The 272736-nt window shown below is 44.4% G+C and overlaps 3 protein-coding genes across 6 annotated transcripts; 1 reads left to right on the plus strand and 2 right to left on the minus strand.

Annotated features, from left to right (window-relative positions):
* Positions 1–109618: 109618 nt before the first annotated feature.
* MVK (mevalonate kinase) lies at positions 109619–154955 on the minus strand. 4 transcript variants are annotated; one of them, XM_069759390.1, is made up of 11 exons: positions 154831–154952; positions 153590–153678; positions 152172–152322; positions 145036–145180; positions 142992–143147; positions 142803–142906; positions 131411–131456; positions 131058–131148; positions 127842–127958; positions 121479–121632; positions 109619–112539 (listed from the first exon to the last, which is right to left on the minus strand). In XM_069759390.1, exons 1-11 carry the CDS (start codon positions 154877–154879, stop codon positions 112385–112387), a joined length of 1257 nt encoding a protein of 418 aa, XP_069615491.1. In that variant the 5' UTR covers positions 154880–154952; the 3' UTR covers positions 109619–112384. The 4 variants fall into 4 exon arrangements, with proteins under 4 accessions (XP_069615491.1, XP_069615499.1, XP_069615517.1 ...); XM_069759398.1 differs by lacking the exon at positions 154831–154952 and adding an exon at positions 154203–154289; XM_069759416.1 differs by lacking the exons at positions 121479–121632; positions 154831–154952 and adding an exon at positions 154203–154286 and having other exon boundaries at positions 111773–112539.
* On the plus strand, positions 154483–178968 carry MMAB (metabolism of cobalamin associated B). The gene is made up of 9 exons (XM_069759428.1): positions 154483–154633; positions 166563–166624; positions 166712–166805; positions 170309–170366; positions 173888–173960; positions 174340–174437; positions 174564–174628; positions 174759–174818; positions 178513–178968. Exons 1-9 carry the CDS (start codon positions 154545–154547, stop codon positions 178598–178600), a joined length of 687 nt encoding a protein of 228 aa, XP_069615529.1. The 5' UTR covers positions 154483–154544; the 3' UTR covers positions 178601–178968.
* Positions 178969–179134: 166 nt separating this feature from the next.
* On the minus strand, positions 179135–231093 carry LOC138671338 (aldehyde dehydrogenase family 3 member B1-like). Its single transcript, XM_069759440.1, has 10 exons — positions 231044–231093; positions 227282–227483; positions 225899–226009; positions 225666–225786; positions 225038–225123; positions 224294–224375; positions 223748–224134; positions 216504–216670; positions 190466–190565; positions 179135–179598 (listed from the first exon to the last, which is right to left on the minus strand). Exons 1-10 carry the CDS (start codon positions 231091–231093, stop codon positions 179402–179404), a joined length of 1503 nt encoding a protein of 500 aa, XP_069615541.1. The 3' UTR covers positions 179135–179401.
* Between the last annotated feature and the right edge of the window lie 41643 nt (positions 231094–272736).

The raw sequence follows: 272736 nt of genomic DNA on the forward strand, positions 1-272736 counted from the left end.
CTATGTAACTATGTAACTATGTAAAAACTGCATGGTTCATTTCTTCCTATGTAACTATGTAACCTAACAGCACATTTTACACAATATTATCTTGCAATGGCACATGTCCAATGTCAGAAACAAAATAGGCAGCAAATTGTTCCCGCATGTGGGCAACTTCAATAGTTGACCGTAGAGGGTGATGTTGGTAATCTGGCAATTGGTTTGCAACTGGTTCATCCAGTTCAATGTTGGGTCGCTCCTTTGCCATTATATAATTGTGGAGAACCACACAGAGTTTGACAACCTCATCGACTGTCTCCATTTTTAGATTAATGGCTGTCCCAAGAATGCGCCATTTTGAGACAAGAATCCCAAAGGTACACTCAACTGTTCTTTGGGTCCTGGTCAGTCTGTAGTTATAAATCCTTTTAGTGTGGTTCAAGTCCTGACTGGAATATGGCTTCAGTAGGTTTTCACACATCTGAAAGGCCTCTTCGACACGACCAAGCAAATCCTGAAAAGTCTCTTGAGACATCCTGGTATATTCCGGGAATTTGTCCAGGTTGGCATTAAGCTCGCCATATAGCGTGTTGGTAGGCTCCACGACTCTCCCGGAGTCCAGTAATGGGGTGTCTCCAAAAATGCCTACCCCGCGTCCTTCTCTGTCTTTCTCGATTTCTTTGTTGCTCCCAAGCAAACGCATAGGCACGAAACAGCTTGATACTTAAATCCAAGTTGAAATAAAAGCTCTCCATGTGAAGATCCATCATGACACAGGATACAGTAGCAAACTGTGAAGATTTCAGCAGTACAAGGGTCTATATAAAGATATCTCATAATACACACCCACTGTAGTCCCATTGGCGGTGTCTGTTTACCTAGATTTTTCTCCTGTTAAATTTTCCACCATGAGCACAGAAAACGCAAACGTATGCTAAACGAATGGAAAGTGTGTAAAAGTTGTGTTTTTTTAACGCATGCTTTACCTTATGCATCTAAAAAATGCTCCGTTTGCACGCGGTTTATCGTGAATTTCAGGTTGCGGATTAAATGCTGCGTATTCTACCGCAAATGTGAAACTAGCCTAAGCTTGTTTGCTGAATCGATCAACTACCTCCCAAATAGCAGTCTTCCAATCAGACAGAGGCAAATCTGTAATGAAATCCATGGACTCTTTCTGGAATAGGCAATGGAGCCAATTCCCCAGCCGGCTGGCTATGACTGACTTTGGCGTGTGCGCAGACTTCACAAGCAGATACAAAATCTTTAATATCATTATAGATGGACGGCCACCAAAAAATTCTAGTAATGGCTTTCCTTGTGGCAGTAACCCCCGGATGACCACTTAAAATGGAATCATGAAATTCCTATAACATCCATAATCTTAGGTACACAGGCACACCTAATTTGGACCCAGGGGAAATAGAAGTAGCGAACGACTGGGCTTTACAAATATCCTCTTCCAGCTCCGAGATTACCATAGACACCACAATACCCTGCGGAATAATGGAGGATGGAGGTTCTAGAGGAGAAATGGACTATGAGATAAAGCATCCACTTTCACATTCTTAGACCCTGGCCTGAATGTAATAGAAAAATTAAACAAAGAAAAGCAAGGACCATCTGGCCTGTCTAGGAGTTAACCTGTTAACTGATTCAATGTAAGCTAAATTCCTGTGATCTGTGATCACCGTAACTGGATGAACCGCCCCTCTCCAAAAAATGCCTTTATTCCTCAAAGACCAATTAGAGAGCAAGCAACTCCTGATTCCCAACATCATAATTTCTCTCAGCCGGTGAAAGTTTTTAAAAAAGAAAAGCACATGGATGCAGGTTAGTCAGAGTTTTGGGCCCCTGCAATAAGACTGCCCCACTCCAATCTCCGAAGCATCCACCTCCACAATGAAAGGTTAAAACATTCTTTTAATCTTTCAAAAGCCCTAATAGCACCCGGCGATCAAACCTTGAGATTTGCCCCCTTAGGTGTAAGGTCAGTAAGTGGTTTAGCAATTTGTGAAAACCCCTTGATAACTTTTCTATAATAGATGGCGAATCCCAGAAAACGCTGCAAAGCATTAAGATCACGAGGTTGAACCCAATCAATTATGGCCTGCACCTTCACAGGGTCCATCTTAAAGGGAACCTGTCACCCCGTTTTTTGAGATTGAGCTATAAATACTGTTAAATAGGGCCTGCGCTGTGTGTTCCTATAGTGTATGTAGTGTACCCCGATTCCCCATGTATGCTGAGAAATAACTTACCAAAGTCGCCGTTTTCGCCTGTCAATCAGGCTGGTCAGGTCGGGAGGGCGTGGTGACATCGCTGGTTCTTCCTCAGCTTTACGTTGGTGGCGTAGTGGCGTAGTGGTGAAGACACAGCGCGCGATCTGCGCTGTCATCCCTTTCGTCGGTGGGGGCGGCCATCTTCCTGGGGCCGCGCGTGCGCAGATCGAGTGCTCTGCTGCACGGGGCTTCAGGAAAATGGCCGCGGGATGCCGCGCGTGCGCATTAGAGATCGCGGCGGCCATTTTCCCAAAGCCGAGATGCAAACTCATTACTTGCATTAATTTCACCTGTTTGAACTTGCTACCTGTATAAAAGACATGTGTCCACACACTCAGTCAATCACACTTCAACCTTTTCACCATGGCCAATACCAGGGAGCTGTCTAAGGGCACCAGGGACAAAATTGTAGACTTGCACAAGGCTAGGACTGGCTACAGGACAATAGGCAAGTAGCTTGGTGCGAAGGCAACAAGAATTGACACAATTTTTTGAAAATGGAACAAACACAAGATAACTGTCTTTCTTAGTCTGGGGCTTGATGCGAGATCTCACCTCGAGGGGTAAGTATGATTCTGAGAAAGGTAAGCAATCCATTCAGAACTATACGGGAGGACATGGTCAATGACCTGAAGAGAGCTGGCACACTATGCCGTCATGGATTAAAATCCTGCAGGGCAAGCAAGGTCCACGTGCTCATGCTAGCACATGTCCAGGCCTGTTTGATGTTCGCCATTGACCATTTGGATAAATCGGAGGAGGCAAGAGAGAAGGTCATGTGGACAGCTGAGACCAAAATAGAATTTTTTGGTATCAACACCACTCACCGTGTTTGGAGAAGAAGGATGAGCACAACCCCCAAAACACCATCCCAAACATGAAGCATGGTGGGGGAAACATCACACTTTTGGGGTGCTTTTCTGCAGAGGGGACATGGCGACTGCTTCATGCTGAAGGGAGGATGGATAGGGTCATGTATCGCAAGATTTTGGCCAAGAACCTCCTTCCCTCAGTAAGAGCATTGAAGATGGGTCATGGCTGGGTCTTCCAGCATGACAATGACTCGAAACATACAGCCAGGGCAACTAAGAAGTGGCTCCATAAGAAGCATTTCAATGTTCTTAAGTGACCTAGCCAGTCTCCAGACCTGAACTAAGTAGAAAATCTTTAGAGAGGTTAAACTCAAGTTTGTCCAGTGCAACCCTGAAAACTGAAAGATCTAGAGAAGATTTGTGTGTAGGAGTAGGCTAAAATCCCTGCTGCAGTGTGTGCAAACTTGGCCAGGAACTACAGGAAACGTCTGACCTCTGTAAAATCGGCAGTGTATCAAATACTTATTTTGCCCACTGTATATACAGTGGGGCAAAAAAGTATTTAGTCAGTCAGCAATGGTGCAAGTTCCACCACTTAAAAAGATGAGAGGCGTCTGTAATTTACATCATAGATAGACCTCAACTATGGGAGACAAACTGAGAACAAAAAATCCAGAAAATCACATTGTCTGCTTTTTTAACATTTTATTTGCATATTATGGTGGAAAATAAGTATTTGGTCAGAAACAAACAATCAAGATTTCTGGCTCTCACAGACCAGTAACTTCTTCTTTAAGAGTCTCCTCTTTCCTCCACTCATTACCTGTAGTAATGGCACCTGTTTAAACTTGTTATCAGTATAAAAAGACACCTGTGCACACCCTCAAACAGTCTGACTCCAAACTCCACTATGGTGAAGACCAAAGAGCTGTCAAAGGACACCAGAAACAAAATTGTAGCCCTGCACCAGGCTGGGAAGACTGAATCTGCAATAGCCAACCAGCTTGGAGTGAAGAAATCAACAGTGGGAGCAATAATTAGAAAATGGAAGACATACAAGACCACTGATAATCTCCCTCGATCTGGGGCTCCACTCAAAATCCCACCCCGAGGGGTCAGAATGATCACAAGAACGGTGAGCAAAAATCCCAGAACCACGCGGGGGGACCTAGTGAATGAACTGCAGAGAGCTGGGACCAATGTAACAAGGCCTACCATAAGTAACACACTACGCCACTATGGACTCAGATCCTGCAGTGCCAGACGTGTCCCACTGCTTAAGCCAGTACATGTCCGGGCCCGTCTGAAGTTTTCTAGAGAGCATTTGGATGATCCAGAGGAGTTTTGGGAGAATGTCCTACGGTCTGATGAAACCAAACTGGAACTGTTTGGTAGAAACACAACTTGTCGTGTTTGGAGGAAAAAGAATACTGAGTTGCATCCATCAAACACCATACCTACTGTAAAGCATGGTGGTGGAAACATCATGCTTTGGGGCTGTTTCTCTGCAAAGGGGCCAGGACGACTGATCCGGGTACATGAAAGAATGAATGGGGCCATGTATCATGAGATTTTGAGTGCAAACCTCCTTCCATCAGCAAGGGCATTGAAGATGAAACGTGGCTGGGTCTTTCAACATGACAATGATCCAAAGCACACCGCCAGGGCAACGAAGGAGTGGCTTCGTAAGAAGCATTTCAAGGTCCTGGAGTGGCCTAGCCAGTCTCCAGATCTCAACCCTATAGAAAAACTTTGGAGGGAGTTGAAAGTCCGTGTTGCCAAGCGAAAAGCCAAAAACATCACTGCTCTAGAGGAGATCTGCATGGAGGAATGGGCCAACATACCAACAACAGTGTGTGGCAACCTTGTGAAGACTTACAGAAAACGTTTGACCTCTGTCATTGCCAACAAAGGATATATTACAAAGTATTGAGATGAAATTTTGTTTCTGACCAAATACTTATTTTCCACCATAATATGCAAATAAAATGTTAAAAAAACAGACAATGTGATTTTCTGGATTTTTTTTTCTCAGTTTGTCTCCCATAGTTGAGGTCTACCTATGATGTAAATTACAGACGCCTCTCATCTTTTTAAGTGGTGGAACTTGCACTATTGCTGACTGACTAAATACTTTTTTGCCCCACTGTACATTCCTTGAAGGGTCTAGTTTCCAAAATGTGGTCATTTGTGGGGAGTTTCCACTGTTTAAGCATTTCAGGGCCTCCCCAAACATGACATGGCATCAGCTCTCGATTCTAATGAATTTTGAGTTCAAAAAGTCAAACGATGCTCCTTCCCCTCCAAGCCCTGACTTGCACCCAAACAGTAGTTTTGCTCCACATATGGGATATCGGCATACTCAAGAGAAATTGCACAACACATTTTGGGGTCCATGTTCTCCTGTTACCCTTGTGAATATAAAAAATTGAGGCTAAAAGAACATTATTGTGAAAAAATGTAATGTTCATTTTTTCCTTCCACATTGGAATAATTCATGTGAAGCGCCTTAAGGGTTAATAAATTAATTGAATGTGGAAATGTTGGAAAGTTGAAATAGTGCTGATGTAAATGAGTTATATGATAAATGTTATTTAATAACTATTTTGTGTGACATGCCTCCATGATTTAAGGACATAAGAATTAAAAGTTAGAAAATTGTACAATTTTCAACATTTTTGCCAAATTCCCGATAATTTCACAAATAAATGCAAGCCATATCAAACAACTTTTATGACTACTATGATGTACAATATGTCACAAGAAAAAAAGTCTCAGAATCAGTGGGATCAGTTGAAGCATTCCACAGTTATTACCTCATAAAATGACACTGGTCAGATTTTTTTGGGGGGTTAGGGGGTAATCATAGTAATGACAGTTTTTAAATATTGGGGTCACTGTTCGACACCGCAGGTGCATACATAATGGGAAGTTTTTGTAGACTGGGAATAGATGTGGATGGTGCTGGAAATGTGAGAAGTCAAATGTGTCTTTATTGTAGACTCTGTAGACATAACATTGCCTGAAGTAGATGTCATGTCAGAACCAAATGGAAAAGGCAGGAAAAGCGAATGACTACATCAGAAAGAATGTCAGCTGTAACTCACTATATATATGTAACATCTCTGCCAGCATCACTGCATGACTTCTCGTCCCCAACCATGCAGGGACACCGACTTACTCACCACACCAGGCTGTGCAGTGAGTTATTTTCTCTTTGCTTGCTGTATGCTGTAGCTCCATGTCCTCTACTTGCTGTGTTCATACTTCCTGTCTGCATGCTTACAGCGGCAGCACCTGCCTTCCTGATTCTTAAAAAGACAGTGCATCCACTCCTATTGTGTCATCAGCCTATTGCTTAGACACTTAAGGCACCTCCACCTATTGGAAGGGGCCTGAGCAACATTCTTTGTCTTCTCTTTCAGTGTGTGTGCAACTTCTGAGTTGCCAGGTCATTCCTTGTTCCTGCCAACCTGGGGGCTAAATACACAGGCCTGGAACCTGAATCTGCACCTGTATCTGATCTTTCCTGTGTCTGCCACTCTGGCCTGTACATGTGTCTGTCCTTGTCTGAATGAGGACCTATCCCTAAACCTGTTTGTATCCAATTCTGGCTTTTAACCTAAACCTGCTATATCTGTACTTGTACCTATCTCTATAACCTGCAGTGTGGGAAACAATAGCTTTTTCTCCCTAACCTCCATTGTTTGTACCTGTATCTATCTCTAAAAACCTGCAGTTTCTAAACCAATACTTCTCAAATACCTGCAGTATCTGAACTAGTACCTATCTCTATTCTGTTGACTCGGTACAACATTAGTGATCTTGGTGTACCCTTGATACTTCATTGTAAGTACCCTGTGTGAATCTGGTCCTGTCTGTGCTGCTTGTACCTAACCTTGTATTGGTCTTGTGTGTACTTGTCCTTGTAATTGTCCTATGATTTCCAGTTCCTGTTGGTTTCCTGCATGACCTTATCTGCGGTTTCCTGCTTCACCGCGTCTGCGGTTTCCAGCTTCACCGCATCTGTGGTTTCCTGCTTGCCCGAGTCCGTGGCTCTGCACCTGTCCGGACCTGCAACTGCTTGTCTGTCCAATCTGAACTAGGTCTTACCTGTACCTGTATTCCAGTCTTACTTACCAGTGACCTGACTCTACCTGAAAGTATTCTTGTCTGTCCAGTCTGAACTGGGTCCTACCCGTCCTTGTATTCCAGTCGTACCTGCCAGTGACCCAGTCCTTCCTGAAATTGGTCCTGTTCCTCCGGTCTGCACAGGGGTCCACACTTGTGCTAACTAGAGTTGAGCGACTTTTACTTTTTTAGGATCGAGTCGGATTTCGCGAAACCCGACTTTCTCAAAAGTCGGGTGGGGTGAAATTGGCTGAATATTGCGAAAAGTCGAGGGTCGGACGAAACACGAAACCCAATGCAAGTCAATGGGGAATCAAAGTTGGCAGTGAGTAGAGGACAGGAAAACACCTACAGTGCCCATTTTAATGCCAAAAACATCAATTCATATTTCTTAAGCATGTCGAACTTAATTTACATTATAATAATAGTTAGGCATTGAAAACAAGGGCTCATTTAGCTAAAGTTGTGGGGGGGGTAGGGCTGGCTCAAGATTTTCGTGGGCCCAGGAAACAAGGAATATGTCACGGCGGTGGAGCAGGGAGAGGTAAGTATTTCAACTTTGCAAGTGCTGCGATCCTGAGCAAGCAGGGGGGGCCCACTAGTTGGCACTGGCACAGGGCCCCTCATAGTACGGCAGTGTGTTTGACGGCGGGCGGCGCCTCCCACTGCCAGAGACACTTTTGCGTACTATGAGGAGCCCTGTGCCAGTGCCAACGAGTATGCCCCCCCCCACCTGATGAAGTAACCTGCACTTTCATCTGCACCTTCCTATTTGTCCCTGTGTAAGGTGGTATAGTATGCGGGAAGGGGAACCTGACTTTCAGCAGGGTCAGATTCTGGCTGTGTAGAGTGCAAGGGGAATGTGGTGGTCTGGGTCAATGTACCAGCAGACTCATCTAGAAGTGGCTGGGCAATGGGCAGGATGAGGAGGAAACACAGATATAGGCCCAAAATGAAAAAGTAGGCTAAAAGCAGTTCAAAATTGGTAACAGGACTAAACAGGTGGCATTGCTTTGTTCAGCGGAGGAGGACAACTGTAATGAGAGGCTCACACAGGCTTAGTAGGCCTAAAATAAAAAAGTAGGCTAAATGCAGTTCAAAATTGGTAAAAGGAGTACACAGGCAGCATAGCTTTGTTCAGCGGAGGACAACTGTAATGAGAGGCTCACACAGACTTAGTAGGCCCAAATAAGTAAGTAGGCTAAATGCAGTTCAAAATTGGTAACGGGAGTACACAGGCGGCATTGCTTTGTTCAGTGGAGGACAACTGTAATAAGTGGCTCAGACAGATTTAGTAGGCCTAAAATAAAAGAGTAGGCTAAATGCAGTTCACAATTGGTAACAGGAGTACACAGGCGGCATTGCTTTGTTCAGTGGAGGACAACTGTAATAAGTGGCTCAGACAGACTTAGTAGGCCTAAAATAAAAAAGTTGGCTAAACGCAGTTCACAGTTGGTAACAGGAGTACACAGGCGGCATTGGTTTGTTCAGTGGAGGACAACTGTAATAAGTGGCTGACACAGTTAGTAGGCCAAAATAATAAAGTGAGCTAAATGTCAGCCAAAAAAATGTTCATAAATAAACTGGTGGCATAGCTAGGTACAGGGATGGGCTCCTCTGCTGAGTAGCAGCCAGTGGTAGTTGGCACAAAGTATTATCTGGTCTAAATGGAGGCCAGGGCCCCTGTATATTTTTACTATCATCTATCATTTCAAGAAATTTGTATTGGCAGTGCCATTGAAGGATTTAACAGCACAGACTACACAGTGGTGGAGCAGGGCGAGGTAAGGTTTGAAAGTAGTAGAGCACTGTTTGCGCTGGGGGGGGGAACACTCTCTCGTGGGCAGCAGTACTGGCACAGGGCCCCTCATATTACGACGGTGTGTCTGACGTTGGTTGTGCACCACCACCATCAGAGACACTTCATTGTACTATGAGGGAGGTGTGCTACGGGACCACTCTCTGTGGGTACATCATGGCTGCAGGTAATATGAGCACTCTTCTTGATATGTATCACTATTAAAGCACACAGTTACTTGTCGGGCACTATATAGCCCTGTTAATGTGACCAACAACGTGGCTTGCCTTAATGGCACTATCTTTATTACATCTATTACTCTATGGTGAATGGCTTTTTCTGGTTTATTCCATAGCTGCGCTACTATATATTGCCTGAATTCAGGTAGCTGGTGCTACTACTAACATTTCTGAAAAAGCATTAGGGCAAAGCTTTGATTTATCTATATATTCTAGCCATGATGATATATACCCCGTATGGATTGTGGACTCTATCGGTTCTTTGTTAATATACAGCCTATCTTACTCTCCCCCTATTTTTAGGGTATTGTTATATAATTGTAGGCACATCTATATATATTTTGTGCCACTAGTGTGTGTATATGTTTATATATGTGCATTTAATAAATTTATACCTTTTTACATATTTTACGCCTTCCTTATTCTCTATTTGGTTCTATGAGGGACCCTGTGCCAGTGCCGTCGCTTAAGAGTGGGCACACCCACCTGTCCAGGCAAACGGCACTCGCACGGGTGCTTGCGCCAAGTGGTGACCACGGCCCCGTGGGGGGAGTCAGCCCATTTAGGGAGGTATAAAAATGGCCTATGGTGGACATTCAGCAGCTGCAAATGGAGGAATTGGAGCAGTCAGTAAGAGGAGGCCAAAAGCAAGACATTTTTTAAGGCAAGCTACGTGTCAGAAGGGGAAGGTGGGGCAAAATAATTTGAAATGCATGATTGGTTCATTTTAATGAAGGTTAGATCATCAACATTTTGGGTAGCCAGATGTGTCCTTTTTTCGGTCAGTATTGAACCAGCAGCACTGAAGACTCTTTCTGATAGCACACTAGCAGCTGGGCAAGCGAGCTCCTGTAATGCATATTCTGCCAATTCAGGCCAGGTGTCTATTTTAGATGCCCAGTAGTCAGAGGGGAATGACCTGTGAGGGAGAACATCGATAAGGGAGGAAAAATAGTTGGTAACCATACTGGACAAATGCTGTCTCCTGTCACTTTGAATTGATGCAGCAGTATCTGTCGTGTCTGCGGTCATTGCGAAATCACTCCACAACCTAGTCATAAAACCCCTCTGTCCAACGCCACTTCGGATTTGTGCACCTCTAACACCTCTGCCATGTTGCCCCCTACAGCTCGTGTGAGAACCATCACTGCCTCTGTGTGCTGGGAATGCATGAACCAAACGGTCTACAAGAGTTGCTTGTTTGGTAGCCAAAATTTGCTCCAGGTTCTCATGTGGCATGATATTTTGCAATTTTCCTTTGTATCGTGGATCCAGGAGGCAGACCAACCAGTAGTCATCATCGGTCATCATTTTGATAATGCGGGGGTCCCTTTTTAGGATACGCAAGGCATCCTCAGCCATGTGGGCCAATGTTCCAGGTGTCAATTCACTGCTTGTGCTGGGTTGAGGAGCACTTTCTTGCAAATCAACTTCACTTGTGGCCCGCAAAAACCCTGTACCTGACCTTGCAACGCCACCAGTTTCTATTGCCCCCTGAGAAGCATCCTCCTCCCATAAATATTCATCCCCATCATCCTCTTCCTAATGCTCTTCATCCGCCACCTCGTCCAGGAGAGTTCCCTGACCAGACAATGGCTGACTGTCATCAAGGCTTCCCTCCTCCTCGGCTGCAGATGCCTGCTCCTTGATGTGCGTCAAACTTTGCATCAGCAGACGCATTAGTGGGATGCTCATGCTTATGATGGCGTTGTCTGCACTTACCAGCCGTGTGCATTCCTCAAAACACTGAAGGACTTGACAGAGGTCTTGTAGCTTCGACCACTGCACACCAGACAACTCCATGTCTGTCAACCAACTGCCTGCCCGTGTATGTGTATCCTCCTACAAATAAATGACAGCACGCCTCTGTTCACACAGCCTCTGAAGCATGTGCAGTGTGGAGTTCCACCTTGTTGCAACGTCGATTATTAGGCGGTGCTGGGGAAGATTCAGCGATCGCTGATGGTTCTGCATATGGCTGGAGTGTACGGGCGACCGGCGGATATGCGAGCAAAGTCTTCGCACCTTCAGGAGCAGGGCTGGTAACTCCGGTTAATTTTTCAGGAAGCACTGCACCACCAGGTTCAAGGTATGAGCCAGGCAAGGAATGTGTTTCAGTTCTGAAAAGGCTATGGCAGCCATAAAATTCCTTCCGTTATCACTGACTACCTTGCCTGCCTCAAGATGTACACTGCCCAGCCATGACTGAGTTTCTTGCTGCAAGTACTTCCGCGGTGTGTCTGTTGTTGCCCAAACACTTCATTTGTAGCACAGCCTGCTGACGCTTACCACTAGCTGTTCCATAATGGGACACCTCGTGTGCAACACTGACAGCTGCGGATGGAGTGGTCGTGCGACTGCGCTCTGTGGACGAGCTTTCACTTCTGGAGGAGGAGGAGGAGGGGTGGTGAATGCCTACAGCCAACTGTTTCCTAGACCGTGGGCTAGGCAGAACTGTCCCACTATGGCTGTCCCCTGTGGACCCTGCATCCACCATATTAACCCAGTGCTGTTGTGAATTCTGTGGCTGAGTTCACTTCTGTGGTCACAAGTGGTATTGCAGTCTCTGGGCTTCCTCCCTCAGGTGTTTTGGTGAGCTCGTTGGCTGCCTTGCTATTTAGCTCCACCTGAGTCTGTCTTCCTTGCTCCTTGTCAATGTTCCAGTGTTGGATCTGAGCTACTGCATCTTTCCTTGGGCCTGCTGCTGCTCTGCTAGATAAGTGCTTCTAGTTTGTTTTCTGTTTTTTTCTGTCCAGCTTGCTATTGTCTTTTGCTGGAAGCTCTGAGAAGCAGAGGGGTGCACCGCCGTGCTGTTAGTTCGGCACGGTGGGTCTTTTTGCCCCTTTGCGTGGTTTTCGTTTTAGGGTTTTTTGTAGACTGCATAGTTCTCTTTGCTATCCTCGCTCTGTCTAGAATATCGGGCCTCACTTTGCTGAATCTATTTCATTCCTACGTTTGTCTTTTCATCTTGCTAACAGTCATTATATGTGGGGGGCTGCCTATTCCTTTGGGGTATTTCTCTGAGGTAAGTCAGGCTTGTATTTCTATCTTCAGGCTAGTCAGCTCCTCAGGCAGTGCCGAGTTGCATAGGTAGTTGTTAGGCGCAATCCACTGCTGCTTTATAGTTGTGTGAGGATAGATCAGGTACTGCAGTCTACAGAGATTCCACGTCTCAGAGCTCGTCCTATTGTTTTTGGTTATTGCCAGATCTCTGTATGTGCGCTGATTACTGCACGCTGTGTTGCCTGATTGCCAGCCATAACAGTACAAGGAGCCTCACCAATGATTCCCAATAGAGGGAAAAAAGAAATCCTGACATCATTTTTTTTTCTTAGCTCTGTCTTCAGTCTTTTTTTTCCCCTAGACATTAGAGTGCTTCAGGACACAGCTGTGGACATGGATATTCAGGCTCTGTGCTCCTCAATGAATAATCTCGTTGTAAATGTACAAAAGATTCAAGATACTATTGATCAGAAATCGATGCTAGAACCAAGAATTCCGATTCCTGATTTGTTTTTTGGTGACAGAACTAAGTTCCTGAGCTTCAGAAATAATTGTAAGCTATTTTTGGCCTTGAAACCTCATTCTTCTGGTAATCCTATTCAACAGGTTTTGATTATTATTTCTTTTTTGCGCGGCGACCCACAGGACTGGGCGTTTTCTCTTGCACCAGGAGATTCTGCATTGAGTAATGTTGATGCATTTTTCCTGGCGCTCGGATTGCTTTACGATGAGCCTAATTCAGTGGATCAAGCTGAGAAAAATCTGCTGGCTTTATGCCAGGGTCAGGATGATGTAGAAGTATATTGTCAGAAATTTAGGAAATGGTCAGTACTCACTCTGTGGAATGAATCTGCACTAGCGGCTTTGTTCAGAAAGGGTCTCTCTGAAGCTCTTAAGGATGTAATGGTGGGATTTCCTATGCCTGCTGGTTTGAATGAGTCTATGTCCTTGGCCATTCAGATCGGTCGTCGCTTGCGCGAGCGTAAATCTGTGCACCATCTGGCGGTACTGCCTGAGAGTAAACCTGAGCCTATGCAGTGCGACAGGACTATGACTAAAGTAGAACGGCAAGAACACAGACGTCTGAACAGACTGTGTTTCTATTGTGGTGATTCTACTCATGCTATTTCTAATTGTCCTAAACGCACTAGGCGGTTCGATAGCTCTGCCGTTATTGGTACTGTACAGTCCAAATTCCTTTTGTCCATTACCTTAATGTGCTCTTTGTCATCGTATTCTGTCATGGCGTTTGTGGATTCAGGCGCTGCCCTGAATCTGATGGATTTGGATTATGCTAAACGTTGTGGATTTTTCTTGGAGCCTTTGCGGTGTCCTATTCCGTTGAGAGGAATTGATGCTACACCTTTGGCCAAGAATAAGCCTCAGTACTGGGCCCAGCTGACCATGTGCATGGCTCCTGCACATCAGGAAGTTATTCGCTTTCTGGTACTGCATAATTTGCATGATGTGGTCGTGTTGGGGTTGCCATGGCTACAAACCCATAATCCAGTATTGGATTGGAACTCTATGTCGGTAACCAGCTGGGGTTGTCAGGGAGTACATGGTGATGTTCCATTTTTGTCTATTTCGTCATCCATTCCTTCTGACATCCCAGAGTTCTTGTCGGACTTTCAGGATGTATTTGAAGAGTCCAAGTCTGATGCCCTACCTCCGCATAGGAATTGTGATTGTGCTATCGATTTGATTCCTGGTAGTAAATTCCCTAAGGGTCGTTTATTTAATTTGTCCGTACCTGAACACACCGCTATGCGCAGTTATGTGAAGGAGTCCCTGGAGAAGGGACATATTCGCCCATCGTCGTCACCATTGGGAGCAGGGTTCTTTTTTGTAGCCAAGAAGGATGGTTCGCTAAGACCGTGTATTGATTACCGCCTTCTTAATAAGATCACTGTTAAGTTTCAGTATCCCTTGCCATTGATTTCTGACTTGTTTGCTCGGATTAAGGGGGCTAGTTGGTTTACTAAGATTGATCTTCGTGGTGCGTATAATCTGGTGAGAATCAGGCAGGGAGATGAATGGAAAACGGCATTTAATACGCCCGAGGGTCATTTTGAGTATCTGGTGATGCCGTTCGGACTTGCCAATGCTCCATCTGTTTTTCAGTCTTTTATGCATGACATTTTCCGTGAGTATCTGGATAAATTCTTGATTGTTTACTTGGATGACATTTTGATCTTCTCAGATGATTGGGAGTCTCATGTGAAGCAAGTCAGAATGGTTTTCCAGGTACTGCGTGCTAATTCCTTGTTCGTGAAGGGATCAAAGTGTCTCTTCGGTGTGCAGAAAGTTTCATTTTTGGGGTTCATCTTTTCCCCTTCTACTATCGAGATGGATCCGGTTAAGGTTCAGGCCATCCAGGATTGGACTCAGCCGACATCTCTAAAAAGTCTGCAGAAATTCCTGGGCTTTGCTAATTTTTATCGTCGCTTCATCTGTAATTTTTCTAGCATTGCCAGACCATTGACCGATTTGACCAAGAAGGGTGCTGATTTGGTTAATTGGTCTTCTGCTGCCGTGGAAGCTTTTCAGGAGTTGAAGCGTCGTTTTTGCTGTGCCCCTGTGTTGTGTCAACCTGATGTTTCTCTTCCGTTCCAGGTCGAGGTTGATGCTTCTGAGATTGGTGCAGGGGCGGTTTTGTCACAGAGAGGTTCTGGTTGCTCAGTGTTCAAACCATGTGCTTTCTTTTCCAGGAAATTTTCTGCTGCTGAGCGTAATTATGATGTGGGCAACCGAGAGTTGCTGGCCATGAAGTGGGCATTCGAGGAGTGGCGTCATTGGCTTGAGGGTGCTAAGCATCGCGTGGTGGTATTGACTGATCATAAGAACTTGACTTATCTCGAGTCTGCCAAGCGCTTGAATCCTAGACAGGCCCGTTGGTCGTTATTTTTTGCTCGTTTTGATTTTGTGATTTCATACCTTCCGGGCTCTAAAAATGTGAAGGCGGATGCTCTGTCTAGGAGTTTTGTGCCCGACTCTCCGGGGTTATCTGAGCCGGCGAGTATCCTCAAGGAAGGAGTCATTGTGTCTGCCATCTCCCCTGATTTGCGGAGAGTGTTGCAGAAATTTCAGGCTAATAAACCTGATCGTTGTCCGGCCGAGAAACTGTTCGTCCCTGATAGGTGGACTAGTAAAGTTATCTCTGAACTTCATTGTTCGGTGCTGGCCGGTCATCCAGGAATCTTTGGTACCAGGGAGTTGGTTGCTAGATCCTTCTGGTGGCCATCTCTGTCACGGGATGTGCGTGCTTTTGTGCAGTCCTGTGGAATTTGTGCTAGGGCTAAGCCCTGCTGTTCACGTGCCAGTGGGTTGCTTTTGCCCTTGCCGGTCCCGAAGAGGCCTTGGACACATATTTCGATGGATTTCATTTCTGACCTTCCCGTTTCTCAAAAAATGTCGGTCATTTGGGTGGTCTGTGATCGCTTTTCTAAAATGGTCCATCTGGTGCCCTTGGTTAAATTGCCTTCCTCCTCTGATTTGGTGCCTTTGTTCTTCCAGCATGTGGTTCGTTTACATGGCATTCCTGAGAATATTGTTTCTGACAGAGGTTCCCAGTTTGTCTCGAGGTTCTGGCGAGCCTTTTGTGGTAGGATGGGCATTGACCTATCTTTCTCCTCGGCCTTCCATCCTCAGACTAATGGCCAGACCGAACGAACCAATCAGACCTTGGAAACATATCTGAGATGTTTTGTTTCCGCTGACCAGGATGATTGGGTGTCATTTTTGCCGTTGGCTGAGTTCGCCCTTAATAATCGGGCCAGCTCGGCTACCTTGGTCTCTCCATTTTTCTGCAATTCTGGGTTCCATCCTCGTTTCTCTTCAGGACAGGTTGAGTCTTCGGACTGTCCTGGTGTGGATTCTGTGGTGGACAGGTTGCAGCAGATCTGGACTCAGGTAGTGGACAATTTGACCTTGTCCCAGGAGAAGGCTCAGCTTTTCGCTAATCGCAGACGCCGTGTGGGACCCCGACTTCGTGTTGGGGATTTGGTTTGGTTATCTTCTCGTCATATTCCTATGAAGGTTTCCTCTCCTAAATTTAAACCTCGTTTTATTGGTCCGTATAGGATTTCTGAGATTCTCAATCCGGTGTCTTTTCGTCTGACCCTCCCAGACTCCTTTTCCATACATAATGTATTCCATAGGTCGTTGTTGAGGAGATACGTGGCACCTATGGTTCCATCTGTGGAGCCTCCTGCCCCTGTTTTGGTGGAGGGGGAATTGGAGTATATTGTGGAGAAGATTTTGGATTCTCGTGTCTCTAGACGGAAACTCCAGTATCTGGTCAAATGGAAGGGTTATGCTCAGGAAGATAATTCCTGGGTTTTTGCCTCTGATGTCCATGCCCCAGATCTTGTTCGTGCCTTTCATGTGGCTCATCCTGGTCGGCCTGGGGGTTCTGGTGAGGGTTCGGTGACCCCTCCTCAAGGGTGGGGTACTGTTGTGAATTCTGTGGCTGAGTTCACTTCTGTGGTCACAAGTGGTATTGCAGTCTCTGGGCTTCCTCCCTCAGGTGTTTTGGTGAGCTCGTTGGCTGCCTTGCTATTTAGCTCCACCTGAGTCTGTCTTCCTTGCTCCTTGTCAATGTTCCAGTGTTGGATCTGAGCTACTGCATCTTTCCTTGGGCCTGCTGCTGCTCTGCTAGATAAGTGCTTCTAGTTTGTTTTCTGTTTTTTTCTGTCCAGCTTGCTATTGTCTTTTGCTGGAAGCTCTGAGAAGCAGAGGGGTGCACCGCCGTGCTGTTAGTTCGGCACGGTGGGTCTTTTTGCCCCTTTGCGTGGTTTTCGTTTTAGGGTTTTTTGTAGACTGCATAGTTCTCTTTGCTATCCTCGCTCTGTCTAGAATATCGGGCCTCACTTTGCTGAATCTATTTCATTCCTACGTTTGTCTTTTCATCTTGCTAACAGTCATTATATGTGGGGGGCTGCCTATTCCTTTGGGGTATTTCTCTGAGGTAAGTCAGGCTTGTATTTCTATCTTCAGGCTAGTCAGCTCCTCAGGCAGTGCCGAGTTGCATAGGTAGTTGTTAGGCGCAATCCACTGCTGCTTTATAGTTGTGTGAGGATAGATCAGGTACTGCAGTCTACAGAGATTCCACGTCTCAGAGCTCGTCCTATTGTTTTTGGTTATTGCCAGATCTCTGTATGTGCGCTGATTACTGCACGCTGTGTTGCCTGATTGCCAGCCATAACACAGTGCGCCGTGATGGACACGTAACGTCCGTGGCCATGCCTACTGGTCCATGCATCTGTTGTGAGGTGCACCTTTCTACTGACTGATTGCCTCAGTGCATGGACAATTGTTGTGAATTCTGCTTTTGGGTTCCCTCCAGTGGTTGTAGGTGGGAATGCAGTTGTCCCTGAGTCGCAGTCCTGGCCAGGTGTATCTGCTGATTGCAGTTCTGACTGGGATATTTAGGTGTGCAGGATTCATTAGTTCTTGCCAGTTGTCCATGGTTCTGGGAGGTTTTGGATCTTTGTCTGGTTCCTCCAGCCTTGCTGCCATTTCAGCAAAGATAAGTGTCTGGTTTTTGTTTCTGTGGCACACATGCTGTGTGCTTAATAATTCTGTGTTATTCATTTGTTTTCTCTTGTCCAGCTTAGATTGAGTCAGTGTTTTTCTCTGTCTTGCTGGATTCTCTGGAGTTGCAGATTTACGCTCCACATTTTTAGTTAGATGGTGGAGTTTTTTGTATTTTCTGCTGTGGATATTTTTGGAAGGGTTTTAATACTGACCGCTTAGTATTCTATCCTATCCTTTCCTATTTTAGCTAGAGTGGCCTCTTTTGCTAAATCCTGTTTCCTGCCTGCGTGTGTCTTTCCTCTACTACTCACAGTCAATATTTGTGGGGGGCTGCCTATCCTTTGGGGTTCTGCTATGAGAAAAAACACCATAAGAAGAAAAACCTCCACTATTCTAAACAAAACAAAAAACACCAGTATACAGGCAAAGATGCTTACCTGTTCAAGGCCTCCAACAATTGCACTAACCAAGGTGCAGCGAACCCAAATTAAGATGGCAAATACACAGGTGCAATAATACCGGTAATGCAGCCACCCTACAATGAGGAATTGGCCGCTTGGTGCACCTGTGCAAACAAATAGTCTGTATGTGGTGTGTTCACACAGGAATGCAAAGTATATGGCTCAAAGCCTATTAATGACGCCATGTAGCGGGCTCACCATAATGCATCCTGTGTGAACAGAGACCACAGTGTACAGAGCCTGCACGTTTAACATTGCAAACATGGAGTGCTGCCTCTTTTTTGCCACATATTGAACTATTTGGATACATGGACTGTTATCCTGGGGCCTTGCACTTGAAGATGACATTGTGCTGTTCCCTTTTTTTCTCTATACTTCTAGTTGCGGTGATAAGTTCAGGATTTGCAGTCAGTATAGTTTCCACCAACTCCAGAGAAAGTTCCATGCGGCTCCAAGGTCACCGGATCATAACAGACAATGCGGTCTTTGACATGCTGGTGGAGGGCTGGGATGGCTTTTCTCGCAAAGAAGTGTCGACTGGTAGGTCATAGCGTGGTACTGCGTAGGCCATCAGGGCTTTGAAAGCTTCGCTTTCAACCAAGCGGTAGGGCATCATCTCTAACGAGATTAGTCTAGCAATGTGGGCGTTCAAACCCTGTGTACGCGGATGACAGGATGAGTACTTTCTTTTCCTAACGAGAGTCTCTTGTAGAGTGAGCTGGACTGGAGAGCTGCATATGGTGGAACTAGCGGGGGTGGTGGTGGACATGGCAGATTGAGAGGGGGTTGGTGATGGTATTCTCGATGTTGGCCTACCTACAGTGTTTCCTACCAAGAACCTTGTGATTCCCTGACTGCTTTGGCATTGCGACGATACCTCCACATTTGCTGCTGGTGGTGTCCTAACCAGTGGGCTTACTGTGAGGGAAGCAATGTAGCGTTGCTGACTACCTTCATTCTGAGCAGGTGCACCAACGGTGCTGGATGTTTGGTAGTCAGTCCAGGCTTGCAATTGCATGCTGGTTAAATGTCTACGCATGCTCGTTGTATTTAAACTTTGGAGATTCTTCCCTCTGCTAAAGGTCTTTGAGCACTTCTTACAGATATATTTGCAGTGATCATTCGGATCTTGGTTAATAAATGCCCACACTGCACTCTTCCTACTATGGATTACCTTTTCAGGCATTGCATGCTGTGCTACTTTCACCGGAGGGCCACGGTGTCCTAAAACTGTTTTTGGATTTGACAAACATTTTTGGCCAGATACGGGCCTGCCAGATGAAAGCTGTTGCGATGTAGATGGCTTCTGCGGATCAACCTCCTCCGCTTCTGAGCTACTGGCAGCGGCACCCTCTTCCCCCAATGGCTGTCAATCTGGGTCAACAACCTGGTCATCTATCACCTCCTCTTCAATTTCATGTGCACCTTCCTCTGTGTCACCGTGTAAGGTGCTGCTTGTTGTGAATTCTGTTGTCGGGCTCCCTCCTGTGGTCATGAATGGTACTTCGGCTGGTTCTGTCCATGGACTTCCTCTGGTGGGTGTTTCTGAGTTTCCTTCCACAGGTGACGAGGTTAATTCGTTAGCTGGCTGCTCTATTTAACTCCACTTAGATCTTTGCTCCATGCCACCTGTCAATGTTCCAGTATTGGTCTAGTTCACTCCTGGATCGTTCTTGTGACCTGTCTTCCCAGCAGAAGCTAAGTTCCTGCCTGTTTTTCTTTGGTTTGCTATTTTTCTGTCCAGCTTGCTATTTTTATTGTTGTCTTGCTTGCTGGAAGCTCTGGGACGCAGAGGGAGCACCTCCGTGCCTTTAGTCGGTGCGGAGGGTCTTTTTGCGCCCTCTGCGTGGTCTTTTTGTAGGTTTTTGTGCTGACCGCAAAGCAACCTTTCCTATCCTCAGTCTGTTCAGTAAGTCGGGCCTCGCTTTGCTAAATCTATTTCATCTCTGTGTTTGTATTTTCATCTTTACTCACAGTCATTATATGTGGGGGGCTGCCTTTTCCTTTGGGGAATTTCTCTGTGGCAAGGTAGGCTTTATTTTTCTATCTTCAGGGCTAGCTAGTTCCTTAGGCTGTGCCGAGTTGCATAGGGAGCGTTAGGAGCAATCCACGGCTATTTCTAGTATGTGTGATAGGATTAGGGATTGCGGTCAGCAGAATTCCCACGTCCCAGAGCTCGTCCTTTATTATCAGTGACTATCAGGTCATTCCATGTGCTCTTAACCACCAGGTCTATTATTGTCCTGACCACCAGGTCATAACAGCTGCTATAGCGTTCGTGACGGGGCACCATAGTCTCATCAGGGTCAGATTCTGGCTCAGTACACTGCGAGGGCAATGTAGTGATCTGTGGCTGTGCATCTGTGCACTCCATGTCCGATTTTCCTCTCTAATCCAGGCACGGTATGTGTAAAGAGCTCCATGGAGTAAACTGTAGTATCACCTGCCGCATCCTTCACTTTTGGTTTGGGTGAAGGACACAAGGAAGCGACTTGTTCCTGACCTGGAGCATCCACTGACGACTCGCTGCTTTTAGATTTCGAACCTTCTGAAGAGGAGGTGAAAGAGCTAGAGGCTGAGTCAGCAAGGAAAGCCAAAACTTTTTCCTGCTGCTCCGGCTTTAAAAGCTGTTTTCCTACTCCCAGATAAGGGAGCCTTTGAGGTCTTGTGTAGCCAGACGATGACGCTGGCTCAACACCTCGAGCCTTGGGTGCTATTTTGCTTTTCCCACTGCCACCAGATGCTCCACCACCACAAACACCACTATCAGTACCAGCTGGCAACGCCCGCCCACGGCCTCTTCCACCAGACTTCCTCATTTTTGGAAAAATCTAACCAAAATAACAACCGTTATATGGTACTGTGAAACAAGGTAGAAGGTGTATATAAACTTGTGGAGAATTTTAATCTCCCTTTTTTGTGGGGGGAGATTGCAACAAAACTCAGGCGTAGTGTATTACACTACACAATGTAAGTGGCAGAACGTGGCTGGAAGATGTACGACAAACTGACAGAACTGTGACGTAGATCCACTTAGTGCCAATTTAAATCTCCCTTTTATTTGGGGGAGACTGCAACAAAACTCAGGCACAGTGTATTACACTACACAATGTAAGTGGCAGAATGTGGCTGGAAGATATATATATAAAAAAGGGGCTGTAGTACAATTTGAATCTCCCTACAATGATCTCAGGACAAGTATGGCAGCAATAAAAAGGACTGCTGCACACAAAAGTGTGGACAAAGAAACAGAAGAACTGTGCAGAAAGGATCAACAGGATTTTTGCTTTTAAAAAAGCAGTTGGTTTACACAGCGGAGTACAAACAGCAATGCAGCTATCAGGGAGCCTTATAAGGCAGCCTAATAAGCTGCAGAGCTGATGCACAGAAATCTAGCCTCCACTGCCCCTGCAAAGAAAAGGTGGTGTTGGACAGTGGAAATCGCTACAGCACAAGTAGTTTGGGGGTTAATCTTCCCTCCCTAACTATATCCCTTCTTCTGATGAAGCTGCAGCAACCTCTCCCTATGCTACGATCGGCAGAAGTAAGATGGCGGTCGGCGTGCACGCCCTTTTATAGCCCCTGTGACGCCGCAGAAAGCAAGCCAATCACTGTAATGCCCTTCTCTAAGATGGTGTGGACCGAGACCTATGTCATCATGCTGCCCACACTCTGCCTCCTCCTTCATTGGATGAGAAATGACGCTCAAAGCGTCATACGAAACGCGACTTTGGCGCGAAGATCGCCGACCTCATCGCCGATCCCACACTAGGATTGGGTCGGGTTTCACTAAACCTGACTTTGCCGAAAGTCGTCGACTTTTGAATTTGTCCGATCCGTTTCGCTCAACCCTAGTGCTAACCAGTTTGGTATGAGCTTAACAATATAACTTTACTATAATCACCTGAATGTTCTGCAGAACTGGTATCTACCACAATATGGTCATTGCATGATGGTAATATTGCACTTCTTAACAGATTCTTTTCTTTTTTTTATTTTTATTTAATAACAGCTTAATGTATTTCAATCATTATGTAGTAGAAGGTGTATGATGGTATCACTGGTGTTTGTATAGAGTTATGGAGAGGTAATGGTCATATTATATTATGTATTCACTGTGTTTTGGTAATGGTAGTGGACATTGTGTAGCATTATTATTTTGGCATTTTATAGTAGTAATTTTACGGTATATGTGGTAATGTATATTTTAGAATCCTAGCATAAGTATCTAGCACCGAAGAGGAGGCAAAGGAACAGCTGGACAAATGAACACTAATATAGCATAGATTGCAGCTGAAATGAGTATAATAGGTTAATTCAGTAATTTGTTACTTATTTTACCTTGATGTTTAATTTTCTATGTTTAAAGGACCAGAGTAGCCGTCTTACAATCTAATTGAAATCCGGGCTCTTGGCCATCACTGTTAGTCAACTTCGAATTAGAGGCGGGAATCAGGTCTGGTATATGTATCTGTTTATTCACTTCTGTTTCCTAGAGACAGAAAGGAATACTGTGGGAGAGATCCAAAAAAGTACAAGAGCAATATTAAGCACTCCTCAGCATCCCAGAAGTCTTCACTTCTGATCATGAACTATATGGCACAGTAATGGTGACTTTATGTTTCGACAATACAAATAATTCAGCAATTCTACTTCTCCCGATTCAGAGATAAATGTATGACGTGTCTGTACAGTTTCTGATTATTCAATATCGCAACGATGTTAAAAAGTGCACACTACTGGACTAATTTGCAAATCGTCCCCAATTTTAATTTTGGACTATTGATTACATTTACACTGATCTGAAAATGCACACCTGAAGATCTAAAGTAGTCATCTGTTAGTCTTTTCACATTTGACCTTAATGCAAAATCTATAAAGAGGCCCTTTTCAAAGGCTGATAATAAGCAAAACAATTGTTAGTAAGAACTGATCATTAGGCCGGCGTCACACTCACTGTTGCACGTAATACGCAGAAACATTCCCAAAATATTGATCCGTATGTCATCCGTAGGCAGGGTGTGTCAGCGTATTTTGCGCATGTGATCCTATGTATGTAATCCGTATGGCATCCATACTGAAAGATTTTCTCGCCGGCTTGCAAAACCGACATACAATGGATCCATGGGCTCAAATATTCGTTAAAACATATATACTGTCAATATATATATATATATATATATATATATGTCAGTGAGACAAATATATATATATTTATTAATATTCTATAGAACATATTAGAATATTTCTATAGAACACCGCTGCGTATTTATCGCAAGTCACACTGCTGGTCCGTGTGTAACCCGTAATTTTCTTGCCCCCTTAGACTTTCATTGGCGATTTTTTTTGCGCAATACAGTGACAAACGCAACATGCTGCGATTTTCTACGGCCGTAGAAGACCGTATAATACGGATCAGTAAAATACGGCAGATAGGAGCTGGGCCATAGAGAATCATTGTACCGTGTGCCATCCGTATTTTCTGCACCTCTCATACATCCGTAAAACTCGCTAGTGTGACGCCGGCCTTACTCAGTAATGGGAATATCTGTCTTCACTGAATACAAATTTTACCCTTGAATTGAGAATTACAAAGTTGCTTATTTTCATGGGTGCAAACGAAATGAAAATTTAAACAATGGTTACTCTTTAAGCAGTATTAACTCATGATATCTACAACCATTGCTAGTTATGGGCAGAAATCTGCCCTTGAAGACTTACCTGAGCTAAGCCCTCAGCAAACCCTCCAACTCTGGCTTAGGCCGGCTTCACACTCAGCGTATGAAAATACGGTCCGTATATTACGGCCGTAATACGCTGAAAAGTCCCGAAAATAGTGGTCCGTAGCTCCTCCGTAGGCAGGGTGTTTCAGCGTTTTTTGCGCATGGCATCCTCCGTATGTAATCCGTATGTCATCCGTACTGCGTGTTTTTATCGCAGGCTTGCAAAACCGACATACAGCTATACAAGGGATCCATGTGTAAAAAAAAAAACAAAAAAACATATATACTGTCTATATATATATATATATATATATATATATATATAATGTCAGTAGACACATATATGTATATATATTAATATTTCATCCAGGGCGATATAGCAGAAAGACGGTAATTCAATTACCGGCTTTTGCTTTCTCCTTCCTAAACCCGACATGATATGAGACCTAGTTTACATACAGTAAACCATCTCATATCACCATTTTTTTTGCATATTCCACACTACTAATGTTAGTAGTGTGTCTATGCAAAATTTGGCCGTTCTAGCTAGTAAATTAAGGGGTTAAATGGCGGAAAAAATTGGCGTGGGCTCCCGCACAATTTTCTCCGCCAGAGTGGTAAAGCCAGTGACTGAGGGCAGATATTAATAGCCTGGAGAGGGTCCACGGTTATTGGCCCCCCCCCTGGCTAAAAACACCTGCCCCCAGCCACCCCAGAAAAGGCACATCTGGAAGATGCGCCTATTCTGGCACTTGGCCACTCTCTTCCCATTCCCGTGTAGCGGTGGGATATGGGATAATGAAGGGTTAATGTCACCTTGCTATTGTAAGGTGACATTAAGCCAGAGTAATAATGGAAAGGCGTCAATTATGACACCTATTCATTATTAATCCAATACCAGTAAAGGGTTAAAAAAATACACAAACACATTATTAAAAATTATTTTAATGAAATAAAAACAAAGGTTGTTTTAATATTTTATTGAACGCCCAATCCAATCACTGAAGACCCTCGTTCTGTAACAAAAAAAACATAATAAACCAACAATATCCTTACCTTCCGCAGATCTGTAAAGTCCAACGATGTAAATCCATCTGAAGGGGTTAAAATATTTTGCAGCCACGAGCTTTGCTAATGCAGCTGCTCATGTCTGCAAAACCCCGGAGAATGAAGGTAAAGTAGGTCAATGACCTATATTTACCTTCATTTGCGGTGAGGCGCCCTCTGCTGGCTGTTCCTAGATCGTGGGAACTTTCCTAGAAAGCTTCCTGGCTCGAAAACATAAGAGGGCGCCCTCTGCTGGTTGTCCTCATATGAACTCGAGCCAGGGAGCTTTCTAGGAAAGTTCCCACGATCTAGGAACAGCCAGCAGAGGGCGCCTCACCGCAAATGAAGGTAAATATAGGTCATTGACCTACTTTACCTACATTCTCCGGGGTTTTGCAAACATGAGCAGCTGCATTTGCAAAGCTCGCGGCTGCAAAATATTTTAACCCCTTCAGATGGATTTACATCGTTGGACTTTACAGATCTGCGGAAGGTAAGGATATTGTTGGTTTATTATGTTTTTTTTTGTTACAGAACGAGGGTCTTCAGTGATTGGATTGTGCGTTCAATAAAATATTAAAACAACCTTTGTTTTTATTTCATTAAAATAATTTTTAATAATGTGTTTGTGTATTTTTTTAACCCTTTACTAGTATTGGATTAATAATGGATAGGTGTCATAATTGACGCCTCTCCGTTATTAATCTGGCTTAATGTCACCTTACAATAGCAAGGTGGCATTAACCCTTCATTACCCCATATCCCACCGCTACACGGGAATGGGAAGAGAGTGGCCAAGTGCCAGAATAGGCGCATCTTCCAGATGTGCCTTTTCTGGGGTGGCTGGGGGCAGGTGTTTTTAGCCAGGGGGGGGCCAATAACCGTGGACCCTCTCCAGGCTATTAATATCTGCCCTCAGTCACTGGCTTTACTACTCTGGCGGAGAAAATTGTGCGGGAGCCCACGCCAATTTTTTCCGCCATTTAACCCCTTAATTTACTAGCTAGAACGGCCAAATTTTGCATAGACACACTACTAACATTAGTAGTGTGGAATATGCAAAAAAAATGGGGATATGAGATGGTTTACTGTATGTAAACCAGGTCTCATATCATGTCGGGTTTTAGGAAGGAGAAAGCAAAAGCCGGTAATTGAATTACCGGCTTTAAAGCTGTCTAGCGCTGGAAGAAATATTAATATATATATATATGTGTCTCACTGACATATATATATATATATATATATTCTATGTGTACACATTTATTCTACCTATTCTACTGGAAGCTGTCAGTGTGATTTTACTGTACACCGCACTGAATTGCCGGCTTTTCTCGCTAACACCGCTGCGTATTTCTCGCAAGTCACACTGCTGGTCCGTGTGTGATCCGTATTTTTGGGGCTTCCATAGACTTTCATTGACGTTTTATTTGCGCAATACGGTGACAAACGCAGCATGCTGCGATTTTCTACGGCCGTAGAAAGCCGTATAATACTGATCAGTTTAATACGGCAGATAGGAGCAGGGGCATAGAGAATAATTGTGCCGTATGTTTTGCGAGTTTTACGGACATAGTTTCTGCACTCTTACGTCCATAAAACTCGCAAGTGTGAAGCCGGCCTTACAGTGCTGAATAAATACTTATTGTTGCAAATGCTAATGATTAGCTATAATCAGGAGCATAACTACGTGTTAAGTATTTGCTGCATTTTTGTCATGTTTTCTCCTCACAGTCAATGAGATTCCTGAAGTCACCTGCGGACTTTGCTTTTATTTTCCATGCAGATTTGAAGCTGTTTCAATCTTCTGCATCTGAATTATTTCACATAATCTAATGAATGGAAAAAAAAAGTATAAAAAATGCATGCAAAAACATGTAAAAAACAGCAAAATCGTGCATATTTTATGCTACATTTTACCTGCCAATACTTCTGCATCTGTAGCAGAAATGTGTGCAGCAAATGCTTAATGTGTGAATTTCATAGAGAAAAGTAGAATGGCACTAGGTTACACCTGCAGTTTTCTGTGGCTGCAGCAGCAAAAGTTCCCTGTACAATATCAGGTGGTATCTTGCACTGGCTTTGTGGTGCTCAACATTAATTAGCAGTCCAAGAGCAACATATACAAAGAAAGAAGAAAATGTGGCACTCACCAGCTTGTGCTGCGATAAAAAAGTCCTTTATTGCGCCATAGCGTGGGCTGAGGACATCATAATAACAACTTCAGGTATAAGCGAGGGTGCAAAGTGACCGAGGATGACGGCTGTTTCACGCGGACTGCGCTTCAACGGGTTCAGGTGCGTGATTAACCATGATGTCACTTCCCTTTTAAGGTATAGCGATCATCATGTGTGCATACAATACAATGTGTGTCTTTTTTTTTCTCTTTTCCTTAAAAACATAACAAGACATTTTTTACATATATGCACAAAGTTACAACATTGTTAAAAACACTTAATCACATAATGCAAACTGAGCAATTTTTTAACACAGAGAATTTTTATAAGAAAATTAATGTGTGCCCATACCGCAGTGGGTGCAGGGGTTGCAATCGCACCCAGGTCCTGGAGAGTTGGGGGATCCTAAAGATTTGTTTTGCCATTGGTAAAAGCGTTATGCGTAAGAAACTGGTCTGGAAACTGTAGGAGGACGACTGCGTCCATGGAAGGTATTCCTAACAGTACCCACTGTCTAAGAGAGTCCTTCGGACTCTCACCACCCACCTTATTCATAAACCTCTTATGCAATTCAGTGATAAGGCGATCAGTATGAATTCTGTTTCTCAGGATCAAGGACCACTTCTGCGGACCAGACCCATTCCAGTGGATTAAATATTGGACACAGGTCTAAATCTGTGGAAAGTCCTCAATAGTCTTTACCTCATACTCCTCGGCGTTGTCTTTCCACAATAAGAGGAGTGGGGTCCTGGGTCACCAATGGAATTACATTCCCATAGGAAACACATTGGGAATACGCATTGAGGTAGGAAGATCGACCCTAAAGACCACGTCATTAATTCTTTCGATAATTGGAAAAGGTCCAATAAACCTGGGTGCCAGCTCGTGGGAAGACACCTTAACCTTAAAGGTTCTTGGTCAAAACCCACACCCTATCCCCAAACCTCGAGCCTTTATTGTCAACGTTTATTGGTCTGGCATTTCATTCTCTCCCCTGTTTTCCTAAGATGTCGACTCCACCCAGACATTCCTGAGATGGTGGAGTATATCAGAGACTGTCCCACACCTTCCCTCAAAGCATGGGGACCTAGGATGTAAACCTAGATTACAGAAGAAAGGGGACGTACCAAGAGCCTCATTGTTCGATTCAAACCTAGCAGCTCCTGTGCAGCAGTAGGCAGCGCTTCCCTCTGAGCTATTCTGCTTGCTTTACAGTTCCGTGCTTATCCAAATACTTGAACCTATGTTGTTGCTGATGTCTCCTCCCTGAGTTTCCTGTTGGTTACCACCCTGAGTTCCTGACTAGCTCATTCTGATTGCACACTCTATTTAAACCTGGCCTTGCTCTCAGTTCCTTGCGTGATTATTGAGCTACCTGCCTTTAGTCAAGATTCCTTCCACCTGCTATTTCTTCCTTCCTTCCTTCCCGGACGAAGCATTTCCAAGCGAAACGCGCATCGGGTGTGGTGGGTCTCCCCGGTCTTTACTTCCTCAGGTAACTATACCTTGTATACACCTATGGTTATTATGTGATTATATCTTCTTATTGTGCAGTTATTATAGACATACCTGCGTAATTCACTCTAAATATCATTATCTGGGTTTAATACTATATGCCTTTACTATTTATCCTAACAAAGCACACATTTACATGTACCCCATTTCTTGACTGCAACACTGCTTTCATAAAATAGGGGTTTATTCATGTCAGTGTGCTTTGCTGGGACTTTCTTACGTCTGTCTGACAGTATATCATCTATTACAACACTGTTATATATGGAGTATTATGTGTGCACTAGATGGTGGCACGATTCTAACGCATCGGGTATTCTAGAATATGCATGTCCACGTAGTATATTGCACAGCCCACGTAGTATATTGCCCAGCCATGTAGTATATTGCCCAGTCACGTAGTATATTGCCCAGCCATGTAGTATATTGCCCAGGCACGTAGTATATTGCCCAGTCACGTACTATATTGCCCAGCCACGTACTATATTGTCCAGCCACGTACTATATTGTCCAGCCACGTACTATATTGTCCAGCCACGTAGTATATTGCCCAGCCATGTAGTATATTGCCCAGCCACGTAGTATATTGCCCAGTCATGTAGTATATTGCCCAGTCACGTAGTATATTGCCCAGCCACGTAGTATATTGCCCAGCCACATAGTATATTGCCCAGTTACGTAGTATATTGCCAAGCTACGTAGTATATTGCCCAGCCACGTAGTATATTGGCCAGTTACGTAGTATATTGCCTAGTGACATAGTATATTGCGCAGCCACGTAGTACATTGCCCAGCCACATAGTATATTGCCCAGTTACGTAGTATATTGTGCAGCCACGTAGTAGATTGCCCAGTGACGTAGTATATTGCCCAGTGACGTAGTATACAGCACAGAGCCACGTAGTATATTGCCCAGTGACGTAGTATATTGCCCAGCCACGCAGTATATTGTACAGCGAAGTAGTATACAGCACAGAGCCACGTAGTATATTGGCCAGTCGCGTAGTATATTGCCCAGCCAGGTTTGTCACAGGTAAAAAAATAAAAAATAAACATATACTCACCTTTCCGAGGGAGCCCTTGTAGTCCACGGCAGGTTCCGGTCAAAGGGTTGGTATTAGCGCAGGGCCTGTGATGACGTTGCGGTCACATGACCGTGACGTCATGGCAGGTCCTTGTCGCACAGGCGTGCAGGGCCTGTGATGATGTTGCGGTCACATGACCGTGACGTCATGGCAGGTCCTTCTGCCACTGGAACCTGCAGCGGAAGATGGCGGCCGGCGCGAGCTGCAACGGAGGGTGAGTATAGCAGGTTTTTGGTTTTTTTTAAATTATTTTTAACATTACATTTTTTGCTATTGATGCCGCATAGGCAGTGTCAATAGTAAAAAGTTGGGGGCACACAGGGTTAATAGCAGCGGTAACAGAGTGCGTTACCCACGGCATAACGCGGTCCGTTACCGCCGCATTAACCCTGTGTTAGCGGTGACCGGAGAGGAGTATGCGGGCGACATACACTGACTGTGGGGAGTAAGGAGCGGCCATTTTCTTCCGGACTGTGCCCGTCGCTGATTGGTCGCGGCAGCCATGACAGGCAGCTGGAAAGACCAATCAGCGAATGAATAACCGTGACAGACAGAAGGACAGACGGAAGTGACCCTTAGAAAATTATATAGTAGATAATAGGATAAAGGACTGATAATGTCATTCATGTTGTTTCAAACCTTTATTGGTTTGTGAGGATCATTACTATATATATTCCTGGGTGTACCCACCTATTTCTTGTACCTGTGGCAATTGTCTTATGGCTTTTTAATATTTTTTATATGTTTTTCTACTAAAAATTACTATTTTAATCAATACATGGTTATATGTAAAGATTTCTTCTGAGTGTTATTATCTCAAATTAGTTAAGGTAGAATATCCCTGGGAGAGCACCGCCCCCACCACTACCTTGGAGGTGTCCACTCCCACCACTAAAGGCTTATTAACATTATTATTTATTATTATACATTTTTATAGCGCCATTTATTCCATGGCGCTTTACATGTGAATACGGGGCAAATATAGACAAATACATTAAACATGAGCAGATAACAAGGCACACGAGTACATAAGGAGGGAGGACCCTGCCCGCGAGGGCTCACAGTCTGCAGGGGGTGGGTGAGGATACACTAGGAGAGGGAAGAGCTGGCTGTGCGGCTGTTCAGTAGGTTGAGGATCACTGCAGGCTGTAGGCTTGTCGGAAGAGATGAGTCTTCAGGTTCTTTTTGAAGGTTTCTATGGTAGGCGCGAGTCTGATGTGTTGGGGTAGAGAGTTCCAGAGTATGGGGGAAGCACGGGAGAAGTCTTGGATGCGGTTATGGGAAGAAGAGATGAGAGGGGAGTAGAGAAGGAGATCTTGGGAGGATCGGAGGTTGCGTGTAGGTAGGTACCGGGAGACCATGTCACAGATGTATGGAGGAGACAGGTTGTGGATGGCTTTGTATGTCAGTGTGAAGAGCAGAACAAAAATGATTACCTCAATGAACAAAAATAAAAAAAAAGAATTTGTGATAAATATTGACCTGTCCATTCAAGGACATTTTAGCTATAGTATGAAATCCTGTTTTTCTTGTCTGTGGAATTGCCTTTGTACTGTTTGTTGTGAAACTGCCGCCCACAAAACTGTTTTCTTTTCTTTTCTTTCTTTCCTGTTTTGTCTCTTTGTTTAAACATGCAAAACTTGTATAACCACTAAACCTACTGAAACAACTATATAAAGAAGGGATAGCACCTTGAAGGCAGGCGTGCTTCAGAGACTTCCCAGTGATACACTATACAAGACGTGTCTTGTGTATTATTTCTGGTGATTCCCCACTTCCAAAGGCTGCTCCGACTGAGTGTGATCCCGACATTTCCTGGCGCCCGAACAGGGACCCGAGGTCTGTGTATTCCTTCAAGAACACCGGCAGAATACGAACGAAAAGAGAATCTGGGATAATGGACGGCAGATGAACAAAAACCTGGCCAGGTAAGAGACACTGTTAGATCTCTTATATCTGCCCTGCACTGTCCGTAAGATTTTCTGTGTCGTGTTTTTTAGCGGGTAGTTCTAGTAGAGGAGGATACCTATAGCTCGGGTTCTTGAACTATTTAGGAATTGATCACCTCACGGAGTATGGCATTGAATGAGAGTGAATGTGAATAGAAGGTGTGTGGAAGTTGGGAATAGCCCTATAAGCTGCCCAGGGGGTTGAAACAGAAGAAGTGACTGTCCCACTGGGCAACGTGGTTGCGTCCTTTCGGGGAGACCTCCGCGCCTATGTTCAATCTCTGATCCTGTCTTTGACAAAAACCTGGTGACGGATAAGTGTATGATAGTATGAGCCCAGGACAGATAAATTAGCCTGGGACAAGAATACGTTGTATGTGATAGTATAAGCCCAGGACAGATAAATTAGCCTGGGACAAGATACGTTGTATGTTCTTTTTCTTTTTCTGTCTGGTTGCATTTGTGTTGTTTGCTATAGGTGTAGGAATCAGGATTTTCTTACATCAACACAGTTTAAACATCCTAGCTCCTTAGGAAGAAGGTAACGAGGTATTCTCATATCCAAACAAGGGCAAGAAAACCTAGGGCAAGAAAAAGACATCCTAGCTCCTTAGGAAGAAGGTAACGAGGTATTCTCATACCCAAACGCCACCTAGGGCAAGAAAGCTCAGGATAAGAAAATGGGGAATAAGCAAACAAAGTCGGAACCAGAAGAATTAGATATCTATACTATCATAAAGGAGAGAAGTGGTGAAGATGCCACTAAGGGGCTGAAAAAGATTTTTAGTAAGTTTGGAGTTACTAGGGCAGAAGCTTTTAGTAGAAAACTATGGGAAGGAATTCAGGAAAGGAAAAAAGGCATAATCAGAGACAAGAAATGGATAGATCAGATCCAAGCATTGATTGATGTCTCTAGGGTAGCAGAAAATGAGGGATGGACATATAATCAACAGAGTAAAAAGTGGTGTATTAGACCCACAGGCTGTGGAGAAAAACAAAATGTGGAATCTAAAAATACCCCACCCCCATACCTTAACCCACATGCCCCATCTTTTCTCCAAACACCACCTCAAAGTTTAGCCGGACCAGGAGGATGGGTATGTCCGCACTGTGGACAACAAAATCCAGACTGGAGAAATTATTGCCTAGCCTGTGGCACACCTAGACATGGCGCTGTACTTGCCCCTGTTAGGGTAGTACCAAGACCCTTTAGGGAACCTGGTGCTGACGGAGTAATGGGAACTAGATATCACCAAACTCGACAATATTTCCCTTGGTCCCCCGCTGAAGGCATGTCTCTCTTGCATAACGCACCAGATCCCACCCAGTGTCCAGTTAGATTTGCACAATATATACAGCAAATTATGCAGACTCACGCTGGAGTTTGGGCAGATGGAGAAGAATTATGTAGAATGAAAATGACTCCTGGACTCTTCCAGGAGCTATTAGCAAATCTACAGGTACATAGGCCCCAAACAGGAGATGGTGCCTTACAAACGATAGAATCAGGTACACAATTTGTAGATCACTTAATGGTTTTCATGAGGGAGAGACAGACGCAGAGAGGAACAACGGGAGTGGTGGCTCAGAAATCTGGACAATCAGTAGACGAATATTATCTAAGTGTAGAAAATAATTTCAGAGATGAAGGCATGGATCTAACCGCTCCAGGAATGATGAGGTTAGTTACAAAAACCTTTATAGATGGATTGTCTCCAAAAGTGAAGGAAAAGCTTAAGGCCGCAACCCCTGATTGGAGAACCTTGGAAGACCCACACCTGGCTAGACAGAAAGCTGTAGGGATAGAAATGGACTTAAGAGAAAATTCTAAGCCAGTAAGAATTGCACAGGCTAATACTGGCTCTGCTAATCAAAAGTTTACTTGTCATTACTGTAAGAAGCCAGGACATTTCCAAAGGGAATGTAGGAAGAGAAAAGCAGATATAGATTCAGGAACCTTTGTACCCAAAAATAGGATAAATAACCCAGTGCCTGATCAAACAGACAGCTCAGAATGACTGAAAGTTATGCAGGTCTCTCTTCCTTCTAGAAGACCAATAATACAAGTTGAAGTTGAGGGTAAAAATGTACCTTTTCTGATAGATACGGGAGCAACATCCTCCATTTTAAATCAGGACTTTTTACCATATCCTGACAATATATCCTCAAAGGTTACATATGCAGAAGGGTATGATGGTAAAATTCAGGCGTTGCCCTTTACAAAACCTTTAAATGTGAGCTTTGGCCCTAAAACTTTTGTATCCAAATTTTTATTTGCTAAAGGTGCACCTACCTGCTTGTTGGGTACTGATGTCTTAAGTAAAATGCATGCAAACATCCATTTTAGAGAAGATGGCACAGTTATGCTGACCATCCCTGAAGATGCAGAAACTCTGGAACCATATGTTAGAATACAGGCAATGGAGGATTTTCCCGAAATTTACACTCAACAAGCAAAAATTGACTTGTCTCGGGTTCCTGACGGCCTATGGGCAAAAGGAGACACTGATGTAGGATTTTTATCAGTAGCTCCTATACTGTTAGAAACTGCCCCGGGAACCATATTACCTCAGCTTAGGCAATACCCCATCAGCGCCCAGCAAGAACAGGCGATTTCTCAACAAATTCAGGATTATGTGTTACAAGGTGTTTTGGTAGAAATCAGGTCACCCGCCAATACACCCTTATATCCTGTTAAAAAGAAAGTGTCCTCCAAAGAAACTATGGTGAAATATCGCATGGTGCACGACTTACGGGAAATCAATAAGGTTTTGGCACCGGTCACCCCTGTGGTACCGAATCCTCATACCTTACTGTCTCAAATTCCCAGCACTGCTGCATATTTTACGGTAATTGACTTATCAAACGCATTTTTTTCTGTGCCACTACATAAGAACTGTTGGCATTTGTTTGCCTTTACATTCAAGGGTAAACAATTAGCATGGACAAGATTGCCACAAGGTATGGTACACTCACCAACTTTGTACTCTGAAGCAATGCAGACCGTGCTAAAAAATTTCATCCCAGAACCAGGAGTAGTCATTCTACAGTATGTAGATGACTTACTTATTTGTTGCCCTGATGAGCAGACGGCAGTTACCTCAACTGTTAATTTCTTAATTTTCCTAGCGCAAGAAGGCTGTAAAGTAAATAGACAGAAACTCCAGGCTTGTCAACAAACAGTCGTGTTTTTAGGTCACTGCATATCACAGGGCATCAGACACCTCACACCTCAACGTACAGAAGCCATACGTAACATGCTTGAACCCAGGAATCACAAACAGCTGCGTGCTTTCCTAGGTATTGTTTCACACTGTAGACAGTGGATCATACATGCAAGTCAACTCATGCAGCCTTTATATGACTGTATTGCCAACACACCATATTCACTCAGTGAAGAGGCTAAACAGTCATTTTCCTCTTTGAAAACAGCACTGGTATCAGCTCCGGCTTTGGGACTCCCAGACTACACTAAACCTTTTCAATTGATGGCAGCTGAGATATCCTCACATGCTACAGGGGTGCTCACACAAAAACATGGAAACAAACAGAGACCTGTGGCATACATATCAGCTCATCTGGACCCTGTAGCTAGAGCCGCACCTTCTTGTGTAAGAGTAGTAGCCGCAATTTCACTGTTATTAGATAAAGCTTCTGAGATTGTTCTTGATCACCCACTTCTAGTTCAGACCACTCATGATGTACATGGCATTCTTAACCAGGTCCAACCTAAACATATTTCAATGGCCAGACACCTCCGTCTCCAATGTTCCCTACTACTGCCGCCCAACATTTCCTTTGCCAGGATTCAGACTCTTAATCTCGCGTCTTTGCTCCCTTTAGAGTCTGAGGGGGGTACCATACCTGAGGAAACTGCACTCTCCAACTCCTTTGACCCATCAAAGTCAATGCATGATTGTGTACAATTAATGGAACAAGAGACTCAGGGCTTATGTAATGTACATGACAAGCCACTCTGTAATGCTACATTTGAACTTTTCATAGATGGCAGTAGATATGCAGATATGAATGGACAATTTCATACAGGTTATGCGGTAGTAACTCAGCATGAAGTGCTGAAAGCAGAACCTCTCCCTGCTAATCAGTCTGCACAAGAAGCAGAACTTACGGCATTAGTTGAAGCTCTAAAAATAGCCAAAGATCAGACAGCAAACATATACACTGATTCTAGATATGCACATGGCATTATTTTCGATTTTGGCGTAATATGGAGAGCCAGAGGTTATATGACTGCTTCAGGCCAACCTGTTAAACATGCCTCCCTCATTAGACAGATTCTGGAGGCAGCACAAGAAACTAAAGAAATAGCGGTGATAAAGGTAGCTGCACATGTGAGACTCGACACCGAGGAAGCCAGGGGTAACGATAAAGCCGATAAGGCAGCAAAACAGGCAGCACGTAAACCCTTACATCATGCCCACACACTAGATAGCTCTGAAGATGATGAGGAAAGATTGAAGGAAGCTCAGAAACAGGTAGACGACGAAGAACGAGGGCAGTGGCAGAAAAAAAGGGGCAGAAGATCAGCAAGGATTATGGAAAAAAGGAACTTTGTTGTGTTTACCCAGAGCCTGGTACCCCGCAGTGGCAAGTGACCTCCACCTACCCACGCATGTGTCGGCAAATGGTATGACTCTCAAGGTAAAAGAAAGGTGGTTGGCTCCAGGTTTTGGTAATTTTGCTCGGAACATGTGTGCTGCATGCGCTATATGCCTGGCACACAATCCAGGTCAGGCCATTAAAACCCCAACCAAGCATCATGTAGAAACCCAAAAGAGAAATGGACACAATGAGCTAAAAAAATATAACAACTTTATTGAAAAATATACAAGTAACACTAATAAAAGTAAAAGCCAAATGACACAATGCAGAAAAAGATAAAAGAGGCGACACTAGTGCCACACACGGAACAGGTAATATACTGATGGAGCAGAAGACAATTATACTAATGCCATAAATATAAGTATAACACAGCACTCAGTAGAGTCCAAATAATGAGAGGACAAACCGAAAAATAAAATTAAAGTTAATGAATTAATGGCAACTGCTAATAATCAGTATGTAGTATATGTTTACACGAAGGTGTACTAACGCAGGAAAATACCCAGTATGCAATACAGAACTATGTATGAAGATAAAGTGCCTAGTGCCAATAGATATATACTGGTAACCACCTATATCAGTAGGTGTGCCACCGCAGAGAGATACACAGTATGCAATACAAAAATATATGTATACAGAGAAAGTGCCCAGTGCATATGGATATATACTAATAGCCACCGACATCAAAAAGAGTAAAGCTAAATATATGTAGAAAAGTGACAAGATATGGTATGTGGCACAAAACAGCCGAGGGGTAGGCAAATCAATAATAGTAAATACACTGTTGTAAATAAAGACCTGTAGTCTGCCAGTAGAACATATATAACTAGAAGTACGAGTGCATACAATGGGTACCGACCTGAATCCGTGTGTGGGAGAGGGAGCCCCGACGCGCGTTTCGCATATATTGCTTCCTCGGGGGGCGCTCGGCTGTTTTGTGCCACATACCATATCTTGTCACTTTTCTACATATATTTAGCTTTACTCTTTTTGATGTCGGTGGCTATTAGTATATATCCATATGCACTGGGCACTTTCTCTGTATACATATATTTTTGTATTGCATACTGTGTATCTCTCTGCGGTGGCACACCTACTGATATAGGTGGTTACCAGTATATATCTATTGGCACTAGGCACTTTATCTTCATACATAGTTCTGTATTGCATACTGGGTATTTTCCTGCGTTAGTACACCTTCGTGTAAACATATACTACATACTGATTATTAGCAGTTGCCATTAATTCATTAACTTTAATTTTATTTTTCGGTTTGTCCTCTCATTATTTGGACTCTACTGAGTGCTGTGTTATACTTATATTTATGGCATTAGTATAATTGTCTTCTGCTCCATCAGTATATTACCTGTTCCGTGTGTGGCACTAGTGTCGCCTCTTTTATCTTTTTCTGCATTGTGTCATTTGGCTTTTACTTTTATTAGTGTTACTTGTATATTTTTCAATAAAGTTGTTATATTTTTTTAGCTCATTGTGTCCATTTCTCTTTTGGGTTTCTATATTATATATTATGGCGGAGCTTGTTACCTCCGGTGCCCCATGTATAGGTTTATTTATCAAGCATCATGTAAGACCACTGTATCCCTTTCAAAGACTCCAGATCGACTACATCCAACTTCCTAGGTACAATGGATACGAATATGTGCTTGTGTGTGTGGACATGTTCTCAGGGTGGCCAGAGGCTTATCCAGTTCGTAAAGCCTCAGCAAAAACTACTGCCATTAAAATAGCACATGAACTGATACCCCGTTACGGCATGCCTGAGGTGATCGAGTCAGATAGGGGTACCCATTTTACTGGGGAAATATTCCAGAATGTTATGAAAATGTTGGGAGTAGAAAACCAGTTTCACACTCCATATCATCCACAGAGTTCAGGTAAAGTGGAAAGATTAAATGGGACAATAAAATTAAAAATCCAGAAGGCCATGGCAGAAACAGGAAAGCCTTGGACCGAGTGTCTACCACTTGCCCTGTATTCCATCCGAAACACCCCAAGGGGGAAGGCTAAGCTGTCACCACATGAGATTCTTTTTGGTAGAGCAGCAAATTTGGGTTGTTATTTTCCACAACAACTGATGTTGAATACTGAGACTTTAACTGCTTATGTACAAGAATTACAAAAACGTTTAACTAAAGTGCATTCGCAAGTTTTTGCTTCCCTTCCAGATCCAGAAAATCTCGAAGGAGGCCACAAGTTGGAACCTGGTGATCAAGTCTACGTGAAAAGACACACAAGAAAGACTCTGGAACCGAGATTTGACGGACCTTTCCAAGTCCTGTTAACAACTCCAACAGCAGTCAAGCTTGAAGGAAAGGCATCATGGATACATGCAAGCCATTGCAAAAAAGCAGTATAAGACTCATGATATTGATGTTAATAATGTTAACCTCAACGGAGGCATGGGAAAGACTGAATTCTCTAGCCCCTTTGAACAATAGATTCGTACAACATCATAGAAAATTAGTGCATGACTTGTTAAATAATACGCAACCCCTGGCAGATTGTTGGATCTGTACCCATTCACCAGTATCAGCCACAAGTATACCTTTTCTAGCAGTTCCCGTGTCAGCTGAAGAAATATTCGCTTGGCCTAATTGTTCAGACAACCTGGCCAACAACCAACCTGGCAATACTAGACTATGGAATACTACAATCGCCATACCAATTGTGGGATGGGTAGAATTTCCTTGGTGGCAGGGCAATCTTACAGGAAAAATAGACAACTTACAATATTTAGCATTCAAGGGAGGAAAATGGGTACCTAGGAATAAGACTGGATTAACTGATTTAGGACAGGTCCCCACTGAAAATCTACAGCTCAGTTTCAGTACAACCACCCCTTCCTCTGATGCTTTCAAACCTACAGTATTGGAAAGATACATACATAATAGAAAATGGGAACATTCTGAGTTGTTCCCCCAAGGTGATGCAAACAGTTGTACAAGTAAGCCAGGGAACCTGGTTTGTAATGAATCCAATGAGTATGTCAACGGAATGCATGTATGTGGGAATCCCGCAGCCGGGTACTGTAGCCCCTTGGGACAAAAACCCTCTTGGTGTATGCTTCAGAATGTATCTAGTTTTGTGGATTTGGCTCACAGATTGGTATTGCAGCACTCAGCTTTGTGGGATCTGCCTGAGGGTACATTTTGGATATGCGGAGAAGGAGCATATAAATGGCTTCCCGTAGGTATAAAGGGTACTTGTACATTAGGACGCCTAACCCCGGCTACTTTCATAATTTCAAATAAACAAGTGAATATGCAAGCCGTGCCCAAGCACACACTGTATAAAAGAGCTGCAGATAACTCACCACGTCCCTCGGGGAGGCCGCATATAGTACAAATGGGAATTCCCAACAAAATTGCTAGTACCATTTTTATTTATCCTATGTTAACACAGATGTGGGATAAATTAGTTAGAGCCACGGATTATCTAGATGATCAGATTTGGGATATATTGGACATATTAAATACTAGTATAGCTGTACAGAATCAGCTTATAATAGTCACTAACCAACATACCCTGGTATTGGATTACCTAACTGCCTCACAAGGGGGTATGTGTCAAATCATCGGACCCACCTGCTGTCATTATATAGACCCGAATAGTACTATGAGTATGAAATTTAAATTAAAAGACGTACAATGACTCAGGGATCAGTATGACAAAGACAATGACCAAAATAAGGATAGCTGGTGGTCAGATACCTTTTCTTTTCTTAACCCGGCCAATTGGTTCAGAGGGATCGGTGGGTGGGTTACCGGGATTATGCAAAGCCTAATACATACAGTTATGGTTATTGTAATTATATATGTATTATTCAAGGTTGTACTCAAAGGTATCTCGGTATGCACAAATAAATTTTGTGTAATGGATGCGAGAATATAAAGGTTTTTTTTGTAATATCACAAAAAGAATGACTAAAATGATCGACAAGGTTTTGAATGGAATATGTCAAAGGGGGGATTGTGAAGAGCAGAACAAAAATGATTACCTCAATGAACAAAAATAAAAAAAAAGAATTTGTGATAAATATTGACCTGTCCATTCAAGGACATTTTAGCTATAGTATGAAATCCTGTTTTTCTTGTCTGTGGAATTGCCTTTGTACTGTTTGTTGTGAAACTGCCGCCCACAAAACTGTTTTCTTTTCTTTTCTTTCTTTCCTGTTTTGTCTCTTTGTTTAAACATGCAAAACTTGTATAACCACTAAACCTACTGAAACAACTATATAAAGAAGGGATAGCACCTTGAAGGCAGGCGTGCTTCAGAGACTTCCCAGTGATACACTATACAAGACGTGTCTTGTGTATTATTTCTGGTGATTCCCCACTTCCAAAGGCTGCTCCGAGTGTGATCCCGACATCAGTGTGAGGGTTTTGAACTGGAGTCTCTGGGCGATAGGAAGCCAGTGAAGGGCTTGACACAGGGGAGAGGCTGGGGAATAGCGGGGGGACAGGTAGATTAGTCGGGCAGCAGAGTGTAGGATGGATTGGAGCGGTGCCAGAGTGCTAGAGGGGAGTCCAGAGAGTAGGAGGTTGCAGTAGTCGAGGCGGGAGATGATAAGGGCATGCACTAGCGTTTTTGCAGTGTTGCGGTCAAGGAAAGCACGGATCCGGGAAATATTTTTGAGTTTGAGATGACAGGAGGAGGCAAGGGCTTGGATATGTGGCTTGAAAGAGAGTGCAGAGTCGAGGATCACCCCGAGGCACCGGGCATGTGGGACTGGGGATAGTGAGCAGCCATTGACATTGATGGATAGGTCTGGTGGAGGGGTAGAGTGAGATGGGAGAAAGATGATGAATTCTGTTTTGTCCATGTTCAGTTGTAGAAAGCGAGCAGAAAAGAAGGCTGAAATGGCAGACAGACAGTGCGGGATTTTGGTAAGCAAGGAGGAGAGGTCAGGTCCGGAGAGGTAGATCTGCGTGTCATCAGCGTAGAGATGGTACTGCAAACCGTGGGATTCTATGAGCTGTCCCAGGCCGAAAGTGTAGATGGAGAAGAGTAGGGGTCCTAGAACAGAGCCTTGAGGAACACCGACTGACAAGGGGCGAAGTGAGGAGGTGGTGTGGGGGAGGGAGACACTGAATGTTCGGTCTGTCAGATATGACGAGATCCAGGAAAGGGCCAAGTCTGTGATGCCAAGGGATGAGAGGATTTGTAGCAAAAGGGAGTGGTCTACAGTGTCAAAGGCAGAAGACAGGTCCAGGAGAAGGAGGACAGAGTAGTGTCGCTTGCTCCTGGCAGTTAGTAGGTCATTGGTGACTTTAGTTAGGGCAGTTTCAGTTGAGTGATGGGAAAGGAAGCCTGATTGTAACCGATCAAAGAGGGAGCAGGAGGAGAAGTGGGAGGACAATTCAAGATGGACGTGTTGCTCCAGCAATTTGGAGGCATAAGGGAGAAGAGATATTGGGCGATAGCTAGACACAGAGGATGGGTCGAGGGAGGGCTTTTTGAGGATGGGTGTGATCTTGGCATGCTTGAAGGAAGAGGGAAAGACACCTGTTGTGAGTGAGAGGTTGAAGAGGTGCGTTAGGGTTGGGATGAAGACCGTGGAAAGGTTAGGGATGAGGTGGGATGAGAGCGGGTCAAGCGTGCAGGTGGTGAGGTGTGATCTCGACAGGAGGGTGGAGAGCTGATCTTCTGTCATGGTGGAGAAGCTGGTTTTTGAGGAGCAGGGTTGAGGAGCTAAGAGGGGTAGTGGGCGCTGTGGGCCAAAGCTTTCTCTGATCGTATCGATCTTCTGTTTAAAGAAAGAGGCGAAGTCATCAGCAGAAATGAGGGGGGAGGGAGGAGGTGCGGGGGGACGGAGAAGAGAATTGAAAGTGTTGAAAAGCTGTTTAGGGTTGTGGGCCAGGGAGGATATGAGGGATGAGAAGTAAGTTTGTTTTGCGGCAGTGAGCGCAGACTTGAAGCTGGCGAGGGACTGCTTGTATGCAGTGAAGTGGTCGGCAGAGTGGGATCGCTTCCATCTCCGCTCAGCAATCCTGGAAGCCCGTCTCAATTCTTTGGTCAGGCTGGTCAGCCAGGGCTGCCTGTTAATTGTACGTGTTTTACTGTGCATGAGTGGGGCGGCCGAATCGAGTGTTGCTGTTATTGTGGTGTTATAAAAAGTGGCAGCAGCATCTGTGTCATGAAGGGAAGCTATGTCAGTGAGAGGGAGAAGGGACTCAGAGAGTGATTGTAAGTTGAGATGTTTGAGATTTCTGCGAGGGTGAGTGAGTTTGTGGAGTGGGGGTTGCACACTAGGAGAGGAGAGGGACGAGAATGTCAGTAGGTTGTGGTCAGACAGGGGGAGGGGTGTGTTAGTGAGGTTAGTAAGGGAGCAGAGGCGGGTGAAGATGAGGTCCAGCGTGTGGCCATCTTTGTGAGTGGCCTCAGAGGACCATTGAGTGAGGCCAAAGGAGACAGTCAGTGATAGAAGTTTAGAGGCAGCTGAGGTGGAGGTGTCAATGGGGATATTGAAATCACCCATGATGATAGTGGGGATGTCAACAGAGAGGAAATGAAGTAGCCAGGTGGTGAAGTGGTCGAGAAAGGTGGAGATGGCTAGTTCTGGGGGGCGGTAGATGACAGCCAGCTGGAGGTTGGAGGGGGAATAGATGCGGACAGAATGCACCTCAAACGAGGGAAGGGAAGCGGAGGGTGGTAGCGGTATTGGAGTGAAGGAGCAGGTGTCGGACAGGAGCAAGCCAACTCCTCCACCACGTTTGTTGCTGGGGCGAGGGGTGTGAGAGAGGTGGAATCCGCCATAGGAGAGCGCAGCTGGAGAGGCTGAGTCAGAGGGGGTGAGCCAGGTTTCAGTGAGGCCGAGGAAGGAGAGTTTGTTGGTGATGAAGAGGTCATGGATAAATGGCAGTTTGTTGCAGATGGAGCGTGCGTTCCATAGTGCTCCAGGTAGGGGGACCGGGGGAGTGGGGGCTGGATGAATGGGTATGATGTTGTCGTGGTTGGGAAAACGTGCGGAGGATCGTGGCAGGGGGTTAGAAACGAGTGTGGGGATGAATTGGGGAGGGTCGGGATTTGGGGATATGTCACCAGCAATGAGGAGTAGCAGACAGAGCATTAGAAGGTGGGAGCAGGATAGGACATGATGCGGCCGTGTGTGTCTGGATAAAAAGGATTGTATGTGGAGGAACAGTTCAGAGGAGAAGGTGAGATGGCTGGGGAGTAATGAGGGAGAAATGACTATTTCCTTACTAGGTGGAGGGATTGCAGGAGATTGTAAGAAGGAAAGTAGTATGGGGGTGAAAGAGAAAAGAAACCGAAACATTGTAGTGGTCGGTGTTCTGTTACCTTCCAGTCAATTCCAGTCCAATTCAGTCTAATTCAGAATCATAATTAAAAAGATGTAATTCAGTCTAATTCAGAATCATAATTAAAAAGATGTAATTTAAAAGATGGAAGTTAAAAGATGATTTGCAGCAGACTGAGTCTATAGCAGACTCCTGCATGTGAATATATCCCCAGTTAAGGGCAATCAGGTGTGAATGAGGGGGTGGCTGGGTATGGGAGACCAGATGTAGAGAGTTAAGCAAAGGTCATAAAGTGAGGGAGGGGTAAGACTGACCACTCAGAGATGCCAGGATCACACAATGAGAGACATGAAAACAGGTCATGGAAACAAGCTGATAGGTAAGAAAGCATACTAAAAGGATTAAATGTGCTGCACCAAGACACTCAGATCCAGGGGAAGCATAGAAAAGTCAGTGCAATATATAGAGACATTCAGAAGCCAGGGAGAGCTGGGTAAAGTCAGTGCATACCATGGAAAATCAATGCAGTATACAGAGACATTCGGGAGCCAGGGAGAGCTGGGTAAAGTCAGTGCATACCATGGAAAATCAATGCAGTATACAGAGACATTCGGGAGCCAGGGAGAGCTGGGTAAAGTCAGTGCATACCATGGAAAATCAATGCAGTATACAGAGACATTCGGGAGCCAGGGAGAGCTGGGTAAAGTCAGTGCATACCATGGAAAATCAATGCAGTATACAGAGACATTCGGGAGCCAGGGAGAGCTGGGTAAAGTCAGTGCATACCATGGAAAATCAATGCAGTATACAGAGACATTCGGGAGCCAGGGAGAGCTGGGTAAAGTCAGTGCATACCATGGAAAATCAATGCAGTATACAGAGACATTCGGGAGCCAGTGAGAGCTGGGTAAAGTCAGTGCATACCTGGCTGATCCAGAATGGGAGCGGAGGATAAGGCCTTCTTGAGAGTGTTAAATGTCTTGATAGAAGGAGGATCACAGTTAGAGACATCTTCTCTTTTGTGAGTAAGATCAGTAAGGGGTTTCACCACCTTGGAGAACCCTTTGATAAACCTCCTGTAATAATAAGCAAAATCAAAGAGACGCTGTCAAGCTTTGAGATTGCATGGTTGTGAGCAATCGAGTACCGCCTTTACCTTCGAAGTGTCCATCCGAACCCCCCCCCCCCCCCAGAGGAGGTGATAACCCCCAGGAACCCCAACTCTTGCATTTTAAATACACATTTCTCTAGTTTGACATATAAGTGATGATCCTCTAATCTCTTCATAGGTCCTCTGTGTCACAAGGACCTTGGAAAAGATGAGGACAACATCAATGTAAATGATGACATAGATACCCAGGAGGTCCGAAAAACATTATTGACCAGTACCTGAAATGCAATTGGTGCGTTACAAAGTCCAAATGGCATTACATGATATTCATAGTGCTCTTCCAGGGTATTGAAGGTCGTTTTCCACCCATCTCCCCTTTTGATGCAGACAAGGTTATAGACTTCCCTATAGTTTGGTGAACCAATTAGCCCCAATAAGTTGGTTAAAGAGATTGGGAATGAGTGTGAGGGGGTTCCTGGTTATGTACAGAAATATTTTTGGTAGCAAAAAATTTTGGTAACGAAAAAAAATCCCACACCCATAAACCCATTAGCCAAGTTCTCCTTAATATAAACTCTCATGGCAAGTCTCTCAGGGTCTGACAAATTAAAAATGTTACCCTTAGGCAATTTTGCCCCCTTATTACGTTGGATTAAGCAATCATAAGTGGCGGCAGCTTCCGTGTGGCCTTCTCAGTAAACACATGTGGGAACACCTCCTAGTACCAAGGGACAAGCAATGTGGGGCCCACCATCCAGGGGAGCATGGGCATACAGTGGGACCTACACTTTGAGGACCACCTAAAAATATCCTCTCCCTCCCAGTCAATACTGTGATTGTAAACAAGAAGCCATGGAAGACTCAGGACCACTGCAGCAGGGAAGTCCTGGAGGATGAAGAAGGATACCTCCTCCATGTGAAAGCAACTAGTAGTGAGGGACACAGGCTCTGCAGTATGGAACCCAATAATCTAACTAAGAGGAGAATTATCCAAGGAGGATAGCTTTATAGAAGCATCTAAGGAGATTAGGGGAACCCCCAGTTTTTTAGCTAAAGCAGCATCCAAAATAGTCTCTCAGCCCCACAATCCACAAAAACATAGTCCTCAAGATGTTTATCAGAAAAAGAAACAACAATTGAAAAAAGTATTTTTTTCATATCTGGGGTACCTGAGCACCTAGTCAGGCAGCCCCTGTCCAACTAAGCACGGTCGTTTCCCACCAGCTCCAGGCATGGACTAGGTGACATGGGGAAGCTAATCTGCATAGGCTCACAGATGACCTCTGGGAATACAGAGGGGGAGGGTAGATCCTGTCCAGAGGATAATTTTTCCAAAAGTCATTTTCATCTCCTGTTCAGACGGACCGCTAAAGTCATGACGGCTTCAAGAAACCCTGTAGGAGAGAGATGGAACAGCATATCCTTAACCTGATCATTTGAACCAGTCAGGAATGTACTGCGGAGAGAGGACTCGTTCCACCCCGTTTCTAATGACTATCTCTGAAATTGGGAGCAATAATTGTCAGCAGTGAGGTCTCTCTGGCATAGAGGGAGAACATAAAGATTCAGTTCCAGCTCCTAAAACAATCCGTTTATTGAATCCAAGCATAAAATCCAAATGTCCATAGTGTACAGACTCCCATCGGTAAGTGCCCGAGGTGACAGAGACTAACGGCAACGCGTTTCGATCAAGATGATCTTTATCAAAGCCATACCTGGATCTGGTAGTGCTTCCTCTATATGAGGAGACTCACCCAACCAGATCACTTATGTGGATCACATGACAATTTGAAAGGTCCTTTTTTTTTTTTTTTTTTTTTTCCTCTCTAAAATCATTATTAACAATATAACAACATAAAAAGTGAAATGAAATGAAATGAAAAATGAGAATAATCAACTCACAATCAGCAATAGTGTAGCATAGTTTCATGTCTTTTGTTCAATCCTGTTGGGACACGGGTATTTAGTTGGAAAATCCAATATGCTTCTCGTGTGAGAAGACGGCATCTAATATCGCCACCGCGGGGAGACGCATTAACCCGTTCTATTCCCTGGATCTTGAGACTTACAGTACTACGTGCATGGTGCATTACAAAATGTTTGGACGCTGCCGACATGTTCCTATTTCCATTGAGGGTATTACCTATATCATACAAATGTTCTCTAATGCGTGTTTTTAGTTTTCTGGACGTGCAGCCCACATATGATAGGTTGCACTCTGTACATTTGATTTTATACACCACATTAAATGAGTTACAGTTAATGTACTGCTTTATATCAAATTTAATTGATTCATCTACATTGTAGAAAGTTTTTTCAATACTAGCAAATTTACAGGTGCTGCAATTATGTGTACCACATCTAAAGAACCCTGGGTAATTTAACCAGGTTTTTATTGGCTTAGTTTTTGAACAGAACATACTGGGGGCTATTTTGTTGCCGATTGTCGGGGCCCTTCTGGATACCACATTCACACCAGAATTCAATATGTAATACAATTGTGGGTCTTCATATAGGATGGGTAAATACCTATTAATGATATCTTTAATTTTAGTGAATTGGGGGCTATATTGGAAACATATGTATGGCTTTTGTTCCATCTGTGTGTTACTATTTTTTTGTACCGTAACTAGCTCTCTGCGATCCCTTCCATCTACAATTCTTTTCGCCCGATTGATTGTCCATTGTGGGTATTTGCGATATTTCCATTTTCTCTCTATCTGGTCAAATTCACCTTTGAGATCTCCTTCCAGACTACAGTTTCGCTTGATCCTGGTGAACTCACCCACCGGGATTGATTTGATTGTGTGCCTACTATGGCTGCTTTTAGCATGCAATATTGTATTGCCCCTCACTGGTTTATGATGTGTTCTGGTAATAATATTTAGATCTTTATGCCCTGTAAGTTCCAGATCCAAGAAAGAAATATTTTTGTTATTAACCCTATGCGTAAATCTGATACCATATTCATTATGATCAAGGTATTCCATGAAGCGTGGTATGGCAGACACATCCCCCTCCCAAATAATGAGGGTATCATCTATGTATCTGCCATACCACGCCACATATTCCAGATATGGATTAGCCACGGAAAACACAAACTCCATTTCCCAAAAGGACATAACCAAATTTGCAAGGGAAGGAGAATATTTTGCACCCATGGCCACTCCCGCCTGCTGTGCATAAAACTGACCATCAAATGAAAAGAAATTACTATTTAACAAGAAATGTATCACCATCACCAAATATTCAATCAGATCCGCAGAGTAATTACTAAATTTCTCAAGGTGATATTGTATCGCTCGTATTGCCAGATCATGTGGAATGCATGTGTATAGGGATATAACGTCGCAACAGAGCCAGGAATAGTTCGCCTGCCATTTCTTACCATCAAAAATGCGTAATACCTCTTTAGAGTCTTTAATGTATCCCGGTGTCCGTTTGACAAGTGGTTGGAGGAGAGAGTCTACCCATTGACAGAGTCTTTCGTTGCACGACCCAATTCCAGATACTATGGGTCGCATGGGGGGAATACCCTCTTTTTTGTGTATTTTGGGCACCCCATATATAATGGGGGTAAACAAGAAGCCATGGAAGACTCAGGACCACTGCAGCAGGGAAGTCCTGGAGGATGAAGAAGGATACCTCCTCCATGTGAAAGCAACTAGTAGTGAGGGACACAGGCTCTGCAGTATGGAACCCAATAATCTAACTAAGAGGAGAATTATCCAAGGAGGATAGCTTTATAGAAGCATCTAAGGAGATTAGGGGAACCCCCAGTTTTTTAGCTAAAGCAGCATCCAAAAAAGTCTCTCAGCCCCACAATCCACAAAAACATAGTCCTCAAGATGTTTATCAGAAAAAGAAACAACAATTGAAAAAAGTATTTTTTTCATATCTGGGGTACCTGAGCACCTAGTCAGGCAGCCCCTGTCCAACTAAGCACGGTCGTTTCCCACCAGCAGTGAGGTCTCTCTGGCATAGAGCCCTGAGGTTAGACTAAGTTAAAGGTGCACCGTCTGGTTCATCATATATCTGCACCATGGCCTCAAAAAATTCATTAACCGATGAACGAGTCAGCAAGTCTGGTGGAAGTAAAAAGACCCATGACCGAGTATCACCTCTGAGGAGAGAAATTATGAGGCAAACCCGAGTTTTTTCTTAACCAGAGGATGGAGTTGGAAATAGCGTTTACAACTCTCCTTAAAATTAGAATATTGCTTACGATCCCCCTGAAAACAATCAGGAAGGGGAATGTCATGAATTTTTAAGGAATTCGTGGCAGCTCTGGGTCTGCTGTAATTTGGTTGGTGGTTGGTAACCACTCTCACCTCCCCTTAAATAGTCACATGACCTATCAGCTGATCGTCGGTTATAGAGTTTTCTTCTGTGCAGGCCAGCTAGGTGTGTGGAGCTCGCCTGTGACTGTGGTATTGCAACTGTTGGAGTTCTCTTATCCTGGTGCTGTATACTCTGCTGCTGTGGAGCTTAGCAGCAGATTCTGAGCTTGTTGTTGTTGTCTGACCCTTGTTTGTCTCTGCCCCTGTGTTATAACATCTGCAGTGGTGAGGCTAGCTTCCTTGGCAGTCAGTTCACTAGCTAGGGTGTGTTAAAGGTGATAGTCAGGTACTAGGCACATGATGATGGCAGCAGGGAAAAGGACTCACATAGGGCATTAGGGACAGGCACAGGTTGGTGTAGAGATATGTCCCATCCCCGCTCCTGACTGTTAGGACCTTTGTATCCTTTTTTCCAACCCTTTATACTTATATGTTGTGTCATCCACTGGACATACCCGTGTCCGAGCGTGACAGGGAACCTTAGGTTCTACAAGGGTGCCCCCTATGGTAGAAAACTGCTGCACTGTGGGGACCTCATGAGCAAGGGTTTGACAATGCTGACTCACAATATTAGCCAGATCCTGGAACATTTCCAAAAGACCTGCGATTGGTCAGCAAGCTGTTCGACTGGTTCTATTCTGTTTATTATGTTATGCGTAAGAATAGCTACTCTATAGCAACTTGCATCAGATCAGCAAAAGTACAGTCACAGGCGCACTTTTCTAAAGCCACCACTGCTAGGCAAGTCCTTAAAAGTCGGGATATTCTTCCAGCACTCCCGAAGGGGAGGGGAGCTTTACAGAGCCCTTCCCAGACTGCTGTTGCAGGATAGCTGACATCTGGTGACACAGACAATGTGGAGTCAAGTACAAGAGTAAAACCAAAGCTAGCAAAAAACCCAAATGAAAAACAAAGGGAAACCCTGGGACAATAGCTAATAAAGAAGAACCAATAACAACCAATAGCAACTACTGAGAAGCGACCAGAGCTCAACCAGGAAGCACTCATCATACACCTATGCAGAGGAACTGAATAAACAGCACTGAATTGAATTAGAAGCAGGCTTTAAATAGCTAGCCCGTATGTAAAGAAAAAAATCAGATGATGCATTCCTCCCAGTCAGGGTCAGGCTGGGGTGTCTGGGGCCCATCAGGGGAATGGATGCTAGGGGCCAACCCTACAGTTATATGCAAATATCTGTCAGTTGTTATCCCCATTATAGTGGAGCATTAACTGTAAAACATAGGGGGCTCCTGCTCATCTACTGTGTGCCCCCATAACTGGGATGTACAATTACGGTATTTTACATTAAAGGTTCTATGGTTAAAACAAGTTATCACCGATCAATGGGCTCCACAGGATGGGTTATCTCTTAGGTCCGACCATTAGAATCTACACCGATCGAAAGACTGGGGAAGTTTTATCCATGACAGGTCACTTATCCCCATTTTAAAATGCAGCAGCAGTTCAAATGTCTGACCGCAGCTCCATTCATTATATAGTGTCAATGTACAGGTAATACAGTGATCAACAGTGACTTTATACACAGTAGCTCTGTATATAGTGTCGGTGTATAGGTAATACAGTGACCACCAGTGACTTTATACACAGTAGCTCTTCATATAGTGTACAGTTTACAGGTAATACAGTGATCACTGGTGACATTATACACAGGCGCTCTGTTTATAGTGTCAGTTTACAGGTAATGCAGTGATTACCAGTGACATTACACACAGGAGCTCAGTATATAGTGTCAGTGTACAGGTAATACAGTGATCAACAGTTGCTTTATACACAGTAGCTTTGTAAATAGTGTCGGTGTATAGGTAATACAGTGACCACCAGTGATTTTATACACAGTAGCTCTGTATATAGTGTACAGTTCACAGGTAATACAGTGATCACTGGTGACATTATACACAGGCTCTCTGCTTTTAGTGTCAGTCTACAGGTAATGCAGTGCTCATCAGTGACATTACACACATGAGCTCTGTATATAGTGTCAGTGTACAGGTAATACAGTGATCAGTGACTTTATACACAGTAGCTCTGTATATAGTGTCAGTGTATAGGTAACACAGTGACCACCAGTGACTTTATACACAGTAGCTCTGTATATAGTGTCAGTGTACAGGTAATACAGTGACCACCAGTGACATTATACACAGGTGTTCTGTATATAGCATATAGTGTCAATGTACAGGTAATACAGTGATCACCAGTGACATTATACACAAGAGCTTTGTATATAGTGTCAGTGTACAGGTAATACAGGGATCACCAGTGACATTATACACAGGAACTCTGTATACAGTATATAGTGTGCGTGTACATGTAATACACTGACTCACTGGTGCCGTCTGTAGTTGAAGTCCATCTTTTTCGCTTTTATTCTTCAGCCACCACAGACCGCCATCACTTCTTCCAGCCAGGACTCATCTCTGCAAAAAATAACACACAGTGATCAATTCCTGATCACTTCCAGAGCACTTTGCCACTTTTTTCTCCACTTCTACACTACGTCAGATGAAGAAAAAAGTGACGCAGTGCCGCCCTGTACAGTAACAGGACCCCCATTTTGTTCCCTCCATGAAAAACTGTTTCCGAAAAAGTAAATTATATTACAGTACTAATAATGTCCCTAATTGGCCCCTAAAGAAATTATGCTCCCCCACTTGTCACCATAAACTAATATAGCATGTTCCTCATTCTGGCCCACAAACAGTAATTAAGTCCCTCATTCTGGCCCCCTTCATTTAATAATCTCGCCTAGCCTGGTCCCCTTTATTTTATAATATGCCCCAGCCTGGACCCCAGATATCTCTCCTGCCCCCCAGCTATCCATACTGGCCCCCATATGTCCCTTGTCCTGCCCCCCCAACATATATCCATCCTGGTCCATTGTCCGGACTTCCCCCCCCCCCCGATTTATCTATCCTGGCCCCCTCTATATATCCATCCTGATCCCACTTATATATGCATTCAGGCTCCCCCATATAGCCTGTTGTGAATTCTGTGGCAGAGCTCCCTCCTGTGGTCACAAGTGGTACTTCGGCTGATTCTCTCTGTGAGCTTCCGTTGGTGGAGGAAAGTGGTACTGCGGCTTCTGAGTTTCCTTCCTCAGGTGATGTGGGGAAGTCGTTAGGTGCTGCTCTATTTAACTCCACCTAGTGCTTTGATCCTGGCCTCCAGTCAATGTTCTAGTATTGGACCTGTTTCCTCCTGGATCGTTCCTGTGGCCTGCTGCTCTGCATAGCTAAGTTCCACTTTTGCTATTTTGTTTGCTGTTTTTTCTGTCCAGCTTGTCTATTTGTTTTTTCCTGCTTGCTGGAAGCTCTGGGACGCAGAGGGTGTACCTCCGAGCCGTTAGTTCGGTACGGAGGGTCTTTTTGCCCCCTTTGCGTGGTTTTTGTAGGGTTTTGTGTTGACCGCAAAGTTACCTTTCCTATCCTCGCTCTGTTCAGAAAGTTGGGCCTCACTTTGCTAAATCTATTTCATCTCTACGTTTGTCTTTTCATCTTAACTCACAGTCATTATATGTGGGGGCTGCATTTTCCTTTGGGGTATTTCTCTGAGGCAAGGTAGGCTTATTTTCTATCTTCAGGCTAGCTAGTTTCTCAGGCCGTGCCGAGTTGCATAGGGAGCGTTAGGCGCAATCCACGGCTGCCTTTAGTGTTGTTGGAGAGGATTAGGGATTGCGGTCAACAGAGTTCCCACGTCTCAGAGCTCGTTCTTGTTTTTTGGGTTATTGCCAGGTCACTGTATGTGCGCTGACCTCTATGTCCATTGTGGTACTGAATTACCTTTCATAACAGTACTGGAGGCCAAAAGTACTAATGATTCTCAATAGAGGGAAAAAAGAAGTTCTGAGACCATTTTTTTTCTCTGCACTGTGTTTTGCCTTTTTTTTCCCCTAGACATTTGGGTGGTTCAGGACACAGGTGTAGTGATGGACATTAAAGGTCTGTCTTCATGTGTGGATCAGCTCACGGCAAGAGTACAAAGTATTCAAGACTTTGTGGTTCAGAATTCTATGTTAGAACCGAGAACTCCTATTCCTGATTTGTTTTTTGGAGATAGAACTACATTTCTGATTTTCAAAAATAATTGTAAACTATTTCTGGCTTTGAAACCTCGCTCCTCTGGTGACCCAGTTCAACAAGTTAGGATCGTTATTTCTTTTTTGCGTGGCGACCCTCAGGACTGGGCATTTTCTCTTGCGTCAGGAGATCCGGCATTAAGTAATATTGATGCGTTTTTCCTTGCGCTCGGATTGCTGTATGAAGAGCCTAGTTCTGTGGATCAGGCAGAGAAGAATTTGCTGGCTCTGTGTCAGGGTCAGGATGAAATAGAGGTATATTGTCAGAAATTTAGAAAGTGGTCCGTGCTCACTCAGTGGAATGAAGGTGCGCTCACAGCTATTTTCAGAAAAGGTCTCTCTGAAGCCCTTAAGGATTTCATGGTGGGATTTCCTATGCCTGCTGGTCTGAATGAGTCTATGTTTTTGGCCATTCAGATCGGTCAACGCTTGCGCGAGCGTAAATCTGTGCACCATTTGGCGGTATTACCTGAACTTAAACCTGAGCCTATGCAGTGCGATAGGACTTTGACCAGAGTTGAACGGCAAGAACACAGACGTCTGAATGGGCTGTGTTTCTACTGTGGTGATTCCACTCATGCTATCTCTGATTGTCCTAAGCGCACTAAGCGGTTCGCTAGGTCTGCCACCATTGGTACGGTACAGTCAAAATTTCTTCTGTCCGTTACCTTGATCTGCTCTTTGTCATCGTATTCTGTCATGGCATTTGTGGACTCAGGCGCTGCTCTGAATTTGATGGACTTGGAGTATGCTAGGCGTTGTGGGTTTTTCTTGGAGCCCTTGCAGTGTCCTATTCCATTGAGAGGAATTGATGCTACGCCTTTGGCCAAGAATAAGCCTCAGTACTGGACCCAGCTGACCATGTGCATGGTTCCTGCACATCAGGAGGTTATTCGCTTTCTGGTGTTGCATAATCTGCATGATGTGGTCGTGTTGGGGTTGCCATGGCTACAAGTCCATAATCCAGTATTAGATTGGAAATCCATGTCTGTGTCCAGCTGGGGTTGTCAGGGGGTACATGGTGATGTCCCATTTCTGACTATTTCGTCATCCACCCCTTCTGAGGTTCCTGAGTTCCTGTCTGATTACTGGGATTTATTTGATGAGCCCAAGTCCGATACCCTACCTCCGCATAGGGATTGTGATTGTGCTATCGATTTGATTCCTGGTAGTAAATTCCCAAAAGGTCGACTGTTTAATTTATCTGTGCCTGAGCACGCCGCTATGCGGAGTTATGTGAAGGAGTCTTTGGAGAAAGGGCATATTCGCCCGTCATCGTCGCCATTAGGAGCAGGGTTCTTTTTTGTAGCCAAGAAGGATGGTTCACTGAGACCTTGTATAGATTACCGCCTTCTAAATAAGATCACGGTTAAATTTCAGTACCCCTTGCCATTGTTATCTGATTTGTTTGCTCGGATTAAGGGGGCTAGTTGGTTTACCCAGATAGATCTTCGTGGTGCGTATAATCTTGTGCGTATTAAGCGAGGCGATGAATGGAAAACTGCATTTAATACGCCCGAGGGCCATTTTGAGTATCTAGTAATGCCATTCGGACTTGCCAATGCTCCATCAGTGTTTCAGTCCTTTATGCATGACATCTTCCGAGAGTACCTGGATAAATTCCTGATTGTGTACTTAGATGACATTTTGATCTTCTCGGATGATTGAGAGTCTCATGTGAAGCAGGTCAGAACGGTGTTTCAGGTCCTGCGTGCTAATTCTTTGTTTGTGAAGGGATCAAAGTGTCTCTTTGGGGTTCAGAAGGTTTCATTTTTGGGGTTCATCTTTTCCCCTTCTACTATCGAGATAGACCCTGTTAAGGTCCAGGCCATCCATAATTGGACTCAGCCGACATCTCTGAAAAGTCTGCAAAAGTTCCTGGGCTTTGCTAATTTTTATCGTCGCTTCATCTGCAATTTTTCTAGTATTGCTAAACCATTGACCGATTTGACCAAGAAAGGTGCTGATGTGGTCAATTGGTCTTCTGCTGCTGTGGAAGCTTTTCAAGAGTTGAAGCGTCGTTTTTCTTCTGCCCCTGTGTTGTGTCAACCAGATGTTTCGCTTCCGTTCCAGGTCGAGGTTGATGCTTCTGAGATTGGAGCAGGGGCTGTTTTGTCGCAGAGAAGTTCTGATTGCTCGGTGATGAAACCATGCGCCTTCTTTTCCAGGAAGTTTTCGCCTGCTGAGCGAAATTATGATGTGGGCAATCGAGAGTTGCTGGCCATGAAGTGGGCATTCGAGGAGTGGCGTCATTGGCTTGAAGGAGCTAAGCATCGCGTGGTGGTCTTGACTGATCATAAGAACTTGACTTATCTCGAGTCCGCCAAGCGGTTGAATCCTAGACAAGCTCGTTGGTCGTTGTTTTTTGCCCGTTTTGACTTTGTGATTTCATACCTTCCGGGCTCTAAAAATGTGAAGGCGGATGCTCTGTCTAGGAGTTTTGTGCCCGACTCTCCGGGTGTATCTGAGCTGGCGGGTATCCTCAAAGAGGGAGTAATTGTGTCTGCCATCTCCCCTGATTTGCGGCGGGTGCTGCAGAAATTTCAGGCTAATAAACCTGATCGTTGCCCAGCGGAGAAGCTGTTTGTCCCTGATAGGTGGACGAATAAAGTCATCTCTGAGATTCATTGTTCAGTGTTGGCTGGTCATCCTGGAATCTTTGGTACCAGAGAGTTAGTGGCTAGATCCTTTTGGTGGCCATCTCTGTCGCGGGATGTGCGTACTTTTGTGCAGTCCTGTGGGATTTGTGCTCGGGCTAAGCCCTGCTGTTCTCGTGCCAGTGGGTTGCTTTTGCCCTTGCCGGTCCCGAAGAGGCCTTGGACACATATCTCTATGGATTTTATTTCAGATCTTCCCGTCTCTCAAAAGATGTCAGTCATTTGGGTGGTCTGTGATCGCTTCTCTAAGATGGTCCATTTGGTACCCTTGTCTAAATTGCCTTCCTCCTCTGATTTGGTGCCATTGTTTTTCCAGCATGTGGTTCGTTTACATGGCATTCCAGAGAATATCGTTTCTGACAGAGGTTCCCAGTTTGTTTTGAGGTTTTGGCGAGCCTTTTGTGGTAGGATGGGCATTGACTTGTCTTTTTCCTCGGCTTTCCATCCTCAGACTAATGGCCAGACCGAACGAACCAATCAGACCTTGGAAACATATCTGAGATGCTTTGTTTCTGCTGATCAGGATGACTGGGTGTCCTTTTTGCCTTTGGCTGAGTTCGCCCTTAATAATCGGGCCAGCTCGGCTACCTTGGTTTCGCCGTTTTTCTGCAACTCTGGGTTCCATCCTCGTTTCTCTTCAGGGCAGGTTGAGTCTTCGGACTGTCCTGGTGTGGATACTGTGGTGGACAGGTTGCAGCAGATTTGGACTCATGTGGTGGACAATTTGACTTTGTCCCAGGAGAAGGCTCAACGTTTCGCTAATCGCAGACGCTGTGTGGGTCCCCGACTTCGGGTTGGGGACTTGGTTTGGTTATCTTCTCGTCATATTCCTATGAAGGTTTCCTCTCCTAAGTTTAAACCTCGTTTTATTGGTCCGTATAGGATTTCTGAGGTTCTTAATCCTGTGTCTTTTCGTCTGACCCTTCCAGATTCTTTTTCCATACATAACGTATTCCATAGGTCATTGTTGCGGAGATACGTGGCACCTATGGTTCCATCTGTTGATCCTCCTGCCCCGGTTTTGGTGGAGGGGGAGTTGGAGTATATTGTGGAGAAGATTTTGGATTCTCGTGTTTCAAGGCGGAAACTCCAGTATCTGGTTAAGTGGAAGGGTTATGCTCAGGAAGATAATTCCTGGGTCTTTGCCTCTGATGTCCATGCTCCCGATCTTGTTCGTGCCTTTCATATGGCTCATCCTGGTCGTCCTGGGAGCTCTGGTGAGGGTTCGGTGACCCCTCCTCAAGGGGGGGTACTGTTGTGAATTCTGTGGCAGAGCTCCCTCCTGTGGTCACAAGTGGTACTTCGGCTGATTCTCTCTGGGAGCTTCCGTTGGTGGAGGAAAGTGGTACTGCGGCTTCTGAGTTTCCTTCCTCAGGTGATGTGGGGAAGTCGTTAGGTGCTGCTCTATTTAACTCCACCTAGTGCTTTGATCCTGGCCTCCAGTCAATGTTCTAGTATTGGACCTGTTTCCTCCTGGATCGTTCCTGTGGCCTGCTGCTCTGCATAGCTAAGTTCCCCTTTTGCTATTTTGTTTGCTGTTTTTTCTGTCCAGCTTGTCTATTTGTTTTTTCCTGCTTGCTGGAAGCTCTGGGACGCAGAGGGTGTACCTCCGTGCCGTTAGTTCGGTACGGAGGGTCTTTTTGCCCCCTTTGCGTGGTTTTTGTAGGGTTTTGTGTTGACCGCAAAGTTACCTTTCCTATCCTCGCTCTGTTCAGAAAGTTGGGCCTCACTTTGCTAAATCTATTTCATCTCTACGTTTGTCTTTTCATCTTAACTCACAGTCATTATATGTGGGGGCTGCCTTTTCCTTTGGGGTATTTCTCTGAGGCAAGGTAGGCTTATTTTCTATCTTCAGGCTAGCTAGTTTCTCAGGCCGTGCCGAGTTGCATAGGGAGCGTTAGGCGCAATCCACGGCTGCCTTTAGTGTTGTTGGAGAGGATTAGGGATTGCGGTCAACAGAGTTCCCACGTCTCAGAGCTCGTTCTTGTTTTTTGGGTTATTGCCAGGTCACTGTATGTGCGCTGACCTCTATGTCCATTGTGGTACTGAATTACCTTTCATAACAATAGCCATCCTGGCCACCCATATATAACTATCCTGGCTCCCCCATTTATAACCATCCTGGCTGCCTCATATGTATATATATGCATCCTGGCCCCCCATATATACCCATCCTGGCTCCCCATTTGTATGCATCCTGGTCCTCACATATATATGCATCCTGGCCCCCCATATATATGCATCCTGGCCCCTTGTCCTGCCCCCCCATAAATCCACCCTGGTTCCCCCATATTTCAATCCTGGACCCCCATATACTGTATATGCATCCTGTCTCTACCATATATATCCATCCTGGCTTCACATTTATATGCATTCTGACCCCCCATATACAGTATATGCATCCTGTTCCATCCTGCCCCAATATATATGCATCTTGGCTCTACCATATATCCATCCTGGCTTTACCATATATATTAATCCTTAGCCCCCCCATATATCCCTCATGGCTCCCCATATATATCCATTCTGGCCCCCCGTATATATGCATCTTGTTCTCTTGTCCTGCCCCCCATAAATCCATCCTGGTTCCCCCATATATCAATCCTGGGCCCCCATATACTGTATATGCATCCTGTCTCTACTATATATCCATCCTGGCTTCCCATTTATATGCATCCTGACCCCCCATATATATGCATCCTGTTCCCTTGTTCTGCCCCCTCCCATAAATCCATCCTGCCCCCATACATCGATCCTGTCCCCTCATATACTGTATATGCATCCTCACTCTACCATATATCCATCCTGGTCGCCCATATATCTGCATCCTGGCCTCCCATATATATGCATCCTGGTCCTGTGTCCTGCCCCCCCATATATATCCTGGCCCTTCACATGTATCAATCCTAGTCCTTTGTCCTGCTGCCCCCTTTTATCCATCCTGGTCCTTTTTTCCTGCCCCCCTCATGTATCCATCCTGAAGCCCCCCCCCCCCCCCCCCCTTATATCCATCCTGGTCCTTTTTTCCTGCCCCCCATATATCAATCCTGCTGCCTCCCTCCCCACTTATATCCATCCTGGTCCTTTTTTCCTGCTTTCCCCCCCATATACCCATCCTGCCACCCCCCTTATATCCATCTTGGTCCTTTTTTTCTGCCCCCCCCCCCCCTTTTTCCATCCAGCTGCCCCCCTTATATCTATTCTGGTCTTTTTTTTCCTGACAGACAGAGAGATACACAGACAGAGACACACAGACAGACAGAGACACAAACAGACAGACAGCGAGAAAGACCGAGAGAGACAGACAGACAGAAGATTCCTCTTACCTTCCTGCGCTCCCAGCGGCGGCGTCCTCCTCTTCCTCTTTGCAGGTCGGCACGCACATAGTAAAATGGTCACCGACCTAGCAGAGGCCGGCAGCTGATGTGCTTGACAGCTACTATCGGGACACGTGCTGCAGCGGTTCAGGTTATGAACGCTGCATGCGTATGCCCACGCCTCTGCACTTTCTCTGTCTGCGTTTTAAAGGGCCCATGACCGTAAAAAACGCAGATATTTTCTTTTTTCTTCTTCTTTCTTTTTCATCTTCTTCTTCTCCTCTCCTGCCCCCAGAGCAAGGGCCCACTGGGGATTTCCCAGATACTCGTCCAGGCCAGTCCGACCCTGCTCCCAGTCATATCCAAGGAACCATTCCCTGCTCAGCTGCACAGCAGGGTGCACAAATTACCACCATTGGCAAACACCAGGTAAGGCAGCGTCCTGCAATAGCTGGAGCCCCTGTTGGAGATTTTGCATTGGGGCTCACAAGCTTCAATTTACACCACTGGTAATATAATTATATATTAATATATGGGATATCAGATATACTATATATGCCCACTGATCCAAATTTGTTGGGACTGTCCCGATTTTTTGGAATAAATCCTGTCAAATTTGCAGTGTCCCAGGCAAAATAGGTGTAAAGTTTACATAAAGTCTGCTAACGAGTGAGTGGGTCTCGATGTGGGGGACCAGGGCGGCACTAAAACATCCCAGAATATTGTTTTATTATTATGGATACACTCTTGCATATTATATGATTATTTGCCCCATGGAAGAAGGCTTTAGGGGTGCAGAGTCTGCAGTCATATCCAGGCCTTGGAGCCTTTATGGGGCTTATAAGGTCTTGCTTGCCCCGAAAGAGGAGTACTATAAATTACACATGATCATTGAGGGCCTTATTGCAAATTTTGCATTAGTTATGACTCTATCCAATATTAAAGCATTTAAAAGCTATCAAACCCAAAGACTGCAATTAATAGCTTTAAGCTTTACGGCTCTACTTATCACTGCTTGTAGTATTGTAATTTACCTTAAGCCACATATTTTCTTTCTGTATTGTGTTCTGTATGGTATTCTTCCCTATCTTTCCAGATAACACTTGAGTGCAGTTCTTTAGGGAAATGACAGTCAGACCGGACAAGGCAGCAGTACAGTATTCTGTTTCATGCTATCCGTTTGATACATGGCGCACTTGATCAGTTCAAAGCTGCCAGAAGGTTATTAAAATGAATAATACCTGGCTTGTACAACCAGAATATTTCAGCAAGCAATGCCATTGCCAGTTCCCATTTTTTGAGAGTCGCGTAGATTGCGGTGCTATACAACATTCTATAATACCAGGCTTAATATACATTGGTTATTTCTAATAAAAACAAGAAGTAATTTGCAGTAGGTACATTCTTGTGCTTGCAGCTGTCTTTTCTTCTGATACATTTGTACCATTTTTTTCCTTTGAGCTGGGACACTTTGATGAATGACCTTGTATGTGGCTGCAAAGGACAGAATATTAAATAATTGATGAGTTACAATGTGCTTTAGCAGCCTCCGTGATACATAGCCCATCCTTTGTTTGGTTTTGAGATGGGCCTGCATGCTCTTGGGATGTACATACTTCCAACAGAAGACTTTTCTTTGTCTGTGCTGAAACATGATTCTATGATACGCCTTTCCTCCTGAAATTCAAATCCCACAGATCTTTCTTCTGCCGGTGTGAGTTCTGACGTGACACTGCTGGGATAATTTAGGAATTTGTGAGCACAAAGCCCCTGTTACTGTGAAAACAGTCCATGGGCATCTTTTGAGTCGAGAACAAAAGCCGAGCTCTCGCTTTTGTCTCTCACAGTAAGGCCTGTTTGTTGTCATTCAAATCGAGGGCCTGTTCTGGATTAATTATTAGTAATTACTCCATTAAAGAGTGAGCCTGTCTACCCAAATTAACCCCTTCCCCACTGATTTGTGAGATGTGGTGCTGAGTATAAAATAACTCAACAGCTTGAAGAAAAACTTTAGGTCGAAAAGAAGGAAAGTGACTCCATTTGTAGACATCATTGTCTGCATTACACATTCTTAATTGTATGGCGCTACAATATAATGCAATGTGGAGATTGGTATTAGTCCATAAAAATAATATTACTCATTTCTGATCATATTTGCTATATTTCCATGCAAGTAGAATATTACATTCACTGGTGGCCCCTATGCAAGAACAGTATATGACCATTTGCAGTCCAATAGTTCTGCCTGCTATATCAGAAACTCCTTGCTGCTTTGGAGGTGGAGGTGGGCTCCTTTACCTCTTGGGATCCTGTAAAGCTGCAAAGTGTTCGAGAGTGGTAGTCGCAACTGAGCTGCTGTCCCATCTCGCTCTGGCACTTTACAGGAAAATTGTGTGGGCCCTGGCTGGGTGTTGATGTTGGTGCTGTGTGGGCCTTGTGCCCGTGCAGGCCGCCTTTAGCCGATGGTATTGGCTGTCCAGGACCACAGATGAATGAAGGAGACTTCCAAGCAAACATGGGAACTTTTCTGAACTTAATAAAACTTATGTACAAGGAATAGTGAGTACACATGAGTCGCTGATATAGAAGGGTTAATAGTTTGCCTTTAAGTGCCTCTTGCCTTTAATTGTTAGAATTACTAGAATCTGTTGATGCAGTAGTCTTAGTGTCTCCGCTTCAAGGAGACTGTACTTCTTATCATGTATGTTCTCAAGAGTCAGTACAGCATATTCTGGGTTATGGTAAATAAAGTATGACCCTGGGTGATGGTGGGGGCTACATGAGTTACATTGAAATGCATTATGTGTAAATGGTATAAAATATTGCTTCTTGCTCTATTACTTCAGATAAAAGTGACTTGCTCACAGGATATGTGTGAGATGTCTTTTTGTCTCCAAGCGCGCTTGTAAAATGACGGGCGTAACTCCAAAATTTGGCCCTCACTGGTGATCTGTCAGCTGACATTTGGGTCAGAATGAAAAACAGCTACAACAGTTTTGGCGCCCGACCGGGGCCATGTATCCAGCCTATTCGGAATCCGTATGGGGGAGCTTCTGGGAGATTGGCATGCAAAACACCAGCTGCAGCAAGGTGAGAAATGTTATTCTTACAAACCTGTTTTGCACCTGCAATCTCTCATCTGGATCTCTCCATACCTCTGTGTAAAAGGCTGCGAGCATGGTTCAAAGAATCCACATCACCAGGGAGTTTTGTGTTTGTTTTCTGTTTATGTCCGTATGAGAGTTGAATAATAGAGTTACAAGATGATAATTGTTATCTGTATTATTTGTCAGTATCCTAATTGGTTGTGTATTTGTTTAGTGTATGTGTGAAGTACAGAGCTGGGATAGACTCTGTGCAGTGTTGTTATTTTGGTCATTTTGGATTGGCAGTACATAATATGAAGCTGTATTTTGTATTAAGGCCGTGGTTTTTGTTGTTTGGCCTTAAAGTGCTTTCAGAGTGTCAGTGGACACTGCTGCAGTTTTTGTTATATAGAGTTGTGTTAATTCCAAAGTGCAAAATAGGCAGGCTGTGTGAACCTTGTATGTATGTATGTCTATGAGAACTCTGAATGAGCTAAGAGGTGAGTAAATGAGTATAAGGAATAAACAAAAATCCCTGATTGATGAGGGGTTCCGTTAGGTGTGGTCCTCTGTATGTGACAGAAGACATTATTCAGCGCAGTTTTGAGCTGAATTAGGTGGAGTGATTGAGATAAGGGATTTTCTTCTTGTTAAAATCAACTGAAAGTGAAAGGAAAAGAAACAACAATCCCTGAATGAGCATGTACAGTGGGGCAAAAAAGTATTTAGTCAGTCAGCAATAGTGCAAGTTCCACCACTTAAAAAGATGAGAGGCGTCTGTAATTTACATCATAGGTAGACCTCAACTATGGGAGACAAACTGAGAAAAAAAAATCCAGAAAATCACATTGTCTGTTTTTTTAACATTTTATTTGCATATTATGGTGGAAAATAAGTATTTGGTCAGAAACAAAATTTCATCTCAATACTTTGTAATATATCCTTTGTTGGCAATGACAGAGGTCAAACGTTTTCTGTAAGTCTTCACAAGGTTGCCACACACTGTTGTTGGTCTGTTGGCCCATTCCTCCATGCAGATCTCCTCTAGAGCAGTGATGTTTTTGGCTTTTTGCTTGGCAACACGGACTTTCAACTCCCTCAAAAGGTTTTCTATAGGGTTGAGATCTGGAGACTGGCTAGGCCACTCCAGGACCTTGAAATGCTTCTGACGAAGCCACTCCTTCATTGCCCTGGCGGTGTGCTTTGGATCATTGTCATGTTGAAAGACCCAGCCACGTTTAATCTTCAATGCCCTTGTTGACGGAAGGAGGTTTGCATTCAAAATCTCACGATACATGGCCCCATTCATTCTTTCATGTACCCGGATCAGTCGTCCTGGCCCCTTTGCAGAGAAACAGCCCCAAAGCATGATGTTTCCACCACCATGCTTTACAGTAGGTATAGTGTTTGATGGATGCAACTCAGTATTATTTTTCCTCCAAACACGACAAGTTGTGTTTCTACCAAACAGTTCCAGTTTGGTTTCATCAGACCATAGGACATTCTCCCAAAACTCCTCTGGATCATCCAGCAAACTTCAGACGGGCCCGGACATGTACTGGCTTAAGCAGTGGGACACGTCTGGCACTGCAGGATCTGAGTCCATGGTGGCGTAGTGTGTTACTTATGGTAGGCCTTGTTACATTGGTCCCAGCTCTCTGCAGTTCATTCACTAGGTCCCCCCGCGTGGTTCTGGGTTTTTTGCTCACCGTTCTTGTGATCATTCTGACCCCACGGGGTGAGATTTTGTGTGGAGCCCCAGATCGAGGGAGAAAATCAGTGGTCTTGTATGTCTTCCATTTTCTAATTATTGCTCCCACTGTTGATTTCTTCACTCCAAGCTAGTTGGCTATTGCAGATTCAGTCTTCCCAGCCTGGTGCAGGGCTACAATTTTGTTTCTGGTGTCCTTTGACAGCTCTTTGGTCTTCACCATAGTGGAGTTTGGAGTCAGACTGTCTGAGGGTGTGCACAGGTGTCTTTTTATACTGATAACAAGTTTAAACAGGTGCCATTACTACAGGTAATCAGTGGAGGAAAGAGTAGACTCTTAAAGAAGAAGTTACAGGTCTTTGAGAGCCAGAAATCTTGATTGTTTGTTTCTGACCAAATACTTATTTTCCACCATAATATGCAAATAAAATGTTAAAAAAACAGACAATGTGATTTTCTAGATTTTTTTTTCTCAGTTTGTCTCCCATAGTTGAGGTCTACCTATGATGTAAATTACAGACGCCTCTCATCTTTTTAAGTGGTGGAACTTGCACTATTGCTGACTGACTAAATACTTTTTTGCCCCACTGTATGTATGAGTGATCACATAAGTATCATTACTTATCTAACTGTTGTTAATTGTCCAGGATGAATGAGTTGTGGATATTTTTAATGTACATTTAATTTTCATCTGAGATTCAGTGAAACCCGTGTTATATATGGTTTGACATTGGATAGGTTTCTATATGTGTTTTGGCCTGGACGCGGTCAGAATCAGCTTATTCAAGCTGTGCAGTGATCTGCCTGTATAGAGAAACTGTTTTTAATTCCGAGAGAATGAATGTTTTGTAGAGATTAAGTCTGAAAACTGCTGCATTCTGTTTGTGTGTGTGTGTAAGACAACAAGCTTATCAGCGCTGATGGGAGGGGTAAGCTGAGCCCCTGCGCAACTTGCTTGACATTTCTCCCTTTTGTGCTGTGGGCAGGGCCGCCATCAGGGCATTACAGCCGTGACTGGCGTATGGGGCCCGGTGGGCAGAGGGGGCCCGCATCGGGCCCCGTCTCATCTGCTCACCGGACCCCCCCCCTGCAGGCGCTGCGGCACGCTATTGACGTGCGGGCCCGCGCCCGCACATCAATAGTTAACGGCCGCCAGCCAGTCGGAGGCTGGCAGCTGAGTAGGGCCACAGTGCACACTCGCCAGCGTCTAACGTCATTGTCAGCCGCCGGGCCCGGCGAGTGCGTCTTCACCTGTGTGGAGCCTGGAGGGAGCTTCGCCCGGCGCAGGAGCACGGCCAGGTAAGAACTCGTGTTTTTTTTTTTCTTTGAGAGCGGCGATCTCAAATACACACACTGGGGCAGAATGCTGGTGGACACACTGGGGCAGAATGCTGGTGGACACACTGGGGCAGAATGCTGGTGGACACACACTGGGGCAGAATGCTGGTGGACACACTGGGGCAGAATGCTGGTGGACACACTGGGGCAGAATGCTGGACACACACTGGGGCAGAATGCTGGACACACTGGGGCAGAATGCTGGACACACACTGGGGCAGAATGCTGGACACACACTGGGGCAGAATGCTGGACACACACTGGGGCAGAATGCTGGACACACACTGGGGCAGAATGCTGGACACACACTGGGGCAGAATGCTGGACACACTGGGGCAGAATGCTGGACACAGTGAAAGGGGCAGTATGCTGGACACAGGGGCAGACTGTGAGACCCGGGGGCAGAATGCTGGACATTGGGGCAGAATGCTGGACATTGGGGCAGAATGCGAGACACGGGGCAGAATGGAGATACGGGGCATGACTGTAGACAGATGGGGAGGATTGGAGACACGGGGGGCATGATTGGAGAAAAGTGGCAGGATTGCAGACATGGGGGCATGATTGGAGACATAGGGGGCAGAATGGAGACATGGGGCATGATTGGAGACACTGGGGGCAGAATTGGAGACAGATCGTGCAGGATCATGGGGCAGGATGGAGAGATCACATGGGGCGATCATATGGGGCAGGATGGGGAGATCATATGGGGCAGAATGGATACTCATGAGGGCAGGATGGGAGAACATATGGCTGACGCCAAAAATGAGACACACTGTGGCCAGGATGGGGAATATTATTACCATAGGGGCTAATTTAGGGATATTATTACTGCAGTCATGTATTTATTTTATTTTTTGAGTATACTGTTTTAAATGAGGGGGCGGTCCTGTTACTGTGTAGAGTGATACTATGTCGCCTCTTTTTCTTCATGTGGTGTAATGTAGAAGTTGGGAAAAATTAAGTAATGTATTCTACAAGCAGAGCTCGAGATAACTGTGTTATTTCCTGCAGAGACAAGTCCTGGCTGGATGAAATGATGGCGGTCTGTGCTGGATGAAAGATGAAGGACATCACCTAGAGACGTCACTGGTGAGTCAGTGTGTTAACTATACACTGACACTATACACTGTATACTGTATACAGAGCTCCTGTGTATAATTTCACTAGTGATCACTGTATTATCTGTACACAGACACTGCATACTAATTACAGATCTCCTGTGTATAATGGTACTTATGGTGATAATATGGTGCTTTTTTTTATTACTGATCAGAATTGTAGTATTCAGTCACTATGTGGTGGTAATATGCAGTCTGGTCATGGTGTAGCAGTATTTGTTCTTTGTATGTTATATTATTGGTCATTTTAAAAATTGAAAAATAAATTAAAATATACCTAAATTGTATTGCATATTTTAACAAATATTTAATAGGTTACAGTAGAGTAGGGCCCGGCCAAAAGTGTCTACCGTGTTATGGTGGCGGCTTAAAAAATCTTTTGGCCAAAACAAAAGCTGCCGGCTATATGTGTGATCTGGTGATGGGAACTGTTAATGTGTGATAGGTGAGAATTGGAGTTTTTCCAAGAGAGAGCGGTGGGACTGTGGACAGTTCGAGGGGTGGAGCGTGGAGGCGGGGCTCTCGTGGAGCCTGGGCGGAGTCTCAAGGGGGCCCGAAAATTTTGTCAGTATGGGGCCCCGAAATTTCTAGTGGCAGCCCTGGCTGTGGGCCAGAGGAAGGGGGTCCACATAACTGCATTCTAAAGTTTCTCTGTCTTTGGTTTAGTACACGCTGAGAGATTTGTGTTTAAAGCAATAAGTACTGTAGGTATTGAAGAAAAAGGGAATGTTGTACAATTGAAGTTGGAAATTGAAAGTGAAAAAGGTATAATTGTGCCTAGTATAGAGGAAAATTTGTAAGTGATTGAAAAGATTGGTAAAAGATTCTCCTGCTTCAAGTTGAGTGATTGATATATAGCAAATTGAGGATCAGCAGAGGAGGTAGCCAACTGCATGGCTGATGTAGTAGGTGGTGTAACCTGCTACAGTCAGCCCACAGCAAATTGGTGGTGTAACCTTGCCGTTCCATGGAGCTGTGCTAGCCAGCTGATCTACCGAGTGGTAGGTGGTTAACCTGCTCGCTAGAATCCTTTAGGTCTACCGAGTGGTAGGTGGTGTAACCTGCTCGCTAAACCTTGACACTCACTCTGACTTGTCACGTGTTGCAACCCTGGTTTAAGGCAAGGCACACTAATAAAGGGCATTTTTAGAGGTGAGTGTCTGAGCGGATAAGTTGAAGCCATGGGCAACTTATTCTGTGTGCAGTCAGGGCCCCCAATGGGATCCAGAACAGCTATAGAGATTGTAAAAGACAGAGAAGGAAAGGAAGCAGTGAAAGATGTGAGACCAATATTGAAACAGGCAAAAATGCCAGTGAGTGGATGGATGTTTGGATGTTCAAAAGGGCACAGACAAATGAGGAAAATAGCATGTGAATAAATGGCATCTGAGAGAGTGCAGCAGGACGGAAGTAAAGTGTATTATGAATGTTTTGATGCTCAAAAGTCCGACTATGACCGACACATTACTGCGACGGTCATACCTTTGTATAACCAGAGACCAAGGCAAGACAGATGGACTTGTAAACATTGCGGTCAGACAAACCCAGACTGGAGAAATACTTGTGTGATCTGTGATGTAATCAGGTAGTGTAAGACAGATACAGGAGTATTATCCCTGGAAGCCCTCTGACTAGCTAGCTACGCTAAAATGATTGGCTGACCCTGAGAACAAACCTTTCCCATTTTACAGACAAAGACAATATGATGGACGTATAAGTGCACCTGAGCAGACCTAGAGAGTTGGTGAGCACCAAAGCAGGTGACGTACTAGGATGCAAATTAAGACTTTTACAGATGTGACTAAAGGAGAGAGAGTAGAGATGTACTCTGGACGGTTACAGCTGAAATGGGCAGACATGGGGTACAGTCCAGTAAACCCACTTGATGTTAAAATATTGGTAAATACATTCATTGACGGTATGACAAAAGGCTTACAAGACGCAGTACAGCCAGCCAGACCTAAATGGAGAAATGTAGATCCAAAGACCTCCTGAAGGTTGCTCAGGAGTTGAAGAAACTAGGACAATATGACGACGTGTCATGTATGCTGGAAAACGAGGAAAACAGTAGAGACGTAGTAAGGGACCTAAGGACTTAGAAACAGTGAAGTGCTGGAATTGTGGAGAAAATGGACACTCAGACCAATTCAGACTAGGAAACTGACAACCCAGTGACAAATTTGTGCCGTTATTGTCCCCTCCGGACCTGGTCCTGCCTTGATGACCACCATACCAATGCTGGGAGGGAAATAGACAGAATTCTTGACCGACACTGGGACAGCTGGGACTAGTACACAAAGACTTGATACTGCCAGACATGATTACTGACGAGACTGTGGAATACGTGAGGGTAGGGGGACAAGCGACTGAAGCCCCTATGACTAAACAAGAAAAGACTAGAGTCACGAGACAGCCAAGAGGTGCTTACAAACTTATTGTTAGTGACAATACCCCTATGAATTTGCTGGGAGCGGAGTTGAGTGCTGTCTAGGCACTATATAGTGCTCTCCTGAAGGTATTACAGTCACAAGTCCCCTTTTCATATAAACACTTGTGGCCGAGGTGACGCCAGGGTCTTCCACGTGCACATTATACCACAGGTAAATCATGCCCTATTATAGTTACACTTAAGTCCATTCATTTGCCAGTTTTAGTAGTTTCCTTGCACAAAGATGGTATAGTTACTGTGTATTTCTAGGTTGTCTTCATATGATATATAGTTTTTTAGCCATCTATAATATAACGCTGGGAGCGTCACTCTGTCCGAAGCCTCTATAGACTGCGCAAGCGCCGGCGCAGTCTGGGCCTCACAGAGCGACGCTCCCAGGAGATCGCGGTGTGCGTTCACACTGAACACACACCGCGATCTCCACTGCAGAAGCAGGGACCGCCAGGAGGGTGAGTATCGGCCTATATTCACCTGTCCCCGTTCCATCGCTGAGCGGCGCCATCTTCCCGGTCTTCGGTCTGTGGCCTTCAGTTCAGAGGGCGCGATGACGCGCTTAATGCGCGCCGGCGCCGCCCTCTGACTGAACAGTCACAGCCAGGAGACCGGGAAGATGGCGGCGCTCAGCGATGGAACGCCGGACAGGTGAGTATAGTAAGTGCTGGGGGGCCTGAGCTGGCGGCGATACCGGCACCTGACCCGCACAGCGCGCCGGTGTCCCCGCCTGCTCAGGCCCCCCAGCACTCGGCGCCGAGCGGGTCAGAGGCAGTATGGGGACGCAGGATGGAGCAGCACATAAGGATGGGGACGCAGGATGGAGCAGCAAATAAGGATGGGGACGCAGGATGGAGCAGCACATAAGGATGGGGACGCAGGATGGAGCAGCACATAAGGATGGGGACGCAGGATGGAGCAGCACATAAGGATGGGGACGCAGGATGGAGCAGCACATAACAGTATGGGGACGCAGGATGGAGCAGGACATAAGGATGGGGACGCAGAATGGAGCAGGACATAAGGATGGGGACGCAGGATGGAGCAGCACATAAGGATGGGGACGCAGGATGGAGCAGCACATAACAGTATGGGGACGCAGGATGGAGCAGGACATAAGGATGGGGACGCAGGATGGAGCAGAACATAAGGATGGGGACGCAGGATGGAGCAGGACATAAGGATGGGGATGCAGGATGGAGCAGGACATAAGGATGGGGACGCAGGATGGAGCAGCACATAAGGATGGGGACGCAGGATGGAGCAGCACATAAGGATGGGGACGCAGGATGGAGCAGCACATAAGGATGGGGACGCAGGATGGAGCAGCACATAACAGTATGGGGACGCAGGATGGAGCAGGACATAAGGATGGGGACGCAGGATGGAGCAGGACATAAGGATGGGGACGCAGGATGGAGCAGCACATAAGGATGGGGACGCAGGATGGAGCAGCACATAAGGATGGGGACGCAGGATGGAGCAGCACATAAGGATGGGGACGCAGGATGGAGCAGCACATAACAGTATGGGGACGCAGGATGGAGCAGCACATAAGGATGGGGACGCAGGATGGAGCAGCACATAAGGATGGGGACGCAGGATGCAGCAGCACATAAGGATGGGGACGCAGGATGGAGCAGCACATAACAGTATGGGGAAGCAGGATGGAGCAGGACATAAGGATGGGGACGCAGGATGGAGCAGCACATAAGGATGGGGACGCAGGATGGAGCAGCACATAAGGATGGGGACGCAGGATGGAGCAGCACATAACAGTATGGGGACGCAGGATGGAGCAGGACATAAGGATGGGGACGCAGGATGGAGCAGCACATAAGGATGGGGACGCAGGATGGAGGAGCACATAAGGATGGGGACGCAGGATGGAGCAGCACATAACAGTATGGGGACGCAGGATGGAGCAGCACATAAGGATGGGGACGCAGGATGGAGCAGCACATAAGGATGGGGACGCAGGATGGAGCAGCACATAAGGATGGGGACGCAGGATGCAGCAGCACATAAGGATGGGGACGCAGGATGCAGCAGCACATAAGGATGGGGACGCAGGATGCAGCAGCACATAAGGATGGGGACGCAGGATGCAGCAGCGCATGACAGGATGGGGACGCAGGATGCAGCAGCACATAAGGATGGGGACGCAGGATGCAGCAGCGCATGACAGGATGGGGACGCATGATGGAGCAGCGCATGACAGGATGGGGACGCAGGATGGAGCAGCACATGACAGGATGGGGACGCAGGATGGGAGCAGCGCATCACAGGATGGGAGCAGCGCATCACAGGATGGGGACGCAGGATGGGAGCAGCGCATGACAGGATGGGGACGCAGGATGGGAGCAGCGCATGACAGGAAAGGGAACGCAGGATGGAGCAGCGCATGACAGGATGGGGACGCAGGATGGAGCAGCACATGACAGGATGGGGACGCAGGATGGAGCAGCGCATGACAGGATGGGGACGCAGGATGGAGCAACACATGACAGGATGGGGATGCAGGATGGAGCAGCACATACCATGATGGAGACAATATACCAATATAAATGCTCGCCACCCGGGCGTAGAACGGGTTCAATAGCTAGTTCATTATATTGGCTCAAACCATAGTCACTGTTTATTTGTCTTTTCCAGTCCTTATACCTTATCGCAAGCAACTGGCATTGATATTTGGCATTTTTCAAATCCCTTCTTTTTGTATTTGGAACTGTTAGTTATGGATTTATATAGGGCTGCTACTTTCTTAGAATAAGCTTGTGCTTTGCTGTGGCCTATGGCATTGTGCTCCCCCGTTTTATGACTCAGTATCTTTCGTAATTATATATATATAATTTTCTTTTGGTAACATTTTGTGAATCAAATTTAGTTTTTTTAAGGGGTACTCTACCCAATCAAATACGTGATTAGAGGGTCTTCTACATGTGTACATGCTGTAAGAGCTGCTGTATTACTGAAAGACATGTGAGATCACACTGACTTTTTCTTTTTGACATTTTGTTCCCCACGTGACATTAATGCCATTCTCGTACAAGTTCAACCAAAACACCTGTCTGTGGATAGACAGATCAGACTTGAATGTGCTCTAATACTAATCCCTGAATATGTCACCCTCAAAAGACATAATGTTCTGAATCCAGCCACTCATCTGCCTGTGGATTCAGAAAAGGGGGAATTGGTGACAGCATTGGCAGGTGGGAAAGAGAACATGACATAACGTTGACATGACGCACGAACATGACTGCATAGGAACTGATGAGTCAGGAGACAGTGGGAAGGAAAAAAACCTGTTCCTAATGCATATTTTGAGGTTTTTTATTTTTGTAGATGGCTTCAGATACCACCAGAATGGGCGACTCTACATTGGATATGCAGTAGTATCCTCACATGAGGTAATCCGAGCTGAACCACTCGCTCAGGGCCGCCATCAGGGCATGACAGCCGTGACTGGCGTATGGGGCCCGGTGAGCAGAGGGGGCCCGCATCGGGCCCCGTCTCATCTGGTCACCGGGCCCCCCCTGCAGGCGCTGCGGCAGCGGCACACTATTGACGTGCGGGCCCGCGCCCGCACGTCAATAGTTAACAGCCGCCAGCCAGTCTGAGGCTGGCGGCTGAATAGGGCCGCAGTGCGCACTCGCCGGCGTCGCCGGCGTCTGACGTCATTGTCAGCCGCCGGGCCCGGCGGCGAGTGCGTCTGTGTGGAGCCTGGAGAGGGAGCTTCACCCGGCGCTGGAGCTTGGCCAGGTAAGAAGTTGTGTTTTTTTTTTCTTTGAGAGCTGCTGCGATCCAGGGGGGCCCGGGGGGCAGGATGATGGACACACAGGGGCAGAAATGCTGGACACAAAGGGGCAGAATGGTGGACACAGTGGGGCAGAATGCTGGACACATAGGGGCAGAAATGCCGGACACAGTGGGGCAGAAATGCTGGACACAGTGGGGCAGAATGGTGGACACAGTGGGGCAGAATGGTGGACACAGTGGGGCAGAAATGCTGGACACAGTGGGGCAGAAATGCTGGACACAGTGGGGCAGAATGGTGGACACACAGGGGCAGAATGGTGGACACAGTGGGGCAGAATGCTGGACACACAGGGGCAGAAATGCCGGACACAGTGGGGCAGAAATGCTGGACACAGTGGGGCAGAATGGTGGACACAGTGGGGCAGAATGGTGGACACACAGGGGCAGAAATGCTGGACACAGTGGGGCAGAAATGCTGGACACAGTGGGGCAGAATGGTGGACACACAGGGGCAGAATGGTGGACACAGTGGGGCAGAATGCTGGACACACAGGGGCAGAAATGCTGGACACAGTGGGGCAGAAATGCTGGACACACAGGGGCAGAAATGCCGGACACAGTGGGGCAGAAATGCTGGACACAGTGGGGCAGAATGGTGGACACAGTGGGGCAGAATGGTGGACACACAGGGGCAGAAATGCTGGACACAGTGGGGCAGAAATGCTGGACACAGTGGGGCAGAATGGTGGACACACAGGGGAAGAATGGTGGACACAGTGGGGCAGAATGCTGGACACACAGGGGCAGAAATGCCGGACACAGTGGGGCAGAAATGCTGGACACAGTGGGGCAGAATGGTGGACACAGTGGGGCAGAATGGTGGACACACAGGGGCAGAAATGCTGGACACAGTGGGGCAGAAATGCTGGACACACAGGGGCAGAATGGTAAACACACAGGGGCAGAAATGCCGGACACAGTGGGGCAGAATGGTGGACACAGTGGGGCAGAATGCTGGACACAGTGGGGCAGAAATGCTGGACACAGTGGGACAGAATGGTGGACACACAGGGGCAGAATGGTGGACACACAGGGGCAGAATGGTGGACACAGTGGGGCAGAATGCTGGACACAGTGACACAGGGGCAGAAATGCCGGACACAGTGGGGCAGAATGGTGGACACAGTGGGGCAGAATGCTGGAAACACAGGGGCAGAAATGCCGGACACAGTGGGGCAGAATGGTGGACACAGTGGGGCAGAATGCTGGACACAGTGGGGCAGAAATGCTGGACACAGTGGGGCAGAAATGCTGGACACAGTGGGACAGAATGGTGGACACACAGGGGCAGAATGGTGGACACACAGGGGCAGAATGGTGGACACAGTGGGGCAGAATGCTGGACACAGTGACACAGGGGCAGAAATGCTGGACACAGTGGGGCAGAATGGTGGACACAGTGGGGCAGAATGGTGGACACAGTGGGGCAGAAATGTGGACACACAGGGGCAGAAATGCTGGACACAGTGGGGCAGAAATGCTGGACACAGTGGGGCAGAAATGCTGGACACAGTGGGGCAGAAATGCTGGACACAGTGGGGCAGAAATGCTGGACACAGTGGGGCAGAAATGCTGGACACAGTGGGGCAGAAATGCTGGACACAGTGGGGCAGAAATGCTGGACACAGTGGGGCAGAAATGCTGGACACAGTGGGGCAGAATGCTGGACACACAGGGGCAGAAATGCTGGACACAGTGGGGCAGAAATGCTGGACACAGTGGGGCAGAAATGCTGGACACAGGGGCAGAAATGCTGGACACAGTGGGACAGAATGGTGGACACACACAGGGGCAGAAATGCTGGACACAGTGGGGCAGAATGCTGGACACACAGTGGGGCAGAATGCTGGACACACAGTGGGGCAGAATGCTGGACACACAGTGGGGCAGAATGCTGGACACAGTGGGGCAGAATGCTGGACACACAGTGGGGCAGAATGCTGGACACACAGTGGGGCAGAATGCTGGACACAGTGGGGCAGAATGCTGGACACAGTGAGGCAGAATGCTGGACACACAGTGGGGCAGAATGCTGGACACAGTGGGGCAGAATGCTGGACACAGTGGGGCAGAATGCTGGACACAGTGGGGCAGAAATGCTGGACACAGTGACAGGGGCAGAATGCTGGACACAGTGACAGGTGCAGAATGCTGGACACAGGGGCAGACTGTGAGACCCAGGGGCAGAATGCGAGACACGGGGCAGAATGGAGATACGGGGCATGATTGGAGACACGGGGCAGGATGAAAGACATGGGGGCATGACTGGAGACAGATGGGGCAGGATTGGAGACAGATGGGGCAGAATGGAGACACAGGGGGCATGATTGGAGACAAGTGTCAGGATTGCAGACATGGGGGCATGGTTGGAGACATAGGGGGCAGAATGGAGACATGGGGCATGATTGGAGACACTGGGGGCAGAATTGGAGACAGATCGTGCAGGATCATGGGGCAGGATGGATATGATGGAGACAGATGGGGCAGGATGGGGCGATCATATGGGGCAGGATAAGGAGATCATATGGGGCAGAATGGATACTCATGAGGGCAGGATGGGAGAATATCTGGCTGACGCCAGGAATGAGACACACGGGGCCAGGCTGGGGAATATTATTAATACCATAGGGGCTAATTTAGGGATATTATTACTGCAGTGATGTATTTATTTTATTTTTTGAGTATACTGTTTTAAATGGGGGGCGGTCCTGTTACTGTATAGAGTGATACTATGTCGCCTTCTTCATGTGGTGTAATGTAGAAGTTGTGAAAAATTAAGTAATGTGTTCTGCAAGCGGAGCTCGAGATAACTGTGTTATTTCCTGCAGAGAGAAGTCCTGGCTGGATGAAATGATGGCGGTCTGTGCTGGATGAAAGATGAAGGACTTCACCTAGAGACGTCACTGGTGAGTCAGTGTGTTACCTATACACTGACACTATACACTGTATACAGAGCTCCTGTGTATAATTTCACTAGTGATCACTATATTATCTGTACACAGACACTGCATACTAATTACAGATCTCCTGTGTATAATGGCACTTATGGTGATAGTATGGTGCTTTTTTAAAAATTACTGATCAGAATTGTAGTATTCAGTCACTATGTGGTGGTAATATGTGGTCTGGACATGGTGTTGTGGTATTTGTTCCTTGTATGTGATATTATTCGATCACTGTGGTGGTAATATGTGGTCTGGTCATGGTGTTGTGGTATTTGTTCCTTGTATGTGATATTATTCGATCACTGTGGTGGTAATATGTCATCTGGTCATGGTGTTGTGGTATTTGTTCCTTCTATGTGATATTATTGGGCATTTTAAAAATTGAAAAATAAATAAAAATATACCTAAATTGTATTGCATATTTTAACAAATATTTAATAGGTTACAGCAGAGTAGGGCCCGGCCAAAAGTGTCTACCGTGTTATGGTGGCGGCTTAAAAAATCTTTTGGCCAAAACAAAAGCTGCCTGCTATATGTGTGATCTGGTGATGGGAACTGTTAATGTGTGATTGGTGAGAAGTGGAGTTTTTCCAAGAGAGAGCGGTGGGACTGTGGACAGTTCGAGGGGTGGAGCCTGGAGGCGGGGCTGGGGTGGAGCCTGGGCGGAGTCTCAAGGGGGCCCCGAAAATTTTGCCAGTATGGGGCCCCGAAATTTCTAGTGGCAGCCCTGCACTCGCTCCTCACATGTCGGTGCAGGAGGCAGAGTTGAAGGCACTCACTGAAGCGTGTAGAGTTGCTGCAAGTAAAGTCGCTAACAGTTACACAGATTCGAATTGTGCATGGGGAATATCCCATGATTATTGCCCTATCTGAAGAAGCAGAACGTTTCTTACATCAGCCGGTAAGCCCATTAAAAATGCAGAGCTGGTGAAACAATTAGTGGAGGCATTGACGTTATCAGTCCAGGTTGGCATCGTCAAGGTAAAAAGCACACACGGACGGTGACTCTGTGGAGGAAAAGGGCAACAGAAGGACAGACGAGGCTGCTAAAGTAGCAGCAAGGCGGCCTAGGGAGCAGTGGATGGTGGCGGGGAGTCAGCGTATTCCAGCCACACTGAGCCTAGATGTCCTGAAATCCCTCCAGCTGCCCAAACAGAGAAGGAACACTGGGAGAATGGGAGCTGAGCTGAACTCAGAAAGAGTATGGGAGAATCAGGATAAATCGTATATACCAAGATCCCTGCTCCCAATCATGGCGCAAGCAACACAAGATGCCTTCTGGATCGCTCCCGCTTTCAGTTACGCAGCCACAAAGCTCGTACAGTCATGCCTCATCTGTGCACAGCACAACCCAGGTAAAACAGTAAAAATCCCTAAGAAAGCGACACTCAGGCCTCTCTACCCGTTTCAGAGACTGCAGACTGGCTACATACAGCTACCCAAGGTAGGAGTGTGTGAAAAATATCCTAGTATGTGTAGATCTCATCTCTGGTTGGCTGGAAGCCTATCTGGTAAAATGTGCAAATACTAAAGCGACTGCAGACAAACTAATGAAAAAAACTGATCTGCAGGTATGGTGTCCTAGAAACCATAGACAGCGATAGGGACACACACTTCACGGGAAAAATAATGAGGAAAGTCATGCAGGTCCTGGGAGTACAGCAAGCATATCATGCACCATATAGACCACAAAGTAGTGGGAAAGTGATGAGACTAAATGGGACACTTAAACTGGAAAATCAAAGGCCATGGCAGACAAAGTAAAGAGCGTGGTAGAGTGTTTGTCTCTTGCACTCATGTCAGTCCGACAGACTCCAAATAGAAAGACAGGCTTGTGTCCTTTTGAAGTCCTGTTTAGTAGTTTGCCAGAGGCTGGTCTGTACTTCCCACAAGTGCTACAAAAGCAACACGGTGCTATGACAGCCCATGTCCAGGCCTTACAGAAAAGACTTAATGTGGTGCATAAACATGTGTTTTCATCCATTCCAGATCCTAATGCCAGTGCAGACGTGTATCAGCTGAATCCAGGTGATTGGTGGTCATACACAGATGTACATCAGCTGAATCCAGGTGATTGGTGGTCATACACAGATGTACATCAGCTGAATCCAGGTGATTGGTGGTCATACACAGACACGTGAGAAGGAGCCTAGATCCATGGTTTGACGGCCCGTTTTAAAGTCCAGCTGACCACATTCACCTCAGGGAAACTTGAGGGAAAGCCCACCTGGATCCTTGACAGTCACTGCAAAAAGATATTTTCACCAGCAGAATGACTGTTGTCCTAATCACCTTGCTGGCTGTGGTAGGATGTTTGCACCTTACAGAGACACTGGATAAACAAACTTATTCAACATCTTGCTTTTCTTATAAAAGACGCGGAAGGACAAAAACTGCTGGACTGTTGGATCTGTGCACACAGCCCAGTATCTGCAAGGACTATGCTGTACTTAGCCTTACCCCAGGACCCAAGGAAGGTATTAACACCACATTGCATGCACAAGTGAGACTTGGACTCAGATTTTCGTGGTTCCTTTAGGCTCTTAATGAGACTAATACAATATAGAGACTCCTTTTTAAATCCAGCCAATTGGCTTAGCGGCCTAGCGGGATGGATTATTTTTGGTATTTTACAGACTTGTATGCAAATTTTGTTGCTTTGCTTATTGTTTTATGTAGCCATAAAAGCGCTAATGTATGTATTACCTAAGCTATAGAATAATGTATGTGTAGAAAAAAACCCTAAGGCTGAACCTTCTGTAGTATATCATAGGCCCCGTATGGCCACTGTTGACTGGGGAGGTGAGTGTCCACACTGAGGGTGGATGGGTGAAGCAGGTAGGAAGTCCCCTCGTGGGTACTAGACCCATGAGACAGGAGCTCCTTTGTGGACATCATCTGACCCCGTAGCAGAGGTTATACCATTTACAAAAGGGGGAAATTGATATAGAAGGGTTAATAGTTTGCCTTTAAGTGCCTCTTGCCTTTAATTGTTAGAATTACTAGAATCTGTTGATGCAGTAGTCTTAGTGTCTTCGCTTCAAGGAGACTGTACTTCTTATCATGTATGTTCTCAAGAGTCAGTACAGCATATTCTGGGTTATGGTAAATAAAGTATGACCCTGGGTGATGGTGGGGGCTACATGAGTTACATTGAAATGCAGTATGTGTAAATGGTATAAAATATTGCTTCTTGCTCTATTACTTCACATAAAAGTGACTTGCTCACAGGATATGTGTGAGGTGTCTTTTTGTCTCCAAGCGCGCTTGTAAAATGACGGGCGTAACTCCACAATTTGGCCCTCACTGGTGATCTGTCAGCTGACATTTGGGTCAGAATGAAAAACAGCTACAACACCCGCCAGGGCCGTGGGGTACCTGGTACCTGATCCAGTGTTCACAGGGGGATGTCACGGTGGTGACCCGGTCCGTGGCCCTGGGCGCCCATGTAAAAGGGGAAGGTCTTTAAAGGGGATTTGGTGAATAATTTTATGTTCGTGATGCCACCTGTGGTATTCGGTCAGTGGGGACCGACGCTGCTTTAAGGGGTCCTCTGTGGTGATGTTATGGCAGCTAGATGGTATAACTTCTCACAGGTGAAGTGTATCCCCAGGGCTCCCGGTGTGTAGATGGAAGATGGTGAATGGCGCAGTAAAGAATGAGGACACAGGTTTGCAGTCTCTTTACCTGGTTTACTGGAGACTTCAGGCAGCCACAGTCCAGGGTACCAGATCACAGGGCAGGCAGGGTCCGGCCGGCTTAGAAGCAAATCCAGAGTCACCTTTACCAGGTGGAGTTAAAAGCCTTCCTCTAGCACGGTGGTGTTGTAGTCCCTTACTGCCTATTGCATCAGATAAGGTCCTCACAGTTCTCTCTGCCCCCCTATAGGAAAGGACAATACCTGCAGGACAGGTAACTCGAGCCTTTTTGCAGAGACTCTAGCACGCCCCGGGCTCTATGTATTACTGTGTCTCGGGTGTGTGTGGCGGACAGCATGGTGGCGCAGTGGTTAGCACAGCAGCCTTGCAGCGCTGGAGTCCTGGGTTCAAACCCCACCAAGGACAACATCTGCAAAGAGTTTGTATGTTCTCTCCATGTTTGCGTGGGTTTCCTCCGGGTACTCCGGTTTCCTCCCACATTCCAAAGATATACTGATAGGGAATTTAGATTGTGAGCCCCATCGGGGACAGCGATGATAATGTGTGTAAAGCGCTGCGGAATATGTTAGCGCTATATAAAAATAAAGATTATTATTATTATTCTTAAACTTGCAGTTCAGCTGTCCTGCCGGTCTCTGCTGTAAGTCGTAGAGTCTTTACAACCTCGGTGGTCCGGCTACCGGTTATCTGCGCCTCAGAAGGAGGCAGCCTGATCTTAGCTGGTCTCCCCTGATGTTACTCTCCTGTGCTACGCTCACTGAACAATGTTTGGCTTTCTGTCTGTCTCTTTCCAGGAGCTGTAGTACTTCAGACTACATGGCTCCTTCAGACCTTCTGACACTCTGTCGGTCTGCTCTCTTCTGTCTCTCGCCTCTGACAGGGACTGAACTGAACTCCTTTCCCTCCAGATCAGAATGTATTTATAGGGGAGTTCACCCTAAACCAGGCTTAGAGCTACCCTTCTGGCCTGGAGTGTGAACATGTTGTATGCATTGTGGTTGCCTGATAAAAGATATCCTTCATCGCTTCCAAACGTAACATCACTCTCCTCGTGAGGAAAACAATGCTACTGTGATGACCAGGACCCTGGGTCGCCACACTCTCCCCCATTAAATCCAGTACTCTCGGACTGGGAAAAGAAAACAACAGTTACGAGTTAAACAATGCAAACATTTTGAAAAACATTAGAACAAGTATAAAACTTTGGCTTCCCTTTATGGGAGGTATATTTGGGTTAAACTTTGCAAAAACAAGTTTATAAAAGTACATTTGGTTTTATACCAGGGTGTCTTTGTTTATAAATGAAAGTACCGATGCAAGGGACCAGTCATAAAGCCCCAACGTAGACTTGGGCGGGCTACAAGGCACATCCAGACCCAGGGTTCGCCATGCCAGACGGTTTTGCTTCGGGTCTGTGAAGAAACAAGCAAACAAGGCCCTACCCACGCCGGCAAGTGGGTAGAACCAGGGTGCACCTTGAGGGTGCCAACTATGTACAAATACAGTTTTTGGGTAATTCACTGTCCATTACCCTATTGTCCATTTTAAACCTGTAATAAATGTAAGCAAACAATTTAAACAGGTAACAGCAATTATTGACATTTTTAGTCTCTGTAACGAGCTGGGATTTGACCTTTGGTACTACGAGTAGACCTGCGTAGTCCCTGGTCTAACATGTCTGCTGTTACTGTAGTGGACCCACTAGTGTGTGTGCTACTTGTAGGCCTGCATTGTATTGGCAAACTGGGCAAGCATTTACGTCTCCTTAGATTCACCATAGGTCTGACAGATTCACCAATAGCAGAGGGTGGAATCTCTGGTTCCACTGCTGGGGTAACGTTTGCTGCTGGAGCCTGCTGGTGTAAAGTCTCTTCTGGTTCAGGATGGTCTGGAATCACATTTTGTTCTAATATTTGCAGCTGGGGAAAAGTCAAGACAGGTATCACTATGGTCTGATGCACTTGAGTCTAAGACTGGCGAAAATCTCCAAGAACACTGTGAATTTTCTTTTCTTCTTCTTCCATGGGTGGAGATGTTCCTGGGTCTGTTTCTTTGTTCCTCAGTTTATCAGGGCATACTTTGAGATGGTCTCTGGATACTACAGTTGAAGTTTCTCCTCCACCTTTACTGATAAGGCAGACTTTTGTGTTGTTGAAGTTTGAAGGTAGGATAGTATACGGTTCTGCTTCCCACTGGTCGTCAATTTTGTGCAATCTTCTTTTATATTTTAGCACTTGTTCACCTGGTGACAAGGGAATTGCAGGGGCATGTTGGTTATAGTCTCTTTCTTGTTTTTGTCTCGCTTGTGATAGACGTCTTTCGACGCACTCTTGTACTTGGCGGTACCTTTGTTGTCTCTCAGTATCCCAATCTACATCTGGTGAGGTATTTTCTGGGGTTAGGACTCCCATGTTTAGATCAACAGGTAGTTTGCTGGATCTTCCTCTCATCAGGTATGCTGGAGTACAGTTGGTGGAGTTCACTGGAATGTGGTTGTACAAGTCCACTAAGTCTGGTAACTTTTCTGGCCATAAGTTTCTTTCATGCAAAGGCAAGGTCTTAAGTAACTCAATCACTACTTGGTTCATCTTTTCACACATACCGCTGGTTTGTGGGTGGTATTGTGCGGTTCTGATCTTTTTACATCGGTACAGGTTGCAGAATTCTTGAAACACTTCCGCTTCAAAGGCTGTTCCTTGGTCAGTAAGTACCTTCTCAGGATATCCATGTGGTCTACAGAAGTGCTGTTGGACGGCTTTGGCTGCCATCTTTGCTGTCTGGTCCTTGACAGGTATGACTACCAGGAAGCTGGAGTAGTGATCCACAATAGTCAAAGCGTAGACATAGCCTGACCGGCTTGAAGTTAGCTTCACATGGTCTAAGGCCACCAGTTCAAGTGGCTGTTTGGTGACTATGGGCTGTAGGGGAGCCCTCTGGCTGTCACGGTCCTTTCTGCGCAAGCTACATTGGCCACACTCTTGGCACCACTTTTCGATGGCTTTTCTCATGCCAATCCAGTAGAACCTTCCACAAAGGAGGATCTCTAACTTCTCCCATCGAAGTGTCCTGCTCCATCGTGGTACGCTTCTAGAACCATTGACGCATCTTGTCTTGGGACCACTATCGGCCAGACCAGCTCGTGAGTGCGTGGGTCAATTCTCCTCTGACACAGCTTACCATCGTACATAAACAGTTTGCCTTTCTCTTTCCACAGCTGTTGAATCTCTTGTGGAGCATCTGGACCAGGGTGCGAATTGGCTTGTGTCAGCAGCTTCTTGACCAGACGGACCGTGGGGTCACTGTCCTGTGTCTCTGCCCACCCATAGTGGGGCAATGGGTTCAGCGTGGCTTCTTGCTTGTTTCTGTGCCTGTTCCTCACGTGATGGGAATACTGAATTTCCCTGGGGCGATGGAAAGCTGGCAACACTATTTCTTCGAGTGTTTCTGAATCTTCTTCCATCTCTGGCAAATTGGGCATCCTGGACAAGGCATCGGCATTTGCATTCTTGTGCCCTGCACGGTACTTGATGGTGAACTCATAATTGGACAACCAGGCCATTCATCGCTGCTCCAAAGCACCTAGTTTTGCTGTCTCCAGGTGTGTCAGCGGATTGTTGTCCGTGAAGACAGTGAACCTTGCCAAGGCCAGGTAGTGCTTGAACCTCTCTGTCACCGCCCAGACGATAGCAAGGAACTCCAGCTTAAAGGAACTGTAGTTTTCAGGGTTCCTTTCTATGGGGCGAAGTTTCCTGCTGGCGTAGGCGATTACCCTTTCTTTGCCTTTCTGTACCTGGGACAACACGGCTCCCAGTCCCATGTTGCTGGTGTCCGTGTACGGCACAAACAGTTGGTCATTTTCAGGGTAAGCCAGTACATCATCTCCTGTGAGAGACAACTTCAATCGAGTGAAGGATCTCTCCAGCCCGTCGTCCCAGTCAAATGGGGTATTCTTATCCTTGGTTTTCTTGGATTGGCCCACTAACAGGTCTTGTAGTGGTGCGGCTATCTTGATGAAGTCTTTGATAAATCTTCTGTAGTAGCCTACCAACCCAAGGAACTGCCGGACTTCATGGAGGTTGCTGGGCTTTGGCCAGTCTCTGATCATGATGACCGGTCTGGTGCCACTCCTTTGGCGCTCACCACATGGCCCAGGTACTGCACTTTGGGTTTCAACAGGTGATATTTAGATGGTTTTACCTTTAAGCCAAAGTTGGACAGAGCTTCGAACACCTCGGCTAGGTGCTTCAGGTGGTCCTCATAAGTCTTGGAGAAGATGATGACATCGTCCAGGTACAACAAGACGGTCTCAAAGTTCTTGTGCCTGAGACAGCACTCCATCATTCTCTGAAACGTTCCTGGGGTGTTGCACAGTCCAAACGGCATGTAGTTGAATTCATAGAGACCCATCGGTGTGGTGAAGGCCGTCTTTTCCTTATCCGCCTCTGCCACGGGAACCTGCCAGTACCCACTGGTGAGATCCAAGGTAGAGATGTAGCTAGCAGATTTTAAAGCAGCTAATGACTCTTCTATCCTGGGCAATGGGTATGCATACTTGTGTGTAATGCGGTTTATCTGCCTATAATATACACACATTCTCATGGTGCCGTCCTTTTTCCTGATGAGGACTAATGGAGCTGCCCAGGGGCTACAACTATCTCTGATTACCCCAGCCTCTTTAATCTCTCGTAACATGTCTTTGGCACACTCATAATGGGCTGGAGGTACAGGCCGGTATCTCACAATGGGCGGATGATCTCCCGTGCGGATGTGATGTTGAATCCCTTTTACCTGACAAAAATCTAGTGGGTGTTTGCTGAATACTCGCTCATACTCATGGACCACTCAGTAAGCCCCTTGTTTTTGCTGTGATGGTGTAGAGTCAGTGCCCACGCGTAATTTCTGACACCAATCCTCCATTTGTCCTGCAGAGCCGTTGTCCTCTCCCTGGTTGGACGGGACCAAGGGTTCTGTTGCCTGTATTACATTATTATCAATAGTAAACAGTTTGGCAAGTGTGGCATATCTGGTTAGATGGACCGCTTTCTCTCCACAGTTAAGGACACGTACTGGCACCCTCCCCTTGCCGACTTCAACCACCCCTCTGGCTGTCAGGATGGTGGGCCTACTATCTGAATACACAGGTTCTACCAGGGCTTGGTAGTTTTTACCTCTGAGGCCTATTGCTGCCCGACACCATATTAACATTTCACTCCTGGGGGGTAATAATAATAATAATAATAATCTTTATTTTTATATAGCGCTAACAAATTCCGCAGCGCTTTACAGTTTGCACACATTATCATCACTGTCCCCGATTGGGCTCACAATCTAGAATTCCTATCAGTATGTCTTTGGAATGTGGGAGGAAACCGGAGTGCCCGGAGGAAACCCACGCAAACACGGAGAGAACATACAAACTCTTTGCAGATATTGTCCTGGGTGGGATTAGAACCCGGGACCCCAGCGCTGCAAGGCTGTAGTGCTAACCACTGCGCCACCGGGTATTGCGATGGGGATCGAATCACTCACTGTAGCATGGCCAATTTCTCCACCAGATAGTTCTACCCGCTGTCTCTGCACCAGAGCTCTGATTTCTTTCTGCAGAACACGTTGATCACTGGAACCAGCAGTTTCGGCCACCTGTTGTAATAAGACAATAACCTCTGCAAGACAATTTTCTATGACATTAGTACAAATGGTCATCATGGGGTTACGTTTACGTTGGTCAATATCAACAATCACCATTCAGTGGGCCTTCAATTCTACCCGCTCCACCTTAATGGTGACCTCTTTGTACCCCACCTGTGGCAACGGCTGACCGTGGCTGGCTACTATTGTCAAATCATTATCTGGGCCACGATTAATGTCTGTGTCAGCCCAGCACCATTTATATAGAATGTAAGGCATAGTTGTCACCTGAGAACCGGTGTCCAATAAAGCGTTCATCAGGATGCCGTCAATCACAATTGGGAGGACAGGTCGTCCTCCGATGTACTTGGCTCACCAGTTTTGTGGGCCTAGTCATCCTATTCCGGGGGGTTGGCCCTCGGCCCCAGGGGTCTCTCGTTTATATGACAGTACCTTGTGATGTATCCTGCCTGGTCGCAGCGGCGGCAGATGGGTCGTCCATCCTGATGATAGAGATCGTCGTCTCTCCCTCTGGTCGCCGGGGAACGTCCTCCGGTCTGGAGGCCAGCTTGATCTTTTCTTTCGGTGACTCCTGCAGGGGTTTTAGCTAGTGCAGCTACGCTTTTAGTCAATTCATGGACCTGGAGGCATAGTCCTGTGGAAGAATCATCATCCAGGATCTGTGCGTCGGCCTCAACTGGTACCTGATGATATGATGCCACCTCCTGGTGGTACGTGAGAGCTGGATGCCTATGGGGCACTGTGCAGCTGAGCTGAGGTTCATGCAGCACCCGGATGGCTCTGTCCTTGAATTTCGCAAAGTCCAGGTCAGGGTTTTGCAAGTCCACGATGCACAGCTGTGTCCTGTGGTTGCCGGACAGGAGACCCTCAATGAACTGTTCCTTTAAGAGTTTGTCTCCATCCTGCAAACTGTTATGGTCAACCTGTCTGACAGCCCGCAGTGCCTCCTGGAGATTAAGGGCATAGTCCCGCATGCTATCCTGTGCTCTCTGCTAGCACCCAAAAAACTTCATTTTGATTTCAGCAGCGGTGTGGGTGTCAAAGGTGGTTTTAAGTATAGCAAATATCTGCTGCACAGTTCCTTTTTCCATATTTGGCCAGGATTTCTCTTCTCTTACGGCTGCGCCTATCAATTATCCAATTAAGACGCTGACCTTTTGATGCTCGGTCAGGGGATATACCTCAAAGAGGCTGCAGAGTCTTTCTTTAAAGTCATTTAATGTATGGGACTCCCTGGAATATTGTGGAAGCCAGTCGGCTCCAGGAATATAGGGCATGGACAGCGACATGATGGACACTAAAAACAAAAAACACATGGGCTACTTGCACAGTGAACAAGTCTGTAGAAACCTGTTCACACCACCAAGAAACATGAAGACACAAAAAGAGCACAGCGAGGTAAAAAATACTCTGTTGTAAAGAAGTCACAGTAAATAAGCAAGTGCTAGTCAAAAAAATGAAAAAAAAAATGAAAAAAAATACAGGGTATTTAGTTAATACGTTTTTTTGCAAAAAAGTGTATATTAAGCTGCTCCACCAATCGCCAAGGTATACCCATAATAGAGCAGTCCTATCTAATGTATATAATCCCTATCTGATATATTTAAAAACCTGATCATCTGTATAGTACCTGTATAAGCAGGGTTCAGAGAGAAAATATCCATTTGGACTTGCTGGATGGAACAACTTCAGTGCAAATGGCCCACAGAGGGGTGGTGGACTCCCCAGTCTTGTAGAAACAAGAAAACAATTATAGAACCAAAAACACATGGGCTACTTGCACAGTGAACAAGTCTGTAGAAACCTGTTCACACCACCAAGAAACATGAAGACACAAAAAGAGCACAGCGAGTTCAAAAATACTCTGTTGTAAAGAAGTCACAGTAAATAAGTAAGTGCTAGTCAAAAAAATGAAAAAATACAGGGTATTTAGTTAATACGTTTTTTTGCAAAAAAAATGTATATTAAGCTGCTCCACCAATCGCCAAGGGATACCCACAATAGAGCAGTCCTATCTAATGTATATAATCCCTATCTGATATATTTAAAAACCTGATCATCTGTATAGTACCTGTATAAGCAGGGTTCAGAGAAAAAATATCCATTTGGACTTGCTGGATGGAACAACTTCAGTGCAAATGGCCCACAGAGGAGTGGTGGACTCCCCAGTTTTGTAGAAGCAAGAAAACAATTATAGAACCAAAAACACATGGGCTACTTGCACAGTGAACAAGTCTGTAGAAACCTGTTCACACCACCAAGAAACATGAAGACACAAAAAGAGCACAGCGAGGTCAAAAATACTCTGTTGTAAAGAAGTCACTGTATTAATAAGCAAGTGCTAGTCATTATGAGATAAACTGAGATTATTAACCAATCGCCAATACGCTTTCTAACAGCAGTCAGTGGAGAGCCTTATTCCTCAGCACCACTTTTTTACACCCTTTCAGGGTAACAAATGTCAAATCAAATGAGTAAATGCCGTTTAACCCCTTAGATGCCGCTGTCAATAATGGCAGCTGCATCTAGGTGGTTAACCCTATTGGCATATCACAGTTGTGAGTGCTAACAGTTCCTATCACAGCCCGATGTCAAGTGATGATCTTGGGATACCATGTCATGCTAGACCTTGTCATCAGCAAGGTCTAACAGGTTGTATAAGTGAAAAAATGACAGCTCTCTTGCACTGCAGTCACGTGCAGTCACATACTGCAGTGTAAGACACCCGCAATCAATGTAAAAAATATTTAAGTCCCGCAGTGGGACTAAATAAAAAATGTAATAAAAAGTTCAAAAAACCATGTAAAAAATGTAAAAAAAAAAAAGCACGCACAAAATCTGTTTTCCCTATACAAACACTGCCTTTATGTAGAAAAAATAGAAATTTGAGCAACATGGCTCCCTCTCCCAAATAAAATCTTGTCAAATCTGTTCTACAAAATACAAATCCCCTTCTTTTTTAACTCTACTGTGTGCCTAAACTACAGTTTGCGTTCATATGTTTGGGATTCCTGAAGTGCATGGGTGGGGAACCTTTTTTCTTCCAGCTCCATTTCTGTATTTATACCATCATTTGGGAGCCATACTACACTATCAACTTGAAAATTACCCTGATATACTTGGTCAAACATTTAATTAACTCATCCCTAGTGTGAAGGCTGGAACTGCTTCTCTTTGGTGCATCTGTGATGTTAAGTAGTATGGATGATGTTGCTACTCGCATCAGTTTTTCCAGGTTTGTGTCCTTGGAAAGGGTCATTTGGATGTTTTGGGTTGTCATTATGATTTAAAAAGAGAAAACACAGTAATTTGAGAATAAATGGCTTCACTCAACCACTAACCATGAGTGGACAAAAAGTTTTGGTGTTATCATTCATATTCTCAGAAAAAAAGCCAAAAAAGCAAAAATGATGCTGGGGTATGTAAACGTTTGAGCACAACTGTACATGGATGCAAGTGTTTATTTGTGATACTGATTACATCTGATCAGTGCTGTGGTTCCTTTATTATGAACAGTCCTATATTGGCTGTTAAAAACAACTCCCAGTATCATATTACTACTGTTAAAGACACACTGGGAGTGGTAGGTTCATGAAATACAGTTGTATATGGGACAGACCATTGCAATAAGCTTAGGGATGTAGTTATGTACTGATGGTGGCTCTGGTGATTTATTTCGGTACTGATGATAGTTCTAGTGATGTCGTTATGTACTGATGGTGGCTCTGGTGATTTATTTTGGTACTGATGATAGTGCTAGTGATGTCGTTATGTACTGATGGTGGCTCTGGTGATTTATTTCTGTACTGATGGTAATTTAAGTGATGTATTCATGTACTGATTGTGGTTATAATGATTTATTTTTATACTGTTGGTGGTTCTGGTGATGTATTCATGCACTGATAGTGTTTCTGGCGATGCATTCCGGGACTGATTATTATACTCACCTGGGGGTCGGTCCTGTCCGATGGGTGTCGCAGGTCTGGGTCCAATGCTTCCTGTGCAGGTGTACTTATTTGCCCTTTTGAGGGCAGAGGAAAGTACTGCAGTGCGCAGGCACTGGGCCTCTCTGACCTGTCCCGTCGCCTGCGCACTGCAGTACTTTGCTCTGCCCTCAACAGGGGAGACAAAGTACGCCTGCGCAGGAGTGTGATGTGGGGGAGCGATGAAGCAAGCAGGAGGGCGGCAATCATAAGAAGATGGGAGGCACCGAACCTGGACCTGCGACACCCATTGGACCAGACCGCCCCCCCGCCCCCGGTGAGTATAATAAAACTTATTTTGTTTATCTTTCAGATCAGATCGGGGGCTTATCTACAGCATTATAGAATGCTGTAGATTAGCCATGAAAACCAGCCATAAAAACAAGCCATTAGCCATAAAAACAAGCTCTGGCACCGGCACTCCGGAGCGGAGCGTGCAGCTCCATGTATTGCTATGCAGCCGCACGCTCTGCTCTGGAGTGCCGGTGCCAGAGCTTGTTTTTAACCAGCGAGACTCGGCCGTATCTCGCTGTGTGTGATCCCGGCCTAAGGCATTTTTATGGCTTTTGACGTTAAACAATCACTGATCAGCTGCTTGTTTTGTTGGTCATTTAAGTCTGTTTACACAGGCCAACCAAGTAATCAATGTGAACATAGCGATCACTGATAGATTGTTCTGTCTGTGTAAAAGTACCGTCACACTCAGCGACGCTGCAGCGATATAGACAACGAGCCGATCGCTGCAGCATCACTGTTTAGGTCGCTGTAGAGACGTCGAACACAGCAGCTCCAGAACGATGCAGGAGCGATCCAGTGACGTAACGGCGACTCACTTATCGTTGTAGCTGGTTGTTAGCTCCATGTTAAAACATTGCAGGTAACGTTGCTTTTGCTGTCAAACACGACGATACACGCCGACCTGACGACGAAATAAAGCTCTGGACTTCTAGCTCCGACCAGCGATGTCACAGCGGGATCCTGATCGCTGCTGCGTGTCAAACACAACGAGATCGCTATCCAGGATGCTTCAACGTCACAGATCGTTGTCGTTCTCGTTGTAAAGTTGCTGAGTGTGACGGTACCTTAAAGGGACACTGTCACCTGAATTTGGAGGGAACAATCTTCAGCCATGGAGGCGGGTTTTTTGGGTTTTTGATTCACCCTTTCCTTACCCGCTGGCTGCATGCTGGCTGCAATATTGGATTGAATTTCATTCTCTGTCCTCCATAGTACACGCCTGCGCAAGGCAAGATTGCCTTGTACAGGCATATACTACGGAGGACAGAAAATTAACTTCAATCCAATATTGCAGCCAGCATGCAGCCAGCGGGTAAGGAAAGGGTGAATCAAAAACCCAAAAAAACCGCCTCCATGGCTGAAGATTGTTCCCTCCAAATTCAGGTGACAGTGTCCCTTTAAGCTGTCATTGTTCTCAGCAGCACAGCATGCTCTGTATACACATGACAACGTTCTACAAAAAATGATGATTTTTAAGCAAATTTAAAGATTATAGCACCCAATGAATGTTTTGGTCAGGTAATCAGCAGACTGCTTACACTGCATTATTATTAAGAATTGTGTTTGTCTTTTCTGTTTTAGGAACAGACAAGTGGAATTAATGTGCAAAATGGATCTACATTTTGGATCTACAACCTGCAAAGCTGATCTGGCAACAGCAATCAGAGAAAGTTGGAGCCAGATTGATGACGAGTACTGTTTGACACTCATTAAGTCCATGCCTCAGAGACTGCAAGCTGTTATAAAAGCCAGAGGTGGTGCAACAAAATACTAGTGATGTGTTGGAGTGTTTTTTTGTTTGTCTGTTTTTCATGATTCCATAATTTTTTCCTCAGAATTGAGAGATTCCATAATTTTTCCCCTATGCTTGGTTAAAAAAGTAACCATTACTGACTACCACATTTTTTGTTCTTGATTTCTTTTAGTGTTTCTTAAAGCCAGAAAGATGCCATTTGAAATGACTTTAGTTTTGTGTCATGCCTGTGATCTGCTTTTTTTCTTCAAAATTAAACAACTGAATGAACATCCTCCAAGGCCGTTGATTCCATAATTTTTGCCAGGGGTTGTAATTGGTGGTGGCAGCTAGTAGTACCGCGGTATACAGTGGGGCAAAAAAGTATTTAGTCAGTCAGCAATAGTGCAAGTTCCACCACTTAAAAAGATGAGAGGCGTCTGTAATTTACATCATAGGTAGACCTCAACTATGGGAGACAAACTGAGAAACAAAAATCAAGAAAATCACATTGTCTGTTTTTTTAACAATTTATTTGCATATTATGGTGGAAAATAAGTATTTGGTCAGAAACAAAATTTCATCTCAATACTTTGTAATATATCCTTTGTTGGCAATGACAGAGGTCAAACGTTTTCTGTAAGTCTTCACAAGGTTGCCACACACTGTTGTTGATATGTTGGCCCATTCCTCCATGCAGATCTCCTCTAGAGCAGTGATGTTTTTGGCTTTTCGCTTGGCAACACGGACTTTCAACTCCCTCCAAAGGTTTTCTATAGGGTTGAGATCTGGAGACTGGCTAGGCCACTCCAGGACCTTGAAATGCTTCTTACGAAGCCACTCCTTCATTGCCCTGGCGGTGTGCTTTGGATCATTGTCATGTTGAAAGACCCAGCCACGTTTCATCTTCAATGCCCTTGCTGATGGAAGGAGGTTTGCACTCAAAATCTCACGATACATGGCCCCATTCATTCTTTCATGTACCCGGATCAGTCGTCCTGGCCCCTTTGCAGAGAAACAGCCCCAAAGCATGATGTTTCCACCACCATGCTTTACAGTAGGTATGGTGTTTGATGGATGCAACTCAGTATTCTTTTTCCTCCAAACACGACAAGTTGTGTTTCTACCAAACAATTCCAGTTTGGTTTCATCAGACCATAGGACATTCTCCCAAAACTCCTCTGGATCATCCAAATGCTCTCTAGCAAACTTCAGATGGGCCCGGACATGTACTGGCTTAAGCAGTGGGACACGTCTGGCACTGCAGGATCTGAGTCCATGGTGGCGTAGTGTGTTACTTATGGTAGGCCTTGTTACATTGGTCCCAGCTCTCTGCAGTTCATTCACTAGGTCCCCCCGCGTGGTTCTGGGATTTTTGCTCACCGTTCTTGTGATCATTCTGACCCCACGGGGTGGGATTTTGCGTGGAGCCCCAGATCGAGGGAGATTATCAGTGGTCTTGTAGGTCTTCCATTTTCTAATTATTGCTCCCACTGTTGATTTCTTCACTCCAAGCTGGTTGGCTATTGCAGATTCAGTCTTCCCAGCCTGGTGCAGGGCTACAATTTTGTTTCTGGTGTCCTTTGACAGCTCTTTGGTCTTCACCATAGTGGAGTTTGGAGTCAGACTGTTTGAGGGTGTGCACAGGTGTCTTTTTATACTGATAACAAGTTTAAACAGGTGCCATTACTACAGGTAATGAGTGGAGGAAAGAGGAGACTCTTAAAGAAGAAGTTACAGGTCTGTGAGAGCCATAAATCTTGATTGTTTGTTTCTGACCAAATACTTATTTTCCACCATAATATGCAAATAAATTGTTAAAAAAACAGACAATGTGATTTTCTGGATTTTTTTTTCTCAGTTTGTCTCCCATAGTTGAGGTCTACCTATGATGTAAATTACAGACGCCTCTCATCTTTTTAAGTGGTGGAACTTGCACTATTGCTGACTGACTAAATACTTTTTTGCCCCACTGTATATAAAGCCACGGCCAAAAGTGTTGGCACCTATGAAATTGTCCAGAAAATTAAAATTATTGTAATTACACGTTTTGTTATACACATATTTATTTCTGTTATTTCTGTTTATTGGAATAACACAAAAAAGAGAAAAAAAGGCTAATTTGACTCAGTTACCGGCAAGAAAAATAAAAAGAATTGGAGTCCGGCTCAACAGGACTAGATTTCCTTTTCTTTTTATTTATCAAAAGAAAATATGGTGCATACAAAGAAAAATTTACATGGTCGACTTGTCCCAGTCGACGCGTTTTGACTGCACTAGTGCGGCACATACACAAACACACACACTCTGCAAAGATTGAGTCAACTTTTCCCCTTTTATTCTGGTGTACGGTGTGATTTTCATATTGTCCACACATGTTACTTGCCACAAGTGAGTTTTAACGAGCATCACATGGTTGAAAGTTGTTTACCCACAATTTTGGAAAGGTGCCAACAATTTTATGTGGCCCATTTTGGGAGTTTTGTAAGAAATTATGCCCAATTGCCTTTTTTCTCTTTTTTTGTGCTGTTACAATACACACAAAGGAAACAAACATGTGTACAACAAAACATGTAATTGCAGTAATTTTCTGAGAGAAATATTTCATTTTCTCGAACAATTTCAAGGATGTCAACACTTTCGGCCATGACACTGTATATGCATTTGTGTGTGCGTGCGTGTGCGCGTATATACTGTTGAAACTAGAAGTTTACATACACTATATAAAAAGACACATATGCATGTTTTTCTCAATATCTGACATGAAATCAAAATAAACCTTTCCCGTTTTAGGTCAATTAGGATTACCATAATTATTAATATTTACCAAATGCCAGAATAATGAGAGAGAGAATGTTTTAAGGCATTTTTTATTACATAAAAGTTTACATACACTACACATACACTAAGATTACTATGCCTTTAAACAGTTCTGGATTGCCCATATGATGATGTCATGAGTTTGGAAGCTTCTGATTTTTTTTTACATCTGAGTTAATTAGAGACACATCTGTGTATGTATTTTAATGCACACCTGAAACACGCTGGCTCATCCTTGGGTAAAATTTCAAGATACCTGAAGGTGCCTCATTCATCTGTACAAACAATTATACGCAAGTACAAACAAGATGGGAATGTCCAGCCATCATACCGCTCAGGAAGGAGATGGGTTCTGTGTCCCAGAGATGAACGTGCTTTGGTCCAACATGTGCATATCAACCCAAGGACAAAAAATCTTGTGAAGATGATGGCAAAAGCTAATGAGATTGTGTCAATATCCACCGTGAAACGAGTACTGTATCAACATGGGCTGAAAGGCCATTCTGCCAGGAAGAAGCCATTACTCCAAAAGAAACATAAAAAAGCCAGATTAATGTTTGCAAATGCATCCACGAACAAAGACCTCAATTTTGTAGACATGTCCTGTGGTCTGATGAAACTAAAATTGACCTTTTTCGGCATAAAGGCCATCGTTACGTTTGGAGGAAAAAGGGAGATGTTTGGAAGCCTAGGAACACCATCCTATGAAGCACTGGGGTGGTAGCATCATGTTGTTGGGTTGTTTTGCTGCAGGAAGGACTGGTGCACTTCATAAAATAAATTGCATCACGAGAAAGGAAGATTATGTGGCAATACTGAAGCAACATTTCAAAACATCAGCCAGGAAGTTAAAGCTTGGGCGGAAATGGGTCTTCCAAATAAACAGTGACCAGAAGCATACTGCCAAAATGGTAACAAAGTGGCTTAAGGATAACAAAGTCACTGTTTTGGAGTGGCCATCACAGACCCGATCTCAATCCTATTGAAAATTTATGGGCAAAGCTGAAAAGGCAGGTGCGAGTAAGGAGACTTCCAAAGCTGAATCAGTTACACCAGTTTTGTGAGGAGGAATGGGACCAAATTCCGACCAACTATTGTGAGAAGCTTGTGAAAGGTTTTTTCTGATTTCATATCAGATATTGAGAAAAACATGCATATGTGTCTTTATATAGTGTATGCAAACTTCTGGTTTCAACAGTATAAATGTTATTGAGGTTTTCCCTGTAATGCCCACTTTATGCCTCAAGAGAATGCATGAAGTAAAATACTGAAATAGCCGAAAAAACAATTCAATAAAAGATTGCAGTGTGAAGGACAGGACTACAAGAATTTATCAAACCATGTATAAGTATATAAGGGGACAATACAAATATCTCGCTGAGGATCTGTTTATACCAAGGAAGGTGACGGGCACAAGGGGGCATTCTTTGCATCTGGAGGAGAGAAGGTTTTTCCACCAACATAGAAGAGGATTCTTTACTGTTAGGGCAGTGAGAATCTGGAATTGCTTGCCTGAGGAGGTGGTGATGGCGAACTCAGTCGAGGGGTTCAAGAGAGGCCTGGATGTCTTCCTGGAGCAGAACAATATTGTATCATACAATTATTAGGTTCTGTAGAAGGACGTAGATCTGGGTATTTATTATGATGGAATATAGGCTGAACTGGATGGACAAATGTCTTTTTTCGGCCTTACTAACTATGTTACTATGTTACTATGTTACTATGAAAGCCTCCATCACACAAGGTCAATGGCAGAAAACATACACTTTCCACCGTGTAACAGTTGTAAATGTATGTCATTGTCCTACCATACGGGAGATATGGGAAGACATTTATCTTTCTGTCTATCATATTTTATTGCCATTAAAATTAGATTACTTGCCAATTCCCAGGTGAGAGTCTTGACTTTTGTAGAACGGAACTAAGGAGGATTTCACACATTTGCCTTGGTGAAGTCACAGGTCTAGTAGATTTTCATGCGTGCTGTAAAATGAGGTAGCCATACAGCTGTTCTTTTTTTACCTTAGATTTGAGATATATAGAGAGATAAATATATACATGTGCAATTTCACCTTTGCTTGATTTTTTTGTACTTTTCCAATAAATGAGCACTAATGAGTACTAATACCAATACTAACATACCACTCTTTCAGCCTGAAATATTACAAGAGATGCAGTAGTTTCATGGATTCACTGAGCTATAAGGCAACAAGAAGGACAGCACCCCCAGTGCTGATTCCTGTGCTTTCAATGTCATACCATACTTCAGGCTTAGCCTTATGACCCCCGGGTGCTAGTCCAGGAAAACACAGTGTCATAAATCCTCCAAAGAAAAGCAGATAGCACTCACCGGTCCCCTGTAGAAACTCCGCTCTTCACTTGTAGTAAAAAAGCATGTTGGCCGGGGGAGTGAGGACGGGAGTGGGTAGAGGCTTGACAATGGCCGTTTCGCGCCTGCTAGCGCTTTCATGGGTCTCATGGATTGGATTGTAGTAATTTTTCTAGGTGGCACTTTGCACTGGGACCTAATTAGGGGCGACCATTACAATATGGGATCAGTGGCACTAAAGAGGCATTTTTACTGTGTTGTATATTAATTAGCTGTACTATTAAGATATGGCAGAGACATTTTTACTGTGTTTGGAATTATTATTTTTGGGTAACCATGGTACTTTTACAAAGTTGGGGGTTTACTTAAGGGGCAATGGCCTTTTTTGTTAGGTGCCAGGGACAAATGCTTTGGGGCTTGTGTTTCTGGTGTTGTAAAGTTGTGGCAATTCTCTGGAAAACACAAACCAACTTTTGTTTTAAGTTCTAGTAGAATAATTGAACATGCATTCCTCCGATTGCTCCTATAACACACTTATAGTACAAGGTGGGCCATTTATATGGATACACCTAAATAAAATGGGAATGGTTGGTAATATAAACTTCCTATTTGTGGCACATTAGTATATGGGAGGGGGGAAACTTTTCAAGATGGGTGGTGACCATGGTGGCCATTTTGAAGCTGGCCATTTTGGATCCAACTTTATTTTTTCCAATGGGAAGAGGGTCATGTGACATCAAACTTATTGAAAATTTCACTAGAAAAACAATGGTGTGCTTGGTTTTAACGTAACTTTATTCTTTCATGAGTTATTTTTCAAGTTCATGACCACTTATAAAAATGTGTTCAAAGTGCTGCCCATTGTGTTGGATTGTCAATGCAACCCTCTTCTCCCACTCTTGAAAGACCGATAGCAACACCACAGAAGAAATGCTAGCACAGGCTTCCAGTATCCGTTGTTTCAGATGCTGCATATCTCGTATCTTCACAGCATAGACAATTGCCTTCAGATGACCCCAAAGATAAAATTCTAAGGGGGTCAGATCGGGAGACCTTGGTGGCCATTCAACTGGCCCACGACGACCAATCCACTTTCCAGGAAACTGTTCAAGTAGGAATGCTCGGACCTAACACCACATTATGGGTGTCTGGTCCGATCATCCCTACATGAACAGTTTCCTGGAAAGTGGATTGGTTGTCGTGGGCCAGTTGAATGGCCACCAGGGTTTCCCAATCTGACCCCTTAGACTTAAGTTTTATGTGACACATGAACCTCTCCCCATTGAAAAAAAATACAGTTGGATCCAAAATGGCCGACTTCAAAATGGCTGCCATGGTCACCACCCATCTTGAAAAGTTTTCCCCCTCCCATCTACTAACTCAGCAAGGGCTATAATTGACCCAATCAAGATTACAAATATTTAGAAGCAAAACTGGGCTAATAAAACTTAACATTTAATGCCAATCTTATAAAATCTCCTAAGGAATAAAGTGCAAAGGTGCGAAAAAAGTGCAAGTGTCAAATAGTGCAAATAAAATATACAAAATGCGGTATACCGCCATCTAAATTGCAACAGTATCAAAAAGAGAGTCTGCCAACATTTAAGTGGAGCAGACTTTTACTAGAGGTATAATGCCACACATGAATTGTCATGTTCAATACCCTAAAAAAAATTTGGTTTACCTCTAGATATATATTATGTTATAAAGTACATCAATTAGACCATTCAACTTCAACCAAAGGGTCCTTCAATGTATACATACAACTCTGCTCACTAGGGGCATCATCCCCCCTTTTTTTTAGATCCAACTGGCCATTTATACATCGATCTAGGCAATTGTTCATGAATTAAAGGCGGTATTATCCATGCAACCATACAAATAATAATGACATACAGCCTGGGACATCGATTCTATGTATGTCCCACAATCCTCAATGATATACTAACTCACTTCAGGAGATATAAAAATGCCTTATCTAATATATATATATTAGTGGCATACTCTGATTCTCGTAGTGGGTCTTCACAGTTCTCAATAAACAATTTCTTTTATACTCATCTGAGGACCGATGTGTACGACAAGTCCTTCAGTGAGGTTTAGAAGGCATCCATCTCAGCGAAATATGCAGCCCATAGCCTCGCCAAGTGGCCGTTTTATTGAATAGTGTCTCACAACGCGTTTCATCATAGGTCGTATTGTCAGGGGAATATGGACATCTATTCTGCTGCATGCATGTTGCATTCCTCCCATATACTAATGTGCCACAAACAGGAAGTTGATATCACCAACCATTCCCATGTTATTTAGGTGTATCCATATAAATGGCCCACCCTGTACTTCATTACTGCAGCGTATTATTGCCTTTCGGTGGAAAACTAATAGGTATTCTATTACACCCATTTTTGGGTATTTTCTACATGGCAGACCTGGGGGAGTTTCCCGGAGATTGCATTTTGAGGATGTTGATGGGGTGACAGTTAGAGCCCCCTTGTCTGTCTAACCACATCGTCCGCAGCATCTACTTAGCCTATCTAATGATGAAGCTCCAGCGTTGCCCCCCAGTTTTTGTTCACGAGTGGCCAGATGCCGTACATCACCACAGAACATTGAGCTATTATGCCAGTAGAACACCATGTGACCGCTGCAGACAATGATTGGCTGCATCAATTGGGTGCTGGCTGCTTGCAGACAGAAGCGGTGAGATGGCAAAGTTTTTGCATTGCATTGAAAGGAGATAGGGGACTATTGCTTTTTTTGCTGCAGTTTCCTTGGGTTTTTATTAATGTTAAGAAATTGAATAATCCATGTAAAAGGGGTTGTTCGCCCTTGAAGTAAAATTCGGCAGTCGCTCTATGTAACTGCAAATACTGTGAATCTTCACAGGGTGCACACGCTGTGAGCAATCTCAGTCGCCCGTAGCAGGCAGTCATGTGACTGCAAGTATGCAATTTGCATACTACCAGCCACATTACGATTAGACGTGTCCTGTTTGCAGGAGTACTGAGCAAGGCTATGCAAGTCTAGTCGGTATGTGAACACGTTTGCAAATCGCAAAGTTGTGATCATGCGCCCTGTTGTGAATTCTGTGGCTGAGTTCACTTCTGTGGTCACAAGTGGTATTGCAGTCTCTGGGCTTCCTCCCTCAGGTGTTTTGGTGAGCTCGTTGGCTGCCTTGCTATTTAACTCCACCTGAGTCTGTCTTCCTTGCTCCTTGTCAATGTTCCAGTGTTGGATCTGAGCTACTGCATCTTTCCTTGGGCCTGCTGCTCTGCTAGATAAGTGCTTCTAGTTTGTTTTCTGTTTTTTCTGTCCAGCTTGTTATTATCTTTTGCTGGAAGCTCTGAGAAGCAAAGGGGTGCACCGCCGTGCTGTTAGTTCGGCACGGTGGGTCTTTTTGCCCCTTTGCGTGGTTTTCGTTTTAGGGTTTTTTGTAGACTGCATAGTTCTCTTTGCTATCCTCGCTCTGTCTAGAATATCGGGCCTCACTTTGCTGAATCTATTTCATTCCTACGTTTGTCTTTTCATCTTGCTAACAGTCATTATATGTGGGGGGCTGCCTATTCCTTTGGGGTATTTCTCTGAGGTAAGTCAGGCTTGTATTTCTATCTTCAGGCTAGTCAGCTCCTCAGGCAGTGCCGAGTTGCATAGGTAGTGGATAGGCGCAATCCACTGCTGCTTCCAGTTGTGTGAGGATAGATCAGGTACTGCAGTCTACAGAGATTCCACGTCTCAGAGCTCGTCCTATTGTTTTGGGTTATTGCCAGATCTCTGTATGTGCGCTGATTACTGCACGCTGTGTTGCCTGATTGCCAGCCATAACAGTACAAGGAGCCTTTCAATGATTTCCAATAGAGGGAAAAAAGAAATCCTGACATCATTTTTTTTTCTTAGCTCTGTCTTCAGTCTTTTTTTTCCCCTAGACATTAGAGTGCTTCAGGACACAGCTGTGGACATGGATATTCAGGCTCTGTGCTCCTCAATGGATAATCTCGTTGTAAATGTACAAAAGATTCAAGATACTATTGATCAGAAATCGATGCTAGAACCAAGAATTCCGATTCCTGATTTGTTTTTTGGTGACAGAACTAAGTTCCTGAGCTTCAGAAATAATTGTAAGCTATTTTTGGCCTTGAAACCTCATTCTTCTGGTAATCCTATTCAACAGGTTTTGATTATTATTTCTTTTTTGCGCGGCGACCCACAGGACTGGGCGTTTTCTCTTGCACCAGGAGATTCTGCATTGAGTAATGTTGATGCATTTTTCCAGGCGCTGGGATTGCTTTACGATGAGCCTAATTCAGTGGATCAAGCTGAGAAAAATCTGCTGGCTTTATGCCAGGGTCAGGATGATGTAGAAGTATATTGTCAGAAATTTAGAAAATGGTCAGTACTCACTCTGTGGAATGAATCTGCACTAGCGGCTTTGTTCAGAAAGGGTCTCTCTGAAGCTCTTAAGGATGTAATGGTGGGATTTCCTATGCCTGCTGGTTTGAATGAGTCTATGTCCTTGGCCATTCAGATCGGTCGTCGCTTGCGCGAGCGTAAATCTGTGCACCATCTGGCGGTATTGTCTGAGAGTAAACCTGAGCCTATGCAGTGCGACAGGACTATGACTAAAGTAGAACGGCACGAACACAGACGTCTGAACAGACTGTGTTTCTATTGTGGTGATTCTACTCATGCTATTTCTAATTGTCCTAAACGCACTAGGCGGTTCGATAGCTCTGCCGTTATTGGTACTGTACAGTCCAAATTCCTTTTGTCCATTACCTTAATGTGCTCTTTGTCATCATATTCTGTCATGGCGTTTGTGGATTCAGGCGCTGCCCTGAATCTGATGGATTTGGATTATGCTAAACGTTGTGGATTTTTCTTGGAGCCTTTGCGGTGTCCTATTCCGTTGAGAGGAATTGATGCTACACCTCTGGCCAAGAATAAGCCTCAGTACTGGGCCCAGCTGACCATGTGCATGGCTCCTGCACATCAGGAAGTTATTCGCTTTTTGGTACTGCATAATTTGCATGATGTGGTCGTGTTGGGGTTGCCATGGCTACAAACCCATAATCCAGTATTGGATTGGAACTCTATGTCGGTAACCAGCTGGGGTTGTCAGGGAGTACATGGTGATGTTCCATTTTTGTCTATTTCGTCATCCATTCCTTCTGACATCCCAGAGTTCTTGTCGGACTTTCAGGATGTATTTGAAGAGTCCAAGTCTGATGCCCTTCCTCCGCATAGGAATTGTGATTGTGCTATCGATTTGATTCCTGGTAGTAAATTCCCTAAGGGTCGTTTATTTAATTTGTCCGTACCTGAACACACCGCTATGCGCAGTTATGTGAAGGAGTCCCTGGAGAAGGGACATATTCGCCCATCGTCGTCACCATTGGGAGCAGGGTTCTTTTTTGTAGCCAAGAAGGATGGTTCGCTAAGACCGTGTATTGATTACCGCCTTCTTAATAAGATCACTGTTAAGTTTCAGTATCCCTTGCCATTGATTTCTGACTTGTTTGCTCGGATTAAGGGGGCTAGTTGGTTTACTAAGATTGATCTTCGTGGTGCGTATAATCTGGTGAGAATCAGGCAGGGAGATGAATGGAAAACGGCATTTAATACGCCCGAGGGTCATTTTGAGTATCTGGTGATGCCGTTCGGACTTGCCAATGCTCCATCTGTTTTTCAGTCTTTTATGCATGACATTTTCCGTGAGTATCTGGATAAATTCTTGATTGTTTACTTGGATGACATTTTGATCTTCTCAGATGATTGGGAGTCTCATGTGAAGCAAGTCAGAATGGTTTTCCAGGTACTGCGTGCTAATTCCTTGTTCGTGAAGGGATCAAAGTGTCTCTTCGGTGTGCAGAAAGTTTCATTTTTGGGGTTCATCTTTTCCCCTTCTACTATCGAGATGGATCCGGTTAAGGTTCAGGCCATCCAGGATTGGACTCAGCCGACATCTCTAAAAAGTTTGCAGAAATTCCTGGGCTTTGCTAATTTTTATCGTCGCTTCATCTGTAATTTTTCTAGCATTGCCAGACCATTGACCGATTTGACCAAGAAGGGTGCTGATTTGGTTAATTGGTCTTCTGCTGCCGTGGAAGCTTTTCAGGAGTTGAAGCGTCGTTTTTGCTGTGCCCCTGTGTTGTGTCAACCTGATGTTTCTCTTCCGTTCCAGGTCGAGGTTGATGCTTCTGAGATTGGTGCAGGGGCGGTTTTGTCACAGAGAGGTTCTCGTTGCTCAGTGTTCAAACCATGTGCTTTCTTTTCCAGGAAATTTTCTGCTGCTGAGCGTAATTATGATGTGGGCAACCGAGAGTTGCTGGCCATGAAGTGGGCATTCGAGGAGTGGCGTCATTGGCTTGAGGGTGCTAAGCATCGCGTGGTGGTTTTGACTGATCATAAGAACCTTACTTATCTTGAGTCTGCCAAGCGCTTGAATCCTAGACAGGCCCGTTGGTCGTTGTTTTTTGCTCGTTTTGATTTTGTGATTTCATACCTTCCGGGCTCTAAAAATGTGAAGGCGGATGCTCTGTCTAGGAGTTTTGTGCCCGACTCTCCGGGGTTATCTGAGCCGGCGAGTATCCTCAAGGAAGGAGTCATTGTGTCTGCCATCTCCCCTGATTTGCGGAGAGTGTTGCAGAAATTTCAGGCTAATAAACCTGATCGTTGTCCGGCCGAGAAACTGTTCGTCCCTGATAGGTGGACTAGTAAAGTTATCTCTGAACTTCATTGTTCGGTGCTGGCCGGTCATCCAGGAATCTTTGGTACCAGGGAGTTGGTTGCTAGATCCTTCTGGTGGCCATCTCTGTCACGGGATGTGCGTGCTTTTGTGCAGTCCTGTGGAATTTGTGCTAGGGCTAAGCCCTGCTGTTCACGTGCCAGTGGGTTGCTTTTGCCCTTGCCGGTCCCGAAGAGGCCTTGGACACATATTTCGATGGATTTCATTTCTGACCTTCCCGTTTCTCAAAAGATGTCTGTCATTTGGGTGGTCTGTGATCGCTTTTCTAAAATGGTCCATCTGGTGCCCTTGGTTAAATTGCCTTCCTCCTCTGATTTGGTGCCTTTGTTCTTCCAGCATGTGGTTCGTTTACATGGCATTCCTGAGAATATTGTTTCTGACAGAGGTTCCCAGTTTGTCTCGAGGTTCTGGCGAGCCTTTTGTGGTAGGATGGGCATTGACCTATCTTTTTCCTCGGCCTTCCATCCTCAGACTAATGGCCAGACCGAACGAACCAATCAGACCTTGGAAACATATCTGAGATGTTTTGTTTCCGCTGACCAGGATGATTGGGTGTCATTTTTGCCGTTGGCTGAGTTCGCCCTTAATAATCGGGCCAGCTCGGCTACCTTGGTCTCTCCATTTTTCTGCAATTCTGGGTTCCATCCTCGTTTCTCTTCAGGACAGGTTGAGTCTTCGGACTGTCCTGGTGTGGATAATGTGGTGGACAGGTTGCAGCAGATCTGGACTCAGGTAGTGGACAATTTGACCTTGTCCCAGGAGAAGGCTCAGCTTTTCGCTAATCGCAGACGCCGTGTGGGACCCCGACTTCGTGTTGGGGATCTGGTTTGGTTATCTTCTCGTCATATACCTATGAAGGTTTCCTCTCCTAAATTTAAACCTCGTTTTATTGGTCCGTATAGGATTTCTGAGATTCTCAATCCGGTGTCTTTTCGTCTGACCCTCCCAGACTCCTTTTCCATACATAATGTATTCCATAGGTCGTTGTTGAGGAGATACGTGGCACCTATGGTTCCATCTGTGGAGCCTCCTGCCCCTGTTTTGGTGGAGGGGGAATTGGAGTATATTGTGGAGAAGATTTTGGATTCTCGTGTCTCTAGACGGAAACTCCAGTATCTGGTCAAATGGAAGGGTTATGCTCAGGAAGATAATTCCTGGGTTTTTGCCTCTGATGTCCATGCCCCAGATCTTGTTCGTGCCTTTCATGTGGCTCATCCTGGTCGGCCTGGGGGTTCTGGTGAGGGTTCGGTGACCCCTCCTCAAGGGGGGGGTACTGTTGTGAATTCTGTGGCTGAGTTCACTTCTGTGGTCACAAGTGGTATTGCAGTCTCTGGGCTTCCTCCCTCAGGTGTTTTGGTGAGCTCGTTGGCTGCCTTGCTATTTAACTCCACCTGAGTCTGTCTTCCTTGCTCCTTGTCAATGTTCCAGTGTTGGATCTGAGCTACTGCATCTTTCCTTGGGCCTGCTGCTCTGCTAGATAAGTGCTTCTAGTTTGTTTTCTGTTTTTTCTGTCCAGCTTGTTATTATCTTTTGCTGGAAGCTCTGAGAAGCAAAGGGGTGCACCGCCGTGCTGTTAGTTCGGCACGGTGGGTCTTTTTGCCCCTTTGCGTGGTTTTCGTTTTAGGGTTTTTTGTAGACTGCATAGTTCTCTTTGCTATCCTCGCTCTGTCTAGAATATCGGGCCTCACTTTGCTGAATCTATTTCATTCCTACGTTTGTCTTTTCATCTTGCTAACAGTCATTATATGTGGGGGGCTGCCTATTCCTTTGGGGTATTTCTCTGAGGTAAGTCAGGCTTGTATTTCTATCTTCAGGCTAGTCAGCTCCTCAGGCAGTGCCGAGTTGCATAGGTAGTGGATAGGCGCAATCCACTGCTGCTTCCAGTTGTGTGAGGATAGATCAGGTACTGCAGTCTACAGAGATTCCACGTCTCAGAGCTCGTCCTATTGTTTTGGGTTATTGCCAGATCTCTGTATGTGCGCTGATTACTGCACGCTGTGTTGCCTGATTGCCAGCCATAACAGCGCCCACCGCTCCCAGCACTGGAGAATCCTCACAGCACTTAATGCACACAATGTGAGGATTCACAAGTCTGCAGTCACATAGAGCTGGACAACCACTTTAATATACTTAGAGCAAACGTTGATCTAGAGTCTAGAAGCCTTTGGGCTTAATTATGGTAGTAATTAAAAAAAATAATACAAATAAAGTAGTCCCAACTTCTCAAAAATAGCTCAAGGTCTAGTAGTTCTTAAAGGGAATCATATGTTACTTGCAACAATGGAAAACAAATTTCAATTGTGATTATACAGGAGAAAGGAGTTTGTAGCACATAGTCAACGAGGGTAGTCCAGGATAAAAGGTAAGCAGACAAGACCCCCATTTATTATCTCGTTCTCATTCATGGCTTCCACAGCACAGGGATCTATAGGAGGCAGGCTAACTACAATGTTTCCCATTAGAATTCATTTTAAAGATAACACGCTCCTAAAATCTCTCCGAATCTCATGAGAAAAGCAGCAATGAATTAATGTGAATGAAGGAATTAGACTATTGTTTTAGACTATGTGGGCTTGTACCTTTCTGCTTTACCGAAAATACGCTTTAGTTCCATTCCATTCACTTTCCTTCCTTCTAATTGTCATGTTGTCTTTCTCCGTCATTTCTCTCCCCATTTATCTGGTTCCTCTGACATTGTTCCCCCAGCCTTGGCCCTGCTGCTGTCTATCTTATCTCACGTAATGTCACTGCCTCTTTAGAATCAATTCATCAGAGCGGAAATTAACAAGTGCTGACGGCCATAGCAAAAGAAAGTCTGCCATCTGTGCAAGGGGAAAGTCTGCATTGGCGCCCACAGAGCATTGCTAGATCAATCAAAAAGCGGAAAATGATAAGAATACTGAGCGATAGTAGAATTTAATTTAACGTATGGTTTAGATATAGTATTTGCTGAGCTTCTCAGTCACACTCGGGCAGTTACGATTCCCAGCAGAATGAAGGGCGCATACATATTTCATATCTTCCCCATATGTAATAAATCATATACCACTGTATATAGCTGTATCCAAAAACTAAGGGAATAAGAGCATATATGGCTTGTATATCAAATAGATCATTTTTATTTAGTGTTCCTAGATATGATCATTTCTGTTACCTTATGTATCATTTCTTAGATAAATATTTTGGCAATTATTTCCTTTCCCTTACACAAGGGATGACATGGAACTTTATTTAATATCATTAGAATTAAATTATTTTTTGATGGCGCCGGATACATTTTGCCAAATCGCATTACGTAATGCAATCAGCCAAAGCTGTAGCGGTAGCAGGGTACACCTGGATACATGCCGTGGCGCTCAAGTCCACTCATGTGGCGCACACTTTGGCCGGGCGCGTTACTGCTGACCCTCCTGGCTCACCATGTGAAATAGAGTTAAGTCAGGGAAATCAATCACCATCAGGAAAAGCACAATAAAGCACAGAACACTTCCATTAACATAGACATCAACAGTCAATGTGGCTAGACAGTGACAGAACAATATTGCCGACTTTCTCACTTGCTGACAACACAGCAATGTCCGTTTAGTGCAATAATCATCATAAAAATACATAAATCAGAGTTTGACAATTGCTAGTCAGGTTCCATTGCTTTAAATAATAGCCAAATCCAAAATAATGTAAAACCCAAAACAATTGTACAATGCCTCCAAGTTGTACTAATTCAGCTCCCAAGGAATTATTCTGGGCCTTAGTTTGCTTTTCTGTTCACTTTAAATCCTTTTATACATATATAATTGTTTATCACTTACGGACTATTGAAATATTTCGGTATAAACCTCTATAATAAGCACAATACTGGCATTGTATATGCATAGATTTCTTAAGCTGCATGTTGTGTCAGTTTTCTGTCATTTATGCTGGATTCTCTTGCATACACGAAATAAAAACAAAAACTGTAGGCTGTGTATTCATCTGGCTCTATTGACTTTTATAAAGAGACTATGCTTCCGATATGGAAAATGATATAGCATGCTGTGTATTTCAAATACAGACATAGAAAATATAGCTTTGTGAATTATTGCCTTGGCTATTAACTTTCTATTCAGGACTTTACAAATAGAGAATTGACTATAAATTAAGCTCTTATGGGGTCCTTTTGTATAGCCTTAAATGATAATGCCTGGAAAAGTGCACAACGTCTAAGGATATGAAATACTCATACATGCATAAATAATAATGCGTAAAATCAATACATACAAATTTATCTATGGGAAGTTTTTCAAAGATGTATTCTCAATCTTGAAAGTTATTCCCTGTCCAGAGAATAGGGGACCAAAGAAAACGCAATATCCTAAAAAAAATACTTTATTAATACTATCTAAAATTCTCATAGACAATAAATATACTAGAATGTATGCTACCAACATCAAACATCTGGGTTTGGGTAGGTCAGAAAAAGTAACAGGGAGGAATAGCGTCTGTATTCCTAACACAGTCCCTATGAGGTGGCCCTATAGTAGCTTTCACCTACCTAACAGCGGAGGTTGGCACCCTAAATTTCGATATGGCGCCCCCGCTCCACGTCGACTGTCGACTTATACGGGTGATATATGAATTTACACCCTACACACCATACAAATGCATATATGAGCCCAAAAGGAACTGAGGCCAATCCCTCGTTACTTTCCTACGCATAAGTGCTATGTTCGGTCTGCCATGACAGATAGAAAGAATAACTTATCTGAGTATGTGACATAGTTCGTCCCATCTCGCCATCCCAAACGGTCTGCCTCTAATGACATATAGGTCATGTGCTAATAAAAACAGTGACACATTGGTATATGCACAATATATTTGTGCCCTACTGTACCCCAAATTTTGAATTTTTGAATATTGCTTGGGTATCATTATCTATACCTTAAACATCTTTTTTATCGAGCAATATATATAATATTTCGGCTGACAGAGCCTTGGGGTACAAGCAACTTAGTGATTTTTACGCAACATCATTTTTCTGCTGCGTTGTTTTTAGTAATTTTTGTATGTTTTGTTACACATTTTTTCACTTTTTTTTTCACGTTTTTGGTTAGTGTGACCTTATTGGTCAATTTGTGTGTATGTCTGTGGGGTACCTGGGCGTGGGTAGTTGACAGGGCCTAATAGGGCAAGAAGGGACAGTCGACGTGGAGCGGGGGCGCCATATCGAAATTTAGGGTGCCAACCTCCGCTGTTAGGTAGGTGAAAGCTACTATAGGGCCACCTCATAGGGACTGTGTTAGGAATACAGACGCTATTCCTCCCTGTTACTTTTTCTGACCTACCCAAACCCAGATGTTTGATGTTGGTAGCATACATTCTAGTATATTTATTGTCTATGAGAATTTTAGATAGTATTAATAAAGTTTTTTTTAGGATATTGCGTTTTCTTTGGTTGTCTAATTGAGTATATCCTGATAGTATTCTAGTTGGTTGTTTTTTTCCAGAGAATAGGGGACAACCTTCTGATCTCTGGGGGTCCAACCACAGTGGCCACCAGCAATCCCTAGAATCAGAGTTCTGGAGTGGTGGATGATTATGGACACTGCTGCGCCATTCATTCGAATGGAAGTGCCAAAGACCAGAGAGCAACACTCAGCAATTTCCAGCACTGCTGTTCAGATATCCATGTTACACATACATGTGGTATTCGGGTTTTTTTCACAGATACAACACATAACCATTGTAGTCTATGGGGCTGTTCACATGTTCCTGTTTTTTCACGGACTATGTGTCTATGCAAAACTCATGGAGAAATGTTCGTTTTTTTCGGCAGCACGGATGAAAAGGGACTGTCCCAGGTTTCCCGCGACATACAAGAGCCAAAAGACCACGCTGTCTTATTTCTCGTACTACTGCGCTCATTGGAAGCACTTTTCACCTGCTTATTAAACAGTGCAGGTTTTTTTTTAAGCTGTGCAGCGGATAATCTGCTTAGTTGAGAGGTCCTGGAAGCTTACTTGAGTTGATGTTCTCAGCTATTCAGTGTTGGCCACTTCCCTCTCCTATTTATACAGGCCTCTGGCAAGCAGGCATTGCCAGAGTTAAATACTAGGGTTGAGCGAAACGGATCGTTCATTTTCCAAAGTCTACGACTTTTGGCAAAGTCGGGTTTCATGAAACCCGACCTGATCCCTGTGTGGGGTCGGCCATGCGGTACACGACTTTCGCGCCAAAGTCGCGTTTCGTATGACGCGCTTGGCGCCATTTTTTCAGCCAATGAAGGAGCGTGGGCAGAGTGATGACATAGGTCTTAGGGGCGTGGACGCCTATCGTCATCTTGTCGCTTGTGCGCTGTAGCGATTTGAAATGTGTAACACCAGCTTTTCTGTTGAGAGAGAGAGAAGAAAAAAAAAAATTCCCATTGACTTTGCATTGGGTTTCGTGTTTCGGTCGATCCCCGACTTTTGGCCATAATCGGCCGATTTCGCTCGACTCGACTTTAGAGATAGTCGGGTTTCGCGAAACCTGACTCGACCCTAAAAAAGTAAAAGTCGCTCAACCCTATTAAATGCGTGCTGCATGGTTTAGGAGCTGGAGTTTTGTTGTTTGAGGAGGCGTTTGGTCGATTTATCTAAAGACTGTGGCTTGGTTTTGGTTGTGTGTGAATCCTCTTCTTCTCCTACTTTGATTTTTCCTTTCCTTCTGTGTTCCCTTCTGTTTGTGAGTGCATATTTGTGTGATTGGTATTTTCCTTTATCCTTGTATGTATTCCCTTGTTATGCTGGTTGCTCTAATTCCAATCACTAGTACTCCCCACTTCCCTGGGTGCGGGAAGGAAACAGACTAGGGGTGGATTCAGGAGCTCAGCAAGGTACGTGGCCCCGGGGTCTTCACCATTAGAAGTAATCCAGGGACAGCTGGGGCACCCCCTAGCGCTAGGGAGAGGGAAGGAGACACTGGCCCCAGGATACCCGACAGAGACGTGACAGGGCCAATAAAAGTTTAGGTGTCTGAGGAAAAACTCATACAGCACACGGATGGTATCCATGTGCGGTCTATGGTTAACAATGCAAAGGATAGAAGAAACTTTGTACTATATTTTATTATTTATTTATACATGAAAAAGACTGATGACACACTGACGAGACACTGAGAATACTTGTACCATTTTTTTTCATAAATGAGTACAGCCTAGTGGGAAACTGGGAGAGGCCCAAACAAGAGCATAAGTTGAGAACGGTGGAGCAGAGTTACTGGTAGTTCTAAGACTTCTGTGGGCTAGACAAGATTGCCCTTATAGGGTGGTGAATTGTAAGTTGCCAACCTAGTGTGGAAGATGTCGAAAATTATTTCTAAGCATTGAAGGTATACGACTCGGGCCCCTTTCCTATCACACTCAGGAAATTCACACTCCGCTATAGGTCTCTTTAGACACAAAGGAAGATTGTATTTTTAGCACAAGAGAAAAAGAAAACAATTAGTAAGTAAATATTAAAAATAAATCTTTCGCCAGGTGTCACTGAGTTATCGCGACAGATACCAGAAGACCGCAGCTTCTAATGGCTCCTGCTTCGCCGCTGAGAAGCACATCTCCGGTGTATTAAATGTGTTTGTTTTCTTTCAGCAGGACAGGAGTTAATCAGCCATGTGGAAATCCCTGCATTCAGCTGTGCTCGGTTAGCCACTCCTCTCTGCTATAAAAGCTAGGCCTTCTGGCCAGGTCCTTGTCTGAGTTAGCACTTGCTACATAGACCTGGAGTGAGAGGAGCTAGTGTGGATAAGGCGAGCTGGAGGAGTTTATTTTGCGACTGTTGCTTGGTTTGCACGCTTGGAAATTCCTCATCCTTACCTGCCTTATTTTATTCCCCCATCCTTCACAGCTGGTGAATACCTCTGTTATTTGCGAGAGTGTATTTTGTGTGAGTTCAATTTTCTTTTACCCTTGTCTTTGTTCTCCTGTCTTTCGGGTTGGTGTACTACAGTACACAGTAGCGCCTCTCTTCCCCAGGTGGGGGAGGGGGAGAGACGCAGGGCTGCAGCTAGGAGATAGGGCAAGGGTGGAGGCCCCGGCATCCTCGCCATTTGAGGTATCCCAGGGAACAGGGCGAGCAAGGGCGCCCCCTAGGGCTAGGGCGAGGAAAGGTGCCCCTGGTCCCAGTTTACTCGCCAGCCATTAGAGTGGAGAAAAATTATTAGCAGCATGTTGGTCCAGTGTCCACGTCTAAGCTATGGTCACCAGACCAGAGCCCTATAAACCTCTTCCTTTGCCTGCTGGCATTCCTGGTTCCGTGTCTGATTAGTAGGCCATGCAAAACTTCATCCTTGCAGTATGACACACGCATACAGACGCACCGGGCCTACTAATCAGAAGAATCCATCAGGTAGGAGGAGGTTTGCACAGCTCTAGTCTGGCAACCACGGACTACCAATGTGGACGCTGGACCAGGATCTTGTGAATCTTTGTGCCCAACTCTATGTCACCAATAACTTGGAAAATGTTACTGCAAAATGAACACCAAGCAGACACTTCATTATTCATGAGCAGACGGTATGTGATAATATATAAAAGAACTTTCTCATGTATACCTGGATTATTATAGCAAACTTGGCAATGGTTGAACATATTGGTCCAGCACCTGTTGATTGGTGAGAAGAGTTTATGGAGCTAGAAACTGCTGGTAGTTTCCCTTTAAAAGTGTATTCTCAAGTTTGAAAGCCTCCCCCTATAGTCAGGACAGGGAATACCTTCCTGATTGTTGGGTGTCCGACTGCTGACATATTCACTTATTCTGGGAACTGAGGCTCTAAAGAGGCCAGCGAGAATGGTAGCAGAAGTTGACCATGAGCCCTGACGACCCATTCATTCTTAGGAGAGTGCCGAAGAACAGCCAAGCACAGCTCTCAGCAATGCCCAGTGGTCCCATAAAGAAAGAATGGTGCAGCACACAACCGATGCTCTAAAGAGCCCCTTGTGAATGGAGCGGTGGTCAATCAATCGTATTGTCACTCGAATTATTCTTAAATAGGACCATGTGAGATTGCGGAGACCTATGCTCGCCTGGTCTTTGGCACTCTTACATGAAACTAGTGACCTGATCGACTTTCACTCCATTTGTGGGATCGTGGGGATTCCAGCAGTCAGACCCCTAGCGATCAGGAAGTTATTCCCCATCCTGTAGATCGTGAGTAGCTTCCAAGCTTCAAAACCCATTTAAGAAGTTGCTCTAAAGAAACCAAATTCTGCTTATTCTGTAACCACCTTGTTTTACTGCCGAATTCTGTATTGATCCTTAGTTACACTTTGCAATATTTAGACAAAAAGAGGATTCACATTTCTTCTTTGTCACTGGAAACAATCAATATGCAGGAGAAAGATTTTTTTTTTTAAGAAAACTACAAATCTCACTCTTGTGCTCCAGCTTAATTACGAAAAACCTGTTATTAGTCTCATTATACAGTATAATACAGCTCATCTGCTACAGACAATACAATGTTTGATGTTAATTTTCTCCAGGAATAAAATTAAATATCTTTATAATTAATATATGTAGTCAATTCCTGCCAAAACAGGCACACCGCACCCACAGTGAGCTCCGTCAGATGTCCAGGTCTGGTTAACCTCATCCTTTGGAGGCTTCTTCTCAATCACAAGGCTCCCGATTTAGTTATTGCTGCATCTTAGTTTTGCAATGTAATTCACATGTACACCTCTGGTATGTGCAGGATAAAGCTGGTAATTGTAGAATTATAGTAAGTTACTAGCTCCGCACAGCACCGGGAGCTCAAGACTTAAAGAAAGCAACAACTGCCATCTTCTTGGCTGTCTTTGCATTTCGTATGTTGTTGTTCTCTATGCTATTTCCAATGATCGTCTGACATCTTCAGGCAACGATGATGATGAAAAATGCAAAGTGACTCCAGGGGCTCCAATACTGGTCTCCCAGCACTCGTATCCACAGTCTGAAAGCTGCTGTTTGGCTGCATCCACCGTCGTGGGCTCAATGTCTAACAGAAGAGACCATTCATTTAGTGTATTGTAGATGTATCTATGTCCATTATAGCAGGCAATTTCATTCATAAAAACATTTTACTTCTTAGTTTAATTGTTCTATTTACTACCACTCTATAAATGTAGAACGCTGGTCTGGTACTAGCGGAAACAAGAGCAGCTTTACGGTTTACTATTTTACAACCTTCTGTGAAATACTGCCACCTAGCAGACCATAAAGGAACTGAACACAATCTTTGCAGGTGAAGGGAACAGTATACTAGAATTTATCACAGGGAATAAAACCTCCCGTAATATGGCATACAGGCACTGTGCAGAAAAACATGTATGAGGACACCCTGTATATAACAGTCCAGGAATACATTTGCAGGACGCAACAGATTTCTGTGCGGATTGCTGCTCCTAGAAAATGACAGCCATACTTTCCTGCAGGAATCTTACATTCTCCACAGCTGTACTCAGACTAGATTAAAATACAACTAGGTAATGGGGCTGAAACCCAGTAGGAATCTTTATTTTCATTTATTACTAGTGAATATGAATTAGTGATGTAATAATACCTTGTGAGCACAATTTTTAGGCAATTTGTATTTTTGATTATTAATTTTGTCATTGAACAACTACAGAGCTGTTGGTCAACCCAAGAGGTTAATAAACCTGAATATTTAAGAAAGTAAAAGTGAGGTTTTGTCTTTCATAGAAAACTTGTCTTTCATAGAATTATTGGACAACTATTATTGTGCAAAATTATTATGGAACTAAATGAAAAATTTACATGTTCCATCTCAATTGCTTATTTTCATCTGTTAAAGTGGGAATAATACCCAAACTCAAAATGTACAAAAAAAATACATTTCGGACATCAAAAACAACATACAGCTCTGGCAAAAATTAAGAGACCACTGCAAAATGTTCAGTTTGTCTGATTTTTCTTTTTATAGGTATATTTTTGACTAAAATGTAAATTGTTCATTTATTCTATAAACTTCTGACATGTCTCCGAATTTCCAAGCAATAAATTTGTATTTATTTTCTGACAAAGAAAAATGGTCAAAATTTAAAAAAAAAAAACTGTGCTTTCAGACCTCAAATAATGCAAAGAAAACAAGTTCATAATCATTTAGAAACAACAATGCTAATATTTTAACTCAGGAAGAGTTCAGAAATCAATATTTTGTGGAATAACCATGATTTCTAATCACAGCTTTCATGTGTCTTGGCATGCCTTCCACCAGTCTTTCACACTGCATCTGGCGCAAAAATGTAAGCAGTTCTTCTTTGTTTGATGGCTTGTGACTATCCATCATCCTCATGATTAAATTCCAGAGGTTTTCAATGGGGTTCAGGTCTGAGATTGGGCTGCCCATGACTGGGTTTTGATGTAGGGAGAGGGAGAGAGAATATCCAATATAGCCTCACAAGTTGTGGCTATACTTAGTTTTACAGTCTTTCTGTGACTCAAGTCAGGTGAGGAAGGAACCATGTAATTATTCTTTCATCCTTAACCCCTTAATCCCATATGACGTACTATCCCGTCGAGGTGACCTGGGACTTAATTCCCTGTGACGGGATAGCACGTCATATGCAATCGGCTGCGCTCACGGGGGGAGCGCAGCCAATCGCGGCCGGGTGTCAGGTGACTATCGCAGCTGCCATCCGCCACTATGTGCCAAAAGCGGACACGGACCGCTCTTGGCACATTAACCCCCGAAACACTGCAATCAAACATGATCGCGGCGTTCCGGGGGCATAGGGAAGCATCGCGCAGGGAGGGGGCTCCCTGCGTGCTTCCCTGAGACCCTCGGTACAAAGCGATGTGCTCACCTTGTACAGAGCGTCTCCTCCCTACAGGCCCCGGATCCAAAATGGCCGCGGGGCTACTTCTGGGTCCTGCAGGGAGGTGACTTACAAGCACGTGCTCAGAGCAGGCGTTGGTAAGCCTGCAGCCCTGCTTGTCAGATCGCTGATCTGACACAGTGCTGTGCAAAGTGTCAGATCAGCGATCTGACCCTATAGTGTGATGTCCCCCCCCCCCCCCCGGGACAACGTTATAAAGAAAAAATATATATATATTTAGATGTGTAAAAAAAAAAAAAAAATTCCTAAATAAAAAATTTTTTTTTTCCCATAAATACATTTCTTTATCTAAATAAAAGTGCACATATTTAGTATCGCCGCGTCCGTAATGACCCCACCTATAAATCAGTCACACTATTTAACCCCTTCAGTGGATGCCGTAAAAAAAACAAAAAAACAAAAACACCACTTTATTATCATACCGCCGAACAAAAAGTGGAACAACACGCGATCAAAAAGACGGATATAAATAACCATGGTACCGCTGAAAACGTCTTCTTGTCCCGCAAAAAACGAGCCACTGTACAGCATCATCAGTGAAAAAATAAAAAAGTTAGTCTTCACAATAAAGCGATGCAAAAATTATTATTTTTTCTATAATAGTTTTTATTGTATAAAAGCGCCAAAACATAAAAAAAAAAGATATAAATGAGGTATCGCTGTAATCGATCTGACCCGAAAAATAAAACTTATCAATTTTACCAAACGTGGAACGGTATAAACGCCCCCTCCCCCCCCCCCAAAAGAAATTCATGAATAGCTGGTTTTTGGTCATTCTGCCTTACAAGAATCGGAATAAAAAGCGATCAAAAAAGGTCACGTGCCCGAAAATGATACCAATAAAAACGACAACTCATCCTGCACAAAACAAGACCTCACATAAATCTGTGGACCAAAATAAGGAAAAATTATTATAGCTCTCAAAATGTGGAGACGCAAAAACTATTTTTTGCAATAAACAGTGTCTTTTAGTATGTGACAGCTTCCAATCATACAAGTCCGCTAAAATACCCGCTATAAATAGTGAATCAAATCCCCCTTCATCACCCCCTTAGTTAGGGAAAAATAATAAAATTAATAAAATGTATTTATTTCAATTTTCGGGTTAGGGTTGGGGCTAAAGTTAGGGTTAGGGTTGGGGCTAAAGTTAGGGTTAGGGCTACAGTTAGGAATGGGGCTAAAGTTAGGGTTTGGATTACATTTACAGTTGGGATTAGGGTTAGGGGCGTGTCAGGGTTAGGGGTGTGGTTGGGATTAGGGTTAGGGGTGTGTTGGAGTTAGGGGTGTGGTTAAGGTTGGGTTAGGGTTTCAGTTAGAATTGGGGGTTTCCACTGTTTAGGCACATCAGGGGCTCTCCAAAACTCGACATGGCATCTGATCTCAATTCCAGCCAATTCTGTGTTGAAAAAAAACAGTGCACCTTCCCTTCCGAGCTCTGCCGTGTGCCCAAACGGGTTTACCCCAACATGTGGGGTATCAGCGTACTCAGAACAAACTGGACAACAACTTTTGGGGTCCAATTTCTCTGGTTACCCTTGGGAAAATAAAAATTTGGGGGGCTAAAAAAAAAAACCATTTTTTGTGGGAAAATTTTTTTATTTTCACGGCTCTGCGTTATAAACTGTAGTGAAATACTTGGGGGTTCAAAGCTCTCACAACACATCTAGATAAGTTCCTTGGGGGGGTCTAGTTTCCAATATGGGGTCACTTGTGGGGGGGTTTCTACTGTTTTGGTACATTAGGGGCTCTGCAAACGCAATGTGACGCCTGACCATTCCATCCAAGTCTGCATTCCAAACGTTGCTCCTTCCTTTCCGAGCTCTGCCATGCGTCCGAACAGTGGTTTACCCCCACATATGGGGTATCAGAGTACTCAGGACAAATTGCACAACAACTTTTGGGGTCCAATTTCTTCTTACCCTTGGGGAAAATAAAAAATTGGGGCGAAAAGATCATTTTAGTGAAAAAATATAATTTTTTATTCTTACGGCTCTGCATTATAAACTTCTGCTTCTTCCCTTCCGAGCTCTTCCATGCGCCCAAACGAGTTTACCCCAACATATGGGGTATCAGCGTACTCAAAACAAATTTGACAACTTTTGGGGTCCAATTTCTCTTGTTACCCTTGGGAAAATAAAAATTTGGGGGGCTAAAAAACATTTTTGTGGGAAAAAAAATTATTTTTTATTTTCACGGCTCTGCGTTATAAACTGTAGTGAAATACTTGGGGGTTCAAAGTGCTCACCCCACATCTAGATAAGTTCCTTAAGGGGTCTACTTTCCAAAAGGGTGTCACTTGTGGGGGGTTTCAATGTTTAGGCACATCAGGGGCTCTCCAAACGCAACATGGCATCCCATCTCAATTCCTGTTAATTTTGCATTGAAAAGTCAAGTGGCGCTCCTTCCCTTCCGAGCTCTGCTATGCGCTCAAACAGTGGTTTACCCCAACATATGGGGTATCAGCGTACACAGGACGAATGGCACAACAACTTTGGAGGTCCAATTTCTTCTATTACCCTTGGGAAAATAAAACAAATTGGAGCGGAAGTAAATTTTTTGTGAAAAAAAGTTACCGTAAATGTTCATTTTTTTTTTAAACATTCCAAAAATTCCTGTGAAACACCTGAAGGGTTAATAAACTTATTGAATGCGGTTTTGAGCACCTTGAGAGGTGCAGTTTTTAGAATGGTGTCACACTTGGTTATTTTCCAACTTATAGACCCCTCAAAATGACTTCAAATGTGATGTGGTCCCTAAAAAAATTGGTGTTGTAAAAACGAGAAATTGCTGGTCAACTTTTAACCCTTATAACTCCCTAACGAAAAAAAGTTTTGGTTCCAAAATTGTGCTGATGTAAAGTAGATATGTGGGAAATGTTACTTATTAAGTATTTTGTGTGACATATCTCTGTGATTTAAGGGCATGAAAATTCAAAGTTGGAAAATTGTGAAATTATCAAAATTTTTGCCAAATTTCCATTTTTTTTTCACAAATAAACGTAGGTAATATCAAATAAATGTTACCACTAACATGAAGCACAATATGTCATGAGAAAATGTCAGAATCATCAGGATCCGTTGAAGCGTTCCAGAGTTATAACCTCATAAAGGGACATTGGTCAGAATTGTAAAAATTGGCGCGTTCATTAACGTGCAAACCACCCTTGGGGCTTCAGGGGTTAAGGCCTTTACTGGCTAGCCAAGCATTTGGAGTACACTGATGTATGCAATGCAACCTTGTCACGCAGAATAATCATGGTTGTCTTAAAAGATGCAGACTTTTTCCAGTACCACTGCTTCAAGAAAGTGTCTTCTGGGGCTATGTGTGCACGTTGAGTGTTTGCTTGCGGAAATTTCTGCAAGGCTTCTGCATTTCTTGGCAGCAAAAACGCTCGTTTTGCCGCGATTTTTGTATGAGTTTTTTGTATGTGTTTATTGCATGCGCTTTTGTACAGTAATGGTTTTTTTAAGCTAAAGATATTAAAATAAAAAAAAAGTTTTGTGATGTAATTTTTTGGTTCAACACTACCTTTTTCATTTTGATGCAGAAGCATCAGTGTAATGGGATTAGGGCTTGGTGTCAGAAGCTGTCATTGACACCAAGCCCTAGGCTCAGTAATGAAAAGAGGTCAGCCAGACGACCTCATTACTAAGCTGGTAAGTTAACACAAAACACATTGCCACCAGCCTATGTAGGTGAGTTAATAGAATGAACATTGGTTACAGCCTAACAGCAACCCTTAATTAAAAAAAAAAAAAAAAAATTGAGTGGGCTCCCGCGTAATTTTCATAACCAGCAGAGGGAAAGTCGAAGGCCGAGGACTAATATTAATATTCTGGGAAGGAGCCAATAGCCATAAAAGGTTCCCATGCTATTAATATCAGCTCACACCTGTTTGCTTAGCCTTTACTGGCTAGATTACAGGGGGATCCCAGAAAAAAATTGACATAGGGTTCCCCTATAAAATTAACCAGCAAAGGCTAGGCAGACAGCTGCAGGCTGATATTAATAGCTTAGGAAGGGGCCATGGATATTGGCCCTCTGCCAGTCTAAAAACATCATCTCTCAGCCACCCCAGAAAAGGCACATCTATAAGATTAGCCAAATCTGGTGCTTAGCCTTGCTCTTCCCACTTGCCCTGTAGAGGTGGCAAGTGGGGTAATTGTTGGATGGGGGTTGATGTCACCTTTGTATTGTCAGGTGACATCAAGACAAACGGTTAGTAATGGAAAGGCATCTATAAGACGCTCCCATTACTAACCCCATAGTGATATTATAAAAAAAAGAAAACACACACACCCAGTATAAAGTCCTTTATTTGAAATAATGAAACAGACTCCTTTACTGAATCTAAATTAAACCATACTCACCAAACACCTAATCCACTGATGCAGTCTCCTGCAACAAAAATAAAATAATGACACACAATATTCCTAACCCATCCACAGAGAAGATAATCCATAATGTCCCACAAAGATCCTGATGACTTTGAGAGCAGTCACTGACTGCTCTCAAAGACAGCCAGCGATACACTGACAGGAGGTTATTGCTCCCGCAATGTATCACCGAGCTTCAGTGACAGAGTTCACTGGAGTTCATCAGCTGATCAGCTCCGGTGGTGCCATAAGGGAGATCGCTGGCAGCCGGGTAGAGCAGTCACATCTCCCGATGTGACTGATCTACACTTGAGATTGCTGTAGGACACTTGGGAGTACGTGGACAGGTGAGTATATGGTGGTTTATTGTTTTTTTTATAGCAGACATGGGCATAGGGGATTGGGTATTAAGGTGAGTATATGTTTTTATATTTTAAATTTTTTCTAGGAGAGGAGGGCATCGGGGATTGGGTGTTAGGCGAGTATAATTTTTTTTTATTTGAATATGTATGCAATTATTTTACATGTTTTTTTTTTTCTTTTAAGTGGGGGAAAGGCGCCAGTTGACGAGAGACGACTTCTCCCATCAGTGGCTCCTGTCATCGCTGTTATTAGTGACAGCAGGCATAGCCTTATGGGAGTAGTCTCATCAACCCACAACTGCTGACCTACTGTCAACTTTTTAGGGCGGGTCAGTCACAGCTGCGGGGTTACGCTGACATCTGACAGCATGACCCCGCAGAACTCCGACAGACGGTGTCACCTGCGGTAGCGTTACTGCCGATAAGAACAACCACACAGTTGTTTTCCACGATGTCACAATGAGGACAGCATGGGAAACACCATAGGAAGCCGGTAAAAACGCAATCAAAAACTCAGCAAATCCGCAAACAATTTTATACCTGCGTTTTTGCTGCGGATTTGACTGACTCAATTGAAGTCAATGGGTGAAAAACGCTAAAAATTCCACACAAAGAATTGACCTGTTGCAAAAAAAAAAAAAAACGTACTGCAAATACTCAAAGGAAATTTACTGATCATGTGCAAAACACGCCAGGATTGTCAATGAATTAGCTTGCACAAGGATTCCATAGCGTTTTTGTCCCATTTCTAAGACGAAAAAACGCAGTGAAAAAACATCAAAAACGCACAGTGTGCACACAGCCTAAACATTGACAGTAGGTTTAGTTGAGTCATCTTCAACCCGAAAAGATCCAACTAGCTCATAGCAGTACCCTCACCTCCACCTCGCTGACGTCTGAGTCAAGGTGGAAGTCTGTGCTCATCACTGATCTAGCCACAGGTTCATTCAACTGGTCAATCAAGAAAACTCCTATCCCATCAGTCCATAAAACCTTTGAAAATTCAGTGTTCAGATATTTCTTGACCCGGTCTCATAATTTCAACTTCTGTGTCCTGTTCAGTAGCGGTCGGGTTTCAGTCTTCTTTATCTTAGCCATGTCTCTGAGCACTGAACACCTTGCACTTCGGGGCCCTCCAGGGAGGTTGTACTTCTGGAATATGACAACCCAGGAGGATAGTGGGTTCCCGGTCGCTTCAAGTTTGATTTTTCTCAAACTTTTGGCAGCTAATGCTCATTTTCCTTTTATTTATTTTTTTGCGACCCTGCAAACTTTTGATGGTTTTGTCATCACACCCCAATATTTTAGCAATCTCAAGAGTATATCATCACTCTGTAAGACATAACAATTTTTTTTACTTTTAAGAGTTGATTATAATCTCTTTTTTGGCCCTTTTTGCCTGAGGAAAACAAGCAGCCTAATAATTCTGCACATCTTGATAAAGGGTGTCGATATCCTTAGGCCACCCCTTCCTCAATACACAAATATACATCACCTGATCTGCTTCATCAAATAAGCTTCAGGCTTATACAGCTTGGAGTTGGACAATCTGTATAAAAATTGATATGTTCAAAATACTCACTTGCCCAATAATTCTTCACACAGTGTAAACTGACAATTCAATGGAAAATTATTTGTCACGGTCATTAAACATTAGGAGGGACCTGTCTGAGCCCCTCATAAGGGCAGGTAGCGGTGATTTTCATGGATCGACTGGAACTGAAGCAATACGATAGATCATGTGTATTACCTAAGCAAAACCGGCACTCTGGTAGACATCATGGCTACCACTCCGTTACACTGGAAATTTAGATATAGATTTTTCCTTACATAGGCAAGTGTATAAAATTGTTGATATCCATGAGTACATCATTATGCGGGTAAAATATTTATTACATTGGTGGTTTTATTGGTATTACCAAAATCTATTTCAGAAAAAAAGATAGCTGGGAAAATGGAAGTATTCTGTGCTTACTGGAAGCATGACATCCACAATCTGATATAATTACCTGGTTTATTTTCAACGCGTTTGAGTCACATCGACTCCTTCAGGACAGCCATACATATCTTGTCTTATGTGTGGTTGACCTGAAGAAGGAGTCTGTGGGATTCAGAAACGCATTGATAATAAACCAGCATATTATAGCCAATTGTGGATGTCATCCTTCCAATAAGCGCAGAATACTTCCATTTCACAGATAGCTTTTTCTGACACTCTCAAAGCTGCAACATCTGGATTTTAGCCTTTTCAGTAAGTGGGGCACATTTACTCGCTCTTACCTCTTGTGTAAGACCCTATGGCACTTTTATATCTTATCTATAGCTAAATCCAGTACTTACCAGGCTGGAGTAAAGTGATTGCACAGCCACCACCTCCAGCTCCAGTCAGCTTACTATGCAGACCATGGGAAGCAGTCACCTGACACACTTTGTCCAATGATGGGTGACCGACACCGACTACATTTAAATGATGTTGATTAATGTCAATTAGTTCCTGGGAAAAAAGAAAGAAAAGACAAAGCCACAGCATAAAAAAAAAAAAAAAAAAAAAACAGCATCCTAAATATTCTCCAGGATGATTGAACCTGTAAGTGCTAATTTGATGTATCTGCTGCACAATGCACCACAGCTGAGCCCCGACATTTATAAACTGGTGCACGTGCAAATCCCAGTAACTAGATCTGGCACATCTTGATGCTCTACACTTTTCAGTTACAGACTTGCATATCTAAATGCTATTGCACCAGGAGTAGTATTCAGTGACGTAACATGTGGGGTCCACACAAATCTCTAATTAGGGTTCAATTATCATAGGTCCTTAACCCCCTTCTGTCATCGGACGGAATAGTACGTCTGATGGCAGAACCCCCATTTTGATGCAGACTCCGACGGTGAGCCCCCATCAAAGCCAGGACATGTCAGCTGTTTTGAACAGCGGCATTTAACAAGCGCTTCCAGCCATGAATACGCGCACTGCTGACCCCCGACACGTGATCGGGGGTCAGCAGTCCGTCAGCATGACAGCCAGAGGTCTCCTTGAGACCTTTATGGTTGTCGATGCTGGATTGCTGTGAGCGCCACCCTGTGGTCAGCGCTCATAGCAATGCTCTATTTCTACTACATAGGGGCGATCTGAGCATCTCACCCATGTAGCAGAACCAATCAGGCTATGCCTGCTTCTAGTCTCCCATGGAGGCTATTGAAGCATGCCGAAAGTAAAAAAAAAAAAAAAAAAAAAAAAAAGTTTGAAAATATGAAAAAAAAAAATATATAAAAAGTTTAAATCACCCCCGTCGCCCCATTCAAGATAAAACGAACAAACCAAAAAATATTATCAAACCGAAACATATTTAGTATCACCGCATTCAGAATCGCCTGATCCATCAATAATAAAAAAAATGATTAAACCTGATTGCTAAACGGGGTAGCGAGAAAAAAAAAGTTAGAACGCCAGAATTACATTTTTTTTGGTCACCGCAACATTGCATTAAAATGCAAAAGAATGTATCTGCACCAAAATGGTATCATTAAAAACATCAGCTCGGCGCACAAAAAACAAGCCCTCACCCAACCCCAGATCACGAAAAATGAAGACGCTACGGGTAACGGAAAATTATGCATCTTGGGGCGGTTTATTTTTTAAGCAAAGTTTGGAAATTTTTTTTCACCACTTGGATAAAAAAGAACCTAGACATATTTGGTGTCCATGAAGTCGTAATGACCTGGAGAATCTCAATGGCTGGTCAGATTTAGCATTTAGTGAACCTAGCAAAAAAGCCAAACAAAAAAAAACAGCATGGGATTGCACTTTTTTTTTTTTAAATTTCACCGCACTTGGAATTTTTTTCCCGTTTTCTAATACACGACATAGTAAAACCAATGGTGTCATTCAAAAGTACAATTTGTCCCACAAAAAAAAAAAAATAAGCCCTCACACGGCGAAATTGACGGAAAAATAAAAAAGTTATGGCTCTGGGAAGGAGGGGAGTAAAAAATGAAAAAAGGTCCTGTCATTAAGGGGTTAACCCCTTCATGACCCAGCCTATTTTGACCTTAAAGACCTTGCCGTTTTTTGCAATTCTGACCAGTGTCCCTTTATGAGGTAATAACTCAGGAACGCTTCAACGGATCCTAGCGGTTCTGAGACTGTTTTTCGTGACATATTGGGCTTCATGTTAGTGGTAAATTTAGGTCAATAAATTATGCGTTTATTTGTGATAAAAACGGAAATTTGGCAAAAATTTTGAAAATTTCGCAATTTTCACATTTTGAATTTTTATTCTGTTAAACCAGAGAGATATGTGACACAAAATAGTTAATAAATAACATTTCCCACACGTTTACTTTACATCAGCACAATTTTGGAAACAAAAATTTTTTTTGCTAGGAAGTTATAAGGGTTAAAATTTGACCAGCGATTTCTCATTTTTACAACGAAATTTACAAAACCATTTTTTTAGGGACCACCTCACATTTGAAGTCAGTTTGAGGGGTCTATATGGCTGAAAATACCCAAAAGTGACACCATTCTAAAAACTGCACCCCTCAAGGTACTCAAAACCACATTCCAGAAGTTTATTAACCCTTCAGGTGCTTCACAGCAGCAGAAGCAACATGGAAGGAAAAAATGAACATTTAACTTTTTAGTCACAAAAATCATCTTTTAGCAACAATTTTTTTATTTTCCCAATGGTAAAAGGAGAAACTGAACCACGAAAGTTGTTGTCCAATTTGTCCTGAGTACGCTGATACCTCATATGTGGGGGTAAACCACTGTTTGGGCGCACGGCAGGGCTTGGAAGGGAAGGAGCGCCATTTGACTTTTTGAATCAAAAATTGGCTCCACTCTTTAGCGGACACCATGTCACGTTTGGAGAGCCCCCGTGTGCCTAAAAATTGGAGCTCCCCACAAGTGACCCCATTTTGGAAACTAGACGCCCCAGGGAACTTATCTAGATGCACAGTGAGCACTTTGAACCCCCAGGTGCTTCACAAATTGATCCGTAAAAACGAAAAAGTACTTTTTTTTCACAAAAAAAATTCTTTTAGCCTCAATTTTTTCATTTTCACATGGGCAACAGGATAAAATGGATCCTAAAATTTGTTGGGCAATTTCTCCTGAGTACACCAATACCTCACATGTGGGGGTAAACCACTGTTTGGGCACATGGTAAGGCTCGGAAGGGAAGGAGCGCCATTTGACTTTTTGAATGAAAAATTATCTCCATCGTTAGCGGACACCATGTCGCGTTTGGAGAGACCCTGTGTGCCTAAACATTGGAGCTCCCCCACAAGTGACCCCATTTTGGAAACTAGACCCCCCAAGGAACTTATCTAGATGCATATTGAGCACTTTAAACCCCCAGGTGCTTCACAGAAGTTTATAACGCAGAGCAAAGAAAATAAAAAATAATTTTTCTTTCCTCAAAAATGATTTTTTAGCCTGGAATTTCCTATTTTGCCAAGGGTAATAGGAGAAATTGGACCCCAAATGTTGTTGTCCAGTTTGTCCTGAGTACAATGATACCCCATATGTGGGGGTAAACCACTGTTTGGGCGCACGGCAGGGCTCGGAAGGGAAGGCACGCCATTTGGCTTTTTAAATGGAAAATTAGCTCCAATCATTAGCGGACACCATGTCACGTTTGGAGAGCCCCTGTGTGCCTAAACATTGGAGATCCCCCAGAAATGACCCCATTTTGGAAACTAGTCCATCAAAGGAACTAATCTAGATGTGTGGTGAGGACTTTGAACCCCCAAGTGCTTCACAGAAGTTTATAACGCAGAGCCATGAAAATTAAAAAAAAAATTATTTTCTCAAAAATGATCTTTTAGCCTGCAATTTTTTATTTTCCCAAGGGTATCAGGAGAAATTTGACCCCAAAAGTTGTTGTCCAGTACGCTGGACCCCATATGTGGGGGTAAACCACTGTTTGGGCACATGCCGGGGCTCGGAAGTGAAGTAGTGACGTTTTGAAATGCAGACTTTGATGGAATGCTCTGTGGGCGTCACGTTGCGTTTGCAGAGCCCCAGATGTGGCTAAACAGTAGAAACCCCCCACAAGTGACCCCATTTTGGAAACTAGACCCCGAAAGGAACTTATCTAGATGTGTGGTGAGCACTTTGAACCCCCAAGTGCTTCATAGAAGTATATAATGCAGAGCCGTGAAAATAAATACGTTTTCTTTCCTCAAAAATAATTATTTAGCCCAGAATTTTTTAATTTTCCCAAGGGTAACAGGAGAAATTTGACCCCAATATTTGTTGTCCAGTTTCTCCTGAGTACGGTGATACCCCATATGTGGGGGTAAACTACTGTTTGGGCACATGCCGGGGCTCGGAATTGAAGTAGTGACGTTTTGAAATGCAGACTTTGATGGAATGGTCTGCGGGCGTCACGTTGCGTTTGCAGAGCCCCTGGTGTGCCTAAACAGTAGAAACCCCCCACAAGTGACCGCATTTTAGAAACTAGACCCCCCAAGGAACTTATCTAGATATGTGGTGAGCACTTTGAACCCCCAAGTGCTTCACAGACGTTTACAACGTAGAGCCGTGAAAATAATAAATCATTTTTCTTTCCTCAAAAATGATGTTTTAGCAAGCATTTTTTTATTTTCACAAGGGTAACAGGAGAAATTGGACCCCAGTAATTGTTGCGCAGTTTATCCTGAGTATGCTGGTACCCCATATGTGGGGGTAAACCACTGTTTGGGCACACGTCGGGGCTCGGAATTGAGGGAGCACCATTTGACTTTTTGAATACGAGATTGGCTGGAATCAATGGTGGCGCCATGTTGCGTTTGGAGACCCCTGATGTGCCTAAACAGTGGTAACCCCTCAATTCTACCTCCAACACTAACCCCAACACACCCCTAACCCTAATCCCAACTGTAGCCATAACCCTAATCACAACCCTAACCACAACACACCCCTAACCACAACCCTAATTCCAACCCTAACCCTAAGGCTATGTGCCCACGTTGCGGATTCGTGTGAGATTTTTCAGCATCATTTTTGAAAAATCCGCGGGTAAAAGGCACTGCGTTTTACCTGCGGATTTTCCGTGTTTTTTGTGCGGATTTCACCTGCGGATTCCTATTGAGGAACAGGTGTAAAACGCTGCGGAATCCGCACAAAGAATTGACATGCTGCGGAAAATACAACGCAGCGTTTCCGCGCGGTATTTTCCGCACCATGGGCACAGCGGATTTGGTTTCCATATGTTTACATGTTACTGTAAACCTGATGGAACACTGCTGCGGATCTGCAGCCAAATCCGCACCGTGTGCACATGGCCTAATTCTAAAGGTATGTGCACACGCTGCAGTTTCCCATGAGTTTACAGTTCAATGTAAACATATGGGAAACAAAAATCGCTGTACACATGCTGCGGAAGAACTGCACGGAAACGCAGCGGTTTACATTCCGCAGCATGTCACTTCTTTGTGCGGATTCCGCAGCGGTTTTACAACTGCTCAAATAGAAAATCGCAGTTGTAAAACCGCAGTGAAATGCGCAGAAAAAACGCGGTAAATCCGCCATAAATCCGCAGCGGTTTAGCACTGTGGATTTATCAAATCCGCAGTGGAAAAATCCGCAGAGGACCAGAATACGTGTGCACATACCGAAACCCTACCCCTACCTCTACCCCTAGCCCTAACCCTACCCCTAACATTAGTGGAAAAAAAAAGTTCTTTCTTTTTATTGTCCCTACCTATGGGGGTGACAAAGGGGGGGGGGGGGGGTCATTTATTATTTTTTTTATTTTGATCACTGAGATATAATCTATCTCAGTGATCAAAATGCACTTTGGAACGAATCTGCCGGCCGGCAGATTCGGCGGGCGCACTGCGCATGCGCCCGCCATTTTGGAAGATGGCGGCGCCCGGGGAGAAGACGGACAGACCCCGGCAGGATCGGTAAGTATGATGGGGTGGGGGGGGGAAAATCGGAGCATGGGGGGGTGAATCGGAGCGCGGGAGGGGTGGAACGGAGCACGGGGGGGGGTAGAACGGAGCACGGAGGGGGGTGGATCGGAGTGCAGGGGGGGTGATTGAAGCACGGGGGGTGATTGAAGCACGGGGGGTGATTGAAGCACGGGGGGTGATTGAAGCACGGGGGGAGCGGACAAGAGCACGGGGGGGGAGCGGAGCACAGGACAGAGGGGAGCCGGAGCAGTGTACCGGACAGATCGGGGGGCTGGGGGGGGCGATCGGTGGGGTGGGGGCACATTAATGTTTCCAGCCATGGCCGATGATATTGCAGCATCGGCCATGGCTGGATTGTAATATTTCACCAGTTATAAAAGGTGAAATATTACAAATCGCTCTGATTGGCTGTTGAAAGTGAAACTGCCAATCAGAGCGATCGTAGCCACGAGGGGGTGAAGCCACCCCCCCTGGGCTAAACTACCACTCCCCCTGTCCCTGAAGATCGGGTGAAATGGGAGTTAACCCTTTCACCCGATCTGCAGGGACGCGATCTTTCCATGACGCCACATAGGCGTCATGGGTCGGATTGGCACCGACTTTCATGACGCCTACGTGGCGTCAAAGGTCGGGAAGGGGTTAATAGTACTGGTATTCAAAAGGGTCAAAGGGACATTTTAGGCTCTAGATCACACATGTGACTGTAACCACTGCACATAAATTATACCTGGGACAGGAATTCTATTTTTTGGTTATCCTCCACAGAAACCTTACCTCCAATATAGAATAATGTTCTTTAGAAAGCCCATTATCAGCAGTTCGTAGGACTCGCTGGCACTCTTCAGATATTGCATTGATGGATGAAAGTACAGGCTCCATGATTTCTGGATACTGTGAGAATAGATGCATGCTGTTAGGATCAAAAAGTATAAACACTTATATGATATAACAAACTACAGCTCTTTAAAGCAAAAAATGGTCTCATGAAGCTATGCAAATAAAAAAAAAACAAAACAAAAAAACACAATACAAAAGTTATGGCTCTCAGGATAGGATGCAAAACAACTACGTAAATTTGGTATTGCCATAATTGTGCATACCCACAAAAATAAAGTTAACACCTGATTTGTGCAGCAAATTATAATTTTACATTTTAAAGATGCCAGAGCATTACTGTGTTTTTACTAAAATATTAATATTTGAGAGTCCTCAGTAGTTGATAGTGCAGCGCCCCAGGGTCCTGGTCGTTGCAGTAATGTCATTCTTCCACCAGGGGGAGAGGTGTTACATCTGAAGGCAATAAAGGAGCTCACCTTACCAGGTATCACAAACCACACAACACACTTCACACTCCAGTCCACCAGCGGGAGCTATGCTCCTATCTAGTAGGGCACTCCTCACAGTTGGGTAAAACTGGTGGTCTGGATAGGAAGTTAGACAGAATCTAACTGGGCTTCACCCAGGCAGCACCTGTCAGGCAGACAGGGGAAAGGAGGAACATCTAACAGCCGCAGACAGAGGTCCCTGACAGGGGTGGGATCCTGTCAGAGGCCTAGATAGAGGGTTACGGAGCTGCGACTGCCCCGACGTGCGGCAGCATCCTAAGAAAGAACACGAAGAGAATTGTGTTGCTGAGAGTAAGAAACGAAGTCATAGCACAAGGAGAGGAATACGGAAGGAGTTCTGCCCTGCAATAGGCTGCCTCCCTCTGAGGCGCAGAAGCCGGTAGCCAGAACACCGAGGGAGTAAGGAACTCTATGCTTTACTTCAGAGACTGGCAGGACAGTTAATTCCACGTTAGCTGCCCGACCTTACACCCCGGAGGCACGGTGGCAACTTGTGGGGGGCCGGGGCGTCTCTAGGGTCCCTATAAAAAGCCTCAGGCCACCAGTCATACGGGTTTGTCCTATCCATACCATCTGGGGGACAGAGAGAGAGAGAGAAAGAGACAGAACATCGAGAACACCGACATCAGTTGTGAGGACCTCACCGAGAAGCTCAGTAGGGAGGAACTACAACACTCAGACGCTAGAGGAAGGCTACTGATTTCCACCTGGATAAGGGGACTCTGGATTTGCCTTCAGACCGGCCGGACACTGCCTGCCCTGTGATCTGGTGCTCTGGACTGTGGATGCTGAAGCCTTCAGTAAAGGTAAAGAGACTGCCCCATTGTGTCCTCGTTCTTCACTGCGCCTCACAACATCCACCATTCTCCATCTACACTCTGGGAAGCCCTGGGGATACACTTTACCTGTGGGAAGGTATACGATCTAGCTGCCATAACATCACCCCAGCGGACCCCTAAGCAGCGTCGGTCACCCTGACCGAATACCACAGGTGGCGTCACGAACATTTCCCTTTTAAAGACCTTTCCTCCATTTATTTAACGGACGCCCCTAGGGCCACGGACTGAATCAGCCACCGTGACATCACCCGTGAAGAACCGAAGGGCCCGGCTCCGAGTACCCCACTGCCCTACTGGGGGGCAATCCAATAGCTTTTAATGGTTTATATATAAAAATAATCCGCGCTGGGTTCTCCAGTTTTGTGACCACTAAATACCTCCAAAAAACAAATATTTGCACCTTTTATATGACAATAAAAAACTATTAAAAAATAATAAGTTTGTGCTGTGTTTTAAAATAGCTCCACCGTGGAGCACAACATTACCATAAGGAAATTCTGAGCGAGATAATAAATTGATTTTTTACCTAGTGCGGTATAGTCGATAATATCCACAGTTCCCTTTAGTCGGTCTTTATAAAAGTCCAAATGTGGAAAAATGCGGCTTCGGTGGAGTTTTTTTTTCCTCTTTTGCTTTCACATGAGCGGGCTCCAGGCAGTGCCCCGGACGGCGGCAAACAGCCCTATGCTCGCTCACTGCTAGTAGCGACTAAGCGCTGTTGTGCAGCTCTCGGTTCTCTGCCTCTGCAGGACCTTGCGTGACGTCACGGTCATGTGATTGCTCACGTGACTTGCTACAGATAGCACGGTGGACCAATTTCCTACTAGTTTCGGAATAGGACGTATTCCTTCATGAACTTTGTATATATATTGTACACACAGGGTTAATGGCAGCGGTAACGGCCCGCGGTGTAACGAACTCTGTTACCGCTGCTATTAACCCTGTGTCCCCAACTATTTATTATTGATGCTGCCTATGCAGCATCAAGAGTAAAAATATGTCATGTTAAAAATAATAAACCTGCTATAATCACCATCCACCGCCTTTTCCCCTCCTCGAGTCGCTCCCGGGACTGCTCCATTGCAAGCGGCAGCTTCCGGTCCCAGGGCTGGTGTGCGACAAGGACCTGCCGTGACGTCATGGTCATGTGACCGCGACGTTATCATAGGTCCTGCTCACACCAGCCCTGGGACCGGAAGCTGCCGCTTGCAATGGAGCAGTCCCGGGAGCGACTCGAGGAGGGGAAAAGGCGGTGGATGGTAAGTATAGCAGGACTTCAACGGGCCTTCGGGAGGTGAGTATATGTTTATTTTTTTAAGTCTCTATACTATGTGGCTCTGTGCTGGACAATATACTCCGTCGCTGGGCAATATACTACGTGGCTGGCCAATATACTACGTGGACATGCATATTCTAGAATACCCGATGCGTTAGAATCGGGCCACCATCTAGTGTGTGTGTGTGTGTGTGTGTGTGTGTGTGTGTGTGTGTGTGTGTGTGTGTGTGTGTGTGTGTGTATGTGTGTGTGTGTGTTATATATTTAGCATGGTCCTTAAGGGGTTAAAGACATGCGTTTTCAAAAACGGATGGTTAATTTCAAAAGTGGTGGAATATTTCCATATGGCCAAGTATTTTCTAATTTTTTAATGAATAACTGTACAGTTCTTATAAATGGAAAACCTTCTTAACACAAGAAATACAAAAATATACTTTATCTTAAACTCAACTACTATTACCATTGTCAAATTGGGGGAAAATTATGTTTATGCTAAAAACCGATTGACAGATAAAGAATAAGAATGCACCTTGAGCAGCTTGTCTTTCACCCCTGACACAAGAGTCTTGGTGCTGCGTGGGACACGCGTGTTTGTGAGTAAGATCTGCAGTACTGGTACCCTAGAAAGAGAACTCAATGTTACAGCGGGTGAAGGTATTGTTTTGACAGTAATAGAATTCTAGGATACCAAATAATCTTTGCTAATAAAGTTATTTACAAGAATAGATAAGGACAAAAATGAAAAATAAAAGAACATAGTAATAAACTCTGGCTGAAGAAAACTGACCACAGCAAAGCTTGAAAATTAATTTTTGGGAAACTTCCTTTTACAGAGCAGTCGTGTCTTATATAACAAAGTAGAAAAAAAACCTCAATGTTTACCTTTCAATTGGGGTTATCTGGCCAGCCTGATATCGTAATGCACCCCCTACAATGAAAACAAGATATCTGCACATATTCTTTTTCCAGCTCATATCCTTAGTAGTTTGCTACCATTGCATTAAATGATTAAAATAAATCCTGGCCACACACAATCAATAGCTGGAGGATCAATTTGTCTAACAGATATCCCTCCTGAACCACTGTATGCATAGTTAGGTCCAGAAATATTTGATGAGGAACAGCACTGCAGCCAAGATAGGCGAAGTAGGAGAAGCGCCGGCCTACACTGCAGTCCTTTGGCTGTGAGGTCAAGGACAAATGGCTGATATATGACCCAGGACAAGACTCCTCCAACAGACAATGGTACGAGATGTACTCTTTGAACCTCGCTCTGACCCCTCCCAAGTCTTTGTGTGCCCCTCAGGTATTGACTTGGACCCTTTTTGGGGTCTCCCTTGGTTGATCAGGGGAGTTATCCATAGCCAAGTATCTGTCCATGAGGCCCAAAAGTCATCTGCATTCTAGGGATCTACTTGGGCAACCAACCTTTGTATGGACTTCGCGAATTCCCACATGTATGCAGCTTATCTGGAAACTGTAAATCATGCAACTGAGGTGATGAAAACTATATCTCCGAGCAATAACAAATACTCTGAGGTCACCCGAGCAACGAGTATACTCGCTCATCACTAATCCCTAGCCTTCTACTGGCGCTAACTAGGCAGAAGAGACCCTGGCTACTCATACACGGCTGAGCTAGCCCCAGCTCGGACAAACAAAACTGCTATTGTCTATCGCAGCCACTAACACTTGAGGTACTCTGAGAAGACTCCGCAGAAGTCGTGTGCAAAGAGAGATTCTGGCCTTTCTTTAGCTCCAAGACATTTCCAGACTGCTCAGCAGACTGACTTCCATGAACACCTTGCCTTTTTGTATGCAAAGCTAGCCAGTTGCACTAATCAAAGCCTGCACAGCTAGGATTGACCCTCCCCCTATCTAGCATTGCTAAGAGGAGTTGAACAAAAATATCCTGTGAAACATTTAGGAATTGCAACCATAGCCTACTCAGTAATTGGATATATTAACTTTAACATAAATAAAATGTTAATGTTTAATACACTTGCTTTCCCCCTTTGTGATGCTTTTCAATGCCTTTACTGCTGCTGACTTCCACTTCTTTGCCTTAAATTCCTGAGTTGTCTCTACCATGTTTTACAGAGTGGTGTGCTTTGAATCATGAGCCTTTCCAAGCCCTGTCCATAATTCTGGTTCAGATAGATCTTCGTTTCTTAGCTACTTTGCCTGCATTTTGTGGGTTCACAGCAACAGCTTCAAAACGCAAATGTCACATCTAGAATCAGCTCTAGACCTTTTTCTACTTAATGTGATTAAAAATCATAAAAACTGGATTTTTGGTTGCTTACCGTAAAATCTGTTTCTTGGAGCCTCCATTGGGGGACACAGGAACCATGGGTGTATGCTGCTGCCACTAGGAGGCTGACACTATGCAAATAAAAAAGTTAGCTCCTCCTCTGCAGTGTACACCCCACCGACTGGCATAATACTCGTCAGTTAGTGAGAAAGCAGTAGGAGAAAAATAACAAGGTTGAAAAACCAAAACCACAAACTTGAGAACTGTAAACGTGAGAACAGTCATAGAACATATAACAAAAACATTGGGAGGGAGCTGTGTCCCCCAATGGAGGCTCCAAGAAACAGATTTTACGGTAAGCAACCAAAAATCCTGTTTTCTTTATCGCCTCTCATTGGGGGACACAGGAACCATGGGACGTCCCAAAGCAGTCCCAAGGGCGGGAAAAACAGACTTCCATCAGGTCAGAGGACTCACCACTGCCGCCTGCAAGATCCTTCTGCCTAGGCTGGCGTCCGCCAAAGCGTAGGTATGGACCTTGTAAAATTTGGCGAACGTGTGGATGGAAGACCAGGTTGCCGCTTTGCAAAGCTGTAGGGCGGAAGCCCTGTGGTGCACCGCCCAGGAGGCGCCGACTACCCGGGTAGAGTGAGCCTTGATCCCAGAGGGAGGCACTCTGTTCTTGACCCGGTAAGCCTCCAGAATAGCCGTTCTGATCCAGTGAGCAATAGTCGCCTTAGAAGCCGGCTGGCCTCTGTGCGAGCCATCAGGAATGACAAAAAGAATCCTTCTTCCGGAAAGTGAACGTTCTATCCAGATAGATCTTCACTGCCCTGACAAGGTCCAGCTTGTTCAACGATCGCTCCAGAGGATGAGTCGGAGCTGGACAAAAAGAAGGTAGAACGATGTCCTCGTCGAGGTGGAATGTGGAAACCACCTAGGAAGAAAAGGAAGGCAGAGGCCTGAGGACCACCTTGTCCTGGTGGATAACCAAGAAAGGAGGACGGCAAGAGAGAGCCGCCAACACGGAGACGCGGCGGACAGAAGTGATGGCCACAAGAAAGGCCACCTTCCAAGACAGAACTGATAAGGGAACCTCCCTGGGAGGTTCAAAGGGGGTAACCCTCAGAACGTCCAGTACCAGGTTTAAATCCCATGAATGCACAGGGGCCCTGTACGGAGGGACCGCATGGGCTACTCCTTGAAGGAAGGTCTTAACCTGTGGTCTGGAAGCTAAAGTCTTTTGAAAAAGGATGGAAAGTACAGAAACCTGGCCCTTTAGGGAACTAAGAGCAAGGCCCGAATCCAGTCCTGCCTGAAGGAAACACTAGATGGAAGGCAGGGAAAAGGACATAGGTGGAATGTGGTTGGACTCGCACCAACGGAAGAAAGCCTTCCAGGCACAAGTAGATCCTGGAAGACGAAGGCTTCCGAGCCTGAATCATGGTGTGAATCACCCGGGCCGAAAGGCCGGACGCTCTTAGAACTGCGGTCTCAACAGCCACGCCGTTAAACTGAGCGACCGAGAATTCGGGTGGCAGATCGGACCCCGAGACAGCAGGTCGGGCCAGACTGGAAGGCGTCCGCGAAAAGATTGACGAGCTCCGCGAACCAAGCTGTCCAGGGCCAATCCGGGGCAATAGAATGACCGGCACCCCTTCCGCTTTGATCTTTTTCAGCAGTTTGGGAAGCAAGGGAAGGGGTGGGAACAGGTAGGGCAGCCCGAACTGTGACCAAGGAATGGCCAGAGCGTCGACGCCCACTGCGAGAGGATCGCGAGATCTGGAGACGAACCGCGGAACCTTCCTGTTTGTTCGAGACGCCGTGAGGTCCACGTCCAGAGTCCCCCATCGAAGAGAAATCTGATGAAAGACCTCCGGATGTAAGGACCATTCCCCTGCCGCGAGACCCTCGCGGCAGAGGAAGTCGGCGGCCCAATTGTCCACGCCGGGGATATGCACCGCGGATATCACCGGAACCGTTGCCTCTGCCCAAAGGAGAATCCTGGATACCTCGGCCAAGGAGCTCCGAGTTCCCCCCTGATGGTTGACATATGCCACCGCCGAGGCATTGTCCGTCTGGATTCGGATAGGAAGGCCCCTGAGAATCCTTTCCCAGTGACGAAGGGACAGAAAAATGGCCCGGATCTCGAGGACATTGATCGGTAAGGCTGACTCTTGCGTCGACCAGCGGCCCTGTACAGTCAGGTGGCAAAACACTGCACCCCAGCCGAGCAGGCTGGCATCCGTCGTCACCACTTGCCAGTGAACTGGAAGGAAGGACCTGCCCTGGGACATGAGAGGTGACGTGAGCCACCAGTAGAGAGACCGTTTGACTCGGGGGGAGAGTCGGATGGGGCGGTCCAGGGAGGAGACAGACCTGTTCCACTGAGACAGGATGGCTTGCTGAAGAGGTCGAGAGTGAAATTGGGCGAAGGGAATCGCTTCCAATGTTGCTACCATCCTCCCCAAAACCTTCATGGCCGATCGGAGGGAGGGAGGCCGAGGGCCCTGGAGCACGCGTACGTCCCAACGAAGAATGGATCTCTTGACTTCGGGGAGAAAGACCCTGGTCCGACGGGTGTCGAAGAGCATGTCCAGACAGATGATGCGCTGAGAAGGAATAAGACAGGACTTCTTCCGGTTGACCAACCACCCGAAACGGGCTAGGGTGTCGAGAACGATGGACAAGCTTTCGTGGGCCTGAGAAAAGGACGGAGCCTTGATGAGGATGTCGTCGAGGTATGGAAAAAGACCCAGACCTCTGACCCTTAAGATGGCCATCAGTGCCGCCATGATCTTCGTGAAGACTCTTGGGGCGGTTGCAAGACCGAACGGCAGGGCGATGAACTGAAAGTGTTCCTGGAGCACCGTAAAGCGCAGGAATCGGTGATGTCCTGGAAATATCGGAACATGGAGGTATGCGTCCTGAATATCTATGGAACACAGAGATTCGTGAGCCTCCATGGAAGCGATTACCGAACGAAGGGATTCCATCCTGAAGTGCTTTAGACGGACTCTCCTGTTCAGTAATTTGAGATCCAGAATGGGACGCACTCTGCCGTCTTTTTTCGGTACTACAAAAAGGTTTGAGTAGAAATCTGTGAACAGTTCATTTTTCTGGGACGGGAACGATTACCCCGGCTTTGAGGAGAGATGCGATGGCTGCGAAGAAACCCGGAACTAGAGCGGGATCTTGGAAGTCGGGATTCAAAGAAAACGATCCCGGGGTCGAGAAAGGAACTCTATCTTGTATCCCGAGGATACAACTTCCCTGACCCAAGCGTCCTCTACCGAGGAGATCCAGACGTCCCTGAAGAAGAGGAGACGGCCGCCCAGCCTGGGAGGTGGGCTGGCTACTAGTCGAGTCATGCCGAGGAGGTCCTTCCAGTCCTGGACCTGGAGGATCTACCCTGGGAGTAGCGAGGAAGGAGTGGGCCTCAAGGATAGTCTTCTTCTCTTGACGGCCTGTGGCCTCTGTTGCTGCTGGGAGAAGGAATTTGATGCCGCGAAGCGCCAAAAGGACTGAAATTGACGTCTAGGAGGAGGGCGTCGAGGCTAGGCCTGGGGAAGAAGGGAACTCGTGCCCCCTGTAGCGTCCTTAACCCCTTTCTGCCATTAGACGTACTATTGCGTCCATGTGGGGTGGGCTTTACTTCCCAAGGACGCAATAGTACGTCATATGCGATCGGCAGCGCTCACGGGGGGAGCGCCGCCGATCGCGGCCGGGTGTCAGCTGTTTATCGCAGCTGACATCCGGCACTATGTGCCAGGAGCGGTCAATGACCGCCCCCGGCACATTAACCCCCGGCACACCGCGATCAAAGATGATCGCGATGTGCCGGCGGTACAGGGAAGCACCGCGCAGGGAGGGGGCTCCCTGCGGGCTTCCCTGAGCCCCCCGCAGCAACGCGATGTGATCGCGTTGCTGCGAGGGTCTCACCTCCCTCCCTGCTCCCTCCAGCCCCGGATTCAAGATGGCCGCGGATCCGGGTCCTGCAGGGAGGGAGGTGGCTTCACAGAGCCTGCTCAGAGCAGGCACTGTGAAGGCTGCAGCGTTGCATGTCAGATCAGTGATCTGACAGAGTGCTGTGCAAACTGTCAGATCACTGATCTGTGATGTCCCCCCCTGGCACAAAGTAAAAAAAAAAAATTTCAAATGTGTAAAAAAAAATTAAAAAAAATATTCCAAAATAATGAAAAAAAAAATAAAAATATTATTCCCATAAATACATTTCTTTATCTAAATAAAAAAAAAAAAACAATAAAAGTACACATATTTAGTATCGCCGCGTCCGTAACGGCCCGACCTATAAAACTGGCCCACTAGTTAACCCCTTCAGTAAATACCGTAAGAAAAAAAAAAAAAAAACGAGGCAAAAAACAACGCTTTATTATCATACCGCCGAACAAAAAGTGGAATAACACGCGATCAAAAAGACAGATATAACTAACCATGGTACCGCTGAAAACGTCATCTTGTCCCGCAAAAAACGAGCCGCCATACAGCATCATCAGCAAAAAAATAAAAAAGTTATAGTCCTGAGAATAAAGCGATGCAAAAATAATTATTTTTTCTATAAAATAGTTTTTATCGTATAAAAGCGCCAAAACATAAAAAAATGATATAAATGAGGTGTCGCTGTAATCGTACTGACCCGAAGAATAAAACTGCTTCATCAATTTTACCAAACGCGGAACGGTATAAACGCCTCCCCCAAAAGAAATTCATGAATAGCTGGTTTTTGGTCATTCTGCCTCACAAAAATCGGAATAAAAAGCGATCAAAAAATGTCACGTGCCCGAAAATGTTACCAATAAAAACATCAACTCGTCCCGCAAAAAACAAGACCTCACATGACTCTGTGGACCAAAATATAGAAAAATTATAGCTCTCAAAATGTGGTAACGCAAAAAATATTTTTTGCAATAAAAAGGGTCTTTCAGTGTGTGACGGCTGCCAATCATAAAAATCCGCTAAAAAACCCGCTATAAAAGTAAATCAAACCCCCCTTCATCACCCCCTTAGTTAGGGAAAAATTAAAAAAATGTATTTATTTCTATTTTCCCATTAGGGCTAGGGTTAGGGCTAGGGTTAGGGTTAGGGTTAGGGCTAGGGTTAGGGTTAGGGCTAGGGTTAGGATTAGGGTTAGGGCTAGGGTTAGGGCTAGGGCTACAGTTTGGGTTGGGGCTAAAGTTACAGTTAGGGTTTAGATTACATTTACGGTTGGGAATAGGGTTGGGATTAGGGTTAGGGGTGTGTCAGGGTTAGAGGTGTGGTTAGGGTTACTGTTGGGATTAGGGTTAGGGATGTGTTTGGATTAGGGTTTCAGTTATAATTGGGGGGTTTCCACTGTTTAGGCACATCAGGGGCTCTCCAAACGCGACATGGCGTCCGATCTCAATTCCAGCCAATTCTGCGTTGAAAAAGTAAAACAGTGCTTCTTCCCTTCCGAGCTCTCCCGTGTGCCCAAACAGGGGTTTACCCCAACATATGGGGTATCAGCGTACTCAGGACAAATAGGACAACAACTTTTGGGGTCCAATTTCTCCTGCTACCCTTGGGAAAATACAAAACTCGGGGCTAAAACATATTTTTTGTGGGAAAAAAAAAGATTTTTTATTTTCACGGCTCTGCGTTATAAACTGTAGTGAAACACTTGGGGGTTCAAAGTTCTCACAACACATCTAGATTAGTTCCCTGGGGGGTCTAGTTTCCAATATAGGGTCACTTGTGGGGGGTTTCTACTGTTTAGGTACATTAGGGGTTCTGCAAACGCAATGTGACGTCTGCAGACCATTCCATCTAAGTCTGCATTCCAAATGGCGCTCCTTCCCTTCCGAGCTCTGCCATGCGCTCAAACGTTGGTTTCCCCCAACATACGGGGTATCAGCGTACTCAGGACAAATTGGACAACAACTTTTGGGGTCGAATTTCTCCTCTTACCCTCGGGAAAATACAAAACTGGGGGCTAAAAAATAATTTTTGTGGGAAAAAATTTTTGTTTTATTTTTACGGCTCTCCATTATAAACTTTTGTGAAGCACTTGGTGGGTCAAAGTGCTCACCACACCTCTAGATAAGTTCCTTAGGGGGTCTACTTTCCAAAATGGTGTCACTTGTGGGGGGTTTCAATGTTTAGCCACATCAGGGGCTCTCCAAACGAAACATGGCGTCCCATCTCAATTCCAGTCAATTTTGCATTGAAAAGTCAAATGGCACTCCTTCGCTTCCGAGCTCTGCCATGTGCCCAAACAGTGGTTTACCCCCACATATGGGGTATCAGCGTACTCAGGACAAATTGTACAACAACTTTTGGGGTCCAATTTCTTCTCTTACCCTTGGGAAAATAAAAAATTGGGGGCAAAAAGATAATTTTTGTGAAAAAATATGATTTTTTATTTTTACGGTTCTACATTATAAACTTCTGTGAAGCACTTGGTGGGTCAAAGTGCTCACCACACCTCTAGATAAGTTCCTTAGGGGGTCTACTTTCCAAAATGGTGTCACTTGTGGGGGATTTCAATGTTTAGCCACATCAGGGGCTCTCCAAACGAAACATGGCGTCCCATCTCAATTCCAGTCAATTTTGCATTGAAAAGTCAAATGGCACTCCTTCGCTTCCGAGCTCTGCCATGCGCCCAAACAGTGGTTTACCCCCACATGTGGGGTATTGGCATACTCAGGACAAATTGTACAACAATGTTTGGGGTCCATTTTCTCCTGTTACCCTTGGTAAAATAAAACAAATTGGAGCTGAATTAAATTTTTTGTGAAAAAAAGTTAAATGTTCATTTTTATTTAAACATTCAAAAAATTCCTGTGAAGCACCAGAAGGGTTAATAAACTTCTTGAATATGGTTTTGAGCACCTTGAGGGGTGTAGTTTTTAGAATGGTGTCACACTTGGGTATTTTCTATCATATAGACCCCTCAAAATGACTTCAAATGAGATGTGGTCCCTAAAATAAAATGGTGTTGTAGAAATGAGAAATTGCTGGTCAACTTTTAACCCTTATAACTCCCTAACAAAAAAAAATTTTGGTTCCAAAATTGTGCTGATGTAAAGTAGACATGTGGGAAATGTTACTTATTAAGTATTTTGTGTGACATATCTCTGTGATTTAATTGCATAAAAATTCAAAGTTGGAAAATTGCGAAATTTTCATAATTTTTGCCAAATTTCCGTTTTTTTAACAAATAAACGCAGGTACTATCAAATAATTCTTACCATTGTCATGAAGTACAATATGTCACGAGAAAACAATGTCAGAATCACCAGGATCCATTGAAGCGTTCCAGAGTTATAACCTCATAAAGGGACAGTGGTCAGAATTGTAAAAATTGGCCCGTTCATTAACGTGCAAACCACCCTTGGGGGTAAAGGGGTTAATGATTTGGTCTAGCTTAGAACCAAAGAGACGAGACCCCTGAAAAGGCAGGCTGGTAAGGGACTTTTTAGAAGACAAATCCGCCTGCCAGGCCTTAAGCCAAACGGTTCGGCGGATGGCAACCGCGTTGCTGGACGCCTGAGCCCCACAAGACGCGGCGTCCAGCGAGGCGGAGACCAGATATTCACCCGCGTGAGAAATCTGGTTGGCAAGTTCCGCCAGCTGTCCGGACGGAACCCTGTCCAGGATGCCCTGACGGAGCTGTTTGGCCCATTTGGAAATGGATTTTGAAACCCAAGTGGAAGCGAAGGCCGGGCAAAGACTAGCTGAGGCCGCCTCAAAGGCTGACTTCGCGAAAGATTCTATGACCCTATCGTTAGAATCTTTCAGAGATGCTCCGCCGGACAGTGGGAGAACCGTGTTGGTGGACAGTCTGGGAACTGGAGGGTCCACTGAAGGAGAAGCAGTCCAATTAGCGGTGAGCTCCGGAGAGAAGGGATATAACACGCCAAGTCGCTTTCCTCTCTGAAAGCGTCTGGTCGGGTTCTCTCTTTCTCTAGCCATAATCTCCTCGAATCCCGGGTGAGGAGCGAAAAAACTTGAAAGGTGGTTTAGCCCGTCTAAACGAAACCGCCTGATCTGCGGGTTCCGTAGAGGACTGTTTGATGCCACAGGTTTGATTTATCGCTCCAATAAGGTTCTGAACCATATCCCTCATGGTAGCGATTTGGTTCGAATCCAGCTCCGAAACATCCTCCGAGGGCGCATCAGAGAATGCCTCGCCTGACTCAGGGGAGGAGGATCGGGAGGACGCCGATCGCAGAGGAGGACCGAGGGGCGAGATGGAGCGAGAAGAGGACTCAGACCGGCGTTTCTGTCTGGACCTTTTGCGGCTAGCCGTGGACGGCTCGGACGGAATTTCCTGCGACCCGCTGGCTACTGCGGGGGTGTGCAGGGGTAACCGATCCAGCACGGACACCAGGGTTTGAGACACCCGTGTTAAAATCGGCCACCGATTGGGACAGAGAGGAGGCCAGCCTGGGATAGGGGTATCACTCTCGGGCGGATCGGCCGGGGGATCCTGGGCAGTGTGAACAATCAGGTTGCTGCAGGACTGACATATGCAAAGTACTTGACTAAGACAGAAGAGGAAGAAGCAGGAGGATGAGAGCGGCCCCCTTTAGAGGTAGACATTTTGAGAAGGTCCCTGAAGAAAATGCCAGCGGGTTAGGGGACAGTGGGGGGGTGTCAGTCTGCAGTGCAGCTACTCACGGACCCGGTCCTGGAAGATGTTCCGCTTGCGGTGGGTCTCCGATGAAAAGAAGGTGGAACTCCTGCCCTGAGGTGCTGTAGTCTGAGTGCGGTGGCGATGTGGGGGTCGCGCTGCGTGAGCACCTGCTCCTGAGAAGCGGTGAGGGCCCACAGACGTTGTCCCTGGAAGAGGGGCGGAGTCAGCAATAGAAGCGCCGGTGGGCAGGGCACGGAATGTCGGGCGGGAAAAAGCCCGCCCACAGAAGCGTTAGTGGAGAAGCGTTAGTGGAGGAGCGTGGGACCGGAAGTAGGCCCCGGCCTAAGCCAGGACCTAAATTAGAGGCCGGCGCCGCCGGAGAAGGGAACCGCGGCGCCGGAGCTGTGAGTCGCAGGGACTGAGTAGAGTGGCAGCCTGCCAAGGCCGCCCGGGAAAGCGAAAGTGGCGGGGTCGCGGCGCCAGAAGTATGCCCCGGCAGAAGCCGGGACCTAAATTAGAAGCCGGCGCTGCCAGAGAATCGCGGCGCCAGAGCGCCGCAGAAAGTAAGTGGCACGGCATCCTGCCAAGGACGCCGTGCAGACACAGGACGCATTGTGGCCGCCGAGCAGTGAGGCCGCAGGGGGGAGCGGCGCGGCAGCCTGCTCGGCTGTGACACTGTAAGGGAGACATTGTGGTGAGCTGTGCGGCTGCAGGGAGAGCACTGCGGCCGCCAATGAAGGAGAGCTTAGGAAAATGAGAAAATTTGCATTTAGGATTTAGGGGCTACTATGCCCCCACATTGCGAGGGAGGACCGGGGGACATCTGAGAAAAGATCCCGGGGGAATGGAGGGGAAATACTCACCTAAACATCCCACGCCGTTACTAACCTGAGGGGAATGAGACGTCCACGGAGCTGTGATGGACGTCCTCGTCTCCTCCAACCGACAGGCTCTGGTAGGCGAGTGGGTGGGGGACGGAGCCAGGACCGGACTTCTGAGCACGCTTGTGTGCTAGGATCTTGGTCCTGGGTAGGGATCTATGAGGATACGGGGTGGCAGTACACGCCGTACTCATAGTCCGCTTTGTGGGACTACAGGTGTGACTGTTCACCCTGTATCCCTTCCGGAAAACCTGGAAGAAAACGACGCACATTGAGGTAGATAAGGGTCTAATGAAAGACTCGTGTCCACCTCCTACTGACACTAAGCTAAACTGACGAGTATTATGCCAGTCGGTGGGGTGTACACTGCAGAGGAGGAGCTAACTTTTTTATTTGCATAGTGTCAGCCTCCTAGTGGCAGCAGCATACACCCATGGTTCCTGTGTCCCCCAATGAGAGGCGATAAAGAAACCATGGCTAAGTACTATGTCTACATTGACAGAATTTACCGCAGTTACATACCCCATGTTCCTACAGCATTGTCCACTCCGGAGGGGTTCCCATGGATGACCTTCTCACCCTGAAAAGCCCAACCATTAATGAGATTCAATTCCGTGTGTGTCCACCTGTCACAGCAATTACAAAGTTACATTAAGACAACATAAATTACTACAAGATTTCTAGTAAAACTTTTCAAGCCCAGCCACGTACCCAATGGTGTCAACATCTTCCTGCGCTGGAGAGGAAATCTTTCCGGTTGAGGTTAATAGGGCGGCAGCAATACTCACAGAATATGCTGCACTAGATCCCAAACCCGCTCCTGTAGGCAGCTGAGACCAAACCACGACTTCCAAACTTGACAATTTTCTAGGTAATTTAAAACAATTTATAGGTCAATGTGCCCATCTGCTGTTAACTAGGGAAAGAAATAAAACAAACATTTCTCAATTCAGGCTATATAATTATATACAGTTAGGTCCATATATATTTGGACAGGGACAAAATTTTTCAAATTTTGGTTATAGACATTACCACAATTAATTTTAAACAAAACAATTCAGATGCAGTTGAAGTTCAGACCTTAAGCTTAGATTTGAGGGTATCCACATTAAAATTGGATGAAGGGTTTAGGAGTTTCAGCTCCTTAACATGTGCCACCCTGTTTTTAAAAAGGACCCAAAGTAATTGGACAGATTCAATAATTTTAAATAAAATGTTCATTTTTAGTACTTGACTGAAAACCTTTTGTTGGCAATGACTACCTGAAGTTTTGAACTCATGGACATCACCAGATGCAGTGTTTCCTCCTTTTTGATGCTCTGCCAGGCCTTCACTGTGGTGGTTTTCAGTTGCTGTATGTTTGTGGGCCTTTCTGTCTGAAGTTTAGTCTTTAACAAGTGAAATGCTGCTCAATTGGGTTGAGATGAGGTGACTGACTTGGCCATTCAAGAATATTCCACTTCTTTGCTTTAATAAACTCCTGGGTTGCTTTGGCTTTATGTTTTGGGTCATTGTCCATCTGTAGTATGAAACGACGACCAATCAGTTTGGCTGCATTTGGCTGGATCTGAGCACACAGTATGGCTCTGAATACCTCAGAATTAATTCGGCTGCTTCTGTCCTGTGTCACATCATCAATAAACACTAGTGACCCAGTGCCACTGGCAGCCATGCATGCCCAAGCCATCACACTGTCTCCACCGTGTTTTACAGATGATGTGGTATGCTTTGGATCATGAGCTGTACCACGCCTTCGCCATACTTTTCTCTTTCCATCATTCTGGTAGAGGTTGATCTTGGTTTCATCTGTCCAAAGAATGTTCTTCCAGAACTGTGCTGGCTTTTTTAGATGTTTGTTAGCAAAGTCCAGTCAAGCCTTTTTATTCTTGATGCTTATGAGTGGCTTGCACCATGCAGTGAACCCTCTGTATTTACTTTCATGCAGTCTTCTCGTTATGGTAGATTTGGATATTGATAAGCCGACCTCCTGGAGAGTGTTGTTCACTTGGTTGGCTGTTGTGAAAGGGTTTCTCTTCACCATGGAGATTATTCTGCGATCATCCACCACTGTTGTTCTCCGTGGGCGCCCAGGTCTTTTTGCATTGATGAGTTCACCAGTGCTTTCTTTCTTTCTCAGGATGTACCAAACTGTAGATTTTGCCACTCCTAATATTGTAGCAATTTCTCGGATGGGTTTTTTCTGTTTTCGCAGCTTAATGATGGCTTGTTTCACCTGCATGGAGAGCTCCTTTGACCGCATGTTCACTTCAGAGCAAAACCTTCCAAATGCAAGCACCACAACTCAAATCAAATCCAGGCCTTTTATCTGCTTAATTGAGAATAACATAACGAAGGGTTTGAACACACCTGTCCATGAAATAGCCTTGGAGTCAATTGTCCAATTACTTTTGGTCCCTTTAAAAACAGGGTGGCACATGCTAAGGAGCTGAAACTCCTAAACCCTTCATCCAATTTTAATGTGGATACTCTCAAATGAAAGCTGAAAGTCTGAACTTCAACTGCATCTGAATTGTTTTGTTTAAAATTCATTGTGGTAATGTCTATAACCAAAATTAGAAAAATGTTGCCTCTGTCCAAATATATATGGACCTAACTGTAGGTTAATTAGAAGTGATTTCTGTGTAAATTTTATTTAAATGAAAATCTTGTAAGCCAACACCCAAAAGAAGACATATAACCCCAAAGAGGACAACTAGGAAGTCCTTTCAATAATTTAGAATCTGCCTACACTTACGTGCCACAGATGGAAAGGTAAAGATAGAGGAATGCCAAGACAGCCAGACTTTCAGTATCTTTGGTTCCATTGGAAATGCCTGCAAATGTCTTTAGAAGATCCAGCTGTTCTGGGCTAGGACTTACTGGTCCAGGTCCTGGAGAAGCTAGACAAGTGAAAAGCACATGAAAAGACTAACTCATGGATTGCACATAGAGTCAGTCATGGACAATTGATATAATTCTGTGGCTCTGACTGCTGACTATGTGCCAAGAGCAAACCCATAAAAGCCATATATCCTGGGCCCAGCAATGTACTCTCTTATACTCCACAGAAGCTCACTTATGCTGATAGTATGAAAAGCCGGATTACTCACCGGTAATACTCTTTTAGTGAGTCCACGACAGCACCCTACAGGAGAGAGGGATCCGCCCCACAGGAACAGGAAACCTACAGAAAGATAAAAGGGGGAGGTCCGCCTTTCCTCCTCAGTTTTGATTTCAGAGTACCCGGAGGACCGCCAGTATTAGGCAAATATAATTTATTTCATCTTCAAACTTATTTGCTCATGTATGATTAAAAGAATTTTACTCAATAGTAAGTACTATATTAACTTAGGGAGGGATGTAATAGGGTGCTGTGGTGGACTCACTAAAAGAGTATTACCGGTGAGTAATCCGGCTTTTTACCCCTCGCCACGACAGCACCCTACAGGAGATCTTTCAGAGACCATCACCTAGGGGGGGGACCACCGTGCTGAGGACAGTCCTGCCAAAGTCTAGGTCAGAAGTTGACGATAGGTCAAGCCTATAGTGGTTATAGAAAGTAGAAGGATCTGACCAAGTTGCCGCCTTACATATGGTTTCTATTGGGACGTCTCCTCCTTCGGCCCAGGAGGATGCCATAGCTCTGGTAGAGTGTGCCGTTATGCCTTCCGGAGGGTTTTCTTTCCTCGCGGAGTAAGCCAGTGTGATAGACTCCCTGATCCACCGGGATAAGGTGCTTTTTGTGACTGCATGACCCTTCTTGTGACCCTGAAAGGATATAAACAGAGCCCTACACTGTCGCCAGCTACTGGTCCTTTCAATGTATTTTAAAACTACTCTTTTAACATCTAGAGTGTGATATTTACATTCCTCAGGAGTGGAAGGGTTACTGAAAAAGGTGGGTAGGACTATTTCTTGTGACCTATGGAATTTCTTCGCTACCTTGGGAAGATAGGAAGGGTCTAATTTAAGAATCAACTTATCCTGAAAAGTTAGCAGGAAAGGTGGATCTATAGAAAGAGCTTGGATGTCACTGATTCTCCTAGCTGAAGTCAGTGCTACCAAGAGGACAGTTTTAAGTGATAAATATTTAATGGATACTGAATCTATTGGTTCAAATGGAGAGTCTGTAAGGGCTTGTAGAACTAAATTTAGATCCCAGGGTGGAATTCTAGGTATATTAACAGGATTTATCCTTTCACAAGCCGTGATAAATCGGGATACCCATCTATTTCCTGCAATATTATGGCCATAGAGGGCTCCCAGTGCTGATACGTGAACTTTTAACGTATTTACAGCTAAACCTAGTTCCCTCCCTTTTTGAAGGAATTCCAATATAGATTGTACCGGAATTTCTGATGTGTTGGGAGATTTATGGAACTGTAGGAATTTTTTCCAGATTTTTGTATAAATTTTTGTAGTAGAGCGTTTTCTACTTTGGAGGAGTGTGTCAATTAGTCCCTCGGAAAATCCCCTTAATTTTAGCATCTGCCTCTCAAATTCCAGGCCGTCAGATGGAGATTGTCCACCTGGGGGTGGAGAAACGGACCCTGGAAGAGAAGGTTGGGTGTCGAGGGGAGGACCCAAGGGTCCGAAACCGACATGGCTTGTAGGCATGAGAACCATGGCCTTTTGGGCCAGAATGGTGCTATTAGTACAACTCTCGCTCCATCCTCCCTGATCTTCCGAATGACCTGTGGTAACAATATTATCGGAGGGAAGGCGTACGCTAGACTGTATTGCCAAGGGGTTTGGAAAGAGTCTAGAATGTCCGGATGATCTGCTAACGATAGGGATGCAAATTTCTGGACTTGCCTGTTTTGTCTCGTGGCGAAGAGATCTATTTGCGGACAACCCCATAGGGATACTATCCGTTGGAAGATATGATGGTTTAGGCACCACTCTCCCTGCCTTAGGGTATGTCGACTTAAGAAGTCTGCCTGCTGGTTGTTTTTCCCCCTTATGTGAACTGCAGTGAGGGATAATAGATGTTTTTCTGCCAAGTCCAGAATTTTCCCAGCGGAAGACATCAGAGTCTCTGATTGAGTACCTCCTTGTCTGTTTATATAAGCCACTGTGGTGGTGTTGTCGGAAAGGATTCGAACGTCTTTTCCCCGGAGCTGTGGGAGAAAATGACATAAAGCGTATCTTACTGCATTTAGTTCTTTCAGATTAGATGAGTTGTGGTATTCTTCAGTGTCCCATAACCCCTGGCAAAAATAATTTCCCATATGAGCGCCCCATCCATGAGGACTGACGTCAGTGGTTATAATATGAGATGGTGTTATTACCCATGGAACACCACTCATCAAATGGTTAGAATCCAGCCACCACGTTAAGGAACATAAAACTTCCTGGGACAACGTTATCTTTGCATTTAAGCTAAGTAGCCGTCTTTCCTCTTGGAGGATTTGGTGCTGCAGTGTCCGGGTATGGTATTGTGCCCACTGGACTGCAGGTATACAGGAAATAAGAGATCCCAGTAATGACATGGCTTTTCTTAGGGTCATGTGAGGATTATTTATTGCTGTTGTGACTTTATGTCTGATGAGTGAGATTTTTACCTGAGGGAGCAGACATTTTTGAGTTATGGAGTCTAGATGGAACCCCAGAAACGCTTGGAGTGACAGTGGAGCCAGTCTGGATTTGTCGATATTGATTATCCAACCTAGATCCTGTAGAGATGAAACTGCATGAGCTAAACTGTCAGCACACTGAGAAGCTGAATTTCCGATGACTAAAAAGTCATCTAAGTAGGGCACAATTAATGTCTCTTTTTGGCGAAGATAAGCCATCACCTCTAGAATCACTTTGGTGAAAATCCTTGGCGCTGTAGAAAAGGCCGAAGGGCATGGCTGCATACTGGAAATGACAAATCTTGCCTTTGATTGCCACCGCTACCCTGAAGAACTTCTGGTATCTGTCATGAATAGGGAGATAGTAATAAGCATCTTTTAGATCAATGCCCCCCATCATACAGTTTGGAAAAAGTAACTTTATGGTGGATTTTATAGACTCCATTTTAAATGTATAATTTTTAATAAATGAATTAAGCTTTTTGAGGTTTAGGATTGTTCTGAATGAACCATCGGGTTTGGAAATTAAGAACAGAGGAGAATAGAATCCTCTAGTCTCCTGTCCTTCCGGAACTTGGACTAAAACCCCTTTTGATAATAGGGTTTGGATTTCACTCTCCAGGGCCTCCTGTTGTATAGGCGAGCTGAGAGATGTTATAATGTATGATTCATGGGGAAAGCGAGAGAATTGTAATTTTATTCCATCTCTGACTATATTTAAAATCCACGAACTAGATGTAATATTTTCCCACTGGGGAGTGAAAAATTTTAATCTGCCCCCTACTGGAATGGTTATATCCTCAGAATTTGCTGTCTTTTGGGGGGTTGGGTCTTCTGAACATGGTACCTCTTTGTTTATCTTCCTTAGGGAACCATGTTGACGACCTGTCCGTCTGCCTTCTCTTGCCGAATGGCCTACTCTTAAAGGCTCTCCTATAAAAGGGAATAGAGGTATCAGGAAAAGCCTTTTTCCTGTCTTTTGCCTTCTTGAGTATGTCATCTAAGGTTTTTCCAAAGAGGAACTCACCCTCACATGGGATTGCGCATATCTTAGATTTGGATTGTGCGTCCCCTTTCCAGCTTTTCATCCATAATGCCCGTCTTGCATTGTTTACCAAACCTGCGGATCTAGCTGCTAGGCGGAGAGAATCTGCAGACGCGTCCGCCATAAAGGCTGCTGCCCCTCGTATTAAGGGAATAGCAGCTCGTAATTTTTCTCGTGACATTTTATTCTCAATGCTTTGGTCTAGCTGGTCAATCCAGATGAGCATTGACCTGGCGGTACAAGTGCTTGCTATTGCTGGCTTAAATATGCCTGTAGTTGCCTCCCAGGATCTTTTAAGGGACGACTCGGCTTTGCGATCTAGAGGGTCTGAGAGTAACCCCGCGTCTTCAACAGGCAATGTGGACGGCTTAGAGGTAGAGGCAACAGCTGCGTCAACCTTAGGGATTTTGGTCCACGTAAGTAACTCATCATCACTAAACGGGTATTTCCGTTTTGATGCTGAGGGCAAAAAACTTCTCTGATCTTGTCTCTCCCATTCTCTTTTTATTAATGCCTTCACTGCTGGAATGACTGGAAAGCATTTCCTTTTCCTCTCCGCCAAACCCGCAAACATTATATCTTGTGTGGTTTGTGCGCCCTTTGTTTCCTCACATCCCATAGTGTCTCTTATTGATTTCACTAGATTATCCACACTATCTAAGGGGAAACATGAACGTCCCTCAATTTCTGAAGATGATGATGATGATGATGCAGAGGCTATAGAGATATCTGAGAGTACGGCTTGCTCACTATCAGAATCTGATAAAGGTGTTGGCTTTTTGGATTTACTTTTTTGTGGTTTATCCTGTGACATAGCCTTTAACTCCTCTCTTATAATAGCGCGTAAGTCCGTAATAGACACCGCTGCTCCTTGTGTGGTTTCTGCTATACAATCCTTGCAGAGTTTTTTGGGGTATGAGTCTGGTAGGGGCTGGCTACATAAGGCGCATTCTTTATGTTTGGTTTTCTGTCGTTTTTTGGCCTGGTCCAAATAAGACATAGCGAGAGGAGGAGAAAGAGAGAGAAAGGAGGGGAGACGGCGTCAGCTTAATAGGCAGAGTTATAAACTCACCCAGTGAAGCTTTCTATTACCGGATCAGACGGCCGAGATCCTTTGGATTTATCCACTGTGTCGCTCTTCCGACCGGCATCTGATGATCCTCTGCTGGAGCGGTCCTTGGAGGGAACGGAGTCTCCTGCTGCAGGATCCATGGCACCTGGAGATGACATCTTGCATCGCAGGTAACAGTGGTTAGCCGGTTTAAATAGAGCGCCATTTTTTTTTTTTTTTTTAAGCGGTACTGCGCATACGCGAACTCGCGCTACCCCCACCGCTGATCTCGGCCTGCTTACCCCGGAAGTTTAGCATCTACTTCCGGGGTGAACTTACTAATGGCGGTCAGCGTGCGCGGAGCGGCCTCTAGTCCCTGGATCGCCATGCAGGAAGCTCCTCTCACTCACCCCTTCTGCCGGGCGAGGAACTCCCACGCTGAAGCCGCCGCATAACGCAGATGCCGGGCGGCTTTCTCCGGACCCGGCCATCTGTATGCCTCCCAGACGAGGAGGGAGCCGTCTAGCGGAACTCCCCCGACGCTGCTTCCAGGCTGCAGCCCCTGCCGTTCCGAAGAGACTGCACAGGCGGCGTGCATGCCCAGGTACTTCCGTAGCTTCTTAGAGTCCTGTCGTTCCCGCAGGAACAGGAAACCTAAACTGAGGAGGAAAGGCGGACCGCCCCCTTTTATCTTTCTGTAGGTTTCCTGTTCCTGTGGGGCGGATCCCTCTCTCCTGTAGGGTGCTGTCGTGGCGAGGGGTAAAAAGCATCTTGAAGCTTGAGAAATACCCTGCACTAGCGGTGAACATCTGGAAAGCCACTGAGAATTGGATTTCTCATAACTCCCTTGAGACACATTCACACTCAGTTTCCTGATGTGTTCTAACTGGGGAAAAAAAATAAAAATAAATAATAAATTGCTGTAAAACACCTCTGGGACAGAACAAAGTATGGGGCACATTGAAATACAACATGCCTAATCCTTTTCCTTTATCTGTTTGGAGTATGATGACTCTCTCCTAAGACAAAAAGTAGACTATCGATCACTTGACAAGCGCTTTTGACTATATTTTTCTGTTTATGTCTTAAAGGGAATCTGTCCGCAGGTTTTTACTACTTCGTCTGAGAGCACCATAATGTAGATAAAGAGACCCTGAATCCAACAATGTATCACTTAGATTACTGGGTGCAGCTGTTCTGACACAATCAGAGCTTTTAGATTAAGAATGAAGCAGAGCTGAGGAAGCTAATCCCGCCCACACCAGGATCCGAATGTGAATGTGAATGTGTGTGTGTGTGTGTGTGTGTGTGTGTGTGTGTGTGTGTGTGTGTGTGTGTGTGTGTGTGTGTGTGTGTGTGTGTGTGTATATATATATATCCATCCATCACACGAGGGGGTGGTGCTGGATTAGACCGCCACTGGAACCTTACACAGTTCGTAAACAACAGCAAGCACTTTGACAAGTGATACATCCCTGAATTCTGTGTTTCAGCCTCTATCTTCTGCTGTCATCAGATTACATAGCAAAAACCCGCTTACAGATTCCCTTTAAAACGCAATGCTGATGACACCCATTCCTCCAGCAGATGGGCACCCTTGTGAAATAAGCCTTTTAGTAACGAACACCTACATCTATATATAGGACAGATGGGTCTAGATTTCTCATATTTTTTTTAAATAAAGTCATGGTCAAAAATATTTGGGTTTTCTAAATGATCTTCACGAGTCAAGTCAAAATCCAAGCAATCTGCTAAAGGAGTTGGTCTATTTTTAAAGTGTAACGGTCTGTCGGTTTGCTCTGCTTAAACTGGACTTGTACCATCCACCTCGGAATCAATACTTAGCCCATTGATTGGCTGCAGTGGTCACATGCTGTAGATGTGATGACACCACTGCAGAGGTATCAAAAAGGATAGAGAAAGATGCAGCATTTCATTGAACTTGATATTTTGCTCCCGTTTTCCAGTAAATTATGTCTCATTCATAACTAGAACTTGTCCTGCAAAAAGCAAGTCCTCATACAGATAGGTTGATGGGAAAGATAAAAATGTTATGGTTCTTGGAAGAAAAGAAAGAAAAGAAAGAAAAGAAAGAAAAGAAAGAAAAGAAAGAAAAGAAAGAAAAGAAAGAAAAGAAAGAAAAGAAAGAAAAGAAAGAAAAGAAAGAAAAGAAAGAAAAGAAAGAAAAGATCGCCTGTTCGGGAAGGGATTAAACTCACCGTGGAAAGAAGGTACCAGGGTCTGAAGGTCAGAGACTTTCCAGGTCAACTTGGTTCCAATATTTGGCAGGTTAACTACCACAGCGCCATTATCTTTATTTGGCTTCAGTCGAAGGAACGTTCTTAAATTTAAACCTACTGCCAAAGCCACCTAATAAGAAGCATAAAATGTACAATGCAGAGATGTCATGATAAGATATAGTAGATACTTATTGGAAATAATAAACATATTTAGAAACATAGACATATCTCCCAACATTCATAGAAAAAAAAAAAAAAGAGGTAAACTGTGCGGTGTGCCTTTAAATAATCTGATCCCTGTATTGTACGGGTTGCTACAATTAGAGGCATGCCAAATATTTCTGTCTTTTTGACAATTTGTGATATATTTTAAGAAAAAAATGCATTAAAAAGGTCATTATTATCACAGAATGATGACGACCTTTCTAGAATAATGTCTCCAGCCACATAACACACAACTATACCAATACTTATTGATAACTTTACCTTTTCATTTATAGAATTTAGTAACTCACGTCAACTTAACACTCAATGTTCTCTATCCCCCACTTTTTTCTTCCCCCTCTCATTAACCTAAACATATTTGAGCTAAAATTGTTATATTAGATTTATACAACTATGACTACACCGTCAAGGAAACTATATCTTTTTTTTTTTTTACTTAATCCGTCATATATTTCCCCTTGCGAGGGGATCTTTGAACAATTATGATCTATGTTATTCATGTTTAATGATATTTCCTGAAATAAAAAAAATTGTTGAAACTAAAAATGTCAATATTCTAATTGTTTTTCATTACTTTTTTTGGTAATTTTATAGAAAGAAAAAAAAAATCTCTTATTTTACTCCTAGAATACAAGTATATAGAGATGCACTGGAATGTAGAGATGCATTTCTATGTACCAGTACACCGTGCCTGTAATGAAGAATACCAGTCACTTTCAAGCACAGAAACTTCTCCTATCCTTGGAAAGGCAGCCTTTGGCTCATTGCTGCAGCTGCTGACTGCCACGCACGAGGTCGGGTGTTGGAGTCCTGGGAACGGCCACATTTCAAGATAAGTGAAGTAGGAGTTAAAGGAGTGTAAGTATGTAGAGAGCACAGACAGATGTCAGCCCGCGCCCCGGAGTTGGAGGAACTACTGGTAAATGAATTCCTCTGTAACGTGCAGTGAGCCTCCATGACAGGAGACAGTGACGTTCGGCCATATCCTTGGCCTCCTAGGACATCACTGTCCGGCTGCACCCAGGATGGTTGGCAGCGATGATAGAGAAGCTTCTAGGCATTCCAGTCGCTCACTACTTGAGAAGATTTCCTCACTTATTTCTCTGTATACCTATTTCGATAATTGCGCTTCATGCGTACATACGCAGGCACGAGCCGGACATTCGCCCTACCTTCCCGTGCACGACAGCATGCTCTCCATGTAATAGGACCTTCCCTGGAGCCGACACCAGCAGTTCTGTAGCCGTCATCTTTGGTACTCCTGGAATCAGAAAGGTTCGCAGGTGATTTGCAGAGAAATCTGCCCCGTGTTAGTGTCACTGTGACCTCAGGACCACTAATCCTAGAGTATAGCCCCCTCACTGATCTGCAGCTGGTGACTGACACAAGCCCCGCCTCCTTGGCCAATGTGGGCGTGGCTTAGTGATGCTAGTGCAGAATACTGCTGCGGTCAGTTGTCTCACAGCCAGACACGGGAAAGTGAGGAGGAGGAGGGGGGGTATGGCTGATCTCCTCACACCCACTGATGAGGCAAACAGTGCAGAGTCCTCGCTGGCCCTAGATGCACAGTGTGGAGAGAGTACACAGACCCTGGTGCTGTAGTACGCTGCGGAGTAATGTGCCCGGCAACCATTCCCCTACACTTGGCCCAAACTTGTCCCCACCCCATAAAGTGACAGGGATGAGCAGTGACCGGCTTTACCCTGCAGCACATCTCACCCTCTGTACCCGGATATTGTATATATAGCGCCAGCCCTATGGTAGCAGTGCACACCGGGAAATTACCTGCGCTCCCAGCCGTCACCTCGCTCCTACCACCTGAGCCTCCTCACATCAACCAGCAGCACTCACCGGGAGCTCCGCCCACACTGCGACGCACCAATCAGCACTTCTACAACTCACTCACACTCCACCAATCAGCATTAGCCGCTGGACTTCCGCTTTTTCCGCCAATAGGTGACGGTCACGCCCATTTCTCCCTTCCAATAGCTAACAGCGTGCTAGCAGCAGCGCCAATCGCAGAGCTTCTGACTAATAAGCGGAGATTGGGTGATATAGCCAGAGGTTCCCGACCAATAGGGCTTGTGTGTCCCAGTGTGGGACGACGTGTGGGCGGTGCGTGGAGCGATGGCAGCAGCTCGCTTGTTATTACGGAGAACTCTGAGAGGAATGGCCCGGGGAGGGCGTCTGTGCAGTAGTAAGGGCGCGGACGGGAGGTGAGAGCACCGTGCGTGTTACGCCAGCGTATGCCTGATACCTAGGACGTACATATGCTGCTATAGACTGCGCATGCGCATACCTAGTCCATTCCTCATCCATTACTGTCTCTATCCTGTCCCCGGATATACACAATGGTATTGTGTCCTCACAGGGGTCCAAGAGATAAGGGGGGGGGGGGCTGCTGCCTCCATACCAGCTGTGATTGTGCTCTGCAATGAGCTGTCGGACTCCAGTGGCCCCATATATAGTCCGTCTGTGGTTTCCTCCTATGACTTGGTTGTGCTGTTCCTGTTTATTCCTCCTAGGATCAGTTGACAGGTGGGCGTTACCTATTGGGGGAGTGTCCCTGACACTGCCCAATCAGTGCTGCTTGTGTCAGACTGCAGACACGCCCCTTTGTTGAAGACTAGTTAGAGATTTCTCATTCTGCCCACACATATGTAGGAGAACGGCACCGCAAGAAGCGATGCTCCACAATTCACTGGGGTTTCGTTGGAAATGCTCATATTTACTAACACAGACATCAGGAGACGGTGGGACGCTTTCAAAGAGATCTAAACTGGATCCAATAACCTGGGACCCCTGCCAACACTCACTGGGTAGCATAGGTGCCCTTGTTATACCCAGGAGGTGGTGGGTGCAATAACTGTCACTAGCTGAGCCTATGGGGGCATACTATTGTGTTCCCATTGTGTCTAGTGCAGATGTATTTCCTATTCCATATTCATCACTGTGCGCTGAGAAGTTATAAGAATCCTTCAGCACAAAACGACCGTGCTAATCACATGCTTGTGCTGGGTGCACGGTTGGCGTGGCCGGAGCGTTCAGTGCACCGCGCCACTTACTGGGGTTCTATAGCCACCTCTTTTTCCTATTTGGACAGCTCTGGCTTTTATAGGAACCTAATGTAATAAAATACATAGTTTTTAAGCTCATAGTATAAAAAAAATATATATTATGGGGTCAAAAGTTGCTAACTGCCTGCCTGTTCTACCCGGCACAGAGCGCCGTTCCTTCCGGCAATTCAGCTGCTCAATGTCAATAGATCAGCTCTTCGTCTTCCTGTCTGCGCTATGGACGGGCGTCACTGCCAACGTCATGCTGAGTGACAGCCGGTTACCCACAGGCAGCAAGGAGCCGCCTGTCACTCAGCAGGCCTCATCAACGGAGCGGAAGAGAAGGAGCTACTCTTCACAACGTGACGTTAGCGGGAGCTGCTGACCTGCCGGCTGAAGCGTTCTGTGACCACTCTGTGCCGGCAGAGATTGGCACTGGGCACAACATACAGGTAGCACCTACCTGCCTCCTGCCCGCTTTTTTTTTTTTTTTTTTTTTTTTTACTATGGGCCTAAAAGCTAAGTCCTGGATGAACCCATTAAACGCTTAGCCTGCACATTCATAATCTGTATTTTATGTGCAGATTTTGCGGCTTATTGTGATCGGATTTCACCCCACTGCACTGAAAATCTGCCATGGAGATGTACATTCTGCGGATGTACAATCTCACCCATTAGTCTGGTAGAGTAATCCAGCATACCAATATCAACAATATTGGTGAAAATAACTACGCCCCCGGAAGAAGCCAGGGCGAAACGTACGTTGGGGTGAGGAGGGTCTCCGCGGCAGTTTTCTGGCATCCACACTGGCAGTGTCATCCTTGTGCAGCATCCTGACAGGTAATACATTGGTGACCATGTATTTAGACAGAGACTGTGTACCATTACCACTGTGGTTGATAGTTTTCCCGGGCACATAGCGTTAGTTATTTTCACCTATATTGTTGATATTGGTATGCTGGTCTTGAATGACATATGCCAGTGTGTGATTTTTCAGCTCTAGGTCATTTTTTGATATAGGTATAATTGTTAATATACCACCCCTTATAGAATGGATTGATACATCCACTATGTTATGGGGTATTTATTTAATGTCATAAGTGGAGTTACATACTTACCATTTTTTATAAAGTGTATTGCCATACTGTCTGGAGCCCCTCCTGCTGGATGTTTTGTTATGATTGTTTTTTGTCATATATCCTTTTAAATAATCTTTAATAAACTTTGGTGATTGTAATACTATGGTTTGCTTCTTTTGACTACTTAAATAGTAAGTCTTTTTTGTGATTATGTATTGTTGAAGTCCCATTGTGGTTATATATAGGGACTTTTTTTGATTGCACTATTTATATCATATTAAGCAGATTTCATTGTTAATGTCATAGATTAATGTTCGGAAACTCTTGTAATAATTCCAGTGTCTTTACTAGATAATGAAGCAGTGCAGATCATCCTGTATCTGTGCCTTGCAGCACCATAAACTTGGGCTTCATGTGTTATGTATAAATAAATTTGATAAAATAAAAAAACCTTGCCTTGGTGGTCCTGGCTATGTGCACATCTACATTTGGTAAAATCTTGAAAGCACAGAGTGCTAGATATGGTTAGGGGTGGACAACCGATAGGAGCGGATGTAAAACAGATGACAAGTAGTGATGAGCGAGTGTGCTCGTTACTCAAGATCTCCCAGCATGCTCGGGTGTTCTCCAAATATTTTGGCGTACACAGAGATTTAGATTGTGTCGCCGCAGCTGCATGATTTGTGACTGGTAGACAGCCTGAGTACATGTTTGTTAGGGAATCCCCACATTGATTTACGGCTGCTGGACAGCCTGAATACTTCAGCTGTGGGGACACAAACTAAATCTCCAAGCACTAACAAATACTCGGAGAACATCTGAGCATGCTCGGAGAACCCAATTAAACGAGCACAATCGCTCGTCACTAATAAAAGCCGCCATCATCTGTATTTAATCAGTTTTTTTTTCTCCCAACAAAAAGGGGTGAGGGGAGGGTGTGGGGTGTTTTGGAAAACATTGAGGGCAGAGTGACTCGAAGAGACAAACACAGAACAAGAAGAGAAGAAATCATGAAGATGAGCAGAGACCACAAACACGATCGCAGCCCGGTAATCATGGCTTACAATTGATTTACCAACTGTACTGATTTAAATTTTTATTATTTTTTTTAAACTGTTCTATACTTTTTTTATGGCTTCCAGGATGACAGCTAAGACCAAATCTGGGAATGGCCCCGGGTAATTTCCTATAATTTTATATTTTGCAACTAATATAGTACAGAGGCTATAACCCATTTCTATGATATTTAGATCCGCAAAAAGGAACACAAGAGTGAAAGTGAAAAGATTCCGGTCAGTGTTCACCACTTGATTGAATTGGTGAAGCAGAACCCTCCCCTTTGGGATCAGACAGATCCAGGTCACTCCTACCGGATAGTCACCCGTCGTGTATGGGAATCTATTTTCCAGGCTCTGGTTCCAGAAGGGGCTGACTTTTTCTGGAAAAAGAAGGTGTTGTGTTGTATGGTATATGCAAATATAAGGAAGCTACAGTTCTGTATACCTAGTTATATTTATATGGATGAAGAGAAGGGAATTCAGTACCTGGAAAAAAGGTAAAATAATAGGCTAATATACTTAATCCCATTTATTTCCACATCATATCCTGGAAGGTACCTGTAGACATGATGGCATTGGCGCTTCTCGCCTATAATTCAGAGTATTGCATGTTTCAAAACAGCTGCTAATCCCTTTATCTGTTCATAGAAATAATAATATTCAGTGTTAGTATTTGGTCCTAAGAACCCAAAAGTCTGCTCCTTTGATCAAAAATTATATGGTTCATGCTGGAAAATCTTTAAAAGAAAACTTATTCATGGTGCCCAAACCACAGGCTTGTTTCAGAGAAAACTACCGGCACTACCCTCAGCTGGCTTCTCCCCACACGGCTGTGGGTGATTGACGGATCTCTCCCTGATCAAACATATGAAAAAGACCGGTCAATCAACTAGAGCGTTGTGAGGAGTATCTTTAAACTGTGGCCCGATTCATCTAGACCGGCATGGTCTTAAGGGGGTGCGTTGGAGTCAGATACTCCAGATTAATGGAGAGGTTCATGCCTCTTCATGAATGTGGAGTGTCTGACGAGTGTTGGGCTGCTCAGTGTGCCGTGTCAGAAATCCTACTCCAGTCAGGTAATGGAGTGACATTTCTATCATCATGAATGCCAAAGCTTGTCATAAATTAGACGAGACAAGCTGTGACGTTTCGCCCATTTGGTCGGAATTGGGACAGACTGGCGTGAAAATGTTGGCATAACTCAGAGTTGCTCCTAAATTTTGCAACTTTTCCAAGCTTTTTATGAATCGGGCCCTATGTTTTTTAAAGCCTACCTTGCTGCAGTTGTCCAGCCAGGCTCCTATTCCTAGAGCCCATGGTTTGGCCAGCATGAATGGATGGACAGGTTCCCTAGTGCTTCAATCGTAGGTTTTAGTTTTATTGTCAAAAAATAACTACACGTGGGCCAGTGCTGAATATAGTACTAGATTCCCACAAGTGCTCGTAATGTGGGACATATTTTTGTTTATGCCTTTTTGGGGAGTAGTAAGAGATGTCTGGCAATCTGATAGTGGGCATGTAGAGACCGTTTTCTGAGGCCACTATCCAACATCCTACGTGACATATGTTATTATATACAATTATTAGGTTCTGTAGAAGGACGTAGATCTGGGGATTTATTATGATGGAATATAGGCTGAACTGGATGGACAAATGTCTTTTTTCGGCCTTACTAACTATGTTACTATGTTACTATATCCTGATGAATAGGATGTCCTATAAATTAGAGGAGACCAGCTAAGCATCAGATGTATGCCTGAGAAACTGTCCCGCATGTTTGTAGCGGCTTCTCTCCAAGCCTCATTATCAGAACAGTATCCCTGGTATATTATTACCCAATTCAGGTTTAATTGTAACACACAAATCGTTGTCTTCAACAGAAAAGGAAATACAAACAAGATGGCGGTCCCTTAGACCGTTTTATGCGGGATTTTGCAGAGGAGAGGAAGCTCCCTAGCGGTGTAATGGCCCCAAAAGGAAAAACTACACATATATGAAATGTCATGCATTTACCGCCTAAGGTTTTCTACCGATGTGCTTGAGTCTGACTCGGTCTCCTCCATATGAACTGGAGCCTGACGAGTCAGCCATGACTGCGGCGGAGGAGAATGATATGCTTCGCTCAGGTCCATCTCAACCATCCTTCATAACCCACCCTCTGGAGACACTACAGCGGACAGTTCGGGGATCTAGAAAAGGAATGGCGGCCAGGAAGAGCAGAAGAGAAGTGGCTGACTTGGCAGATAATGTCCTCATGAAGCTATCAAACATGCAAGAACAACAGGTCTCCTATCGGGAAGAACAGAAGGACCAGATGTGGCAGATAGCGCAGAGACAACAATGTGATAAGGAACAGTAGATCTCCATCCTCATTAGGACCCTTCTCTAAGAGAAATGTCACCTCGGTGGAAGGCCGAATGTAAGGTGGCCCTGATGACTATAATGACCAAATTTACTACTCCCACCATTGACTCTTCATTTTATGACCCTACTGTACTGGCACCCAATTCTGCCCACACTCAGGTATGCCCTATTTGGGAATTTCTCCTACGCTGCTCCAATAATATGCAGACAGATTAATATGGGAATAAGGCTGGTTTCACATTTGCGGCCGGGAGGTCTGCGGATGGCAGCATACTTCCTCCCTGAAGCCCCACCTACGCTCCGCCTACTTCTGTATGTGTTCTGCGTACCTATCTTTAACATTGGGTACGCAGGGACATGCGTTGTATGTGGATGCGTCCGCATGCGGCGATTTGAGGTGTGCGGCGACCGCACGAAAATGCTAAATTTTGCGTTTCTATGCGGTCGCCGCACACTTCAAATCGCTGCATGGGGCATAGGCAGGACGTCGGGGAGGAAGTACGCTACCATCCGCAGCCCTCTCGTACGCAAATGTAACATAGTAACATAGTAACATAGTTAGTAAGGCCGAAAAAAGACATTTGTCCATCCAGTTCAGCCTATATTCCATCATAATAAATACCCAGATCTACGTCCTTCTACAGAACCTAATAATTGTATGATACAATATTGTTCTGCTCCAGGAAGACATCCAGGCCTCTCTTGAACCCCTCGACTGAGTTCGCCATCACCACCTCCTCAGGCAAGCAATTCCAGATTCTCACTGCCCTAACAGTAAAGAATCCTCTTCTATGTTGGTGGAAAAACCTTCTCTCCTCCAGACGCAAAGAATGCCCCCTTGTGCCCGTCACCTTCCTTGGTATAAACAGATCCTCAGCGAGATATTTGTATTGTCCCCTTATATACTTATACATGGTTATTAGATCGCCCCTCAGTCGTCTTTTTTCTAGACTAAATAATCCTAATTTCGCTAATCTATCTGGGTATTGTAGTTCTCCCATCCCCTTTATTAATTTTGTTGCCCTCCTTTGTACTCTCTCTAGTTCCATTATATCCTTCCTGAGCACCGGTGCCCAAAACTGGACACAGTACTCCATGTGCGGTCTAACTAGGGATTTGTACAGAGGCAGTATAATGCTCTCATCATGTGTATCCAGACCTCTTTTAATGCACCCCATGATCCTGTTTGCCTTGGCAGCTGCTGCCTGGCACTGGCTGCTCCAGGTAAGTTTATCATTAACTAGGATTCCCAAGTCCTTCTCCCTGTCAGATTTACCTAGTGGTTTCCCGTTCAGTGTGTAATGGTGATATTGATTCCCTCTTCCCATGTGTATAACCTTACATTTATCATTGTTAAACCTCATCTGCCACCTTTCAGCCCAAGTTTCCAACTTATCCAGATCCATCTGTAGCAGAATACTATCTTCTCTTGTATTAACTGCTTTACATAGTTTTGTATCATCTGCAAATATCGATATTTTACTGTGTAAACCTTCTACCAGATCATTAATGAATATGTTGAAGAGAACAGGTCCCAATACCGACCCCTGCGGTACCCCACTGGTCACTTCGACCCAGTTAGAGACTATACCATTTATAACCACCCTCTGCTTTCTATCACTAAGCCAGTTACTAACCCATTTACACACATTTTCCCCCAGACCAAGCATTCTCATTTTGTGTACCAACCTCTTGTGCGGCACGGTATCAAACGCTTTGGAAAAATCGAGATATACCACGTCCAATGACTCACCGTGGTCCAGTCTATAGCTTACCTCTTCATAAAAACTGATTAGATTGGTTTGACAGGAGCGATTTCTCATAAACCCATGCTGATATGGAGTTAAACAGTTATTCTCATTGAGATAATCCAGAATAACATCCCTCAGAAACCCTTCAAATATTTTACCAACAATAGAGGTTAGACTTACTGGCCTATAATTTCCAGGTTCACTTTTAGAGCCCTTTTTGAATATTGGCACCACATTTGCTATGCGCCAGTCCTGCGGAACAGACCCTGTTGCTATAGAGTCACTAAAAATAAGAAATAATGGTTTATCTATTACATTACTTAGTTCTCTTAGTACTCGTGGGTGTATGCCATCCGGACCCGGAGATTTATCTATTTTAATCTTATTTAGCCGGTTTCGCACCTCTTCTTGGGTTAGATTGGTGACCCTTAATATAGGGATTTCATTGTTTCTTGGGATTTCACCTAGCATTTCATTTTCCACCGTGAATACCGTGGAGAAGGTGTTTAATATGTTAGCTTTTTCCTCGTCATCTACAACCATTCTTTCCTCACTATTTTTTAAGGGGCCTACATTTTCAGTTTTTATTCTTTTACTATTGATATAGTTGAAGAACAGTTTGGGATTAGTTTTACTCTCCTTAGCAATGTGCTTCTCTGTTTCCTTTTTGGCAGCTTTAATTAGTTTTTTAGATAAAGTATTTTTCTCCCTATAGTTTTTTAGAGCTTCAATGGTGCCATCCTGCTTTAGTAGTGCAAATGCTTTCTTTTTACTGTTAATTGCCTGTCTTACTTCTTTGTTTAGCCACATTGGGTTTTTCCTATTTCTAGTCCTTTTATTCCCACAAGGTATAAACCGCTTACACTGCCTATTTAGGATGTTCTTAAACATTTCCCATTTATTATCTGTATTCTCATTTCTGAGGATATTGTCCCAGTCTACCAGATTAAGGGCATCTCTAAGCTGTTCAAACTTTGCCTTCCTAAAGTTCAATGTTTTTGTGACTCCCTGACAAGTCCCCCTAGTGAAAGACAGGTGAAACTGCACAATATTGTGGTCGCTATTTCCTAAATGCCCAACCACCTGCAGATTTGTTATTCTGTCAGGTCTATTAGATAGTATTAGGTCTAAAAGTGCTGCTCCTCTGGTTGGATTCTGCACCAATTGTGAAAGATAATTTTTCTTGGTTATTAGCAGAAACCTGTTGCCTTTATGGGTTTCACAGGTTTCTGTTTCCCAGTTAATATCCGGGTAGTTAAAGTCCCCCATAACCAGGACCTCATTATGGGTTGCAGCTTCATTTATCTGCTTTAGAAGTAGACTTTCCATGGTTTCTGTTATATTTGGGGGTTTGTAACAGACCCCAATGAGAATTTTGTTACCATTTTTCCCTCCATGAATTTCGACCCATATGGACTCGACATCCTCATTCCCTTCGCTAATATCCTCCCTTAAAGTGGACTTTAGACAAGACTTTACATAGAGACAAACCCCTCCTCCTCTCCGATTTTTACGATCCTTTCTAAACAGACTGTAACCCTGTAAGTTAACTGCCCAGTCATAGCTTTCATCTAACCATGTCTCGGTTATTCCCACTATGTCAAAGTTACCTGTAGATATTTCTGCTTCTAGTTCTTCCATCTTGTTTGTCAGGCTTCTGGCGTTTGCGAGCATGCAGTTTAGAGGATTTTGTTTTGTTCCAATCTCCTCACTGTGGATTGTTTTAGAAATGTTCTTACCTCCCTTCTGAGTATGTTTTCCTGGGTCGTCTTTGTTCGAGTCTAATGTTTTTCTTCCCGTCCCCTCTTCTTCTAGTTTAACGCCCTCCTGATGAGTGTAGTGAAACCAGCCTTACCGTAACTCATTAAGGGTTGTCCGCAAGTAGACTTTCCCTTATTTCTTGGAGGTGGAGAAAGAAATCTCAACTCCTAGACAAACGCCGTTCCTCCTTAATCAACAATGTGTCTTTTGCCATTCCCTTGACATCTAGATCCAGTGCAGCATCACGTTTAGTAGCACACCCATTAGTGGCCGCTGATCGGGCTGCAACGTTCATGATTAGTTAGGAGTAGAGTTGAGCAAATATTTTGTTCGGATTACGATCGCCGGTGAATATTGCATTTGCAATATTCGCCGAACGCCATTGGAGTCAATGGGAGTTGAAATGAGCAAATATGTTCGTAAACAATCGTCAAACATAAATGTGACATGAATATAGCAAATTTGGATTCAGCAATCATTTCCGAACATATTCGCTCATCTCTAGTCAGGAGAAGACACTGTTGCGATCTAATGGTGTGCACATAGCCATAAAGGCATGGTTTGGTCTCCCTGCTGCAGTTGTACTATTTTGTGTAGGAATTTGTCAAGTAACATGCTTGTTGTCAGTGAATGCAAAAAGTTTTCTGTTTATATCACCATAGGTTATTACAGCTAAGGAATTCATGCAACTTACGTCTTGATAGACAAAGCTTTGTTTTTTACTGACCCTTTGAAAGAAATGAGATGTTTCACACATGTTAGAATCTTGTATGCTATGAACCCATATTCAGGTTTTTAGTTTCTGGATTACTGCAAGAATGTTCTTTCTTAATAAGCATATTTTAAAAATGAAGAACTAATGCACACAGCGTACGTTGTTACTACCCAATGAATTACGTTTTATTTACAAAAACCTCGTTAAAGGGAATATGTGATCAGGAAACCAACTGTACAAATCAGGTTTATATGTTAGTGTATTTATGCATTATTTTTCTTACAATAAGACGCACACTACGTTTAGACCGCAGAAAATAGGAAAAACACTTTTCCCATTAATTAAAACTTACCTAGTGACGGTGTCATTATTATTAATTTTGGTGCACTATGGTAGAATAGGGAGGTAATAGATCTATTATTAGTGTTTCTCTGCAGTGTATAATATATATATATTTTATTGTTACATATGCATACACACAGCTCTGCTACATGTGCACGGTTACATACACACATCTCTGCTACATGCACAATTACACACTCTATATATCACCACATCTTGCAGTTCTTTGCAGGCATGTCACTGTTAACATGACCTGAAAGGTCCTTCAGCTGCTCAGGCCATGCAGCTTCCGTGCAGTCTCCATGATGAGTCCCGGGGACTTCCTCTCCTTCTCGGCACCAGTAACATAGATGAGTGCAGAGTAGGAGGAGAGTGGGCAACTCTATCATTGGGAAGGACGTTGTGCCATAGTCTCCTCCATCACAGGAAGCTGCTTCCAGACTATAACATGCACACACATATTAGCAAGAGTTTTTCTTGCTAAAAAGTGTCTTGTAGTCTGAAGAATGGCATTTTTTTCATATCACAATTTGTATTAATTAAAAAAAAAAAAACGTTGCAGTTTTCACACTGGCACTAGAACTTTTTTTTTAGGCTATGTGCCCACGTTGTGGATTTCTGCGTGGATTTTTCCGCTCAGTTTTTGAAAAATCCGCAGGTAAAACGCAGTGCGTTTTACCTGCGGATTTCCATCATTTTTTGTGCAAATTTCACCTGCGTTTTAACACCTGCAGATTCCTATTGAGGAGCAGATGTAAAACGCTGCAGAATCCACTCAAAGAATTGAAATGCTGCGGAAAATAAACCACAGCTTTTCCGTGCAGAATTCTCCGCAGCATGTGCACTGCGGATTTTTTTTTCCATAGGTTTACATGGTACTGTACAACGCTGCAGATCCGCAGGCAAATCCGCAACATGTGCACATACCCTAAAGGTACCGTCATATTTAGCGACGCTGCAGCGATCTAGTCAACGATCCCGATCGCTGCAGCGTCGCTGTGTGGTCGCTGGAGAGCTGTCACACAGACAGCTCTCCAGCGACCAACTATGCGAAGTCCCCTGGTAACCAGGGTAATTAAGCTAAGCGCAGAGCCACACTTAGTAACCAGATGTTTACCCTGGTTATCAGCGTAAATGTAAAAAAAAAAACAAACACTATGTACTTACATTCCAGTGTCTGTCCTCCGGTGCTCTGCTTCTCTGCACTGTGTAAGTGCCGGAAAGCACAGCGGTGACGTCACCGCTGTGCTCTGCTTTACGGCCAGCCGGCGCTAGTGCAGAGAAGCAGAACGCCGAGGGACGCGACAGACACCGGAATGTAAGTATGCAGTGTTTGTTTTTTTTAACGTTTATGCTGGTAACCAGGGTAAACATTGCTGAATCGGCGTCACACACGCCGATTCAGCGATGTCTGCGGGAGATCCAGCGACGAAATAAAGTTCTGGCCTTTCTGCTCCGACCAACGATGTCACAGCAGAATCCAGATCGCTGCTGCGTGTCAAACACAGCGATATCGCTAGCCAGGACGCTGCAACGTCACGGATCGCTAGCGATATCGTTGTTAAGTTGGCCAGTGTGAAGGTACCTTTAGACTCAAGCTTCCTGATCTGTTTTAGCATGCAAATTGCTTAGGAAATCCACATGTCTATTATCATCAATGGACTGATTCAAATCCTATCATATGTATTGAAGCATCTATTGAGCTTGTACAAAAGCCATTGTGAAAACAGGGCAAGCAGGGTCCGCTGTGAGATTGACTTTTGAGATTACTGGGTCCTGTGTTATCAGCTGTAGTCCTGTCTGTGAAGATAGTGAGACTTCTGATAATTCTTCGGTAAAGAACAGGAAGATGGAGTATAAAATATCCCCGATGGCAAGTGTGAAAATAGCAAGATTTCAATCATGACTTAATCAATAGGCGATTTTCTGATAGATTTTTTTTTTATATACTTAAAGCGAATGTAAGTACCGTACAATAGCAATTCCACCGTCATTGTCCTGTGCTATATTTTCTTTCAGTTCCTCTCCAGAAAATAAAACAGAGAAGATCCCAAAAATCTACACAAAAACAGGCGATAAAGGTCTTATTCTTAAGCTATTCTATTAGGATATTAGATTTGATTACTGACCATTATCGCAATAAGTGATATACATTGTCTAAACCGTAGGCTTCTCAAGTACATACACAGGAGAGCGGAGACCTAAAGACAACCTTGTGTTTGAAGCCCTGGGCACCACCGATGAGCTGACATCTGCCTTAGGGTAAGTTCTGATTGTATGCACATGGGCCCTATAAAATAAAGCCTTACAACAGTGATCGAGAAATTAACTTGCCTAGGTTCCTATGAAGCTATTGTTTTACAGTAAACGGTAAGAGCAGAACTTTCCACCTTATTCTAAGATCTTTCCAGTCTTGAAATTTTTATTTGTGTTTATACACATACGGATTGATAATGGTTTCATGAAAAATACATTGTACAAAACTTTCAAAGGAGACTAGTGTTGTTAATTTTCCAGACAGCCTCTTAAAGGCAATTCCTTACAGTAAACATTTATGGCCTAGCTACAAGTGAGCTTTCATATTCTTGCCCACGTTCAATGGTTCCATCGGGGCTTGTGTCCAAACCTCCTCAAAATGGGCATGCGCCAATGGGGGCCTTGATTATAATGGTGCCGATAGCCAACATGTGCTCCGTTGTGCTTCGTTTTCTGGTCCCATAGGTGCAGAACTGCCATAACCTTCTCCCTGTTGTACCAAGCACATCATTGTTCGTGATTTTTGACAGCTGCTATCTATGACTAGAAAAAAAAATGAAATGGCAACGATGCATCAGAAAGATGAAGTATTGTGGCCCCAGTTATGTTCGCAGGTTTTTTTTGGAGGCATATAAAAATAATGCATTTTTCAAACAAACTGGTTCTGGACACATTCCTTGTTTTTGGAGGGTTTTTCTTTCTTGAAGAACTTAATTTCCTAAAAGTTTTTTTTGCAGCCCTTTGATTGGACAATGCTAGTTTGGAACAGAGTCCATCAAATTCCTCTTCACTTAAGTGACGTACACTTTTTATTTTCCACCTGATTTAAAAAACTTCTTCCTATAAACAAAGAAAATTAATTATAAATAGAAAAAGTTCTCTTAAGCATTTGAGGAACATTTTGGGCAGGAAAAAAATTGTTAAAGCCCTGGGTTTCCATTTCTTTTGTGTTGTCCATGGGGACCAGATGTGCAATGCTAGTGAATTCTTTCATTAGGCCACGTGCACACGTTGAGTATTTTACATCAGTATTTGTAAGCCAAAACCAGGAGTGGAACAATCAGAGGAAAAGTATAATAGAAACATATGCAGCACTTCTGCATTTATCACCCACTCCTGGTTTTGGCTTACACATACTGAAATACTCAGTGTGATTATGGCCTTAGATATTTTTTTTGTATTTGTAAGATACAGACTTTTGTTTTTTTAAGATTTAACAAGTTCTAGGCATTTTTTTTGCTCTTCCCTTTGATTTTAGATAGAAAAACTTGTTATACAAAAGAAAAAAAAACTGAATTAATGTTTTGCCGCTTACATTGCTTATACTATGTTGAAGACGTGCAGCTGTATGTCGGGAAAAAAGGGATGTATTACAGTAAGGGTATGTGCACACAGTCTTTAGAGCAGGTCTGCTCCAAATTAAAAATGCCTGAAACGGACTTAAAGGGAACCTGTCACCCCGTTTTTTCAGATTGAGATATAAATACTGTTAAATAGGGCCTGTGCTGTGTGTTCCTATAGTGTATGTAGTGTACCCTGATTCCCCACCTATGCTGAGAAATACATTACCAAAGTCGCCGTTTTCGCCTGTCAATCAGGCTGGTCAGGTCGGGTGGGCGTGGTGACATCGCTCATTTCTTCCCCAGCTTTCCGTTGGTGGCGTAGTGGTGTGCGCATGTTGCAGTGACGAATCCACTGCGCGCACGTGAAGAAGCAGCGCGCGATCTGCGCTATTACCCCCTGTCATCGGTGGGGGCGGCCATCTTCCTGGGGCCGCGCGTGCGCAGATGGAGTGCTCTGCTGCACGGGGCTTCAGGAAAATGGCCGCGGGATGCCGCGCGTGCGCAGAAGAGATCGCGGCGGCCATTTTCCCAAAGCCGAGATGCAAACTCTGCTTTAGGAAAATGGCCGCCACGATCTCTTTTGCGCACGCGCGGCATCCCGCGGCCATTTTCCTGAAGCCCCGTGCAGCAGAGCACTCCATCTGCGCACGCGCGGCCCCAGGAAGATGGCCGCCCCCACCGATGACAGGGGGTAATAGCGCAGATCGCGCGCTGCTTCTTCACGTGCGCGCAGTGGATTCGTCACTGCAACATGCGCACACCACTACGCCACCAACGGAAAGCTGGGGAAGAAATGAGCGATGTCACCACGCCCACCCGACCTGACCAGCCTGATTGACAGGCGAAAACGGCGACTTTGGTAATGTATTTCTCAGCATAGGTGGGGAATCAGGGTACACTACATACACTATAGTAACGCACAGCGCAGGCCCTATTTAACAGTATTTATATCTCAATCTGAAAAAACGGGGTGACAGGTTCCCTTTAAAAAAAATGCTTGAAAGACTAATCATTTCTATTATAAAACCACTTTGCTAGTTACATGTTCAGTCTTTTGACCTTTTGTTTCCCTTTCAGGATTTGGAAAACACCTGGTAAAAAATAAATTGATCATCATACCTTTTGAAGCATTTCTTAATAGAAACTACTGAAACTAGACACTGTTCAATCAAATTGCTGCAAAAATTCTTTGGGGAAAAAAAAACTCAAAACTCCTGTAGAGACTTTTGAAATAAGTTTTCTAGTAGATACCGATTCAGGAAACTCATTTTTTTGAGGGTCTAAAAAAAATTTAAAAAGCTGTGTGTACATGCCCTAAGTGCAGACAAGTAAGCTTTCCCTTGCTGAAAGATCTGCAACAGTGGGGTCGGAGAGTCTTTGGATTCACTCGGCTTATAGGTTAGATTTTCCTGACATACACAGGACCTATTAAAAGGGTTGTCCTATGAACAAAAGTTAATTTTTAAAGTTGATTTTAAATCAATAGATCTTGGAATTATAATAACTTCTACAATTGGATGTGTTTAAAGAAAATGTCCCTGTGCTGAGATAATCTTATAAATGTGCCGCTGCTGTGTACTGTGTAATGGCCGTGTCTGACCGTACAGGAGCATGGTCTGATCATATCACATCTCCTGGGCAGGGGAGGAAGCAAAAGAGAGGATACAGATATTACAGCACGGGGATTGCAGCTGATTCTTTCCATGAAGTAAAACATTGTTTCAAAACAGGCAGGGAAATGTTTTATCTCACAAAAAGATTCAGCTTCTATCCCATGCAGTAATGTCTGTATCCGCTCTTCTCCTTCCTCCCCTGCCCAGGAGCTGTGGTATGATCAGACCATGTTCCTGCATGGTCATACATGACCATTACACAGGGGCACATTTATAAGATTATCGCAGCATAGGAACATTTTTTTTTTTTTTAACACCAATTGTGGAACTTAACAGATCTTGGAATGATAAAAAAAAAAAAATCAACTTTTCTTTGTGGGAAAACCCCTTTAATAATAATTAGCATGTAGCCTATGCAAAACTGTAAAGTGGTTTACCACCTTAGAATGTACATATTTGTATAGCAGACTAAGCACAAAAGATTATTACATGCACTTGCAGTCTGGTACCGGAATCCCACATAGCACCTGAGCAGATTTGTTTTTATTTTTAGGTTGGCCAAAGAATTTTGTCTAGATGCAAATCTCCAATGTATCGCAGAACTTGAGAAGGTATCTCTCATATTTTCATTAGGTCAACTAGACTTGGATGTATTTAAGGAATAATCCCTCCATACACTTTAGGGTGTGTTTCCACGTTCAGGAAACGCTGCGTGTTTGACGCTGAATAGAGACGCAGCGTCAAACACGCAGCGTCCAGATGTTACAGCATAGTGGAGGGGATTTTATGAAATCCCGTCTCCACTATGCGTGGTAACACGCATCCGGCGGCCCTGCGATTCCGGACATGCAGCGCGTCTTTTTAGATCGCAGCATGTCCGTATACCTTGCGGCGACGCAAGGTATAACACAGGGCCCTATGTGTGGGGTGCGATGATTCCAGATGTGTGCAATGAACACATCCGGCATCATCGCGTCCCCAGAAGGGGGCAGAGCTAGTTCGCAGCTCCGTCAAAACCGCCGGCCATCCTGAAGGTGGACACGTACCCTTAGATAACTGCCAGTCAGCAGCTATTTCCGCTGCTAGACTTCTCTGCTGGTGGCTTATCTCTTAGAGAACCAGGGAGCGGCAGCCCGAAAATCAGACATGTCAAATGTTTCTGTCTCTTGACGACGCCTATAGGGGGACAGTGGGAAGGCCGTCATCCAGAGACTGTTGGGCAAACGAGTCCATTCTGTATGGGGACCTATACTATAAGGCTACTTTCACACTTGCGTTGGTACGGGGCCGTCGCAATGCGTCGGCCCGACGTACCGACGCACGTTGTGAAAATTGTGCACAACATGGGCAGTGGATGCAGTTTTTCAACGCATCCGCTGCCCAGTCTACGTCCCGGGGACGAGGGAGTTCCAGCCGCGTATGCACGGTCGGAAATGGCGGACGCGACGTACAAAAAAAAGTTACATTGAACGACGGTCCGCCAAAACACGACGCATCCAGTGCACGACGGACGCGACGTGTGGCCATCCGTTGCGATCCGTCGGCAATACAAGTCTATGGGAAAAAACGCATCCTGCGAGCACATTTTGTCCAAAACGACGGATTAAAAAAAAATGCAAGTGTGAAAGTAGCCTAAGAGTCAATGTACAATTCATGCGAGCAGGATTAAGTACAGTAAGTGTATTTTTCTATCATGACAAGGATAGCTTTGTATCCATAGAAAGACAGTAAGCAGAGATACAGAGAATATCTTGAAACATTGTATAACTTTCCATCTCAGAATGACTAACCATTATTTTCTAAAGATGGACTGTCCAGTTAATCATATAACACACCTCATCGTGGCTTCATAACAGCTATAAACTGATAAGGCAGTTGTCCACTGAAATGAAAGAAACAACACAGCTAGCATCTGTCGCTGACTGGAGCTTGCTCAGATTGCTGCTCTTTTAACCATATAAATTCTGCATAAATCAAGGGCATTCAAATGGCCTGTTTACTGGTGTACCACCAGCTACCATGTGGCTCACTGCAACTCAGTCCTCCTGTGAAGCGCAGCCTCTGACTTGGCTCCATAGAAGAATGTCATTTCTACTATATATTACAATACTTTGGCATTGCAGTGTATAACAGGGGTGTCAAACTGCATACCTCGAGGGCTGCACACAGGTCTTGTTTTCAGGATTTCCTTGTACTGCACAGGTGATTAAATTATCACCTACACACAATGATTCCAGCACCTTGTGCAATGCTAAGGAAATCTTGAAAACACGCATGGTTTGCTGCCCTCGAGGAATGCAGTTTGACACCCCTGGTGTATAGTATGAGCAATTAAATGAATGGAGGTTCAAATCGCCTAATTGTGAAAAAATGAGGGGGTTAGATTTAAAAAAAAAAAAATATCCATTTAAATCACTCACTCTCTCCTCTCAAGATAGTGCTTTTAACCACTAAAATGAGGAATAAAAAAAAACAACAACCTAGGTGTGGCATCGCCATAATCGTACGGACTTGATGAATCATATTGTCATTTTTACAACAAATTGAAGTCTGTAAAAACTGAAAAAAATAGCAGAATTTTATTTTTTTTTTTATTTTTTTTTTTTTAAATCATTTCAACCCAACTTTTTCCAGTTTGTCATGGCATAATGTCAATGGTGTTCTTCAAACCTACAAAGTATCACACAAAAACTAAGTTTCACATGGCTATGTTGACTGATAAAGAAAAAAAAATTATGGCTCAAAAATGAAAGGGAGAAACAAAACAAAAGCTCAAAATCTAAACATGCCTCGTTCTTAAAGAAACCTGTCACTATGATACTGTAGCTCAATCTGCAGGCGCATGAATTAGAATAGCAGATGCAGAGTAGATTGATATATAGCTTTGTGAGAAAAGATTCAGTAGGACCTGCACAGTAATAAAAGCACTGCTCCAGCGGTTTTTTATTTCACTGCTGGAGTGGTGTCACTAATCTAAGATCCCTGACCCTAGTGTTATACGTACTAGCCGCCATCTACATCTGTTATCAACGCCACTCCGGTCAGTCTTCTGCAGGTTGTGACCTGCTGGATCACTCCAGTGTTTGCTGGGCAAGCTGGAAGTCACTACTCGGCGAAAGACTATGGGAGCCAGAACAAGGCATTGAGAGCTTGTGATGGAAGCCTAGCTTGTGGTCATAAGATGGCGGCGTTGGGCCGAAGTGGCACCGGGAAAAACTAAAGACAGCGGCAGCTGGTAAATATAGTACTACAGTCAGGGAAATTAGATCAGTGGCACCTAGAGTGGCAAGTTAACTCACTGCTCAATTTGAGATTTTTGGTCCAGTGGGCGGCGCCATCCGTGACTGACAGCTTTCTTTAAGTGTGCATACAGAGATAGCTGTCAGTCACTGATAGGACCGCCTGCTAGACCAAAAAATAATGCAAACATTTTAGACTCAGTATAAAACTATATCAATCTAGTCAGCTCTCCCTTCTATCTAACATATTGCCTGCAGATTGGAATGTATTTTCATGGGACAGGTTCCACTTAGTAAAGGCAGTCATTACCCAGTGAATGATCATTTGCTCGCTTTTCATCGATCTCCTCTTTTAGACAGTATATGGTGACTTTGGTTTCGCTATATCAAGATGAGGTTTCTGCTGCTAAATGAAATCCATCCTTGTTGAACTTTCGGTCAGAAGTTACAACTTTGCCCCATAGGCTTCAATGTAAGTCCCGTGTGACTTGCATGCGAGCTTTCTGTAATTTTACTGTTTATTTACAGCCAAATTACATCCGTTTAATAGCTTTGGGACAGCAGTGACCATATAGCAGTCGCTGCCTTCTGACCTAGAACCAGTGTTTGTTCCCAGCACATCTCCGGTAAAGAGTAATGGACATTGTATACTGGAAGGGGATGAACCATAGCTTGATCATAAAACTTTCAGAGTGATTGAAGCACAAATGCATCAATGCAAGTATGGATATATGATGATCGGCAATATATAGGCATTTTATCTGCCCTTGTAATAGGAATGGTCAGAAGCGAAATACTCCAGTACTCTAGTGGGTAAAGTCAGCTTTCAGCCTCTGGATCTAATGTGCATTTGTACTTGTTAGCAGAGGTTAAAATACATTTTTCCCCAACAGATACAGTGTATGCTGCAAGACATTGGCTCAAATATTGCAACACCAATATCCTCGGCCAGAGAAAGCCATAAAGGTAAATCTATTCGCCATGCAGCTTCTGACGTGAAAAAAAAACAAAAAAAAAAAAAAAGCTCAAGACTAAATTTTCACCAACACTGGGGATGACTTATTGGATGCAGCATTCAATTTAGAGACATAAGGTCCAATATTGGAGCGGAGCAAAAATATTTGCAGGGCACCTGTCCAGTGGCCGGCAGTCCAGAAGCCTGTGTAAGCTTACTAATCAGAAGAAGTGCCAGGGGCGCTGCAGGTAGTCGATGCTTTGCAGGACTTTGGTCTGACAGTCACGGACTACCAGTGCGACCTTGCTGCAATATTCCAAAAAAAATAATACGACAGCCACAACTGTTATATGGTGGCTCATTAATTAGTCCCGACTTATCTTTCTGCAGTGCATACAGCATTTAACGAGGAGCCTATCCGGGAGCTGGAGCAATGGATTGATAAATACACCGATCAGCTTCCGCCACTGACCAGCTTTATTCTACCAGTATGTGCAACACAAAATAGACTTTTGTTTTTTATTTCATTGTAGTCATTAAACATTGTAACAGATAAGTCACATTCTTACATGGGGCTGCTGACCTGAACTAACCACCTGTATTTTTCCTTCTAGTCTGGAGGTAAGGCTAGTGCGTCACTACATGTGGCTCGAGCTGTGTGCCGGAGAGCAGAGAGAGTGTAAGACCTTTCTTCTGTTTTACCCCATTGGTTTTATACCCCCTTCCCCACAATTACACGTGCTCTTTGGGGATCAGCGGTTTATGTCCACTTAAGACATTCACTTAACATAAATTTCCTCTCGTTTTAGAACTTTCAAGCTGCTGCAAACTAGAGAGGCAGATCCAAATATTGGAAAATACTTGAACAGGTATAACATGTAGTTCTTGTTTTATAACTAAACTAGCTGAAGAGCCCGGCGTTGCCTGGGCATAGTAAATATCTGTGGTTAGTTATAGCACCTCACTTCTCTTATTTTCCCATCACGCCTCTCATTTTCCCAATCACATCTTTCATTTTCCCCCTCACATCTCTCATTCCCCCCTAACACTTGTCATTTCAACCTCACATCTGTCATTTTCTGATCACTCCACTATTTTTCCTCACTCCTCTCATTTTGCACTCACACCTTTTCATTTTCACCTCATCACCTCAGTATATACATGTTTGTCATCTCCCTTATATATAGTATACATCTGTATGTCATCTCCTGTATATAGTATATACCTGTATGTCATCTCCCCTGTATATAGTATATACCTGTGTGTCACCTCCCCTGTATATAGTATATATCTGAGTGTCATCTCCTCCTGCATATAGTATATACCTGCATGTCATCTTCTATATATAGCATATACCTGTATGTCATCTCCTCCTGTATATAGTATATACCTGTGTCATCTCCTCCTGTATATATATGTACCTATATGTCATCTCCTCCTCTATATAGTATATACCTGTGTGTCATCTCTCCTGTATATAGTATATATCTGTGTGTCATCTCCCCTGTATATAGTATATACCTGTGTGTCAACTTCTCCTGTATTAGACCTCGTTCACACGTTATTTGCTCAGTATTTTTACCTCAGTATTTGTAAGCTAAATTGGCAGCCTGATAAATCCCCAGCCAACAGGAAGCCCTCCCCCTGGCAGTATATATTAGCTCACACATACACATAATAGACAGGTCATGTGACTGACAGCTGCCGTATTTCCTATATGGTGCAATTGTTGTAGTTTGTCTGCTTATTAATCAAATTTTTATTTTTGAAGGATAATACCAGACTTGTGTGTGTTTTAGGGCGAGTTTCGTTTGTCAAGTTGTGTGTGTTGAGTTGCGTGTGGTGACATGCATGTAGCGACTTTTGTGAGATGAGTTTTGTGTAGCAACATGCGTGTAGCAACATTTTGTGTGTCGAGTTGCATGTGACAGGTTAGTGTAGCAAGTTGTGTGCAGCAAGTTTTGCGCATGGCGAGTTTTGCGCGTTGCGAGTATTATATGTGGTGCCTTTTGAGTATGTGCAAGTTTTGTGTGAGGCAACTTTTGCATGTGTTGCAACTTTTGTGCATGTGGCAATTTTTCCGCGTGTGCAAGTTTTGCGTGTGGCGAGTTTTTCATGAGGAGAATTTTGCACTTGTGGCGAGTTTTGCAAGAGCCTAGTTTTTGCATGTGGCGAGTTCTGCGCGTGGCGAGTTTTGAGTGGCGACTTTTGTGTTTTGACTTTTATGTGGCGAGGTTGGTGTATTTGTGGTGAAATGCGTGCTGAGGGTAATATGTGTTCAAGCACGTGGTAGTGTGTGGCGCATTTTGTGTGTGTTCATATCCCCGTGTGTGGTGAGTATCCCATGTCGAGGCCCCACCTTAGCAACTGTACGGTATATACTCTTTGGCGCCATTGCTCTCATTCTTTAAGTCCCCCTTGTTCACATCTGGCAGCTGTCAATTTGCCTCCAACACTTTTCCTTTCACTTTTTTCCCCATTATGTAGATAGGGGCAAAATTGTTTGGTGAATTGGAACGCGCAGGGTTAAAATTTCACCTCACAACGTAGCCTATGACGCTCTCGGGGTCCAGACGTGAGACTGTGCAAAATTTTGTTTCTGTAGCTGCGACGCCTCCAACACTTTTCCTTTCACTTTTTTCCCCATTATGTAGATAGGGGCAAAATTGTTTGGTGAATTGGAACGCGCGGGGTTAAAATTTCGCCTCACAATATAGCCTATGACGCTCTCGGGGTCCAGACGTGTGACTGTGCAAAATTTTGTGGCTGTAGCTGCGACGGTGCAGATGCCAATCCCGGACATACACACACACACATACACACACATTCAGCTTTATATAGTAGATGTTTTTTTTTTATTTTACCATATCCATTAGTTTTTAGCAGATGCGATCTCATATACATGTATAAATACTCTGTGACCGATACAAAAGACTGGCACATGACTTATTCTTTCCAAAAACCTCACCGATGTTGTGCATTACGTGTGGAGGAAAGGCAGTTTTATCCACTAAATAGGAAAGGGTTATTTACAGTTAGGGCAGTTCACAATATGAGTGCTGTATGTTGTGGATTCTGTGGCCAAGCTCCCTCCTGTGGTCGTGAGTGGTACTTCGGCTGGTTCTGTCTATGAGCTTCCTTTTGGTGGATGAGAGTGGTACTGCGGCTTCTGAGTTTCCTTCCTCAGGTGATGAGGTTAAGTCGTTAGGTGCTGCTCTATTTAACTCCACCTAGTACTTTGATCCTGGCCTCCAGTCAATGTTCTAGTATTGGTCTTGCTTTCTCCTGGATCGTTCCTGTGGCCTGTCTTCCTGCATAAGCTAAGTTTTGCTTGTGTTATTTTTGTTTGCTATTTTTTCTGTCCAGCTTGCTATATTGGTTTTTCTTGCTTTCTGGAAGCTCTGGGACGCAGAGGGAGCACCTCCGTACCGTTAGTCGGTGCGGAGGGTCTTTTTGCCCCCTCTGCGTGGTTGTTTGTAGGGTTTTGTGTTGACCGCAAAGCAATCTTTCCTATCTTCGGTCTGTTCAGTAAGTTGGGCCTCACTTTGCCACATCTATTTCATCTCTGCGTTTGTATTTTCATCTCAACTCACAGTCATTATATGTGGGGGGCTGCCTTTTCCTTTGGGGTATTTCTCTGAGGCAAGCTAGGCTTATTTTTCTTTCTTAGGGCTAGCTAGTTTCTCAGGCTGTGCTCGAGGCGCATAGGACTGGTCAGGAGCGCTCCACGGCTACCTCTAGTGTGGTTGGATAGGATTAGGGATTGCGGTCAGCAGAGTTCCCACGTCTCAGAGCTCGTCCTATGTTTTTGGTAATTGTCAGGTCACTTTGTGTGCTCTGAACTTCAAGGTCCATTGTGGTTCTGAATTGCCTGTTCATAACAGCTGTACCACAGGCGGTAGTAATGGCAGAGTTTAGAACAGCATTTTAACAAAGGGATGGATGTTTTCTCACAACACATGACTCTGCTGGTTATAAATATAGCAATAAAGAATGTATAGCTGGTGGAGAAAGGTTGAATTTAATGGACTTCTGTGTTTATTTTCAATTTATGCAGACATGTACTAATAGGGCACAACTCATTACCGCAGCTGCTTCTGCATACATGTAGTACATGACCAAAGACATGTTGTGTCTTCAAATGCCATTAGGCGAAATACATATCCCTCAGCTTGTATTTGTACCTGTACAGTCCTCTGTACAAGTTTAAGGCGTCTAGGAGGCACATACTATTCTCTTGTTAAATAATATTCAGAGACGTTTGAAAACTTGTATACCCCTAGAGAACCTGGTTACTGCTAGAATGGTGGGGCTACTCACCCCAGACCGGGGAACCTGTGCAAATTCTGTGGGACTAAGATAGCCAAACATTGTGGCCCTCGCAGCAAGCCCCCTAGATGTTACATAGGCATTTATTTTCACCTGTTCTGTGGATAAGTGATCATTTTACACACAGTACAATGGGCAAACTTTAACTGAAGGTTCTCGAATATTTTATCTTAGTCCGTAGACACATAATGCTAGAATTTCCAAATGTTGAGAGTTCTTTTTTGATCTTTACAGGTTGAGCGATTTCCTTTTCACATTGGCAAGATATGCCGCCAAGTCAGAAGGCAGGTCCGAGACAATCTACATTCGAACGTACCCATGAGGACGTAGGGATTGAGACTACACAAGAAAAAAAACAAACAAATTTGTTTTCAGGTCATAAGTTGTCGCATTCACGCTGTGGTCATTTTGCCACGTTCAATCCCAACAGCCTTTGACGTGGAGGCTTTTCCACCATTTCCTTACACAATCACTTAATCGTGAAGGGAAACGGACACTTCACCTGCACGACCATGCTGCCAAATCATATCGGCCGTGCAGACTGGCCCTTCTGCGCTTTTGACAGAGCAAGCAGCAGACTTGAAAGGATCAATGTTGTTTATCATGACGTGTTGCATTGACAATTGTATATACAAGTACCGACATTGGTGCTATTGGTATTTTAATTTCTGAATAAAGAAATTGAAAGGTTCTTGGAGACTTTCTTGAACCATTTTGACACTTGGGGGGGGTCTGACAGTGTGTTTTCACGTTAACACATGGGGACAATATCAGAACTCAGAGTTGATGACCTCATATAAATAGTTTAATTAAAATACATAATTTAATGGTACATAAGCAAAATACAAAATCCTTTAACATTTTATTCTACAGGCCCAATAAGTAACGAGCTCAAAGAGCCAAAGCAGATCAGTGAAAGATACACAGCGGTGTGGTTTGCTTTTCCCCATGCATGTGTACGGAGCTTTGCTTTGACGCCGATTAAAATCATTTATGCCACAGACACATTGCCAATAATCAATACGGGGTAAAGGATTGACATACATTGAAAAGCAGTAACATTCACATGCCTACATAGGACATTGAATGCAGCCTTTAGATAACGGTGGGCTATTAAAGTCTTTTACAAGATGTGGCACCAGCTGCTTGTTCTGGAGAGGGATGTGGCCCACTGCATGAGACGTAGCTGCTTCTCAGCGTATGGAGGGTAGCGCAGGTAAGTCACACATTCAATGGCAGTGCTGCGCAGTAGACAGGCACGGCTGTGAGAGAAGGCGTCAAAGCTGAACTTGCCACCGTAGATGCCTACACCACTGTTCCCTAAACAAATCACAGGCAATAAATGGAAACTAAAATTAAGGCAATCAATAACAAGTCACAGTTTAAAGGGATTGTCCACTACTGGAAACTCAACAGCTCGTCTGCCCATAGTTAAAAAAAAAAAAAAAACCACATGCTTAGTTTGCTCCTGGCCCGGCACCATTCTGCACATCACAAGATTCCACTCACGCAAGAGTGAAACCAGTGGCCGAACAGTGGAGTTGATTGGCTTCAGATGTCACATGAAATATCACATGACTGGAGACAGCGCTGCAATTGGAGGAACTATGCTGGGCCAAGAGGCTAGTGTGCAGTTTTATGATGGCCATAGAGCAGTAAATAAGGGAGTGTCCATTAGGCTGGAAACAGACCACTAAATGGCATCTGATAGGAGAGCCACCTAACACCCTCACCAGAGGAAGAAACCAGGGGACATTAGTGGCAATGTGGGAGAGCAGCTGGTGCCAGTAGATGAGCAAGGTTTTTATCTATGTTAGAACCTTCATGGGTCCATTTTTACTGGAATGAAATGTAATGGACAACCCCTTTAAAAGATGATCAACAAAATGTTGCACAAATAACCCCAACAGTGAAATATGGCAGTTTAATTAGACTAACTTGTGAAAACATGGATACATTTCCTATAGTACCTGCTAATAAGAGAGCAAAATTCTGGCTTTAGGCCAGAGCCACACTAAACGTATGAAAAAAAAAAAAAAATCAAATCTGTCTGAGTCTCCCTGCCGAGAGTCACACGAGTGTAATAGAAGTGTCATGTTCTACAATCTGATTTTTCACACCTAGCATCCGAATGCAGTGCGATTTAAACATTGGCTTTTACATAGAGAATTTCTCTGTCATTTACAAAATAGTTTTCGAAGGAAATATTCATCAAAACAAATTATATTTATTAGCATAAAAGCCAGCAATTCATCTGCCGTGTACAGTAAAATGACAGCATGACAGGTTAAAATAGAATAGATATATACCGTATATACTCGAGTATAAGCCGACCCGAGTATAAGCCGACCCCCCTAATTTTGCCACAAAAAACTGGGAAAACTTATTGACTCGAGTATAAGCCTAGGGTGGAAAATGCAGCAGCTACCGGTGAATTTCAAAAATAAAAATAGATAATTATTTCCCCATAGCTGTGCCATATAGTGCTCTGCACCGTTCATTATTTCCCCATAGCTGTGCCATATAGTGCCCTGCACCGTTCATATTGCCCCATATCTGTGCCCCATATAGTGCTCTGCACCGTTCATATTGCCCCATATCTGTGCCATATAGTGCTCTGCACCGTTCATATTGCCCCATAGCTGTGTCCCATATAGTGCCCTGCACCGTTCATTATTTCCCCATAGCTGTGCCATATAGTGCTCTGCACCGTTCATATTGCCCCATATCTGCTCTGCACTGTTCATATTGCCCCATATCTGTGCCATATAGTGCTCTGCACCGTTCATATTGCCCCATATCTGCTCTGCACCGTTCATATTGCCCCATATCTGTGCCATATAGTGCTCTGCACCGTTCATTATTTCCCCATAGCTGTGCCCCATATAGTGCCCTGCACCGTTCATTATTTCCCCATAGCTGTGCCATATAGTGCTCTGCACCGTTCATATTGCCCCATATAGTGCTCTGCACCGTTCATATTGCCCCATATCTGTGCCATATAGTGCTCTGCACCGTTCATATTGCCCCATAGCTGTGCCATATAGTGCTCTGCACCGTTCATATTGCCCCATATCTGCTCTGCACCGTTCATATTGCCCCATATCTGTGCCATATAGTGCTCTGCACCGTTCATATTGCCCCATATCTGTGCCATATAGTGCTCTGCACCGTTCATTATTTCCCCATAGCTGTGCCATATAGTGCTCTGCACCGTTCATATTGTCCCATATCTGTGCCATATAGTGCTCTGCACAGTTCATATTGCCCCACATCTGTGCCCCATATAGTGCTCTGCACCGTTCATATTGCCCCATATCTGTGCCCCATATATGCTCTGCACCGTTCATTTTTGTCCCATAGCTGTGCCCCATATAGTGCTCTGCACCATTCATATTTCCCCATAGATGCTCCAAATAAATCTGTGCCGCTACTGCTGCTGCAATAAAAAAAAAAAAAAAAGCCATACTCACCTCTCTTGCTTGCAGCTCCCGGCATCTCTCCGCTCTGACTGATCAGGCAGAGGGCGCCGTGCACACTATATGCGTCATCGCGTCCTCTGACCTGCACAGTCAGAGCGCAGATAGACGCCGGGAAGATGGAGCGGCGCCCGGCGGCTGGAACGTGGACAGGTGAATATGTAATACTTACCTAGTCCCAGCGATCCTGGCGCTCCCCCTGCCGTCCCACGGTCTTCTGTGCTGCAGCCTCTTCCTCTATCAGCGGTCACCGTTACCGCTGATTAGAGAAATGAATAGGCGGCTCCACCCCTATGGGAGGTGGAGCCGCCTATTCATTTCTCTAATGAGCGGTCCCACGTGACCGCTGAAGAGGGGAAGAAGCTGCAGCACAGAAGACCGTGGGACGGCAGGGGGAGCGTCAGGACCGCTGGGACTAGGTGAGTATGCCTCAGCGCCCTCTCCCCCTCACCCGCCGACCCCACCGCTACCGTGACTCGAGTATAAGCCGAGAGGGGCACTTTCAGCCCAAAAATTTGGGCTGAAAATCTCAGCTTATACTCAAGTATATACGGTACATAGAAATGGTAGATACCGTATTTTTCGGACAATAAGACGCACTTTTTATTGCAAAAATGTGGAGGAAAATGGATGCATCTTATAGTCTGGATGTACCGGCTCTAGCTGTGGTGGAGAGGTGGGGGAGTGGTATCAGCAGAGCAGCGCCAGTGCCCACTGCTAAAGAGAAATGAATATTCACTGCATTCGCCAACCATGGGTGCGGAGAGCAATGAATATTAATTTCTCTTTAATTACATCCTGGTATACATGGCCCCATCAGAAAACATTTAAAAAACAAACCATTATACTTACTTTCCCGGCGCACCCTTACAGCATCTTGTTCCAGTGCCAGCAGCTGCTTTATGCTTGTAAGCAGCGCATGGCAGGGACGTCATGCACTGCTTGCAAGCCAAAGGGCAGCTGCCAGAATACTCACGGCTTTGCACAGCGGGACTGTACGCGCATAGAGCAATGAGTATTCATTGCTCTTTAACAGCGAGCACAGTGTCAGCCAGAGCCTTCCTCCAGCTGCCGGGCGGTCACGTGTGCCGCTACTAAAGGGAATGAATATTCACCAGCTGAGAACTGATGTTTTTAGGGCAGGGTGGACAGTATCCATGGCCCTTTCCTAGGCTGTTAATATCAGCCCTCAGCTGTCTGCATAGTCTTTGCTGGATATTGAATTATAGGTGGACCCTACGTCACTTTTTTAGGGTCCCCCATTTTATTAGCCAGTAAGGGCTAAGTGTACAGTTGTGAGCTGATATTTAATAGCCTGGGAAGCTCCACGGATATTACCCCCTTCCCAGGCAATAAACATCGCCCCCACCCCCAGCAGTCAGCTTTCCCTTTGCTGGTTACGCCATTTTTTTCAGAAAAATAATCTTTTATTAATTAAATGTACAGTAAACTGCACACACACTGTACTAATTGTATTTGTCACAGACATCTGTATATCTAACAATTTTATTTTTCTATTGGTATTTACTGTATGTAAACAAATTCAGTTACTACACCGCTGCTGAATTGTAGGCTTTTCTTCCATCCATGTAAAAACAAAATATATATATATATATATATATATATATATATATGTGTGTGTATGTGTGTATGTATGTATGTGTGTATGTATGTATGTATGTATGTATGTATGTATGTATGTATGTATGTATGTATGTATGTATGTATGTATGTATGTATGTATGTATGTATGTGTGTGTGTGTATATATATATATATATATATATATATATATATATATATATATATATATATATATATATATATATATATTCCAGTTGTAAGTCTTTATTCATTACATAGTGGTGTGTGTTGAAAACAATAAAACCTAAAAATGATCAACGTAAATCACAATTAACCCCTTAATCCCATATGACGTACTATCCCGTCCAGGTCCCAGGTCACCTGGACGGGATAGTACGTCATATGCGATCGGCCGCGCTCACGATCGCGGCCGGGTGTCAGCTGCCTATCGCAGCTGACATCCGGCACTATGTGCCAGGAGCGGTCACGGACCGCTCCCGGCACATTAACCCCCGGCACACCGCGATCAAAGATGATCGCGGTGTGCCGGCGGTGCAGGGAAGCATCGCGCAGGGAGGGGGCTCCCTGCGGGCTTCCCTGAGACGATCGGTACACGGTGATGTACTCACCGTGTACAGAGCGTCTTCTCCCTGCAGTCCCCGGATCCAAAATGGCCGCCGGGCTGCATCCGGGTCCTGCAGGGAGCACTTCCGGGTCAGGATCAAGCTGCAGCTGCAGCTCTAATCCTGCCCGGCTGTATGTCAGATCACCGATCTAACAGAGTGCTGTGCACACTGTCAGATCGGTGATCTGTGATGTCCCCCCTTGGGACAAAGTGAATATGTAAAAAAAAAAAAAATTTCCACACGTGTAAAAAAAAAAAAAAAAATTCCTAAATAAAGAAAAAAAAAATATATATATTATTCCCATAAATACATTTCTTTATCTAAAAAAAAAAAAAACAATAAAAGTACACATATTTAGTATCGCCGCGTCCGTAACGACCCGACCTATAAAACTGGCCCACTAGTTAATCCCTTCAGTGAACACCGTAAGAAAAAAAAAAAAAAAAAAACGAGCCAAAAAACAACGCTTTATTATCATAACGCTGAACAAAAAGTGGAATAACACGCGATCAAAAAGACTGATATAAATAATTATGGTACCTCTGAAAACGTCATCTTGTCATGCAAAAAACGAGCCGCCATATAGCATCATAATAAAAAAGTTATAGTCCCCAGAATAAAGCGATGCCAAAATAATTATTTTTTCTATAAAATAGCTTTTATCATATAAAAGCGCCAAAACATTAAAAAAAAATGATATAAATGAGGTATCGCTGTAATCGTACTGACCCGAAGAATAAAACTGCTTCATCAATTTTACCAAACGCGGAACGGTATAAACGCCTCCCCCAAAAGAAATTCATGAATAGCTGGTTTTTGGTCATTCTGCCTCACAAAAAATCAGAATAAAAAGCGATCAAAAACTGTCACGTGTCCGAAAATGTAACCGATAAAAACGTCAACTCGTCCCGCAAAAAACAAGACCTCACATGACTCTGTGGACCAAAATATGGAAAAATTATAGGTCTCAAAATGTGGAGACGCAAAAACTTTTTTGCTATAAAAAGCGTCTTTTAGTGTGTGACGGCTGCCAATCATAAAAATCCGATATAAAAAACGCTATAAAAGTAAATCAAACCCCCCTTCATCACCCCCTTAGTTAGGCTAGGTTCACATTGCGTTAATGGGTTAACGCTAACGGACAGCGTTGCACGGCGAAAATGTCACAATTAACGCCGTGCAACGGGTCCGTTAGCACAACCATTGACAGCAATGTGATTTTCGGGTGTAGCGCATCACTAGAGCGTGCCATTTTCGGCTCGCGCTAGCAAGGTGCCGTTCATTTGTGGCGTGCCTCGGACGCTGCAAGCAGCGTCCGCGGCGCGCCCGAGGTCCGATCCCCGATCTTCCAGTGCGGGGACGTTAACGCGACCACTAAACACGACACCTAAAAAGACATTGCGTTAGGGAAATCCGTTTAGCGCTAGCGGATTGCGCTAACGCAATGTGAACCTAGCCTTAGGGAAAAATAATAAAATTAAAAAAAATGTATTTATTTCCATTTTCCCATTAGGGTTAGGGCTAGGGTTAGGGTTTGGATTACATTTACGATTGGGATTAGGGTTGGGATTAGAATTAGGGGTGTGTCAGGGTTAGGTGTGTGGTTAGGGTTACAGTTGGGATTAGGGTTAGGGGTGTGTCTGGGTTAGAGGTGTGGTTAGGGTTACAGTTGGGATTAGGGTTTCAGTTATAATTGGGGGGTTTCCACTGTTTAGGCACATCAGGGGCTCTCCAAACGCGACATGGCGTCCGATCTCAATTCCAGCCAATTCTGCATTGAAAAAGTAAAACAGTGCTCCTTCACTTCCGAGCTCTCCCGTGCGCCCAAACAGGGGTTTACCCCAACATATGGGGTATCATCGTACTCGAGACAAATTGCACAACAACTTTTTGGGTCCAAGTTCTCTTGTTATCCTTGGGAAAATAAAAATTTGGGGGGCTAAAAATCATTTTTGTGGGAAAAAAAAAGGATTTTTTATTTTCACGGCTCTGCGTTGTAAACTGTAGTGCAACACTTGGGGGTTCAAAGTTTTCACAACACATCTAGATAAGTTCCTTGGGAGGTCTAGTTTCCAATATGAGGTCACTTGTGGGGGGTTTGTACTGTTTGGGTACATCAGGGGCTCTGCAAATGCAACGTGACGCCTGCAGACCAATCCATCTAAGTCTGCATTCCAAATGGCGCTCCTTCCCTTCCGAGCTCTGCCATGCGCCCAAACAGTGGTTCCCCCCCAAATATGGGGTATCAGCGTACTCAGGACAAATTGGACAACAACTTTTGGGGTCCAATTTATTCTGTTACCCTTGTGAAAATACAAAACTGGGGGCTAAAAAATAATTTTTGCGAAAAAAAAATAAATTATTTTAACGGCTCTGCGTTATAAACTGTAGTGAAACACTTGGGGGTTCAACGCTCTCAAAACACATCTAGATAAGTTCCTTGGGGGGTCTAGTTTCCAAAATGGTGTCACTTGTGGGGGGTTTTAATGTTTAGGCACATCAGGGGCTCTCCAAACCAACATGGCGTCCCATCTTAATTCCAGTCAATTTTGCATTGAAAAGTGAAATGGCGCTCCTTCCCTTCCGAGCTCTGCTATGCGCCCAAAAAGTGGTTTACCCCCACATATGGGGTATCGTCGCACTCAGGACAAATTGCACAACAACTTTTGTGGTCTAATTTCTTCTCTTACCCTTGGGAAAATAAAAAATTGGTGGCGAAAAGATCATTTTTGTGAAAAAAATAAGATTTTTTATTTTTACGGCTCTGCATTATAAACTTCTGTGAAGCACTTGTTGGGTCAAAGTGCTCACCACACATCTAGATAAGTTTTTTAAGGGGTCTACTTTCCAAAATGGTGTCACTTGTGGGGGGTTTCAATGTTTAGGCACATGAGGGGCTCTCCAAACGCAACATGGCGTCCCATCTCAATTCCTGTCAATTTTGCATTGAAAAGTCAAATGGCGCTCCTTTCCTTCCGAGCTCTGCCATGCGCCCAAACAGTGGTTTACCCCCACATATGGGGTATCAGCGTACTCAGTACAGATTGTACAACAACGTTTGGCATCCATTTTATCCTGTTACCCTTGGTAAAATAAAACAAATTGGAGCTGAAATAAATTTTGTGTGAAAAAAAGTTAAATATTCATTTTTATTTAAACATTCCAAAAATTCCTGTGAAACCCCTGAAGGGTTAATAAACTTCTTGAATGTGGTTTTGAGCACCTTGAGGGGTGCAGTTTTTAGAATGGTGTCACACTTGGGTATTTTCTATCATATAGACCCCTCAAAATGACTTCAAATGAGATGTGGTCCCTATAAAAAATGGTGTTGTAAAAATGAGAAATTGCTGGTCAACTCTTAACCCTTATAACTCCCGAACAAAAAAAAAAATTTTGGTTCCAAAATTGTGCTGATGTAAAGTAGACATGTGGGAAATGTTACTTATTAAGTATTTTGCGTGACATATCTCTGATTTAAGGGCATAAAAATTTAAAGTTGGAAAATTGCGAAATTTTCTAAATTTTCGCCAAATTTCCATTTTTTTCCACAAATAAACGCAAGTTATATCGAATAAATGTTACCACTAAAATGAAGTACAATATGTCACGAGAAAACAATGTCAGAATCGCCAAGATCCGTTGAAGCGTTCCAGAGTTATAACCTCATAAAGGGACAGTGGTCAGAATTGTAAAAATTGGCCCGGTCATTAACGTGCAAACCACCCTCGGGGCTTAAGGGGTTAATATCCCACGGAGGTCTGGAGTTGGAATGATGCTCAAAATTAAAGTGGAAAATGAAGTTACAGGCTGATCCAACTTCATTGGAAATGCCTCAAGACAACAAAATGATGCTCAGTAGTGTGTGTGGCCTCCACGTGCCTGTATGACTTCCCTACAAGGCCTGGGCATGCTCCTGATGAGGCAGCGGATGGTCTGAGGGATCTCCTCCCAGACCTGGACTAAAGCATTGCCAACTCCTGGACAGTCTGTGGTGCAACGTGACGTTGATGGATGGTGTGACACATGTCCCAGATGTATTCAATCAGATTCAGGTCTGGGGAACGGGCAGGCCAGTCCTTGGCTTCAATGCCTTCATCTTGCAGGAACTGCTGACACTCCAGCCACATGAGGTCTGGCATTGTCCTGCATTAGCAGGAACCCAGGGCCAACTGCACCAGCATATGGTCTCACAAGGGGTCTGAGGATCTTATCTCGGTACCTAATGGCAGTCAGGCTACCTCTGGCGAGCACAAAGAAATGCCACACCACACCATTACTGACCCACTGCCAAACTGGTCATGCTGAAGGATGTTGCAGGCAGCAGATCGCTCTCCACGGCGTCTCCAGACTGTCACGTCTGTCACATGTGCTCAGTGTGAACCTGCTTTCATCTGTGAAGACCACAGGGCGCCAGTGGCGTATTTGCCAATCCTGGTGTTCTGTGGCAAATGCCAAGCGTCCTGCACAGTGTTGGGCTGTGAGCACAACACCCATCTGCGGACGTTGGGCACTCAGACCATCCTCATGGAGTCTGCTTCTAACCGTTTGTGCAGACACATGCACATTTGTGGCCTGCTGGACATCATTTTTTCAGGGCTCTGGCAGTGCACCTCCTGTTCCTCCTTCCACAAAGGATGAGGTAGCGGTCGCTGCTGCTGGGTTGTTGCCCTCCAACGGCCCCCTCCACATCTGGTATACTGGCCTGTCTCCTGGTAGCGCCTCCAGCCTTTGGACACTACGCTGACAGACACAGCAAACCTTCTTGCCACAGCTCGCATTGATGTGCCATCCTGGATGAGCTGCACTACCTGAGCCACTTGTGTGGGTTGTAGAGTCCGTCTCATGCTACCACAAGTGTGAAAGCACAACCAACATTCAAAAGTGATCAAAACACCAGCCAGAAAGCATTGGTACTGAGATGTGGTCCCCACCTGCAGAACCACTCTTATTGAGAGCGTCTTGATAATTGCCAACAATTTCCATATGTTGTCTATTCCATTTGCACATCAGCATGTGAAATTGATTGTCAAACAGTGTTGCTGGTTTCACAGAAGTTTGAGTTTGATGTACTAGGAGTTATATTCTTTTGTTTATGTGCTCCCTTTATTTTTTTGAGCAATGTATAGATGTGTGTGTGTGCGCGTATATTATATAAACACTATATACACAATATATATATATATATATATACACACATATATATATATATATATATATATATATATAAAATTTGTGTTTGCCACTGACATCTGTATAGCTACCTATCCTATGTGTATATATCTATTCTAAAATCAGAGTGACAGGTTACTGTATGCAGCACATGAATTGCTGGCTTTTCAAAAGGACACCGGTGCGTAAATAAAGAAATTTAAAAAAAACAACAATACTTTTTACGGACACATTAGAAAACCAAAATAAATCATTATGATTATAAGTGATGTCTACAGCCCATGATTCTGATACGATGACATCTGCTGCATTCACTGTAAAATGATAATTACAGTCAATTGGTATAAATTCCTTCAGCTTATCTAAAAAAAATAAAAAAAAACCTGAACAAAGCAAAAAAAAAAAAAAAAAAAGGGCTAAATTTTCGTCATGGAATTTCTAGATGGTTGACAACCCTGATCGTGTATTCACTTTTAATCTGAGACACACATCAAAATGATTTAAATCTAGGGATTTTTAAGAATCCGCATGCTCTCAGTTTTTTTTTAATCAAGTTTATAGAAGATCTGCAAATTTTTTTAAGTTTTTTTCCCCCCTCTTTGGCTTATTATCAAACATGGATAAAAATTAGTCTATTTGCCTTAGAAAAAATTACCCATCTATGAATGAGGGATAAGGTTGCCCTTGAGTTTTTTGACACCGCATATTTTCACTGCTGAAAAAAAAAACCTGGAATTTTTGCAACGCCGTGTAAATTGACCTGTGGTGCATTTTTTAAATTAGCAAAATGTAAATTTCTCTTGCGAGTACACTGATTTTTGTGTTTGGACTCTCCCCATAGAATTGCATTAGATGCTGAAAATCTGCAGGTCAAAAGAAAAAAAAAAATGCATGTGTGTTTAGCGAGTTTCCGCAGTGGGAATGCACCTAAGGCCGGGATCACACATGCGAGAAACACGTCCGTGTCTCGCATGTGAAATCCAAGCTCTGGCGCCGGCACTCCAGAGCGGAGCATGCGGCTCCATGTGTTGCTATGCGGCCGCACGCTCCGCTCCACAGTGCCGGCGCCAGAGATTGGATTTCACATGCGAGACACGGACGTGTTTCTCGCATGTGTGATCCCGGCCTAACACATAGATTCCTCATATGACCATCAGTTATTTCAAAGCCAAATACTAGGAAACATCAAAAACAAAGCAGTTTAATATAAAACGCGACTAAAATCAGATTAAAAAAAAAAAAAATCCACGACCCAATAGATGAGAAATGCATCAAAAACTCAGTGTGGGAATGTAGACTTATTGTAGCAATTTTAATGGTGTGTACTCACCTACCCCTCCACAGGGTAATCTGGTGTACAGACTGTGGACCATACTGTCATTAGCACAGAAGCTTCCACTAGAGGTTTTGTACAAAACTTCTGAAATCACCTGGATTCAGAGAGACATATAGTAAATACAAAGATCAGCTTATGAGGCTTAATAATGTTAATCTTAGCGATTTCTTATGGCATAGATGTTAAACTCAGGCTCGAGGGTCAAATCTAGCCAGCAGTGTAATTATGTTTGGGACAGAAGATACCATATGTCTACTAGAGCTGGCCCGCCAGTAGACAGCGCATACACAGCTTATACTACAAATCCCGCATTTCTGGTCTCGCACTGTATACTAAACGCCATATAGTAACACGCTCCCCAGTTATGACGCACCTCCTGACCAACATTCACCTTAGCCGGACGCGTCCCTTCCTCTTCTCCGTCCATCAGCACGCACTCCCCTTGTGCTCTCCCATACATCTCATGTATATTCTATTTTTTTGTACATTGTTATGCTTTCCTTATGTATTAGGAATTCATATAGATCTTACCCTTTTTGTTCACTCCCCACCATTGACTGAATAGTAGTTGGTGTGGTTTATATGCTTCTGATGTTCTCCACTTCACTTCATTTCGTCTATGCGAGAGTCACCAAACCCTTTGCATTCCCATGTATATGTTCATCTACCATCCCCACTACCCTAACTTCTCCTGCAGTATTGAGGTTCTCCACCACTTAATCTTTGCTTATTCCAGATTCAATGTTTTAGCAAAGAAAGTCAATTTTGTTTCCATATGAAAAAGGTTTATCGTTATATTTGGCGAGAAGGAACACCTTCAATTATAGACATGTTTTCAATAAATATCAATGGTGGCCTTCGACTGTCTACATTTTTTATTTTGGCCTATTGTGCATTTCAGTTAAACATCACTGTCTTATGGCATCAAATTGTAAATTATAGACTAAAACAGAAGGAGGAGGATTACAATATGTTCTAGCAAAAAGCTGTGCCTTAGGATCTTGGGTGCTCCTCAGAAAAGAACATGGGAATACTGTCCATCAAACAGAAGTAAAGTAGGTAGCACTCACCGATCCTTAAAATTCCATCCTTTATTCAGGCACAATTAAAAAATCATCATGGCCTGGGAGTGCGAGGGCAGGAGTGTGCAGGTGCCGACGACAGCCGTTTCGCACTGGTATAGTGCTTCTACGGGTCCCGTATAAAGGATGGAATTTTAAGTATCGGTGAGTGCTACCTACTTTTCTTCTTTTTGATGGACAGTCTAATGTATATGGTCGCCTCCCAACTGATGATGCGGGGAAGGGAAGGATTAGGCCTGTTGAATTTTAACTCCCCAGAACACAGTGTCTGAGCTCCTTCTTCCTAGTTCCTCTTTGCTGAGTCCACTCATACACCAGGAAGTATAGTTAGTGTCCTGTTATGAAAGGTAATTCAGTACCACAATGGACATAGAGGTCAGCGCACATACAGTGACCTGGCAATAACCCAAAAAACAAGAACGAGCTCTGAGACGTGGGAACTCTGTTGACCGCAATCCCTAATCCTCTCCAACCACACTAAAGGCAGCCGTGGATTGCGCCTAACGCTGCCTATGCAACTCGGCACGGCCTGAGAAACTAGCTAGCCTGAAGATAGAAAATAAGCCTACCTTGCCTCAGAGAAATACCCCAAAGGAAAAGGCAGCCCCCACATATAATGACTGTGAGTAAGATGAAAAGACAAACGTAGAGATGAAATAGATTTAGCAAAGTGAGGCCCAACTTTCTGAACAGAGCGAGGATAGAAAAGGTAACTTTGCGGTCAACACAAAACCCTACAAAAACCACGCAAAGGGAGCAAAAAGACCCTCCGTACCGAACTAACGGCACGGAGGTACACCCTCTGCGTCCCAGAGCTTCCAGCAAGCAGTAATAAACAAATTGACAAGCTGGACAGAAAAAAAACAGCAAACAAATAGCAAAGAGGAACTTAGCTATGCAGAGCAGCAGGCCACAGGAATGATCCAGGAGGAAACAGGTCCTATACTAGAACATTGACTGGAGGCCAGGATCAAAGCACTAGGTGGAGTTAAATAGAGAAGCACCTAACGACTTCACCACATCACCTGAGGAAGGAAACTCAGAAGCCGCAGTACCACTTTTCTCCACCAACGGAAGCTCACAGAGAGAACCAGCCGAAGTACCACTTGTGACCACAGGAGGGAGCTCTGCCACAGAATTCACAACAGTGTCCCCCACAGAGAGCCAGTTAGAAGAATATGGCCGATGCAGCCAGTATTCGCATGTATCCGCACATGTGGGGCAACATTTGCTCTTGGAGAGAGCGCTGTCAGCCACAAGCAAGAGAAGCCCCAAAAATGTAAATGGAGATAGTGTAATGGTGTACCCATCAGATGACTACATCATGAGTACACTGAAGCCCCCTTATTTACGTATGGATTAAAAAATATATTTTCAGAAGCACTATCAGCAGGTTTGTATAATTGTTTATATGGGTGAAATACGTACGCTACTCACCTGGTAGCAGTGTTTTTTCAGGAGCCATGACAGCACAACGAGAGAGGGGATCCGCCCTTCAGGGACAGGAAACCTCAGACATAAAAAGGGCGGCACCTCACTCCCCCGCCAGTTGGTTTACAGAGTATGAAAGGACCTTCTAGGTTAGTAGCACATAGACAATATTAATATATGGTACAATTCACCCAGTGAATAAACTTAGGAATTAACTAAAGGAAGTGTTGAACCCATAAACAAAGAGGGTAGGGAATATAAGGGTGCTGTCATGGCTCCTGAAAAAACACTGCTACCAGGTGAGTAGCGTACGTATTTATTCAGTCGCCATGACAGCACAACGAGAGACTTTCAGAGAAGTGAAAAAAGTGACTAGGGAGGGATAACCGCCTCCAGCACCCTTCTCCCAAACGTGAGGTCGGAGGAGCCACCTAGATCTAACCTATAGTGTCTAAGAAAGGTGGATGGAGAAGACCATGTGGCCGCCTTACAGATGTCTTCAATCGACACTTCTGCCCTCTCAGCCCAAGATGTGGCTACCGCACGAGTGGAGTGTGCCTTTATGCCTTCTGGAATTTCCACGCCACCTGCGGTATAAGCAAGAAATATGGCCTCCCTAATCCATCTGGCTAGCGTATTCTTTGATACCCTAAGCCCCTTCCTAACTCCCTGGTAGGATAAAAATAAGGAATGATCTTTTTTCCAGGCGTCTGTTACTGCAATATATCTGAGAAGGCATCTACGCACGTCCAAACAATGAAATCTCTGTTCTTTATTGTTAGAGGGATTAGGACAAAATGAAGGCAAGATTACCTCCTGGGACCTATGAAATTTTGACGCGACCTTTGGAAGATAAAGAGGGTCAGGCCTCATCACCACTCTATCTTCCGTAATTTGCATATACGGACGCTGCCTGGACAATGCTTGCAGATCACTAACCCTTCTTGCCGATGTGAGGGCAACTAAGAGGGCTGTTTTGACAGACAGAATCTTGATCGGGACAGATTCAATGGGCTCGAACGGAGCTTGTGTTAGAGCCGAGAGCACAAGATTTAGGTCCCATGGAACTATTCTCTGTTTAATAACCGGCCTGGATCTGGTGACCGCTTTGAAAAACCTTGTTATCCAGTGATTACTAGCTATGTTGGAATTATATAGTGCCCCTAGAGCCGAAACCTGAACTCTAAGGGTGCTGGTGGCTAAGCCTAAATCTAGGCCCTTCTGTAGAAATTCTAGGATCTGAGCAATATTAGGTTTCTGATCGATCTGTGCTCCTGAGCTTGATAGGAACTTCCTCCATATCCTAACATAAATGCTAGTCGTGGAGGCTTTCCTACTCTTAAGCAGCGTATTTATAAGGTTCTGAGAGAATCCCTTTTTTTTCAGAAGTGACCTCTCAAGTTCCACGCTGTCAGATGTAAGTTGGCTACTCGTGGATGCAAAACTGGACCCTGGGAGAGGAGGTCTGGAATTTCTGGGAGAATCCATGGTTGGGAAATGGACATGCTTCTTAACCATGGGAACCAAGACCTTCTGGGCCAGAATGGAGCTATTAATATAACTCGGGCTTTGTCTTCCCGAATCTTCCTCAGAACTAAAGGAATTAGATTTAGAGGGGGAAACGCATAGGCGAGACTGAAGTTCCAGGAGATCAGAAGAGCGTCGATTGCGTACGGGTTGTCTCTTGGGTCTAGGGAACAGAATTGATGGAGCTTCTTGTTTCCTCGACTGGCAAAAAGATCTATTTCTGGACATCCCCACAACCGTACGATCTGATTGAAGACAGCCGGTTTTAGAGACCAATCCCCTTGTTTGAGCTCGTTGCGGCTTAAGTAATCGGCCATGGTATTTAGTTTCCCCTTTATATGAAGGGCCGTAAGGGAGAGTAGGTGATTTTCGGCCATCTGAAAAATACGATTTGTAACGTTCATTAATGACGTAGACCGTGTGCCTCCTTGGCGGTTCACATAAGCAACTGTCACCTGGTTGTCCGAGAGTATTCTAACATGTCTACCCTGTAGAGGTACAAGAAACCTATCCAAGGCGCGTTCCACCGCCATCAATTCTTTCAGATTGGAAGACGAGTCCTGCTCAGATCGGGACCATAGACCCTGAACGTAATTATTTTCCCAATGTGCTCCCCACCCCGTGGGACTAGCATCAGTTGTTATTACTCGTGATATATGATATGTCCAAGGTACCCCTTTACGCAGATTAGGGATGTGCGTCCACCACCTTAGTGAAACCGTGGCCTCTACGGATAGAGAGAATTTCTTATCTAGGTTGGCGCCTAGTCGCCGAAAATTACGTAGAACATCCCACTGAAGAGACCTAGAGTGAAACTGTGCCCACATCACCGCCGGAAAACAAGAAGTAAGTGACCCCAAAAGAGACATAGCACTTCTTAAGGAGACTACGGGATTTTTAATTGCTCTAGAGGCCAGCCGGTGGATAGCATCAACTTTTGAGTCTGGCAGGCGACATTCCTGCTGAGCTGAATCTACAATAAGACCCAAAAACTGCTGTGCTGTGGAGGGTTGAAGACGCGATTTTTTTAAGATTGACAATCCAACCTAAGTTACGAAGTGCTACCATCACTTCCTCTAACTGCTCTTTACAGTGTAACTCTGAATGCCCCACGATCAGTAAGTCATCCAAGTAAGGAATTATCAGTATGTTTTGCTCATGAAGGTGTGCCATAACCTCTACCATAACCTTAGTAAAGACCCGGGGTGCGACTGCAACACCAAAGGGGAGTGCCTGATATTGGAAGTGCTCCACTGTGCCGGCAAGAGAAATCGCCACCCTGAGAAAACGCTGGTGATCTGCATGTATCGGAACATGGTAATAGGCGTCTTTTAGATCTAAGACCACCATGAAGCACTTGTGAAAAAGAAGCTTTATTGCCGTTTTCACAGATTCCATTTTGAAGGATGGGATTAGCAAGAATTCATTCAGGCCTCTCAGATTAATAATGGTACGGTATGACCCATCTGGCTTCTTTACCAAGAATAACGGGGAATAGAACCCCCTACCTCGCTCTTCCGTGGGTACCCGAATAAGAACCCCCTTTTGTCTGAGATCCCGAACTTCTGACTCCAACGCCAACTGTTCTGCAGGAGAAGAACGGATAGGAGTTAGTTTAAATTTGTCCTGAGGGATCTGATGAAACTGGAACTTTAATCCCTCTTTAATGATACTGAGTATCCATGGACTGTTGGTGATCCTCAACCAGGCTGGGTAGAAAGCTAAAAGCCTACCGCCCACCTGGACCGCTAGTCATTGAGTTTTCTTCGAGTCCCGAGGGGTGTTAAACATATACCCCCTACCTCTTCTTCTGCTGCTGCTGTAATATTTGGATGAATCTCTATTTGGTTCTCTATCAGATCTGCGGCGATAAGACCATCCCCTGCTGTAGTCACGCCTATAAAAAGGTTTTCTTAATAGAGGGAACCGCTTCTTAGAGTCGCCCGCCTTCTCAAGCAGCTCATCAAGTACCGGACCGAACAGATGAACTCCTTCACAGGGGATGCCGCATAGCCTTGACCTAGCTTGTAAATCACCTGGCCAACATTTAATCCAAAGTGCTCTGCGGGCTGCGTTGGATAAGGCTGAAGATCTTGCGGCCAGCCTGACCGAATCCGCTGATGCATCCGAAAGGAAGGCTGCAGCATCTTGGATCATGGGCATAGATGATAGGATTTCACTTCTAGGCACTTTATCCTTAAGTTGATCTTCCAGGTGGCCTAGCCACACCATCAAGGACCGAGCTGTGCAAGTAGCCGCCACTGCCGGTCTCAGGGATCCCGCAGAAGTCTCCCAAGCTCCTTTAAGGAACACATCAGCCTTTCTATCGAGCGGGTCCTTTAAGTTACCTAAATCTTCAAATGGAAGAGAAGAGTTTTTGCATGCTTTGGCCACTGCTGCGTCTAACTTCGGGACTTTGTCCCAAGAAGCTGAAGCTTCTTCCCCGAACGGGTATCTTCTCTTAAATGCTGGCGGAAGTGACCCCTTTCTTTCGGGCTTCTTCCACTCCTTCATAATCAGAGACTTGATTTTCTCCACCACAGGAAAAACCCTTCGGGATTTACGGTCTATGCCCCTGAACATAATGTCCTGAATGGAGCATTCTGGCTGAGTCTCTTCAATCCCCATGGTGTTGTTGATAGCTTTCACCAGATGATTAATCCTATCTAACGATAGACATGTTCGGCTAGACTCTACGTCCTCTGAAGATGAAGATGATGGATGAGAATCCGAGCTCACACTATCGGAATCCATCTCTGATACAGGGGATGAACCTAGTATTCTCTTCTTGGATTGTTTCTTATGAGAACTGGATTTTAAGGAGTCCCTGATCTCCTGTCTGACCATGTCCCTAAGGGTAGACGTCAGGTCAGGGGCCTCCTCTTCGATTAAGTGCTGTATGCAGGATCTGCACAGCTTCTTTTTATGCCCATCTGGGAGAGGCTCTGTACAAACGGCACACTCCCTATGTTTAGCTTTGGAAGCACATTTTTTCCCCTAAATAAGGAGAGAGGGAATACAAGGAGGGACACCAATCAGAAAGTGTACTTTCACGTAGCTCACTTACCCATCCTTGAAGTAAACGGTACCGTGATCGGGGGGTCATCTTTGGCCGGAGAATTCCTACGGCCCGAGGATTTGGTGGGCCTCTGAGCAGCTTTAGCTCCACCAGCACGACTACTGCCACTGGAAAGCCGCTGGGAGCTTCTCTGAGACTTTCCTGTTTGTGGCTGCTCCAAAGGCTGCTGCTGTTCACCGAACAGCTGCGGAGTTCCCTCCGGTGACTCCATTAGGAAATGGACAGGAACCAGGATGGGCATCTGTGCAGCTCTTAAATACATCCCCCTGGGTACCACCCCCGGATGGGGGTCAGCAGGGCTTCCTCCAGGTGTCAACGATCGGTATTAACTACCGATAGGCTCTGGCCACTGCACGCCGTGCCCCACGCTGAGCGCCGAACTCCCTGCGGCCAGTATCCTCCCCCTGCCCCTGGGCGCCGCCATTAGCCGGCGAAAGAACGCTACCGCGCATGCGCGGCCGCGCCACCGCCCGGCGCCGCTCGCTGCGTCATCCGGACACGCCCCTTCCGGTCACAGCTGCGGCGCCGAGGGCAGACGCGCCGAACAGAGGACGGCAGCGTCCTCCGGCCAAGACGGACCACCAAGGCAGGAGTGGACAGACCCCAGAGGCCACGTAGACACGGCGGCGTATACTCACAAGGTAATGTGACACCTAGAAGCTAACCCCTTGGGGTTGCTTCCTCCTGCTCTCACCGACACTAACAGTCCCCCTGCCGTGTGGTGCTACCGGCCTCCTGACTAGGCCGAGGCAGGGGACCCCCGCTACCTGATCCGGCCTGTCAGGAGTGGGAAGACTTCTTTCTTCAACCTTCTTCAAAAAAGGTCTGCCTGAAGAGGTTCCACTGTCAGGGACAGGAAACCAACTGGCGGGGGAGTGAGGTGCCGCCCTTTTTATGTCTGAGGTTTCCTGTCCCTGAAGGGCGGATCCCCTCTCTCGTTGTGCTGTCATGGCGACTGAATAAATCCTCTATCACTGTATAGTTAGAATAACCAATATTTTGTGGGTAACAGACTCCTTAAAGCAGAATAACAGTCTGCACCATGGTGTTGATTTTTGACACTGCAAAATGGATCTGGCTATAGTTTTTAGTCTATTTTCCCACCCATAGATCTTACTTAGCAAAATCAACTTGCGTTACCCCAGCATTATTTATTTATTTTTTTTCTTTGTATATTAGAACACCAGAGGACCCTCAAGAATAGTGGAATTCTGAAAAAGGATTAAAAAAAAGTGGAATTTCACTAACAATTAGAGATGGACAGTTGACACCACGGCAGAGTGGAAACCGTTCTGAGATTGGCTAAACACAGATTAATTAGGCCGGCTTCACACTCAGCGTATGAAAATACGGTCCGTATATTACGGCCGTAATACGCTGAAAAGTCCCGAAAATAGTGGTCCGTAGCTCCTCCGTAGGCAGGGTGTTTCAGCGTTTTTTGCGCATGGCATCCTCCGTATGTAATCCGTATGTCATCCGTACTGCGTGTTTTTATCGCAGGCTTGCAAAACGGACATACGGCTATACAAGGGATCCATGTGTAAAAAAAAAAAAAAAAAAACATATACTGTATATACAGTAGACATATATGTATAAATATATTAATATTTCATACAGCGCGGTATAGCCCTCTGCTGGTTGTCCTCATATGAACTTGAGCCAGGCAGCTTTCTAGGAAAGTTCCCACGATCTAGGAACAGCCAGCAGAGGGCGCCTCACCGCAAATGAAGGTAAATATAGGTCAATGACCTACTTTACCTACATTCTCCGGGGTTTTGCAGATATGAGCAGCTGCATTAGCAAAGCTCGTGGCTGCAAAATATTTTAACCCCTTCAGATGGATTTACATCGTTGGACTTTACAGATCTGCGGAAGGTAAGGATATTGTTGGTTTATTATGTTTTTTTGGTTACAGAACGAGGGTCTTCAGTGATTGGATTGGGCGTTCAATAAAATATTAAAACAACCTTTGTTTTTATTTCATTAAAATAATTTTTAATAATGTGTTTGTGTATTTTTTTTAACCCTTTACTAGTATTGGATTAATAATGGATAGGTGTCATAATTGACGCCTCTCCATTATTAATTTGGCTTAATGTCACCTTACAATAGCAAGGTGGCATTAACCCTTCATTACCCCATATCCCACTGCTACATGGGAATGGGAAGAGAGTGGCCAAGTGCCAGAATAGGCGCATCTTCCAGATGTGCCTTTTCTGGGGTAGCTGGGGGCAGATGTTTTTACCAGGGGGGGGCCAATAACCGTGGACCCTCTCCAGGCTATTAATATCTGCCCTCAGTCACTGGCGTTATTACTCTGGCGGAGAAAATTGTGCGGGAGCCCACGCCAATTTTTTCCGCCATTTAACCCCTTAATTTACTAGCTTGAACAGCCAAATTTTGCATATACACACACTACTAACATTAGTAATGTGGAATATGCAAAAAAAATGGTGATATGAGATGGTTTACTGTATGTAAACCAGGTCTCATATCATGTCGGGTTTTAGGAAGGAGAAAGCAAGAGCCGGTAATTGAATTACCGGCTTTAAAGCTGGTAATTGAATTACCGGCTTTAAAGCTGTCTAGCGCTGGAAGAAATATATATATATATATATATATATATATATCTATTCTATGTGTACACATTTATTCTACTGGAAGCTGTCAGTGTGATTTTACTGTACACCACAATGAATTACCGGCTTTTCTCGCTAACACCGCTGCGTATTCTGATGTGAATTCTGTGGTCAAGCTCCCTCCTGTGGTCATGAGTGGTACTTCGGCTGGTTCTGTCTATGAGCTTCCTCTGGTGGATGTGAGTGGGGCTGCGGCTTCTGAGTTCCCTTCCTCAGGTGACGAGGTTAAGTCGTTAGGTGCTGCTCTATTTAACTCCACCTAGTTCTTTGTTCCTGGCCTCCAGTCAATGTTCCAGTATTGGTCTTGCTCTCTCCTGGATCGTCTTGTGGCCTGTCTGCCCTGCATAAGCTAAGTTCTGCTTGTGTTACTTTTGTTTGCTATTTTTTCTGTCCAGCTTGCTATATTGGTTTTTCTTGCTTGCTGGAAGCTCTGGGACGCAGAGGGAGCACCTCCGTGCCGTTAGTCGGTACGGAGGGTCTTTTTGCACCCTCTACGGGGTTGTTTGTAGGTTTTTGTGCTGACCGCAAAGCTATCTTTACTATCCTCGGTCTATTCAGTAAGTCGGGCCTCACTTTGCTAAAACCTATTTCATCTCTGTGTTTGTATTTTCATCTTTACTCACAGTCATTATATGTGGGGGGCTGCCTTTTCCTTTGGGGAATTTCTCTGAGGCAAGGTAGGCTTATTTTTCTATCTTCAGGGCTAGCTAGTTTCTCAGGCTGTGCCTGAGGCGCCTAGGTCTGGTCAGGAGCGCTCCACGGCTACCTCTAGTGTGGTGTGATAGGATTAGGAATTGCGGTCAGCAGAGTTCCCACGTCTCAGAGCTCGTCCTATGTTATTAGTAACTATCAGGTCACTTTGTGTGCTCTTAACCACCAGGTCCATTGTGTTTCTGAATCACCAGTTCATAACAGTACTGGAGGCCCAAAGTACTAATGCTTCTCAATAGAGGAAAAAGAGAAGTTCTGAGACCATTTTTTTTCTCTGCACTGTGTTTTGCCTTTCTTTTCCCCTAGACATTTGGGTGGTTCAGGACACAGGTGTAGTGATGGACATTAAAGGTCTGCCTTCTTGTGTGGATCAAATATTCAAGACTTTGTGGTTCAGAATTCTATGTTAGAACCAAGAATTCCTATTCCTGATTTGTTTTCTGGAGATAGAGCTAAGTTTCTGAATTTTAAAAATAATTGTAAACTGTTTCTGGCTTTGAAACCCCGCTCCTCTGGTGACCCAGTTCAACAAGTGAAGATCATTATTTCTTTATTACGTGGCCATCCTCAAGACTGGGCATTTTCCCTTGCGCCAGGAGATCCTGCATTATGTAATATTGATGCGTTTTTTCTGGCGCTCGGATTGCTGTATGATGAACCTAATTCAGTGGATCAGGCAGAGAAAAATTTGCTGGCTCTGTGTCAGGGTCAGGATGAGGTAGAGATATATTGTCAGAAGTTTAGGAAGTGGTCTGTGCTCACTCAATGGAATGAATGTGCGCTGGCAGCAATTTTCAGAAAGGGTCTCTCTGAAGCCCTTAAGGATGTCATGGTGGGATTTCCTATGCCTGCTGGTCTGAATGAGTCTATGTCTTTGGCCATTCAGATCGATCGACGCTTGCGTGAGCGTAAAACTGTGCACCATTTGGCGGTATTACCTGAGCATAAACCTGAGCCTATGCAATGTGATAGGACTTTGACCAGAGCTGAACGGCAAGAACACAGACGTCTGAATGGGCTGTGTTTCTACTGTGGTGATTCCACTCATGCTATCTCTGATTGTCCTAAGCGCACTAAGCGGTTCGCTAGGTCTGCCACCATTGGTACGGTACAGTCGAAATTTCTTTTGTCCGTTACTTTGATCTGCTCTTTGTCATCCTATTCTGTCATGGCATTTGTGGATTCAGGCGCTGCCCTGAATTTGATGGACTTGGAGTTTGCTAGGCGCTGTGGGTTTTTCTTGGAGCCCTTGCAGTATCCTATTCCATTGAGAGGAATTGATGCTACGCCTTTGGCCAAGAATAAGCCTCAATACTGGACCCAGCTGACCATGTGCATGGCTCCTGCGCATCAGGAGGATATTCGCTTTTTGGTGTTGCATAATCTGCATGATGTGGTCGGGGTGGGGTTGCCATGGCTACAAGTCCATAACCCAGTATTGGATTGGAAATCCATGACTGTGTCCAGCTGGGGTTGTCAGGGGGTACATGGTGATATTCCATTTCTGACTATTTCGTCATCCGCCCCTTCTGAGGTCCCAGAGTTCTTGTCGGATTACCGGGATGTATTTGATGAGCCCAAGTCCAGGGCCCTACCTCCGCATTGGGATTGCGATTGTGCTATCGATTTGATTCCTGGTAGTAAGTTTCCTAAGGGTCGACTGTTTAATTTGTCTGTGCCTGAGCACGCCGCTATGCGGATTTACGTAAAGGAATCCTTGGAGAATGGTCATATTCGCCCGTCGTCGTCATTGGGAGCAGGGTTCTTTTTTGTGGCCAAGAAGGATGGTTCGCTGAGACCTTGTATTGATTACCGCCTTCTAAATAAAATCACGGTCAAATTTCAGTACCCCTTGCCGCTGCTGTCTGATTTGTTTGCTCGGATTAAGGGGGCTAGTTGGTTCACCAAGATAGATCTTCGTGGTGCGTATAATCTTGTGCGAATTAAACAGGGCGATGAATGGAAAACAGCATTTAATACGCCCGAGGGCCATTTTGAGTACCTGGTTATGCCATTCGGGCTTTCTAATGCTCCATCAGTATTTCAGTCCTTTATGCATGACATCTTCCGAGAGTACCTGGATAAATTCCTGATTGTATACTTGGATGATATTTTGGTCTTCTCGGATGATTGGGAGTCTCACGTGAGGCAGGTTAGAATTGTGTTCCAGGTCCTGCGTGCGAATTCTTTGTTTGTGAAGGGGTCAAAGTGTCTCTTTGGTGTTCAGAAGGTTTCATTTTTGGGTTTCATTTTTTCCCCTTCTACTATCGAGATGGACCCTGTTAAAGTTCAGGCCATTTATGATTGGACTCAGCCGACATCTCTGAAGAGTCTGCAAAAGTTCCTGGGCTTTGCTAATTTTTATCGTCGCTTCATCAATAATTTTTCTAGTATTGCTAAACCGTTGACTGATTTAACCAAGAAGGGTGCTGATGTGGTCAATTGGTCTTCTGCTGCTGTGGAAGCTTTTCAGGAGTTGAAGCGTCGTTTTTCTTCTGCCCCTGTGTTGTGCCAACCGGATGTTACGCTCCCGTTCCAGGTCGAGGTTGATGCTTCTGAGATTGGAGCAGGGGCTGTTTTGTCGCAAAGAAGTTCTGATGGCTCGGTGATGAAGCCATGTGCCTTCTTTTCCAGGAAGTTTTCGCCTGCTGAGCGTAATTATGATGTTGGCAATCGAGAGTTGCTGGCCATGAAGTGGGCATTCGAGGAGTGGCGTCATTGGCTTGAAGGAGCTAAGCATCGCGTGGTGGTCTTGACTGATCACAAGACCTTGACTTATCTCGAGTCTGCCAAACGGTTGAATCCTAGACAGGCTCGTTGGTCGCTGTTTTTCTCCCGTTTTGACTTTGTGGTTTCGTACCTTCCGGGCTCTAAAAATGTGAAGGCGGATGCCCTGTGTAGGAGTTTTGTGCCCGACTCTCCGGGTTTGCCTGAGTCGGCGGGTATTCTCAAAGAGGGGGTAATTTTGTCTGCCATCTCCCCTGATTTGCGGCGGGTGCTGCAAAAATTTCAGGCTAATAGACCTGACCGTTGCCCAGCGGAGAAACTGTTTGTCCCTGATAGGTGGACGAATAAAGTTATCTCTGAGGTTCATTGTTCGGTGTTGGCTGGTCATCCTGGAATCTTTGGTACCAGAGATTTGGTGGCTAGATCCTTTTGGTGGCCGTCTCTGTCGCGGGATGTGCGTTCGTTTGTGCAGTCCTGTGGGATTTGTGCTCGGGCTAAGCCCTGCTTTTCTCATGCCAGTGGGTTGCTTTTGCCTTTGCCGGTCCCAAAGAGGCCCTTGACATATCTCTATGGATTTTATTTCGGATCTCCCCATCTCTCAAAAGATGTCGGTCATTTGGGTGGTTTGTGATCGCTTCTCTAAGATAGTCCATTTGGTACCCTTGTCTAAATTGCCCTCCTCCTCTGATTTGGTGCCATTGTTTTTCCAGCATGTGGTTCGTTTACATGGCATTCCGGAGAACATCATTTCTGACAGAGGTTCCCAGTTTGTTTCGAGGTTTTGGCGAGCCTTTTGTGCTAGGATGGGCATTGATTTGTCTTTTTCCTCGGCTTTCCATCCTCAGACAAATGGCCAAACTGAACGAACCAATCAGACCTTGGAAACATATCTGAGATGTTTTGTTTCTGCTGATCAGGATGATTGGGTGTCCTTTTTGCCTTTGGCTGAGTTCGCCCTTAATAAATCGGGCCAGCTCGGCTACTTTGGTTTCGCCGTTTTTCTGCAATTCTGGTTTCCATCCTCGTTTCTCTTCAGGGCAGGTTGAGTCTTCGGACTGTCCTGGTGTGGATACTGTGGTGGATAGGTTGCAGCAGATTTGGACTCATGTTGTGGACAATTTGACATTGTCCCAGGAGAAGGCTCAACGTTTCGCTAACCGCAGGTGCTGTGTGGGTCCCCGACTTCGTGTTGGGGATTTGGTTTGGTTGTCTCGTTATATTCCTATGAAAGTTTCCTCTCCTAAGTTTAAGCCTCGTTTCATTGGTCCGTATAGGATTTCTGAGGTTCTTAATCCTGTGTCTTTTCGTTTGACCCTTCCAGCTGCTTTTTCCATCCATAATGTATTCCATAGGTCATTGTTGCGGAGATACGTGGCACCTGTGGTTCCATCCGTTGATCCTCCTGCCCCGGTTTTGGTTGAGGGGGAGTTGGAGTATATAGTGGAGAAGATTTTGGATTCTCGCATTTCGAGACGGAAACTCCAGTACCTGGTTAAGTGGAAGGGTTATGGTCAGGAAGATAATTCCTGGGTCATTGCCTCTGATGTTCATGCTGCCGATCTGGTTCATGCCTTTCATTTGGCTCATCCTGGTCGGTCTGGGGGCTCTGGTGAGGGTTCGGTGACCCCTCCTCAAGGGGGGGGGTACTGTTGTGAATTCTGTGGTCAAGCTCCCTCCTGTGGTCATGAGTGGTACTTCGGCTGGTTCTGTCTATGAGCTTCCTCTGGTGGATGTGAGTGGGGCTGCGGCTTCTGAGTTCCCTTCCTCAGGTGACGAGGTTAAGTCGTTAGGTGCTGCTCTATTTAACTCCACCTAGTTCTTTGTTCCTGGCCTCCAGTCAATGTTCTAGTATTGGTCTTGCTCTCTCCTGGATCGTCTTGTGGCCTGTCTGCCCTGCATAAGCTAAGTTCTGCTTGTGTTACTTTTGTTTGCTATTTTTTCTGTCCAGCTTGCTATATTGGTTTTTCTTGCTTGCTGGAAGCTCTGGGACGCAGAGGGAGCACCTCCGTGCCATTAGTCGGTACGGAGGGTCTTTTTACGCCCTCTGCGTGGTTGTTTGTAGGTTTTTGTGCTGACCGCAAAGCTATCTTTACTATCCTCGGTCTATTCAGTAAGTCGGGCCTCACTTTGCTAAAACCTATTTCATCTCTGTGTTTGTATTTTCATCTTTACTCACAGTCATTATATGTGGGGGGCTGCCTTTTCCTTTGGGGAATTTCTCTGAGGCAAGGTAGGCTTATTTTTCTATCTTCAGGGCTAGCTAGTTTCTCAGGCTGTGCCCGAGGCGCCTAGGTCTGGTCAGGAGCGCTCCACGGCTACCTCTAGTGTGGTGTGATAGGATTAGGAATTGGGGTCAGCATAGTTCCCACGCCTCAGAGCTCGTCCTATGTTATTAGTAACTATCAGGTCACTTTGTGTGCTCTTAACCACCAGGTCCATTGTGTTTCTGAATCACCAGTTCATAACAGTATTCCTCGCAAGTCACACTGCTGGTCCGTGTGTGATCCGTATTTTTGGGGCTTCCATAGACTTTCATCGACGTTTTATTTGCGCAATACGGTGACAAACGCAGCATGCTGCGATTTTCTACGGCCGTAGAAAGCCGTATAATACTGATCAGTTTAATACGGCAGATAGGAGCAGGGGCATAGAGAATAATTGTGCCGTATGTTTTGCGAGTTTTACGGACGTAGTTTCTGCGCTCTTACGTCCGTAAAACTCGCAAGTGTGAAGCCGGCCAAGGTCAGCGCAGCCACTTCACTAGAAATTAATTGCAAATTGCTTGCCTTTTGTTGTTAATGGGTGTACCGCCATTAATAAACAGGCCATTTATAATTCATTGCTAAAGGTACAGTAACTTTTATGAAGCAGTTACATTGTACCCCAGCCTTTGCAGCTTAGACAGCTATCAGTGTGCACACCAGTGTGTGCTAAATAGGAGGAGAAAAAAAAAAAAAACATCCACAACATGCACTGATCTGGTACGATAGGCACATGTCTATAACCAGCAGATCCTGCGCTCGTCTACATATCAAGGTGGGGAGACAGTCACATTTACAATTTAAAACAGTGTTTACCAAGTACCCTGTGCCATTTATATGCACTATTGATTTTTACTTCTAGCAGGGTATATGTTTGTTTTGTTTCTATCTCAGGTTTTGTCTGTTTAATGGCTCCTACACGTTGAATGTATACCAACTTATAATCCAGCTCATTTCTTTTGGTTTTGCTTTAGTTTCTTGCACTCCATGCATACGAGAGGGTGGCCTCTATTTCTTTCAGCTGGGCCTTGCATTTATTTAGTTTCCCATTGCTGGGTGTCCGTAGTTGGGCTCCAGTCCAGCTCAGCCCTTGTTCACACTGAGGTAATTTTTGACACATGGTAAATGTTTTAATATTAGAGGTTAGGGCTGTCACGATTGAGTACAACTTGGTACTGGGATGGCTTTTACGTTTTGTTTTTTTTAAATTAAAAACAGGTGTTTACTAAGTTCCCCATGCGATTTATATTCACTATTGCTTTTTACTTACAGCATTGTATAAGTTCATTTTGTTACTTAGGTCACGACTAGAGATGAGCGAATTTGCTCGGGTTCCCTCTTATTTGAATAAGTTGTAGAGGGAACTCGACTTCCTGGATCGCGCCTGCCGATCAGCGCCGCCGCTGTAGGTGTCGCGGCTGTGTGACAGTCACAACACATGAATGGAGAGCCCAACAAACAGGTTCTCCATGCGCCATTGACACAGCCGCGACACATGCAGCTGCGGTGCCGATCAGCTGATCAGCTGGCGCGATCCAGGAAGCCGGGTTCCCTCTGCAGCTTACTCGGCAAGCGCTATAGCTTGCCGAATAAGAGGAAACCCGAGCAAATTCGCTCATCTCTAGTCACGACTGACCGAGGTCGGGTTTAAACACGCATGCTAAAATTCAGGCCAGACTGCCAGAAATTTGTTGAAGCGGCTGAAAGTCCACTTAATCTGAATGGAGTTTATGCAGCTGATTTATGGATTTCTTCTATCTCCATGGAACAGAGTTTTTATGTAAATGAGGCAGAAATTTATGACCAAGGCTGGATTTACATGTAGCATATAAAATATGCTGTGGAACCAGACTTACAAGGGAACCGGTCACTTACATGCAGCCTGATCTGTGGACTGCAGGGTATAGAGAAAGAAGCTGAACAGAATGATATATAGGTTTGCTGGAAAAGATTCATTATTATAAGGCCTTAAAAGGGAAGGTGCCACCAGTTTTCTTGTATTATTTTGTTTTTTTGTGAAATTAAGCTTAAAATAGTAATTAAAATGTATTAATGCAATGTTTGCACACATTTCTATATGAAAAATATTATATATTTCTAAAAATATACATATTTACCACTAGGGTGAGCATTTTCCGTTTTAGACCTCAAGCAGCTACAGTAAGATTTAGCAGCTTTCCTGTTAGCAGCAAAATTGGGGCAGTAACTGCTGACATCACCATTTCCCTCCCCTTTTGGGTCGTCTAATATCCCTGGGGCAGAATGAAGAGCAGCATCACAGGGCAGCACCATTTTGTGGGTGACTGCCCTGTCACCTGCTATCACCAGCAGTTACTGCATCACAAGCACAGCTTGTTTACAGAGGAGCAGAAAACAGTGGGCTCAGCAGCATTTTTTGTGAATAACATTCTTGCCATCCCCCTTCCCCCACCTTAATCCCTGTCATGTCAGCTGCCCTGCTCTCTCTCTCCAGGTGTCACCTCCCTCTCTGCAGGCTGTGAGTGCAGCTTACCAGAGATCACAGGGACTGTGTGTGAGGGGGAGGCGGAGACACAGCAGGAGAAGCACACAGGGCAGCATGTGAGGAGCAGAGGATGTGTGCCTGCCTGGAGTACAGAGGAGCAGGGAGGTAAATCACCTGCACTCCCCACTCTCCATCCTCCGGCTCCAGTGAGGGCTTCTTCCAGCGTCGGACTGGAGCACCTTGGGCCCACCAGAGAAAATCATTCTTGGGGCCCACTATGTAGCTACATAGAAATAGATACAAGACCACCAATTGTGCGGTAAAAAGCGCTAATATCAGGGTATAATATAAGGTAGTTCACGTCTTAATAATGTAGCAAGGGTTGGGGTAGCCCCCTCATAAAATATAATGCAGTCCCCTCTCATTGAATATAATGCAGCACCCCACAAAATATAATGCAACCCTCTCAGGTATGACGCAGTCCCCACCATAGAATATAATGTAGCACCCCATAGGGTATAATGCAGCCCCCCATATAGTATAATGCCACCCACCACAGAATATAATGTAGTCCCGAGAGAATGCAGTTCCACCACAGAATATAATGCAGCCCCCCCATAGAGTATACTGTAGCCCCCTCATATAGTATGATGTAGCCCCCATAATATTATGTAGTACCTTGAGTATAATGCAGTCCCCCCACAGAATATAATATAGCCCCCCAGGACCGTATTTAGTGTTTCTGCTGCCCTAGGCACTTTTAGTGCTGCCTCCCCCTTTGGTGAGTATGACACTATCGGCAATGACTTTGGCAAGAATCGCTGATGTGAAAGTCGCCTTTTGCAGCAGATCGGGCAGTTTTTCTGCATCTGCCGCGTAACGGATCACTTACGGCAACACTGCCTTCGGCCTCATTCATTCCCTATGGGATTTGCGGCACTTGCCGTGATCTGGCAAATGTGGTACCATACCTCCCAACTTTTGAAGAAGGGAAGGAGGTATAACGTTTGCGGCGCGCGTAGTGCGCCGCGGCAATTTTTAGGCCACGCCTCTGACCAGACCCATTTCACAACTAGTCACACCCATATCCACGTCCCAACCGCAGCCGTTTAGCACTGCTGATCACACTGTTTGCTTATAATTACATAGTAACATAGTAACATAGTTAGTAAGGCTGAAAAAAGACATTTGTCCATCCAGTTCAGCCTATATTCCATCATAATAAATCCCCAGATCTACGTCCTTCTACAGAACCTAATTGTATGATACAATATTGTTCTGCTCCAGGAAGACATCCAGGCCTCTCTTGAACCCCTCGACTGAGTTCGCCATCACCACCTCCTCAGGCAAGCAATTCCAGATTCTCACTGCCCTAACAGTAAAGAATCCTCTTCTATGTTGGTGGAAAAACCTTCTCTCCTCCAGACGCAAAGAATGCCCCCTTGTGCCCGTCACCTTCCTTGGTATAAACAGATCCTCAGCGAGATATTTGTATTGTCCCCTTATATACTTATACATGGTTATTAGATCGCCCCTCAGTCGTCTTTTTTCTAGACTAAATAATCCTAATTTCGCTAATCTATCTGGGTATTGTAGTTCTCCCATCCCCTTTATTAATTTTGTTGCCCTCCTTTGTACTCTCTCTAGTTCCATTATATCCTTCCTGAGCACCGGTGCCCAAAACTGGACACAGTACTCCATGTGCGGTCTAACTAGGGATTTGTACAGAGGCAGTATAATGCTCTCATCATGTGTATCCAGACCTCTTTTAATGCACCCCATGATCCTGTTTGCCTTGGCAGCTGCTGCCTGGCACTGGCTGCTCCAGGTAAGTTTATCATTAACTAGGATCCCCAAGTCCTTCTCCCTGTCAGATTTACCCAGTGGTTTCCCATTCAGTGTGTAATGGTGACATTGATTCCTTCTTCCCATGTGTATAACCTTACATTTATCATTGTTAAACCTCATCTGCCACCTTTCAGCCCAAGTTTCCAACTTATCCAGATCCATCTGTAGCAGAATACTATCTTCTCTTGTATTAACTGCTTTACATAGTTTTGTATCATCTGCAAATATCGATATTTTACTGTGTAAACCTTCTACCAGATCATTAATGAATATGTTGAAGAGAACAGGTCCCAATACTGACCCCTGCGGTACCCCACTGGTCACAGCGACCCAGTTAGAGACTATACCATTTATAACCACCCTCTGCTTTCTATCACTAAGCCAGTTACTAACCCATTTACACACAATTTCCCCCAGACCAAGCATTCTCATTTTGTGTACCAACCTCTTGTGCGGCACGGTATCAAACGCTTTGGAAAAATCGAGATATACCACGTCCAATGACTCACCGTGGTCCAGCCTATAGCTTACCTCTTCATAAAAACTGATTAGATTGGTTTGACAGGAGCGATTTCTCATAAACCCATGCTGATATGGAGTTAAACAGTTATTCTCATTGAGATAATCCAGAATAACATCCCTCAGAAACCCTTCAAATATTTTACCAACAATAGAGGTTAGACTTACTGGCCTATAATTTCCAGGTTCACTTTTAGAGCCCTTTTTGAATATTGGCACCACATTTGCTATGCGCCAATCCTGCGGAACAGACCCTGTCGCTATAGAGTCCCTAAAAATAAGAAATAATGGTTTATCTATTACATTACTTAGTTCTCTTAGTACTCGTGGGTGTATGCCATCCGGACCCGGAGATTTATCTATTTTAATCTTATTTAGCCGGTTTCGCACCTCTTCTTGGGTTAGATTGGTGACCCTTAATATAGGGTTTTCATTGTTTCTTGGGATTTCACCTAGCATTTCATTTTCCACCGTGAATACCGTGGAGAAGAAGGTGTTTAATATGTTAGCTTTTTCCTCGTCATCTACAACCATTCTTTCCTCACTATTTTTTAAGGGGCCTACATTTTCAGTTTTTATTCTTTTACTATTGATATAGTTGAAGAACAGTTTGGGATTAGTTTTACTCTCCTTAGCAATGTGCTTCTCTGTTTCCTTTTTGGCAGCTTTAATTAGTTTTTTAGATAAAGTATTTTTCTCCCTATAGTTTTTTAGAGCTTCAATGGTGCCATCCTGCTTTAGTGGTGCAAATGCTTTCTTTTTACTGTTAATTGCCTGTCTTACTTCTTTGTTTAGCCACATTGGGTTTTTCCTATTTCTAGTCCTTTTATTCCCACAAGGTATAAACCGCTTACACTGCCTATTTAGGATGTTCTTAAACATTTCCCATTTATTATCTGTATTATTAGTTCTGAGGATATTGTCCCAGTCTACCAGATTAAGGGCATCTCTAAGCTGGTCAAACTTTGCCTTCCTAAAGTTCAGTGTTTTTGTGACTCCCTGACAAGTCCCCCTAGTGAAAGACAGGTGAAACTGTACAATATTGTGGTCGCTATTTCCTAGATGCCCGACCACCTGCAGATTTGTTATTCTGTCAGGTCTATTAGATAGTATTAGGTCTAAAAGTGCTGCTCCTCTGGTTGGATTCTGCACCAATTGTGAAAGATAATTTTTCTTGGTTATTAGCAGAAACCTGTTGCCTTTATGGGTTTCACAGGTTTCTGTTTCCCAGTTAATATCCGGGTAGTTAAAGTCCCCCATAACCAGGACCTCATTATGGGTTGCAGCTTCATCTATCTGCTTTAGAAGTAGACTTTCCATGGTTTCTGTTATATTTGGGGGTTTGTAACAGACCCCAATGAGAATTTTGTTACCATTTTTCCCTCCATGAATTTCGACCCATATGGACTCGACATCCTCATTTCCTTCGCTAATATCCTCCCTTAAAGTGGACTTTAGACAAGACTTTACATAGAGACAAACCCTTCCTCCTCTCCGATTTTTACGATCCTTTCTAAACAGACTGTAACCCTGTAAGTTAACTGCCCAGTCATAGCTTTCATCTAACCATGTCTCGGTTATTCCCACTATGTCAAAGTTACCTGTAGATATTTCTGCTTCTAGTTCTTCCATCTTGTTTGTCAGGCTTCTGGCGTTTGCGAGCATGCAGTTTAGAGGATTTTGTTTTGTTCCAATCTCCTCGCTGTGGATTGTTTTAGAAATGTTCTTACCTCCCTTCTGAGTATGTTTTCCTGGATCTTCTTTGTTCAAGTCTAATGTTTTTCTTCCCGTCCCCTCTTCTTCTAGTTTAACGCCCTCCTGATGAGTGTAGCGAGTCTTCTGGCGAATGTGTGTTTCCCAGGTTTGTTGAGGTGTAGTCCGTCTCTGGCGAGGAGTCCATCGTACAAGTAATTCACACCGTGGTCCAGGAATCCGAATCCTTGTTGTCTGCACCATCGTCTTAGCCAGTTGTTTGCATCAAGGATCCTGTTCCATCTCCTGGTGCCATGCCCGTCTACTGGAAGGATAGAAGAAAAAACTACCTGTGCATCCAGTTCCTTTACTTTCTTCCCCAACTCTTCAAAGTCTTTGCAGATTGTCGGTAGGTCCTTCCTTGCCGTGTCATTGGTGCCAACATGTATCAGAAGAAATGGGTGGACGTCCTTGGAGTTGAAGAGCTTTGGTATCCTATCGGTCACATCCTTGATCATCGCACCTGGAAGGCAGCATACTTCTCTTGCAGTTATGTCCGGTCTGCAGATGGCTGCTTCTGTGCCTCTCAGTAGTGAGTCTCCCACCACCACCACTCTTCGTTGCTTCTTGGCTGTACTTTTTGCTGTCACTTGTTGCTGTGTGCCCTTTTCTTTTTTGCTTGCTGGTATTGCTTCATCCTTAGGTGTGCCATCTTCATCCTCTACAAAGATTTGATATCGGTTCTTCAGTTGTGTGGTTGGTGATTTCTCCATGGTATTCTTGCTTCTTTTGGTCACATGCTTCCACTCATCTGCTTTTGGAGGTTCTCTGACACTTTTTTCACCTTCTGTGACCAGTAGAGATGCTTCTGTTCTGTCTAGAAAGTCTTCATTCTCTTTGATGAGTTTCAAGGTTGCTATTCTTTCTTCCAGACCCCGCACCTTTTCTTCTAAAAGGGCCACTAATCTACACTTCTGACAGGTGAAATTTAATTCTTCTTCTGGTCGATCTGTGAACATGTAGCACATGCTGCAGCTCACCATGTAGGTTGTCACATCTGCCATGTTGCTCCTAGATCCTGCTGACTTGCTGTGTGTTTTCCTTCTTGTGTAATCTACTCAGCCAAGCTCTCTTGCAATAATGTCCTACAGGCAAAAATTACGGCGCGCGGTTTGGTGATTCTTTCCAAGCAGCTGGTCCCGGCTGTACCCAACGATCTTCTAGCTTAGGGAGACTCTTCGCTTTCCCAGAAGGCACCTGGAATATGCAAATTAGCCTCCTCAAGCTTGAATCCCTGGTTTGGTGATTCTTTCCAAGCAGCTGGTCCCGGCTGTACCCAACGATCTTCTAGCTTAGGGAGACTCTTCGCTTTCCCAGAAGGCACCTGGAATATGCAAATTAGCCTCCTCAAGCTTGAATCCCTGGTTTGGTGATTCTTTCCAAGCAGCTGGTCCCGGCTGTACCCAACGATCTTCTAGCTTAGGGAGACTCTTCGCTTTCCCAGAAGGCACCTGGAATATGCAAATTAGCCTCCTCAAGCTTGAATCCCTGGTTTGGTGATTCTTTCCAAGCAGCTGGTCCCGGCTGTACCCAACGATCTTCTAGCTTAGGGAGACTCTTCGCTTTCCCAGAAGGCACCTGGAATATGCAAATTAGCCTCCTCAAGCTTGAATCCCTGGTTTTGTATATAAAACAAAAATATGGCCACACAGTGCTCCATACTGTATAATGGCCACACATGATGCTCAATACTGTATAACGGCCGCACATGATGCTCCATACTGTATAATGGCCACACACGATGCTCAATACTGTATAACGGCCGCACATGATGCTCAATACTGTATAATGGCCACACATGATGCTGCATACTGTATAATGGCCACACACAGTTCTTCATACTGTATAATGGCCACACATGATGCACCATAGTGTATAATGGCCACACATTGCTCCATACTGTATAATGGCCAGACAGTGCTCCATACTGTATATTGATCCCACATAATGCTCATTACTGTATAATGGCCACAAATGATGCTCCATACTGTATAACGGCCACACATGATGCTCCATACTGTATTATGTCCATTGGCCACACATGATGCTCCATACTGTATAACGGCCACACATGATGCTCCATACTGTATAATGACCCCCATCCTGTATGCATGGCTCATCTCCCTCCTATCCCATATACATAGCTCATATTACCCCTCCTGTATGCATGGCTCATATTCCCCCCTGTATGGCTTATATTCCCCCCTGTATGGCTTATATTCCCCCCCGTATGGCTTATATTCCCCCCTGCATGGCTCATATTCCCCCCTGCATGGCTTATATTCCCCCCTGTATGGCTCATATTCCCCCCGTATGCATGGCTTATATTCCCCCCTGTATGGCTTATATTCCCCCCTGTATGGCTTATATTCCCCCCTGTATGGCTTATATTCCCCCCTGTATGGCTCATATTACCCCCGTATGCATGGCTTATATTCCCCCCTGTATGGCTCATATTCCCCCCGTATGCATGGCTTATATTCCCCCCTGTATGGCTCATATTCCCCCCGTATGCATGGCTTATATTCCCCCCTGTATGGCTTATATTCCCCCCTGTATGGCTCATATTCCCCCCGTATGCATGGCTCATATTCCCCCCGTATGCATGGCTCATATTCCCACCTGTATGGCTCATATTCCCCCCTGTATGCAGGCTTTTCTCTCCGCACCCGCTCCTGCTCGTCCTCCTTCCTCCCCCCCCGTCCCTCCGTCCCTCATACTCACCTGTTCCACTGCACGGCCGTGCCGACATCCCTCGCGCTCTGTCCCGACTCCAGGCGGCGGCGCAGCAGCTTCTTCCTGCTTGAGCGGTCATGTGACACCGTTCATTAAGATCATGAATATGCGCATATTCATGATCTTAATGAGCGGTGTCACGTGACCGCTCGTTCAGGACGAGCTGCAGTGCAGACGCCGAGACCATCGCTGGAACAGGGTGAGTATTCAAGGTGGGCGGCGGGGGGGGCCCTGGAGCGGGGGGGGGGGGGCCCTGGAGCAGTGGGGGCCCTGCCAGTAGGTGTCAGTGCCAGGGCCCACCGAAGGATCCTCCGGTTCCCCGGTGGGCCAGTCCGAGCCTGGCTTCTTCTGTCCTGCGATAGAGAGTAAGTGGAGCTCGGCAGATAGCACAGGGCTATAATAAAATGGCAGCTAGTCACACCTACAGCAGTGAGTTGTGCAGCCCACAGAGGCGTGCCCAGCTCACTGCTAATGCTGCTGCAAAGTTACAGATAGGAGATAATAGACCGGCGCTGACCCTATGTCCATGGGGTGCCATAGTCTGCCACTGATAGTGCCCTGCAACTGCTGCAAAACCAAGATGTCAGCCCCCAGTGCATTCTTTAAACTCAACATGAAATCTGTTTCACATGCATTTGAAACTTGCTTATAGCAGCATGTTATGCTACATTACAGTGATTTATTAATGACCTAAAACGCGGTACCTACCCTTTAAATCAGACATCCATTATTTTATTTATTTTTTTTTGGGGGGGGGGGGTGTATGTGGAAAAAGTGTGTGTCATCAGCATTTTGGATTAAAAAAAAAAACCACAACACAGAACACTGTAAAAAAAAAACATGTCCATGTGAACAGCACCAGACTATAATGGGTACATGTTCTATCCAAGAAAAACACAAATAGAATACGTGAGCACAACACGGACGTCTGACTGAGGTCCAACTAGTATTTCATTCATTGAAATACCTGGCGTTTCTATGCTACAGCTCAGTGATTGACAGCGACCTCTGTGTGTTCATTCTTTCAGCGTTTAACTGAAACATTTTCTACAAAAATGTATATCATTCTGATCCGCTACCTCCCATTTTCAACATAACAGGTTCCCTTTAAAAAAATAAATAAATTAAAAAAAAAAAAAATCAAGAATATATATGGCAATGAGTGACATCCACAGCAAAACCATGTCCAGATCGCATACAATCTACAGTGGATATGCAGATTCTATTTGCATCGCATTTCTTACAACTACTCTTACCTGTGCGTCATTAGAGTAAACATACACAGCTAGGGGCCGATCTCTCTGGTTGATGAACTGGATTGCCTGATCCAAAGAGTCTACGGTCAAGATGGGGAGGATCGGACCAAGAATTTCTTGTTTCATAACAGGCTCTGACTCTTTTACATCACTCAGAACTGTTGGGGCTAAATAATAGAATAGGTTTTTGTCCTCTTTTTGTTCTATACAGAGAAGATCGAATACAACAACAACAACAAAGGTGGCAACAATACCAAATTTTTCCAAAATGACTAAAGCATTAAGCTACTTACTGGTAGCAGCATTTTTCGGAGGCCCATGACAGCACTACGAGAGAGGGGATCCGCCCTTCAGGAACAGGAAACCTACAGATACAAAAGGGCGGCACCTCTCCCCCTGCATCAGTTGTATATTAGAGCCTGAGAGGACTACCGCGGTTAGTAGCACACAAACATACATTATATACAGTTTATGTACAAAAATAATCCATCATATTGAACTATATACCACACGTGAGATCTATCTATCTCATTATATACATTATAGGAAGTGCAACCCCCACGTGAATAGGGAGGGAACTAAGGGTGCTGTCATGGGCCTCCGAAAAATGCTGCTACCAGTAAGTAGCTTAATGCTTTATTCGGACTCCCATGACAGCACTACGAGAGAATTACAGAGATGTAAACTACCTTAGGGAGGGACTATAGCCTGTAGCACCCTTAACCCGAAGGTGAGATCAGAAGAGAACCCCAAGTCCAACCTATAGTGCTTGAAAAAGGTGGAAGGGGATGACCACGTAGCCGCCTTACATATCTGGTCGATGGAAACTCCAGATCTTTCAGCCCAGGATGTAGCCATGGCCCGGGTGGAATGTGCCCTCAGATTCTGCGGAACAGGACCTTCACCTGCAGTATAAGCCAGAGAGATAGCCTCCCTAATCCACTTCGCTAACGTGCACTTTGACACTCTAAGACCTTTCCTGGGACCTTGGAAGGATAGAAACAAAGCCTCCTCTCTCTTCCAAGCATCAGTGACTGAAATATATTCTAAGAGACATCTCCTAACATCTAACGTATGGAGTAACTGTTCTTTGGAATTAGAAGGATTAGGGAGAAATGATGGTAGAACTATCTCCTGAGATCTATGAAAATCTGAGACCACTTTAGGTAAATAAGCTGGATCTGGTCTGAGGACTACTCTGTCCTGTAGAAACTCTGTATAGGGGGACAGCCTAGAAAGAGCCTGTATGTCTCCTACCCTACGAGCAGATGTAATTGCCACCAAAAATGCTGTTTTGAGGGATAGTAATTTAAGTGAGGCTGAATGTAAAGGCTCAAACGGTTCTTTAGTCAAAGCAGAGAGGACTAGATTGAGATCCCAAGGCATTGACCTATTCCTGTGTATAGGTCTGGACCTACTAGCTGCTTTGATGAACCTTGATACCCAATAATTACCAGCAATGTTACAAGAAAATAGGGCCCCTAGGGCTGAGACTTGTACTTTTAGCGTACTCGTGGATAGATTTAGCTCTAGCCCTCTCTGCAGGAATTCTAGAATCTGGTTAATTGGTAAACCCTCTTCGATATTAAAATTTGAAGAGGCCAGAAACTTCCTCCAAGTTCTAGAGTAGATCTTAGTTGTTATGAGTTTTCTACTCTTCATAAGGGTATCAATGAGATTTGGAGAAAATCCTCTGTTTTTTAACAGTGACCTCTCAAAGACCATGCCGTCAAATGGAGACCCTTCACTTGTGGATGGTTGATCGGACCTTGATGAAGTAGGTCCGGGATGTCCGGCAGTACCCAGGGGTCTTCCACCGACATGGTCCTGAGCCAGGAGAACCAAGCTCTTCGGGGCCAGAACGGAGCGATCAGTATGATTCTCGCTTGATCCTCCCTTATCTTTCTGACCACCAGAGGCAACAGGTTTAGCGGGGGGAACGCATATGCCAATCGGAAATCCCATCTGATCAGGAAGGCATCCACTGCCAGCGGATATTCCCTGGGATTCAAGGAACAGAATATTTTCGTTTTTCTGTTGTCCTTGCTGGCAAATAAGTCCACCTCTGGATGACCCCACCTGCGGACAATTTGGTTGAAGATTTTTGAGTTCAGAGACCATTCTCCTTGTCTTAAGGTGTTTCGACTTAGAAAGTCCGCCCTTATATTTTCCTTCCCTTTTATATGCACTGCTGTTAAAGATAGAAAATGGTCTTCCGCTATCCGGAGCAGGCGGTCCGCTATTTCCATCAGGAACTCGGAGCGTGTTCCACCTTGGTGATTCACGTAGGCCACTGCCACCTGGTTGTCGGAGAGGATTTTGACATGGTGACCCTGTAGATACACGAGGAGTTCCTTAATTGAGAATTCAATTGCCATCAACTCCTTCTGATTGGAAGAGGCTGACATTTGGGGGTCCCATAGACCCTGGACTACCACGTCACCCATGTGTGCCCCCCACCCCGTGGGGCTGGCGTCTGTTGTGATTACCCGAGTCACCTGAGTCACCCAGGGAACTCCTGCTGACAGATTGTCTTCCTCTAGCCACCATCTAAGAGATGTAAGAACCCCTGGACTCAATGTCATCTGACCCTGCAAGGAACCCTGTAAGACCCCATCATAATGTAGTACGTCAAACTGTAAAGGCCTGGAGTGGAACTGGGCCCAACGGACGGCGGGGATACAGGAAGTTAGGGAACCTAACAAAGACATAGCCTGTCTAAGGGTCATGGATGGTTTATTAATTGCTTTTAACACCTGTTGTTGGATATGAAGCAATTTATCAGGCGGAAGACAGCATTGTTGGGACTCGGAATTTAACAGCAGCCCTAGGAACCTCTGGGTCTTTAGGGGTTGCAATCGGGATTTATCATAATTTATGATCCAGCCCAGATTTTCCAGTTTAAATATAGCTGTTTTAACCTGAGCCAGGCAATGGTCTACTGAGTTCCCCACTATTAGGAAATCATCCAGATAAGGAACAATGAGAATATCGGATTCACGTAAGTGCGCCATAACCTCCGCAACTACTTTAGTAAATACCCGGGGAGACGTTGAGAGGCCGAAGGGAAGGGCTCTAAATTGAAAATGGCGAACAATACCTCCCATAGACACCGCCACACGTAGAAACTTCTGGAAGTTTTCGTGGATAGGAACATGATAGTATGCATCCTTTAAGTCCACAACTACCATGAAGCAGTGTTTAAACAACATCTTTATTGCAGAACTGATTGACTCCATTTTAAACGTGTTATTAACCAGGTATTCATTAAGGGATTTAAGATTGATAATAGTCCTGAACGACTTGTCTGGTTTTTGAATCAAAAAAAAAAGGAGAGTAGAATCCTCTTCCTCTCTCTGACTCCGGAACCTCAATCAGTACATTTTTACGGCATAAAGTCATGACCTCTGACTCTAAGGCCGTCTGCTCAATAGTGGAGGAACGCAAGGGGGTTAACATAAACTTATCACGAGGCCAATGAACAAATTCCAATTTTAGGCCTTCCGATACAATACCTCGGACCCAGACACTATTCGTGATGTTAGTCCAAGCGGAAGAGAAGGTTGACAATCTCCCTCCCACAGGGATTGCTAGTCATTGGTCTGGTTTCTTACGTTCTTTTGAGGAACGGCGAAACATGTAACCCGTACCTCTCCTGCGTCTATCCTCCCATCTAAAATTTTCTCTAGAGGGTGAGGATGCGCGCTTCCTTCCACGACCAAATCTCCTTCTGTTAAATGGACGCCGGTAAGAAGCTGATGACAAATTAGGAAATTTCTTCTTATCATCTCCAGCCTTTTCGAGCAGCTCATCCAAGGTTGGCCCAAAGAGATATTCCCCTTTACATGGGATAGCGCATAATTTGGATCTTGACTGGATATCCCCCGACCAACACTTCAACCATAAGGCTCTACGAGCCGCGTTGGAGAGTCCTGCTGCTCTGGCCGCCATTCTGACCGAGTCCACAGACGCGTCCGACAAGAAAGCCGCAGCATCCTGAATCACTGGAAGCGCACCTAGAATAGAATTCCTGGAGGCGCCTTCTTTAAGCTGGGATTCCAACTGTTCCAACCAGACCATTAGGGATCTGGCTGTACAAGTCGCAGCCACTGCTGGCCTCAAGGATCCGGCTGCCATCTCCCACGTACCCTTAAGGAAGATCTCCGCCTTCCTGTCAAGAGGGTCTTTAAGGGACCCCATGTCCTCGAAAGGTAAAGCTGCTTTCTTAGATGCCTTCGCCACCGCCGCATCTAATTTAGGGGCCTTGTCCCAGGTATCCACATCCGTATCTTCAAAGGGATACCTGCGCTTTAAAGCCGGTGGCAAAGAACCTTTCTTCTCCGGTTTTTTCCATTCCCGGAGAATCAGGTCTTGAATCTTATCAATCACCGGGAAGGATCTGCGTTTCTTGTGTTCCAAGCCGCTGAACATTAGCTCCTGACGGGAAAGCTGAGTCTTAGGCTCTTCTAGGCCCATCGTACCTCTGACCGACTTGACTAACTTATCCACCCGGTCCAGAGGCAGACAGAATCGGCCAGATTCCTCTTCTGATGACGAGGAAGAGAGATTTGAGCGATAAGAACCTTCCTGTTTATCTTCCTCTGACGAATCAGAGATCACCGAGGCTCTCTGTTTTGAACTTCCCGCCTGGGACATAGACCGCAGGGATTCCCTTACTTCTGTACGGATCATCTCACGCAGATTAGCCGTAGAAGCAGATTCTTCCGCTACCTAGGGGAGGACAATAAGGGAGATACCATCTATCTAGCCTGATGTCACTCAACCCTTCCACTCCTGTAAACCTCACCGTCTGTTGTATACAGGAGGCACACAATTTTTTAGGGTAGGAATCTGGTAAGGGAACTTCACATAGGGCACACTCCTTATGTTTCGACTTTGCACTTCTCTTCCCCTAGAATGACAAAGTATAAGGGGCCCGCGTCACTGAGTGAACATTCACGTAGATCACTTACCAGTGTACGTGAAAGAGAAAGGTACCGGAACACGAGGGGGCTCCTTGCCAGTCGAAGCTCTAGATCCTTGCCTGGACGAGCTTTTACGGCTGGACTGGTCACTTCTGATATCCTTTCCCACGGCTTCCTGCCGTACTTTATCCAGAAGTTGAGGCTGCTGCTCACCATCATCTGCCATGATGAAGCTGTGGCCAAAAGCAGGGTTCTATCGCCAACACCTGCTTATATCCCCCTGTATTCCGGTCAGCAGGCCATCTGGCGTGTCCCCATTGGTTCCTGATGATCAGGCTGCAGCTGGGAGGTTAGCGGTGGTAGTACAGAAGAACCGGCGACCGGACCATGGGCGCCGCCATCTTGGAAAGACCGCGCATGCGCAGTCAACCCGCAAACCGGAAGCCCTTGCCGGCTCCACCCCCGGCGCCCCAGCGTTCCGGAAACGCTCAGTGAGCGATGCAGGACGCCGGGAATGCCCAGCAGTGCTCCGGACGGCGCCCACTTCCGACGCCGCAACCACACCACCGCACCTCACTGCCGCCGTCTGCTCAGGGGGGGGAAATGAAACTTACCAACGCCGGCTTCCGGAGACAAGGAATCCTCCGGACCCTGCTCCCTGCTGCCAACGCCACTGACGTGCAGTCCAGCCTGGACCACCGTGGCGTCTCCAGGACTTTCCGCACCGGTCGAGGTAGGAGACCCCCCCGCTACCAGATTCGACCGGCCGGCCTGGGCTCCTTACGAGATGAAATCTGTAGGATCCTGTCCCTCCAGGAACAGGAAACCAACTGATGCAGGGGGAGAGGTGCCGCCCTTTTGTATCTGTAGGTTTCCTGTTCCTGAAGGGCGGATCCCCTCTCTCATAGTGCTGTCATGGGAGTCCGAATAAATAATGGTTTTGTGGGTGAAAAAAAAAAACAAGAACACAATAATGTTGACAAATAGGCAACTGCTCTTTAGATAGTATATTTTAATTTAGACCTTCTTTAAGGTTGCATTCACAAGTTGTAGCCCCAGTGTCTTGTCTTTATTTTCTAGAAAATACCTTTAAATGGATGGATTTGCACATCATGATTACGTAGTTGAGTGCATTTTTCAACTTCTATTCATTCCAAATATCTCTAACAGGATCATATCATGTGCATGATGCCCACTGCCCAGATATCTTTCCACCCTGCCTAAAGTGTTCTTCTGGAGCAGACTGAGCCTCATTCGGTTCCACAAGCATATACTTTGGATTGAGTGAAAATGTATTTGGTCCATTCAATGAGGCTAGAGTTGAATATCAAGATTTTCGGGACCCTTGTCCTACCAGTAGTCCATGGCTGGTGAACCAGAGCCTTATGAACTTCTTCCCACATGTGTCATCCCCAGCACCTGTTCCGATCTCATCTGTAGTCTCTCCCCCCCATGACCTCAAGTGTACATCGCAATGTAATGATGTGGAGAACACCAATTAGAAGCTGTATCATAGAGGCTGCAAGTAGTAAGTGTTTTGCACAGCTCTGGTCCAGAGGCCACAGATAAAGTGGCCATTGGAGCAGAGTTCTTAGGCTGGATGCCCACAATCCAGAACTAGCAGCGTTTTGGACGCAGTGTATGTTCGCTGCATCCCAATAGCTGCCTTCTACTGAACGCAGGTAAATCCACATGTGTTCACTGAACCGTACGGATTCACCGCATCCAATACATTCACTAGATGAAATGTCTCTTGCGAATACGCTAGTCTCCACAAGGGAAATTGACATGCTGTGGTCTTAAAGACGTGTTGCATGTCAGTTTCCGTGGGTGATCCACAGGTGACTACGGACGCATAGTGGACATAGAATTTCTAGAAATCACATCCACTATGCTGTAACAGCTGGGCACTACATAAATATGCAGCATCAAACCCGCAGCAATTACTGATTGTGGTCATGTACCCTTGGAGTCTTTCTGCTTTTCTCTAAATGAGGCATCAGAATGAGTTCACACATACGTTTACCATGAACTTCTCAACGATTTTTCTTACTAACTTGTGCAGTGGGAAGTTAAATCACTTTCTACTGAGGTAGGGCTGTGGATAAAGGCAGACCAAAGTAGTTCATCTTACCTGTGTCTATGCACTTAGGGCGAACTCTCCATTTTAAAAACAGCCGCAGGACAACTGCGGATTACATTTGATTTCCTGCCCTTTGGCCATATTTGCCACAAGTGTACAAGGGAATGTTATGGATTTAGAATTCAAGGACTTTTTAAAGTTACATTTAATGTCTAATGTCGCAACCTAGTCCTTACCAATATATCGCTCGCTCTCATCAGTCTGTCCCCCAAGGACCACCTGACCACAGGATAGAAAATCCTTCACTCTTCTATATTGGTCTAAACTTGCCATGCGCCCATAGTGCAGGGAATCTTGAGGATTTTTCCCATAGAATTCATGGATACATATTTCCAACTCATGGATTAGAGAATCTTGGACATCCACAGTACACAGAACATAATCTGGAGCCAGGGAGTTTTGGCCTGCATTAACAAACCGGGCCCATGCAATCCTACGAGCAGCCACTGCAAGATCACACGTTTTGTCCACATAGCAAGGGTTTTTTCCTCCAAGGACCAAAGATACAGGTGTCATATGTTTGGCTGCCGCTTGCATCACCTGCCGACCCGTCATACTGTCACCTACAACATAAAGACCATACATGTTAGATGACTAAAGCCCTGTCTCCTGAAACATAGAATGGACATTTAACTGCCTTCATACTAGGCGTGTCTTTAGTAACCATCTTATTCTGCATTTCATTATATTTGCAGAATCGGATTTCATGTGCAAACAAATACCTATATAGAAGACATGGTCAAATTTGTGCTCCAGAATTTCCAGTAGTTCAATGTGTTGTCCGGATAGGAGCTGGTAACAGTTCTGAAATCAATAAATAAAATATTTATCTGACATGTACTACACAAGGCCAGAGCAGAGAACAGTAAAGGTCATGAGGACCTAGGTGGGTTAGAAACACTGAAGACCCGTCACGTCTGGCTCATAATGCATTAACCAATTAAAAGGTGTATTCCCACTATAAGCAGGCAGACAAACCAAGAATGCCAAAAAAAAGAAAAGATACAAAATTGGGACCAAGAAGTAACTTATCTTTCCATTGACCTTGCCATATGAAGGCATGTTTCTAGCAAGATGAACAGGGTGGTGAGAGGGTGAGTGGCTGGGTTGGTTGGAGAAGATATTGCAAGGTGGAATGAAGAAAGGAAAATAATAAGTGCAATTCTGCCATTTTTGCTTGGGTTTTGTTTTTATGGTGTTCACCGAGTAGTGAGAATGATCTGTCAACAACTTTCTTCTGCAGATCAGAACCATTACCTGTGCTGATGTTAAAATTCTATTAAAATATAGAAGCAGTGAAATGTTATAAGTAATTTAGTGTTGGGACAAAAAGTAGTAGTGTGAGGGTAGGGATGAGGATACATAGGGAGTTAGGTTGTCAGGATAACAACTTGCTGTACATTCTAATTATAACCTTAACTTATACTAGTATATAGGGCATCATTGAAATTCACAGCCACACTTACGTTATCCAAATGGAGGGGAAGAAGTGTTTGCAAAAGGCCTGCAGTATGAGAGCAAGTCTGCGGCAGTTTCAGTACTACAGAGTTACCTGCCCAAGAGAATAAGTGAATGAACAAAATATCACTGGCACTGCCCAAATATTACAAATGTAAAACTACTTGTGGTGAATGCTCACAATGATATTCCAACTACCCTGAACTTAGTCAGAAAAGAGCCCAAAGCTTTTACCCTGCTTATGAAATAATGCATGATTAATAGAAGCATTCAGATACTGAAAGCTTTAACATTTCCTCTATGCCAGTTTTCTAGTGTCAAAAAAGTAGCAAATGTTGTCCCTACTTGTATCCACACAAAAATGTGACTTTTTGCCTTTTTTTTTTTTTTTTAAAGTGGGGCTTATCCAAAGGGGTTTGGATTATCACTCAAAGGTTTAGTGTGGCAAATATAAAAAAAAAAAAAATTGACGTACATTGTACATGAAACCTACTTTATAGCTGGGGTCGATTTCATGTTTTGGTGCATAGAAAGCCCAAAATGTGTAATATCTATTCAGGGTTGAATTTTACTCTAGTAGACTTTGGACCTTAATTTCCCCCTTTAGACCTCAAATGGCCTGGAAGAAAGCCCTACCAGCAGCCACTGCTCCAACCATTGGAATGAGACAAAGCTGTATCGGTGAACTCCAGCCACCAATGATCAGGACTACACCCATTGGTTCCTTCTTCACAAAGCAACTATCCAAAAATGAACTCTGCAAAGAAATGTGCAGGGTTGGAGAAGGAGAAAGTTCATATGTTCATTGTTTAACAATACAGTGCAAAATAGTGGCAAACCAGTGCCAAGCACCAGAGGGTCAAGCATACCATACTCTTCTGGACGGGTTCAGGCATCATCCATTGTTCTAGATTATTCATCGCATAAATAGCTTCATTCTTCACTGTAGTTATCTCAGATAAGATGGTTTCAAACTTTGGCTACAATCAAAAATGTGAAGCTACAATGAATAGTGTACAGTGTGGAAAACTTGAGTTATGTGCCTTATAACCTCCTTTAGATGCACAAACCAATTTCCAAAAGAAGGCCTCAAAAATCATGGAATACAAACACTATATTACATGGGTGTTTTGGATTAAACAAATATCACCAATCCCTCAGTGAGGGCAAAGATTCTCCTCAAGCTTTGATTTTTTTTGTGCAATAGCTAGATAGACCATAAATACTCAGTTAACATTCAGACACATACACCGACTTTTCTCATAGTCACTGCACAATGCATGGCGCTATGCCACAAGACCCCCAATGATCTAATATTTATAGAAGTATATTAAGATTATATCATAAGTAGACAACCCCTTAAATAATTACAGTAGATGTGTGGTTTGGGAATCCCAGTTCGTATTCCCAACAGCAAATACTTATAGCTGTTCCGACTACTATGGGGCGTTCCCCAATGATGCAGTGATTAAAGAACCCATAATTTGATTGAAGCTTTGGCAATAGAATACAGTATTTTTGGGGAATCACCTTGCAGTTCAATTTGCGCTGATAAAAATGCATACGGCGGGTTAACACCCCCCCACACACACAATATGTACTGTGATATTTAATGGCAGAAAACTGTACCCAAGGAAATTAAAGGGAATCTGTCACCCCCAAAATCGAAGATGAGCTAAGCCCACCGGCATCAGGAGCTTATCTACAGTATTCTGTAATGCTGTAGATAAGCCCCCCGATGTATCCTGAAAGATGAGAAAAAGAGGTTAGATTATACTCACCTGGGTGGGGGGTCCGATCTGATGGGCGTCGGTCCGGCACGGCGCCTCCCATCTTCTTACGATGACGTCCTCTTCTTGTAGTCACGCTCCGGCACATGTGTACTTTGTCTGCCCTGCTAAGGGCAGAGCAAAGTACTGCAGTGCGCAGGCGCCGGGAAAGGTCAGAGAGGCCCAGCGCCTGCGCACTGCAGTACTTTGCTCTGCCCTCAACAGGGCAGACAAAGTACACCTGCACTGGAGCCGCAGCGTGACTACAAGAAGAGGACATCATCATAAGAAGATGGGAGGCCCCGGATCGGACCGCAGTGGGACCGCCCCTGGGTGAGTATAATCTAACCTCTTTTTCTCATCTTTCAGGATACATCGGGGGCTTTCCTACAGCATTCCAGAATGCTGTAGATAAGCCCCTGATGCCGGTGGGCTTAGCTCATCTTCGATTTTGGGGGTGACAGGTTCCCTTTGAATGCAGACCTTGTGCAGATCCTTCTCCAGTGCTCCCACAAATTCTGACTCGTGTCTTTCCAGCATGGTCACCATAGCTTGTAGCTGTTCCAGTCTAAATGAGTAAGGCTTGGTTTTTCCTGATGAAAAGGCTTCTTGGGACTTCTTTAGAATGTCTTCACACACAGATGAAGTGGAGGATTTTCTTGCACTGCGTTCACCAGATACAGTCCTATATCATATGGTTATATGTGAAGTGAGCAACACAACCGAAGACATACTGCAAACAGATAGTCAGCTTTTACATAGTTCTTGGGAACTACGTCTCAATTTTCAGGGCATCTACGTCCATGCCTTGATCTTAAGCACATGATAGCAGTGTGCTGTGTGATACCAATATCAAATGGAAATTATACAAACGGAGTACACATTATGTCTTCGCTTTCTAGCGACTTTAATTTCTCATCTACTACTAAAGCAGGAACCCTCTTGCACAGATAGTTTGAGGTGAGATCCCACCACTGAGACAGCCATCAGACATTTGCCTTAAAGAGTTATGATTGTTTTGGGGGTTTATTCCCCCCCCCCCCCCACACGCACCCTTTTCCGAAAAATGGTTCAGGAAAAGAAAGGGTACCTTCATATCCTACTTGGTAACTTGAACTTTCTACAACAAAGCTCAGAAAAAAAAAAAAAAAAAACGACTACCAGAAAACCAGAGAGTTCCTGTATCTGTTTCATGAAGAAAAATAAAATAAAAAAATAAAAATTCTACTCAGTGTGAACATTCCCTTACTGTGGCATTAACAAAAGTCTAAAGATACAACAAGACATATTTGCAGTGCAGTGCAAGGCTAAAATAAGGCGTCCGTATAACAGGCACCATGATGTATATGTAAGGGGGGTCAGCCCTTGCTACGAATTGAACTGCACTAATTTTAAGAGGCAATGCTCCCCTCTGCTGTGTGTGCGCTTGGACTAGTCTTTTCTCCCCTGCAGCTTGCTGTGTGTTGGTTTCAGACAAGAAGCAAGAAGTGTGTCTGGTCAGGAAGTGCAGAAGGGGGCTTTGTGCCTGCAGAGACAGGCATACTTATTTTCCACCATAATATGCAAATAAAATGTTAAAAAAACAGACAATGTGAATTTCTGGATTTTTTTTTCTCAGTTTGTCTCCCATAGTTGAGGTCTACCTATGATGTAAATTACAGACGCCTCTCATCTTTTTAAGTGGTGGAACTTGCACTATTGCTGACTGACTAAATACTTTTTTGCCCCACTGTATATGTCCTAACAATGAGAGACTACCATATTTTTCGAACTATAAGATGCACTTTTTTCCTCCCAAAATGTGGAGGAAAAAAGGTGGGATGTGTCTTATAGGTGGGGGAGCGGTTTCGGCGGAGCATCGGGTCACAGGAGGCCAACTCCTGTGCCTGCTGTAAAGAGAAATGAATATGCACTGCATTCCACACCCATGGGCATGGAGGGCAATGCATATTCATTTTTCTGGCATCCTGGTATACTTGGCCCCATCCTGTTCATAGTATGATTAGTCCCATCCTTTTTCTTTTATAATTGACCCATCAGGATAGATTATAAAAAAAAAAAAAAAAAATTTACACAGCGCTCCCTTGCAGCGTCCTGCTCCGGTGCCAGCAGCTGCTTAATGCTTGTAAGCAGCGCATGGCAGGGACGTCATGCGCTCACAAGCAGAGCACAGCTGCCAGAATACTCACCGGGACCGTTCATCGCAGTGAGTATCCATTCCTCTTCAGTAGCACGCAGTGTCAGCTGGAGCCTTCCTGCTGCGGCCGGCGGTCACTTGTGCCGAGAAGAGAAATTAATATTCTGAAGTATTGGCACACGTGACCGCCAGCCGCAGCAGGAAGGCTCCAGCTGACACTGCGCACTACTGAAGAGGAACGGATACTCACCGCTCTCTGCAATGAACGGTCCTGGTGAGTATTCTGGCAGCTGTGCTTTGCTTGTGAGCAGCGCATGACGTCCCTGCATTCCCTGTGACATTCCACAATTTGTGATGTGTGCGTTATGTCCTGTGCTCCGTGTATTTTTTGGCTTTATTGTTGCTTCTTGGTTTATATGTTTGAATATCTTTTTAACTTACCGTATGTCTTCATATGACAATAATATGAATGGCCTGGTTGCTTTAAACATTTGTTAATTAAAATATTGTGACCAAGCAACTCATTTACAGATTTCTTTGGGCATTAGGCCTCTTTCACACTTCCGTTTTTACAATCTGCACAGGATCCGTCAAAATGTTGAAATGACGGATCATGTGCAGATTGTAAAAAACGGGTGCACTGGGCCCGTTTTTCTGACGGACCCGTCGAGGCTATGTGCACCTGTTGTGCATGCATCTTCGCAGCGGTTTTCCGCTACGAAAATGCATACACAACCCGACCCATGTTAAAAATAAGTCGCAATATTCTCCCCTTCCGGCGTCCCGCGCAGCGTTACCGATGCTCCCAGCAGCTGGCGTTCCCAGTAATGCCTTGCGTTACAATGATCTCTGATGGCGTAGTGGTCTCGTGAGACCGCGATGTCATCGGGTCATTTCGCAAGGCATTACTGGGAACGGCAGCTGCCGGGAGCATCGATAACGCTGTGCGGGACACGGGAAGGTGAGAATATTGCGATTTTTTTTTATTTTTAACATATCTTTTTACTATTGATGCTGCATAGGCAGCATTAATAGTAAGGAGAGAGAGAGAGAGAGAGAGAGAACGAGTGAGAATTTCCCTGACTGGAAATTCTTCCACGCATGCTCAGTTTCAAAAGACAGAACCTGTCGCTGGATTCCTGCTTTTGACAGTCAGCGACGGATCCTGCGTCCATAGGCTTCCATTATACCCAACAACAGGCAGTGTAGGATCCGTCGCTGAGCGATTTTCCGACGTACAGAAAAAAACGTTCCTCTGTGCGTTGTCTCTGCCCGACAGACAGCAATTTTTCGATGGATCTATAGCACGACGGATGAAACGGATGGCCATCGTCACAATCCGTCGCTAATACAAGTCTATGAGAAGAAACAGGATCCAGCAGAAAAAATTTTTGGATCCATTTAAAAAAAAAAAAAAAAAAAAAAAAAAAACCTACGGATTTCGACTGGAGCTAAAAGACGGAAGTGTGAAAGATGCCTTATGCGTGTGGGTTTTGGATGTATGAAATACAACACTTTTTTGAATTCACAAATAGAATTTTCATGAAAAACATTACAATACATTTTAAATTCATGGAACCACAACTAGACTCCTGCCCGGGAGTTGCACCCTCTGCTGTGAGGAAGTAGGTGGTAAACATATCCCAAACCTTAATGGTGGAAGCCTGTCGTCGTGAAGTCGCAACAGATGGTACTGATAGGGGAATGGGTGCATCCTGTCTATCTTCATCAATAGATGGAGAACAGAACAGATTTTGTAACTTTTTTTTTTTTTTCATTGAAGGGGTTAACTTGTGGGACAGTTTTATTAGGTCAGATCGGTCTAGACACAGCGATACCAAATGTGTAATATGCTTATTTTTGTTCTTACATACCATTGGTATAATTTGTCCATATTTTTTTTAAACTTTTTTTTTTTACCTTGTCCTAAGATGTGAAAGGGGGCCATGCCTTCTAAGCTGCCCAGGGCCTTGACTACTAATCCACCCCTGCATGACATAACCTAAAGTAGAGTTCATTTACAGCACATTTGTTGCATATCAGTGAAGTCATAATTTATGGGTTTCACAAACAAAAAAATAAAACAATATGGCAGCATTTCTGCTTACCTTCTTAAAACCCTAAACCATCGGGAGGGTGATGGAGAGGAATTATCCATTGTTCTTTTCATTGTCCTACATCAGTCTGCTTGAAGAAAAAAAAAAAAATCCAATAACTTTGTTCCAATTAAGTACAAGTAAACAATTACAATCAGGAATCCTGGCCTTTATATATACAGTAGGTTGATAAACATAGATACGGACAGAATAATCAGTAATAGGATTGCTCTCTACCCATATACAGTGCATGTTACAATACTCAAGGGAATTTATCAATGAATATACGCCAAATTTTACACCTCCTTAAGGTTACATAACCGCGATGAGTTTTTAAAGAAAAAAAAAAGAAATCTCATACCAAATGTGGGTTTTCTTTATGCTGCATAAACTGACCTGTGGTGCGTGTTTGAATTCCGCAACATGTCAATTTCTCTTGTTGTTGGTGGTTTTATGTGCAGATTTTCCCCATAGAATTGCACATACCCCAAAAGACTGGTTTCACACATCACGTTTTTTTTCGTAGGTGAAAAACAGTCATTGTGTAGTTTATAGAACAGGCATTGGTACATCCGTTTTCTTAGCTTCTTCCATCTCTTACCAGAAAAACACAGACAGCACACAGAAGACATCTGAATGCCATGCATTCCTTTTTCATGGGGCCATTTCCTTGCATAAGCGAGTTTGTTAAGCATCAAAGTAGGACACAACAATTCAAAAAATTTGCTGTCACTAATCGGTTCACAAAAAAACCTGGTTATAATGGGTCCATCATCGAGTCATAAAAACAATGGATAACGCATATACCAAAAAAACCTGATGTGAGGCACCAGTTTATTGCAGCAGCGAAACCAAATGTGGAAATACAGTATAAGCTTTACACATACCGTAATTACATGCTTGATTCATGAGTGGAAACCATTTTTCCTAAAATCGTCATTTTGACAAATTAACAATATTGAGAGATGTGAAAACATTTTTCCAAAATTTTTACTTTTCCATGCTTCCTGGTCACATTGGTGATACAAATTGTAATGTATACTTTTGCCTGAAATTACTCTAAATAGGTGGACAGAAAACTTACACAGTCATGGCGTAAAAGTTGGATTATCTCCAGATGTCTTTGATTCTTTCAGGACATAATCATCTAATAGCATTCATTGTGGATCATTTCAGACAGAAGCAATCTATCCAACTAATTTGACCACATGAGCGTTGTAGTCACTAACGATCCAATCAAAACGTTTGCATGAAGCTGCTGAACTAACCCATTCATGTCCTTGATCATAGCTTTATTCTAAGGCCATGTTCCCACCTTCAGTATTTGGTCAGTATTTTACATCAGTATTTGTAAGCCAAAATCAGGAGTGGAACAATCAGAGCAAAAGTATAATAGAAATACGTCACTACTTCTGCATTTGTCACCAACTCCTGTTTTTGGCTTACAGATACTGATGTAAAATACTGACCAAATACGCAACATGTGAACATAACCTAACACAGATGATGATCGCATCAAAGTGCATGAACTGGCCGGCACATCTCCTAACCCGAGTGTGACAGCTTCATAGAAATACATGAGGATGTCACACTAAGATCAGGAGAGCCGCCGATGAGTCCATGCATTGCGATACAATACAATCGTCGGCCATGTCATACGTCTGACTGGGCCCTAAGGCAATGTTCTCACAATAAGATTTTGTTGCATATTTTTGCTGAGTCAAGTACACAGCATCTTACAGTTCCAGCAAAGTGGTTAGAATTTATAGAAATCTCACGCCTGCTGTGTTGCTTTTAACGCAGTGTAAACTGAACTGCGGTGTGTGTTTCAAATCCGTAGCATGTCACTTCCTTTTGCGAGTACACTGAGTTTTCTGTGCGGATTTTCCACATACATTTACATTAGATGCGGAAAATCCGCAGGTAAAAAAACATACATATGCCTAAAAACACATGTAATCTGCATTTAAGTATGTCAATAAGTTTTGTCAAAGTAAATAAATCAGCTTTACTTAAGGCCAGTCTCACACGTCCAGATAATTCCGGTACCGGAAAAATCGGTACCGGAATTATCCGTGTCCGTGTTCCGGTGCGTTTCTGTGGCACTTCAGTGTGGCACACGTGTGCCCACTGGGTACCACACGCACCGTGCCGGAGACTGCGCTAAAGTTTAGCGCTGTCCCCTGCATCTGGTGCTGAAGCCCCATTCATATCTTCCCTGCAGCAGCGTTTGCTGTAGAGAAGATATGAATAATTGTGTGTAAAATCAAGATCCAGGTCCCCAACCATGCCTCCCACCCCCTGTGTGCCCCCCCGCTGAGATGAAAATACTCACCCAGCTCCCTCACTGGCTGGCGCTGCTTCCTGTCCTGGCCGCACCTTCTACTGTATGAGCGGTCACGTTGGGCCGCCGATTACAGTCATGAATATGCTGCTCCACCTCCCATAGGGGTGGAGCCGCATACTCATTACTGTAAATGAGCGGCCCCACGTGACTGCTCATACAGTAGAAGGTGCAGCCAGGACAGGACGCTGTGAGGGAGCCGGGAGCTGGGAGAGTATTTTAATCACAGCGGGGGGGGGGGGGGGGGGACCTGGATCTTGACTTTACACACAATTATTCATATCTTCTCTACAGCAAACGCTGCTGCAGGGAAGATATGAATGGCAGCTTCAGCACCAGTGAGGGGGACAGCGCTTAATGTAGCGCTGTCTCCTGCACGGCACACGGACTGCACACGGACAACGTGTTTTACACGGACCCATTGAATTTAATGGGTCCGTGTAATCCGTGCGCTCCCACGAACACTGACATGTCTCCGTGTTTGGCACACGGAGACACGGTCCGCAAAAAATCAATGACATCTGCACAGATGCATTGATTTTAATGTGTCTACGTGTGTCAGTGGCTCCGGTACATGAGGAAACTGTCACCTCACGTACCGGAGACACTGACGTGTGAAACCGGCCTAAAGCATGGCACACCAACAAGAGACAAAAAATGCAGTGTCAAAAACAAGATAAAAACACGTTAAAAAAAACACAGTAACGCAATTAAAAAAAGCAAGTAATCTAATGTAAATAATAGGTGCAGAAATTCTGCAAAATCAAAAACTCAACAAAGTCTCATCGTGGGAGCGTAGTCTTAGGCCGGCGTCACACTCAGCGTATACAAATACGGTCCGTAATTTACGGCCGTAATTGTTGTGAATTCTGTGGCAGAGTTCACTCCTGTGGTCACAAGTGGTACTTCGGCTGGTTCTCTCTGGGATCTTCCGTTTGTGGAGGAAAGTGGTACTGCAGCTTCTGAGTTTCCTCCCTCAGGTGATCTGGTGAGCTCGTTAGCTTCTTCTCTACTTAACTCCACCTGATGCTTTGATCCATGCTTCCTGTCAATGTTTCAGTGTAGGACTTGTTTTTTCCCTGGATCATTCCTGTGGCCTGCTGCACTGCAAAGCTAAGTTTTGCTTATGTTATTTTGTTGCTATTTTTCAGTCCAGCTTGCTTTATTGGTTTTTCTCGCCTGCTGGAAGCTCTGAGACGCAGAGGGACCACCTCCGTACCGTTAGTCGGTGCGGAGGGTCTTTTTGTCCCCTTTGCGTGGTTATTTATAGGTTTTTGTGCTGACCGCAAAGTTATCTTCCCTATCCTCGTTCTGTTCAGCTAGTCGGGCCTCACTTTGCTAAATCTGTTTCATCTCTATGTTTGTGTTTTCATCTTACTCACAGTCATTATATGTGGGGGGCTGCCTTTTCCTTTGGGGAATTTCTCTGAGGCAAGGTAGGCTTATTTTTCTTCTTCAGGACTAGCTAGTTTCTCAGGCTGTGACGAGGCGCCTAGGTTCTGGTCAGGAGCGCTCCACGGCTACCTTTAGTGTGGTTTGATAGGATTAGGTTTTGCGGTCTGCAGAGTTCCCACGTCTCAGAGCTCGTTCTATTATTTTGGGTTATTGTCAGATCACTGTATGTGCTCTAACCTCCATGTCCATTGTGATTCTGAATTGCCTTTCATAACACGTAATATGCAGAAAAGTCCCCAAAATAGTGGTCCGTATCTCCTCCGTAGGCAGGGTGTGTCAGCGTATTTTGTGCATGGCATCCTCCGTATGTAATCCGTATGGCATCCGTACTGCGAGATTTTCTCGCAGGCTTGCAAAACCGACATACGGATATACAAGGGATCCATCTGCTCAAAAAATAATAAAAACATATGTACTGTCTATATACAGTGGGGCAAAAAAGTATTTAGTCAGTCAGCAATAGTGCAAGTTCCACCACTTAAAAAGATGAGAGGCGTCTGTAATTTACATCATAGGTAGACCTCAACTATGGGAGACAAACTGAGAAAAAAAATCCAGAAAATCACATTGTCTGTTTTTTTAACATTTTATTTGCATATTATGGTGGAAAATAAGTATTTAGTCAGAAACAAAATTTCATCTCAATACTTTGTAATATATCCTTTGTTGGCAATGACAGAGGTCAAACGTTTTCTGTAAGTCTTCACAAGGTTGCCACACACTGTTGTTGGTATGTTGGCCCATTCCTCCATGCAGATCTCCTCTAGAGCAGTGATGTTTTTGGCTTTTCGCTTGGCAACACGGACTTTCAACTCCCTCCAAAGGTTTTCTATAGGGTTGAGATCTGGAGACTGGCTAGGCCACTCCAGGACCTTGAAATGCTTCTTACGAAGCCACTCCTTCGTTGCCCTGGCGGTGTGCTTTGGATCATTGTCATGTTGAAAGACCCAGCCACGTTTCATCTTCAATGCCCTTGCTGATGGAAGGAGGTTTGCACTCAAAATCTCACGATACATGGCCCCATTCATTCTTTCATGTACCCGGATCAGTCGTCCTGGCCCCTTTGCAGAGAAACAGCCCCAAAGCATGATGTTTCCACCACCATGCTTTACAGTAGGTATGGTGTTTGATGGATGCAACTCAGTATTCTTTTTCCTCCAAACACGACAAGTTGTGTTTCTACCAAACAGTTCCAGTTTGGTTTCATCAGACCATAGGACATTCTCCCAAAACTCCTCTGGATCATCCAAATGCTCTCTAGCAAACTTCAGACGGGCCCGGACATGTACTGGCTTAAGCAGTGGGACACGTCTGGCACTGCAGGATCTGAGTCCATGGTGGCGTAGTGTGTTACTTATGGTAGGCCTTGTTACATTGGTCCCAGCTCTCTGCAGTTCATTCACTAGGTCCCCCCGCGTGGTTCTGGGATTTTTGCTCACCGTTCTTGTGATCATTCTGACCCCACGGGGTGGGATTTTGCGTGGAGCCCCAGATCGAGGGAGATTATCAGTGGTCTTGTATGTCTTCCATTTTCTAATTATTGCTCCCACTGTTGATTTCTTCACTCCAAGCTGGTTGGCTATTGCAGATTCAGTCTTCCCAGCCTGGTGCAGGGCTACAATTTTGTTTCTGGTGTCCTTTGACAGCTCTTTGGTCTTCACCATAGTGGAGTTTGGAGTCAGACTGTTTGAGGGTGTGCACAGGTGTCTTTTTATACTGATAACAAGTTTAAACAGGTGCCATTACTACAAGTAATGAGTGGAGGAAAGAGGAGACTCTTAAAGAAAAAGTTACAGGTCTGTGAGAGCCAGAAATCTTGATTGTTTGTTTCTGACCAAATACTTATTTTCCACCATAATATGCAAATAAAATGATAAAAAAACAGACAATGTGATTTTCTGTTTTTTTTTTCTCAGTTTGTCTCCCATAGTTGAGGTCTACCTATGATGTAAATTACAGACGCCTCTCATCTTTTTAAGTGGTGGAACTTGCACTATTGCTGACTGACTAAATACTTTTTTGCCCCACTGTATATATCTGTTGGAGTCCCCCAAGGCTCTGTTCTAGGACCCCTACTCTTCTCAATCTATACACTTGGCTTGGGACAACTCATAAAGTCCCATGGATTCCAGTACCACCTCTATGCTGACGACACTCAGATCTACCTCTCTGGCCCAGACGTCACCGCTCTGCTGTCCAGAATCCCAGAGTGCCTATCAGCCATATCCTCCTTCTTCTCCTCTCGCTTCCTCAAACTCAATGTGGACAAATCTGAACTCATCATCTTTCCTCCATCCCACAAATCTTCCTTACTTGACCTATCTATCGCAGTCAATGACATCATGCTTTCCCCTGTACCCGAAGTCCGCTGCCTCGGAGTAACCTTCGACTCTGCCCTGTCCTTCAAACCACACATCCAAGTTCTTTCCACCTCCTGTCGCCTCCAGCTCAAAAATATCTCCAGGATCCGTCCTTTCCTCAACCCCCAATCTACTAAAATGCTTGTGCACGCCCTCATCATTTCCCGCCTTGACTACTGCAACATCCTTTTCTGTGGCCTCCCTGCTAACACCCTTGCACCTCTCCAGTCCATCCTTAACTCTGCTGCCCGACTAATCCATCTCTCTCCTCGCTACTCCTCCGCTTCCCCCCTCTGCAAATCTCTTCACTGGCTCCCATTCCCTCAGCGTATCCAGTTCAAATTGCTAATACTGACCTACAAAGCCATCCACAACCTGTCTCCTCCATATATCTCTGAACTAATCTCTCGATATCTTCCCTCACGTGATCTCCGGTCCTCCCAAGACCTCCTTCTCTCCTCCACACTTATTCGCTCCTCATCCAATCGCCTCCAAGACTTCTCCCGAATATCCCCCATCCTCTGGAACTCTCTGCCCCAACACGTCCGACTATCAACCACAGTCGGATCCTTCAGACGGAACCTGAAAACTCATCTCTTCAGGAAAGCCTACAGCCTGCACTGACACCGCTGCTGCCTCATCACTATCGAAGCTACCGCCTCACCAATACCGGAGCTACCGCCTCACCAACATCGGAGCTACCGCCTCACCAACACCGGAGCTCCTGCAACCCTCAACCTACTGTCTCTTTCCCCATAATCCTGTAGAATGTAAGCCCGCAAGGGCAGGGTCCTCGCCCCTCTGTATCAGTCCGTCATTGTTAGTTTGTTTACTGTATGTGATATTTGTAACTTGTATGTAACCCCTTCTCATGTACAGCACCATGGAATCAATGGTGCTATATAAATAAATAATAATAATAATAATATATATGTTAGTGAGACACATATATATATATAATAATAATAATAATAATAATCTTTATTTTTATATAGCGCTAACATATTCCGCAGCGCTTTACAGTTTGCACACATTATCATCACTGTCCCCGATTGGGCTCACAATCTAGAATTCCTATCAGTATGTCTTTGGCATGTGGGAGGAAACCGGAGTGCCCGGAGGAAACCCACGCAAACACGGAGAGAACATACAAACTCTTTGCAGATGTTGTCCTGGGTGGGATTAGAACCCAGGACCCCAGCGCTGCAAGGCTGTAGTGCTAACCACTGCGCCACCGTGCTGCCCTATATATATGAATATTTCATCCAGCGCGAGATAGCTTAAAATCCGGTAATTCAATTGCCGGCTTTTGCTATTTCCTTCCAAAACCCGACATGATATGAGACATGGTTTACATACAGTAAACCATGTCATATCCCCATTTTTTTTTTTGCATATTCCACCCTATTAATGTTAGTAGTGTGTATGAGCAAAATTTGGGCGTTCTAGCTATTAAATTAAAGGGTTAAATGGCGGAAAAAAAATTCTCCGCCAGAGTAGTAAAGCCAGTGACTGAGGGCAGATATTAATAGCCTGGACAGGGTCCACGGTTATTGGCCCCCCTGGCTAAAAACATCTGCCCCCAGCCACCCCTGAAAAGGCACATCTGGAAGATGCGCCTATTCTGGCACTTGGCCACTCTCTTCCCATTCCCGTGTAGCGGTGGGATATGGGGTAATGAAGGGTTAATGTCACCTTGCTATTGTAAGGTGACATTAAGCTAGATTAATAATGGAGAGGCGTCAATTATGATACCTATCCATTATTAATCCAATAGTCTGAAATGGTTAAACAAAACACAAACACATTATTAAAAAGTATTTTAATGAAATAAAAACACATGTTGTTTTAATATTTTGTTATTCTGGTAATCCACCTGAAGACCCTCGCTCTGTGACAAAGAAAAAATAATAAACCAACAATATCCATACCTTCCGAGGATCTGTCACGTCCCACGATGTAAATCCATCTGAAGGGGTTAATTTTTTTTACAGCCAGGAGCTCTGCTATAATGCAGCTATGCTCCTGACTGTAAAACCCCAGCAAATGAATGGAAACTAGGTCAATGACCTGTAGTTACCTTCATTCGCGGTGAGGCGCCCTCTGCTGGTTGTCCTCATATGAACTCGAGCCTGGGAACTTTTCTGATTTTTTTCCCACGCTCGAAGGACATCCAGCAGAGGGCGCATCACCGCGAATGAAGGTAACTACAGGTCATTGACCTAGTTTCCATTCATTCCCTGGGGTTTTACAGTCAGGAGCATAGCTGTATTATAGCAGAGCTCCTGGCTGTAAAAAAATTAACCCCTTCAGATGGATTTACATCGTAGGACGTGACAGATCCTCGGAAGGTATGGATATTGTTGGTTTATTATTTTTTCTTTGTCACAGAGCGAGGGTCTTCAGGTGGATTACCAGAATAACAAAATATTAAAACAACATGTGTTTTTATTTCATTAAAAGACTTTTTAATAATGTGTTTGTGTTTTGTTTAACCATTTCAGACTATTGGATTAATAATGGATTATTATTAATTTGGCTTAATGTCACCTTACAATAGCAAGGTGACATTAACCCTCCATTACCCCATATCCCACCGCTACACGGGAATGGGAAGAGAGTGGCCAAGTGCCAGAATAGGCGCATCTTCCAGATGTGCCTTTTCTGGGGTGGCTGGGGGCAGATGTTTTTAGCCAGGGGGGGCCAATAACTGTGGACCCTCTCCAGGCTATTAATATCTGCCCTCAGTCACTGGCTTTACTACTTTGGCGGAGAAAATTGCACAGGAGCCCACGCCAATTTTTTCCGCAATTTAACCCTTTAATAGCTAGAACGCCCAAATTTTGCTCATACACACTACTAACATTAGTAGTGTGGAATATGCAAAAAAAAATGGGGATATGACATGGTTTACTGTATGTAAACCATGTCTCATATCATGTCGGGTTTTGGAAGGAGATAGCAAAAGCCGGCAATTGAATTACCGGCTTGTAAGCTATCTCGCGCTGTATGAAATATTAATATATATACATATATGTGTCTCACTGACATATATATATATCTATTCTATGTGTACACATTTATTCTACCTATTCTATTGTAAGCTGTCAGTGTGATTTTACTGTACACCGCACTGAATTGCCGGCTTTTCTCTCTAACACCGCTGCGTATTTCTCACAAGTCACACTGCTGGTCCGTGTGTAATCCGTATTTTTCTGGCTTCCATAGACTTTCATTGGCGATTTTTTTTGCGCAATACGGTGACAAACGCAGCATGCTGCGATTTTCTACGGCCGTAGAAAGCCGTATAATACGGATCAGTAAAATACGGCAGATAGGAGCTGGGGCATAGAGAATAATTGAGCTGTGTGTAATGCGTGTTTTACGGACGTATTTTATGCGCTCATACGTCCGTAAAACTCGCTAGTGTGACGCCGGCCTTAGGCTACTTTCACATTTCCGTCGGGCCGACGTACCGACGGACGTTGTGAAATTACTGCACGACGTGAACAGCGGATGCAGTTTTTCAATTCATTCTGCAGTCCGGGGAGGAGGGGACGGAGTTTCGGCCGCGCATGCGCGGTCGAAAATGGCGGACGCGACGCCCAAAAAAGTTACATTGAACTTTTTTGTGCATCGCGTCCGCCAAAACACGACTGATCCATCGCACGACGGACGCGACGTGTGCCCATCCGCCGCGATCCGTCGCTAATACAAGTCTATGGGCAATAAACGCATCCTGCAAGCACATTTGCAGGATCCGGTTTTTGCCCAAACCGACGGATTGCGACGGAGGACAAAAGACGGAAGTGTGAAAGTAGCCTAAGGCCATGTTCACACATTCAGTATTTGGTCATCATTTTATAAGGTTATGTGCACACGTTGCGGATTAGGCTTAGGAATTTCTGGTACGGATTCTGCCTCTCCTGGCAGAAAACGCACCTGCGGATTTGTCGTGTTTTTTGTGCGGTTCCGCAGCGTTTTTTGTGCTTTTTGCTGCGGTTTTCTTGCGGATTTGCTGCGTTTTTTACTCCTGCAGTTTTCTATGGAATGGGTACAAAAACGCTGCAGATTCACAAAAAAGAAGTGACATGCTACTTCTTTTAAACCGCAGCGTTTCCGCAGCGGATTTTCCGCAAAGTGTGCACAGTATTTTTTTTCTCATTGATTTACATTGTTACATTGTACTGTAAATCAATTGCGGATCTGCATCATTTCTGCACCTCAAAAAATGCTGCGGATCCGCAGAGCATCCGCAACGTGTGCACATACCCTTACAGTATGTGTAATCCAAAACCAGATGAGGAACAATCAGAGGAAAAGTGTGAGGCCGGGATCACACATACGTGAGATAGGGCCGAGTCTCGCAGGTGAAAACCCAGCTCTGGCGCCGGCTCTCCAGAGCGGAGCGTGCAGCTCCATGTATTGCTGTGCGGCTGCACGCTCCATTCCAGAGTGCCGGCGCCAGAGCTGGGTTTTCACCTGCAAGACTCGGCCGTATCTCACGTATGTGTGATCCTGGCAGGGCCGCCATCAGGGCATGACGGCCGTGACTGGCGTATGGGGCCCGGTGGGCAGAGGGGGCCCGCATCGGGCCCCGTCTCATCTGCTCACCGGGCACCTACCGGCAGCCGCAGGCTGGGCCCTTAGCGCCGACGCTGCAGCTCTTTAAAGCTATTGACGTGCGGGCGCGGGCCCGCACGTCAATAGTTAACAGCCGCCAGCCAATCTGAGGCTGGCAGCTGACGTCAGCCGCAGCGTGCGTGCATGTCGCCGGCGTCTGACATCATTGTCAGTCGCCGGCGAGTGCACGCTGCAGCTGCGTGGAGACAGAGAACTTCGCCCGCCGCAGGAGCACGGCCAGGTAAGAAGAGCTTCTTTTTTTTTTTTCTTGAGAGCGGCGATCCGGGGGGCCCAGGGAAGAACGCTGGACACAGGGGCAAAAAGCTGGACACAGATGGAGCAGAGTGCTGGACACAGATGGGGCAGAGTGCTGGACACAGATGGGGCAGAGTGCTGGACACAGATGGGGCAGAGTGCTGGACACAGATGGGGCAGAGTGCTGGACACAGATGGGGCAGAGTGCTGGACACAGATGGGGCAGGATTGGAAACAGATGGGGCAGAGTGCTGGACACAGATGGGGCAGGATTGGACACAGATGGGGCAGAGCGCTGTACACAGATGGGGCAGGATTGGAAACAGATGGGGCAGAGTGCTGGACACAGATGGGGCAGGATTGGACACAGATGGGGCAGAGTGCTGGACACAGATGAGGCAGGATTGGAAACAGATGGGGCAGAGTGCTGGACACAGATGGGGCAGAGTGCTGGACACAGATGGGGCAGAGTGCTGGACATAGATGGGGCAGAGTGCTGGACACAGATGGGGCAGAGTGCTGGACACAGATGGGGCAGGATTGGAAACAGATGGGGCAGAGTGCTGGACACAGATGGGGCAGGATTGGAGACAGATGGGGCAGAGTGCTGGACACAGATGGGGCAGGATTGGAAACAGATGGGGCAGAGTGCTGGACACAGATGGGGCAGGATTGGACACAGATGGGGCAGAGTGCTGGACACAGATGAGGCAGGATTGGAAACATATGGGGCAGAGTGCTGGACACAGATGGGGCAGAGTGCTGGACACAGATGGGGCAGAGTGCTGGACACAGATGGGGCAGGATTGGACACAGATGGGGCAGAGTGCTGGACACAGATGGGGCAGAGTGTTGGACACAGATGGGGCAGAGTGCTGGACACAGATGGGGCAGGATTGGAAACAGATGGGGCAGAATGGAGACAGATGGGGCAGGATGGATACGATGGAGACAGATGGGGCAGGATGGGGAGATCATATGGGGCAGAATGGATACTCATGAGGGCAGGATGGGAGAACATATGGCTGGAGCCTGGAATGAGACACATGGGGGCTAGGATGGCAAATATTACCATAGGGGCTAATTAAGGGATATTATTATTGCAGTGATGTATTTATTTTATTTTTTGAGTATACTGTTTTAAATGGGGGGCGGTCCTGTTACTGTATAGAGTGATACTATATCGCCTTCTTCATGTGGTGTAATGTAGAGGCTGGGAAAATTAAGTAATGTGTTCTACAAGCGGAACTCGAGATAACTGTGTTATTTCCTGCAGAGACGAGTCCTGGCTGGATGAAGTGATGGCGGTCTGTGCTGGATGAAAGATGAAGGACTTCACCTAGAGACGTCACTGGTTAGTCAGTGTTACCTATACACTGACACTATACACTGTATACTATATACAGAGGTCCTGTGTACAATGTCACCAGTGATCACTGTATTACCTATACATTATATACAGAGCTCCTGTGTATATTGTCACCGGTGATCACTGTATTACCTGTACACAGACACTGCTTACTAATTACAGATCTCCTGTGTATAATGGCACTGATGGTGATAGTATTGTGGGTTTTTTTTTTTATTACTGATCAGTATTGTAGTATTCAGTCATTGGTGGTAACATGTGGTCTGGTCATGATGTGGTGGTATTTGTTCCTTGTATTTTATATTATTCGATCACTGTGGTGGTAATATGTCATCTGGTCATAGTGCTGTGGTATTTGTTCCTTGTATGTAGTATTATAGGTCATTTTAAAAATTGAAAAACCATGCGAGTGCTGTCTGATTTTTACGCACCGGTGTCCTTTGAAAAGCCGGCAATTCAGTGTGGTGTACAGTAAAATCACCCTGACATGTTAGAATAGAATAGATAAAATAAATGTCTACACATAGTATAGGTAGATATATACAGTGGGGCAAAAAAGTATTTAGTCAGTCAGCAATAGTGCAAGTTCCACCACTTAAAAAGATGAGAGGCGTCTGTAATTTACATCATAGGTAGACCTCAACTATGGGAGACAAACTGAGAAAAAAAAATCCAGAAAATCACATTGTCTGTTTTTTTATCATTTTATTTGCATATTATGGTGGAAAATAAGTATTTGGTCAGAAACAAAATTTCATCTCAATACTTTGTAATATATCCTTTGTTGGCAATGACAGAGGTCAAACGTTTTCTGTAAGTCTTCACAAGGTTGCCACACACTGTTGTTGTTATGTTGGCCCATTCCTCCATGCAGATCTCCTCTAGAGCAGTGATGTTTTTGGCTTTTCGCTTGGCAACACGGACTTTCAACTCCCTCCAAAGGTTTTCTATAGGGTTGAGATCTGGAGACTGGCTAGGCCACTCCAGGACCTTGAAATGCTTCTTACGAAGCCACTCCTTCGTTGCCCTGGCGGTGTGCTTTGGATCATTGTCATGTTGAAAGACCCAGCCACGTTTCATCTTCAATGCCCTTGCTGATGGAAGGAGGTTTGCACTCAAAATCTCACGATACATGGCCCCATTCATTCTTTCATGTACCCGGATCAGTCGTCCTGGCCCCTTTGCAGAGAAACAGCCCCAAAGCATGATGTTTCCACCACCATGCTTTACAATAGGTATGGTGTTTAATGGATGCAACTCAGTATTCTTTTTCCTCCAAACACGACAAGTTGTGTTTCTACCAAACAGTTCCAGTTTGGTTTCATCAGACCATAGGACATTCTCCCAAAACTCCTCTGGATCATCCAAATGCTCTCTAGCAAACTTCAGACGGGCCCGGACATGTACTGGCTTAAGCAGTGGGACACGTCTGGCACTGCAGGATCTGAGTCCATGGTGGCGTAGTGTGTTACTTATGGTAGGCCTTGTTACATTGGTCCCAGCTCTCTGCAGTTCATTCACTAGGTCCCCCCGCGTGGTTCTGGGATTTTTGCTCACCGTTCTTGTGATCATTCTGACCCCACGGGGTGGGATTTTGCCTGGAGCCCCAGATCGAGGGAGATTATCAGTGGTCTTGTATGTCTTCCATTTTCTAATTATTGCTCCCACTGTTGATTTCTTCACTCCAAGCTGGTTGGCTATTGCAGATTCAGTCTTCCCAGCCTGGTGCAGGGCTACAATTTTGTTTCTGGTGTCCTTTGACAGCTCTTTGGTCTTCACCATAGTGGAGTTTGGAGTCAGACTGTTTGAGGGTGTGCACAGGTGTCTTTTTATACTGATAACAAGTTTAAACAGGTGCCATTACTACAGGTAATGAGTGGAGGAAAGAGGAGACTCTTAAAGAAGAAGTTACAGGTCTGTGAGAGCCAGAAATCTTGATTGTTTGTTTCTGACCAAATACTTATTTTCCACCATAATATGCAAATAAAATGATAAAAAAACAGACAATGTGATTTTCTGGATTTTTTTTTCTCAGTTTGTCTCCCATAGTTGAGGTCTACCTATGATGTAAATTACAGACGCCTCTCATCTTTTTAAGTGGTGGAACTTGCACTATTGCTGATTGACTAAATACTTTTTTGCCCCACTGTATATATATATATATATATATATATATATATGTCAGTGAGACACATATATATATATACACTGTGTCCCAAATTATTATGCAAATTGGATTTAAGTGTCATAAAGATTTAATTGTTTTTGTTTTTCAAATAAACTCATAGATGGTATTGTGTCTCAGGGCTCAATGGATCACTGAAATCAATCTTAAACACATGTGATAATTAGTTTTCCAGGTGATTCTAATTAAACGAAAACTACTTAATTAAGATTGCCTTGCGCAGGCGTGTACTACGGAGGACAGAGAATGAACTTCAATCCAATATTGCAGCCAGCATGCAGCCAGCGGGTAAGGGAAGGGTGAATCAAACACCCGAAAACTCAGCCCATATGACCCAAAACCAGTCCCGCCAAATTCAGGTGACCATTTCCCTTTAAAGATTATGTTCGACATTATTAAGCAGGCCACAGGTTTCAAGTAATATGGGAACTAAAAAGGATCTCTCCGCTGCTGAAAAGCATTAAATAGTGCAATGCCTTGGACAAGGTATTAAAACTTTAGATATTCCACGAAAACTTAAGAGTGGTCATCATACTGTGAAACTGAAACAGAGCACAGACAGAGTTCATGCAGATAAAGGCATTATGAGGAAGGTTTCTGCCAGACAAATTCATGGGATTAAGAGAGAAGCTGCCAAAAATACCATTACAAAACAGCAAACAGTTATTTGAAGGTGCTGGTGCCTCTGGAGTCCCTCGAACCTCAAGGTGTAGGATCCTTCAAAGGCTTGCTGTGGTGCATTATTATTCAGCTACCCCTAAACAGTGTTCAAAAGCAGAAATGGTTAAAGTGGGCCCAGACATACATGAACACTAATTTCCAAATAGTCTTGTTTACTGATGAATGTCAAGCCACCCTGGATGGTCCAAATGGATGGAGTAGTGGATAGTTGGTGGATTGCCACCAGGTCCCAACAAGGCTGCGACGTCAGCAAGGAGGTGGAGGAGTCACATTTTCACATTTTGGGCCAGAATCACGGGAAAACAGCTGGTAGGACGCTTTAAGGTTCCTGAAGGTGTGAAAATGACCTCTGCAAAGTGTATAGAGTTTCTGACTGACAACTTTCTTCCATGGCCTAAAAAGCAGAAACGTGCCTTCAGGAGCAAAATCATCTTCATGCATGACAATGCCACATCTCATGCTGCAAAGAATACCTCTGAGTCATTGGCTGCTATGGGCATAAAAGGAGATAAACTCATGGTGTGGCCACCATCTTCACCTGACCTCAACCGTACAGAGAACCTTTGGAGTATCATCAAGCAAAAGATCTATGAGGGTGGGAGGCAGTTCACATCAAAACAGCGGCTCTGGGAGGCTATTCTCACTTCATGCAAAGAAATACAAGCAGAAACTCTTCAAAAACTCACAAGTTCAATGGATGCAAGAATTGTGAAGGTGATATCAAAGAAGGGGTCCTATGTTAACATGTAACTTGGCCTGTTAGGAGGTTTTGGAGTTACGGTAAATAGCTGTTTTGTTCAGTGAATGACCTCCTAATGCTGCAAATTCCACAAATGAGCATTTTCAGTTCTTTAAAACATATCAAATGTATAGAAATTCTACTTTGTCTAATAATTTGGAACAGTGCATTTTGAGTTTTTATTTATTTTGGAGATTATACTGTTATCATTGTGAGGTTTCTTCAATAAAATTCGATGTATAATCTAACGGGTGATGACTTTTATTAGACTGACTGTCATTTGCACCGACTATTTAGGAAAATCCGAGAAAAATAGCATTTGCATAATAATTTGGAACACAGTGTATATATATATATATATACATATATACTAGATGATGGCCCAATTCTAACGCATCGGGTATTCTAGAATATGTACTGTATGTATGTATATATATATAGCAGACACATAGCATATAGCAGAGGCCACGTAACACAGACAGCCATGTAGTATATAGCACAGCCATGTAGTATATAGGAGCCACGTAGTCTATAACACAGCCACGTAGTATATAACAGCCCACACAGTATATAACACTGCCCACGTAGTATATAACACTGCCCACATAGTATATAACACTGCCCACGTAGTATATAACACTGCCCACGTAGTATATAACACTGCCCACGTAGTATATAACACTGCCCACGTAGTATATAACACTGCCCACGTAGTATATAATAGAAAGTCTATAAAGGCACAGATGATTGACCTCGTGGAGACCAAAACATCCAACACCGCGGAGACACCATCACGTGTTTCTCAACGCAGTGATCCAGAACACTGCCCCCAAATATGCAAATGCATGTAGAGGAGCTGCGGAGACACCATCACGTGTTTCTCAACGCAGGCAGTGAATAGCCAGGCCTTCCCCGGGAAGGAACAACCAAGCTAAGGGCAGCATCCAATAAAGGAAAACATCCAATAAAGGAAAACCACCTATGCCAAGCATGGTATCCATCCACAGACAGCTGTTTCGGGATTCCTTTATTGGATGTTTTCCTTTATTGGATGCTGCCCTTCCCTTGGTTGTTCCTTCCCGGGGAAAGGCCTGGCTATTCACTGCCTGCGTTGAGAAACACGTGATGGTGTCTCCGCAGCTCCTCTACATGCATTTGCATATTTGGGGGCAGTGTTCTGGATCACTGCGTTGAGAAACACGTGATTGTGTCTCCGCGGTGTTGGATGTTTTGGTCTCCACGAGGTCAATCATCCGTGCCTTTATAGACTTTCTACTAGGCACTGCTCCTGATAGCCAGTTTCCTACTCCACACTGATGAGGGGAAAAAACCCTGAAACAGCTGTCTGTGGATGGATACCATGCTTGGCATAGGTGGTTTTCCTTTATTGGATGTTTTCCTTTATTGGATGCTGCCCTTCCCTTGGTTGTTCCTTCCCGTCTCCCATCTTAATGTGCAGAAAGTTAATTATCTTGTTATTCAAGTTGTGGCCACTGGAGGTCATCAGTTACCTACTTTTCATGTTGTTTACCAACCTTTCCCTCCTAAGAGCAATGTCTTATGGGTTAGTTCCGCCCACATTCTTCTTGTGAAGACAAGCTTCAGTAGCCATTTTTCCTCAGATCTGCAGAGAGGCACACGTGCTCCTGTCTCGCTTACTTCCTTACCCCTGTCCTAACGGATCTCGGTACGTTTATAAAGGTTTAATGCATCTTATGTTTTGTGTTAGTATTTAAGCCTTATGCAGCTCCTATAGTCAGATATAGTTAGCCAGATGTGCTTTGCAGCTTGCAGTTAGGTTCAGGTGTACTCTGCATGTAGATAGATGCATTCTTGTATAGAATAGGGCAGTGCTGTTAGAATTACTGTGTAATGCTCTCTGTATAATTCTTGCTGTAATGTCCCAGTTATTTATGTGATTGCACCCTGTATGTGCATATACTGAAATGCTGTTATTCTTTACAGTTTTTCACCAGTCATCCACTATGATCAGTCATCCACTATGATCAGTCATCCACTATGATTATTCACTGAACATCCACCTTGTACATCAACATCATTCACTATTCGATCATCTACTATGAATACTGTCCACCATTGTTGTTCAACGTTATAGTTTTGGTTATCATCACCCTAATAGATAAGACTTAAGCATCAACACAGTCTGTTTACTGGGATGTGGATGAAGGTTTAGCCGTATGTTGGAATCCACACAGCATCCTACGTGGAGGAAGACAGAACAGTGAAAAACGAGACCGCCAGTCGCAGGCGGTGATTGTAAAGTAAGAACAGATTAGCTGCCTTCAGTGAAACTGATAGCCGGTCGCAGGCTGTAGTTGATCAGACTGTACCGAACCGCTAACACCCACACTGCTCCGCATTCGGATATCACAGCAGCCGCCATACAGCCGCAGGACTATACTGCAGCCCGCCAAGAGGAGCTACAGCATTCCTGCCACGTGGAAGCTCACCGCACATAGACTCAGTTTCCCGCCAAAACACTCAGCAGTACGCAGCTAAGCGCACAATGTCTCGAAACAGCACATCTTCACTCAAGACGAGGTCACGAGCAAGCTCTAGCAGGTCATCATTAGCAGAGCTGGCTGCTGTCGCTCGTGCTGAAGCTGAAGCAGCCAAAGCGAGGTCTTCCTTCGCCGAGAAAGAAATGCATCTAAATCTGAGACAAGCAGAGCATGAATCAGAAAATGCACGTTCGCGGGCAGAGCATGAAGCAGAAAATAAAAGTTGCGGGCAGAGCATGAAGCAGAAAATTCACGTTTGCAGGCTGAAACCGCACGTTTGCGGGCAGAGCAAGAAGCAGAAGGTACGCGCCTGCAAGTGTCTCTAGAAAGACTTATGGTAGACAAAGAGGCAGCAGCTGCAATAGCTAAGGCAGAGTACTTGGAAGCCATTAAGGATCCTGATTATGAGGGACGCAGCAACGTTCTTGGAACAGATCTAGAGCAGCAAGATCCAGCTCAGCGCGTCACAGAGTACGTTCATCGACACTCCAGCATGGACAACACCCTAGATAGACTACAACGATCAGCCTACGCCGATTATCATCGATCCAACCCCGAACTTCACTACTACAAACAAGAAGACGTCCAACAAAGAGGAGTCGACCACAGCTACCATTCCACTGAGAAGAAGGTACAGCTCCTACCTCACCTTAAAGAGACATCTTCTTCACCAGAAAGGTACTATGCAGACTGTCCGAAGCCAAGAGCGTCTCACAGGCAGGCTCGGACTGGCCCACCGGGGAACCGGAGGATCCTCCGGTGGGCCCTGACACTGGCATCTGCTGGCAGGGCCTCCCCCCGCTCCAGGGCCCTCCCCCCCGCTCCAGGGCCCCCCCCCCGCCGCCGCCCGCCCGCCCGCCCGCTCGCCTGCTCGCCTGCCCGCCTTGAATACTCACCCTGCCTGCTCCAGCGATGGTCTCGGCGTCTGCACTGCAGCTCGTCCTGAACGAGCGGTCACGTGACACCGCTCATTAAGATCATGAATATGCGCATATTCATGATCTTAATGAACGGTGTCACATGACCGCTCAAGCAGGAAGAAGGTGCTGCACCGGCGCCGCCGCCTGGAGTCGGGACAGAGTGCGATGGATGTCGGCACGGCCGTGCAGTGGGACAGGTGAGTATGAGGGACGGGGGAACGGGGGGGGGATGAAGGAGGACATAAGCCGGTGCGCCGAGCAGGAGCGGAGAGATAAGCCTGCATACAGGGGGGAATATGAGCCATGCAGGGGGGGATATAAGCCATGCAGGGGGGAATATGAGCCATGCAGGGGGGAATATGAGCCATGCAGGGGGGGATATAAGCCATGCAGGGGGGAATATGAGCCATACAGGGGGGAATATGAGCCATGCAGGGGGGAATATGAGCCATGCAGGGGGGAATATGAGCCATGCAGGGGGGAATATGAGCCATGCAGGGGGGAATATGAGCCATGCAGGGGGGAATATGAGCCATGCAGGGGGGGATATAAGCCATGCAGGGGGGAATATGAGCCATGCAGGGGGGAATATGAGCCATGCAGGGGGGAATATGAGCCATACAGGGGGGAATATGAGCCATGCATACAGGAGGGGTAATATGAGCTATGTATATGGGATAGGAGGGAGATGAGCCATGCATACAGGAGGGGGGTCATTATACAGTATGGAGCATCATTTGTGGTCATTATACAGTATTGAGCATTATGTGGGATCATTATACAGTATGGAGCATCATGTGCGGCCGTTATACAGTATGGAGCATCATTTGTGGTCATTATACAGTATTGAGCATTATGTGGGATCATTATACAGTATGGAGCATCATGTGTGGCCATTATACAGTATGGAGCATCATTTGTGGTCATTATACAGTATTGAGCATTATGTGGGATCATTATACAGTATGGAGCATCATGTGCGGCCGTTATACAGTATGGAGCATCATTTGTGGTCATTATACAGTATTGAGCATTATGTGGGATCATTATACAGTATGGAGCATCATGTGCGGCCGTTATACAGTATGGAGCATCATTTGTGGTCATTATACAGTATTGAGCATTATGTGGGATCATTATACAGTATGGAGCATCATGTGCGGCCGTTATACAGTATGGAGCATCATTTGTGGTCATTATACAGTATTGAGCATTATGTGGGATCATTATACAGTATGGAGCATCATGTGCGGCCGTTATACAGTATGGAGCATCATTTGTGGTCATTATACAGTATTGAGCATTATGTGGGATCATTATACAGTATGGAGCATCATGTGCGGCCGTTATGCAGTATGGAGCATCATTTGTGGTCATTATACAGTATGCAGCATCATGTGTGGCCATTATACAGTATGCAGCATCATGTGTGGCCATTATACAGTATTCAGCATCATGTGCGGTCATTATACAGTATGGAGCACTGTGTGGCCATATTTATTTGTTTATAATTATTGTATATAAAACAGTGTGATCAGCAATGCTAAATGGCTGCGGTTGGGACATGGATATGGGTGTGACTAGTTGTGAAATGGGTCTAGTCAGAGGCGTGGCCTAAAATTTGCCACGGCGCACTACGCGCGCCGCAAACTTTATACCTCCTTCCCTTCTTCAAAAGTTGGGAGGTATGGTACCACATTTGCCAGATCACGGCAAGTGCTGCAAATCCCATAGAGAATGACTGAGGCCGAACGCAGTGTTGCCATAAGTGATCCGTTACGCGGCAGATGCAGAAAAACTGCCCGATCTGCTGCAAAAGGCGACTTTCACATCAGCGATTCTTGCCAAAGTCACTGCCGATAGTGTCATACTCACCAAAAGGGGAGGCAGCACTAAAAGTGCCTAGGGCAGCAGAAACTCTAAATACGGCCCTGGGGGGCTACATTATATTCTGTGGGGGGACTGCATTATACTTAAGGTACTACATTATATTATGGGGGGCTACATCATACTATATGAGGGGTTACAGTATACTCTATGGGGGGCTGCATTATATTCTGTGGTGGGGCTGCATTATTCTCTCAGGGGACTACATAATATTATGGGGGCTACATCATACTATATGAGGGGGCTACAGTATACTCTATGGGGGGCTGCATTATATTCTGTGGTGGAACTGCATTCTCTCAGGGGACTACATTATATTCTGTGCTGGGTGGTATTATACTATATGAGGGGGGGCTGCATTATACCCTATGGGGGTGCTACATTATATTCTATGGTGCGGACTGTGTCATACCTGAGAGCGTTGCATTATATTTTGTGGGGTGCTGCATTATATTCTATGAGAGGGGACTGCATTATATTTTATGAGGGGGCTACCCCAACCCTTGCTACATTATTAAGACGTGAACTACCTTATATTATACCCTGATATTAGCGCTTTCTACCACACAATTGGTGGTCTTGTATCTATTTCTATGTAGCTACATAGTGGGCCCCAAGAATGATTTTCTCTGGTGGGCCCAAGGTGCTCCAGTCCGACGCTGCTCACAGGTATGGTGATGCACCACACACTAGACATGGCTATAACATACCGGTTCGTACCAACACTGATCAAGCCACCATAGACTTGGCAAAGTTCTTTGCCCGCCGAGAACTGGTAACAAAAGGACTTGTTAAGTTCACTGACAAAGCCGAAAACTACAGGTCGTGGCGAGCTTCGTTCCAAAACGCCATTCAGGGACTGGACCTTTCTAGTAGTGAGGAGTTAGATCTCCTGGTAAAGTGGCTCGGAACTGAATCGGTCGAGCATGCTAAAAGACTAAGAGACATTAACATAGAATACCCACACATAGGTTTACGTAAAGTGTGGGAAAGACTTGACGAATGCTATGGGTCCGTAGAAGTAATAGAGAATGCTTTATTCAAAAGAATTGATGATTTCCCTAAGATAGGGCCCAAGGGTTATCAAAGACTTAGAGAATTGAGTGATTTATTGATAGAGTTACAGGTCGCCCAGAAGGAAGGTCACTTGGCTGGATTGGCATTCTTAGACACTGCTAGGGGTGTCAATCCAATAGTACAAAAACTTCCTTACAATCTTCAAGAAAGGTGGATTATACATGGTTCACGGTATAAACAAATTCATAACGTACCATTCCCTCCTTTTACTGTATTTGTTGAGTTTGTCACCCAGCAAGCCAAGATCAGAAATGACCCTAGTTTTGATTTCACTCTGTCATGTTCCACTACCCCTGGTGTCAAACCCAGTAAGACAGCCGTGGCAGTCCATAAAACTGATATTGATTCCACAGGTCCTCCACACAAGACAACTAAGCCCCCTACGGAAGAGAGCAAACCTCAGGATGTCAGTAAGCAGTGTCCTCTACACAGGAAACCACATCCTCTACTAAAGTGCAGAGCCTTCAGGGAGAAGACTTTAGAGGATCGCAAAGGTTTCCTCAAGGAAAACAACATCTGCTTCAAATGCTGTGCTACAACCTCTCACTTCACCAGGAACTGTGGAGCTAGCGTGAAATGTGCAGAATGCAGCAGCACGGATCACAATACAGCCTTGCATCCTGGACCACCTCCAGGAGTGTTGTCACAAGCAGAGAAGCACGATGAGAAACAGAAGAACGCCGATGAAGACACCCCTGCGGTCACCTCTCAATGTACGGAGATCTGTAAGGGACTCAAGGGAGGAAGATCCTGCTCAAAAATCTGCCTTGTCCGAGTCTATCCAACAGGCCACAAAGACAAAGCGCTCAAGATATATGCAATCCTAGATGACCAAAGTAATAGGTCTTTAGCCAGGTCCATCTTCTTTGACAACTTCAACATTGTAGGCCCCGGTTCTCCCTACTCCCTTAGGACATGTTCAGGTACCGTCAAGACGGCGGGGAGGAAAGCAACCGCATACAAAGTAGAGTCCATGGATGGCCAGACCTGTCTGTCACTACCGACCATCCTGGAGTGCAACCAGATTCCTGAGAACAGGTCTGAGATACCTTCACCAGAGGTGGCAACGTATCACCCCCACCTGAAGCGTATACCCCACCTGATACCTGAGTTGGAACCAGAAGCGCCAATAGCTTTACTTCTGGGAAGAGATATACTACGAGTCCACAAGACTAGAGAATATATCAACGGCTCACGGAATGCTCCATACGCGCACAGGCAAGACCTTGGATGGGTAATTGTAGGAGATGTCTGTCTAGGAGGAGCACACAAGCCGGTCTCAGTCAACAGTATGCTTACCAGCACACTAGAAAATGGACGTCCATCTCTCTTCCAGCCGTGTCACAATAGTCTGCTGGTAAAGGAACTACTGAGCACCACTCCCCTACCTTGCCCTTTCTCAGTTCCTATCAACGAAGACCACGCCTGTGAAGGTGAACAAGACCACATAGGATGTACAGTCTTCCACAGGACGAAGGAAGACAACAAGGTAGCGATGTCTATAGAAGACAAGATATTCTTGGACATCATGGACGAACAAATAGTCAAGGATACGTCGAATAGTTGGGTCGCACCTCTACCATTTCGACCTCAGAGGAGACGCCTACCCAACAACAAGGAATTGGTCTACAGCAGATTCATCTCCCTAAGACACAAGCTTCAGAAGTCACCTGAGATGAAGGAACATTTCTTTACCTTCATGGGAAAGATATTCCAGAACAACCACGCAGAGATTGCACCTGCACTTTGACACGGAGAGGAGTGCTGGTACCTGCCCATCTTCGGAGTGCACCATCTTAAGAAGCCAGGTCAAATTAGAGTGGTATTTGACTCAAGTGCCAAATGCGAAGACGTGTCATTGAATGATGTCTTACTGTCGGGCCCAGACCTCAACAACAGACTTCTGGAAGTAGTACTCTGTTTCCGTAGAGATTCAGTGGCATTTATGGCTGACATACAACAGATGTTCCACTGTTTTCTCGTCAAAGAGGAACACAGAAACTACTTGAGGTTCTTCTGGTACCGTGACAACGACCCGGACGAAGACATCGCAGAGTACCGGATGCGAGTACTCATCTTTGGGAACAGTCCTTCCCCAGCGGTCGCAATCTACGGCCTCCGACATTCTGCCAAAAAGGGTGAAGAAGAGTATGGCTTGGACGTCAGGTCCTTTGTTGAAAAGGATTTTTACGTGGATGACTGTTTGAAGTCCACACCGACAAGTGAGGCCGCAATCAGTCTACTAAAGAGGACTCGTGACATGCTCGCTCAGTCTAACCTAAGGTTACACAAGATTTCTTCCAACAGCCGAGAGTTGATGGAAGCCTTTCCCTCTGAAGACTATTCCAGCGATCTAAAGGATTTAGACCTCAGCATCGACCCCCTTCCCATGCAGCGGAGCCTTGGATTGCTGTGGGACCTGAAGACAGATACCTTTACCTTTCAGATCAGCAAGGATGAGAAACCCTTCACGCACAGAGGAGTTCTTTCCTTCGTGAATAGTTTATACGACCCCTTGGGGTTCGTAGCTCCAGTAACCATCCAAGGGAAGCTGATGCTCAGGGACTTCACCCAAGACACTACTGATTGGGATGATCCACTTCCAGCGGGAAAGGCTGACCTGTGGGCAGAGTGGAGGAAGTCTCTTGAAGCCCTGACCAACCTTCGTGTGAAACGACCGTATGCTCCTGTGCCATCCACAGAGGTCAAAATGCAAAGACTTTGTATTTTCTGTGATGCATCAGTCAAAGCGATTGCAGCAGTAGTGTACCTCAAAACCATAGACGTAAGTGGACAATGCCATATCGGGTTCGTTATGAGTCGGACGAAATTGGCGCCACTTCGTGAACACACTATACCCAGACTGGAACTCTGTGCTGCTGTCCTCGCAGTTGAGTTGGCCGAACTGATCTCGGATGCGATGAGCCTGAAGATCAAGGGTGCAGAGTTCTACACCGATAGCAAGGTGGTACTGGGGTACATCTGTAACGAGACACGACGCTTCTACGTCTACGTCAGCAACCGGGTACTTCGGATAAGAAGATCCACTGGCCCTAATCAGTGGCACTACGTACCTACTCACCACAAATCTGCGGACCACGCGACTAGATCCATTGCACCCAGATATCTGAAGGACATTTCATGGTTCACAGGTCCTACCTCTTTTTACCGTTCGATGCCCCACATCAGCAGGCCTGAAACTTTCGAACTTGTGGGTCCAGACACAGACGAAGAGATCCGACCTCAAGTGTCTGCTCTACATACAGAGATTTCAAGCTGCCACCTCGATGCCAGGCCTCTTACAGCACTTTCTAGTGATTCTGGAGATCCATCCATCCTTACTCCTGCAATGTTACTCACACAGAAAACCTGTGTCCCGAAAGCTCCACTCGGGGAATTCAATGACAAAGACCTCTACAGACGACAATGGAGGCAAGTACAAAGCGTGTCCAACGTCTTCTGGAATAGATGGAGGAAACAGTATCTCTCCACTCTGCAAACCAGGACAAAGTGGCAGAAAGACCGCCCAAACATTCAATCTGGCGATGTTGTACTCGTCAAAGACAGTCAGTCACATCGGAACGAGTGGCCACTCGGCCTAGTCATTAAGACCCTTCCCAGTAAAGATGGGAAAGTGCGGAAAGTAGAGGTCAGAGTGTGCAAGCTTGGGGAGAACAAACTGTTCCTCAGGCTCGTTACCGAGCTTGTATTATTATTTTCCCCAAAGGAACCTAATTGTGGCATCTGTTGACGCCAAGCGGGGAGTGTTCTGCCCATCTTAATGTGCAGAAAGTTAAATATCTTGTTATTCAAGTTGTGGCCACTGGAGGTCATCAGTTACCTACTTTTCATGTTGTTTACCAACCTTTCCCTCCTAAGAGCAATGTCTTATGGGTTAGTTCCGCCCACATTCTTCTTGTGAAGACAAGCTTCAGTAGCCATTTTTCCTCAGATCTGAACAAAGGCACACGTGCTCCTGTCTCGCTTACTTCCTTACCCCTGTCCTAACGGATCTCGGTACGTTTATAAAGGTTTAATGCAGCTTATGTTTTGTGTTAGTATTTAAGCCTTATGCAGCTCCTATAGTCAGATATAGTTAGCCAGATGTGCTTTGCAGCTTGCAGTTAGGTTCAGGTGTACTCTGCATGTAGATAGATGCATTCTTGTACAGAATAGGGCAGTGCTTTTAGAATTACTGTGTAATGCTCTCTGTATAATTCTTGCTGTAATGTCCCAGTTATTTATGTGATTGCACCCTGTATGTGCATATACTGAAATGCTGTTATTCTTTACAGTTTTTCACCAGTCATCCACTATGATCAGTCATCCACTATGATCAGTCATCCACTATGATTATTCACTGAACATCCACCTTGTACATCAACATCATTCACTATTCGATCATCTACTATGAATACTGTCCACCTTTGTTGTTCAACGTTATAGTTTTGGTTATCATCACCCTAATAAATAAGACTTAAGCATCAACACAGTCTGTTTACTGGGATGTGGATGAAGGTTTAGCCGTATGTTGGAATCCACACAGCATCCTACGTGGAGGAAGACAGAACAGTGATGGTGTCTCCGCAGCTCCTCTGCATGCATTTGCATGTTTGGGGGCAGTGTTCTGGATCACTGCGTTGAGATACACGTGATGGTGTCTCCGCGGTGTTGTTTGTTTTGATCTCCACGAGGTCAATCATCCGTGCCTTTATAGACTTTCTACTAGCCACACAATATATAACACTGCCCACGTAGTATATAGCAGCCTCACAGTATATAACACAGCCCAAGTACAATATAGCACTGTGGGCACCATATCCCTGTTAAAAAAAGAATGAAAATAAAAAATAGTTATATACTCACCCTCCGGCGTCCAGCGAAGCTGTCCCTAAGCGCGCGATGCAGCCGACAGCTTCCGTTCCCAGCGATGCATTACGAAATTACCCAGATGACGTAGCAGTCTCGCGAGACCGCTACGTCATCATCTCGCGAGACCGCAATGCATGGCCCAGAGTGTCGCGAGGAGCGGGAAAGGGGCCGGACGGTGAGTATATAATTATTTTTTATTATTTTTAACATTAGATCTTTTTACTATTGATGCTCCATAGGCAGCATCAATAATAAACAGTTGGTCACACAGGGTTAATAACAGCGTTAATGGCCTGCGTTGCATCGCGGTATAACGTGTAACGCAGCCATTAACCCTGTGTGAGCGCTAAATGGAGGGGGCACAGACAGAGTAGGAAGGGGCGAATTCGCAGCCAGACTACAGGGAAGTGGGAAGAGAGAGGCTAAGTGCCAGAATAGGCGCATCTTACAGAGGTGCCTTTTCTGGGGTGGCTGGGGGCAGATGTTTTTAGCCGGGGGGGGGGGGGCAATATTCATGGTCCCTCTCTAGGCTATTAATATCTGCCCTCAGTCACCGGCTTTCCCACTGTGGTGGAGAAAATTGCACGGGAGCCCACGCCAATGTTTTCCGTGATTTAACCCTTTATTTTAACAGCTAGAGTCACAACATTTTACACACAGACACTTCTTACATTAGTAGTGAGGAATATGTACAAAAATAAGGGATATGAAATGGTTTACGGTATGTATTAAATTACCGGCTTTTCTGCTATCTGTCTCTGTATTAAATATAAATATATATATATATATATATATATATATATATATATATATATATATATATATGGATTGCCCCCAGACACAGGGCCACGGGTTCTCAGTACCGGGCCTCTCTGGTTCGGTTCAGAGGCTGTCACGGTGGCTAGACCCGGTCCGCGACCCTGCTAAGGGGCGTCCAATGGAGGCGGTGGTACAGTCTGTCAGGGGTTCGTGACGCCATCTGTGGTGTTCGGTCAGGGTGACCGACGCTGCTGTGGGGTCCACTGGGGTGATGGAATGGCAGCTGGATGGTATAACTTCCCACAGGTGAAGTGTGTCCCCAGGGCTTCCAAGTAAGGTGGATGGTGATGGTGTGAGGTGCAGGCAATAACGAGGACACAGGGTTGCAGTCTCTTTACCTCTTTACTGAAGACTTCAGAATCCTCAATCCAGAGCACGTTTAACAGGGCTATCAGAGACCGGCCGGTCCGATGGGCACATCCAGAGTTTCCTTCGCAGATGGAAATCGTTGCCTACCACTAGCGCCTGTGTGTTGTAGTCCTACCCTGCTGAGCATTCGGAATAGTCCTCACAATTGCTGTTCTCTACAGCTTTCTCGTTCTTTGGTTCCAGATGCTACTAGTTCCTAACGTCCCCCAGATATGTTATGGCTAGGACGCCACCCGTTTGACGGGAAGGCTCGGAGCTCTTCCGGGACCCTAGAGATGCCCCTCTCCACGCGTTGCCCACTATGTCTTCATAGGTGTAGTAAGGTAGACAGCCAACCTATAATTGACTGTCCGGCGGAGTTTGAAGTAAGGCCTGAAGTCAGTTACTCCTACGGCATTCCGGCCACCGACTACGCGCCTCAGTAAGATGTTGCCTCTCTCTCTCGGCACGACTCCTACTGGCTCTCCTTTGTGCTTGATCTCGTTTACACTGTTCCACAATATCCTTCCCTTCGTGTCTCTCTCCTGGATACCGCCGCAGGGTGTGCAGGCGCAGTTCCGTTACGTTCTGTTCGCTAGGCACCTGCCAGGTTCCCACGCCTGACAGGGACCCCCCTGTGCAACACCCCCTGCCATGGGATGTTGCCTGGTTCCAACCCAGTCAGCTTCTGCCTACCTTTCTCCCCAGCCCCTAGTTTTACCAATGTGAGGAGTGGCCCAATAAATAAAGCCTTTTTCTTCCCCTAGTGGCCGGAGTGTGAAGTGTAATGTGTTCTGGTGATACCTGGTCAGGAGAACTCCTTAGTGCCATTAGACGTACTGCCACTCTCCTTAGCGGCAGAGTGCCATACTGCAACGACCAGGTCTCTGGGGCGCTGCACTCCCCCCCGGTTAAATCCAGTACTCCTGGACTGGGAAGAAGAAAAACAATACAATACAGCAAAAGACATACAAAATTTTTGAAATGCTTAGAACAAGTAAATAGAAAAGGTGCTTCCCTTTATGGGAGGTAAGGACACTTGAACGTTACAAACAAAAAACAGGATGAAATATTTTTAAATAACCTTTTGACTATAAATAACTCTCAGTACCCAGCCGGGTATTCTACTAAGTGCAAACTCTGATTTAACTTTTCCTTTAAGGGCGTATAAGCTGAACCCACTAAAGGCCTACCATAAAATACTAAATAACTCAACTTTTCTTTCCGTTCTAACTTCCCCAATGCAGGACCGCCTAGCTCCTTGGCTGAGCCTACTGTCATTGTACCGACCATCTTTCTACACTTCTCAGGAGGACTCTCTCTTCTAACCCCTACGGGTTCACTTTCAAGCTTTCCTGTCCTCAGTCTCTGTCAACATTATCAAACTTTCTAAATTTTTAACATTATTGACGTTTCAACTTTTATTAAGGCAATCGTGTAAACATTCCCTTTAAGAGGGACCCAAGTCTCTAGTGCAGATTCTCTCTCTGTCTGCAAGTTCACTGCAAGCAAGACCTTCTGCATCATGTCTTCGCAAAGTCTTCTTTTGCTTGTAAAACCAGTAGGGAGCACCTTTAAGAAGGTGCAAACTATATACAAAAACAGTTTTGAATCATTAACCGTCCATGATCCGGCAGTCTTTGAAACAATGATGAACTTTGTGCAACAGTAGAAAAAGAGATAGAAAACAATAGGGATCCCGGGTAAACAAAGGGATCCCTAGGAGTTAACCCTGGACGGGTTTAAAGTAGCAGCAACAGCAGGAAACAGTTAACTATATACAATTCTCAGGTCTCCGAGGTTTATTTCCTCGGCGTTAGTGGCTGTGACAACTCCACCGGCAGCAGTGGGCGGGGCCACCTCACCGGGTACTCGCGGGCACTCGGTGTGGTCACAGGAGATCCCGGGCTCCAGTCAGGGGTCTGTGTGGCGATTGTCCTGGACCTCGCAACAATGACCTCCCGAGGTCGAGCTTTCCTTCACCACCGTAGTAACTGTGTCCAGAGTGCAAGTGGTGGTTTTCACAACAGTGCATGTAGGGGTCATCACCGTGGTCCTGGTGACGGTCGTGGTCCGGTCACAAGGGGGCACCCTCGCCATGGGGGACAGCTTCTCCGCCGCTTTGGTCGATGATGTCATGGGAGCTGGTCGCTTGCGCACGTTCAGGGCGAACCAACCCTGTTATAAAAAGGTAATTCAGTACCACAATGGACACAGAGGTCAGAGCACATACAGTGACCTGACAATAACCCAAAAACATAGAACGAGCTCTGAGACGTGGGAACTCTGCTGACCGCAATCCCTAATCCTCTCCAACACACACTAGAGGCAGCCGTGGATTGCGCCTAACGCTCCCTATGCAACTCGGCACAGCCTGAGAAACTAGCTAGCCTGAAGATAGAAAATAAGCCTACCTTGCCTCAGAGAAATACCCCAAAGGAAAAGGCAGCCCCCACATATAATGACTGTGAGTAAGATGAAAAGACAAACGTAGAGATGAAATAGATTTAGCAAAGTGAGGCCCGACTTTCTGAACAGAGCGAGGATAGGAAAGGTAACTCTTGAAAAGCTTCCACAGCAGCAGAAGACCAATTGACCACATCAGCACCCTTCTTGGTCAAATCGGTTAATGGTTTAGCAATACTAGAAAAATTGCAGATGAAGCGACGATAAAAATTAGCAAAGCCCAGGAACTTTTGCAGACTTTTCAGAGATGTCGGCTGAGTCCAATCATGGATGGCTTGGACCTTAACAGGATCCATCTCGATAGTAGAAGGGGAAAAGATGAACCCCAAAAATGAAACCTTCTGAACACCAAAGAGACACTTTGATCCCTTCACAAACAAAGAATTAGCACGCAGGACCTGAAACACCGTTCTGACCTGCTTCACATGAGACTCCCAATCATCCGAGAAGATCAAAATGTCATCCAAGTACACAATCAGGAATTTATCCAGGTACTCTCGGAAGATGTCATGCATAAAGGACTGAAACACTGATGGAGCATTGGCAAGTCCGAATGGCATTACTAGATACTCAAAATGGCCCTCAGGCGTATTAAATGCAGTTTTCCATTCATCGCCTCGCTTAATACGCACAAGATTATACGCACCATGAAGATCTATCTTGGTGAACCAACTAGCCCCCTTAATCCGAGCAAGCAAATCAGATAACAACGGCAAGGGGTACTGAAATTTAACCGTGATCTTATTCAGAAGGCGGTAATCTATACAACGTCTCAGTGAACCATCCTTCTTGGCTACAAAAAAGAACCCTGCTCCTAATGGCGACGATGACGGGCGAATATGCCCCTTCTCCAAGGACTCCTTCACATAACTCCGCATAGCAGCGTGCTCAGGCACAGATAAATTAAACAGTCGACCTTTTGGGAATTTACTACCAGGAATCAAATCGATAGCACAATCACAATCCCTATGCGAAGGCAGGGTATCGGACTTGGGCTCATCAAATACATCCCGGTAATCAGACAAGAACTCTGGAACCTCAGAAGGGGTGGATGACGAAATAGTAGTGTATAATAGCCAGGTTTCGTCAAACTCAATCTGACAGGTGCCCCGCCCCTATCAAAGTGTATCAAAGTGTGTAACCCCTCCCCTCCCCTTGTTTGACGGCTGGTATCCAGCTGTCCCTCCTTGTTTGATTTCCCCTTTTGATATAGTTTAATATAGTTTAATTTGTTGTAGTTTTGATATTATTCCCGTATTTTGTGGAATAACACATGTTTATAATTATAGCCTAGTCGTGTATTTATTTTACACGTGGTTTATAACACCTTTCTCATTTGTTTATAATAGATTTTATACGTATCCCCGAGTTTGATTCTGTAAGCTTTTGTTTTATTCACAGTGTATTCATATAGTGGAGAACTTAAAGCTGTTTATATGTGTCTCTACTGAACACTATGGTGAACATTAACTAAATGTTTATTTTCCCAAACAGAGAATCTGCTGTGGGTATTTGCAGTGTATTCATATAGTGGAGAACTTAAAGCTGTCTATTTGTTTTTGTAAATGGTGAACACTAACTAAATGGTGAACATTATCTAAATTAGGTTAACTGCGGTTCAGAGGTTCATAACACCTAGGTCAAGCAATTGTTGTTGTATTTGCGTACCCCATAAATGTTTATTTCCACAAACAGAAAAGTTATTGTGTCCTGAAGATGGCATCTGAGGTTATTTGTTATCTACTGAGGCCATTGCAAGCTGTGTTTATTCACATTGTAGCAGGTTTTATCCTTGTGGCTGCCTTATATACACAGAAGAGATATGCACCAATGTCACAACACAAGTTATAATATGACCCAATGTTACAATACAAGTAAGAAGCGGCGTGTTTTATACGAATAAAAACCAAAGACACGATATTGTAAAAAAAATTTTAAAGATTTATTTCTCACGATAAAACAGCATCTCAAAGACATTTCAACACTATAAAAAATTCTTACAGAATATAAAAAGTAAAAACATTACAATACAGTAATATGACAGTACAGTAACAGTACAATGATCAATTACACTTCTTACAAAATAATTAATATAGCGTTACAAGGCGTGTACAGCATTTATCCAGTACATTCTTTACATCGTGAGCCACATGGTTTGTAGCAGCGGTAGAGACCTTTTTTTAGGTAGCAAAGTTCCACGTGTGGTACCTAATGACGGGGAATGTAAAGATTGAATTGTACGGGGTGACGCCGCTAACTTCAGCGGTGTAGATACAGAGCGTGTCTCACTGTTGGTAATTTTTAATTCATCTAAAAGCTTCCTAGTAGCGGGGTTACCCACAACTGTAGACGGCATATTTAGCTCTGCCATAGCCTGCATAAATGAATCCCAACCCGGCGGTAAATTTCTACTGTTCAGAGCATGACTCTGCGTTGTACTACGTACCAAATCCAGTAAGTTAGACCCTGGTATTACGGATCCTTTGAAAATAAATTCAGCATTATTATTCCATGCTGTGACATTTTTATTCTGCAGCAGCCTGCTTAGTAAAAATTCAGCATTCTTTTTATATCTCTGGTTTATATGGCTGACAATTTCAGCGATCTCATGATTTTTATCAGAGTCGGTATGATTTTTATCAGAGTCGGTATTTGGCAATTGATATATATATATATATATATATATATATAATATGACCCAATGTTACAACACAAGCAAGTAAGAAGCGGTATGTTTTATACGAATAAAAAAACCAAAGACACGATATTGTAAAAATATAAAAAGATTTATTTCTCACAATAAAACAACAGCTCAAATTTTAACATGAAATAGACATTTAGGACTTATTTATGTTATTATCTTTATGCACGTTGCCTGTGCTGTCTATAATTTGACTCTATCCTTGTTTTGTTGAAAATAACTGGACATACATAAGAAACCGGGCAATATATCTTTATAGAAATAACACTTCTGCACTCTTTGTGCATTTCTATCAGTTTTATTCATGCATTTATAACACACCATGTTTGATATTGGTAATTTGATTCTGGGAACACATTTTAAGTTACTTCTGCACATGTATTACTGTTTTTTAGGCCATATAAATAGAAAATTATGTAGAAACCCAAAGTTTTGATAAGTGTATGAAAATACACCAATATTAACTATTTGTGCTATTTTAGGCGTAAATTTGTGCTATATGTATAGCAGTCAGGAGTTGGGGCGATTAAATATGTGTTACAAGCGTAGTGAATTGCAGATATATTCTACAGTGTATGTCATTTTGAGAAATGTGTTGCATAACCAATGTATACAGTAACAGGCGGAATGACTGAGTGTAATATTGCACTCAATACTGTGCAAAGGGTCTGAATACTTATGACCGTGTGATATTTCAGTTTTCTTTTTAATAAATTCGCAAAAAATCTACATTTCTGTTTTGTTCAGGCATGATGGCGTGCAGAGTGTACATTAATATATATATATATCTCAGAATGTAACTGAATAGTATTGCTAATTAGGCCATATAAATAGAAAATTATGTAGAAACCCAAAGTTTTGATAAGTGTATGAAAATACACCAATATTAACTATTTGTGCTATTTTAGGCGTAAATTTGTCCTATATGTATAGCAGTCAGGAGTTGGGGCGATGAAATATGTGTTACAAGCGTAGTGAATTGCAGATATATTCTACAGTGTATGTCATTTTGAGAAATGTGTGGCATAACTAATTACCTATTACGGCCACATTTCTATGCAGTGTATTTTAGAACCAGTGTTTCTGGCTGCAGACTGTAATGTGTAAGGTATTCTCATTTTTATATATTGTATTTTATAACACACCATGCCGTTTATATAATAATCACAGTTGTGTCTCTACAGGACAACGTGGCTTACAAAGACATTTCATTAATATAAGTGTGAAACTGACAGACAAGCACAGCTGTGTCTCTACAGGACATGCTGGTCACTAGACAGCCAGAGTTTCTGTGGGGGAGATATACTAACAGAGGTTCTGTTGACCCAATAAACCGGTGTAGAACGTACACAGAGAGCAACTTACAATATTTACTAAGGTAGCGGAAATGAGTTTACTGCAGTTATCAGAGCATTGTATTTTATTTGACAGCCACAAGTCACACAGGTCATGATGATAGTGTATCTGCAGCATGTTATTTGGAAATAAAGAAGCCTTTTTTGTATTCGCCCGCATTTTATATAAAATCTGCATAAAAAAAATCTTCTTGGCTACACCAAAACACGTAAGAAACAAATGTATAACTTTTAGATCTACCGCATCCACAGATATTATTTCAGCGTTCTTTAATTCTACATTATTTTAGCACATATTAATTTCACAACTTTTATATGATATTTATAACACTCATTTTATATGAGTTTTCTAACACATTCTCACGGGAATATTATATATATATATTTTGTGTTTTGCGCAATTATTTGACACTGTAATTCGCATTTTATATAAAATATGCATAAAAAAATCTTCACATTCTCACGGGAATATTATATATATATTTTGTGCTCTGCATCATTATTTGACACTGTAATTCGCATTTTATATAAAATCTGCATAAAAAATCTTCTTGGCTGCACCAAAACACGTAAGAAACAAATGTATAACTTTTAGCGCTGTCGCATCCGCAGATATTATTCCAGCGTTCTTTAATTCTATATTATTTTATCACATATTCATTTCACAACTTTTATATGATATTTATAACACATTCTCATTTATAAGGGATTTATAACACAATATTGTAAAATCATTTATTGGTTCGCGGCCTTACTAATATCCTTTGAAAATAAATTCAGCATTATTATTCCATGCTGTAACATTTCTATTCTGCAGCCTCCTGTTTAGTAAAAATTCAGCATTCTTTTTATATCTTTGGTTTATATTATATTAGCTTTTTGATAATCCCGGGAGTGCCATCTATCTAGCCCTAGTATTTTTGTTATCTCAAAAGGGTGTGACACAGTCCCATATATTATTCCAGCATTCTTTAATTCTACATTATTTTAGCACATATTAATTTCACAACTTTTATATGATATTTATAACACTCATTTTATATGAGTTTTCTAACACATTCTGACGGGGATATTATATATATATATATATATATATATTTTGTGTTATGCACCATTATTTGACACTGTAATTCGCATTTTATATGCCGCTGCTTTTTCTTGTTTTTTGTGTAAAAATCTCTGGCAGACAGGCACAGCTGTATCTCTACAAGACATGCGGGACACATCAGAGACATTGGAAATTGGGGGTTATAATGTCGAATTCAGAAAATAACCATTTTATATTGAATGACTAATGATTTCTATAGGCCTACTTTACTATGAAATTATGCATAAAAAATCTTCTTGGTTAACCCAAAACCGTAAGAAACAAACGCATAACTTTTAGCTCGAGCACATCAGCATATATTATTACAGTTTTTTGCTGAATTAAAAATTATACAGTTATTTCATATTTTTGGGGCTTCATGACAGGAGAAATTATTGATAGAAACCCAGAGTTTTGATACGTGTATGAAAATACACCAATATTAACTATTTGTGCTATTTTAGGCACAAATTTGGTCTATATGCATAACAGGCAGGAGTTGGGGCGAAGAAATATGTGTTACATGCGTAGTGAATTGCAAATATATTCTGAAGTGTATGGCATTTTGAGAAATGTGTAGCATAACCAATTACCTATCACGGTCACTAGATGGCAGAATATCATATTAATTATACATTGGGGTTTACTTTTGGAAGCTTATAAAGGCGGTGTGTATGTGCACAGGATGACTTATTTTGTTTTTATAGTCACTAATATCCATATTAAATGACTCTTTAGCTTTATGAGTAAGAGACATCCTACAAATAGAATCCTTTTCCCTAGTAGTTTTATATTCTATGTCTGATATATTTCTACACAAAGCTACAAAACTATTTTGTAGTTTATAATGTATCACAGTAGTTTCATGTGAAGTTACATCTTAGGGTCTGTTCAGACTATTGTAATATCTATAGCTTAAAATAGAGCCAAATAGCTACTTTCAAACACGGACATACACCATTGATTTTCGTCACAAATGGAGCCAATATATCTCGTGTCACGGTTTATTTTTACCGCGTTGCGGTTTAAAGTTATAAGCATTTAAATAATAATTTTCTCATTAGACATGTGACTCGCGATATTTATTTGCTTAGGTTAGATCATTTTCAGTTTAACAATACATTTTATCACAAAAATGACCTTATCTGGGGCCCTAGAAACAACATAGCAGCATTAGTAAGCCCCTTTCTTTTTAGATTATCAAGAATCCTTGGGTTAAGATAACGTAAGTTTATATGCATAAAGCATTTAATATAGTGCACCAAACATGATATGGTTTTTGATTTCTATGAACTGTCGCGAACAAATCATATAAGGTTAAAAATATGAATATTATTGAATATAATGTTTTACTATTGTTTACAGTATTTTATTTTCCGGGTGTTACTTTTGTTCATGTACTACTGGTTTCTTCCTCAGTTGTGATTTTTACCTTTTCTATATAAATATGGGTAAATGAATTGGCCATTATAGATTTATGGCGCTGTAAAGAGAGAGGAGAATTACAGAAAGGAGATGGCTGCAGGCAAACACACACACACAACAAACACACATAACATACAGAAAACACACAACACATACAACAAACATACATACACAACATACAGAACACACACACACACACAACACAGAACCCACACACCACAAACACACATAACATACAAAACACACACACAACACATACAACAAACATACATACACAACATACAGAACACACACACACACACACACAACATACAGAACACACACACACACACACACAACAAACACACATAACATACAACAAACATACATACACAACATACAGAACACACACACACACACACAACACAGAACCCACACACCACAAGTACACATAACATACAAAACACACACACACACAACACATACAACAAACATACATACACAACATACAGAACACACACACACACACAACAAACACACATAACATACAAAACACACACAACACATACAACACACACGACAAACATACACACACACACACACACAACACACAGAACACATACAACACATGCATCACACACACAACACACATAGTGTATAGTGCGATTACATTTTAGACCGCGACAGTTCATAGAAATCAAAAACCATATCATGTTTGGTGCACTATATTAAATGCTTTATGCATATAAACTTACGTTATCTTAACCCAAGGATTCTTGATAATCTAAAAAGAAAGGGGCTTACTAATGCTGCTATGTTGTTTCTAGGGCCCCAGATAAGGTCATTTTTGTGATAAAATGTATTGTTAAACTGAAAATGATCTAACCTAAGCAAATAAATATCGCGAGTCACATGTCTAATGAGAAAATTATTATTTAAATGCTTATAACTTTAAACCGCAACGCGGTAAAAATAAACCGTGACACGAGATATATTGGCTCCATTTGTGACGAAAATCAATGGTGTATGTCCGTGTTTGAAAGTAGCTATTTGGCTCTATTTTAAGCTATAGATATTACAATAGTCTGAACAGACCCTAAGATGTAACTTCACATGAAACTACTGTGATACATTATAAACTACAAAATAGTTTTGTAGCTTTGTGTAGAAATATATCAGACATAGAATATAAAACTACTAGGGAAAAGGATTCTATTTGTAGGATGTCTCTTACTCATAAAGCTAAAGAGTCATTTAATATGGATATTAGTGACTATAAAAACAAAATAAGTCATCCTGTGCACATACACACCGCCTTTATAAGCTTCCAAAAGTAAACCCCAATGTATAATTAATATGATATTCTGCCATCTAGTGACCGTGATAGGTAATTGGTTATGCTACACATTTCTCAAAATGCCATACACTTCAGAATATATTTGCAATTCACTACGCATGTAACACATATTTCTTCGCCCCAACTCCTGCCTGTTATGCATATAGACCAAATTTGTGCCTAAAATAGCACAAATAGTTAATATTGGTGTATTTTCATACACGTATCAAAACTCTGGGTTTCTATCAATAATTTCTCCTGTCATGAAGCCCCAAAAATATGAAATAACTGTATAATTTTTAATTCAGCAAAAAACTGTAATAATATATGCTGATGTGCTCGAGCTAAAAGTTATGCGTTTGTTTCTTACGGTTTTGGGTTAACCAAGAAGATTTTTTATGCATAATTTCATAGTAAAGTAGGCCTATAGAAATCATTAGTCATTCAATATAAAATGGTTATTTTCTGAATTCGACATTATAACCCCCAATTTCCAATGTCTCTGATGTGTCCCGCATGTCTTGTAGAGATACAGCTGTGCCTGTCTGCCAGAGATTTTTACACAAAAAACAAGAAAAAGCAGCGGCATATAAAATGCGAATTACAGTGTCAAATAATGGTGCATAACACAAAATATATATATATATATATATATATAATATCCCCGTCAGAATGTGTTAGAAAACTCATATAAAATGAGTGTTATAAATATCATATAAAAGTTGTGAAATTAATATGTGCTAAAATAATGTAGAATTAAAGAATGCTGGAATAATATATGGGACTGTGTCACACCCTTTTGAGATAACAAAAATACTAGGGCTAGATAGATGGCACTCCCGGGATTATCAAAAAGCTAATATAATATAAACCAAAGATATAAAAAGAATGCTGAATTTTTACTAAACAGGAGGCTGCAGAATAGAAATGTTACAGCATGGAATAATAATGCTGAATTTATTTTCAAAGGATATTAGTAAGGCCGCGAACCAATAAATGATTTTACAATATTGTGTTATAAATCCCTTATAAATGAGAATGTGTTATAAATATCATATAAAAGTTGTGAAATGAATATGTGATAAAATAATATAGAATTAAAGAACGCTGGAATAATATCTGCGGATGCGACAGCGCTAAAAGTTATACATTTGTTTCTTACGTGTTTTGGTGCAGCCAAGAAGATTTTTTATGCAGATTTTATATAAAATGCGAATTACAGTGTCAAATAATGATGCAGAGCACAAAATATATATATAATATTCCCGTGAGAATGTGAAGATTTTTTTATGCATATTTTATATAAAATGCGAATTACAGTGTCAAATAATTGCGCAAAACACAAAATATATATATATAATATTCCCGTGAGAATGTGTTAGAAAACTCATATAAAATGAGTGTTATAAATATCATATAAAAGTTGTGAAATTAATATGTGCTAAAATAATGTAGAATTAAAGAACGCTGAAATAATATCTGTGGATGCGGTAGATCTAAAAGTTATACATTTGTTTCTTACGTGTTTTGGTGTAGCCAAGAAGATTTTTTTTATGCAGATTTTATATAAAATGCGGGCGAATACAAAAAAGGCTTCTTTATTTCCAAATAACATGCTGCAGATACACTATCATCATGACCTGTGTGACTTGTGGCTGTCAAATAAAATACAATGCTCTGATAACTGCAGTAAACTCATTTCCGCTACCTTAGTAAATATTGTAAGTTGCTCTCTGTGTACGTTCTACACCGGTTTATTGGGTCAACAGAACCTCTGTTAGTATATCTCCCCCACAGAAACTCTGGCTGTCTAGTGACCAGCATGTCCTGTAGAGACACAGCTGTGCTTGTCTGTCAGTTTCACACTTATATTAATGAAATGTCTTTGTAAGCCACGTTGTCCTGTAGAGACACAACTGTGATTATTATATAAACGGCATGGTGTGTTATAAAATACAATATATAAAAATGAGAATACCTTACACATTACAGTCTGCAGCCAGAAACACTGGTTCTAAAATACACTGCATAGAAATGTGGCCGTAATAGGTAATTAGTTATGCCACACATTTCTCAAAATGACATACACTGTAGAATATATCTGCAATTCACTACGCTTGTAACACATATTTCATCGCCCCAACTCCTGACTGCTATACATATAGGACAAATTTACGCCTAAAATAGCACAAATAGTTAATATTGGTGTATTTTCATACACTTATCAAAACTTTGGGTTTCTACATAATTTTCTATTTATATGGCCTAATTAGCAATACTATTCAGTTACATTCTGAGATATATATATATATTAATGTACACTCTGCACGCCATCATGCCTGAACAAAACAGAAATGTAGATTTTTTGCGAATTTATTAAAAAGAAAACTGAAATATCACACGGTCATAAGTATTCAGACCCTTTGCACAGTATTGAGTGCAATATTACACTCAGTCATTCCGCCTGTTACTGTATACATTGGTTATGCAACACATTTCTCAAAATGACATACACTGTAGAATATATCTGCAATTCACTACGCTTGTAACACATATTTAATCGCCCCAACTCCTGACTGCTATACATATAGCACAAATTTACGCCTAAAATAGCACAAATAGTTAATATTGGTGTATTTTCATACACTTATCAAAACTTTGGGTTTCTACATAATTTTCTATTTATATGGCCTAAAAAACAGTAATACATGTGCAGAAGTAACTTAAAATGTGTTCCCAGAATCAAATTACCAATATCAAACATGGTGTGTTATAAATGCATGAATAAAACTGATAGAAATGCACAAAGAGTGCAGAAGTGTTATTTCTATAAAGATATATTGCCCGGTTTCTTATGTATGTCCAGTTATTTTCAACAAAACAAGGATAGAGTCAAATTA

This window comes from Ranitomeya imitator, chromosome 1 (assembly GCF_032444005.1).
Source record: "Ranitomeya imitator isolate aRanImi1 chromosome 1, aRanImi1.pri, whole genome shotgun sequence".
Lineage (NCBI taxonomy): Eukaryota > Metazoa > Chordata > Amphibia > Anura > Dendrobatidae > Ranitomeya > Ranitomeya imitator.

Excerpts from the sequence above, each read along its gene's own strand:
- LOC138671338 (XM_069759440.1), bottom strand. The coding sequence starts at position 231,093 with ATGGATAATTCCTCTCCATCACCCTCCCGATGGTTTAGGGTTTTAAGA. Across the intron at positions 224,135-224,293 it reads TGACCATGTCTTCTATATAG|GTGACAGTATGACGGGTCGG; the intron begins GTATTTGTTTGC and ends TTTATGTTGTAG. Across the intron at positions 179,599-190,465 it reads ATTACCCTGTGGAGGGGTAG|GGAACAGTGGTGTAGGCATC; the intron begins GTGAGTACACAC and ends TGATTTGTTTAG.
- MMAB (XM_069759428.1), top strand. The coding sequence starts at position 154,545 with ATGGCAGCAGCTCGCTTGTTATTACGGAGAACTCTGAGAGGAATGGCC. Across the intron at positions 173,961-174,339 it reads GGCCAGAGAAAGCCATAAAG|TGCATACAGCATTTAACGAG; the intron begins GTAAATCTATTC and ends ATCTTTCTGCAG. Across the intron at positions 174,819-178,512 it reads ATTGGAAAATACTTGAACAG|GTTGAGCGATTTCCTTTTCA; the intron begins GTATAACATGTA and ends TGATCTTTACAG.
- MVK (XM_069759390.1), bottom strand. The coding sequence starts at position 154,879 with ATGGGGCCACTGGAGTCCGACAGCTCATTGCAGAGCACAATCACAGCT. Across the intron at positions 143,148-145,035 it reads TACCTTTCCATCTGTGGCAC|AAAATTGTCAAGTTTGGAAG; the intron begins GTAAGTGTAGGC and ends TAAATTACCTAG. Across the intron at positions 121,633-127,841 it reads AACATTATTCTATATTGGAG|GAACTAATTGACATTAATCA; the intron begins GTAAGGTTTCTG and ends CTTTTTTCCCAG.